The 288,358-nt window shown below is 36.3% G+C and overlaps 8 protein-coding genes and 2 long non-coding RNA genes across 21 annotated transcripts in view; 5 read left to right on the forward strand and 5 right to left on the reverse strand.

The window, feature by feature from the left end:
* The window catches only part of LOC137405784 (thyrotroph embryonic factor-like), a 20,040-nt gene extending 1,807 nt beyond the window's left edge, over window positions 1–18,233 (forward strand). The window contains exons 3-6 of the mRNA XM_068092182.1: window positions 5,095–5,320; window positions 13,564–13,662; window positions 15,266–15,348; window positions 16,778–18,233. Of these exons, the coding sequence (XP_067948283.1) occupies window positions 5,095–5,320; window positions 13,564–13,662; window positions 15,266–15,348; window positions 16,778–17,014 (645 nt within the window). The 3' untranslated portion in view covers window positions 17,015–18,233. The remainder of the gene's footprint in view (window positions 1–5,094; window positions 5,321–13,563; window positions 13,663–15,265; window positions 15,349–16,777) is intronic.
* Window positions 18,234–20,589: 2,356 nt separating this feature from the next.
* Window positions 20,590–82,012, reverse strand: LOC137406509 (WD repeat-containing protein 19-like). Of its 2 annotated transcripts, XM_068093088.1 has the most exons (29): window positions 81,998–82,012; window positions 80,897–80,982; window positions 80,688–80,753; window positions 79,609–79,734; window positions 77,924–78,022; window positions 76,373–76,699; window positions 74,910–75,083; window positions 73,635–73,848; window positions 69,589–69,730; window positions 65,390–65,443; window positions 64,467–64,573; window positions 63,680–63,802; window positions 62,570–62,719; window positions 55,281–55,428; window positions 48,059–48,222; window positions 47,605–47,740; window positions 45,037–45,209; window positions 44,072–44,310; window positions 38,557–38,715; window positions 37,729–37,869; window positions 37,233–37,447; window positions 35,066–35,175; window positions 34,445–34,591; window positions 32,997–33,218; window positions 32,341–32,422; window positions 29,253–29,403; window positions 23,450–23,573; window positions 21,812–21,888; window positions 20,590–20,855 (listed from the first exon to the last, which is right to left on the reverse strand). In XM_068093088.1, exons 1-29 carry the CDS (start codon window positions 82,010–82,012, stop codon window positions 20,744–20,746), a joined length of 4,083 nt encoding a protein of 1,360 aa, XP_067949189.1. In that variant the 3' UTR covers window positions 20,590–20,743. The 2 variants fall into 2 exon arrangements, with proteins under 2 accessions (XP_067949189.1, XP_067949190.1); XM_068093089.1 differs by lacking the exon at window positions 65,390–65,443.
* A 412-nt stretch (window positions 82,013–82,424) lies between these two features.
* LOC137406510 (UDP-GalNAc:beta-1,3-N-acetylgalactosaminyltransferase 2-like) lies at window positions 82,425–143,306 on the forward strand. Of its 9 annotated transcripts, none has more exons than XR_010979888.1 (14): window positions 82,425–82,467; window positions 100,615–100,784; window positions 100,925–101,048; window positions 101,741–101,838; window positions 102,781–102,857; window positions 111,620–111,721; window positions 113,969–114,055; window positions 116,981–117,070; window positions 117,425–117,479; window positions 120,721–120,904; window positions 127,796–127,927; window positions 130,601–130,760; window positions 132,821–133,053; window positions 138,455–138,555. XR_010979888.1 is itself a non-coding variant. In XM_068093094.1 (14 exons), the coding sequence occupies exons 2-14, from the start codon at window positions 100,718–100,720 to the stop codon at window positions 138,457–138,459; spliced, it is 1,299 nt and encodes a 432-aa protein (XP_067949195.1). In that variant the 5' UTR covers window positions 82,425–82,467; window positions 100,615–100,717; the 3' UTR covers window positions 138,460–138,555. The 9 variants fall into 9 exon arrangements, 7 of the variants coding, with proteins under 7 accessions (XP_067949195.1, XP_067949191.1, XP_067949194.1 ...); XR_010979889.1 differs by lacking the exon at window positions 138,455–138,555 and adding an exon at window positions 137,691–138,397; XM_068093094.1 differs by having other exon boundaries at window positions 132,936–133,053.
* On the reverse strand, window positions 143,307–163,571 carry LOC137406511 (uncharacterized). 3 transcript variants are annotated; one of them, XM_068093099.1, is made up of 7 exons: window positions 163,405–163,571; window positions 162,956–163,123; window positions 162,470–162,632; window positions 161,902–161,945; window positions 156,643–156,798; window positions 145,724–145,886; window positions 143,309–143,602 (listed from the first exon to the last, which is right to left on the reverse strand). In XM_068093099.1, the coding sequence occupies exons 1-7, from the start codon at window positions 163,556–163,558 to the stop codon at window positions 143,548–143,550; spliced, it is 903 nt and encodes a 300-aa protein (XP_067949200.1). In that variant the 5' UTR covers window positions 163,559–163,571; the 3' UTR covers window positions 143,309–143,547. The 3 variants fall into 3 exon arrangements, with proteins under 3 accessions (XP_067949201.1, XP_067949200.1, XP_067949199.1); XM_068093098.1 differs by having other exon boundaries at window positions 143,312–143,602; window positions 156,643–156,801; XM_068093100.1 differs by lacking the exon at window positions 156,643–156,798 and having other exon boundaries at window positions 143,307–143,602.
* A 19,282-nt stretch (window positions 163,572–182,853) lies between these two features.
* On the reverse strand, window positions 182,854–223,977 carry LOC137405998 (uncharacterized). Its single transcript, XM_068092498.1, has 8 exons — window positions 223,972–223,977; window positions 214,566–214,748; window positions 214,277–214,444; window positions 211,925–212,087; window positions 207,244–207,287; window positions 196,204–196,389; window positions 194,695–194,857; window positions 182,854–183,128 (listed from the first exon to the last, which is right to left on the reverse strand). The coding sequence occupies exons 2-8, from the start codon at window positions 214,735–214,737 to the stop codon at window positions 183,074–183,076; spliced, it is 951 nt and encodes a 316-aa protein (XP_067948599.1). The 5' UTR covers window positions 214,738–214,748; window positions 223,972–223,977; the 3' UTR covers window positions 182,854–183,073.
* Window positions 187,353–189,514, reverse strand: LOC137405999 (uncharacterized). The gene is made up of 3 exons (XM_068092499.1): window positions 189,191–189,514; window positions 188,707–188,920; window positions 187,353–187,483 (listed from the first exon to the last, which is right to left on the reverse strand). The coding sequence occupies exons 1-3, from the start codon at window positions 189,278–189,280 to the stop codon at window positions 187,398–187,400; spliced, it is 390 nt and encodes a 129-aa protein (XP_067948600.1). The 5' UTR covers window positions 189,281–189,514; the 3' UTR covers window positions 187,353–187,397.
* LOC137406000 (uncharacterized) lies at window positions 187,361–188,584 on the forward strand. The gene is made up of 3 exons (XR_010979829.1): window positions 187,361–187,511; window positions 187,764–187,937; window positions 188,091–188,584. It is a non-coding gene; the product is annotated as an uncharacterized lncRNA (long non-coding RNA).
* LOC137406109 (piggyBac transposable element-derived protein 4-like) lies at window positions 221,629–223,311 on the forward strand. The gene has a single exon (XM_068092640.1). The coding sequence runs from the start codon at window positions 221,629–221,631 to the stop codon at window positions 223,309–223,311; it is 1,683 nt and encodes a 560-aa protein (XP_067948741.1).
* A 7,889-nt stretch (window positions 223,978–231,866) lies between the features above and the next one.
* On the forward strand, window positions 231,867–237,494 carry LOC137406441 (uncharacterized). Its single transcript, XR_010979871.1, has 4 exons — window positions 231,867–231,955; window positions 235,992–236,081; window positions 236,331–236,471; window positions 236,974–237,494. It is a non-coding gene; the product is annotated as an uncharacterized lncRNA (long non-coding RNA).
* Window positions 237,495–248,774: 11,280 nt separating this feature from the next.
* On the reverse strand, window positions 248,775–282,940 carry LOC137406394 (ankyrin repeat and LEM domain-containing protein 2-like). The gene is made up of 14 exons (XM_068092969.1): window positions 282,841–282,940; window positions 277,730–277,860; window positions 275,627–275,803; window positions 273,772–273,960; window positions 273,016–273,199; window positions 272,407–272,520; window positions 270,577–270,713; window positions 267,342–267,487; window positions 264,761–264,908; window positions 264,136–264,202; window positions 256,860–257,141; window positions 255,945–256,071; window positions 250,524–250,655; window positions 248,775–249,038 (listed from the first exon to the last, which is right to left on the reverse strand). The coding sequence occupies exons 1-14, from the start codon at window positions 282,926–282,928 to the stop codon at window positions 248,948–248,950; spliced, it is 2,013 nt and encodes a 670-aa protein (XP_067949070.1). The 5' UTR covers window positions 282,929–282,940; the 3' UTR covers window positions 248,775–248,947.
* Between the last annotated feature and the right edge of the window lie 5,418 nt (window positions 282,941–288,358).

The raw sequence follows: 288,358 nt of genomic DNA on the forward strand, positions 1-288,358 counted from the left end.
TCTATGTAACTGCTTTCGTTGTTTTTTGGCTCAAGAATGAATTAAAAAATAAGAATGTGTTCAAACATAGAACAGTTTTTACCATCAAACAGGGTTAACATACTTTGAGGTTTGACTGTATGGGCAAATTTGGTTCTCAAATTTTGCTTCAAAATTTCCATGTTACGGTCGACTGTGGACTGAGAATTCTCAAGTATTCTCTAATGGATTTGAGTTAATCACCACTTTTTGTGGCATCATGGAAAAGCTATTAACTTTGTAATAATAGTGGAAGGAGGTTTTTAATGAAGTTTTAGGTGTACAGTATTGTATTGGGAATAACCTGAAGCATAATAACATGGTGCATTTAGAGCTGAATAAAGCATCTCATTAGAAATAGGAAGTCTTCAACTGTGACTTGATAAGAGAATATCTGACCGACAAGTTTGTTCTCCTTAGTAATAGCTTTAAAAACTAGCCATTTTGATTGTTTCAAACAGAGTTGTCGGTACTAAAAGGTCAGCTAACATTGAGGTGCTAGAGCATTTTAATGCATCATTTATGTATATCAAGTACTGTGTAGTTTTTTATCTGCATCGTAAAGTGAAAACGATGTATAGAGGGGTATAGAATGCCATAGTGATTATCAATGCAAACACCCCTTGGTAAGATCTATCCAAAGTTTCTATATGTACTGTTCATATTAAAAATTAGTGACAAAATAGTAATTTAATCTTAGTAACGATAGTTACCTACAGTAACTTTAGTGTATTTAGTGGTTGTTATCTGCAATTAAATTTAGAACTTGCATTATAAAATGCATTAGAAAATGCACATTACAATGTATTATGTGCAGTACCTTCCGTAGGGAGTTCTTACCTTTGAGACAAACATATAACAAAATGTGAATTTAACTTAAATGAATTTAGCTTACTAAACACATACTTAAAGCTAAGTTTTAGTAGGTATTTTGCTAATTTAAACTTTAACATTGTCGTCGGCTAAAAATGTATCACCTATTTGTTTCCGGTTTAGTTTTCACTATAACATAACAAATAACTCTCAACTGAGAAAGCGAACGAACACCGTATCTCTTTCAGGCATTGTGGGAGGGATTTCGACGAATAGAATATTAGCATCTTCATTATTCCGACTTATTCAGCACACCGACTGCCAAATGTTAATTTCGAGAAGTTTTTCGCTTGGTATAATATGATGAAAATATTTTTGTATAACCAGGACGAAAAAACATTGTGTTCCACATAGTAAAACAAAAAATGGTATAACGGGGACATCATAACCCGGGGGCTCATTCTATATAAATGACTAACTCTGTCTTCTGCCGATTCTATTCTTGATCTTTGAATAGCGATACAATTTGAGTTTGAATTTCATCTTTATGGATGTCAGGATTCAATCTGAAAACTTTTTTACATCTTTAAATGTTTATCTCGTGTCTACATTATAATAAATATTTCATGGTTTTTTTGGATAAGATTTTTTACAAACTCGCCTTGCAGTTTTATTGTTATTGAATACGTTTTTCAACATGTTTTCATGAACAACATCACAACTTCTAACTGCATGAAACTTTTCCATTATGCGTAACAAACTGGCGCATAAATTGTTGCAAAAAAATATTGTCAAAAACTATGAGGAACTTAGTGTTCTAAAAATAAAATGTTGGTTTTGCCCATAAGTAATTACTACGCTTGCCATTTCTGCTTCATCTCATATATATATCAGTTCCTCATCAACACTCCGATGATTGAGCAGTTTTTAACTTTAATTAGCACTATGAGTCAGCATGGTCAATAAAGAATATAATCTGGCAAACCGCCTTTGCTATTTAACATTCCATCAATTTGCTTTCATGTCTGCACTCTCATTGCGTTTCCTGGATGTTTTAAGGGAGTTGTGAGCTCCTGACAACGGTGATTAATAGTCTATCAGAAGACTGTGTGTCGCATTTCCCAGTTATAGTAATATTTAGACCGACATCCCCTCTACACAAATTACCAACTGGTTGACATACAAAGTGAAAGTTAGGCGAATATTCAAGTAATTATACTAATATATGGAGATATACTAAGATATATCAAGTAATTATACCAATATATTGAGATATATATATACTAAGATATACCAAGTGATTATACCAATATATTGAGATATATATATATATATACTAAAATATACCAAGTAATTATACCAATATATTGAGATATATATACCAAGTAATTTTTAACATACAGCGTCCATAATTTCTCGATGCAATTCTGTTTTGTGGGCAAAATAAAACTTAAACATGAAATGTAAAAATGTATAACTGTGTCTAGCGTACGTTGAATAGAACTATGCATCATATTTCTATGACATACTCATATATCTATCAACTACTCACATGTCTATGACACACTAATATTTCTGTGGGGAATTGCTAATGACTATATAACAGTATAACCGTAATTGCTAATTATGCAATAATCTATGCATATAAAGAAAACTTGCAAGTTTTACCTGTTATATTTTTAGTGCTTATACAACTGCGTAGAGGGGACTCCCGCCATCGCATTAATTCGTTCTGGTGTTGGGATTGTAAGGCGAAAATGTCGCACGCAGGGGTATAGAAACCCATAGTAATTTTCTAATGCTAACACCCCGGCAAGAAAATATCAAAATTTTATATACATAGTATTGTGAATATTAAAAATTAGTAACATAATAGTATATTGACCTTGGTAACTATAGTTACCTATTTAGGGGTTATGATCTGCAATGAAATGTAACAGTACTATGTGCAGCATGTATTGTAGCAAGTTTTTACCTTAAAGACAGATGTATAGGATAAACTTTGAGTTTAACTTAAATGAATTTAACTTACTAAACACACACTCACTGCTAAGTTTTAGTATGTATTTTACTAAACTTTAATTTTGGCATCGTCTAAATTTTTATCAATCATTTTCTTACTTTTACCTTTGACATTTTCATCAATCTTAAGATCCCTGGCTAACAAATTAAAGTTATATAGGTATTATAATAAATTGAAGTTTATAGTAAATATTATATTAAACACGATATCGTCTCACTCATGCAAGATCAAACCTTTACGTATTGAGAATGAGCATCTCCTTTACGCGTTGTGGAAGTATTTCAGCGTATAACATATCAGTATCTTCATGACTCTTGACGTATGCAGCACGCCAACCGCCCAATTTGAGTTTCAAAAGAGACATTTTTGTTTATGTCGGATGGCAAGGAAAATGCCCTAACGAGCGACTGGAAAAACTCTGTGTTCCACATTGTAAGGCGAACAACTGTAAGACAGGAAGGCCGTAACCTGGGGGTTTGCTGTACTAGATTTCAGATGTTCAGATTTGATAATATGATGCGATAGCCTACACTCCTTAAATAATGCGTCACTGAGGAATTTATCGGAATGGTGGTACCCTCATAAGTATATCTGTGATGAGGTTTGTTTTCATAATGAATATTAGCATGTCTTACAACAAAGTTCAAAAGTATTTTGGGCTACAATAACTGTAACAGTCTCACGTTTGTCTTTGCTCGGCAATAAAGCTGGTATGAAAGCGTGTCTAACTACAGTAAATGGCTATTAAAGTGAAGTTGCCTGCCCTTCACCCTGGCATGTTTGTCACTTTATACTAGTTGTAATACAACTGGGTGTAGGGCCTCAGTACTACTGATACTGGCTGATACGTGAACTCATTCTTATAGTGTTAAGAGGTTCTCCGTAATCCGCGATGGCATGTTGCGCCCTGCTGCTAGTTCATTGGAGCGTTTAGTAACCTGGTAGTTCATCCCACTGAATTTACAACGTAATGCAATGTTGGCACACTTCCAAGTGACTGGCTGCGGACAAATGATTAAAGGCTGACGGCTAATGGTTGAAGTGATAAAGGCACAAGTCAATATATGCTACTAGAGCTGTAGATACTGTAGATATCCATTGACCATCTATCATAACAACTCTTTCAATCTTACCAACACTCGGAACAGCTTGTTTGGGAGTGATGTTCCTACACCCTTGCGTTACCAGAGATTGAAACAAGTTTGAATTTGGCCTGTCTGGTTCACACAAGTTCACAACCTTTGTTATTGAATTTCATATTTCGCTAAGTTGTTGCAGCCAGAGGTGGCAAGTGTTTTACCTGTTCATATAAAGACATGTGTACTCTGCTAGGCTTTACTGTCGGCCAATGTAATTAAACTATTATTAGACATGAGGTCATGCCTCAACTTGGTAAATAAATTTTCATCACATGACCTTAAATTGGAGAAAATAGTTGTCAAGGCATACAAAGTAATTTTTAACATCTTACCACAGAAGCTTCTCGAAACATTTTAGTTTGATAAATTTACGCTGTTTCGCGTGGTTTTTGTCCTACAGTGCTCGAATAATATTTGATAGTCGATACTATTTTGTAGTTTTAAGATCATGGATTAAAAGACAATGACTAGTGTGATGGTAGAAATGATGAAAAAAGTTATGAAGAGAAAGTTTTTAGAATTAAGGGAATAAACAAACGTTTTACGATAAATTCGTTAAAAAGTCTCTGCAAGTTCGACTAGCCCTGTATCTCTCTAATGGGACTCCATCAATCTCCCGTGAAAGTTCTTTTTTCTACAGCTTGGCTAGGTTAAATGCTGTTTGAAGGAATTCTAAACACCATTATGATTGTGTAACGATACATTTCCATCCACTAGACTAGTAAAGATATTCAGCTCGGCCATGCTTGGAATTTACTTGAAGTTGTGTGCCTCGTAAATGTGGGATGTTTGTGCCACACCTTTAGGCAGTTGTGAACCAGCCGGTCAAAATATTTGTGAACGATGATAACACAATAATAAATACAATAAATAAATATACTATAAAATAAATTTCTTATATTAAAAATATATTATAACAAGTATTATAACTCGGAGGTGAATATAATCTGCAAATCCATTTGTGAGAAGTTGCTGCATCATGCAGCAATGGATTGTTCGTGATTATCAGTTTGCCGTTTCCTGTTTTTATCAAGGAATCTGAATAGACATTGCGCTCTTGGCCTCTTAACCATGTCAATGATACAGTATAACTCTGTTCAGGTGTGTTCATCACAGAGCAGTCTTGAGAGACTTTTAATGGGTGACAGCCCCTCTCCTGTCCTCGCCAGTGTGCCATATGCCCCAGCCACACCCATAACGCGTGAGGACGGGAGTCCACGTGTAACCACACCCACAAGTCTTACAGATTCAAGTCCTCAGACCGTGACGGTCAATGAAGTATCCCTTCCCTCAATGAAGGAAGAGGAGACAACTTCAGTCCCCAAAGGTAAATGTGCTATTCACTTCTAGGAAAATGCTGCTTCATAACATTCTGGGTGAGAAGTTGGTGTGTAGGCCCATATTTCAAGGCAGTAAATGTTCAGCGAGGGTGGGCATCGTGCCAACCAATTATCAACCGTACAGGCTGAGCATGACTGTCCATGCTTTCTTTGGATGCTTGGTTACACGCACTGACAACATTTGTCGCGAACGCAGTGTTGATATTTGTTGTAACTACACACTGATGCAACTCAGTGACGTATGTGTTGAAAAATAGTTCGACCAATGAGAATTGGCCTCATCCGTGTAAAGCCCATGATGCGTTTCTTGGACTTTCCAGTACGCTTATTTAACTTTCATCATAATAATTATTATCTACTACGGATCAGAATATTTGGGATGCATTTTACTCAAAAACCATTACATGCTAACGAAGAAAGCACGATGTTTCTAGAAGTATGACATTGATTAAACTGAATAAGAAAACAGCAAGTAGGCAATACAGATGGTAATCATAGAACTAGAGCGTGTTTGGTTGAACCAGGTGTCAGTATGTAGGACAATTAGTGTCAAGGTCATACGCCATGAGCTAATTATAACCATTAAATATTTCAACGAACGGCAACGGCCATAATGCTTTCAAATGTTTTTTTTTATATTAAAAGTGTTATAATGTTACTTGTATCGATAGACAGTGGCCAGGGAAACAATTGAGTCAAATTCATTAGAAATATGGCTCTGAAGCAATCGGTACAATGACAGGCTCATAATTGTATTAAAAGAATCGGTATACAAGCTGGTTCATCACTTCACAGATATACATTAAAAGTGCAAACGTGCTGTCACTAGCATAATTTGTCAATGATATTTGAGGTGATGCAATATAATTGTGAATGAACAGCGTCAATACCTGTATGAACATTATACTGCCCGGGCGTAGCTGCGAATGTGAACGATTATCCATTGACATAGCACAAGTACTTGCATCAGCATTACTAGTAGCCGTCTGATTGATTTCATAATTGAACACTTCTGATCATTGTTTAGCACTCTATTTAGTTCTCATCATGCTGGCTGGTATGCATTACCTATTGGCCATTGTCTTGTAGGATATCCCACTGATCGTTGCTGGTCGCTTGCATTCCTAGATCATCTTTATGCATGTGATATGATATATTGTTATAGATGAGTCTTTTGTTCTATACATGTATATCGGACTGTATCTGCGAGGAGAACTCAGTTAGTCGAGTAAAACGTGAATGTTTGGCCAAAATCACAAAATATGTAAAAATATTTGGAAACACGAAAATATAAATATATATGAAAAACCACAAAATTGTCAAAGTTGTGCATGCATACCGAAATTGTCGATGAAACGCTTTCAATTGGCTGAACAAAATATTAGAAAGTGCGATTTTAATAGCTTTCGCGATTGATATTATCCGAGACCCATATAACGACAGCACGAAAAGTACCATTGCAATTCAACAGTAAATACAATGCCCACTGATTAAAAAGGGGTGTCATCTCTACCGCAACCTGATCAGTTGCATCGTACTTCGTATGTTGAATTGCGTTGGAACTATACTCGGACAATCGGACTATACTAATTACTAAAGCTGAACAAATGATTAATGATAATTTCTGTGTGCGCAGCTTTGACAATTCTGTGAGTCCAATATTTTGTTTCTAAATATTTTCATATATTTCATGATTTCTGTTTACACATTCGGCACGTGTGGCCGTGCCTTAGGGCTATAACAAAGATTCCTTGCTTGCTCTGCACTCAATCGATTTCAAGTTTCGGACCCGGAGTGATGGCAACCGTGGCTGACGAGAGCCTAAATGGGAGACGCCTGTGTCAATCCTGAGCGTCGATTCTAAATAAGGATCGTGAAATTTACTAGTAAAGAAGTATATCACATGCACTATTACACTGCGCAAATAATTCATGAAGCCGATATTCAGAAGTGAGAGGCAAGCAATGATAGTAGTCTCAGAGCCGGCAAGAATTGTTATGCTACATCAATCATTGATGTGAAGCGATTCCTGTATTGGAGAGGCAAGCGTAGCTGCATACTTTAGGGGTATAAAGGTCTGGTTATGCACCTACAAAACGCATTGCCATCGCATTGTTTACATATTTGCTGTGGCAACAGGCTACAAGCGCCCACGCTACTAAATCATGTGCCATGTTGTAAAGTAGACTGACCAATGATAATTGACCTGAGTCGCTTGAAGGCCATGACACCCTCGCTGGATTTTCCAGCGTCGCTCGTAAACTATTGCCAGAATATTGATATTGTAAAATAGATCATCAAAGATTTATGATATAGTAGCGGTTGATATTTATGATACAGTAGCGGTTGATATTTGAGACTTGGGCAACTATTTGCATTGCTTACAGTAGATGCTCTTATAACATAAATTCCAGATAATGTAAAAAAATTATGTTAAGTTTTTTTCCCACTACGTAAAAAGTTCCATATAAAACAGAGTGTTAATTTAGGCGAGTTTAGAAATCTATTTGAATGATAGCCTATTTCGTCGCACTTACGAAAGAAAAAGTGCCATGCGTTTAGCGTTTTAACTATTACATGTTACTTTCGCGACATTCTAGTTTGTCTTAGTAGATCGTCAAATGTGTTAACAAGAAGGCGAATTGGGAGCTGCGCAATTGTTCAAAAATACAAAGGCGATCGAGTGGTGCAGGTGTTACTGCATTGGTCTACCAGTCTTAAAGGTTGACTTGCAATAAAATTCACGTTACAGTTATTTGGTATCAAAAGATTCATCATGTCTTACTCTGTTGTGTTGTAGGTGCCAAATATGTGGAAATGTGATTACAAGCTCTTAAAAGCTCAAAAACGAACAGTTAATCGCAGCCACACGAGACCGCCGTAGTTTGGATTCTCTTTCCAAAACGGCTCAAATGTGACGTAATTGTGAAAAATGGTTTCTGTTTACACTTTCATGCAACCTTATTCGTCGAAATATTTTCACAAATATACTTCATGCATTCAATAAAACCATGTCTATTGTTCTTACGCGTCTGTTTTATCGTCATTGTAATGCTGTCACTTTTAGCACTGATATCTTATAACTTACCGTAAAAAGCTCATTTAGTTTTTTAGCCTTAGCTCGAAGGAGTACATATCGTTGTCTGATAATCATGACAAGCCTGTTGGTCAACTGTGATAATCGAAAAGTGCTGCAAAAATTATTGGCGAAGTATTGGGTCACATGATCAGATTATGACTTGCCGATTAGACCAAGCCGAAACAAAACTGTAAAGTAGCGAGCATCTATATTTGATACGGGGTCTTCGGTAAAACCCGAAGTGTTTATCATAAACTAGTGCTACGATAAGTTTTATATTGAGCTTTTTATTTGTTTTTCAATTCACGTGAGAACATCACGTGACAAGACAATAACCAAATTTCACGGCTACGTCATCGAAATAAAGAGATTCCAATCTACGGCGGCTTTTCGTTTTTAAGCTTTTAGGAGCTTGTAATCACATTTCCACGTATTTTGCACCTACAACACTACAGAGTAAGACATGGTGAATCTTTTGATACCAAATAACTGTAATGTGAATTTTATTGCAAGTCAACCTTTAATGTCACGAGTTGGAGTATTGTCAAAAAATATCTGAATCGTAACCTTGACCCTTGGATAGTGGTAGACAACGAACAAATAGAATTGCTTTTTATAGTAATAAGATTTTACTGTTGTCTTATTGTAGACATACAAAATGTTTGTTATTAGCTTTACTTTGCAGAATAGTCCTTGCTGTTTAGAAAAATAAGCAAATTGTTGTAAATGTCATTTACTAAATGATCATCGAAAATTTGCAGTCCCTCCCTATCAATTTGTGAATTTACTGCGATCATGGTCTATAAAACCATTGAGATTGATCATTAAAAGGAGAAAAGTTGTCAATGCAAACCAATAGTGCTGCAGTTATGGTACATTCCACAAATTAAAAGAGTTGAGTAAAGTTTTTCTTTTTGTTTGACCAGAAGGGTGAGTTTGGAAAGATCTTGGAACGGATTAGGCAATTTACATGTATTTTACTGTTCTTATAACGTAAATTCCCTATTGCTTAAACGTTCCTAGAACGAATTATTTACGTTTTTGGAGGGTCAACTGTAATCAACTCTAAGAAAAAGCACAACCTGTTAATGATAAAAAACACAACCTGTCAATAATAAAACAATCGGGTACAAAAATATTTTCAGTTCATGACATAAATAGACCTATAGAAAAAGGAGTTTAGTTTAATCTATTTAACGAAAATAATTATTATTATTTCCAATTTATACTAATAACATCCGTATGTATGTTAAATAATGTGTTTGTCCATACATGAACAGTTGTTTGTGTGAAGCCCTGTTGTCATCATAGTTGGAAAGTCAATATTGTATGCAACTAGCATAGGTTAGATATGAATATAAAGGTGAATCGCTATAATAGCAAAATAAACTGTTTCAGCCAGTCACGTTTCATCAAATCATATCTTCATTTTGGAATAACGCGTTGCTAACTCGTGTGCTATGTAAACTAAGTTAGTGCTATCCTGTCTTGACAAACTGTTGTTTTTGCGGAGTTGTCCCCGTCGAGCGGCGCGAGCAAAACAACAGCTTGTCACAATACGCACTGCACCTGATGCATCAGCTGCACTGAAAGGGAGTTGTTCTCTTCCGTTTATGTGGTTTGGCTGCGATGTTATGTCGGTCGCGGCATTGGTAATCATTACGGATTTACCCCAAAAATTTATGTAGAAAAAAATAAGACAATACACGTTAAACCAGAGACCAGTTTCTGTGGTAAACTTTACTAAAACTTATTAGTTCATCATTGTTAGTTAGATAAACGTTGTTAGTTAAATAAACGTTGTTAGTTAGATAAACGTTGTTAGTTAGATAAACGTTGTTAGTTAGATAAACGTTGTTAGTTAGATAAACGTTGTTAGTTAGATAAACGTTGTTAGTTAGATAAACGTTGTTAGTTAAATAAACGTTGTTAGTTAGATAAACGTTGTTAGTTAGATAAACGTTGTTAGTTAGATAAACGTTGTTAGTTAGATAAACGTTGTTAGTTAGATAAACGTTGTTAGTTAGATAAACGTTGTTAGTTAGATAAACGTTGTTAGTTAAATAAACGTTGTTAGTTAGATAAACGTTGTTAGTTAGATAAACGTTGTTAGTTAGATAAACGTTGTTAGTTAGATAAACGTTGTTAGTTAGATAAACTTTGTTAGTTAGATAAACGTTGTTAGTTAAATAAACGTTGTTAGTTAGATAAACGTTGTTAGTTAGATAAACGTTGTTAATTAGATAAACGTTGTTAGTTAGATAAACGTTGTTAGTTAGATAAACGTTGTTAGTTAGATAAACGTTGTTAGTTAGATAAACGTTGTTAGTTAGATAAACGTTGTTAGTTAGATAAACGTTGTTAGTTAGATAAACGTTGTTAGTTAGATAAACGTTGTTAGTTAAATAAACGTTGTTAGTTAGATAAACTTTGTTAGTTAGATAAACGTTGTTAGTTAGATAAACGTTGTTAGTTAGATAAACGTTGTTAGTTAGATAAACGTTGTTAGTTAGATAAACGTTGTTAGTTAGATAAACGTTGTTAGTTAGATAAACGTTGTTAGTTAGATAAACGTTGTTAGTTAGATAAACGTTGTTAGTTAGATAAACGTTGTTAGTTAGATAAACGTTGTTAGTTAGATAAACGTTGTTAGTTAAATAAACGTTGTTAGTTAGATAAACGTTGTTAGTTAGATAAACGTTGTTAGTTAGATAAACGTTGTTAGTTAGATAAACGTTGTTAGTTAAATAAACGTTGTTAGTTAGATAAACGTTGTTAGTTAGATAAACGTTGTTAGTTAGATAAACGTTGTTAGTTAGATAAACTTTGTTAGTTAGATAAACGTTGTTAGTTAAATAAACGTTGTTAGTTAGATAAACGTTGTTAGTTAAATAAACGTTGTTAGTTAGATAAACTTTGTTAGTTAGATAAACGTTGTTAGTTAAATAAACGTTGTTAGTTAAATAAACGTTGTTAGTTAGATAAACGTTGTTAGTTAAATAAACGTTGTTAGTTAGATAAACGTTGTTAGTTAGATAAACGTTGTTAATTAGATAAACGTTGTTAGTTAGATAAACGTTGTTAGTTAGATAAACGTTGTTAGTTAGATAAACGTTGTTAGTTAGATAAACGTTGTTAGTTAGATAAACGTTGTTAGTTAGATAAACGTTGTTAGTTAGATAAACGTTGTTAGTTAGATAAACGTTGTTAGTTAAATAAACGTTGTTAGTTAGATAAACTTTGTTAGTTAGATAAACGTTGTTAGTTAGATAAACGTTGTTAGTTAGATAAACGTTGTTAGTTAGATAAACGTTGTTAGTTAGATAAACGTTGTTAGTTAGATAAACGTTGTTAGTTAGATAAACGTTGTTAGTTAGATAAACTTTGTTAGTTAGATAAACGTTGTTAGTTAAATAAACGTTGTTAGTTAGATAAACGTTGTTAGTTAGATAAACGTTGTTAATTAGATAAACGTTGTTAGTTAGATAAACGTTGTTAGTTAGATAAACGTTGTTAGTTAGATAAACGTTGTTAGTTAAATAAACGTTGTTAGTTAGATAAACGTTGTTAGTTTATCCCAGTTCAATGCATATTAAAGCGTTCTTTTTTATCCCTCTGAACCGGCTAATGTGGTCGAGGAGTCATTCTTTTAGTGGTAGATGCAGTTCTTCCTAAAGTGTTGTGGAAGACTGGCTGAATCTGTTTTATGTTTTTATTGCACCTGAAAATGTCAAAGTATTTTTATTTTCATATTGGCGTGGTAATTAAAATGAGATACTACTTAGTTCTGTCAATTTTTAAAATCTTGCAAAGCGATGAAGTGTGACACTGAATAGAAAACAGCAGCAAAACGCTTGTTGGTATGTCTTTGCCATGTCTATTTAAGGACCAATGTCAGGTGGTCTTAAATAACAAGTATTTACTGAGTACAGCATGACATCTAGGGCATTGGTGGCTTCATCTCTGGTGACTGACCTGTGATCTGTAAACAATCCTCCTATTAGTAACAGATTAAAATAGTTAAAACTCTTAGCTGAACATATATCATGTTCAAGGTTTACAAGGAGCTGAAGCTAGGATTACGCAGCAAATTCTGTCCATTAGTCATACCATACATTGCTGTTGTTTCCAATGTGAATGGATTGAAAGCTTCTGTCGGGTATCCTACCAGATACGCGCACTGGAGCTAGGTTGCCACTGTTATATAACATTTTCTTGGCATTGTGGGAAATGCATTTGGCCTATGAAATTCTTTCTATTTTTTTCTGTAGGTATTCATTTGGTTAGTGTTACTGTAGAAAGTTTGTAAATATCAAGTGCCTTAGTGTTACTGAGGCACTTAAATTTCTATCACCCTCTGAGTAGTCAGCTTTTAGTGCTCTCGAAACTCACGCGAAACTAGGTCGTCAAATCACTACCCCTCTCCAAGTCCTCAATCTACCAGCTCTTTAGGTCCTCAATCTACCAGCTCTTTAGGTCCTCAATCTACCAGCTCTCTAGGTCCTCAATCTACCAGCTCTTTAGGTCCTCAATCTACCAGCTCTCCAGGTCCTCAATCTACCAGCTCTTTAGGTCCTCAATCTACCAGCTCTCTAGGTCCTAAATCTACCAGCTCTCTAGGTCCTCAATCTACCAGCTCTCTAGGTCCTCAATCTACCAGCTCTCTAGGTCCTCAATCTACCAGCTCTTTAGGTCCTCAATCTACCAGTTCTCTCTAGGTCCTCAATCTACTAGCTCTCTCTAGGTCCTCAATCTACCAGCTCTCTTTAGGTCCTCAATCTACCAGCTCTCTTTAGGGCCTCAATCTACCAGCTCTCTAGGTACTCAATCTACCAGCTCTCTAGGTACTCAATCTACCAGCTCTCTCTAGGTCCTCAATCTACCAGCTCTCTTTAGGTCCTCAATCTACTAGCTGTCTCTAGGTCCTCAATCTACTAGCTGTCTCTAGGTCCTCAACCTACTAGCTGTCTACTCCGTCTACTAGCTGTCTCTAGGTACTCGGTCTATTAGCTGTCTCTAGGTACTCGGTCTATTAGCTGTCTCTAGGTACTCGGTCTATTAGCTGTCTCTAGGTACTCAGTCTATTAGTGCCTCAAGGCTTCTTGTCGCAGTAAACTAAAATCTTTTGAAGCATGGTGTTGTTTGTTGCAGCGGGCACAAAGGCTGACACGAGCTGCGATGTAGTTATGAAAAGGAAGTATTCTGATGATGGTGAGGGTTTAACAGCAACATCTGTGATGGTCGTCCCTGGTAGGTCTACCACCTGGTTCACTATAGTTCTCTTTCAAGTTCACTCACTCCTTAATGGATTGCCCATCTATAATGTTGTCCCTGTCCAATTACTATGTTTCTATACAGTGACAACGTAGCGACACACCCCCATGTGGCGCTCTAATGCCATCACGGAAACAATCATGTCTGTCTCATTCTGTTTTGATTTGGTGTTATTGTCTGGAAGCGAAACACCCGTGCTATGCGCCATCTTTATGCCATGAAAACGGACTTGGCAACTAACAACGTCACACTTGTGCTTGCGCATGATAGGGCACTATAGCATGGTCTACTATAGTGCCCTATGGAAGCATGATCTACTATAGTGCCCTATGGAAGCATGATCTACTATAGTGCCCTATGGAAGCATGATCTACTATTATAGTGCTCTATGGAAGCATGATCTACTATTATAGTGCTCTATGGAAGCATGATCTACTATAGTGCCCTATGGAAGCATGATCTACTATAGTGCCCTATGGAAGCATGATCTACTATAGTGCCCTATGGAAGCATGATCTACTATAGTGCCCTATGGAAGCCTGATCTACTATAGTGCCCTATGGAAGCATGATCTACTATAGTGCCCTATGGAAGCATGATCTACTATAGTGCCCTATGGAAGCATGATCTACTATAGTGCCCTATGGAAGCATGATCTGCTATAGTGCCCTATGGAAGCATGATCTACTATAGTGCCCTATGGAAGCATGATCTACTATAGTGCTCTATGGAAGCATGATCTGCTATAGTGCCCTATGGAAGCATGATCTGCTATACTGCCCTATGGAAGCATGATCTACTATAGTGCTCTATGGAAGCACGATCTACTATAATAGTGCCCTATGGAAGCACGATCTACTACAGTGTTCTATGGAAGCATGATCTGCTTGTGGGTCTAACGTAGCGATTTGGCTTTGGCACACTCTAGTGTGACTGCACTATTACTCTATGGAAACTTATCATTTCACTCATTCAGTTTTGTAAGGCATGGTATTTGATCAAGCTTATTCAATTGTCACAAATAAACTGAATCGCTCTGCAAGAAAGAGTCCCGTGTTGTCACTAAAATAATCGAGAAAACATTTAAGCATGAAAACAATGTGCTAACTGATAAATATCCTATAGCTGCATTATGTTACAGTGATGTCTTATGAGTACTGCTTATATGTGGAATTCTGTAACAGTGATGTGTTATGAGTACCGCTTATATGTGGAATTCTGTCGAAGTGATGTGTTATGAGTACAGCCTACATGTGGAATTCTGTAAGTGATATGTTATGAGTGCCGCCTATATGTGGAATTCTGTAACAGTGATGTGTTATGAGTGCCGCCTTTATGTGGAATTCTGTAACAGTGATGTGTTATGAGTGCCGCCTATATGTGGAATTCTGTAACAGTGATGTGTTATGAGTGCCGCCTTTATGTGGAATTCTGTAACAGTGAAGTGTTATGAGTGCCGCCTTTATGTGGAATTCTGTAACAGTGATGTGTTATGAGTGCCGCCTTTATGTGGAATTCTGTAACAGTGATGTGTTATGAGTACAACCTATATTTGGACTTCCGTAATTTCATATTGCAGGCAGGGATGGGTTTAACCCTGCAGAAGCCAAGTTTGCACCTGAGGATCTCCAGCCACAACCTATTATCAGAAAGTCTCGCAAGGTCAGACCTTCCATCTTTGTCGCACCATTTTCAGTTCGTAGGTAATATTCTAGTAGGGGCAAGTACAATACTTTTCAGACTATTTGCCGCTACTTTTTTCTGATGTTTTGAGCCATGCGGCTTATATAAGGGTGCGGCTATTCTGTGGTTTTTTCTTTCATCGCTAGGGTGCATTAACCGGAATCTCCGGTTGGTGCGCTTCTAGCGGTGGAAGAAAGGACGAAACAATGCCCAATGGTGCTGTTCCGTTAGGCATTAGGTTGAAAAGCGTCGGTTAATACGGAACAGTGCCTAATGGCAGTTCAAAACTGCTGACAATGCCCAAATATTTTTCAAAGAGCGCCCACTTGAGTGCTGATTCATGAGAAATAGTCTCTTAGTCTTTATTTGATGTACAACACTTGGCTTTGGTAATTTTTACCGATATTATTAATAATGAGCTCCGGTGGTCCGATGACGAGTCCCTTGTGAGTAATTTACTCATAAACTGGGTGGATAACCTCCGGTTTTTAAATTACTCTTTGCGAAAAACTACATTTTTATAGCTCAGAGACTGGGAGGATCTCAATTCACTTTCCATTAAACAATTTTATAAATCACAAAAGGGGCAGTAGTTCAGCTAGGGCGGCACGTTGTGACTGCTGTTATGTGCGAGCTCAGTGTCTGATTGGTTAGCTCAGCATTTCCGTTGCCACAAGGAGTTGTGCTCACATCCAGTGCACCGCGCACGCCATACGTTGTCTTGGGGAGAAGAATTAAACTGAGGCTGTATTTAGAGTAGTAGCGAGCAGTTTTTGTATAAGAAAAATTTGTTGGGAAATAACAGTATTTCTAAAGTGTGAGAATTTAATCAAATTTGTGTGCAGCGGAACATTGCAATACCAAATGTCAGCCACCTGTCTAAGAAACTTTTCCTTTGTTACGTTTTAGTTTTCGTTTAATATTAGATGATAGATACAGAAATGTCTTGACAGTTGGCCCAATTATATGGTATTCTTTAACAAGCACAATGTAGATGTCTGTTGTTTCCCTTTATGGTCTGTTGTTTCCCTTTTAAAAAGGCTAGTCAAAAACTTGCTTGTAATTGTATATTTTAGTTTGTTCATAATTTGTGAGTCAATCGTTGCTTTTCATGTCACCATTCTCATTTATGTATATCTTATTCTCGGCATTGTGCTTAAATAAAAAAATATTCACGTTTAATTCACCCAATTACATTGTTTTTATTGTTCTGTTGCAGCGTTTGAGAAAAATTTGCATTTTTATGCTAGTGTTATTCTGTTGTTATGCTGGCCAAGTTTTTATCATCTACATCAAAATATCAAATCATTTCAGGGTCTATCCGTTTTGGTTTGCTTGGGTAAGCTTCTCCTTTTGAGGTAATTGTAAGAATGCACAGGTCATCACTTCTCTTATCTAATTCTTGTAGCAATTTGTGGCTGAAGACAACAAAGACGAGAAATACTGGAAAAGGCGAAATCAGAACAATGTAGCGGCGAAGAGATCGAGGGAGGCTCGACGGGCTAAAGAGAACCAGATCATCATGAGAGCTGGTTTCCTAGAGTCTGAAAATTCTAGACTGACGGAGGAGAACTCGAAGCTGCTTGCAGAGAATAAACTTCTCCAGGAGTTGGTGAGGAAGTTGGAAGGCAGCGCAAGCGGCTAAATGCTTTTAGCACTCTGTCCTCCCTTCACCTTTCAGATGTCCTTTGGACTCAACAAGGATTTTGTATCTGACTCAACTGGTAATACAGTTATGCTGAGAAAAACTTTAACAAGCACATATCCAGTTGATTTGGTTCAAGTTAATGCATCGTGTAAGATTTCGCAGGGTGCTATAACTGTATCCGTCACTCTTCAATGCTTGACAGGTGGGATCATCAATTCTTGTATCCCATTTTAATAAGTATTTTTGAGCATAGTTTCATAGCTACTGCTGATGATGAAACTATCCGACGTGTGTCACACCACCCGACATGTGTCACACCACCCGACATGTGTTACACCACCTGACACGCGATATAACATCCAATATGTGATATACCACCCGACATGTGTCACACCACCCGACATGCGTCACACCACCCGACATGCGTCACACCACCCGACATGCGTCACACCACCCGACATGCGTCACACCACCCGACATGCGTCACACCACCCGACATGCGTCACACCACCCGACATGCGATATACCACCGGAAGTGTGTCACACCATTCAGCATGTGCCATTCGTAGGGCATGTGTCATGCTGCTGGCAGGCCCACAAGCCTCTCCACTGGCATACAATCAATCGCATCACTTAGCCCTACTAAATTAACCCCAATCAGGTAATTGTAGTGTTAGAAAGTTTAAGGCGCCCTAAAGTGATGAGTGTAAAATGATGTCTATGCTTTGTGCCGTTTCTTGTTTCAAGCTGGTCAATGAATGCGTATTCAAAGCTATTCTTCTGCTATTGTCATAGCATGTCTATTTCTAGCTATGACATCCATATTTTGGTGTACAGCTGTACAGCTACTTGTCTATAATGCATAATCCTTACAGAGTATCTCTCTAGCTATGTTATCTAGTTATATCTTCTATTCACTTATCTATCGCGAACTCTAGTACACAAGCTATAGAGACACGGTTTTATACCTCAGATTTTTGATTGTATTTTAGATTTTCATTGTAAACTGACACATGAAAGCTTATAATAGAATAAGCATTCCCAGTAATATTTTACAAACGCCGATGTTTATAACAAAATATCTGCATTTTCTATTTTTATATGTTTGTCACAGCCATGTTTGAATTACTATTTTTCTGAAGGACTCCTTTTACATGTTTAATGCAAATTGGGATATATTTTACTACAATAAACTAACACTAGTAGTATGCCAGAATCAGCAGTTGAGTTTTATTGCCAAGTTGGATAAAGAAGGTAATGATTATATGAAATTACATACAGCCATAATTCATGTGCAAATTAGTAAGATTGTACAGGATAGCAACTCTGCCACAAAGACAGCTTCTATAAGAAGCTTGTTGCCACCACCACTTGTTGCCACCCATTTGTGAACTGCACTTACCGATTTATGCCACCATTTAATAAACCCTTACAGGAGTAACCCAACAAATTTAGCAGTTTTTATGTAAAAGAAACAATATTTGTAAATCTGAGCGAATTATATTTGCTGGCCACTACAGTACGGACACCGAGCTTGGTGTATCTAAATCAGAGGGGTGAGATTTGCCTCAGGTATCCACGAGACAAATTCTAATAACGTTGTTTCCCTCACGATCTTTAGAGATGGAAACCAAAGTCTACTAGAGTCTGTTGAGTGGTAAGAGAACTGACTGACTACTAGTGTGTTGAGTGTAAGAGAAGAGACCGACAGACTACTAGAGTCTGTTGAGTGGTGAGATAACTGACAGACTACTAGGGTCTGTTGAGTGGTAAGAGAACTGGCAGACTACTAGGGTCTGTTGAGTGGTAAGAGAACAGACAGACTACTAGAGTCCGTTGAGTGGTAAGAGAACTGACAGATTACTAGAGTCTGTTGAGTGGTAAGATAACTGACAGACTACTAGAGTGTGTTGAGTGGTAAGAGAACTGATAGATTACTAGAGTCTGTTGAGTGGTAAGAGAACAGACAGAATACTAGAGTCTGTTGAGTGGTAAGAGAACTGACAGACTACTAGAGTCTGTTGAGTGGTAAGCGAACAGACAGACTACTAGAGTCCGTTCAGTGGTAAGAGAACTGACAGATTACTAGAGTCTGTTGAGTGGTAAGATAACTGACAGACTACTAGAGTGTGTTGAGTGGTAAGAGCACAGACAAACTACTAGAGTCTGTTGAGTGGTAAGAGAACTGATAGATTACTAGAGTCTGTTGAGTGGTAAGAGAACAGACAGAATACTAGAGTCTGTTGAGTGGTAAGAGAACTGACAGACTACTAGAGTCTGTTGAGTGGTAAGAGAACTGACAGACTACTAGGGTCTGTCGAGTGGTAAGAGAACAGACAGAATACTAGAGTCTGTTGAGTGGTAAGAGAACAGACAGAATACTAGAGTCTGTTGAGTGGTGAGAGAACTGATAGACTACTAGAGTCTGTTGAGTGGTAAGAGAACAGACAGAATACTAGAGTCTGTTGAGTGGTGAGAGAACTGATAGACTACTAGAGTCTGTTGAGTGTAAGAAAGCAGACTGACAGGTAATTAGAGTCTGTGGAGATGTAAGAGACCAGGCTGATAGACTTAGCAAAAATATATGTCATTTTTGTTATTAATTGATTTTTATTAGTACTAAATGATATTCATATCGCCTAATTCTCACGGTTTTCACGGATGGCAGTGGCCGACCTGAAATAGAAATACACCAGTGTGCATAGAGTATCCAGTTGTATCAAATTGTTCAGAGAAAAAGGGATCTTATGACACGGAGAAGGGAGCTTAGATAAGATGAACATACACTTATAAATTGTCTCCTTATAAACATGACATATCAAATATGATGTAGTAGTAGTAGTAGGATGAACTAGCTTGCTTGAGGGGCTCATTTGATTTCAGCTACTGTCTTTAAAAGAGAGTGTCTGCTGCGCCACTCAGCCGTATAATGAAGATTATACAGTAGATGTATTTATAGATTTAGCAGGTTTTATTTTACATTACAAAAGCTCCTTTTTCGTGGTAACGCTTTAGTTTTGATTATGAAAAGTGAAGCAACCTCTATTCGCAATTGCATGTTGTAAAATACTGCATATTTGATTATACTGTGTGTTTAATAATACCGTGTGTTTGATAATACCGTGTGTTTGATAATACCGTGTGTTTGATAATACCGTGTGTTTAACAATACCGTGTGTTTAACAATACCGTGTGTTCGATAATACCGTGTGTTCGATAATACCGTGTGTTCGATAATACCGTATGTTCGATAATACCGTGTGTTTAATAATACCGTGTGTTCGATAAGACCGTGTGTTCGATAAGACCGTGTGTTTGATAATACCGTGTGTTCGATAATACCGTGTGTTCGATAATACCGTGTGTTCAATAATACCGTGTGTTTGATAATACAGTGTGTTTAATAATACTGTGTGTTTGATAATACCGTGTGTTTGATAATACCGTGTGTTTGATAATATGGTGTGAGCATCTGCATAAGTTACTTAGCATTTTCTGTGTCTTCAAAATTGCTGCTAATATGTAATCTTTAGTTTAAAAATAATATTTTTGCCCATATATTATTTATTCCTGTAACAGTTCGAGGTAACAATAGAGTCATCATCAGTCTCATCCGATTATCCGTATTAAAACTATAAAATAAAGAAATACCTTTGGACCTACATTTAAAAAGAATAGAGAAGAGATAAGTTGGCGATTAAAATGGGACAAACACAGGATGAATCATTAGTCTGTGTCAGTATTGAGATATTTGTTGATATCCTGAACTCGAGAGATGTCGCTGGGAGTCAGGGTTTCTGTACACATCGGACACGTCGGATCATCTCCATTCTGAAACCTATAACAGCCAACTCTGTTGAATGGTCTTTTTGTATATCCCACGCATAAGGCATACTCAATTTGGGTACAAGTGATATGTTCAGATACCAGCCACATACTCTTCACAGTTTTAGAAGAGATATTGGTCAAGGCCTGTCAACAACTGCATATTCCTACATAAAGGTGGAAGCATTCAGGCAAGACATTGAGCAAAGTCATTGAGCGATGTCGTTAGCCATGCCATTAGAGTACATACAGCGTCATTAGGTCACAAAAATCCATGTGTATTCGATAGTGTGAGTTGTGCCTGCGTTGTAATTGGCTCAACGGTTGTCAGTAATAACTTCTAAAATGAAACTCAAACCAGTCCAAGGAAAATATTGCAAACTAACACAATAGACGAGTCTCTCTACAATATATCCAATACGAGTTAGTTCAAAATTAAAACCATGTAACAAATTATGAAACTCTACTAAAAATATATTCACATTGTAAGGTTTCTAATCGAGATGGGTATGAGGAAATGCAAATGCTTTATTCTACATCTAGTTTGTGAGTGCTTTGTAGAATGACCACTACATACCTGGTTCTCATGAAAAGGTTTAAATACACCCCCCACCCCATCTAGCCATTGACACCGCCTAAAGAATCTACGGGTGTGTTTGTTTTCTGATGAGGTCAGATCTACTTAAAGCCTGGCCTTCTCAGTGACTGAGGCCCTAATGGCATGCCCAGGCTGTCCGGTACGATGACTGAGGCCTCCATGGCATGCCCAGACTGCTCGGTACGCTGACCGAGACCCCCATGGCATACCCAGGCTGCTCGGGATGCTGCCATAACATAGATATGTGGAGCTCATGGCAATGTGTAAATGCATTGCATACCAACAGACCAGTTTTGATCTGACAAAGCAGAATATAATCAAAGGATTGGAATTCAAAGGACCAGGGAATGAGTGATGAGCAGAGCACTTACTTAGTGAAGGGCTCGTAAAGGGCTGGAAAGTCACACTTTGGACAAGCCCCGAGGTCCGCTTTAGTAAGATGAACTCCCTAAAATAAGAAGAATACAATATGGTTTGGGTTGAGTGAAAATAAGGCAGCCGATGCTCGATGACAACATAAAGATACAAAAAAAGTCACAATGGATGAGTGTAAGAACGATTGAATATAAATATAAACTTGACGTAACATCACCTAGATGTAAGTCAGCATGGATCCGTGACCAGGAGAAGTACAACATATGATTAGATATAAAGTGTTAGTACATTGAGGCCAATCATTATGCCAAGATGGTAACGTTGCTACATAAAAATAAAATTCCTGTATTTGTGCCAAATCTACCATCTTCAAACTGCACACCGCTGCTTCCAGAAGCCTAATTCAATGCAACTTGGGTTCATGGAGTAGCATTCAGTATCACAAGAAGAAAGATGGTGCATAACCTAATCCTAATTTTTAATAGGTAACAGTGAACTTTTTGTCTGTATTTTGTATCAGTCTCATTCTTATTGTGATGGGAGCAGATAATATTCCAAGAGTGTCTAAATCATTTGTTAAATTGACTAGGACATTCTCATATAAAAAAATTGGTAATTTTATCAACCAATAATTCTTATTATTAACACTAATTGTTAATATTATTAATTGTTACTAATTTGTTGTATTTAAGCCAAATGGTAAAATTTCTGCAAAGTGCAAATCAATACTGCCATAGCATTGTGAAAAAATTGCAATTATCCATGATGTAAGCTCATTTCGCATCAAAGCAATAGTTGTAGTAGTGCAATATCTACTGCTGCAATACTGCTTTAGCAATAACTAGTGTTGTAATACATTACAAGCCGCTATAATGCTAGTTCTACTGACAAATGCAAAATCTATTGCTGGAAGGCAATACCTACTACACTACTTTACACAATGCTTCATAGCAAGACCTAAGGGGGCAATGCAATAAAAATTGTTGCAATGCAATGCCTACTGGTACAGTAAAGTATCTACTACTACAAGGTGTTACTGTCTGAAGCTATGCAATACGGTACTTGATGCATTACCTATGGTAACTATGCAATATGGTATTTGATGCATTACTTACTGTAGCTATGCAATATGGTAATTTATGCATTACTTACTGTAGCTATGCACTATGGTATTTGATGCATTACTTACTGTAGCTATGCAATATATTTGATGCATTACTTACTGTAGCTATGCAATATGGTATCTGATGAATTACTTACTGTAGCTATGTACTATGGTATTTTATGCATTACTCACTGTAGCTATGCAATATGGTATTTGATGCATTACTTACTGCAGCTATGCACTATGGTATTTGATGCATTACCTACTGTAGCTATACAATATGGTATTGTATGCATTACCTACTGTAGCTATGCAATATGGTATTTGATGCATTACTTACTGTAGCTATGCACTATGGTATTTGATGCATTACTTACCGTAACTATGCAATAATTATGGTACTTTATGCATTACCTACTGTAGCTATACAATATGGTATTTTATGCATTACTTACTGTAGCTATGCAATATGGTATTTTATGCATTACTTACTGTAGCTATGCAATATGGTATTTGATGCATTACTTACTGTGGCTATGCAATATGGTATCTGATTCTTGCATTCCGGGCAGGTTAGTTCCATGTCCGTGAGATCAAAATTGCAATATGGACAAGGAGAAGAGCTTTCTTCTTCCTCTGTCTTATCCGGTCTCCTGCAACATAATATGCCGGTTTGGGTCGGAGGTTTGGGTAGGTGGTTTGGGTTGGCGGTTAGGGTTGGTGGTTTGGGTAGGTGGTTTGGGTAGGCGGTTTGGGTTGGTGGTTTGAGTGGGAAGAGAAAAAAAGAGCTTAAGGAGAAGCTGCTAATCACATAGGTAGTTCATGAACAAATGAATGGTTATTTATGATTATTATTATATATATGATGTATATATAATGACTATTTACAGAGAGCATTTATAAGGCAAGCTTTGTGATTAATACACAAAGAGCCTGTGTTTTTGTGAGATTTTCAGACTGCAGTCTCCTTGTAAAGAATACCTGAGAATACACGGTCACAACTACACCAGTGAAATTATTACTTAATCACTAGTACTAGCATCCTTCTTATTATTCTTATTATGCAATTACTGTTAAGTAAACCAATTCAATTCAAACATTTCAAAAACTGATCAAATCACAGCTATTCCAGTGATGGCACTGTATGCTCAAAGAAGTATAAAAAAAATGCTAACAAACTGTATAAAAATTATTATTTTCAATGCAATCCCTGATCCCAGGGCTGATACTCTGAAAGAAACACCCACCTGGATAGGGCCCAGACTTGGATATTGTACCCCTAATCACCTGGTTGGTCAATTTGAATTTGGATATTGTACCCCCAATCACCCGGTTGGTCAATTTGAAATACACCCCTAAACACTGGGAGTTCCCTAGAGGACACCCAAGTTCCACGCCCTGCTAAATATCTAATATGATTCATGCACTAATAAAGCAGAAACATGCTACAAATAAAATTCCCAATTTTATTTAAATACGTTTTTATTTCGGATTTTTTGTTTGTTTAGTATTGCAAAAACGATCGTTTTTTCTTCTGCAATAGGATTATTTTTTTGTTGTTAACAGAGACCAATATATTTTAGTTTACTATTGGTAAAAAAATTAAACAAAAAAGGCAATTAGCTAACCAGAAATCTATTTATAAAAACCGTTCGTGTGGCAACATAATAGTCGCTCTCTGCCCACTAATGTCAATATCGCAAAACGGCAAAACGTCAGTATGCCTGCAAAAGGGTTAATAAAACTTATTCCAAACATCAACCATCAGAATATCATTTTCATTTACAAAGAAAAACATAATGAATAACAATGAAATAAATATATCATTCATTCTGAGTATATTGCTAAAGGGTTGCTAAGGTAATGCAGTGTCGACTGTCTCTTTTACCTTCCTTTCCCGTCAGCAAGCAAGCAGTAGCAATCTGCATCAAAATGAAGACTGGATTTTCGGTGCAAGTTCTGGTATTACTTTGGCTGAATAAAACCTTAATGAGCATGGGCCCTTTTACTGGCTTGGTTGTGGAAACCTCCCTAAAGTAGCAAATTCACTGACAGTGCCCTATGGTCTGAAAAGCCCCTAAAACGTGATTTTGGGCCGAACCTAATGGGCCTTTTCGGGGAGGGGGAGTATCCGCCCTGGGTCCCTGATCTACCAGCGTTTCATCTCAGTGGAATGTTATAAAACAATAATCTGTAATGTAGCTGTAATGTAGTGAATGTATATGTTATACTAATACCTAGCTAACAGAACAAGCTACGCCAGTCAGGAGTATTCTGCCAGTCAGGAGTATTCTGCCAGTCAAGAGTAGTCTGCCATTCAGGAGTATTCTGCCAGTCAAGAGTATTCTGCCAGTCAAGAGTATTCTGCCAGTCAAGAGTATTCTGCCAGTCAAGAGTATTCTGCCAGTCGGGAGTATTCTGCCATTCAGGAGTATTTTGCCGGTCAGGAGTATTCTGCCGGTCAGGAGTATTCTGCCAGTCAGGAGTATTCTGCCAGTCAGGAGTATTCTGCCAGTCAGGAGTATTCTGCCAGTCAGGAGTATTCTGCCAGTCAAGAGTATTTTGCCAGTCAGGAGTATTCTGCCAGTCAAGAGTATTCTGCCAGTCAGGAGTATTCTGCCAGTCAGGAGTACTCTGCCAGTCAGGAGTATTCTGCCAGTCAGGAGTATTTTGCCAGTCAGGAGTATTCTGCCAGTCAAGAGTATTCTGCTAGTCAAGAGTATTCTGCCAGTCAAGAGTATTCTGCCAGTCAGGAGTATTTTGCCAGTCAAGAGTATTCTGCCGGTCAGGAGAATTCTGCCGGTCAGGAGTATTCTGCCAGTCAGGAGTATTCTGCCAGTCAGGAGTATTCTGCCAGTCAGGAGTATTCTGCCAGTCAGGAGTATTTTGCCAGTCAGGAGTATTTTGCCAGTCAGGAGTATTTTGCCAGTCAGGAGTATTCTGCCAGTCAAGAGTATTCTGCCAGTCAGGAGTATTCTGCCAGTCAGGAGTATTCTGCCAGTCAGGAGTATTTTGCCAGTCAGGAGTATTCTGCCAGTCAGGAGTATTCTGCCGTAGGTAGAACAAATAAGTTAAGATCTTCTCTAATTGCTTGAATTAGACATTTTATGAGTTCCATTGGAAAGATACTGAGGTGGTTTCCTATTGCCTGCCTCAGATAGTCTTTCAGAGTTGTGTCCCTTAGTAATTTAAGGTCGGCCCTTCCTAACAGCTCCAACTACTGACCCGCCGTTTGGCAGTCAAGAATGCTGACTACTAAGCCACTTGAAGCGAACATTTGACCGAATTCTAAACATTATTTGGTAAAGACCGCGAGTGTGATCTCTTCAAACCAAATCTAATCAGGAACAATCAGGGAAAGCCACCAGGATTACTGAAGCAAGGATGGCAGGAATGAATTGGACAAAGGTTGGGTGAAAATCTGCTATATACATGTATATCAAGTCATCATAATCACAATGGCAAGTCGTAATAGAAAGTTATGGTTACATAAAAATGTGTTTCATCTATATTAAGGATATTCATTCACAGTGCATTCTAATAAAGTTTCAAAGATGCTCTATCGGGCTACCTAGACAATTGCTATAGTCTGTGTTTAAATATTGCTTCATCGGGCTACCTAGACAATCGCTTTAGTCTGTGTTTAAATATTGGTCCATCGGGCTACCTAGACAATCGCTATAGTCTGTGTTTAAATATTGGTCCATCGGGCTACCTAGACAATCGCTATAGTCTGTGTTTAAATATTGGTCCATCGGGCTCCCTAGACAATCGCTATAGTCTGTGTTTAAATATTGGTCCATCGGGCTCCCTAGACAATCGCTTTAGTCTGTGTTTAAAAAGTGCAGTCAAGTTAACACTTGACAACCTAACCTTGTCAAAACAAGCAGGCACCTTGATCCTAGACCATAGTAACAACTTTCCATCAACTGTGAAAGCACACAGAAGAACATAATTACGTTTGAGCTGCACACCATTGGCCACCATTTTTAAGCGCCAAGCTTGTAAACTCGATGAAAAAACAGAAATCAAATAGAATTGAAAGTTTTTTCCCAACCTATTAAAGAAGTGGTGTTTTAGAGATAATCGAAGAAACACAATGGCTGCAGTACACCGAGTCTGATAGTGTGTGTATATTTGTTATGTACACTGAATCTGATAGAGTGTGTATGTTTGTTATGTACACTGAGTCTGATAGAGTGTGTATGTTTGTTATGTACACTGAGTCTGATAGAGTCTGATAGAGTCTGATAGAGTCTGATAGAGTCTGATAGAGTCTGATAGAGTCTGATAGAGTGTGCATGTTTGTTATGTACACTGAGTGTGATAGAGTGTGATAGAGTGTGTATGTTTGTTATGAATAGATAAACATGTAGTTTTAGTGTAAAGCTCTTGCTGCTGAGGGAAAGAAGCTTTCTAGCTTTGTCTGTTTTTGATCCTTCGTTACCAAAATCTTAATCAGTGTGTCATTAGATACTAATATTCTGTCAAGTCTTTTTTTTCAGTCTGTTGAAGTGCCCTCGGTATTTCGGCGGAGTCTCATGAACTAAGAGGCCATTTGACTGAAAACTTTACAAGTACGCTGGAAGCGTGTAATGCACAATGTCACCACTACTTTGTAATCCTAAATAACCCAAATGTGCATAACGAAAACAAAGCGAAACTACGCTGTCGAGCTTACTCGGCAGAGTAGAATCAATGGGAAAATGATTGTCGGAATTATCTCAGACTAAGACATCAGTGTAAAATTTTGAAAATTCTAAAATTGAAGCAAAGAAAAACCTGAGAATTGTTGAATTTGTTATAGAACTGTTGCCTTGACATAGCCTTTAATATTTACTATAAACAAAGTGACAATAGCTAGCAAATGGGACAAGAGCAATCCAGTACAAGCCTTCAATGGTAAACTTACCATTAATGGCAGGCAAACAAATTTATCAAAGACTGGACAGAGTATATACCGTACTACAGCAATATCAGCTCTAATATGAGTAGCTTTATACACCCTCCCAGAGTATGTATTGCTCTGAAATCAACAAGTCTGGAGGAGTGGAGGGGCGATTGACAGCTATAAAGAGACAGCGCTACTCAGGGGCTCACATTCCCTGTAGATTATTATCTTGAGACACATTCAGCTCCAAGTTCACAATAATAAGTTGATAATAGAATAATAAAGGCACCTCTATATCAGGCGTACGAAGGCACTAATCAGTTAGAACACGTGATAAAACACGTGGGGAATGTCTAAACACGTGCGAACGCCGCTGCCCAGTCCGGGCTTAAATAGCCTACAAATGAAGGTCTATTGAGTGGAGAATATTGGGGCACGTGATAAAACACGTGGATACCAGACTTGTTTTTTAGCTAGATAACTACTAAGTTGACGATTCACAGGCCAATAAGAAACCGCCGACAAACAAACAATTATTGGCAAATGGCATGGAACCATTCAAGAGTGACGGAGGAATGAAAGCAGGTGCAGTGTCAAAGCATGGAGTTGGTCAAAATATCTGTTCTTTCTCATAAATCAACTGTTGCACCACACCAGTAATCTGGCACTCAAATGCCTATGGATGTGACAAATGAACAAGCAAGCTGCCAAGAATTTTTTACTCAAAAGTGCTTTCTTCCTGAAATCTTGAGTCAACCAACGGTGAACGCAAACGAGTAGCCTAGCTAACACAAAATCTCTTGAGCAAAGTCGTATTTTTCAGGCTCACATCTTGATTGTTACTAGCCCATGCTGCAAGTAAAGCGTGTCTCTTAACATGCCGGACTAAAGAGAGAATGACTGTTAACATACCTGACTATAGATTGCATATCTATTAACATACTTGAATATAGAAAGAATGACTGTTAACTCACCTGACAATAGACTGCATATCTGTTAACATACCTGACTATAGACTGCATATCTGTTAACATACCTGACTATAGACTGCATATCTGTTAACATACCTGACTATAGACTGCATATCTGTTGACATACCTGACTATAGACTGCATATATGTTAACATACTTGAATAGAGAGAATGACCGACTGTTAACTCACCTGACAATAGACTGCATATCTGTTAACATACCTGACTATAGACTGCATATCTGTTAACATACCTGACTATAGACTGTACATCTGTTAATATACCTGACTATAGACTGCAAATATGTTAACATGCTTGAATATAGAGAGAATGACTGTTAACTCACCTGACAATAGACTGCATATCTGCTAACATACCTGATTATAAACTGCATATCTGTTAACATACCTGACTATAGACTGCATATCTGTTAACATACCTGACTATAGACTGCATATATGTTAACATACCTGACTATTGCCTCAATCTTTTTTTTGTACTTGAGGTCAAGCTGCGTCTTGTATTCAGGTCGCAGCAGCATAGTGGCATAGCTAAAGGCCGATGTCTTAAGGCCTGCCTTCTGACACTCAATTACAGTTGATGTGAGGATGGGTACGATGTCTACAAATGACCGGATGTAATGAAATCGAGCATTGACATGATAAATCTAAACACCACAACTAATATATTAGTTTACAAAAAACAATGCCTCACAAAGAACACATCCCATTTCATACGATCATTATTAGAAGTGAAAATTCATACGAACAAATATATAATACTCCTCTAATTATTTCGAACTTCGCAATTTATAATTGGGTTTGTAGAAAATGTAATCACAGCAACAAACTTTATAGTTGCGTTCTCTATAAACTCAATGAGTAGACAACTTTGCATTATCAAATTTGGCCATCATATAATGGGACTAAAATAAGGTGAACGTTTTGATCCAAACTGGTTCAGACTAGTTCAGACTGACCATGCTTCCAAATAAACTGATGAGAACTAGTGTGGTAATGCACTTAGTGAAGAAACAACCAAGCCATGTACACACAAATAATCTGCTTGTGCAGTCAAACCTCGACTTACAATACAATGAACTCAACACGCCGATGATCTGACCAAGAATGCAGAATTTGAGAAATAGCTAAAAGAACATTCCAAGTGATGTTTAGCCTATTATGTCTATAGTTTCTTCAAACAATGCAGTTATATAAATCGGTGGCCATGTTCTCCATCAGCTGGTTCTACCCCATCTGGATAATAGTAAATAGTATATCATACCGTTCCCTTTTAACTTTTAGAATTATGGTACCCAAAGAAACTATTGCAGCAGATAAAGAAGTGAGAAATAAAAAGTTAAGGGTTTTGTAACATTAAAACGAAAATGTAGGAAGAAATGAGCAGCAGCATCCAGATAAATCCCCAAATAGACTTTTTAGCCGCCTGAAAACCACCTCGAGGAAGAAAGTGAAGGTGATGCGAAGAAAGGAAAGCCTGAAAGAATTGAGTGTGGAGAGATTGGAAGTAATCCCATGACCGAACACCGAATGAGAGTTTTATGATAAATGCATGTGCACACAACTCACGAAAATTATTCATCAACAACATCACAAACCCTTGTACCGAAATCTCATCAAAAAATTTAACCATTTTTCAATAGTCATCTAAGTATAATAACGATACAAAACACATATAAACCTATTTAAATATGTTACCAAGTCTTTGTAAATGGTCGACAATATCTTAAAACTTACCCATCTGATCGGATTGTACACAAATAGACAGATTAATTTGGCCAAAAATCGTTATTAAAACTTTCCAAGCTTTATTTTTATCAAAATTAAGACCGACAAACGAAACGCCGAGCGACAGAGAATAGAACCGTTAAGTCGTGCGCATTTCACGAAAAAATAACGTGCACATTTCACCATTCTATAGCATTGTCATTAACGTAGAAGTAATGAAATATAATCGTTTCATTTTTGCTGATTTCAATGTAACTGACATTTTGGACACTTTTGAGTACTTTTGTATTCTAACTGATGTCCAAAGCAGTGAAAGTAAAGGAAATGACGATGAAATTTTTTTCTAACGATTCTTATGAGATTATTACAATATTTAATCATAAGTTTAGATGACTATTGAAGTCTTATAGTCACACTAACAACATCAATGAAAGGCAATATTTTACTGTTATTATTTTTTCTAAATAGTTTTGTTAAATAGATTTTCTAAAAATCTATATCAATATCACAACTTCTTGATATTGTTAGCTATGACGTTTTAAAATGTAAACAAAATTGTGCATTGGTTTTCTATTATTACTGTATTACTATATTAATAATATTGGTTATACTAATAATATCAGTGCATTTTACTTCTAATATTGCATTTCTCCTATTGCAGGGGGAGAGATATAGACATATAATCTTTTCCTTTCATTATTGCTGTTTGTTGTACATAATAACACCCACACTCATTACATTACAGCTACCATTGCAGTTATCCTATTGCACTGCAGTGCCATTTGACTGCTAATATTGCATTTCTCAACCATCAGTATCCTTTCTTTTTTCCAATATCACTTTGGTCGTGGGCTGTATAACAGGGGAATTTCTTGTATTTAGTATTAAAATGTAAGAAACAACAATTATAAAACCTAAAAAATAAGAGTTTTGTAAAGCTAAAGGTTCTGTTGCCTAATTGTGCCCAGCTCCATCTTTTCACCACCTCTACCTACACACTCTACCTACACACTCTACCTACACACTCTACCTACACACTCTACCTACACACTCTACCTACACACTCTACCTACACACTCTACCTACACACTCTACCTACACACTCTACCTACACACTCTACCTACACACTCTACCTACACACTCTACCTACACACACTACCTACACACTCTACCTACACACTCTACCTACACACTCTACCTACACACTCTACCTACACACTCTATCTACACACTCTACCTACACACTCTACCTACACACTCTACCTACACACTCTACCTACACACTCTACCTACACACTCTACCTACACACTCTACCTACACACTCTACCTACACACTCTACCTACACACTCTACCTACACACTCTACCTACACACTCTTTCCTCTAGCCTGTCTTGACAAACTGTTGTTGCTGCAGAGTTGTCCCTCGGCGCAGCGAAGCGAGCAAAACAACAGCTTGTCACAATACGCACTGCACCTGATGTATCAGCTGCTCTGAAAGGGTGTTGCTCTCTTCTGTCTATGCGACTTGGCTGTGGTGTTATGTCGAACGCTCCAATGGTAATCATAACGGTTTTGGCGCAAAACTTTATGTAGAAAAAATAATATAAAAACGTTTAACCAGAGACCAGTCTCTCTAAACTTTAGTAGAGACTTTAGTAAACTCTGACATGGTATGACAGGTTTGTGTCGCTAGCTGACGTTTTGAGAATTAGCTGACACGCATGACAGGTGTGTGTTCCGGCTAGGTAAGTATTTATCTGAGGTAAGTTTGTAGTGGTAGGTAGGTAAGTTTGTACTGAGAACTTACGGGATGGAAATTTGCTGATGTTGTTAGCAACTCGAATGAGAAGCCTTGCAGCCACCAAATGGTCTCCCCTCCTCGCGTGTTGCTACAAAAATAGAACTACATATTATTAAAAGTAAGACAAACAAACAGAGAACTAAGTACGAAATGAAGAACTAATGGTAAAAAATATGTGGGTAAATCTCTCCATGAGCTGATATCTAGCATGACCAAAAATGAAAAATGAAATATCGAAAAAGTTTAAATCAACCGCAAATGAAAAGATATGAACAATTAGTTTTAGCCATGTCATGCCTACTTAAATTAAAACAACCACATATATATATATATATATATATTTATAGAGACTTTACATAACTTCATAGCTATATTAATAACTACAAATATAAAAGGATTTCTCTTCACGGATCAAAATGCTTGTTATAGCCTTAATACACTATTACCAGCCTCACTATATACATGTAAACTTATGAGCTGATTTTGAGACTTGAAAGGTATCTAGTAGTGCATATGCTACATCTAGTCTTAAGAAAATGCAATGGCTAACTTGGGAATTGTTCACGCTCGCTTGCCAGATACAGCCGACCAAATAAACCGGTGAAGTGACAAATTTAATAACAGTAACTATAGCGTGTGGTGACTACAATCTATAGTGCAACCTTGACGAGCATATATGAGTGAAGGATCATCAGATTGTTCTGCATGTCAACTGGTATCTTGATGCCTTCCTTCTTGAGCTCTTGGTACATGTTGTAAAGGACATCATGGGCGTTACGATACTGCCCTGCATTCTGCTCTTCTCTCGCGATAATTATAGCGGTACGCGCGGCCTCAGGGTACTGCTTCAAAGCCATGTACAGCCTGAAGAGATACTTGGCATCCTACAAAAGACATGACTTTGACTGCCTTAGGGAGACAACCCCTAGAAAGGCAAATTGTGCGCAAGCCAATACATGCTACATTGTTTTAAACAAATGCTATTTTAAACACGCTATTTAAACAAAAGGTCTGTTAACACTAGTAAATTATTTTAACATTTAGCAGCTCAAAATCATCTATAAAAAAACTTGAAGCATAAACATTCCACATCTACTTGTGATAACTGTCTTCTGCCTGTGATAGCTGTCATCTACTTGTCACAACTGTCTTCTACCTGTGATAACTGTCTTCTACTTGTGATAACTGTCTTCTACTTGTGATAACTGTCTTCTACTTGTGATAACTGTTTTCTACTTGTGATAACTGTCTTTTACCTGTGATAACTGTCATCTACCTGTGTTAGCTGTCATCTACCTGTGATAATTGTCATCTACCTGTGATAACTGTCATCTACCTGTGATAACTGTCATCTACCTGTGATAGCTGTCATCTACCTGTGATAACTGTCATCTACCTGGGATAGCTGTCATCTGCTTGTGATAACTGTCATCTACCTGTGATAACTGTCATTTACCTGTGATAACTGTCATTTACCTGTGATAACTGTCATCTACCTGTGATAGCTGTCATCTGCTTTTGCATAAAATGATTTGTCAATCTTGACCAATACCAGAAGGCAGCTGCTTATCATGAAATTCTTATCTCCTGAAATTCTGCTGCCTTTTTAACGATTGACAGCAGTCATTCATGAGAACAACCGATGACACACGCAATAAAATTGATTAGTCAATGCCTGAATTAAACCAACTGGGAGTTACAAACTCCTCATATAAACTAGGAGATCGCAATCCTTGTTCAGTGACTTCTCAGTTATTAGTGCTTTCAGTGTGAGCTCTTGGTTCGCCACCAACAACTACTTTTAACAGTAAAAAGAGTAAAGCACTACCATCACTACCTGGTCAGTAGCCAATTATCGTTACCAGTGCTAAATTTAATAACATCGCAAATCATAGGTGTAATTAAATGTTTTCAAATATTTCACGTAAATCTGACAGTGATCATGCAGCAATGATATCTAAAGCAATTGCTATAACGCTAGCGAGTATTTTATATCCAAGCTATAAACCGGGTGAAGCTATAAACGGCTATAAACGGAGCTATAAAGGTATAAACGGCTATAAACGGATGAATGGGGTGAGTGAATATCACAGAATAGAGAGAGAGACACCTTGGGCATGCCATCAGTTTCTCCCATGAGAAAATCAATCAGTGTGTGTGTGAGTTGTTCATCGTTGGCTTGTCCGACGGTCTCTATTGCCAACTCTATGCTCTGTGTATCTTCAATGCTTTGCACCCTCAGAAAGTGCTTCAATGCCTGTAAAAGCAGCAAAAGTAATAAAACTGTAATGAACTTGCCTGAACTTTCTAGATAAGGGTGAGACAAGGTTTCCCCTAAACTGTGGTCATGGTGAATTCAACTATCGATCATTCTCTCAGGCTGTGACTTCGTATATCTATAGACCTCCTCACCATACAAATAGTATAGATTACATATATCTAAAGAAAAAAACTCACCCTTGAGTACTGCTGACAGACTGATCCTTGAGTACTGCTGACAGACTGATCCTTGAGTACTGCTGACAGACTGACCCTTGAGTACCGCTGACAGACTGACTTTGAGTACTGCTGACAGACTGACCCTTGAGTACTGTTAACAGACTGACCCTTGAGTACCGCTGACTGACTCACCCTTGAGTACCGCTGACAAGCTGACCCTTGAGTACCAATGACTGACTCACCCTTGAGTACCATTGACAGACTGACCCTTGAGTACCGCTGACAGACTCACCCTTGAATACTGCTGACAGAAGAGAAAAAACTTTCCAGCCATAAAATGGCTTTTCTCATTTTCAAAGTAAACAGCAATACTTTGGTAGTCCTCCACAGTTGCATCTGAACCTGAAAGCAATGAATTTAATCACTTTATACAATGTCATATCCTGCTTATGAGAGGTCAAAATATAAATGCTGTATTTTCTCGCACCACAAGGTGTACTTGAAAGTGCAAAATGTTTTTAAATATCGACCGTGTGTCCTTCTATACGGTGCACCATGTGTATGGACTAAGTTCTAAAATCTGTTGTGTGCCTTTAATAAGTTAGACCACCATGCGCGGCTAGATTGTAAATGCATGAACCAAGGTGAAGCCAGCCTCTATTGTTGGAACTTTTGAGAAAGTCAGCATCTATGTTGAATCGCAACCAACTAATGAATCTGACTCAGATAATGAGAAGGAACCTAAAATTTTGGACAGTAAAATAGCTCTGCTTTTGATTCGAACAATGAGGATGAAAACTTTGAGGATTTTCTAAATAAAGGAGCGAGTCTTTATCCAATCAAGTTGGCTAAGCTCATAGTTTTGGTGCTCCCTATGATACGACGCGCCATATGGTACGATGTGCCCTATGATACGGTGCACCCTATGATACGGTGTGCCCGATGATACGATGCACCCTATGATACGGTGTGCCCGATGATACGGTGCACCCTATGATACGGTGTGCCCTATGATACGGTGCACCCTATGATACGGTGCACCCTATGGTACGGTGTGCTCTATAATACGGTGCACCCTATGATACGGTGCACCCTATGGTACGGTGTGCTCTATAATACGGTGCACCCTATGATACGGTGTGCCCTATAATACGGTGCAGCCTATGGTACGGTGTGCTCTATAATACGGTGCACCCTATGATACGGTGTGCCCTATAATACGGTGCACCCTATGGTACGGTGTGCTCTATAATACGGTGCAGCCTATGGTACGGTGTGCTCTATAATACGGTGCAGCCTATGATACGGTGCACCCTATGATACGGTGCACCCTTTGATACGGTGTGCCCGATGATACGGTGCAGCCTATGATACGGTGCACCCTATGGTACGGTGCGCCCTATAATACGGTGCAGCCTATGATACGGTGCACCCTATAATACGGTGCAGCCTATGATACGGTGCACCCTATGGTACGGTGCACCCTATGGTACGGTGTGCCCTATGGTACGGTGCACCCTATGGTACGGTGCACCCTATGGTACGGTGCACCCTTTGATGTGGAAAAAATGTTAAATGTGCCAACAATTTCACTGCAGATGAATATGAGTGAGAGCTTTAAAACATTGTTTTTAAACTAATGAATCTGACTCAGATAATGAGAAGGAACCTAAAATTTTGGACAGTAAAATAGCTCTGCTTTTGATTCGAACAATGAGGATGAAAACTTTGAGGATTTTCTAAATAAAGGAGCGAGTCTTTATCCAATCAAGTTGGCTAAGCTCATAGTTTTGGTGCTCCCTATGATACGACGCGCCATATGGTACGATGTGCCCTATGATACGGTGCACCCTATGATACGGTGGGCCCGATGATACGGTGCACCCTATGATACGATGCACCCTATGATACGGTGTGCCCGATGATACGGTGCACCCTATGATACGGTGCACCCTATGATACGGTGTGCCCTATGATACGGTGCAGCCTATGATACGATGCACCCTATGATACGGTGTGCCCGATGATACGGTGCACCCTATGATACGGTGCACCCTATGATACGGTGTGCCCTATAATACGGTGCAGCCTATGATACGGTGCACCCTATGGTACGGTGCGCCCTTTGATGTGGAAAAAATGTTAAATGTGCCAACAATTTCACTGCAGATGAATATGAGTGAGAGCTTTAAAACATTGTTTTTACATATTTGCCCTCATAAGGTCATGACCTCATGAGGTCCTATGGAAAGCATATATTAATGACAATAACAATATTCACCATCAAAAGACTGAAGGATGGGTTATCAATACAGACCAAACAGGCCGTCCCTTTGCAGTAATTACATGCTGGTTTATTTATTCCAAATAATAAACAAAGATTACTTTAGTTTGTAGAGTAAATCTGCTGACACTCATCATAGACAGAGAAGAAAGCTAGTCATAGATGAAAGACATACCTATGATCTCTGCGTACACTTCCATTTGGCCGTGCTGCTGGGCTAACTGGAAAGCTTCATCATTGCACTTGCTCATTACAAGAAATTGGATAGCTGTGCCATAGTCCCCGAGCCGAATGAAGAATTTGGCTACCATCTTAGCTCCATCGACGGATCCCGACTCCCTCACAACTCGCACTGCCTCGTCAGGATTTTGAAGGTGGTCCAGTTGTATTCTGCATAAAAGTTCTGCACATTGCAGCATAATTGCAAGCATAATCAGTCTAGAAATATATCGCTTGAGAAATAGCCCGACTTTTTATTCTAGACAACAAACGACCCTATAAACAAGAGATTAGCTTATGTATTTATGCACAAACGACCGGCTCAAAATTCCTGCAAATATTGCCTACAAGGTACTTTTAACACTGCTTGGTTCTAACTACCTTACTGGCATGTCTGCCACCTTTGACAGCCAATGAAACACAGTTTCAATCATTCATACCACAATAGCTACCTGATAACATTGTCCCAATCTTTAGCACTGGCGAAAGCAGCAGCTGCTTCTTTGTACTTCCCATCTTGCTCCTTAGCTTTAGCGTACTGGCCATGAATCTTTGGAGACATGACTTGTGGGAGGAGTTCTCCAACTTTAGCCCTAACATCATTAAATCCTATATTTAAACTAATCCTTTCATATAAGGAGTTATCTCATCTTACATTCTGTATTTACGCTACTCCTTTCATATAAGGAGTTATCTCATCTTACATTCTGTATTTACGCTACTCCTTTCATATAAGGAGTTATCTCATCTTACATCCTGCATTTACACTACTCCTTTTATATGTGAAGTTATCTCACTTTACATTCTATATTTACATTACTCCTTTCATATGTGGAATTATCTCATCTTACATCCTGTATTTACTGTATACTATACTTATAATAACGAAGTGATATATCATCTCATTTTTACACAGTATTCATCAACTATATTCTAAAAAGTGGTTCGCATAAACTTAAACTAGTGAAATCGAGGACATATATTCCATATTTTTAAAAGCATTAATCCATCACAGGAAAATATAGAAACTCTCACTAAACATCACCTGAATGATACCAGTCTGGTAACAGAACACTTGTATCCATTTATTTATAAAGAGCTTTAGTTAAGTTATTAAAGAGGATACTTCATACATATGGTCTACTTTATAAGCATACTACATAAGCGGTCTACTACATAATAAGCAACAAGTCTGAAGGCTTTGACTACATTGTCATGCTTCCTGTCAAAGACCACCTTGCGTGAAGCTACTGTAAAGTTGCCTCTTGTAGTATACATACCAGTTTTTATTCTTGATATAGACCGAGGCAGCCTTGTCCCAATACTCTCCCTTTTCATACAAAATACCAGCCTCGCTCCACTGCTTCATCGTTTCCAATATGGCCGCACATTCTTTCTTCAGTATCCTGCCTGGCATCTTTACAGCCATATTGACACCCCTGTTTAAGATAAAAAGAGAAGAACATGAGCTAAATAATTCTCACTAGTTATATTATATATAATATAACTAGTGACTACTATAATACTCATTACATATCATAATAAATATATGTATATATATACAAGATTCTATTCTATGAGTGAGTTATTATGATTTTTTATATGAAACCATCTTCCAACAGTTGTTTTATTAGATGAGTATTATTTTCTGCTGTCGCATCTCAACTAACACGCTCAGAATGAATGCAGATTATAATAGATGTTCTAAAATGATTTGCGTCTTAAAAGAAGCTCTTTGCTTTGATATCTATATTTTACAGACAAGATCAGCTTCAGAGTTCTCAGTCACTCATACAATCTCCGTCAGCAGTCAGCAATCTGCCATGACAAGCGCTCTTACTCCAGCCAGTCAGCAGGGGCTGTTGGCTATTTAAATACTGACCAATAGGGACAAACAACTTGTCAAGTTCTCTAGCTACACAGAATTGGAAGAGCCCATGCTTGAAGTTATTCTACTCTAACGAATGTTTTTTCAAATATTCAAACAAACAATAAAAAAAATTAAGTAAAATCAACAATGTGTTTTTTAAACAAATATGACATCAAATCGCTGTATCATATTCTCTCAGCAAATGTTTGATTCTTATTGTCCATGCAGAATTCCCGTGAAATAGAGAACGACTCCTCCATAACTTTGTAACTGCCGCTCAGTCAAAGATGTTGAAATCTTTTTATCTACCCAAATGCACCAGACCATCAGCTACCTTGCCAAAGGTCAGATTAGCGATATAATTTAACGATTTCATAACAAATCGAGCCTGACTGTTTCATATTAACTACTAGGCGACTGTTTTATATAAACTACTAGGCGACTGTTTCATATTAACTACTAGGCGACTGTTTCATATTAACTACTAGGCGACTGTTTTATATTAACTACTAGGCGACTGTTTTATATTAACTACTAGGCGACTGTTTCATATTAACTACTAGGCGACTGTTTTATATTAACTACTAGGCGACTGTTTTATATTAACTACTAGGCGACTGTTTTATATTAACTACTAGGCGACTGTTTCATATTAACTACTAGGCGACTGTTTTATATTAACTACTAAGCGACTGTTTTATATTAACTACTAGGCGAATACCCAAAGTTGCACGAGCAAAAAATAATTACCTAACGAATTCGAGAAATTTACTTCGTAAGTTAGTAATCTAAATTTTACTAAAACAGTAACATGTTTGAAATCAGCTTAATAATTGTTACATAACGATCAGCTGTGCTAGTTAATACCCCAGAGCAATTTCATCATGAGTATTTTAATCGATGTAATGAATGTCATCATGATCATTCATCACTACGACCAGTTGAACGATCGTGGTTTAGTGGTTTAGGTTGCCTGTCTTCAGACTTGGAGGTTCCGAGATCTAATTCTCTAGGAAGCAGATATTCATTGCTGGATTTTGATGGCTATAGCTGGATAGACGGACACTCACATTTATATACATGTATATACTAGCTGAATGCCCTGCATTGACCGGGTGATAAAAAGCAGCTTATATACATTACCTTACCTACTATGTTACACGCAACTGTTCATAAGCTGTTTTTACTACCCGTACAATGCCGTACATTCACCTAGTGAGGCCAGCTGGTATTGTTACATGTGACGCAACATCTTTATGCGTATTTTAGTCGATGTTATGATTATCTTCACCATTATTGATCGCTATATTCAGTTGAACCGAAGTCAACTGAATATAAGCTTGATAAGTAAACATAGGATGAGCTTGACGCCTCCAGAACTATAGGTTATGAGCTCAAATCCTCGTTTTCGTTAAATTTTCGTTATTAAAACTTTATCGCTATAGCTGAACAGATGGACACTGAGACTTATATACACTAGGACACTTATATATATAGACTAGATGAAGGCCCGGCATTGCTCGAGTAATAAAAAAGTCTTTGGACAAAAAATTTATTTTTATTCAATGTATATACCATTTACCATTCTAACTTTTACACTTCATAACATGAGAAAAGTGTGTTGTGCAGTTCAAATAAATTGAGAGAAAAAATAAAACAACTGTGAAGGTGTTTAAATGTGAAATAATTAGCAAGTAATGGCCAGATAGTTTGTTTTGCTACAATGAAAAATGATTTGATAGTGAAACAATTAACATTAACTGAAAAAAGAAAACAAAAAACATGAATATGTTGAATTAATAAGAACAATGACTACGTAGAAATTTGTGTACAAAAAAGGTTATTGTCGCAGCAGAAGCTTGTCGTATTCAAAGTTTTGATGGATGATACCGGTACCTCTCGCTACCGGTACAAATGTATAGTAGTGAAACCCACGAGGGTACTTTGTAGATTTAGCTATGCCCTTGAGAGATAACGGAAATAGGAGTGTAAATTTGAATATTTAAAATTAAAACGGCACATTTGAAAATGACAAAGTAAAAAAATAGGTAATGAACTTTGAAACGACTTTTACCAAAATTCTATAAATTCAAAAACATACACTAAGGTTTTAATAATTAATAGTAAACAGTACATATTTAGTTGGTAACCTGCAATTGTCATGAAAATAGATATACAACCAAAAACAATAAGATTGGCCTAGCCAAGTGGTTACGCGCGTGACCTTAGCCAAGTGGTTACGCGGGTGACCTTAGCCAAGTGGTTACGCGGGTGACCTTAGCCAAGTAGTTACACGGGTGACCTTAGCCTAGTGGTTACGCGGGTGACCTTAGCCAAGTGGTTACACGGGTGACCTTAGCCAAGTGGTTACGCGGGTGACCTTAGCCAAGTGGTTACGCGGGTGACCTTAGCCAAGTAGTTACACAGGTGACCTTAGCCTAGTGGTTACGCAGGTGACCTTAGCCAAGTGGTTACGCGGGTGACCTTAGCCTAGTGGTTACGAGCGTGACCTTAGCCTAGTGGTTACGAGCGTGACCTTAGCTTAGCGTGTATGTGATTTATTTCATCAAGTATATAATACATACAATTGCATACATACGAACAAGAAAACAAAGAAAAGTTTCAAACAATTGTATATCCAGAATCAAACAAAAGCAGAGATGATGGGGCTAGTGCGAAATAGCCGAGCTAACCGGTCGCAGGCTCGAGTCGACAGCATAAGGCGTAGACACTAATACTCACCAAGCCGAGCTAAGGTGGAGCCTTATCTCCGTTTTGAACTATCCAATAGGTTTTGTTAATTTCAAGGACGCTGGCAATTTATTATACAGTGCAGACATCACAAAGTTGTATGTTCGTTGACCAGCAGATGAAGAATAAAAAGGAGTAGGAAGTGAGGATGATTGAAATCAGGTGTTATAATGTCAAGGTTTTTGAAATGTTTGTGAATGATACAGTTTGTGTGCTCTAATAAGTGATTTGTAATGATACATTCAATCAGCAGTCAAAATCTTAGAGTCATGAAATAAATCAAATTTAAATTAAATTTAAATATACGCAATATAGTGACTCGTGATTTGAATGTTGCGAGTTCAAATCCAGTGAAATGGATTTTTCCTGACTTGAAACTTTTTCGCCATAGCTGGACAGATGGATGACAGACAAACATTGAGATTTATAGAAATTTAAATTAATATATGTGTAAACATATTAATTATATAAAGTATGATGAAGTTTGCTCATCTTATGCCTACTCATTTATTTACTACCAACTTATCTACTACTTGTCTCCTAAGGAATGCAAATGCAGGAAACTACCAACTTATCTACTACTTGTCTCCTAAGGAATGCAAATGCAGGAAACTACCAACTTATCTACTACTTGTCTCCTAAGGAATGCAAATGCAGGAAACTACCAACTTATCTACTACTTGTCTCCTAAAGAATGCAAATGCAGGAAACTACCAACTTATCTTCTACTTGTCTCCTAAGGAATGCAAATGCAGGAAACTACCAACTTATCTACTACTTGTCTCCTAAAGAATGCAAATGCAGAAAACTACCAACTTATCTACTACTTGTCTCCTAAAGAATGCAAATGCAGAAAACTACCAACTTATCTACTACTTGTCTCCTAAAGTATGCAAATGCAGGAAACTACCAACTTATCTACTACTTGTCTCCTAAGGAATGCAAATGCAGGAAACTACCAACTTATCTACTACTTGTCTCCTAAGGAATGCAAATGCAGGAAACTACCAACTTATCTACTACTTGTCTCCTAAGGAATGCAAATGCAGGAAACTACCAACTTATCTACTACTTATCTCCTAAGGAATGCAAATGCAGGAAACTACCAACTTATCTACTACTTGTCTCCTAAAGAATGCAAATGCAGGAAACTACCAACTTATCTACTACTTGTCTCCTAAGGAATGCAAATGCAGGAAACTACCAACTTATCTACTACTTGTCTCCTAAAGAATGCAAATGCAGGAAACTACCAACTTATCTACTACTTGTCTCCTAAGGAATGCAAATGCAGGAAACTACCAACTTATCTACTACTTGTCTCCTAAGGAATGCAAATGCAGGAAACTACCAACTTATCTACTACTTGTCTCCTAAGGAATGCAAATGCAGGAAACTACCAACTTATCTACTACTTGTCTCCTAAAGAATGCAAATGCAGGAAACTACCAACTTATCTACTACTTATCTCCTAAGGAATGCAAATGCAGGAAACTACCAACTTATCTACTACTTGTCTCCTAAAGAATGCAAATGCAGGAAACTACCAACTTATCTACTACTTGTCTCCTAAGGAATGCAAATGCAGGAAACTACCAACTCATCTACTACTTGTCTCCTAAGGAATGCAAATGCAGGAAACTACCAACTTATCTACTACTTGTCTCCTAAAGAATGCAAATGCAGAAAACTACCAACTTATCTACTACTTGTCTCCTAAGGAATGCAAATGCAGGAAACTACCAACTCATCTACTACTTGTCTCCTAAGGAATGCAAATGCAGGAAACTACCAACTCATCTACTACTTGTCTCCTAAGGAATGCAAATGCAGGAAACTACCAACTCATCTACTACTTGTCTCCTAAGGAATGCAAATGCAGGAAACCACCAACAAGATAAGTAGACATTTAAACTCGATTCTACTTTATTACTTTATTACAAGCTCATAAACTTGTTGAGCACATTTTTTAGTCAATTTACTGCCATTTTCACGATTATACTAACTTATCTGTCTCATATATACCTATATTGATCATATATCTATATATATGATTGATATATGTATATATAATATATATGCTGTATTTGTATATACATACTGATCGATATAGCCTAGATTTACTAGTTACTGTACCGCGAAACTAAAGCATAAAGACATGAAACAGATCAAACCTTCGAATATCGCCGGTCCGAATGCACATTCTCGCCACTCCGGCAGCACATAACTCATCATGATCTCTTCGGCTGTCCTCCCTTGTTATACCAGCTTCATAATGTTTTAGGGCATTTTGTGAGTCACCTGTAAACTCAAGCTGTTGAGCATACTCCTTGCTAATGTATGGAATCTGGTCTGGAGCCAACCGTCTAGCAAGGCTTAGGGCGCTGTCCCAGTGCATGAGGTCTCTCCTCATCTGCAAGATGGCTGGTCATTGTCAACGTACTTAGGACTGACCTAGATACTGTACTGACATTGACACTGACCTAGATACTGTACTGACATTGACACTGACCTAGATATTGTACTGATATTGATACTGACCTAGATATTGTACTGATATTGATACTGACCTAGATATTGTACTGATATTGATACTGACCTAGGTATTGTACTGATATTGCTACTGACCTAGATATTGTACTGATACTGAACAAGATGTAATCTAGTATTTTATATGTTAATGTCAAATATAGTAACCAAGCTAATAAAACAAAGCATAAGATAAAATATACTCTATACTAGTGTACATTAAACACCTACATTTGTACACTGAATACCTAAAAATGTACACGGTACACTTACAAATGTGTACTGAACACTTACAAAGGTACAGTAAACATATAGTAAATTAATTTTATGTTTAGTATTGCAATATAACTTACATTAGCATACCAAAACAGACTTAACATACAGATATCATAAAGAATGATGTGCAGCGCTGTTTTTAGTGAGTAGCTAACCAACTGAAGACACAAAACTGCAATATATATGTATGGATATAAGTCGACTAAGCACATGCATACTCTATATCTAGGTAGGTATACTTTACTATACATACCTTAGCACACCTTAATAAACTTCACTATACATGTATCTGATTATATTGTGATGCTGAACTAGTCATACAAAACCAACTAACCTCAAGTGCTGCCAGGGGCAGTGTAGACTCCATAAAAGCTGTTTGAGCAGCATCAAACTCTCCTAAGAACATGGCTATGTAGCCTGACAGCAGCTTATGGTCTTCAAGATTGCGAATTTTATGAAGAGACATTACCATCCCAACATCGCCTATATGCCGATAGACCCTGAGGGCTACAAAAGGAACAAGTCTAAATAAAACTGAAAACGGAGTACACACTCAGGAACCTCAAATGTTGACAGTATATTTCTAGGTTTTAAACCTTATGACACCGATTCTATTCTTGGTTGGTTTCAAAAAGTCGGCTTGGTATTCAAAAGTACTTCATAATAGACTTGACCTGTGAATAGTAGGTTAGGGTTCATTTACCTGATAGACCTTCTAACTATACTGTATAGTTAATAGGTCTATGATCTGCTTGAAACTGCTCTCTCTACCAAATCAACATTAGCATCGAGCTAGCTCAAACTCATGCTCATTTTAAGCTCAGAAAGATACTAGAGGTTCAAATAGGTAGATTACCAGAATTGTATATTGTCTATTCTGTGGTATACTGCTCCAAGCTGATCACCTTTTGTCTAAAAGACTGATGAAGAAAGATCGGATCGCTCTCAGAAATTATGTTTTAGAGTTATGCTACCTGATATAGACAGTTATGACCAGCGTCTAAATGCCCTTAATGCTGATGAGCTGACTGTGCTATTGGATATTTGCTTTTTAAAATATTCAGATTGCATCTCTCATCCGCTTGCCCATACATTATATTCCCGCTTGCCCATACATTATATTCTCGCTTTCCCTAAAAATCCACTACACCTTATACTATACACCAACACCTTATACCAGACACTAACACCTTATACCATACACCAACACCTTATACCATACACCAACAACTTATACCAGACACCAACACCTTATACCAGACACCAACACCTTATACCAGACACCAACACCTTATATCAGACACCAACAACTTATACCAGACACCAACACCTTATACCAGACACCAACACCTTATACCAGACACCAACACCTTATACCAGACACCAACACCTTATACCAGACACCAACACCTTATACCAGACACCAACACCTTATACCAGACACCAACACCTTATACCAGACACCAACACCTTATACCAGACACCAACACCTTATACCAGACACTAACATCTTATACCAGACACCAACACCTTATACCAGACAGTAACATCGTATACCAGACACCAACACCTTATACCAGACACTAACATCTTATACCAGACACCAACACCTTATACCAGACACCAACACCTTATACCAGACACCAACACCTTATACCAGACACCAACACCTTATACCAGACACTAACATCTTATACCAGACACCAACACCTTATACCAGACAGTAACATCTTATACCAGACACCAACACCTTATATCAGACACCAACACCTTATACCAAACACCAACACCTTATATCAGACACCAACACCTTATACCAGACACCAACACCTTATACCAGACACCAGCACCTTACACCAGACACCAACACCTTATACCATACACCAACACCTTATATCAGACACCAAAACCTTATATCAGACACTAACATCTTATACCAAACACTAAAACCTTATACCAGACACAAACACCTTATACCAGACAGTAACATCTTATACCAAACACCAACACCTTATACCAGACACCAACACCTTGTATCAGACACCAACACCCTATATCAGACACCAACACCTTGCCACGTTTTAGAACAACGCTATGCAAAAAGAACGTTTTCTTTTAATAATCGTAATTTTACTTTACTACTTTTTATTTTTGTTTTACGATTAATTTACTTTGAACAGCCTTGACCGGTGTAAATCATATCTATCTATCTCTAGTGATATAAATAATTTAATAATGTTTCCATTATCTCAGTAACCTACATCAGCCGAAGTACACAATTACTATTCAAACATTTCGTGTGCAATGCTTGGCTCCTGATATAAAACATGTTTCTGTTGCTAGCTAACACCACCGCATCAACTAACTATTAAACTGATTATGTTTTCCACGATGCGGATCATGCGGATCAGGAGTTGTGCCTACGCTGAGTTATCGTATGACTATAGTGAGTTATAGTGTTTCTATGGACATTAGCATGTTGCGGACTAACGTGGGTGCTTTCTTAAAAAAGATAAGCATTTCTATGCCAGAGGTCATAATGGCTTATTTAGAACTGCGCCAATCAAATTAATTGAAGCGAGGAAAAGAGTTAAAATGGAACAGCTTGCGCAGCATTTTCTTGCGCATCATCCTTAAGTGCTGTTTCAATCTTTCGCAAGTATGAAGCAGTCAGTAAAAATTTGTGAGTAACAAAACTCGCTTGACTCGCGAACTTTTGTTGCCTTAATCTTGTGGCTAATCCAAACGTACAGATTAACTGCTTTAATCTTGCGGATAATCCAAACGTACAGATTAACTGCTTTAATCTTGCTGATAATCCAAACGTACAGATTAATTGCGTCATAGAAACATAGTAATTCTGTAGTAAACATGGAAACCGACGCATGATTATAACATTTACCGAAATCAATGTCGAGAGCTCTCATCGCTGCCTTGCCCATCTGCTGCCAAGCCTCAATGGAGCTGAGGTGCTTACAGAAATTCCAAGCATCCTTGAATCTCTTCAGTCTAATGCACTGCTCGAGTGCCGTACTCAGCTGCACAGGTAAACAGCAAGCATCATAGCGGGCACGATAATAAGATAGTGATTTAGGTTACCGGTAATGGTGAAACACAGAACTATTTTCTTGTATGAAATGTTACAAAAGAACAGCGTGAAACTGTATTGCTGTCCCTAGTGCGCATTTCTACCTGTAGTCTAGGAAACTCGCCAAGATGTCTGAGTTGAGAACTCATCAAATCAGAGCTACCCATTTCCAACTGTCTCAATAGACAAGGCGAATCATTCTTACCCTTCTTATACCTTAGGATTAGTACAACCATATTATTAAAAGAGAAAGATCTCTACTACTCACTTCATTTTGTGTAAGGTCTTGCGCCCTGTGGGTGGTATGAGACTCGAGAGAAATGTTCATGACTTTACCACTAGGGGTCTGCAGAGTCACCTCCCCACAATTTAGCATTAGTGGAATGGTTCCAAATGGGAGCTTAGTCTTTCCAGCCAGAGTACAGTCATTGCCTGCATACGAGGAATATTTACCACAGTAGAAATTATGCAATGCTTTAGCAAGAATACAGCTCAACTGGTACACAAAATAACTACGCACAACCACAGAACTATGCAACTACATACAACCATAAACTTTACAAGTACACACAACCATAAAACTATACAACTACACACAACCATAGAACTTTACAAGTACACACAACCATAAAACTATACAACTACACACAACCATAGGACTTTACAACTACACACAACCATAAAACTATACAACTACACACAACCATAGGACTATACAACTACACACAACCATAAAACTATACAACTACACACAACCATAGGACTTTACAAGTACACACAACCATAAAACTATACAACTACATACAACCATAGGACTTTACAAGTACGCACAACCATAAAACTATACAACTACATACAACCATAGGACTTTACAAGTACACACAACCATAAAACTATACAACTACACACAACCATAGGACTTTACAAGTACACACAACCATAAAACTATACAACTACACACAACCATAGGACTTTACAAGTACACACAACCATAAAACTATACAACTACATACAACCATAGAACTTTACAAGTACACACAACCATATAACTATACAACTACACACAACCATAGGACTTTACAAGTACACACAACCATATAACTATACAAGTACACACAACCATAAAACTATACAACTACATACAACCATAGGACTTTACAAGTACACACAACCATAAAACTATACAACTACATACAACCATAGAACTTTACAAGTACGCACAACCATAAAACTATACAACTACATACAACCATAGGACTTTACAAGTACACACAACCATAAAACTATACAACTACACACAACCATAGGACTTTACAAGTACACACAACCATAAAACTATACAACTACACACAACCATAGGACTTTACAAGTACACACAACCATAAAACTATACAACTACATACAACCATAGGACTTTACAAGTACACACAACCATAAAACTATACAACTACATACAACCATAGAACTTTACAAGTACACACAACCATATAACTATACAACTACACACAACCATAGGACTTTACAAGTACACACAACCATATAACTATACAACTACACACAACCATAGGACTTTACAACTACACACAACCATATAACTATACAAGTACACACAACCATAAAACTATACAACTACACACAACCATAGGACTATACAAGTACACGCAACCATATAACTATACAAGTACACACAACCATAAAACTATACAACTACATACAACCATAGAACTTTACAAGTACACACAACCATAAAACTATACAACCACAAACAACCATATAACTATACAAGTACACACAACCATAAAACTATACAACTACATACAACCATAAAACTTTACAAGTACACACAACCATAAAACTATACAACTACAAACAACCATATAATTATACAAGTACACACAACCATAAAACTATACAACTACATACAACCATAGAACTTTACAAGTACACACAACCATAAAACTATACAACTACACACAACCATAGGACTTTACAAGTACACACAACCATATAACTATACAAGTACACACAACCATATAACTATACAACTACACACAACCATAGAACTTTACAAGTACACACAACCATATAACTATACAACTACACACAACCATAGGACTTTACAAGTACACACAACCATATAACTATACAAGTACACACAACCATAAAACTATACAACTACACACAACCATAGGACTTTACAAGTACACACAACCATAAAACTATACAACTACATACAACCATAGAACTTTACAAGTACACACAACCATAAAACTATACAACTACACACAACCATAGGACTTTACAAGTACACACAACCATATAACTATACAACTACACACAACCATAGGACTTTACAAGTACACACAACCATAAAACTATCCAACTACATACAACCATAGGACTTTACAAGTACACACAACCATATAACTATACAAGTACACACAACCATAAAACTATACAACTACACACAACCATAGGACTTTACAAGTACACACAACCATAAAACTATACAACTACATACAACCATAGAACTTTACAAGTACACACAACCATAAAACTATACAACTACACACAACCATAGGACTATACAAGTACACACAACCATATAACTATACAAGTACACACAACCATAAAACTATACAACTACATACAACCATATAACTATACAAGTACACACAACCATCAAACTATACAACTACATACAACCATATAACTATACAAGTACACACAACCATAAAACTATACAACTACATACAACCATAGAACTTTACAAGTACACACAACCATAAAACTATACAACTACAAACAACCATATAACTATACAAGTACACACAACCATAAAACTATACAACTACATACAACCATAGAACTTTACAAGTACACACAACCATAAAACTATACAACTACATACAACCATAGAACTTTACAAGTACACACAACCATAAAACTATACAACTACAAACAACCATAGGACTTTACAAGTACACACAACCATATAACTATACAACTACACACAACCATAGGACTTTACAAGTACACACAACCATAAAACTATACAACTACATACCACCATAGAACTTTACAAGTACGCACAACCATAAAACTATACAACTACATACCACCATAGAACTTTACAAGTACGCACAACCATAAAACTATACAACTACATACAACCATAGGACTTTACAAGTACACACAACCATAAAACTATACAACTACATACAACCATAGAACTTTACAAGTACACACAACCATAAAACTATACAAGTACACACAACCATAGGACTATACAACTACACACAACCATAGGACTATACAAGTACACACAACCATATAACTATACAACTACACACAACCATAGGACTTTACAAGTACACACAACCATATAACTATACAACTACACACAACCATAGGACTTTACAAGTACACACAACCATATAACTATACAACTACACACAACCATAGGACTTTACAAGTACACACAACCATATAACTATACAAGTACACACAACCATATAACTATACAACTACACACAACCATAGGACTATACAACTACATACAACCATAAAACTATACAACTACATACAACCATAGAACTTTACAAGTACACACAACCATATAACTATACAAGTACACACAACCATATAACTATACAGCTACACACAACCATAGGACTATACAACTACATACAACCATAAAACTATACAACTACATACAACCATAGGACTTTACAAGTACACACAAACATATAACTTTACAAGTACACACAACCATAAAACTATACAACTACACACAACCATATAACTATACAAGTACACACAACCATAAAACTATACAACTACACACAACCATAGGACTTTACAAGTACACACAACCATAAAACTATACAACTACATACAACCATAGGACTTAACAAGTACACACAACCATAAAACTATACAACTACACACAACCATAGGACTTTTCAAGTACACACAACCATAAAACTATACAACTACATACAACCATAGGACTTTACAAGTACACACAACCATAAAACTATACAACTACATACAACCATAGAACTTTACAAGTACACACAACCATAAAACTATACAACTACACACAACCATAGGACTATACAACTACACACAACCATAGGACTATACAAGTACACACAACCATATAAATATACAACTACACACAACCATAGGACTTTACAAGTACACACAACCATATAACTATACAACTACACACAACCATAGGACTTTACAAGTACACACAACCATATAACTATACAACTACACACAACCATAGGACTTTACAAGTACACACAACCATATAACTAAACAAGTACACACAACCATATAACTATACAACTACACACAACCATAGGACTATACAACTACATACAACCATAAAACTTTACAAGTACACACAACCATAAAACTATACAACTACAAACAACCATATAACTATACAAGTACACACAACCATAAAACTATACAACTACATACAACCATAGAACTTTACAAGTACACACAACCATAAAACTATACAACTACACACAACCATAGGACTTTACAAGTACACACAACCATATAACTATACAAGTACACACAACCATATAACTATACAACTACACACAACCCTAGAACTTTACAAGTACACACAACCATATAACTATACAACTACACACAACCATAGGACTTTACAAGTACACACAACCATATAACTATACAAGTACACACAACCATAAAACTATACAACTACACACAACCATAGGACTTTACAAGTACACACAACCATAAAACTATACAACTACATACAACCATAGAACTTTACAAGTAAACACAACCATAAAACTATACAACTACACACAACCATAGGACTTTACAAGTACACACAACCATATAACTATACAACTACACACAACCATAGGACTTTACAAGTACACACAACCATAAAACTATCCAACTACATACAACCATAGGACTTTACAAGTACACACAACCATATAACTATACAAGTACACACAACCATAAAACTATACAACTACACACAACCATAGGACTTTACAAGTACACACAACCATAAAACTATACAACTACATACAACCATAGAACTTTACAAGTACACACAACCATAAAACTATACAACTACACACAACCATAGGACTATACAAGTACACACAACCATATAACTATACAAGTACACACAACCATAAAACTATACAACTACATACAACCATATAACTATACAAGTACACACAACCATCAAACTATACAACTACATACAACCATATAACTATACAAGTACACACAACCATAAAACTATACAACTACATACAACCATAGAACTTTACAAGTACACACAACCATAAAACTATACAACTACACACAACCATAGGACTTTACAAGTACACACAACCATAAAACTATACAACTACACACAACCATAGGACTTTACAAGTACACACAACCATAAAACTATACAACTACATACAACCATAGAACTTTACAAGAACACACAACCATAAAACTATACAACTACACACAACCATAGGACTATACAAGTACACACAACCATATAACTATACAACTACACACAACCATAGGACTATACAAGTACACACAACCATATAACTATACAACTACACACAACCATAGGACTTTACAAGTACACACAACCATAAAACTATACAACTACACACAACCATAGGACTTTACAAGTACACACAACCATAAAACTATACAACTACACACAACCATAGGACTTTACAAGTACACACAACCATAAAACTATACAACTACATACAACCATAGAACTTTACAAGTACACACAACCATAAAACTATACAACTACACACAACCATAGGACTATACAAGTACACACAACCATATAACTATACAACTACACACAACCATAGGACTTTACAAGTACACACAACCATATAACTATACAACTACACACAACCATAGGACTATACAAGTACACACAACCATATAACTATACAACTACACACAACCATAGGACTTTACAAGTACACACAACCATAAAACTATACAACTACACACAACCATAGGACTTTACAAGTACACACAACCATAAAACTATACAACTACACACAACCATAGGACTTTACAAGTACACACAACCATAAAACTATACAACTACACACAACCATAGGACTTTACAAGTACACACAACCATAAAACTATACAACTACATACAACCATAGAACTTTACAAGTACACACAACCATAAAACTATACAACTACACACAACCATAGGACTTTACAAGTACACACAACCATAAAACTATACAACTACATGCAACCATAGAACTTTACAAGTACACACAACCATAAAACTATACAACTACACACAACCATAGGACTATACAAGTACACACAACCATATAACTATACAACTACACACAACCATAGGACTTTACAAGTACACACAACCATAAAACTATACAACTACACACAACCATAGGACTTTACAAGTACATACAACCATATAACTATACAACCACACACAACCATAGGACTTTACAAGTACACACAACCATATAACTATACAACTACACACAACCATAGGACTATACAAGTACACACAACCATATAACTATACAACTACACACAACCATATAACTATACAACTACACACAACCATAGGACTATACAAGTACACACAACCATATAACTATACAAGTACACACAACCATAGGACTTTACAAGTACACACAACCATATAACTATACAACTACAAAGAACCATATAACTATACAAGTACACACAACCATAAAACTATACAACTACATACAACCATAGAACTTTACAAGTACACACAACCATAAAACTATACAACTACATACAACCATAGGACTATACAAGTACACACAACCATGTAACTATACAACTACACACAACCATAGGACTATACAAGTACACACAACCATAGGACTATACAACTACACACAACCATATAACTATACAACTACACACAACCATAGGACTATACAACTACATACAACCATAGGACTTTACAAGTACGCACAACCATAAAACTATACAACTACATACAACCATAGGACTATACAACTACACACAACCATATAACTATACAACTACACACAACCATAGGACTATACAAGTACACACAACCATATAACTATACAACTACACACAACCATATAACTATACAACTACACACAACCATAGGACTATACAAGTACACACAACCATATAACTATACAAGTACACACAACCATAGGACTTTACAAGTACACACAACCATATAACTATACAACTACAAAGAACCATTTAACTATACAAGTACACACAACCATAAAACTATACAACTACATACAACCATAGAACTTTACAAGTACACACAACCATAAAATTATACAACTACACACAACCATAGGACTATACAAGTACACACAACCATATAACTATACAAGTACATACACCAACAATCGAGTACAAACTTGACTAACCTTTCATGCTGTGTTTGGAGTAGACATAGGAATAGATAGCATCGCTGTCGTATGTTATAAATATCCCTCTGTCATTAGCGCTATTCTCCCATAGACAGCCTCGAGATTGATTTGGAAATTCCTCTACGACTACAAGCTCATCGTTTACCTAAAACATCACCGAGTTTGCCAGGTGGGTTAGTATGCTGAACGAAGCACTTGAAAACATCCTAGATCTAATTTAATAGATTCAAAGAGCTGGCAGTTTGCCAGGCACGGACAACACCGGAGAAACGCACAATAAAAGCACTAGCTACACGAACTGATCATAGATTCTAATATGGTCTCACATCTGAAAGAATGACTTTTTGGTCACCAAAAGAAATAATAGAACCTATTACACCGCTTTATTGCGTGAGAAAATGTAGAAGGCCTGTTGGCATACAGGAATAGAACCAACAATATTGCAGTATCTTCACTTAAAGATTGACTTGCAACAAAATTCACATTACAGTTATTTGACATGAAAAGATTCACCATGTCTTACTCTGTTGTGTTGTAGGTGCAAAATATGTGGAAAGGTGATTACAAGCTCTTAAAGGCTCAAAAACTAACAGAAAATCGCAGCCACACGAGACCGCCGTAGTTTGGATTCTCTTTCCAAAACGGCTCAAACATGATGTAGTTGTGAGAGACGGTTTCTGTTTACACTTTCATGCAACCTTATTCGTCGAAATATTTCATTCAATAAAACTATGTCTATTGTTCTTACGCGTCTATTTTATCGTCATCGTCAGCTGTCACTTTTAGCAGTGACATCTTATAACTTACCGTAAAAATTCGTTTAATTTTTTAGCCTTAGCTTGAAGGAGTAAATATCATTGTCTGATAATCATGACGAACCTGTTGGTCACTTCTAATAATCGAAAAGTGCTGCAGAAATTATTTGTGAAGTATTGAGTCACATGATTAGATTATGACTTGCCGATTTGACCAAACCGAAACAAAACTGTAAAGTAGCGAGCATCTATATTTGATACGGGGTCTTCGGTAAAACTCGAAGTGCTTGTCATAAACTAGTGCTACGATAAGTTTTATATTGAGCTTTTTATTGGCCTTTCAATTCACATGAGAACATCACGTGACAAGACAGTAGCCAAACTTCATGACTACGTCAGAGAAATAAAGAGATTCCAATCTACGGCGGCTTTTCGTTTGAGCTTTTAAGAGCTTATAATCACATTTCCACATATTTTGCACCTACAACACTACAGAGTAAGACATGGTGAATCTTTTGATACCAAATAACTATAATGTGAATTTTATTGCAAGTCAACCTTTAAGAGCATCTTCTTGTGCGAGGTGAACATAATCACAGTCCAAATAGTTACTTAAAATATATATCCATATAAGCCTCAACATTTGCTTATGTTTGTCTTTTGTTTTCTGTTGTCAGTGTGTCCAGCCATAGTGATTAAAACCTAGCTATACAAATTTCCATGGTAACTGAATGGAACTGAGTTCGCTAAGATTGAAGATGGAAAACGCACGCACCAAAATACAAGGCTAAGCCATTGTCATATGATTTAGCTCATCTACGGTATCCTTATCACGATTAAAGCTAAATATGTACGAAGTATTTAGTATGAATTAATATTACCTTTTGACTTTATTCTTCTTTTGAAATTTTTTGTAAGAGTCATTTTAAAATTCGTTATTTATTGTCTTATTTGTAATTTTCAATTGTACCGTTTCATTTTTAAATCTTCTATTAAGTGCAAATGTAAAGGCTGGTTCACACTATGTCGCCGTATCTCGGCGTTGATGCAACAATACTTCGGTGATTGTCGATGACGACAATGTTCACACTAGCACAAAGCCATCCGCGTTTGTATCAGGGAACAGTCGTCGACATTACGTTCTCATATCTAACGCGGTCACTGGAGCGTCAGCGATGGGTGTGGCCTAATTAATAACAGACCATTGAGACGTGCGTAAACATTCGCGTTTCGGTTTAGTAGCAAAAGCTAGTACCACGCGCATCGAGTGATCGCTATCGTTGAAGATGGATAGAAAATTAAAACTAAGAAAAGTACTTGTCTTAGCATTGCTCAGACGAAGCAACCGACTTAAGGCGTGGTCACACGAGCACCGAACCGACGTAGGATCGGTTCGGTTCGGAGGCTGGTTCGGTTCGTGGCACATGTCACACGGCCACCGAAGTAACTTCGATTCCTAGATACCATACGTATAGAGACAGGACACGGTTTCATTAGTAGTTGTTATGTATTTGAGTTAAATATTTCTATTGTAAACAAAAAAACTTGAGGAACAATTATAAATTATAATTACACAGCAGATTTATCAGAAGATCGTTCGGCTGCTCAAAATAAATCACTCGATACAAATATTTTGCTAACCCTTCCCATCAACATAATTATATTTTTTTTTATTAACATATGAATGTTTTTCTATGCTGAGTACATAACAAACAAAAACAGTCTTTATCATAGTACTGTGGTTTTACATAAATAAATCAGTCAACGATAGTTCATCAGGATGAATATGACATTACTTATATTCTACACGAAGGAAAATCACAACCATTCCCCTGATTCTGATTCTGATTCTGATTAAAAAGAGTCTCGAGACCTCAAAAGGAGGAAGTGGAGACCGTTTGCATAGATTGTATAAGAATAAAAATTTATCTATTTGAACAAGTGAATTTAAAACATCAATTAATAAAACTTTCCTGTTCTAATGATCTCCCAATCTAATATCCCGAGAAGTTCGTGGAATGAAGCTGTTAAAATATGTGTTTGTGTTGCAGGCGATTGCCTTTGGAGCGTTAGACCGAGATGATCTGGTGTCATACTGGTGTGGTTGGGACATTAAAAAATTAAAACTTTCAATTAGCGCTGAGTGTGTGCTATTAGATAAAATGTTTATTAAAAGGTTGAGTCTTGCTCGTTTTCTTCTGATCTCTAAAACTTCCAACTGGATATTCTCTCGAGCTTCCGTTACACTAGCAACTCCTTTCAAATTACATATAAATCTCACGGCTCTTCTTTGTATAAATTCAATTTGAGATATGTGTTTGACTAAAAAAGGGTCCCAGACCTCACAAGCGTACTCCAAGGCGGGTCTACATAAAGTCAAATATGCGATTTTCTTTACTTTATTAGGAGCATTAAAAAGAACCCGTTTTATCATTCCCAAGGTTTGTAATGCTTTGGTACAAATCGATGTTATATGGTGGTCCCAGCTCAATGTATTTGTAATAATCACGCCCAAATATTTAAAGCTATCCACAACTTCCAGATTGGTATTATAAAGGTTGTACTCAGCTGGGACGCCAGAGTCTGACGTGAAATTAAAATTTACAATTTGACACTTTGTTACATTAAAAATCATTTTGGACTCAGAGGCCCAATTTTCCAAGGCAGTGAGGTCAGACTGAAAATTCATGCAATCATGGTGATTATCAATTCGACTGTACAGAAGAGCGTCATCAGCAAACAGTCTGATGGTGGAGTGTTTTAAAACTGATCCGACATTGTCAATATATATTAAAAAGAGTGTGGGCCCCAAAACGGAGCCCTGCGGCACTCCAGAGTGGACTTTTAAGGGTGCTGATGCATGACCGTTTATAATAACTTTTTGAAATCGGTTGCTTAAAAAATTTTGAATCCAATAAACAATCGAATGATGGACCCCAGCACCTAAAAGTTTAACTATAAGCAGAGAATGTGATACCTTATCAAAGGCCTTCGAAAAGTCAAGAACTGCAGCGTGTATTTGCTGATTTTCATTATTTGCATCCATAAGATCATGGACAACAGTGACCAGTTGAGTGGTACACGACAGTCCATGCCTAAAGCCGTGCTGATGCGAGGAAAGATTTAGGCTCTTATTGATATAGCTCAAAATGATGTGTTCAAGCATCTTGCACGCTATTGATGTTAGTGAGACAGGGCGATAATTTCCGGCGAGAGTCTTATCGCCTTTTTTATAAACTGGTGTGACATTGGCTAATTTCCATGCAGAAGGTAAACTTCCGGTATTTAAAGAGTATTGGTAAACCAGTGTGAGCATTGCTGACACTGTGCTGACGTCAACCATGAAGTCCTCTTTTCTTAAGCCGTCGGGCCCAGGGGCTTTGCCCTTTACAAGACCTACGATCATTTTCTCCACGCCCTCACAAGTGACTATTATTGGACTGGTGCTGGTATCCGGTAAATCGTATTCAGGAAAAAATTCATCTGCCTTTGTGAAAACACTTTGAAAAAACATGTTAAAATTATTAACCATCTCCGACTCTGATTGCATATTAGCTAGTAGGGCGGAGGGGCTGTTCTTGCGACCCTGAGTGCGCCTCATAAAAGAGAAAAAAGGTTTGCTTATGCCAGCCCGGAGTGGTTCGTACAAAACTCGATTATAATAATCCTGCTCAATTTTGCGAAACATCTTTTTATTTTCGCGTCTCATAATTTTGTATTCGGCCATCAAGTCAGGAGAGTGTGTTTTTTTAAACTTATTGTATAGTTTTCGTTGTTTGCACACAGCCTTACGTGCCTGAGAGTTGAACCATACTGGTTCCCTGTTATTTCGTTGTTTTATTGTCTTTTTAGGAACAAAATCATTGACAGCAGATTTAACGGCTTTCTCAAAAATATTCCACAATTGGTCAATATTGTGTCCTGTTTTTATCGCGTCCTTGATGTCTTCCAAAGCTTGAAGTAAAAATTTCCTGATTGCCATGGTATCTGCTTTTTCATATACAAAATAAAAATCTTTGCTAGCTACCTTGTCAGTTTTTGATATGTTGAGCTCAACTTCTACTAAAAAATGATCACTCAGACCAGGTTCCACAACCTCAACTTTTTCAATAAATTCTGAGTCCGATGTTAAGACCAAGTCTAAAATATTTCCTTTAAAATGTGTCGGCCTATTGACCATTTGTCTAAGATTATACTCCGCCAAGCAGTTCAAAAAAATTTGATGACAACCTTTATTGTTTGAGCTTATTTTTGTCGAATAAGACTCCCAATCAATATCGGGAAAATTAAAATCACCCATGACTAATATCTGTGATAACGGAAAATGTGAAAAAACAAACTCAAAAAGCTGATTCAGGCCTTCAACAGATCTAGATGAGTTCCCGGGTGGCATATATACGCATACGATTATATTAGTTGTGCAATATACATTTATGCAAAACCTAAGTGCAACATCTTACATTTATGCATTAATTATTAATTATGCATCATACATTAATTACGATATTTAATTTTTACGATTGTAATAGTAAACACTATCGAGAGGTACTAATATAGTCATATTCAAAACTTTGATGAATAACTTCTGCAGCAACAGTAAACTTTTTCATAGAAGCGCTTCTCTGTACTCTTTTTAGTATTAATTCAAAATATGCGTGATTTTCATTTGGTTTTGTCAGTTCATTGTAATTTTATCGTTAACAATTCACTTTTCATCACAACCATTGTAACAAATACGGTATTTTACGGAATACGGTAATTATTTCACATTTAAACACCTTTACAGTTGTTTTAAGTATTCTCTTAAATTATTTGTACTGCACAAAACATTTTTTTCATGATGTTTAAAAGTTATGATGATAACTGTTGTATAAGTTAAATGAAAACTAATTTTCTTTGCAAAGATTATTTTATTACCCGGACACAGCCGGGCATTCATCTAGTATATCTCAAACTATCAGGTCTATAGATATATTTATATCTCAAAGTTTGTGTGTATGTGTGTAGTTCGATATGTCCAGCTCTAGCTATTAAAATCTTGGAATTAAAAGCTCGCATTCTGCTGGATTTTAACTGACGAAGATCCCAACCGCAAATTGGTAATAGAACAGCCAAACTACGAGTCTACGAAAGCTATTCACGACCGTTACTATATACTGTACGTGTACAACTTTATCTCAATTTCACTCGTTAAATGGCGTATTAATTGGAACTCTATGGACTCAATGAAACAAAATTCTTTTTCGTGAACTTCTATGTCTGGTTTTTCCTAAGGTTCAATTGCTAAAATGCGGCAAAGGTTCAGTCTTTTCACTCTGACAATTGTATTATCGAGTAGGAATAGCCTCTACATTCTCTCTCCGTTCAGTCAGACAAAGACAGTCCGATATCTCATTCTTACATTTGTACCGGTAACGAGAGACACCAGCATCGTCACATTCAAAGTTCTGGTAGATAGCTTCTGCTGGAACAGTGACCTTTTTTATATACACCACACCACCACCCCCCCACATACCCCAGCCCCACCCACCCCACCCTGAGTGTTATATAAACCTATAGTAATTATCTAATACAAACACTCCTGGTGAAAATCATCAAAATTTTATAAACTAAATGTTTTATTTTTATGTACATAGTAAAAATTAGTAACAAAATAATATGTTAACTTTAGTAACAATAGTTACCTATGGAAACTTTATAGTATTTAGTGGCTATGATCTGCAATAAAATGAAACATTACAATGGACTACGTGAAGAAAGTGCGGTGGAGAGTTCTTACCTTCAAAACAGACATCTAACATAAATGTTAAAACTAAATTATATGAATTTAGCTTACTAAACACATAATTAAAGCTAAGTTTTAGTATGTATTTTACTAAACTAAACTTCCACTTTGTCATCAGCTAAAATTTTACCACTTATGTTTCAGTTTCATTTTCACTAAAACTTATAATGAATTACGCTGAACTGAGATAGTGAAAAAACAATCATCGTATCTGTTTCAGGCATTGTAGGAGATTTCGGCAAATAGCATATCGGCATTTTCCTTATTTTATCGTAACAGTACACCGATTGAAAACTTTAATCGAGAGAAATGTTTAGTGATATCGAATGGCAAAAAAAAATCATTTTCATATGGTAACGATGAAAATCATTGTGTTCCATATCGAAAGGCGAAAAACTTGTTATAACAGGGCATCGTAACCCGTGGGCGCACTGTATTAATTAATAATTTGGCATGTGCAATCGTGAATAGGATATACAGTTTGTATATAGTGAGATCAATGGATGTAATATGAAGTACAGCTGATGACCGACAGGCGAACATTGAGATTTATGTAATTATGTAAGTTCTTGAAACAAGTGCTCAAACTCTCAGGTCACCGCTAGGAGACCTGACTTTGAGTAGACATGTCCACCCACTCGGGCGACCCACTTTATGTATATAGACACGCACATATACAACCGACTGCAAACTGATATGTACAAATAGTCGACTAAAAGGCTATTATAATGACAAACGTGACTCACAGGATTGTACACGTAACCATCGCTACGGTCATCCACAAATATTAGCCTTGTGCCTGAGTGGTCTGGATAAATCTGCTTTATGCCGCAGATGTGTCTAAACTCGTTCACATACGCCCAGTCTTCGACGAAGAAGTACTTGAGGTCTCCTTTCTGTATGAAAAGGGCTAGATGGTTTGGTAAAAGAGAAAGTGCAAAGAAAGCTATCTGTCAAAAACATCCAGTCTACTGTTTAGGTTTTGGCATTCTAAACTTTTGAAGCCACAAAAAAGAATTCAATGGTTCTTAAAGATGAACTGCACAAAATCTAAGTAGATTTTATCGGAAAGTGTTGGTATTTCTCTATTATTGGTGATTGTTTTTGATGTTTCAAAATTAAAATCGACAAAACTTGATTGCGGTTAAAACACAGAAATCAAGCGAAAGTGCCTGATCACCTATATGACATGACATCTATATGACATGACACCTATATGACATGACACCTATATGACATGACATCTATAGATGCAAACAAAGGGCAGAATATACATGTAATGCTGCAAATTGAATACAATATATATACATATGTTGTATCCCGATATATATTGCCGATATACAGCAACTAGCGACGCCTTGATGCGTTTTAACCTTGATCAAGTTTTGTTGATTTTAACTTTGAAACAATTAAAATCACATCAAATTCAAAACAGTCAAATCACATCAAGCATAAAAACAGTTGCAAATGATAATAAAAATACTTTCTGATAAAATCTACTAAGATTTTGTTTAAGTTGATCTTTAGAAGAGCAAAGAATGAAAATGTAAAAGGTGTGTCTAGGGTAAGTCTAGTGTAAGTGGTAAGTGGTAAGTGTCTAGGGTAAGTGGGTGTCTAACTACATTCATAGCGTGTGAAGTAGCTAATATACTTAGTTAAATTTCAGTGAAAAATAAATACAAAAAAACGAGAGAAGGAATGAGCAGAAACTGTAAATATCGTAATGGGATATTTTCTGGGACAACTCTCCAAGAATCTCTTGAACAAACAGACAGATGCCATAACTTTATTTCATTGAAGACAATTAAATGTTCTCTAGAGATATCGTACAGGATGACAAGCTAAGTGATACGTACATCTGTGCCGAAGATGAAGAATTGCGAGGTCATTGCATGACAAAGTATTTTAACATCAGTGTTGGGCTCTGGGAATAATCTCGCCTCCCGCTCTTCATCTACCGGACTGTTCTCCGCATCAATCTATGGAAAAAGTGAAACATAATTACATAAGGTTGCTTTATATTATACCAAATGAACTATAGTACTAGAAGTGACCATAGCCAGATTTTGTACCGTACAATATTTCTAGTAACAGACACATTTACCTCTTCGAAACTTTGAAAATCAGTAAACTACGGAACAAAAAAATTGGCTAAGAGGTTTGCCCACATAAACTAGAGTTGTCTCGCCAATGTTTTATTAATCAACTTACAAAAACAACAGTGTAACCAGTGTCTGTGGGAACATTTGAATGACAACGCTAAGTAGATTGCAGAGCCCTTACCACGCTAGTATTATAATCCAAGCAACTGGGTGGAAGGCATAAGCTATAAGAATATTATATAATTTACGATATACAAAACCTTTTGCTTGTTTGTTTGTAGGCATGTTCATGAAACAGTCAGGGCACATAGAGCAATTAAGTCTGCTCAAATGGCCGCGAGCAGTGATTCACAAAAATTGTTCCATAGAAATATAATATGAATAAAATACATTGTAACATCGCATATAACATAACAATAATAAAAATGAGGAATGATAACGGAGATCATAGACTTCCTGTTTATGTTAACATGTTAAAAAGATCAAACACAGAAAAAAGACTGAGTATTAAGCTTCACGAAAAATCTTAGAAAAGACTGACCGTGTGCAGCTGAACTTTTCCATCAAACATAACAGCTGCATAATCTTCATTCAGTTTTATAGATTGAACTGTGCCCAAATACTCGCGATCTCTCAACTTCACTGGTCCTACAAATCAAACAAGACTGATAAAATAAACACGGCTCAGATTGTAGAGTAAGTTGAGAGATAATTGTGGCTCTATCAGCCCAAGGATCATTGCAATTAGTTTTACTCGGAGAAAAGGAGCAACTCCAACAATCAATAGAAGGGCCCAAAGAATGCGCTTACAACTAAACTCTCTCATTACCCAGCCAAGAGAAGTCAGCATATTAGATGAACTGAAAAAGTAAATACATGTAACTTCAAGCTGCTTGCCTACTTGTAGCTTGAAAAATCGTAAAATCCAAAGAGTGGAGGTCGACAAGCGAGACACAGAAACGAATAAGAAGCTAGCAGTAGCAAGTAAATATGATGGCTAGATGACTTAGGCTTAAATCCAAGATGTAGGGTTTAGATCCACTTTATAATAAGCATTCTACGCTGTTATTTACCTAGACAAGTCTATAGATAAAGGTAGGTATCTCATGCAAACACGTAGAGTATTTCAGACTAACGGATACAGTTACGATGAGATGTCTGATACTGCCTTTAATACAGAAAATCTACACGAATGCCAAAAACAAAAGGTGATAGAAAAGAACTCTTCTAGCATCTCGTACCAGTATAAAGGGTCCACCGGTAGCTAGGCAACACATGAAACAGTGGAATCAAAACAACAGCAAAACAGCCTACTGACAAAAGGCCACACGATCGAGCAGCCAGAACTGGAAGGTTCATGAGAAGTGAATGATAAACATATACGAGTGCAAGAACTAAGAAACACAACAAATACTTTTGAGATGAGAACACATGATTCCAACAGGCCTTTGTTTTAAAACTTACCACCAAATAGGTGCATACGACCCTGAAGTGACCGTATGTTAGTCAACTCACGGGCTGGAAATGATAGGTACAACATTAACACTGGACAAAAGATCATGAAATGCAGTCAAGTCAGAGGAGGAATAAGGATTGACATCATATATGCTAGAACATATACCCAATCGATTTTTAGAATGTTAGCTATTCCACAATTGGCTGCATAGGAGGCAGCAAAACCATTGTGTCTACGCTCAAACACCACATGATGCCAACCAATCTTTCGTTTCAATGAATTATGAGAAACTTAGCTACAGCAATAGGCAGCAACCATTTGTGTCATCATAAAATGTCCTTTTTATTAATCTACTACTCTGTTATTAATATGATTTGTCTACTACTCTGTTATTAATATGATTATGTCTACTACTCTGTTATTAATATGATTATGTCTACTACTCTGTTATTAATATGATTATGTCTACTACCCTGTTATTAATATGATGATGTCTACTACCCTGTTATTCATATGATTATGTCTACTACCCTGTTATTAATATGATTATATCTACTACTCTGTTATTAATATGATTATGTCTACTACTCTGTTATTAATATGATTATGTCTACTACCCTGTTATTAATATGATTATGTCTACTACCCTGTTATTAATATGATTATATCTACTACTCTGTTATTAATATGATTATGTCTACTACTCTGTTATTAATATGATTTGTCTACTACTCTGTTATTAATATGATTATGTCTACTACCCTGTTATTAATATGATTATATCTACTACCCTGTTATTAATATGATTATATCTACTACTCTGTTATTAATATGATTATGTCTACTACTCTGTTATTAATATGATTTGTCTACTACTCTGTTATTAATATGATTTGTCTACTACTCTGTTATTAATATGATTATGTCTACTACTCTGTTATTAATATGATTATATCTACTACTCTGTTATTAATATGATTATGTCTACTACTCTGTTATTAATATGATTATGTCTACTACCCTGTTATTAATATGATTATGTCTACTACCCTGTTATTAATATGATTATGTCTACTACCCTGTTATTAATATGATTATATCTACTACTCTGTTATTAATATGATTATGTCTACTACTCTGTTATTAATATGATTATGTCTACTACCCTGTTATTAATATGATTATGTCTACTACCCTGTTATTAATATGATTATGTCTACTACCCTGTTATTAATATGATTATATCTACTACTCTGTTATTAATATGATTATGTCTACTACTCTGTTATTAATATGATTATGTCTACTACCCTGTTATTAATATGATGATGTCTACTACCCTGTTATTAATATGATTATGTCTACTACCCTGTTATTAATATGATTATATCTACTACTCTGTTATTAATATGATTATGTCTACTACTCTGTTATTAATATGATTATGTCTACTACCCTGTTATTAATATGATTATGTCTACTACCCTGTTATTAATATGATTATATCTACTACTCTGTTATTAATATGATTATGTCTACTACTCTGTTATTAATATGATTTGTCTACTACTCTGTTATTAATATGATTATGTCTACTACCCTGTTATTAATATGATTATGTCTACTACCCTGTTATTAATATGATTATGTCTACTACCCTGTTATTAATATGATTATATCTACTACTCTGTTATTAATATGATTATGTCTACTACTCTGTTATTAATATGATTTGTCTACTACTCTGTTATTAATATGATTATGCCTACTACCCTGTTATTAATATGATTATGTCTACTACCCTGTTATTAATATGATTATATCTACTACTCTGTTATTAATATGATTATGTCTACTACTCTGTTATTAATATGATTTGTCTACTACTCTGTTATTAATATGATTTGTCTACTACTCTGTTATTAATATGATTATGTCTACTACTCTGTTATTAATATGATTATATCTACTACTCTGTTATTAATATGATTATGTCTACTACTCTGTTATTAATATGATTATGTCTACTACCCTGTTATTAATATGATTATGTCTACTACCCTGTTATTAATATGATTATGTCTACTACCCTGTTATTAATATGATTATATCTACTACTCTGTTATTAATATGATTATGTCTACTACTCTGTTATTAATATGATTTGTCTACTACTCTGTTATTAATATGATTATGTCTACTACTCTGTTATTAATATGATTATGTCTACTACCCTGTTATTAATATGATGATGTCTACTACCCTGTTATTAATATGATTATGTCTACTACCCTGTTATTAATATGATTATATCTACTACTCTGTTATTAATATGATTATGTCTACTACTCTGTTATTAATATGATTATGTCTACTACCCTGTTATTAATATGATGATGTCTACTACCCTGTTATTAATATGATTATGTCTACTACCCTGTTATTAATATGATTATATCTACTACTCTGTTATTAATATGATTATGTCTACTACTCTGTTATTAATATGATTATGTCTACTACCCTGTTATTAATATGATTATGTCTACTACCCTGTTATTAATATGATTATATCTACTACTCTGTTATTAATATGATTATGTCTACTACTCTGTTATTAATATGATTTGTCTACTACTCTGTTATTAATATGATTATGTCTACTACCCTGTTATTAATATGATTATGTCTACTACCCTGTTATTAATATGATTATATCTACTACTCTGTTATTAATATGATTATGTCTACTACTCTGTTATTAATATGATTTGTCTACTACTCTGTTATTAATATGATTTGTCTACTACTCTGTTATTAATATGATTATGTCTACTACTCTGTTATTAATATGATTATATCTACTACTCTGTTATTAATATGATTATGTCTACTACCCTGTTATAAATATGATTATGTCTACTACTCTGTTATTAATATGATTATGCCTACTACCCTGTTATTAATATGATTATGTCTACTACCCTGTTATTAATATGATTATGCCTACTACCCTGTTATTAATATGATTATGTCTACCACCCTGTTAATAATATGATTATGTCTACTACTCTGTTATTAATATGATTATGTCTACTACTCTGTTATTAATATGATTATGTCTACTACTCTGTTATTAATATGATTATGTCTACTACTCTGTTATTAATATGATTATGCCTACTACCCTGTTATTAATATGATTATGTCTACTACCCTGTTAATAATATGATTATGTCTACTACCCTGTTATTAATATGATTATGTCTACTACTCTGTTATTAATATGATTATGTCTACTACTCTGTTATTAATATGATTATGTCTACTACCCTGTTATTAATATGATTATGCCTACTACTCTGTTATTAATATGATTATGTCTACTACCCTGTTATTAATATGATTATGTCTACTACTCTGTTATTAATATGATTATGTCTACTACTCTGTTATTAATATGATTATGTCTACTACCCTGTTATTAATATGATTATGTCTACTACCCTGTTATTAATATGATTATGTCTACTACTCTGTTATTAATATGATTATGTCTACTACTCTGTTATTAATATGATTATGTCTACTACCCTGTTATTAATATGATTATGTCTACTACCCTGTTAATAATATGATTATGTCTACTACCCTGTTATTAATATGATTATGTCTACTACTCTGTTATTAATATGATTATGTCTACTACTCTGTTATTAATATGATTATGTCTACCACCCTGTTAATAATATGATTATGTCTACTACCCTGTTATTAATATGATTATGTCTACTACCCTGTTATTAATATGATTATGTCTACTACTCTGTTATTAATATGATTATGTCTACTACTCTGTTATTAATATGATTATGTCTACTACCCTGTTATTAATATGATTATGTTTATTACCCTGTTATTACTATGATTGTCTATTATTCTGTTATTAAACTAATTATTAGACTGAAAATTTTGCCCTAGAGGAAGATGGTTCCTCATCTTGTAGCTTTGGTTCTCATGATTTGGTTGAGATAGAGTGGAGTAAATTAGGATGGACAAACGACAACCTTGGTGTCACTCCTTACCGTATACTGAAAGAACTGAACCAGCAAAAATAAAGATAATTATAATATCAACAAATATAGAGTTAATCAAAGTCACAACCAGCAATGTTATGCCCATATAAGTAGGGAGGCAATCCACTCACCTCCTGGTGCAAGCACATAGAACCAAACCCTATTATTCATGCCTGTCGCAAGATGGTACGGGCCCAAACCAACAAAAGAAGGCTCCACATCTATTTGCACAGCAATTGCCTGTTCCCCGTTGACTGAATCTTGAATTGTCACCTGAAGTCAGGAATGAAAGAACTTTGAAAAGCCTTGCAAATCATGGCGGAGTCACAGCAATTCCTTTAGATATACTTTAGCCTAGGATCTAATGCCTTAGGACGTAGCCTAAGATCTAAACAGACTTTAAAGAGACTAGAGTAGAACAACCATAATGAATTAAAAAAGGTGAAAAAGGGCTTGAATCATACACGTATATGAGAAGACTTGAGACCGAAACCATAAATTAGCAGTTGATAAAGTTGTAATTTTCCGATGCTATACTCGCTGCAGATATGAGCAATGTTGGTGCGCTAAACAAAGGTTGACAAGAGCACTTTCGCAATGTGTGCTCAAGTATATTTTAAAATCTTACAATTCTCTTGCAGTTATATGTTATTTTTGATCGGCTGCTCAATGAGCTGCCTACATAACAAGCTGATCATAATCAGCAAACAAAATAAATGGACTCGCTCAAAACTTGTCATGTTGCCAAGCAACAGAGCAACAAAAGAGCTAAACTGTTATTAATACAGCTACTATTGATATTAATGTTGTTAATACTATTACTATTAGTCTCATTATTACTGCCACTAATACCATTAGTGTTACTGTTATTATTACTGTTATTATTACTAATACTGATGTTATTACTGTGGTGGACGCCGGGCCATGACGTTACATTTCTTATTTTATTGTATGTGTTGTCCTTTCTATTTTATCGTTGCTTTACTCGTTGTGCTGTCACTTGTCGTAACTAAAGTTGTTGTCTTATTTTATTGTATGTCCTTTTTATTATATCGTTGTTTTACTCGTTACGCTATCACTTATCGTCACCCAAATTGTTGTCATACCAACGCACTAGCGATCCTGTTTATTCACCTTGTTAGCCGGTATTATTACCGTTTGCCGTTAGCCGGAACGAGTAATATTATTATATATAAAGGAGCTCACTTAACTGAGCAAAGCAAATGGCTGTACGCTCCTTGGCTATTGGATTTCGTTCTCTAATAAAAAATTGAATGAAACCACACATAATTTATTTCTATATGAAATAGTCTAGATCGTGCCAAGTAAAGGCCGGCAAATTTTTTTACATTACTAAATACTGCTACTATTACTGTGGTTATTACTGTTGTTTCCACAATTACTGTTACTAACACTACTACCGCCACAATATCTACTGCCACTTATCGTACATTAGACACTTATCTTACATGAGACACTTATCGTACATGAGACACTTATCGTACATTAGACGCTTATCATACATTAGACGCTTATCATACATTAGACACTTATCTTACATTAGACACTTATCGTACATTAGACACTTATCGTACATTAGACACTTATCGTACATTAGACACTTATCTTACATTAGACACTTATCGTACATTAGACACTTATCGTACATTAGACGCTTATCGTACATGAGACGCTTATCGTACATTAGACACTTATCGTACATTAGACACTTATCTTACATTAGACACTTATCGTACATTAGACACTTATCGTGCATTAGACACTTATCGTACATTAGACACTTATCATACATGAGACACTTATCGTGCATTAGACACTTATCGTACATTAGACACTTATCGTACATTAGACACTTATCATACATGAGACACTTATCGTACATTAGACACTTATCTTACATTAGACACTTATCGTACATTAGACACTTATCGTGCATTAGACACTTATCGTACATGAGACACTTATCGTACATTAGACACTTATCTTACATTAGACACTTATCGTGCATTAGACACTTATCGTGCATTAGACACTTATCGTACATGAGACACTTATCGTACATTAGACACTTATCGTACATTAGACACTTATCGTACATTAGACACTTATCGTACATTAGACACTTATCTTACATTAGACACTTATCTTACATTAGACACTTATCGTACATTAGACACTTATCTTACATTAGACACTTATCGTACATTAGACACTTATCGTGCATTAGACACTTATCGTACATGAGACACTTATCGTACATTAGACACTTATCGTACATTAGACACTTATCGTACATTAGACACTTATCGTACATTAGACACTTATCTTACATTAGACACTTATCTTACATTAGACACTTATCGTACATTAGACACTTATCTTACATTAGACACTTATCGTACATTAGACACTTATCGTACATTAGACGCTTATCGTACATTAGACACTTATCGTGCATTAGACACTTATCGTACATGAGACACTTATCGTACATTAGACACTTATCTTACATTAGACACTTATCGTGCATTAGACACTTATCGTGCATTAGACACTTATCGTACATGAGACACTTATCGTACATTAGACACTTATCGTACATTAGACACTTATCGTACATTAGACACTTATCGTACATTAGACACTTATCGTACATTAGACGCTTATCGTACATGAGACGCTTATCGTACATTAGACACTTATCGTACATTAGACACTTATCATACATGAGACACTTATCGTACATTAGACACTTATCTTACATTAGACACTTATCGTACATTAGACACTTATCGTACATTAGATACTTATCTTACATTAGACACTTATCTTACATTAGACACTTATCGTACATTAGACGCTTATCGTACATGAGACACTTATCATACATGAGACACTTATCGTACATTAGACACTTATCGTGCATTAGACGCTTATCGTACATTAGATATTTATCTTACATTAGACACTTATCTTACATTAGATACTTATCGTGCATTAGACACTTATCGTACATTAGATATTTATCTTACATTAGACACTTATCTTACATTAGATACTTATCTTATTTTCTAGACTATAGTTCGACCAAGAACATAGTTTGGTTATGCTCGGAGTGACCTATCTGTGAAGCACTAACTCATAATGACTGGTATATCAATTCACATGTTATTTTTGCACTAAACCTCTCTAGGCTTATGCTGATAATTTCCACATCGGAGTAACTTTTAAAACTATTTGAGGAAGACTTAATAAACACGGCATAAAAAAGAAAATCATATTCTTCAGATTACATTACAGTAAAACATGCAACTGTGATCTAGCAGTGAATAGAATGTTTGGAGTTGGAGAGAAACTTATAAGGCTATGGTAAAAAGCAGGAGTTAATCTTACTGAAGAAATCACAAAAAGTCAATCGCGGGCTAAAAGCTAGGTGCCAGCATCATTTACTGCTGTTGTTGGCATATTTGATAAAAAGTGACACCGAAGATTAATATTTCATTGGATATTACCTAGCGGGTATTTAGAGCAAGACAGATAGTCGCGGGAAACTTTTTAGCATGATATGCTATAGTTATCAAAATAACCCTTAATATGTTATGTTAACATGCCTTTCTTAGCATGATATGCTATAGTTATCAAAATAACCCTTAATATGTTATGTTAACATTCCTTTCTTAGCATGATATGCTATAGTTATCAAAATAACCCTTAATATGTTATGTTAACATTCCTTTCTTGGCATGATATGCTATAGTTATCAAAATAACCCTTAACATGTTATGTTAACATGTTAATGTAACATTCATGTTCTCAGTTGTCTCACGTAACATAAGCATAATGTGACGCTCAAACTGTTTTTGATTTATTCTATTTATATTTTAAGTTGTTCCCATTTAAATTCTAAAAGATGTGTCTATTCTTGGTGTTGGATTTTATCAAATAAATGTGCCCCAAAATTGTGACATATACTTCAGTACAAGTAGTACAGTAGTATATGTTGTATATAATATGTACAGTACAACTTACATAATTATATTTCTATCATTATTAATATACATTTTATGGCTGGTGCGACCTATACTCCTGAACGATGTATAGTCTGGAAAATACGATACACAATATTTGAAAAAAATGAACTTTAAAAAGAACAAACCTCTAGGAGAGAAGTGAGGTAAGCTATCCTCGTGTTACAGGCATCCCCGAGAATGGGCAGCCTGGTCAAAAAAACATGCAAATTGCCTTTAGGTGTTGAAATGGCCAGCAGCTGTCCATCATCTGTCCATTTAACTTGGTCAATTGTCCTTTCTTCGTCCAAGGTTATGATGGAGGTCACTTCCTTCATGTCACTCGCGATGCGTATCCGTACACTAACAAAGGCACAAAACTCTCTATTATATCAAAGTACTGCAAGAACAGCAATTATTATATTGAAAAGAATAATAACCAAGGCAAGCTATTGGCTACTGTATAATAACGAGTGCTCGCCATTGGCTATTATACATTAACAAGTTCCTGTTATTGGCTATCGTATAATAACCAGTGCATGCCATTGGCTATCGTATAATAATCAATACATGCCATTGGCTACTGTATGATAACGAGTGCTTGCCATTGGCTACTGTGTAATAACCAGTGATTGCCATTGGCTATTGTATAATAACCAATGCATGACATTGGGTATTGTATATTAACCTATGCATGACATTGGGTATTGTATAATAACCTATGCGTGACATTGGGTATTGTATAATAACGAGTGCCCGCCATTGGCTATTGTATAACAACTAATGCATGACACTGGGTATTGTATAATAACCTATGCATGACATTGGGTATTGTATAATAACCAATGCATGACATTGGGTATTGTATAATAACCTATGCATGACATTGGCTACTGTATAATAATGAGTGCCCGCCATTGGCTATTGTATGACAACCAATGCATGACATTGGCTACTGTATAATAATGAGTGCCCGCCATTGGCTATTGTATAACAACCAATGCATGACATTGGCTACTGTATAATAATGAGTGCCCACCATTGGCTATTGTATAACAACGAATGCATGACATTGGCTACTGTATAATAATGAGTGCCCGCCATTGGCTATTGTATAACAACCAATGCATGCCACTGGCTACTGCCATGCTATACTGTTTACACATGCATGTACTAAAACTCATTATCTTGAGCTGATTTTCAAATCGAGTCTGTTTGGTAGAAAAAGAGTTTCTATTAAATTAAAACAAAGCAAAAAAGAAGTCAAACCAATAATTAAAAAAATGACTGGAAAAATTCAGATGAATACTACTTGAATACAGATGATTCCCTGCTTGATAGCTGTGGACTAGCTGTTGTAGAATTCAAAAGTTTCAAAATTTGAATAATTATATTAAAATCCAGATTCTAAACTAGTGGTTCACCTGTTATCTCCAGCTGATGCGGCCATGTCGACAGCAGCATTGATGTCTATTGATGAGAGCTTGTCCTTGTGGTCTCGCTGTTGATAGAGCTCTTGGCCGATCTCCTTAACATGCGTAGAGATGACCACAAAATATCCGGAAGCAAAGCCAAGGAGAATGTAACCATCGCCAAACCTATGGTATGCTGACACTGTTAATATGTTGATATTGCTATACTGATGAAAAGTGTAGACCTGATCCCTTATATTATTATGGAACATAGATCAAACATAATTATGTTACTAACAACTCTAGCTAGCGCCTTGTCTATGATTACATAATCCTGCAGTCTGCGCTACGCTATGTTTCTATTGTGCGGATATGGAGTTGTGTGCACGTTGAGTTACTGTGCGATACTGTGACTGCATTTCAATAGACATCATGTTGCGGACTAGCGCGGGCCCTTTACAAAAAAATCGACTTCTATGCCAGAGGTCATAGCGACACATTCAAAAGCACTCAAATCAAAATAAGAACAACGGAAGTGTGGAAAATGTTTAAAATGGAATAGCTAGCACGGCATTTCCTTGCATATCATTTGGACGAGCCATTTTCATCTGTTACAAACATGGAACATTCGGTAGAAATTGGTGAGTAACAAAACTCGCTTGACTTGTGGACTTTTGCTGTCTACATCTAGCTGATGATAATATAGTGCTAGTCAAGTTTAAGGGACGCCTACTGACTTTTGCTGTCTACATCTAGCAGATGATAATATAGTGCTAGTCCATTTTAAGGGACGCCTACTGACTTTTGCTGTCTACATGTAGCAGATGATAATATAGTGCTAGTCAAGTTTAAGGGACGCCTACTGACTTTTGCTGTCTACATCTAGCAGGTGATAATATAGTGTTAGCCCAGTTTAAGGGACGCCTACTGACTTTTGCTGTCTACATCTAACAGATGATAATATAGTGCTAGTCAAGTTTAAGGGACGCCTACTGACTTTTGCTGTCTACATCTAGCAGATGATAATATAGTGCTAGTCAAGTTTAAGGGACGCCTACTGACTTTTGCTGTCTACATCTAGCAGATGATAATATAGTGCTAGTCAAGTTTAAGGGACGCCTACTGACTTTTGCTGTCTACATCTAGCAGATGATAATATAGTGCTAGTCCAGTTTAAGGGACGCCTACTGACTTTTGCTGTCTACATCTAGCAGATGATAATATAGTGCTAGTCAAGTTTAAGGGACGCCTACTGACTTTTGCTGTCTACATCTAGCAGATGATAATATAGTGCTAGTCAAGTTTAAGGGACGCCTACTGACTTTTTGAAAAAAAACTTAGGTTTGTGGCAGTATTCTCAGCACCAAATATCTGGGTCATTGGATGATCTCTAACAAATGGAATTGTTACAATCTCTACTCTACTACAAAGCCATATTAGCTCAACCGACCAGTTCCATCTATAGTATCACTTACCATTTGTAGTCGACTATCGAACCGTATTTACTCTGAAAGGCCAGTTCCATCGGGTTATCAGGATCGCTGATGTTAAAAAGGAACATGGCTTTACGACCAAGCACCATGCTGACTGTGTCTTCGCCGATCTTGCTCCTCTCATCCACCTTCATCTCGCTGAACTGAATGTCAGACGGCTGCTCTCGGAGAGATGCTTGCCTCACTGTGTCTCCATCAGCATTGCTTATAGTCACTGATCTGTCATCGCTGCCAAGAGCCAGCAAGCCGCCTTTGCTCCATGCTCCACAAGTAATCTTCTTCGTGTGCTTTCCTAGTATAGGAATCTTCCTGCAAGATATTGTCGACAAACAAGATAAGTTGTGACTCAACACAGCGGTGGAGACAGAGATTAAGCATGAAGCTCTACTTTCTGCCCTACCTTCTTCTATATACATGTATATAAATGTGAAAGTATGCGTGTCCCTCCAGCTATAGCTATTATTAGAAAAGCTTAGCTAGACAACACTGACTCAACGTCATGGCGTACTGTCTTTAAAAGTCTAGCGCTTATTAACTAGCTTACTGGAACTTTCCATTGGCAATGTGCCAGGCTAATAGCTTGAAAGTTACAGTTGTTTGATGATGTTTGACAAAGTTTTAAAACCCTTACAGTCGTTTTTATTTTTCTCTTAGTTTATTTCAACTACACCAAACACTTCTCTCATGATATGTAGTTTGAATGTTAGAATGGGAAATGTTGTTATATGTTAAATAGAAGTCAATTTTCTGTCCAAAGACTTGTTTAGTACCCGGGCAACACCCGGTAGCGAAGCTAGTTTACATATAAATCTCAGTGTTGTCAGTTTGTCGAGTTATAGCGATAAAGTTTTAGGAATGAAAAATGCACTTCGTGCGAAATTTGAACTCTGAACCTACATGTCTGCAGACTGGCATGCTAAACAAGGAGACCCGGCAGTCACAATGCTATACTAAACCAGGAAACCCTGAAGTCACAATGCTATACTAAACAAGGAGACCCTGCAGTCACAATGCTATACTAAACCAGGAAACCCTGAAGTCACAATGCTATACTAAACAAGGAGACCCTGCAGTCACAATGCTATACTAAACAAGGAGACCCTGCAGTCACAATGCTATACTAAAAAGGAGACCCTGCAGTCACAATGCTATACAATGGAATATCACATCATACTTATTCCAACAGCCGATCTTCAATACTGATTGGTTAAAATACTCGCGCATCAGCCGGAGCACTTTAGAAGCATGACACAATCTTTTTTCTATTTCTGGCTAAAGTTATAATAGCGGCAATAGAGCTCAAGTTACTCAAATTCATTGGGTAAAGAAACTTAACCAATTAAAAATATACTTTTCATGCAGAAAATTTTTCATTAACCGTGCAACGACGGGCATCCAGTAGCACAAAATAACGGAAACCTTTGTGTATCCAAGAACCTAGCCAACGAACACATCCATGGTCAATCATAAAAAGGGCACACTTCAATGACTACCGAAGATATATAGTGAAATGAAAGCAATAAACATAAATACCTCGAGGTTTCATGATTGTAGATGAGGAGGTTACCCTTAGCTGTGCCAATGGCGAGCAGTGATCCAGTCTTAGACCAGGCCAGGAATGTTAGAGGGTCCCTAAAGACAACAAGTTTAATAATAAAGATGCATCAGCACAATATACCAGTAATATTATCGGTATAACATACCAGTAATATTATCAGTATAACATACCAGTAATATTATCGGTATATCCTACCAGTAATATTATCAGTATAACATACCAGTAATACCATCAGTATAACATACCAGTAATATTATCAGTATAACATACCAGTAATATTATCAGTATAACATACCAGTAATATTATCGGTATATCATACCAGTAATATTATCAGTATAACATACCAGTAATACCATCAGTATAACATACCAGTAATATTATCAGTATAACATACCAGTAATATTATCAGTAAAACATACCAGTAATATTATCAGTATATCATACCAGAAATATTATCAGTATAACATACCAGTAATAATATCAGTATAACATACCAGTAATATTATCAGTATAACATATCAGTAATATTATCAATATAACACACCAGTAATATTATTAGTATAACATACCAGTAATATTATCAGTATAACAGACCAGTAATAATATCAGTATAACACACCAGCAATATTATTAGTATAACATACCAGTAATATTATCAGTATAACATACCAGTAATATTATCAGTATAACATACCAGTAATATTATCGGTATATCATACCAGTAATATTATCAGTATAACATACCAGTAATACCATCAGTATAACATACCAGTAATATTATCAGTATAACATACCAGTAATATTATCAGTATAACATACCAGTAATATTATCAGTATATCATACCAGAAATATTATCAGTATAACATACCAGTAATATCATCAGTATAACATACCAGTAATAATATCAGTATAACATACCAGTAATATTATCAGTATAACATACCAGTAATATTATCAGTATAACATACCAGTAATATTATCAGTATAACATACCAGTAATATTATCAGTATATCATACCAGAAATATTATCAGTATAACAGACCAGTAATAATATCAGTATAACACACCAGCAATATTATTAGTATAACATACCAGTAATAATATCAGTATAACACACCAGCAATATTATCAGTATAACACACCAGCAATATTATTTACAACCCATTCAACATAGGGACAGATTTGTTTTACTAAGGAGTTTGAATTTTACATGATATAATATCTGAATAGGCAAAGGAGAAAGATTGAATAAGGCCTAGGTTCTTCTCTACTTGAAAATGCTAGTTTAAAATGCAAATAGATTATCTCCATTATCTTATCACGCTATGACTTCAAACATGATTGATTGTCATGCACCATATGAACAGACAATAGTAATGTCCTAAAATAAACTATAAATAAGAAGAAGAGAGTAACGAGTCTGCGACAAGCTAGTCAATATAATAAAATATGTTGAAAATGATAAAAACTTCAGCTGGTCAAAAGATACTAACAACCCGAGTAGTCGTTTTGAAATGCTAAAAATATCTCAATTACATCTGATGACATTTGTTAGCAAGGAATTCTATCTACGTGATTTCGAGAAAACAACCTAGCATGTTTACAAAATACTAAGTGCCAGGTAGCTGAAGATAATCAAAAGGTGTGTTGCAGGCACCTGAGACTGCTGTCAACTTGGTATGTTCGTTGTGAGTTGGCATCCCAAAGGAATATAATGTGACTCTTGTCAGCTATTATAGCCAGCATGTCTCCATCTTTGTCCCATCCAAGACAGACAGCTGGCCTACAAATGGAGACAAATCAGTTTCGTATCTCTATTGATAATAAATACAACTATTAATTTTTACTATCTTCTTTATTATAATAACTTACCGTCCATCTGTAGCCATGCTAAGAGCTTTTGGAAAAAAGATTGCCTCAACCAGAAATTGAACTTCTAGATTACGTTTTACAACTACTCAACTAGGCACACAACCGAATGCGCCAATCGACCACCTTGCAGAATTAAAGAGTAATTATACATATATTTACTACACCTGATGATCTCACACAGCACAGGTCTGCCAGCGAGCTAGTTTGTTATTATAATAAAAGCTGTGCCGATTCGTCCGGAACCACGCTGAGAGCGTTAGGAAAAAGATTACACTGCATAGGAATCAAAGCCACTTCTACGGATTTCTTATCCATGCGCGCTACCATCTGCACCACTCGACCACCCTATCACCTAAGAATAATTGTGTACATAGTTATTACATATGATGATGATACCTCACAGCACACGGGACTACCAGCATAATAATAACAGTAGTCATGATTTGTAATACTTATAGCAAATATGTTTTTATTTTACCTCCTGCCACTTGGCATACTAGTGTAAACAACAGAAGACTAACACATTCTAAGCCTACTTTACTGTTTGCAAAGCTTAATGTGAAACCTAAAATATTAAGATGTTGTGAACCTTAAAAACCCAATCTAACCTAGTAACCTATAACTAAATCTACAATACAGCATAAATACAACCTAAATCTAACTGCATACGTCATCATGTCGTATGTGGGTTGTGAAGGTCTTCAAAGACAACAGACAAATAATGCTTACTGTATTCCTGTCACACGCGCCATTGCTGACCCTCAATTACTTCCTAAAATAGCTATAACAATCTTTCTCATCAGAAAGTATCCGTAAGGTAAAATCTCATTCTATATGTTATGTTACTTGTAGTCGCATACTTACCCTGGTAATTCTATGTCTTTAACAAGAAGGCCATGCCTGTCATATATATTTACTTTGCTTTCTCCGCTAAAATAGTTGACAGAGACATCGCTATATTATTTATAAGTTTCAAAAGACAAGAAGTTACAAGAATAACAAAACTAAGAGGAGTATGAGCCAGTAGCAAATACAGTTGTAAGATGAGAGTGAAAGACTAGAAACTCACTCACCTGATGGATGCAAGATAATTGCCATGTGATTTTTGCCATGCAAATATTGAATGACTACCAAGTGGCCCTTGCAACGAGAACAATTTCTACAATATAAAGAAAATATTTAATATAGAGATATCATATTGATAATAAAATATACGAGCATGCTTGATGATTTCCTAAAAGAATACCTTTTAGTAACAAATTTGGCAAACAAGCATAATCGATCTTATAATAGTATTAAAAACTGGTTTTGTCTCAGCATGGCCAAAATCAATTTGTAAATTCAAAAAAGTGTATTAGTCAGAAAACCAATAATCAGTTGAAAACTATTCCATAAAAAAATTGGTTTTAGGATAGCATTTGCACAGGTCACGTCCCAAATACAGCATCTCTATAAGATACTTAATGATACATTGATATTTATAATTCTTTTGATGATCTACTCATCTAAGGGTTTTATAATAATGCTGAAGAAAATATTGAACATTTAAATTACATCGAGACAAAAGTTGCGACTAATACCTACACACGCTTTACTAAAACTAATTACTCAATAAGTATATTATACTGAATAAAATAATATTTGAACTTTTCAACCCTTGTTAAAGTTTATGAAGTCATGAAGATAACTAAATTCTGTTTATGTGTGTAAAAAGAGAATTAATGTAACTTCAGTCCAAGCTTCAAGTAATATTAAATGGTTTACTTTATGCTACCTACTGATTGGTTAATATTTACTACTTATATCCCAGGAAAGCTTACACAAGTCCATGTGTTAACACAGAGCAGCGTGGTAGACCAAAATAGGTGGAAAGAAAAAGAGGGATAATAGAACAAATGGAACACAAAGACATTTGACCTAGCCAATCAGAGAGCCTGGTATGGTATACTAGAACTCTGTGAGATAAAAACAAGCAATGTAAAAACTAGTTGAGCTATTATCTATGATCTTTTAAAGAATAAGTAAAGCAAAGAAGTGAGAGCGCGAAATGACCATAGGTGGCCGGACGCAGGGTAGTTAATCAAATAAAAACATCGATTTAATGTATGACAGTACGAAACAAAGCGTAGGTAATATTTTATTACCCAACAACTCTAATAAGTACACGAATTTACCTTCATTCCCGACATTACAGCGCACTATAATTGTGAATTTCGGCGCACGCCGAGCTAATTCAAGCGCAGCTGAAGAAAAAACAGGACTTAGCAACAGGAATGCTGGGCATGCGCACGCTTTAAGGATATTGCTTTGTTGACAGGTTCGCAATTTTTTTAGTTTGCCAAAGGCTTGGCGCTAGCCAAGCTTCGGCAAACCCTAGTAAACCCGGGTTTACTATATCTATTGCGCTAGCCAGTGTCGTATAGGTAGATGGTTTCACATACACTTGTGAAACTATGCGGCTCTGGCGCTAGCTAAATGAAAATATGGACTTTTGATGTAGCGAGTCAAGGAGATTCAGTTTTTCTAGCTTGCTGACCGTGGACCCAAAACCTCGAGACTGTTACTCGGTTCCCGCAATAATCTGCTTTTGCGTTAAGGCTAGTTTTGGACCAAAAAGTCGGGAGTCTGCGAAAAGCTAAGTGTGGTATGTTATAATTTTTAGTGCTATATATTGTTGTGGAAATCAGCGCTGACTAGCCACTTGCAAGTGGGTTCTGCGTTCAAGTTGTTTTATACCGAATGAGTAATAGCTCTCATGGACAACTGTAATTGTTGCAAACAAAGTGTCTGGTGAATAATGGCTCTTTATTCACATAAGCTCTATAAACATGAGAAGATAGAGCAATTAGATACAATTCACTACAATCAAGCGTAATGCTGAAATGAGTTACAAATAATAAATACTCAAAACAGTTACACTTGTAAATGTAAGAATGTTAAGATATATATGTTACAAAGATATACAAAGGTAGGTTAACGTTACCACCCTGTTCTTAATCAAGATTAAGAACGTAATTCTCAGTCTTTAGTTTCGTCGTTCGTAGTCTGTATCACTTGCTCTGTGCTCTTTGTTTTCTCCCTTAACACCGAAGCACGTTTGCTTATATAGCAAGGGCTGAGTGTTAATCAACAGGCTTTCCACGTAAGCTGGCCTTTAAATTATAGGGCTAATCTGAGAATAGCTGAACGCTTATGGTAATTAAAGCAGCTCAGCTTAGTAAATCCATCACATTCTCCACTCCTAGATGCGGTATTCTAATACTGGCTCACAAGCGGCGATAAGGGATAGATTAGGGATCCAGCGCCAATGTTGACAACCCTGTTGTAACTTTAGGTTACAAAGCTTAGTTGTCCTCATAATGCAGCTGGTTAAAGTGAGTTGAATGTTTCGAGTGACAGTTGATGCTATAACAAGGCTTGAAACCGTAGATAAAGGCATCCAAGACTCCCCAATTGAGTTTCCACACTTGGTGTCATCGAACATACCAATATTTTCTTTTAAGGCCTCGAAGCTCAATATAACACATGATTCTTCAACTAGGGAGGTTTTCTCAAGGCTCGCCTTGGCCGTTCAGGAGGCTGAACTTGTTTTTCCCAGGACATGTTGAAATCATTAAAATGCTGATCGAGTAAAGCATCTGGCGATGCTGGATTTTCTTCAGCCCCGATATGCTCTTCTACATCACTGGGAGAATCGTTCCTTGGCTGGTCAACATCTGAGCTGGTTCTTGGGCTTCTCAGTTGTCCAGCTGGATCAGATGCAGGCATGAACAGCTTGAGATGACATTCTTTGATGGTTCCTTGACCAGCAACTATATAAGTGCCGTTGTCAAAGACCTTCTTTACAATGAATGCCCCATTAAACTTTGGTAGTAGTTTTGAGTGAATCCCTTTATGTCTCCGTTTGTTTTGCACCAACACCAGATCTCCTTCTTTGAAGATTGCATCCTCCTGTTCAGGTAATCTAGGAGGTAGCATTTGTTGAGTGTGAATCAACTGGTAAGCAGTATCTAACTGATTTTGCATATGTGAGGCGTATTCACTTTGTGTAGTCTCATCGACATCATGTGTACCACCTATTAACTGGTCAGGTAGCCTATATTTTTGTCCTAGCATCAAATAGTTTGCAGTTTCCTCTGTTGCTGCATGTGGGGTTGCTCTAAAGGCCCTCATGATCTGCGGTAGTACAATGTCCCAGTTTTCTTGAGCTTCCATCTGACTAAGTAGAAAACAGCGAAGGGAATTGCCCAAAGGTCTATTTCCACGTACTACCACCCCGTTAGATTGGGGATGATAGGCAGTTGTCCGAGTTTTAGTGATCCTCCACATGGCGCAAAGTTCTGCCATAAGGTCACCTTCGAACTGTGTTCCTCGGTCACTATGGAGCTCATCAGGTAATCCGAAGTAGCAAGAGATATGGCAATCTAAAGCCTCAGCAATTGTAGGAGCTGTAGCATCAGGTAGAGGTACAGCATCCTGCCAACGGGTGAAATGATCTGTCAAGATTAAAATCCATCTGTTTTCTCGAGGGGTCAAAAGCAGCGGTCCAACTAAGTCAATCGCAACCTTTTCCCAAGGACGGTCAACCCAGAAAGGTCCATGACTCGAAGAATGATGTAAGCCTCCAGACTTTGCTCGCTGGCATATTTCGCAGCTGTTCACTATACGTCGAACATTAGAAGTCATTCCAGGCCAGTACCATGTCAGTCTAAGTCTCCGGAGGGTCCTCATTATCCCGGCATGAGAAAGGGTATGCGTGTTCCACACCACCTGCTTCCGCATGTTCATAGGACAAAGTATCACCTCCCGAGATCTTTTCCCAACAAGTATATGAGTTACCAGTACTTGATCCTCTCTTATTTGCATTAAAGAGAGCATGGTGCTAAGCTTTCATAATTCTGCACTGCCAAGGTTGACTATAGCTGGATCCAGAGGCTGTTGATTCTTGACAGCATTGTAGATAGTCGCAATATCACTTGGGAGCAGCTGAGCCTGACACAGTTCAGAGTTAGGTGTATCCGACTGTGGTGTTGGTGAAGGTTGGTTACTAACCCCTTGTTGATTAGAAGAGTAATCTAAAGTTGTCTGCTCTTCATCATTCTGGCAGTTATCGCCTGAGCTGGAATTTTCTACCATGCTACAACCATCACCATTAGTTTTGATTAAGCTGGCAGCTTGTGAGGACTCTGGTCCGCTCATAGCTGATACTTTGCAGTCCATACCAACAACTTTATGGATGCGATTTTCATCCAACAAATCATCAGCACATTCCTGTGCAATCAAATTCTCTCCAGCAATCCTAGTACACACAGGGTTCTCATTTTGTGCCCTCTTTGACAATTCATGCTGGATTTGGCCCATGCTTGGTCCTCCACATTGTTTGGTGACCCTGTCACATTTGGTGCAGTCATGGCATAGCCTCCTTGACAACCCATCAGCATTCCCTTGTTTGCTCCCTGGTCGATGCTTTATGGTAAAGGTGAATTTGCTCAAGATCTCTAACCATCTTGCAACTTGGGCAGAAGGCGTAGTCCTCCTGCATAACCATAAAAAGTGAAGCATGATCAGTACGAATTTTGAACTCTTCACCATACAAATATGGACGAAAATGAGCAACAGCTTTGACAACAGCTAACAGTTCTTTTCTAGTCACACAATAGTTTTGCTGAGCAGGTGACAAAGCGCGACTATAATAAGATATTACCCGTTCCTAGCCATCTTGGATTTGAGACAACTGCACCAACCCCATTAAGAGAAGCATCTGTGTCCAGGATATAATCAAGAGCCGAGTTTGGATAACCCAGAACTGGGGCCATCAGTAACGACTGCTTCAGTGTGTTAAAAGCTGCATAGCACTCCTCAGTCCATTCGAACTTGGCTGTTTTACTGGTTAGCTTTGTCAGTGGTTGGGCTTTGTTGGCAAAGTCCTGGACATACTGACGATAGTAACCAACAGTCCCAAGAAAAGATTGTAGCTTGGTCACATTCTTCGGAGATGGCCAAGTAGCAACAGCAGATATTTTCTTTGGATCAGTTGCTACACCATTACTACTGACTATATGTCCCAACTATGCCACTTCTTCTTGAAAGAGATGGCATTTGGATGGCTTAAGCTTGAGCTTGGCCAATCGAATCCGAGATAGGACCTCTTCAAGGTTGAGGAAATGTTCTTCGAAGCTATTACCCACGACTATAACATCGTTTAGATATAACAGCAAAGTCTTCCAATGCAGTCCTTGTAACACTTGCTCCACCATTCGTTGAAATGTTGCCGGAGCTGCTGTCAAACCAAATGGCAAGACTTTCCATCTCCACAGGCCTTCTCTAGTGCAAAATGCCGACTTATCTTTAGCATCTTCATCTAATGGAAGTTGAGAAGCTCATGAGATCCAGTGTGGAGAAGAGTTCGCTGCCAGCCAAGGCCTCCAGACTTTCATCTATATGAGGCAGGGGGTGAGCATCATGGACTGTATTAGCATTTAATCTGCGATAGTCAATGCGAAACCTCCAGCTGCCATCTTTCTTTTTCACGAGTACAACAGGAGAGCTCCATGCTCCATATGCAGGCTCAATAAGATCTTGCTCTGACAACTCCTGTACTTGCTTGCTGACCTCGGCTTCTTTCTCCACCCCTAAACGTCTTGGAGCCTGTTTAATTGGCTTTTACATCGCCTTAACAGAGATAGAACGTTTCATTAAAGAAGTCAGTCCTTGATCAGAGTCACCTTTCGAAAAGACATCACTGAAGCTATGCAACAACTTGGCAATCACTTTGCGTTGCGAAAGCTGAAAACATGCCTCAGTTGCCTTTTCATATAGGCTCTCCAAGTGAGATGGAATAGCAGAAATATTTTCATCCGAGACAAGCTTCCTTTGGTTCCCATTCATCATATGAACAGATGAATTGACAATCTGTCCCTTGTCTAAGCTGACACACTGCCCTGTAATAGATCCAGCATTAAGATGATATACTTGCATTGCAGGATTAAAGCGTCTAACAAAAAATTTCCTTTCCTCACTCCATATACTCACACTAGCAGCAATAGCTATGCCATGCTTAGTCGCAACTCCTGTGTCTTCTACTATGCCAACAAGGGTACAAATGTTATTTAACAACCGACACCAGACCAACTGTTCAGATCTAGCAGGAATAGATTTATTAGCAATTACCTGTACTCTACTAACAAAATCTATACCACGCTGGTTGGTGCATCTAAGGTGTTTACCATTCATCACAACAGTAGAATCTAAACATCTAACTAAGCAATTGTGGCTTACTAAAAAGGGCATTCCAAGTATAGCATCTGGCTCAATATCTGCAACAACAAAGTCTAATTCGATTGATTCTGACCTTAATCTGCCAGCTAATTTTATCTGTCCATAAAATTTCAAACCAGATCCATCTGCCAGAGTGCCTGTAGTGTGTTCAAATGCCACCAACCTACCAAGAAACCTCCGTGGCAGCCTATCATACATTCTCCTTGCCAGCAAGTTCAGGGTACATCCACTGTCTACTAAATAGTGCACTGAACAGCCCCCAACTTTTCCTGGAATATAGAGCGCAGAAGCAGCAGCTGCAAAATTTATACAAGGATGCTCTGCACCAACCCTAGCACTGCAATTAGATTGATCTACCGGAAGGTTCGCAGCATCTCCAGAGCAATGAAGAGGCAAGCAAATCAGGTTTCCTAATGGTTGGTTTTAATTGTGACAACTCACCAGGACTGTCTGCTTGGCTCACCCTTGTTTCTCTCTTGCCCTGTTTATTTGGCTTTCTGTAACGGGTATCCGACACTTGTCCACCCACTTTACCCGTAATCTTAGAAGTGAACCTTGCTAGTTTTCTTGATTAGGGTTTGTGGATGGGGGTGGCCTTTTCTTCCGTACTGCACAACTCCGCATCAGATGGGAAGAGTCTCCATATATGAAGCAATGTCTGGCTCTATGAGACTTGACATTGGTTATGTCAACACTTCTTTGCTCTAGAGCAGTAATCCGTACAGACTGATCTTTTATCAGCTTTGTCTGTATTTCCATTTCTAATGACATGGAAAGTAGAGCCTCAGTTAGATCTGTCTCAGTGCCATCAGAGTTGTCTTCTGCAGCTTTGCAGCTAGTACCACTTAGATTATGTATTTTGGTAACTTTTGGAAGATTTCTATTCCTTGATGGTTGTACTGGTGGATGCCCAGCTAGTTCATATTGTTTTGCTGCGGTGACAGCTTCTTCCAGATTTAAGGCCCTTAGTGGAGCAGCAGCCTACCATAAAGTGCTCAAAAAAAGTGATTTATTTTATATTAGGATGGACAATATGCTGAAATAATGTTCTAGACCAGAATTTTATGCCGATTCTGAATATCTAGTTTCTTTCACTTCTAAACTAGCCACCAGACTAATTATAATGTATTACGTGATACAATAAATTAATAATATAATTTTTATAATTTACAAGTTCGACCAGTACAGAGCGGGACTGTGATACATCAAACTAGATCTAAATTTGTAGCTGATTTCAAATATCATATTTTGAGATTTCAAAAACGGATGGATTTGAATTTTTACTACGTAATGTTATTATGTAAGTTATATGCGTAACTTGAAGTATGTATTAAATATAATTGTGAATACCACTCAATTCCATGTGTTTTTGGACCAAAACTTGGAGCTTGTTCTGAGTATGTAATTGACAATTCTTTCAACTGGCCACAACATTTTCATAATTTATTATGTAATACATGAATTTAATGATATAATTTCAAATTTTGCCAGTTTATCATTTGGGGAAAGGAAAGAGGTTGCAACACATTCATCAAGATCCATCAAGATCAGAATTTGTAGTATATTTCAGATTTAATATTTATATCTTTCCAAGTTGCATAGAGTTTAACTTATACACGCTATTATATAATATATTGGATTACATAATTTGTCTGTCTGTCGGTCTGATGTAGCACCATGACTGTGTGTTATCTCCTACACATCTACAAGAAGGAAAAATGAATCAAAAACTGTTACAGCTGTTTAAAGATTAGAACAAGATGTAGAATTTTTTTTCTGTCTGGTATCAGGGAAAGGTATCATAAGTGGAAATATTCTGCAAACTTTCAAAAAAATAACCTGATACTTGATGTATAATAACCTACCTTTACCAGCATCCTCATCAGAATCTGTATTCTCTTCTTCAACACCAGTTTTGTTTCCACAGTCCTTGTTCTGACACATATCTGTACATTTGAGTCCAGCCTTCTGGCACTGGCATCTATTGGATGAACATCCTGTCTTACATCGACAAAACATGTCTTTCATCACATCAGAAGGCTCTGGGTTCTGTGTCATCCATGTAATTTTGAGATTTCCATTATACAAAGTCCAGCCATGATTGGTGGGTAGGGGAGGATCAATTGTTGGCTGCACAGCTCTACGCCATAAGGCTGCTTGGTAACCAGCTCTCATTACATGCAGCCTCAATTCATCTTGGGTTGGAGGAAGGTTAGCTTGGGAAATCCTTGAGGGAGAGCAATAAACCAAATATCTTGCTTCATTGACCTTTTCAGTTGTGTCAATATTATAAAGCCTGCATATGAGTTTTTCTATAGAGTGCTGAGTATCATCATCTACCTCAAACTCTAAGCCCAAAGAGCTTAATACGTTGATGAACTCAGGGTTCTGATTGAGCAAATTCAAAAAGGATTTCTTTCCCTTTGAATGAAATGCACTGATACTATCACAACCGCTGAGTGCATGTAGACCCAGAAGTGCCTGACAGTAGGGCGGTGTTAGAATACCTGATACATTTCCAATGTGTATGTATCGCATTCGTTCTTTCTTCCCACAGAAGTAGTACAATTGATCTGATGGAAGCTCATGTACCAAGGATATACAAATCATAAACACATCTGTATCTTGACACTTTATCATCACTGTACAGTTCGATCCTTTGTCTTCCATGGTGGACTTTATATGTGCTATCATTCTTGTGTCAGCTTCCTCATGATCTGATGCTAGACTCACTATAATTTTATTACTAGTGTTCCCATCCATTTGAAAACTGATCTTGTTGCACTTGGAAGAAAATGCTATGTGTACATCAAGATTCTGTTTGATTTGTGCACTGCTCCACTCCTTACTCAAGAAAGCCACCAAAGCTTCTTTGTTAACTCCCTCTGCCAGGAAGTCGGACCATTTTGGTACCATTTGATTTGGTCCAAAGATTGTCACCTTTTGACTACCTTTCAATCCACGACGCATTCGTTCTGTTGACTTGATGCTTGCCTCAGGATGGCTATCACAGACAAAATCCACCCGAGAAGAACCATATGATGTAGCGATTGATGCTAGCCTTTTCAATAGGACACTAGCAACCATTCCGAATGTTGCTGGGAGTTTCAAAGCTTGAATCTCAGCCATTCCATCAATGACCAAAGCATCAAATTTTGGAAGGTTTTCCAATTTTGTGTAACATGTTGGATGTGGCTCTAGCTCTTTCTCCAATTCTGTCATAAGGGTAGACTTAGCTGTCTTCATCATCAATCCATCCGCATTTGCCAGGCTCCAGCTTACATTGCAAAGGAAATAAGAAAGTACTTTTCTAAGATCGATGTTCCTCTGCTGGCTGATAACAAGAAGATGATCAAAGATCTGTCCTGTACACTGTAGATTTTTCTTACTAGAAGTTTTTTTAGCACTTTGACTCAAAGCAAAATCTTTCAGTTTGTTTGCCTTTATTGGTGCATTGAATTCTACTTCTTGAGTTGCCATCCGTTTGGTGACAAAATTTTGATACTTCTTTTCTCCGATATGTCTTGCATTTTGTAAATCATAGGCAATGTCAGTTGAAGCCTCCACTCCACTGACGATAGAAACAAGGTTTTTACATTTGTGCTTGAATGGGTTGATTCGAGCTAATATGATTTCTTTAATGATATATCTTATGTCTTCGTCAGCTTTCCATGCTGATTCTGACAAGCCGTGCTTGTCTGAGCTAGTGGAGTCCAATTCTAGAAGGTTCTTTATTTCTGTGTGCACAGCTGTCCTTTGTGGATGCGCCATGGTCCATCTCTGTGAGGCAGATTGGGTTTTTGTGAATCCAATGAGACCTCCCTGTGATTTAGAATCCCGATTGAAAGTCTGTTCTATCGCCATATCACAGGCAACGCTGGAGAATGGGCGGTGATGCTCATATTTAAAGGTAGAATAACCACGGTGATCTGTCATTGCTTGGTAAATTAGGGGGTGAGTCTTTGCCAGCTGGGTCATCTCCATATAGTAAAGTGGGCCATACCTTGCATAGTTGGAGTGGTCGTTTGCAAAAAACCATGGCAAGAGTCGTTGTAGTCAGTTGACATGGAGGTTCCAATCAGATTCCCTTGTGGCGCGTACAAAACTTAGCAGTTGTGTCACCATTTCAATATACTCTACCCAGAATCTAAATGTGGGGTTGCCTTTTAAGAGGTGACTATAAACTCTTAGAATGCCTGATTCATGTGGACGAGTTCAGATTGATTACATTCAGTGTGATTGAAAACAGCTCTACTAACGTACAAACTAAGAGAGTCAAAGGCACTAGAGGATTCAAGACTTTCAGCGAATTCATCCAACAATAGGTCATACAGTGCTTCCATGCAAAGTTTGTGTGCCATGATGGACCTATTGTAACTGTGACCATTGATCACCCCTTTCAGGCTTCCTTCAGCGATACATTGCGATTCTGAGATTATTTTAGCCCACCCAGCATCACCATACCTTTTGCTTATCACACCAAGAAAAGCCATCACTGTGTGGAAATCTCCTAATCTAGGGACAAGTCTTGACATCAGAATGGGATTGAGGAAGCGAATAGTTTGTGCTTTACAATATATAGCTTGGCTTCATAGATACTTTTCTGAAGAACATGATTTACAATCTCAATATCAGTAGGGGCAGCTTGTACCACTTGCAGGTACATAATCTCAGTTTTGGGAGAGCTTTCAGCTTGCCTAAACATCTTATTGAAACCAGTCCAGCTAGGCTTGCTCAATTCGTTTGGCCTGCGTACAAGGGCAAACTGGAACTCAAGAATGTCAGTGTCAAGAATTCTTTGTATGGGAGGGATCTCAACTGCATTCAAATGTGCAGGGTTTGTTCTTGAATATGTGGGCAGGTGGTCTATTGATTCAGTAAATGGGATTAGTGTTCTAGCTCCACCGCGTGGTCGATTCTGTTTGTCTGTTTTGGTTTTGGGTTTTTGGAAACGCAGTTGAAGTAATACCCCATTTGTGTGATGCGTAGTATTGTGGCCCGTTCTCGTCGCTTCCAAGAAATCTATGTTATCCCATACCATCACTATGGGTTGTCCATACTCAAAGTTGTCTGGCACTTTTGACTGGTTTTCGAGCGAGTGCATAGCAAGTGATGTTTCATACCTCTGTATGCTGTCATATGATGTACAGTGCCCCATGTTATGAAAAATATTTATCAGCTCTTTAGATCCAGTCAAATGTTTGACAACTAGCCCCAATGCCAACGCTTTTGGAGTAGTAAGCTGACCCTTTGACATAAGCATAACCAAATCCTGGCAAACTGAAGTGACTTTGACTTTATCAGAATGTAGGATAGGCATCCCTGAGCGAGATTGCAGGAGTGTACCAACAAATTGCAAAATTTCCTCAGGTACAGATTCTTCAAATGATTTGAGATTGACATGGGCAGATGTTAAAGGCCATGGCATCTTGTAGGGGTGTTCATCTAAAGAATTGCTCAACATGATTTGAGTGTAGTAGGCTGATTGGAGGGGAGTTTGTAAATTGTGTGTCCCACCTAGCTTGAGAGGGCTCATGGAGTACTGTGAGGTAGCATCATCTGTTGTGTATGCATCAGTGTCTTCATCGCTGCAATGATCAACTGCTGATGGATGGTAGACGTTTATACCTTCTTTCTTTGTCTGAGCATGCATAATCAAGGTTGGGTAGTCTCATTGTAGTAAGCGCTTTAGTTGTTCTGCCCTATAAATAAAAAAGTAGTCATGATTCAAAATTTTTTAGCAAAAAAAACACATCCAGATCTAGAGTAATACATCGTAACACATGCTATCATATTTATTCAGACCTACTGTGAATAAGTTTTGCCATCAAGGAATATTATTAGTTTTTCAATGTCGCCACTTACTGAAATGTTTTGACGGCTTTATCCTCATACTTGTTTATCATTTTGGTAAAGACTTTGGTCAGAGCCACCAATCTATATTTTTTGCCTTGCTCTACAACTTTTTCTGGATGAATGGCATAAAGTATTTCCGGTACGTTTCAGTGTATGAATCTGATTCTCTGAAAGCATCAATATAAATAGCAATGAAAAACTTTTACCAATGACCCCAAAAAGCCCAGAATTTAACATGGTAATGTGCCATTGCTAGATAGCTCTATTTTAAGATAATATAAGATATACAGTATATGTTCTAGTTAGATTGATTGCAGGCAAACAGAATGGCTTACCTTTGTACGGCTGGCTGTGTTGTCCTAGTGTCTTGGCGGGTGAATTCTCTGAAACATACTCTGTGGTATCTCGCTTCCATAGATACCAAGTCAGGGTCCTGACCAATTAAATCCAATACCTTTTGTCTATCTGGCCGTCTTTTGGAGGAGTCAATCAGCAATCCTATAAAAAGTGAATGCCAAAAATTTATGTCGATTGGTTATTTTGGAAGTAATAGAGGGCTGAGTAGGTCATCATAGTCATGCAGCTTATTTGTAACAAGACTTGATTCATCACATGCTGTCAAAGTTTGTGCTTTGACTAGCGTATCTCTTACAGTTTTCTTTCCCGATTTCTTCAACCATTTATCTTTCTTCTGACATATGATGCACAACTGAGGTAAAAGAGGACCAGTTCCTCTAACAGTGCCAAATGACCTTGTTCTTTTTATGGTTTTCTAGAATAAACTCATGACACAAATAAACAGTCATTGTAAGAGTGCATGACTATAACATGGCCGGAAGTCACCAAACACCGTGTAGACTTTCAAATAAGTTAACACAAATGGAGCACAAATGACATTGCTTTGCTCTTACTAAACTTGTAAAACAATATGAATATAGAGATTTATTAATGTTAAATATATAATTTATGTGTATCACAATGGCAATAAAAACAACGAAGAGCAACATTATTCAGTGCCCAGTGGTGAAATGGATGGACACCACAGTACCCACCTCTTCAGAGCTGGCAGCATCCTCTGCTGATTTTCTCTTCCTATGTCTGGCCTCAGCTCTTTCCAAGAGTAACTTATTGCAGTATTTTTTGTAGCATGCATAGTGACAAACAAGGTTTGTGTGTGACTCATGTTCTAGAACGTTAGCTGCAATTACTATGTTAAGTTCATCATCCAACTCAGTCCACTTCCGTGTGTACTCCTGAGCAGTTTTCCACTGCTGTGCTGTGACCCTAACCAAGGTTTTCCCACAAATTTCCACACAATGGAAGACACACTCCTTATCATCCATGCTTTTATAACTCCTAAATGTGAAAACTTGACTCGTAGCAGTAATTTCAAACAGAAAAATACTGATTTTTCGAAATTTTAGGAGTTGTCCTCTCTCAAAATAAAATCGTTTCAGAACTTCTAAATATAACCGGTTATAGGTGTAGAAACTATATCATTAAACTCAGCATAAAATTCTGGCCAAGAATCTGGTCTTACTTTATTCTCCATATTTATATAAATAAGAGTGAAAGATAGCTAGGGGCTGCTTCTCCACTACCTGACCAGCAGCAGGTGTCGCCGAAGTTGCAGGGTCATCCACAGCTCGCTGTAAGTGTTCCAAGGCCATCTCATCCTCGACAGCGCACACAAAACCACCATAGGGTAACTTTGACAGCCTTTCTACTCTGTTACCCAACGATAGGTAATCTTCTTCTGCTTGTCGGTGTAAATAGTGCAGCTGTTCTCTTGTTTCAGATGCAGACATTCCAAACATCTGTAGCAGTTTCCTATTTACGTCAGCAGCCGTGTCAGCTCTTCCACAGTCTTTGGCTGTTCCCTCTAAGCAGGGTTTTAGCTGTATTAGTGCGACTCGGTCATCCCATTGGCTTGCATCACAAATTTCAGTAAATTGTTGTATAAACAAATTTACATCTCCATGTCCATCAAAGTGTGGTAACCTGTGATCCACTCGACAACTGAGTGTAGAGTTTGGAACCTCAGCTTGTTTACTACAGACTTGGTCTAGTTGTTTTGTGAGGATGCGCAACAAATCTTGGGTAGACTCACAACTATCACACTTCTCTGAAGCAGGTTTGACCAATCTTGTTGAATGCAGCTGCTCTGTTGGCGAGACAGTAAAACATGCCAAATTGTGGAGTCCATTTTCTGCTGGAGACGATACGCGATTGCTGGCAGCCTGTCTGTCCTGCAGTTCCAACACATATGGGTCGCGGTCACAGAAACCATGGTTAAGTCGCAAATCACAAAGTTGAGTTGTCTGACTTTGAAGTTACACTAACTGAATTTATAATTATTATAACGATTTTTGTAACACGTGCATCTGGAGCAATCACAGAGTGATCTTTCTGAATCTGAAATCAGTTTAGCGAATAGAAGTCTTTAACCCTCAGAAAACCCCATTAAAACCGTTGCTATGCTAAACAGGAAGTACTGAAAAATGGCGTCCGATAACTATAATCGTTTCTTTTTTTGCAGATTTTAAAGATAACTTTGACATTTTGGACACTTATAATGAGTACTTTGGTATTTCAACTGATGTCAAAAGCAGTAAAAGTAAAGGAAACTACGATGATATTTTCCTAACGATTCTTACAAGCTTATTACAATATTTAACTCTTAGAATAATTATTCGATTTTATAAGAATGTTTTCAGATTTAATTTTAAGAACAATCATTCGAGTTTACAAGATCGAAGTATATAGTGATTGATGGTGTGCAATATGCTACTGTGGTTATTTTTCTAAAGATTTTGTTGATGATACTACGGCTATGCCCAACATCACGATACTGCCAAGCTATTTTTAATATCTGCAAAATTAAGTAATACGTTTTTTTTTATAAATATAAAACTATTTCTATGACAACCAGCTGAAATCTGTTTAGATTTTTAAATTCAGCATAATTTTTTGAATATGAATACAAAAATCTAGACAAGTATCACAACTTCTTGATATTTGTTGCTATGACGTTTTGAAGTGTAAACAAAATTGTGCATTAGTTTTCGTTTCTCAAACTTTACCGCCAGTTTTCTCGGAACTATGTTTTCGCATAAATAGTAAACGTGCATTCAGTTTTTTGACCATAGAATCTGCTGTAATTAAGCTAGAATCAAAATCTTTTTTGCAAAATAGCTGCGAGAAATTTCTCGTACTAGTGTAGATAACTCTAAATCTTATAATTCCGACTTAACCGTCTGTGATCATGACACATATTTCGGGTACACATTGTCAATGAAGGTTGTCTCATCAATGTGTACTGATGCATCGGAGTACATGACTTGCTTTGGCTGTTTTTCAGCAGTATCGTTAAATTGGTTAGCCATGTCCCAGAATGGGTTACTGATTGGCAGGAATGGATTGGCAGGAATGGAGCAGCTCTCTTTCCAGAGAGCTGCTTAACAATTACAAGGTTGTGAGAACAGCTAAACTTTCAGTAGCAACAGGATTACAGATATCCCACTGCTGCTACCAATGTTGTGGAAATGTTGTGGAAAATGTTGTGCCAGGGTTGTTGTGGATTGTCAGCGCTTATTGTTGTCGTTGACTAGCCACTTGCAAGTGGATTCTGCGTACAAGTTGTCTTATACCGAATGAGTAATAGCTCTCATGCACAACTGTAGTTGTTGCAAACAATGTGTCTGGTGAATAATGGCTCTTTATTCACACACGCTCTATAAACACGAGAAGATAAAACAATTAGATACAATTTGCTACAATCAAGCGTAATGCTGTAATGAGTTACAAATAATAAATACTCAAGACAGTTACACTTGTAAATGTAAGAATGTTAAGATATATATGTTACAAAGATATACAAAGGTAGGTTAACGTTACCACCCTGTTCTTAATCAAGATTAAGAACGTACTTCTCAGTCCTTAGTTTTGTCGATCGTAGTCTGTATCACTTGCTCTGTGCTCTTTGTTCTCTCCCCTAACACTGAAGCACCTTTGCTTATATAGCAAGGGCTTAGTGTTAATCAACAGGCTTTCCACGCAAGCTGGCCTTTAAATTATAGGGCTAATCTGAGAATAGCTGAATGCTTATGGTAATTAAAGCAGCTCAGCTTAGTAAATCCATCACAATATCTTAGTCTTTCTTGTTAGATAGTTAAAACTGACTTTTTTTCCATTCTACAATATTCTTTGAATACAATTGTACAACAAGAGGTGAGTTGTAGCGTAGCACTTTTCTTCAGGGTTTATTCACGGTTTAAACCAATGGTTTAAACCGATGGTTTAAACCGAGCGGTTTAAACCCGCTTTAAACCAGCCGAAAAAACAAGTTTTTATGGTTTTTTCGGTTTTTTGATTATTTTTTGTGAAAAAAATTTTAAGCTCCTAGTGGTTCTTGTGCGGTAGAAATGCAATTATATGTAATTATCAGCTGTAGAAGTTTATTTAGGACACAGTAGTAAATTGATGACAGAGCTCAAGTTGAAACCACATGAAATTCTAGCACAACAATGAATTAGTGAATTTTATTTTCAATTGCATTTATCAAGTGATATAATGATCTCTTTAAGGATGAAATATAAAAACCATGTAAAATATACTAATCCAATCATCGTCTCTAATAATGAATGAATACTTTCTCAAGTCCAACTAGGGAGAAATGTTTACTTATAATTAGAAATTAAAACAATAAAATCATTTTGGACCAAAGCTTTAAGTTTGCAAACTAATATTTCATTTATTGGGCACAAGCCAAAATAGTTGGATTGTTAGAATTCAGCTTATCAAGTTTTTTTGTGTTTTGAAAAGTTAAAGTTGTGCCTCAAATTTCCAACATGCCTCGCAAACGGGATCCCGTTTGGCAGTTTTTCGCTCGAACTGCAAAAGGCAAAGGTTTCAAGGCAAAATGTAATAAGTGTGCTTTCGTAACTCGAGGTCATGCAGATAGGCTTAAAGCTCACGTAGCAAAATGTCAAGCTGAAAACACCAATCAAGACATTGATGCTAGTATACAGGTGATAGAAGTTGAGTCACCTGCCACTGCTCCAAACACTAGCAATGCATCTGCATTATGCTCTGCTCTACACTACCACACGACTAATCACTGGGATTAACATTCCTACTTATACATAGAGCTGTATGTAAAATATTCACTTTGTCATAAGATTTCTGCTCTGTATTTCATCAATCATGTTTGATTAAAGACTCATTACAAAAGTTCCATATGTTTTTTCATCTTTTTTCCCATAACAACTCCCACAGTACCATCTGTAACAGATGATTCCGCATATATGTATGTTCAATACTCAATCATGCAGCTATAATAAGTGATGTTACTTAGACTTGAAGTTGCAAAAACCTTAAAGAAATTATACAAACCAGTTTAAACCATAAAAACCGGTTTAACCCAAGAATTCCTGGTTTTTTCATAACAACCGTGGTTTTTTCCAACCCTGGTTTTATTTATGTCACCTAACAATTTTAACAAAGTATAAATTGATTTGCATAATACAATTATTGGTTGTTTGTTTTATCATGATATGCGTTTAATAACGATCGCAAATTAAACATTTTGATGGAATCTCGTCCGCCGTATTGTTGTTGGGTGTTGCTGTTGAACCTGTTGAAGTAAAAGTAGCGTTTATGCACCGCCTGTTTCATGCTTATTGCTTGTTATCGTTGATTGTAACACTTTTGCAATCCCACTCCAATCTTGCTCGCAATAGAAGTTTTGTTTATTGCGTGATTGTGACAATAATTGATACCACTTGATCCTTGCTGGTTATTTGTATCCACTATATACCTGGTAATTATTATTGTTATATGTATCCACTATATACGTGGTAATTATTATTGTTATTTGTATCCACTATATACATGGTAATTATTATTGTTATATGTATCCACTATATACGTGGTAATTATTATTGTTATTTGTATCCACTATATACATGGTAATTATTATTGTTATTTGTATCCACTATATACGTGGTAATTATTATTGTTATTTGTATCCACTATATACGTGGTAATTATTATTGTTATTTGTATCCACTATATACGTGGTAATTATTATTGTTATTTGTATCCACTATATACATGGTAATTATTATTGTTATTTGTATCCACTATATACATGGTAATTATTATTGTTATTTGTATCCACTATATACATGGTAATTATTATTGTTATTTGTATCCACTATATACGTGGTAATTATTATTGTTATTTGTATCCACTATATCCATGGTAATTATTATTGTTATTTGTATCCACTATATACGTGGTAATTATTATTGTTATTTGTATCCACTATATACATGGTAATTATTATTGTTATTTGTATCCACTATATACGTGGTAATTATTATTGTTATTTGTATCCACTATATACATGGTAATTATTATTGTTATTTGTATCCACTATATACATGGTAATTATTATTGTTATTTGTATCCACTATATACATGGTAATTATTATTGTTATTTGTATCCACTATATACGTGGTAATTATTATTGTTATTTGTATCCACTATATACGTGGTAATTATTATTGTTATTTGTATCCACTACATACATGGTAATTATTATTGTTATTTGTATCCACTATATACATGGTAATTATTATTGTTATTTGTATCCACTATATACGTGGTAATTATTATTGTTATTTGTATCCACTATATACGTGGTAATTATTATTGTTATTTGTATCCACTATATACATGGTAATTATTATTGTTATATGTATCCACTATATACATGGTAATTATTATTGTTATTTGTATCCACTATATACCTGGTAATTATTATTGTTATTTGTATCCACTATATACATGGTAATTATTATTGTTATTTGTATCCACTATATACGTGGTAATTATTATTGTTATTTGTATCCACTATATACGTGGTAATTATTATTGTTATATGTATCCACTATATACGTGGTAATTATTATTGTTATTTGTATCCACTATATACGTGGTAATTATTATTGTTATATGTATCCACTATATACGTAGTAATTATTATTGTTATATGTATCCACTATATACGTGGTAATTATTATTGTTATATGTATCCACTATATACGTGGTAATTATTATTGTTATTTGTATCCACTATATACGTGGTAATTATTATTGTTATATGTATCCACTATATACGTGGTAATTATTATTGTTATTTCTGGTTTCCGTGCGCATCTTGCATCTTGCGCATCTGTTTGCATGCAGAATAATTCTACTATATTTTGTATTGGATCATTATTCTTATGCTCATGCTTCCTATTTATCCTATTAACTGTCTATTCAATATTATGCAATTTTTTTACAATTGTGTTAAGTTTTTGTTTGCAAATAGAGGTATTTATTTTGTACTAATTGATAAAATAAACGATAATTGACATTCGATCTACATTCTGTGTAGGTTTCCCTAACTTTAGGCATGTATTATAAAATATCAAATAGGTGAACCTTTGCTGCAATTGACCTTAATCTAAATTTACAACTACTGTACAATCAAAACAGTGTCTAGAAAACATTGCATAAATGGTAGAATAAGCAGCATCTATGGTATAATATCTGCAGAGCTATATTCATATACATATAAAAAGTGAGACAATTCTATATTCCAGTTTGTGCACTGAGTGTGTGCCAAACAGAATCAAAGAGCTTTTTGTGGTGCATCGCTTCCAGTCCAGGCAGATTACATGATAGAAAGCTCTAGCGTGGAATAAGATGACTACAGGCTTTTGGATGATGTTATCGTTGCTAGTTGCTCTTTTGTCCCTGACCATATTTACAGGTATGATTATGGCACTGAGCTCCTCTGAGTTGAGATGATGATATGATTTTCATGACAGTTTGGGTATGTTAGATCAAGCATGTCTTTTGAAAGCCCTATTTGATGAATGAACGAGAGATTATTTAGGTTCAATGTTACAGTTGAGCGCAAGGAAGTGCCCAAGCTAGTTGTTCTAATTATATCTGCGAGGAACAATCATGCTCAACGAAAAGCTCTACGTGAAACCTGGATGAAATCAACCATTCCATCAGGGTACAAATCAGGGTACAAAGTAAAAGATTTATTTACAGCTTTATAAATATTTCCTTTTTCTCATATTTAGAGATGTTTATAAAGCTTTAAAAATGACTCAATTTAATTCAATGTTCATCACAAAATTGACTATTCAATTCAAAATTCTTTTGCATCATAAACCGTGTAAGAATTGATTCAATTTGGTTTTTAAGCGCAAAGCACAACAATTCAATTCTTCAGCTATCCTTACTTCAATGAATAGGTTCAATTCACCCGACTAGACAAAATCAATTCTCTATCAATTCTTACAAAGATTGACTTATGGCTGGCAATCTATCAACTAACAATTAAACACATTCACTAACTTGATTACACGTATTACCTAAGCTCCTTGACTGTTTGTATAGTAAATAATGTAATATGAGTATATTATATTTAATTTTTAAAAGTTGTGGTTGTGGCAAATATCTGTTATAGTAGCATAGAGTTGTCTCTCCTTTGAGAAATCAGCTTTTATCAACTACAGCTGTTGGCATTTTATCCACCAGTTGAGCTCTGCTGTTAGTTTTCTTAATAAATATTATAGATACATGTAGTACTCTTACCTGAAGTTATTATGAGGAATCTTGTCTGCTTGGATTTATCTGATGTCCTGCCGTAGCTTAGAATTCATTTAATTTTCATTTGTACGTAAAACTAGTGCATGGCGTATACTGTCTTAGAGTGAAAGTGATGTTTGTGATGGGAGAAGCTTGTACATTGCATCCAAATGATAGAAAAGATGTGCACTCGTGTGAGCAGCTCAACATTGATTACTCAGGTATGTATTATAGAGTGTTAAGAATGTATTGATATTATTTTACAAATTAAATAATATAATATAATTGACGTTATTTTAAATGTTATTAAATTAAATAATAATAACTTATTAACACAACTCTGCTGCATTTTATTCAATGTTTCATCACAAGCTATTATAAATTTGTTCTTGTGCATCTGTTTCAGTTAAAGCCCATGTTAAAGGGATGTGGCAATAGCATCCATTCTTAGCCTATTCTGTTTATTTCTACTATCTAATATGTTAATTTGTATATTCATGCTAAACTAGCTATGAGCCGTAACCATAACTATATGAGCCATGAGCTATAATTAAATGAGCCTGCACATTTTATTTAAATACTAACTGTGCTACCTGGCGCTGCCCGGGTAGTGAAAATCAGCTTGTAAACAATGAGAGGTAATGAGAGTTGCCTGCCATATGCTATTAGCCTGGCACATTGCCAAGGGGTAATTTGAGTAAGCTTACTAATAAGAGCTACCGCTTTTCATGACAGTACGCCCTCACTTTTCATCTTGACAGAAAGCGGTAGCGTATTTAATCCTATATAGCGACATATATAGCCTTATCAATCCATCAAGCTCGTGTGACTGAATTGGTAAGGTAATCGGACTGGTGATCCGGTGGGTTCAAGATCAAATCTTCTGCAACACTTTATTTTTCTGCGATACTTCTACGATCTGGATTCTTTATTCCAAGGTTTTAATAGCTATAGCTGGAACTACACGCATACATACACACCAACTTTGAGAAATATATACATGTATATATATATTGATGAACACTTTTTATTTATATATACATGTACCAGTAAATAAAATATGAGTGTAAATAAAATATATATTTCATTTACACTCATATTTCTTCAAACATGTTAAATAGTCGGGTTTAACCAAAGACTTGGAGCTAAGGTCTTTCTTGCAGATGAGGTGATGGAGGCTTGGACAAGAGCTGCAGTTGATGGGCCTGAACTGCCTGTTACCACCGAGTTCAAATTCACAGTGAGTATTTGTGCTTTACGATATTTGCATTTCACTCGCTAAAAATTGTTGGCATCTTTAAAGATTCATTATAAGTTATTTCTAGCCTCAGTATCTCAATGTGTGACAGTTGTACATTCTGATATTGATGTGTGACAGCTGTACGTTCTGACATAGATGTGTAACAACTGTATGTTCTGACATTGATGTGTGACATCTGTATCTTCTGACATTGTTGTGTGACAGCTGTATGTTCTGATATTGATGTGTGACAACTGTATGTTCTGACATTGTTGTGTGACAGCTGTATGTTCTGACATACAATGTAGATGTGTGACAACTGTATGTTCCGATATTGATGTGTGACATCTGTATGTTCTGATATTGATGTGTGACATCTGCATGTTCTGACATTGATGTGTAACAACTGTATGTTCTGACTTTGATGTGTGACAACTGTATGTTCCGATATTGATGTGTGACAGCTGTATGTTCTGACCATAGATATATAAACCTAGATTGGCCAATAGGGAAAAAGCTTGTCAGACTCAAGTAGCATGACGTTACGTTTTTGTATTGTACCTCATGCTTGACTGCACTGTTGTTTACAACGGAGCTAATGAGGAGGTGACAAAATCTCATTTATTTTTACATAAAAACTTTCTTGGACACATAATCCAGTGAACCAAAGCGATTCTGTGATAATATCTGATAACCACCATAGATTAAAACTATAAAAGTTATGAAATGTTGCATACAAATCATAAGCCATCAGGGCTTTATTTGCCATCCCCTCTCCTATCCCCCTTCTTTCTTTTCCTCTTCCCATTCTCCTAAGAAGAGAAAGAGGAGAGAGGATCTTTGGGTGGGTGGGCAAATAGCCCACCCACCCAAAGAGCCAGACCCTGGCTAGGTAAAAGACTAATATCATGCTGAACTAAACATAACTAAATATGATGTGCCTGCGAAGTTTTGATCTGATCAGGGAAGTGGAATCAGTGTCTTTCTTAGCTAGAGCTGGAATGAGACCAAGGAATGCAGGGTCGGGCCTGACTCTGGGTCGGCAATGAGGGCGAAGATCGAGGTGGACCGGGTCAGCGTGCGTGATTTTTTTATTCATTCAAGGTTAAGAGATAGTTCTATTACAGCCTAATGTTGTGACATCAATAACCTAAGATAAAAGAACCCATTATCACACCAATCATTGTATCTTGTGGCTTGGTTTATAGATGCAATTTACAATTTATGGCTAGACATTGGTGGATCAATGCTATTCAATGGGTGATAGATTAATGGCATGATTTGGCTAGTGTTTTTATTACAGATTTTATTTTCAACTGCTATTATAATCAACAAGAAATTAGTTAAGAAATACTTTGCAAATATAGAAATGGATAGCCCAGCATAGTGGAAAGCAAAAATCCATCACTTCCCTAAAACTTCTGGTATTAGTGAAAGAAACTAGAAATAAAATAAATTTGCTGGCTTAAAGGTTCTTAGACACGCTTCTAAGTTCCTCAGGACGCCTTCGTTGTAAATGCCTCAATAGTATTGAGGTGGACTCTTCTTTGTAACTTAACTTGCTTTCGCATATTGTACAAATAACTTGGTATTTCCCTTTCTTGACCGGCTTCTTCATGAACTCCCAGACCACCGACATGTTGATTGTTTCTTGCCGAAAAATGTTGTGAAACCTATACTCCAAAGACTATTGTCGCAGGCGTAAAAGTATAGTCTGAACTCACCTTGCTTTATTCCGCCTGATCCTTTCTCGCTAGGACTATACGCGATTCTATTTCAATCGCACTTAAAAAGCGATATACAATCACTCTCCTTTAGCCATAAACCTACCCGTGTCTTTGTATAAGAAGACCTGAGGGTCGGGTGGCCCAACCAAGGCACCTCTGACCCGGTGGGTCAAGACCAGACGAGCTACCCGTGCCAGCTCTATTCTTAGCTTCATAATGTGCCCTAATTGAAATATATCTCTTTGCTATCTCACGAGCTAGGCTACTAGCCTGAAGATTACACTTAAACAATAGCATGATGTTGAACCTCAGCAACCTCTCCATGGCGGCAATTAGTGCTAGCCTGGGAAAGTTTGTCACCAACCCAGCACTACTAAACAACACTCTCATTGCTTTCTCACTGTGGTTGCAAACTCCAATCACCACAGGCGAAGACAAAGTCAAGCCACCACGATTCCTAACTGTGATTAGGGAATACGTTGCTTGGTTGACATCATAGTTGGTAGCATCCACGATGCTAGTGATACAATTATTACACTTCATCTTTAGTGACCTAGCCAGATACATTGCCAGTTGTAAAATAATCATTCTGTCTCATTTTTGACTTAAGACATACTTGCATACTCATCATATTTAGTTATGTTTAGTTCAGCATGATATTAGTCTATTTACGTAGACAGGGTCTGGCTCTTCGGGTGGGTGGACTATTTGCCTTCCCTCTCCTTTTCTTCTTCTCTCTTTTTCCCTTCCCACTTCTTCTTGGGAGAAGAGGAAAGGCGAAAAGAGAGAAGGGGGATAGGAGAGGAGGTGGCAAATAAAACCTTGATGGCTCATGATTTGTGTGCAACATTTCATAACTTTTATTGTTTTAATCTATGGTGGTTATCAGATATTATCACAGAATCGCTTTGGCTTACTGGATTATATATCCAAGAAGGTTTTTATGTTAAAATAAATGGGATTTTGTCACCTTCTCCTCATTAGCTCCATTGTAAACAACAGTGCAGCCAAGCATTAGGTATAACGTCATGCTATTTAAGTCTGACAAGGCAACCAATGGGAATAGCTATTATTGGCCAATCTAGGTTTATATATCTATGGTTCTGACATAGATGTGTGACAGCTGTATGTTTTAACATTGATGTGTGAAAGCTGTACATTTTGATATTGATGTGTGACAGCTGTATGTTCTGACCTTAGAGTTATCTCCCCTTAGAGTGATAACAGTGCCTTCAACAACACGAGCGTTTTCGGTGCCAACAAGGAGCGTTTAGGCCACGCCCCTTTTTTGTGCTAGTAAGTCGTAGTGATTGACTAGATCAATAACATCGGCCATGAGAATGGTTAAACAAGGATCATGAATTTCCAGTTAAGATAGTAATTAATGCTCATATTAAAACAATGATGATTATAGTTTATTACTCTAATATATGCTTATTATTTAAAGCATTCTCATACCTACGTGACTTGCAAAGGCACTGCATACCTAGTGCTAAGTGAGTTAATGCAATCAGTTACTCATAGAAAAGATAGATAGTCATACTGGGGTTGTATTACATTGGTGTGATGGGAAGCTAATCGACTGCCATCAACTGAAAGTATTGACATTGTATGGTGATAGGGTGATTTATTGACACCACAGTCCACAAACAGCCCTTGCATGTGATATTAGATTTCAATACATACCTATCAATCAAATACATAGACTAGCCTGAAGCAAAGATGTCCACTAGTTATAGTAGAGCAGGAACATAAACTTATCTTTCAGCCTTTTCCTTCGGAGGGTGGGCTACTCAAACTAAGATGTTTTATAGTCAGAAATTTATGCTGAATTCAATTATAATCTTTCTACACCTATGTGTTTGCACATTTCTGAGCTAGAGAGCACTTTCGAAATGGGAGGGGGCAACTCTAAGTTTGGTTGGAAAACCTTACATATCAGACAAAGAAAACTATTTTATAATCTCAAAAATTAATAAATGCTTTTATTTGAGATTAAGTGAATTAGTTCTCAGCATTCCTTAACCCATGCCAAGGATGCAGCAAGACCGCTTGTTTCACTGTCTTGATTAGTCTGCGAATGAAACCCTAATCAGAGTGACTAAACTTCAATATGAGACAACCAAACAGTATTCAAACAAATGGTTGATATTAGAAGAAAAGAGCATTCAATGTGAAATTGCTCAAAAAGTGCTAAGCATTGAGAACTTCGATGAGAGTTCAGACTTGTTGTCATTATGCCTGTTATAAAAAGTATTGTAACAAACTCGTTATGGAAAGAGCTGAGAAAAAACATGAGAAGAGACAGAAAGAATGTAATAAAGCAGAATAGGTGAGATTAGATATTTATAACTTTACAAATTCATGAGGATTACTCCATGATGATGGTACTTTGGTGGGAGAAAAAGTAAGCATTTTCATTTTTGTCTGCACTTTTTGTGAGCAGCAAAACTAACTCTTTGCAGTTTACATGACATGTTATAGCCTACAATTTGGACATAATTTATAGATAAATTACATGTATGATTCTTCCTTGGTTTTTTGCATATGACCACACAAACTACGCTAGATATGGCGTGCTTTACTATGCTGAGATGACTAATCTGAAAGTATAGCGTAGCAAGGTGTATGAGGCTCTTATGAAGAAGGGGTATTTTACTTATCAATCACGACATCACTGTCCATTCAGCTCTATCGCTTGTGATCAATCTATTGAGCAAACAGTTAAAATAGACTCAAAGTCTCACGGTGGAATCATAGGGTTTACCAGGAATCATCGGCCTCTCAATGCTGGACTCTATCTCACCCAGAACGAACAGCTGTACATACAGACATGAAGAAGATGCTAGTGCCTGGTGATTCGGATGCAGCAAGTTATGAGATGCGTGAAAAGGCATGGAAGGCGGATGAGGAAATGAGGGAAGTCATGAAAGACTCATAACAGCAAGAATAAACCTGTTTGCGTTTCAAACCACCAAGCTAGTGCATATTACCAGTTTTGCAAAAGCCTCCATTGAAGTGAAGCAGGATCTTGAAATGGCAAATGTGATAGGAGAGACACAGCTTTCAGAATTTGTCCAGAGGAGGTTAAGCACCCAAGAGATTGATTTCAATGCATCCATCAAGTCAAATAAGCTCAAAAGCTTCCCCACATTGCAATCAGCTAAGAAAAAATCAAAAGAAAAAGTCCTAGAGTGTTCGCACAGACTGTTTGAGAATTTGTTAGTGATCAGCCAACAGCCTAACTTGGATTTGAGAAAAGTGTTATCATTTTCTCTTGGCAACATCAGCTGGTCCCTGGCTAACTCTGATGGCTCTATATTGAAGACTGCCAAGTCGGCTCTGATGGCTGCTGTTGAGGAAGATGTTGATGATCAACCATCAATCTATGTTAACCAGGATCAGCTACCAGTCTTTGACGCTGTTGTGGTTGATGCTATAGCTGAAATTCAGACCCTGAAAGCTCCTCCAACTTTTGGCATGGTTGCAAGTCAGCTTTTGCAATGGGTAGTTAGTACTGCAAACGTATATCACACATGTCGTGTGAATTTTGTTTGTGACACATATCCTGATATCAGCATTAAAGGAGGTGAGAGAAGTCGTAGAAGTGTGAAAGGAAGGCAGAAGGTTGCTGTGTTTAGTCCGAACTAATCAGTGCCAAAAAGGTCTGAATTTTTAGCAGATGGCTCAAACAAGACTGTCCTAGTGAAATTTTTAAAGGATACATGGAGGAAGTAAACTGGGAAGCAGAAACTAGATCCTGTAACAGCTTTTACTCAAGAATGCCACATGATCAGCTATGACCTTGATGGATCAATCGCTGTAAGCCAAATAGATAGTTTGACACCAGACCACGAGGAAGCAGATACACGCATGTTATCACATATCGCAAAGATAATGGAAGACAAACTTAGCTTAAAAGTTCTAGTCAAGTGCCAGGACACAGATGTTTTCCTAAGCTGTCTATTTCTAGTGGATGAGCTGCCATCACAAAAACTCATTTACTGCTGTGGTAAGAAGCAGTTGAGATATGTAAACAGGCTGTCTGTCTACTGTCCTCACACTCGGACTATGCAAAGCACTGCTTGGGCTCCATGCTCTAAGTTGATGCGACAGTGTAAGCGCATTCTATTCCAACAGGAAGATAACTTTCTTCAAGCTGCTAAAGAGCAATTTTGAATTCTATAACACACTGAAATCATTGAGAATAGATTTTGAAATTGATAGTGCAATAAAATAATCTATTGAGACATTCATATGCAGATTATATGGTGAATAGACAAATTCCATCAATGGAGCAAGGTATAAGATCTTCTGCTCACCGTCTCTCACATCACAACCAAACCTACCACCCACACTAGATTATTTGAATCTCCATATATCTAAGGCTGCCTATCAGGCCGCGATATGAAGAAGAGCCAAGCAAATCATCATCAATGCCCCATCCCCCAGCAACATGGATGGTTTATGGAAGATGGAGAGCTTAAAGCTAGATAGATAACACAACAACCAGCACCTCCTGATGTGCTCGTGGACATGTTTTGTCGATGCAAAACTGATGCCAGTCTCGTTGGTGTCAGTGCAACAATACAGATTTCAAGTGTTCGGACATGTGCAGAAGCATCTGCTGTAGCAATAGAAATAAAGAGGATGGAGATGAAAGTAGTGATGCAGAAGACTCAGATGACTGTGAGTTAGAAGGTTAGTATTCAAGTGGTATTGTAACCAAAGGTGCGCTTCATTTTTTATTAGAACACATGTGTCACACTGTATAAAAGACTGACTAATTGCGATTTCACTTGCATAATAAAGTAAACGGTTCAACATAATAAGCATTAATGATGAATATATGTATACTAAAATGTTATATATGCATGGTCTGAGTCTTTAAAAATACTTTTAATTTTGTTGTGCAGATCTGTAATGATATATGAGTTGTGGAATAACAAGGTCAAACTGTTAAGCTGCCGCAATATCACTCAAACTGGGAATACATAATATTATATAATACAATTCTAATATTATGATATTTGAAGAATAAATAGTTTAATGTTATCAGATTTTATTCCAACTTAGATTATTGCTAATTATTTAGTACTTATATGCCATTTTCATTATTACATTGTTGGTAGAAGCACATGAAACATTACGGACATTTACTTAATTAAAATAATATATTAATTAAATTGCTCAAAAATGAACAATCTAAGAGGTGTAAAAACCAGATATTTGAAATCAGCTCAAAATTCTGATCTAGATGCCACTCTTATCACATTGCCCACCTCCAAAAGGAATAAATCACTTTTTTGACAGCTTTTTGATGCCCTCCTGCTCCACTATTAGTGGACATCCTTGCTTGATGTAAGCAAGCAAAAAGTTTGAAAGTTAGAGTGGCAAATTTTGTTCTATGTTAAATAAAAAGAAATTATACCTGATTATACTAAATTAAATAAAATTAAAATAGACTTTATTATTACTTTATTTATTAAATAATTTTTTATTGCAATCATAGCTAAACAGATTATATTTAGCCATTACTTGCTAATTATTTCACATTTACATTTAAACACATTTGCAGTTTTATTTTTCTTCCTTAATTTATTTCACCTAAACACTTCTTTCATGATATGAAATTTAAAAGTTGTAGTTGTTTGAAAAAGCTTGAAAACATTTACAGTTGTTTTCTTTTTTCTCCTAATTCATTTTAACTGCTTAAAAATATTTTCTCATGATATTAAGTTTAAAAGTTAGAATTGTAAATGCTATATGAAAATAAATTTTCTGTCCATAGACTTTTTTATTACTCGGACAACGCCGGGTAGTACAGCTCATAGTTGATGGCAGTCGATTAGCTTCCCATCACACTAATGTAACACAACCCCAGTATGACCATCTATCTATGAGTTGCATTAACTCACTTACTTAACACTATCTATTCAGTGCCTGTGCAAGTCATGTAGGTATGAAATTGCTTTAAATAATAAGCATATATTAGAGTAATAAGCTATAATCATCATTTTTTTAATATGAGCATTAATTACTATCTTAACTGGAAATTCATGATCCTTGTTTAACCATTCTCATGGTTGATGTTATTGATCTAGTCAATCACTACGATTGACTAGCACAAAAAAGGGGCGTGGCCCAAACGCTCGTTGTTGGCACCGGAAACACTCGTGTTGTTATCACTTTAGGGAGAGATAACTCTATGGTTCTGACATTGTTGTGTGACAGCTGTATGTTCTGACATTGATGTGTGACAGCTGTATGTTCTGATATTGATGTGTGACAGCTGTATGTTCTAACATTGATGTGTGACAGCTGTATGTTTTGATATTGATGTGTGACAGCTGTATGTACTGACATTGATGTGTGACAGCTGTATGTTCTGACATTGAAGTGTGACAGCTGTATGTTCTGATATTGATGTGTGACAACTGTATGTTCTGACATTGATGGGTGACAGCTGTATGTTCTGACATTGATGTGGGACAACTGTATGTTCCGATATTGATGTGTGACAACTGTATGTTCTGACATAGATTTGTGACAACTGTATGCTCTGACATTGATGTGTGACAACTGTATGTTTTGACATTGATGTGTGACAGCTGTATGATCTGATATTGATGTGTGAGAGCTGTATGTTCTGACATTGATGTGTGGATGTGCGTTTTATTTCGTCAATTAGTAAAAAATATGACCATAATCAAAAAACAATGATACAGTAGTTACAATATTGATTGAATGAAAAAAATGAAAGCTTAGTTTTTACATAAGTAAGGCATGCTGAGGCGCAGTATCACTGCTGTCGGTCTAAGCACTGGACCCCCAGAAGTTGGCATAACTTTTAAAGTTATCGTATACTGAAGTTTCGTGAGTTTGTTGAAAGATTATTCCATTTTAATGGAGCTCTAATTGTGATGGTGTTGCTCTGGTCAAGAAGAACTACTATATTGACGCTATAGCTATCTTAATTTCAACTCCACCGATGATTCTATACTCTAAACTATTTTGTTTTATTTTATTTTATAGGTGCTATATCCGATTATGGTTACTGAGCTAAGTGTGGTAAACATGTGTCGACCCAGTACTGGTAGGGCTATCACTGTCTCTCTGTATGACAGGGTAACGCAGGTATGTCTTAATAAAGCTTGCTTGAACTCTAGGCTTGTTCTAATTGTTTACTGTTTAAACTTCTGTTCCACATGATAACTTTTTTAAATTTTATCACATGCCTTTGCAAGAACTAAAACTATCGAAGTTGGGCATTTATATTTTTGAAATTAAATAGCTCAAAATATGTGAATAGGTACATTTAGTTTCCAAAGGGTATTTCAGTGTGAGGGTGCATAGAAAGCAGGAAGTATTGATGGGGGTGCTAGAGTTTCTTGAGTTGCACTTTGTTTGTTCCATATTCCTTTTGGGTTTATGTGTGTATCTATATATCTGTATATAAATGTATATATATATATTTATATATATATCTATATATATATATATATGTATATATATATATATCTCAAAGTCTGTGTGTAGTTCAGTTTGTCCAGCTATAGCTACAGAGGATTTGATCTCGGGGAACCTCCCATTCCCCAGACGAATGCTTTACCAATTGAGCTACGCGATATTAATGGATTTTTTGAGCGATATATGTCACTGGGTGAAAATCGGGGTGAAAATACGCTACCGCTCTCCAAGATGGCGCAATGTAATTTTATGCATGCTCTCCCATGAGAGCAAGTAGTTAGCTCTTATTAGTAACCTTATTCAAATTAGGCAATGTGCCAAAGTAATGGCAAGTGGCAGGCAACTACATTATCTCTCATTGTTTATAAGCAATTTTTAATACCCGTGCAATGCCGGGAATTCCGCTAGTATATATATAAATCTAAGTGTGTGTCTTTCCTTTGCGTATCTAATTATAGCGATAAAGTTATGGGGATTAAAAATTCACTATGCAATTCAACTCAGAACCTCCAGTTCTGCCGACAGGCATACTATTCATTACGCTACGCGTCCAATAGGCCATACTATGGAATAGTTGTCCACGTCATAATTATTTCACCTGCCAATCTTTAATGCCAATTGCTTAAAATAGCACACTTCAGCTAGCACGCTTGAAGATCATAATTGTGTGAGAGATTATGATGCAATATTTTTCTTTATGCTGGCTTCAGATAAACAGACATGGCTCTTATTGTGGTAAATATTTTAAGTAGCTTAAATTACTCAAATTCATTGGGTAAACAAACTTGGCCAATTAAAAATAAAAAAAATTTATGCAAAAGTTTTTTATCACTCGTGCAACGTTGGTCGTTCAGAAGTAATTGATATTTCAACAAATAATGTATGTACACCATTCGGTATAGATTGATAAATAGACACGTAGAAAAGTTCTCACAAATTTTTGGTTTAGTTTTGTAGTTGCACTTTTAGGTACTCACTTTTGTATATTTTTTGTATCTTCTTTTTTGTTTCTATTTAAGCAAATTAGTAGAATATATATATATATATATATAGATATCCAATATCTATACTATATATATATTAAATATATAAATATGTAATTATCTAGTTATTTAACTATTTAGTGTAATACTGGGTATTTTATCTAGTTTATTTATAAACGAAAACTTGGAACAAATATCTGGACGGTTAATGCAATTATTTAACTGTTCAACGGTGAATGCTGTCAATAGTGGCTGTGAATATGGTGACCGAGTAAGGTAGTAGGTATTCATTTAAAAAAACATTTAAGCTAGTGTATTCAGCATTCACTCGTGTTCACATTGATCCTATTAGTTCACAAATATTGGCATTGCCGCTTTTTTACTTTAACTAAACACCTAAATTGTGTTCAGTGCTCATTGTGGATACTGAGAGTAGCAACAGCAGCCCTCAGTGCTCATTGTGGATACTGAGAGTAGCAACTGCAGCCCTCAGTGTTTCATTGTGGATACTGAGAGTAGCAACAGCAGCCCTCAGTGTTTCATTGTGGATACTGAGAGTAGCAACAACAGCCCTCAGTGCTCATTGTGGATACTGAGAGTAGCAACTGCAGCCCTCAGTGGTTCATTGTGGATACTGAGAGTAGCAACAGCAGCCCTCAGTGTTTCATTGTGGATACTGAGAGTAGCAACAACAGCCCTCAGTGCTCATTGTGGATACTGAGAGTAGCAACAGCAGCCTTCAGTGTTTCATTGTGGATACTGAAAGGAGTAACAGCAGCCCTCAGTGTTTCATCGGCACCTTAGTGGCCTGTTGCTCTTAACAAGAAACGGCAAACTTCAGTGATTCAACTATCGTGCTTTAGGGATATTTTCGCTATAGTCTTTCTTAGGGTTTTGGATTTTCAAACAAACCTGATTTAAATTATTGTAGACATTGATTTTGAGAGAAGAAATAATTTTTAGAGATGGTACATTAGACATAATACAGGAAGGTGTTGCATCAGTAACATTACCCAAGGTAGGTGTGTTTCTTGTTTCATTTTGTGTTTTGTTTATCACAGCTTTTGAAATTGGTTGAGCTAAAGTTCTACCAAAGGTTTTACGATGGTTGCATTTCGTATAGTTGTATATAGTTGTATATATATGGTTTCGCTGTAAACCAAATGTAACGTGTTGTATGCTGTATGTAACATCAAATGCTGCACTTGTAGGATTTACTTTATGTCTTTTATATATATATATAAATCTCAGTGTTTGTCTTTTTGTTAACTCATGCGTCCAGTTATAGCAATTAGCATAACATTATGGCAATGAAAAATCCATAGGGCAGTTAATTCGATCTTGGGACCTTCAGATATAGAAGCGTCGAACTTAGCCGTTAAGCCACACGGAAAACCCTGGATCCATTGGGCAAATAGTCATTATATTGGTTGAGCTACTCATGTTTGAAGCGCTTGCTTGGGTGAATAACTAGCACTGTTGACCATTTGGCATAACGATTGTTAAAGGTTGACTTGCAACAAAATTCACATTACAGTTATTTGACACGAAAAGATTCACCATGTTTTACTCTGCTGTGTTGTAGGTGCAAAATATGTGGAAATGTGATCACAAGCTCTTAAAAGCTCAAAAACAAACAGTCAATCACAGCCATCACAAAACCGCCGTAGATTAGAATCTCTGTAATGTGAATTTTGTTGCAAGTCAACCTTTAAGATTTAAATTTTAAATCTTAAAGGTTCTAAGTTACTAATCAATTCCAAAACTCAGGAATTGTTTAGTAAATATTTTAGTAAAGATTTAGTTTTCCAGGTAAGTTACTCAAATTCATTAGGTATTTATTAGGTATTTACCATATTAGGTATTCATTAGGTATTTACCATATTAGGTACTTACCATATTAGGTACTTACCATATTAGGTATTTACCATATTAGGTATTTACCGTAAAACTTCTAATTCAATGCCATGGCGCTCTATTCTTCGACCTTTCTTCTATAGTGGCGGTCAATTAGAGGCGGTGTTCAAATAGAGGCTGACGGTCTGTTTTTTAGATGGTTCGTCAGAATTTTCGGAAGATAAATTTAGCCTTATTAAGGGCAAAGCAAATTTCGCCTATATTTTGCCCTTTTTTTCGGTGGACCGATATTAAACATTTTGAATGCAATAAATTTGCTAACTTCTAACTTGTCAATGATCTAGTAATAAGTGTGCATCAAGAAACCGAGATTGCTTGCAATTGACATGCGATGATATTATAGCCTGTGTCCTTGCAATTTGTTGGAGTTTTCAATTTTTATTTCATTCTAAATTTTGAAGACATGTTTTTATTTTATATCTATATTTAACATTGTTGAATAAAAGCTCATTGCACTCACTGATATGTTTGCTACAGTTTGCAGGCAAAACTAGCTTTTTATGTGCAATAGAAGTGGAGTTATGAGCATCAATCCATTTTAAGCCGTGTTAAGATAGCTGCAAGGATGCTACTAAATAACATGCTATAAATCTGCATATTTATAAGTTATACAACAATAATTTATTAAATGATACAAATATATATGAACAAGTGGAATAAACGAACCACACTTATATTACATGCAAAAACAAAAGTTAACATTTTTAAAACAAAATTATTACCATCGTTTGCTCGGATAGCTGCATTCTGATTGTCGCTTTCGATGGAACAAACATCTTTTAGTTGCCCAATACCTTCCACAATATCTTCTGGCCTCAACTCTTCTGTACTGCTGAGCTAGTCGATATTAGCGTGCGAACAATTTTTCGGCAGAGCAAAACTTTCACGCACTGCATTTAGCACTAATGCAACGCGTAAAAGTTTGTTTCCTAAACGTAACCTTTGATCCAAAACTTGCGAACCGGTTTTTATATGCATGCTTTTTGATGTATTAGGACTGCGTTAAACAAGGAAGTACTATTAGCCCAAGACAGTTAGTAGTTATTTCTATGGTGTTTCTTTCGAAGTTCCATCTACCATCGTAAATTGAAACCTTTTTCTTTATATATACATGTGCTTCAAAGTATCAAGACCAAGTTAAACAAGGAATCACAAATAGCCTGAGACAGTAATTATTTCTATAGCGTTGCTTTCAAAGTTCATTTACCATCGTTAATTTAAGCCGTTTTTTTATATATGTAGGCTACTTTGAAGTAGAAAGATCGCGTTAAACAGAGAGCTACTACTAGCCTGAGGCCGATATTGATTATTGCTATGCTGTTGCTTTCAAACATTTAATAAAAGAAGTGAAAAGCCTTGGAATTGAACAACGAGAGAATTAATTGTTATTGATAAGCATTATTTATACGATTTTGTGGACACTTTTCTACTGATCAGTTGATATTATGGGCTTTTAAAGATCAAATAATGTCAAATAGACGGTTAAGTGGAAGTGGCGTTCAATTGAAGAGTGGCGGTCGATTTTCAACCCTTCTCGCAGGGTGGCGGCTGATTGGAGGTGGCGTTCAAATGGAGGTGGCGTTCAATTAGAGGTTTTACGGTATTCTATTACCCGTGCAACGCTGTGCATTTGGCTAGTTATTTTATACTCAAAAGGGGTCATAGTTCAATTACTGCTTAGCAATCTTGTTGCCCCTTCATCTTATATTTTTTATTTCATATATTTTTTCAATAGCGGTTTCCTATAAAAATGATGAAATTTATTGCTTGCTTGTTTACTTACTGCGAACTGGAGTTGAATCGTTTAGCTTGTAACTCGAGTATTTACATCTATATTTATAGCAACTATTTCAAAGATAGACGAGTTTTTCTCTGATGCAAGTTCTCTGAATCTTGTATTCAGTAGGTTCGGAATGAAACTCTAAACCCGCTTCATCAGAAAGGATCCCAAGCTATGTGACTTCACCATTTCATCAAACCCAATTTTCTCTACTATTGTGATGCTTACAGTAAAGCTTGCTTGTAGGGATTTGAAGGCCTGATTTCACTAAATGATACTTGTGAAGGACTGAGATACACCAGTTCTGAACTCTACTGTTCTTCTGCTCTCATCTGTGTAAGAAGGCTGGTGTTGTCGAGAGGATGCGGTTTGTTTGATCTAACAGAGTTGTCACTTTCTTAGAGTTGCCCCCAGTTGTCACTCTCTTCTTAGATTGCTCTATAACTTCTAAGCACACATTGCCTCAGGTTTACACAAGGATTATGTTGTACCCATTTATGAACCTATATGATTACTCCCCAAAAACATAAAAAATGTATAGAATTCGTGAGTTAGTAGAAGTGTAAAAGGAATTTATGTACGCCACTAATAAATTCTACCGAATATGAATTTTGAATATTCTTAAATTATATATTTTCTGTTAAGCGATGACAGGCACTACCTTCTACACATTGTATTTTACCACTGTAGATTCGAGAAATAACACAAGACATTCCGATTATGGGCTTTAGCTTTCAGCTCACAGGTAAGGACATACTTATGATACTGAAGCGCTAGAATATGAAGTTTGATATGCATGAAGTTTGATATGCATGAAGTTTGATGCGCATGAAGTTTGATGCGCATGAAGTTTGATGTGCATGAAGTTCGATATGCATGAAGTTTGATGTGCATGACGTTTGATGCGCATGAAGTTTGATGCCCATGAACTTTGATATGCATGAAGTTTGATGCGCATGAAGTTTGATGCGCATGAAGTTTGATGCGCATGAAGTTTGTTGCGCTTGAAGTTTGATATGCATGAAGTTTGATATGCATGAAGTTTGATGCCCATGAAGTTTGATATGCATGAAGTTTGATATGCATGAAGTTTGATATGCATGAAGTTTGATGCGCATGAAGTTTGATATGCATGAAGTTTGATATGCATGAAGTTTGATGTGCATGAAGTTTGATATGCATGAAGTTTGATGCGCATGAAGTTTGATATGCATGAAGTTTGTTATGCATGAAGTTTGATATGCATGAAGTTTGATATGCATGAAGTTTGATATGCATGAAGTTTGATATGCATGAAGTTTGATATGCATGAAGTTTGATATGCATGAAGTTTGATATGCATGAAGTTTGATGTGCATGAAGTTTGATATGCATGAAGTTTGATATGCATGAAGTTTGATGCGCATGAAGTTTGATGCGCATGAAGTTTGATATGCATGAAGTTTGTTATGCATGACGTTTGATGCGCATGAAGTTTGATGCGCATGAAGTTTGATATGTATGAAGTTTGATGCGCTTGAAGTTTGATGCGCATGAAGTTTGATATGCATGAAGTTTGTTATGCATGACGTTTGATGCGCATGAAGTTTGATGCGCATGAAGTTTGATATGTATGAAGTTTGATGCGCTTGAAGTTTGATGCGCATGAAGTTTGATATGCATGAAGTTTGATATGCTTGAAGTTTGATATGCATGAAGTTTGATATGCATGAAGTTTGATATGCATGAAGTTTGATGTGCATGAAGTTTGATATGCATGAAGTTTGATGCGCATGAAGTTTGATATGCATGAAGTTTGTTATGCATGACGTTTGATGCGCATGAAGTTTGATGCGCATGAAGTTTGATATGTATGAAGTTTGATATGTATGAAGTTTGATGCGCATGAAGTTTGATATGCATGAAGTTTGTTATGCATGACGTTTGATGCGCATGAAGTTTGATGCGCATGAAGTTTGATATGTATGAAGTTTGATGCGCTTGAAGTTTGATGCGCATGAAGTTTGATATGCATGAAGTTTGATATGCTTGAAGTTTGATATGCATGAAGTTTGATATGCATGAAGTTTGATATGCTTGAAGTTTGATATGCATGAAGTTTGTTATGCATGACGTTTGATGCGCATGAAGTTTGATGCGCATGAAGTTTGATATGTATGAAGTTTGATGCGCTTGAAGTTTGATGCGCATGAAGTTTGATATGCATGAAGTTTGATATGCTTGAAGTTTGATATGCATGAAGTTTGATATGCATGAAGTTTGATATGCATGAAGTTTGATGTGCATGAAGTTTGATATGCATGAAGTTTGATGCGCATGAAGTTTGATATGCATGAAGTTTGTTATGCATGACGTTTGATGCGCATGAAGTTTGATGCGCATGAAGTTTGATATGTATGAAGTTTGATATGTATGAAGTTTGATGCGCATGAAGTTTGATATGCATGAAGTTTGTTATGCATGACGTTTGATGCGCATGAAGTTTGATGCGCATGAAGTTTGATATGCATGAAGTTTGATGCCCATGAAGTTTGATATGCATGAAGTTTGATATGCATGAAGTTTGATGCGCATGAAGTTCGATGCGCATGAAGTTTGATATGCATGAAGTTTGATATGCATAAAGTTTGATGCGCATGAAGTTTGATATGCATGAAGTTTGATATGCTTGAAGTTTGATGCCCATGAAGTTTGATATGCATGAAGTTTGATATGCATAAAGTTTGATGCGCATGAAGTTTGATATGCATAAAGTTTGATGTGCATGAAGTTTGATATGTATGAAGTTTGATGCGCTTGAAGTTTGATGCGCATGAAGTTTGATATGCATGAAGTTTGATATGCATGACGTTTGATGCGCATGAAGTTTGATGCGCATGAAGTTTGATATGCATGAAGTTTGATGCCCATGAAGTTTGATATGCATGAAGTTTGATATGCATGAAGTTTGATGCGCATGAAGTTTGATATGCATGAAGTTTGATATGCTTGAAGTTTGATGCCCATGAAGTTTGATATGCATGAAGTTTGATATGCATAAAGTTTGATGCGCATGAAGTTTGATATGCATGAAGTTTGATATGCTTGAAGTTTGATGCCCATGAAGTTTGATATGCATGAAGTTTGATATGCATGAAGTTTGATATGCATGAAGTTTGATATGCATGAAGTTTGATGCCCATGAAGTTTGATGTGCATGAAGTTTGATATGCATGAAGTTTGATATGCATAAAGTTTGATGCGCATGAAGTTTGATATGCATGAAGTTTGATATGCATGAAGTTTGATATGCATAAAGTTTGATGCCCATGAAGTTTGATGTGCATGAAGTTTGATATGCATGAAGTTTGATATGCATAAAGTTTGATGCGCATGAAGTTTGATATGCATGAAGTTTGATATGCATGAAGTTTGATATGCATAAAGTTTGATGCGCATGAAGTTTGATATGCATGAAGTTTGATATGCTTGAAGTTTGATGCCCATGAAGTTTGATATGCATGAAGTTGGATGCCCATGAAGTTGGATGCCCATGAAGTTTGATATGCATGAAGTTTGATATGCTTGAAGTTTGATATGCATGAAGTTTGATGTCCATGAAGTTTGATATGCATGATGTGGTGTAATCAACCAATCAAACCAACTCATTTAACCAAGCGCGACATGTTTGTAGCGCTTGGTTAAATGAGTTGGTTTAGCGAGAATGTTGAGAAGCTTGTATTGGGTGGCTTCTGGGTCAGCCATCTTGGGAACTTTTATTGGTTGAGAAGTCATTGGTTAATCTACTGACATCCGCTAGAGTTTTAAGAGACTAAATTTGTGCATACATTCGTTCCGAGTAGTGTTACTTGGATTAGTTTTACCGCGAGTGCTTTTTGCACTGCTAGTCTTGGTTACTTTTAAGGCATTTGATTTTTAGTAATTGTCAGTAGCAATTATAGTCACACGAAGAAAAGTGCTTTAATGTTCAGCATCTTTGATTACAGAAAAGCTTCATCTGTCAGAATTCCTATTGGAAAGGGAATTGAGACAGTCTTCGTGGAACGCTGTGCTGCAGAAACATGAAGAGCTAATTGTAAAAGAAAGGTTGTTGCACAATGACATACTATTGACGAACAACATAGATGTCTACCGAAATTTGCCAGATAAGGTTCTAGAAGCCATAAGCCGGTGAGTGTTAATTCTATTTGATTGTCTTTCATTGTTGTCGGGCAGCTCAAATTATAGTTTTTTCTTTTTTCTAAAAGCCGTGCAGCCGCAATGACACTTACTGTATTATAATGACACTTACCGTACTTACATACTTGCCGCACATACATACTTTCCGTATGTGATGACCATTAAGACACTTTTATCCCCCTTGCATCTTATGTACATAATGCAGGCTGAAAATTGGAGAATTTTTGGTGAAGTTTTTCATGGAAATGTCACGCCGATATCTCAGCCTAGCCCAACATTCGGCGAGACTGAAAGCATTTAATGCAGAGGTGTCCAACCTTTTTAGAGTGGGGGCCATTATGTTAAGTTAAGCCTAGGCTGGCGGCCACACATAGCTGCTATGTATATCGCAAATAATTGAATTGCCATAACTTTATATATTGCAAAACATGATTTCTTCCATCACGTGTTATTCTCATTCTCCACAGTCAGTTTATTTATTTTAACCCCATGTAATTACAAAAAAAAACAAATGTATCAATATATTGGCTTTAACTACATGTAAATACAAAATCACAAACGTGTCAAAATATTGGTTTTAAATACATATGCATGTAATTACAAAAAACATCATTTGAAATTTATGTTCAGTGTCCTTGTTGAAGAGATATTGCGATGCTAAGTTTTCACTGGTAATGGTACTGAGCATACTACTCTCAGTGAGCCACTTGGTACTGCTTCTCTCGTACAATACTGTCTAGGTCAGATTCAATGTCTGAAAATGAAATCCTGAGCTGCTGAGCTAGATGCTCATTGGTTAGTCCGGTGTGATATTCGCTTTTGGTATGCTTCATGCGACTGAAGAACTGCTCACATAAGTAGGTAGAGCCGAAGAGGCTGACCATTCGAAGAGCATGTTTATTTAGAGCTATATATGTGCCAGCTGGAAAGAAATCATGATAAAGTTCTGAGTTCATGGCTGAGATGTTGTTTGAGATGATTGTTAGCCTGCAAGTCAATGAGCTCCATCTGTAACTCGGATGCTACACTGCTAGGGTTGACAGAAAATGAATCGGCAAGTGTCTTTATCTTCTTGTCAGTTTCTGCAAACTGAAAAAGTCTTCTTGCAAATTCAGCTGATGGATCTGACACGATGTTGGCTTATTGTTCAAAGTTAACCTCAACGCATTGGCCATTCTGCTGACGCTCTGACAGAGTTTTGAAGTGAGCATAATTCTCCTCTCGGATTTGCTGCTCCTACAGCTCAAGCTTTCTCCTGAATGCAGTGATGTATCTCCAGAGTTGAGATATGTTCTGTTTCTTTTCCTGTAGGTGTATGTTCACTACTGACCTATGCTCTGTGATATCGGCTAGAAATGCCAAATCAGTCATCCATAATTGATCTTGGCACTCATCACACTCACGGCCCTTGTTTTTCATGAATAAATCTATCTCTGGTAGCAGACTGTAAAACCTTCGCAGTGTTCTAGTGCTGCTGAGCCATCTGACTTTACAGTAACATGCTACAACTTTGTATTCACATTCTATTTTCTCAAGCATAATTTTAAATTGTCGATGGATCAATGCTTGTGATCGAATAAAGTTAACTGTGTATACAACCAGACCCATAACATGATCCATCCTCAGAGTTTGCGCTGCTAACTTTTCTTGGTGTATGACACAATGGTACACCGCGACAGGAACATTCCAGCAGTGAGAGCTGAGCAAAAGACTTATTAGTCCGGTGTTTTTTCCTGTCATTACAGGTGCTCCATCAGCACAAATGCCAGACAAATTCTCCAATGGTAGGCTGAACTCAGCAAGTTCTTTTAATAGACTCTCATAGACATCTTTTCCAGTTGTTGTGCCATGAAGACTACTCATTGTTAGGAAATTCCCAGTAACGTTGAACACATTATCAACCCGTATCATAATTGCAAGCTGAGGAGTGTCAGACAGATCTGTGCTCTCATCTAATGCTATGCTGGAATAAACAAATTTCCAAATCTGGGCTTTCATTGTATACTCAATGTCCTTAGTCAGATTTTCCACTCTTCTTGCAACGGTGTTTTTAGACAGAGCAACACTTTTTAATTCATCCACAAACACTGCCAGTGCCTAAAAATAATAAAGCAAGGTTAAAATTAATGTAATTGATAGTTACTAAAGTATAATGACAATGGCAAACCACACAAACTTTTGATGAAATTTTTATTTTTGCTTTATGTATATCAAGCTATGCAAGGAGTTATAACCTGCCTCTGTCTTTTAAGGTCTATATCTCCACACCTATAGTTGTTTTATGTAACTCTTATCTGACATAAATTTTAAAAAATGCTTACCTCCTTAGCAAATTCTCCATGTTGAAATGGTAGTTGTCGTTGACCAATTAGTTGAGCAATAGCGAGACTGCATTTTGTGGCTTTTTCACTAATCTCTGCATATCTTGTAAAATTTTGCTGTTGTTGCTGCAGATTGGATGATAGCGAGTCATATTTCTTCTCTGTCACAACCTGAGGATTGGTCATATGCGCTATGACGAGTTGTATAATGCCGCCTTATGTTGTACTCTTTGAGCACAGCAATTACTTGATTGCGTATGACGCAGATTGCTTGGCTGTCCCCGTGGTATTTGATAAAGTATTGCAACTTCCAACTGCTATTAAATACTCCTCCCTCGCGGGGTCAACCTTCCTGGGTGTGGCCACAATTGTAACTGAGGAATACGCATTGAGCTAGCATCCAGCAAGCTGCAGAACATTCCCCAGCTCAGATTGGGGATTCCTTGAGATGTTCAATCAGCTAATAGAAATAAAGGCTGTAAGGGAATTCCCAAAAGCAGATAGGGATATCAAAATTGTCAATTATATTAGTTGGTTCATTTCTATGCGCACTGCCCATAGCTGCGGTGTTCGCTAACTATAACCTAAGAACAAAGATAAACTGGTAAAAAATTTTGTTAAAATGCTGGCCTTTGATTGCCACACAAAACTAGGCTGAGGGCTGGGTGTGGCCCCAGGGCCGCCTGTTGGACATGCCTGATTTAAAGCATATGCTGGATTTATTTACATACTGGATTTTACATCTATGAATATGGGTACAAGAAATCTTCATGGTTATTCGGCAGAAATTATGTTGGTCGAAATACTATTGCCAGAGAGCCATTTGTCAAAATTAAGGCCTTCCATTCAATAGTGTAGTTTTGGTTGAGTTGTTTTTGGCCTCCTACGAAAAAAATAGTACGCTCCGGCTGTTGCAAGAAAATAAACTACTGGATGCAAAGAAACGAAACCGTGATGACGATGAAGATGGTGAATCATTGCGTTCAGGCAAGGATGATGGCGACAAATTTTTTTGTTTTGAAAACTAGTAAAGTTTGATGACCTAGTGTTCTATCCTTCTACTTGTAAACCTATTGAGATGTATTATGTTTCATTATTTTAATTTCATAACCTTGGCAGTAGTTAAGTTTCTGTATGGATCATGTCTTCTCTTTGCCCAAATAGTTAAGTTTCTGTATGGATCGTGTCTTCTCTTTGCCCAAATAGTTAAGTTTCTGTATGGACCATGTCTTCTCTTTGGTTTCTCTTCTGCCCAAATAGTTAAGTTTTTGTATGGATCGTGTCTTCTCTTTGCCCAAATAGTTAAGTTTCTGTATGGATCGTGTCTTCTCTTTGCCCAAATAGTTAAGTTTCTGTATGGATCGTGTCTTCTCTTTGCCCAAATAGTTAAGTTCCTGTATGGACCGTGTCTTCTCTTTGCCCAAATAGTTAAGTTTCTGTATGGGTCGTGTCTTCTCTTTGGTTTCTTTTCTGCCCAAATAGTTAAGTTTCTGTATGGATCGTGTCTTCTCTTTGGTTTCTTTTCTGCCCAAATAGTTAAGTTTCTGTATGGATTGTGTCTTCTCTTTGGTTTCTCTTCTGCCCAAATAGTTAAGTTTCTGTATGGATCGTGTCTTCTCTTTGGTTTCTCTTCTGCCCAAATAGTTTCCAGAAAGATTAAGAGGAGTAGTTAGATCTTATGATTCTGTAATAACCTACTGTACTACCTACTAAAATGCATATAAAAGTCTATAAATATTTTCCCTCGATGTATTGCTGAAGCTGTGGTGCGTCTTGTGCAAGAATGTGTCTTATAGGCTGTCCAATACGGTCTCTGTCCTATATGTTCAGCTGATGTTACTACTCATTGAGATAGAGAGCCTCAGTCATTAGGTATTACATTATATTCATACAGTATAGGGCATGAGAATACTTACTTTCTTATATCATAGGCATACAGTGTAAGTCATGAGATTACTTACTTTTCTATATTATATTTGTACAGTGTACGTCATTAGAGCACGTATTCTATCATACTAGAAATTCCCTTGTCATACACCCAAAGTCGACCAAAGTGATATTGGAAAAAAGGAAGGGTACTGATGGTTGAGAAACGTAATATTAGCAGTCAAATCGCACTGCAGTGCAATAGGATAACTGCGATGGTAGCTGTAATGTACAGGGTGTGGGTGTTATTATATACAACAAACAACAATAATGAAAGGAAAAGATTATATTTTTATATCGCTCCCTCAGCAATGGGAGAAATGCAATATTGGCCAATATTAGAAGTAAAATGCACTGATATTATTAGAATAACCAATATTATTAATATAGTAATACAGTAATAATAGAAAACCAATGCACAATTTTGTTTACATTTCAAAACGTCATAGCTAACAATATCAAGAAGTTGTGATATTTATATAGATTTTTAGAAAGTCTATTTAACAAAACTATTTAAAAAAGATAATAACAGTAACATATTGTCTATCATCGATGTTGTTAGTGTGACTATAAGACTTCAATAGTCATCCAAACTTATAATTAAATATTGTAATAATCTCATAAGAATCGTTAAAAAAATATCATCGTCATTTACTTTCACTGCTTTGGTCATCAGTTAGAATACCAAAGTATCCAAGTTTCCAAAATGTCAGTTACTTTGAAATCGGCAAAAAAGAAACGATTTCTGTACTTCTACGTTAATTACAGAAACCTTCGGCAATTCAACAATGCTATAGACTGGCGAAATGTGCACGTTATTTTTTTGTGAAATGCGCACAACTTAATGGTTCTATTTTCTGTCGCTCGGCGTTTCGTTTGCCGGTCTTAATTTTGATAAAAGTAAGGCTTGGCCAGTTTTAATAAAGATTTTTGGCCGAATTAATCTGTCTATTTATGTATAATCCGATCAGATGGGTTAGTTTTAAGATATTGTGGTAACCTTTCAAAGACTTGGCAACCTATTTAAATAGGTTTATATGTGTTTTGTATCGTTATTATACTTTAACGACTCTACAAAAAATGGTTAAGTTTTTTGATGAGATTTTGATACAAGGGTTTGCGACGTTGTTGATGAATAATTTTTGTAACTTGTGTGCACATGCATTTATCATAAAAACTCTCAAACTTCGCTCCGTTCGTTTGGTTGTGGGATTATATTCATACGGTGTAGGTCATGAGAATACTTACTTTCTTATATTTTATATTTTTACAGTATATGGCATTCGGTAGATCAGCTTCTGCATATATATTCAGGCTTTTCTATCTTTCCACAAATTCATCTTTTAAAATTTGACCCAATAATAATTACTGTAAAACCTCTAATTAAACGCCACCTCTATTTGAAGACCACTTTTATTTGACCGCCACTACGAGAGAAGGGTTGAAAAATAGACCGCTACCCTCTGTTTGAACCCCACCTCCATATGACCGCCACTTGGACTATCTTTCATCTTTATGAACCCATAATATCAAATGATCAATAGAAAAGTGTCCACAGAATCGTATTAATAGTTAATCGTTTACATTAATAACAATCAATTCTCTCGTTGTCCAACTCCACAGCTTTTCGCTTTTTTCCGTAAAAACTCTGAAAGCAGCACCATAGAAATAATCAATAACGGTCTCAGGCTAATAGTAGTTCCCTGTTTAATGCGGTCTTGGTACTTTGAAGTACATGTATCTATTTAAAAAACGGTTTGATTTTACTGTATGTTTGTAGATGAATTTGAAAGCAACACCATAAAAATAACTAATATCTGTCTCGGGCTAATAGTAGTTCCTTGCTTAATGCAGAATTTCTACTTCGAAATAGCCTGCATGTATAATAAAACAATTTAAATTTACGATAGTAGATGACCTTTGAAAGCAATGCCATAGAAATAATTGCTGTCTCAGGCTAATAATAATAATTCCTTGTTTAACGCGGTCTTAATACTTTGAAGAACATGCATATAAAAAACGGTTTGCAGGTTTTGGGCCAAAGGTTACGTTTAGCGAGCAAACTTTTGTGCTAAATGCAGCGCGTAAACATTTACTCTGCCAAAAAATGTTTGCACTCTAATATCGACTAGTTCAGCTGTGCAGAAGAAGAGTGTAGGCCAGAAGATATTGTGGAAGGTATTGGACAACTAGAAGATGTTATAGGCTATAATATCATCGCAGGTCAATTGCAAACAATAGATATCAACTGGTAGAGATATTTCTCGGTTTTTAGATGCACATTTATTAGGACATCTTTGACAAGTTGGAGGTAAGTTAGCAGATTTATTGCATTCAAGAGGTTTAATATCGCTCTACCGGAAAAAAAAGCAAAATATAGGCGACATTCACTTCACCCATAATAGGACTAAATTTTCTTTCGAACATTCTGGCGAGCCATTGGAAATATACACCGCCAGCATCTATTTGAACACCGCCTCTAATTGACCACCACTACAGAAGAAGGGTTGAAAAATAGAGTGACATGGCGTTCAATTAAAGGTTTTACGGTAATTGCACTTTTTGTAAACAGATTCATCTATTGTACAACTTATTGCTGTTTTTAATGCGTATCCTTCTATTCTTTGTACGTTAGGGTGGTGAGTGAGCTGCAACCATATTACATAATGAAAACAGATGATGATTGTTTCGTGAACATTTCCAAAATATGGGACAAAATATTAAAGTTAGAGGAGCAAAGCGTTGGAGGGAAGATCTGGATAGGAAAGTATGTTCTTTTCACAATGTAGCTTGTTTAAACCCTTTTTAGTTTAAATTAAGAGATTTGAAATTTTAATGTGTAACAGTTCGATTTTTCAGATGACATGGAATCTAACCTTGCACTTTCCTCACTTGTCAAATTTGTAATATTATATGTATAAATGTTACCTGGTAGACACTTTGAAGTTGCCCTTTTTGTTACTAGGATGGGCTGACTTTACTAATAACAGATTTCTGTTACTTGTATAGACCGACTTTACTACTAACAGATTTCTGTTACTTGTATAGACTGACTTTACTAATAACAGATTTCTGTTACTTGTATAGACTGACTTTACTAATAACATATTTTTGTTATTTGTATAAACTGACTTTACTAATAACAGATTTCTGTTACTTGTATAGACTGACTTTGCTAATAACATATTTTTGTTATTTGTATAGACTGACTTTACTACTAACAGATTTCTGTTACTTGTATAGACTGACTTTACTAATAACATATTTCTGTTACTTGTATAGACTGACTTTACTACTAACAGATTTTTGTTACTTGTATAGACTGACTTTACTAATAACATATTTCTGTTACTTGTATAGACTGACTTTACTACTAACAGATTTTTGTTACTTGTATAGACTGACTTTACTAATAACATATTTCTGTTACTTGTATAGACTGTCTTTACTAATAACAGATTTCTGTTACTTGTATAGACTGACTTTACTACTAACAGATTTTTGTTACTTGTATGGACTGACTTTACTACTAACAGATTTTTGTTACTTGTATAGACTGACTTTACTAATAACATATTTCTGTTACTTGTATGGACTGACTTTACTAATAACAGATTTCTGTTACTTGTATAGACTGTCTTTACTACTAACAGATTTCTGTTACTTGTATAGACTGACTTTACTACTAACAGATTTTTGTTACTTGTATAGACTGACTTTACTACTAACAGATTTTTGTTACTTGTATAGACTGACTTTACTAATAACATATTTCTGTTACTTGTATGGACTGACTTTACTACTAACAGATTTTTGTTACTTGTATAGACTGACTTTACTAATAACATATTTCTGTTACTTGTATAGACTGACTTTACTAATAACATATTTTTGTTATTTGTATAAACTGACTTTACTAATAACAGATTTCTGTTACTTGTATAGACTGACTTTACTAATAACAGATTTCTGTTACTTGTATAGACTGTCTTTACTAATAACAGATTTCTGTTACTTGTATAGACTGACTTTACTACTAACAGATTTTTGTTACTTGTATAGACTGACTTTACTACTAACAGATTTCTGTTACTTGTATAGACTGACTTTACTAATAACATATTTCTGTTACTTGTATGGACTGACTTTACTACTAACAGATTTTTGTTACTTGTATAGACTGACTTTACTAATAACATATTTCTGTTACTTGTATAGACTGACTTTACTAATAACATATTTTTGTTATTTGTATAAACTGACTTTACTAATAACAGATTTCTGTTATTTGTATAGACTGACTTTACTACTAACAGATTTCTGTTACTTGTATAGACTGACTTTACTAATAACAGATTTCTGTTACTTGTATAGACTGTCTTTACTAATAACAGATTTCTGTTACTTGTATAGACTGACTTTACTACTAATAGATTTTTGTTACTTGTATAGACTGACTTTACTAATAACATATTTCTGTTACTTGTATAGACTGACTTTACTACTAACAGATTTCTGTTACTTGTATAGACTGACTTTACTAATAACATATTTCTGTTACTTGTATAGACTGACTTTACTAATAACAGATTTCTGTTACTTGTATAAACTGACTACTAATAACAGATTTCTGTTACTTATCCTGGCTGAATTTACTGATAACACTGAGTATCAATGGCAATTCATAAGTATTAAATGTTCAGTGTTCATGGTTGTTCCCATATCCTGACTAACATTCTGTAATCAAATCACTCTATATCCTAGTTTTTTGTTTTCATCATTTGGCAGACCTCTGAATCACATTTGTTTGGTAGTGGGAACACCTAATGACCCTGCAGAGTTCTCATTGGAGAGTTTAATTCATTTTTTCATGGAGGCTGCAACAGAAATGATTTATGAAGCTATTTGTATAACGCATGAACCTGTGTTAACCATATATTAAGGCATCTCTATCCGACTTATATGCAATCACCATTTGCAGATTTTCACCTTGTTTGCTTGTTCAAACATATCCACATATGCTTAAATTTTTTTCAAATATGTAAATATTTTTTACATGTCAACTGTGGCATTGTAGTACTACCAAGTGCCTTTAGCAATGCTAGGCTAGGCACTTCTCTGTACAGACTAGTTGTAAGCGAACTATCTGTGCAAGTGGTGAGCAGCGCTTCTGATTCCAGTGCATGCAGAAACAAGCATGTATAAACACTGCAGTGGAGCTTTTTATCCAACTAGGATCGTCCCTGGCTGACAGTCCGTTGCCACATTCTTTTTTAAATGAAGGAGAGGGACTAGGAAGGGTATATTCTGTACCCCTCAGCCTTTGCAGGTCCATTGTCCGATAAAAGAAGTACTTACCCATGTTTATTTTACAAAGCCTTGTTGTTAAGCTTCAAGTATGTTTAGCAACTAGCTAATCACCACAAAACGATGGTTTTAGCTTCAGAAGAAACTGGGCATTGGATGACTTCGGTAAATGGGCCGAGCATGGCTTCACTGGAGTCACCTACCCTTACTTTGCATGTGGCTCTGGATATATTATTTCTGCCGAGGTGGCCAACTGGCTCAGGGCAAACAAGGAGCACCTGCATTGTTTCCAGGTATTGTAGCTAACTATTTTGCTGCATATGTATGCTGTATTGTTATATTCATATTGTAGAAGATATACTGTACTCGCTAAATAGTATTAAACATTTTAATAGATATTTTATTAGACATCTTGTAATAGATGGTTAATAATTTTTGTGATAGTAGAAGGAGAATAGATTAACACAACCAGTATCAACAGCATCAAATTTATTTTAAATTATGCTAAAATCAATTAAAAACAATGTCAGCTATTGCTTGTCAGAAAGCTCCGTAACCTGATGATCTTAGTGCTAGAAAAAATATTTGATCATCTGCATATTTGTACTCATAATAGACTATTAACAGTAACAAATGAACTTGTTGGTATAATCATATGAACAAAAAGTGTTAAACATTGGAAGATTGAGGTAAGTACATGCAAGAGTGGAGGTACTGAATATGGTTGTTCCAATGATGTTAGTATAAACTAAGGTATATGCTCTACAGTATGTATAGTGTTATAGTGTTGATGATATTAGTATAAACTAAGGTATATTCTCTACAGTATGTATAGTGTTGTAGTGTTGATGATATTAGTATAAACTAAGGTATACTCTCTACAGTATGTATAGTGTTATAGTGTTGATGATATTAGTATAAACTAAGGTATATTCTCTCAGTATGTATAGTGTTATATTGTTGATGATATTAGTATAAACTAAGGTATAATCTCTACAGTATGTATAGTGTTATAGTGTTGATGATATTAGTATAAACTAAGGTATACTCTCTACAGTATGTACGTATAGTGTTATAGTGTTGATGATATTAGTATAAACTAAGGTATACTCTCTACAGTATGTATAGTGTTATAGTGTTGATGATATTAGTATAAACTAAGGTATACTCTCTACAGTATGTATAGTGTTATAGTGTTGATGATATTAGTATAAACTAAGGTATATTCTCTACAGTATGTATAGTGTTATATTGTTGATGATATTAGTATAAACTAAGGTATAATCTCTACAGTATGTATAGTGTTATAGTGTTGATGATATTAGTATAAGTTGCAGAGTTAGAGTTTATATACAGTGATTAAAGTGTCGTCATCGTGTCCCTTATCTTCTAGTTGTGACCCAAGATTTATATTAACCTACTTTTTGTTATCTATTTGTATCTAGGGAGCCACCCTACTTACTTCTTGTCATCTATTTGTATCTAGGGAGTTACCCTACTTACTTCTTGTCATCTATTTGTATCTAGGGAGTTACCCTACTTACTTTTTGTCATTTATTTGTATCTAGGGAGTTACCTACTTGCTTCTTGTCATCTATTTGTATCTAGGGAGTTACCCTACTTACTTATTGTCATTTATTTGTATCTAGCAGTTACCCTACTTACGTCTTGTCATCTATTTGTATCTAGGGAGTTACCCTACTTACTTCTTATTATCTATTTGTATCTAGGAGTTACCCTATTTACTTCTTGTCATCTATTTGTATCTAGGGAGTTACCTACTTGCTTCTTGTCATCTATTTGTATCTAGGGAGTTACCCTACTTATTTCTTCTCATCTATTTGTATCTAGGGAGTTACCCTACTTACTCCTTGTCATTTATTGGTATCTAGGAGTTACCCTACTTACTTGTTGCTATCTTTTTGTATCTAGGAGTTACCCTACTTACTTCTTGTTATCTATTTGTATCTAGGAGTTACCCTACTTACTTCTTGTCACCTATTTGTATCTAGGGAGTTGCCCTACTTGCTTCTTGTCATTTATTTGTATCTAGGAGTTACCCTATTTACTTCTTGTCATTTATTTGTATGTAGGAGTTACCCTATTTACTTCTTGTCATTTATTTGTATCTAGGAGTTACCCTACATACTTCTTGTCAGCTATTCGATAGATTTTCCATCCCTCGTTTTAAAAATACAAGATTGACCGCATTATCTGGCCAACATTTGAGTAATGTTCAGCGATCAGTGTATGTATCAATATTTTATCTGTGACCCCAAATACAGGCTAGTTTTATGAAACCTTTTAGTGCTAACAAATATTCTTCAAGGATCGTTTTATTCGCCTTTTTTAGGGTGAAGATGTATCTTTGGGTATCTGGCTGTCTCCTTTGTCCATAGTTTACTATCATGATGAGGAGTTCAGTTGTAGCTCAGTAGACACAGATGATATGTTCAAATATGCTACAGTTTCAGAGCTATCCAGCCAATCTCTCTATAAGCTCTACGATCACAGATGATGGCTCTTCTCAAGTTCCCTTTATTATTATGCCATATATTTCCTACACTCCATTGGTTCATGCCATTGGTGAGTAGCTGCCAAGGCGCTAATATTCTCCATTTACTGCAGTCCAGGGTCAGAGCTAGGACAGATTTTACTACATTTTTATAGCAAGGAAAAAAGAGACACGAATTATTATAGTTGCTCATATTTTGAATTTCAGCTAAACAGACTAGACACTAATTTCTTACGACCTTCCAACTCATTCATTCTTTTGAAAAGGGAATTAATTTTTTCTAACATTCAAGCTTTTGCATGTGGATGCATTTCACTGTTGTCCACTTCTTAGACTGCTGCATTACCCTTATGCAAATGTTCAACATACATGTAAGAGACTCTATATTAATCTGTAATTTTAACTTTCACAGTGCATCATTGTAATAATAATTGTATAATTTATTACAAAAATTTTTTCATAAAAGAGACCCATACATATCATAAAAACTTAGAGTTGAAAAATATAGGAATTACTAGAGTTAATATGTTGGCACTATACTTTTGTTTCACTTCCTCTTACTGTTGCAGACTCAATGGAAGTTAGAAATTTCTGGAAGTTCCAAATTTATTTGATTTTAGTGGCTAAATGTTGCCCTTTTTTGTTTTATGATTTTTGTATGTTGTGTGGCATAATTTGGAAAACGTTTTCGTTTGAAATGAAGTTATTGCCAGTAACGTAATATATATATATATATATTATGTTATTATACATATATACTTAATTATATATATAATTACGTATATATATACATGAAGTGGATGCTTTACATATATACTTGTATAATATACATATATGTTAAAGGTTGACTTGCAAAAAATTCACATTACAGTTATTTGGTACGAAAAGATTCACCATGTTTTACTCTGCTGTGTTGTAGGTGCAAAATATGTGGAAATGTGATTACAAGCTCTTAAAAGCTAAACAACGAATAGTCAATCGCAGCCACACGAGACCGCCGTAGATTAGAATCTCTTTCCAAAATGACTCAATGGGACGTAGTTGTACAAGATGGCTTCTGTTTACACTTTCACGCAACCTCATTCGTCGAAATATTTTCACAAATATACTTTACGCATTCAGTAAAACCATGTCTATTGTTCTTACGAGTCTATTTTATTGTCATTGTGATGCTGTCACTTTCAGCACTGATATCTTATAACCTACCATGAAAATTTGTTTAATATTTTAACCTTAGTTCGAAAGAGTACATATCATTGTCTGATAATCATGACGAGCCTATTGGTCACCTGTGATAATCGAAAAATGCTGCAGAAATTATTTGCGGAGTATTGGGTCACATGATCAACTTACGACTAGACGATGAGACCAAGCCGAAACAAAGCGAGCATCTATATTTGATACGGGGTCTTCGGTTAAACCCGAAGTGTTTGTCATAAACTAGTGCTACGAGAAGTTTTATATTGAGCTTTTTATTGGCCTTTCAATTCACGTGAGAACATCACGTGACAAAACAATAACCAAATGTAATGGCTACGTCAGAAAAATAAACTGATTCCAATCTATGGCGGCTTTTCGTTTTTGAGCTTTTAAAAGCTTGTAATCACATTTCCGCATATTTTGCACCTACAACACAACAGAGTAAGACATAGTGAATCTTTTGATACAAAATAACTGTAATGTGAATTTTGTTGCAAGTCAACTTTTAAGCATGGCTGTATGAGAGGCTTGTCACCAATAGACTCATGCTATTTGGTGGCATGTCATAATATCATATCACTATATCACCCTCAGGGTGAGTACCCTACGGACTCACTCTTATCACTATATCACCCTCAGGGTGAGTACCCTATGGACTCACTCTTATCACTATATCACCCTCAGGGTGAGTACCCTATGGACTCACTCTTATCACTATATCACCCTCAGGGTGAGTACCCTACGGACTCACTCTTATCACTATATCATCCTCAGGGTGAGTACCCTACGGACTCACTCTTATCACTATATCATCCTCAGGGTGAGTACCCTACGGACTCACTCTTATCACTATATCATCCTCAGGGTGAGTACCCTACGGACTCACTCATATCACTATATCATCCTCAGGGTGAGTACCCTACGGACTCACTCATATCACTATATCATCCTCAGGGTGAGTACCCTACGGACTCACTATATCACTATATCACCCTCAGGGTGAGTACCCTACGGACTCACTATATCACTATATCACCCTCAGGGTGAGTACCCTACGGACTCACTCATATCTGCCGAAATCAACGTCAAGAGCTATATTAGTTTTTGACCATTGAAAAAAATATAGAGAATAACTGCACACCAATTTCCAAACTTGCTTATGGAGGCCAGCTATTCTGTTAAGGCAGGTCTTTCCAAACTTGCTTATGGAGGCCAGCTATTCTGTTAAGGCAGGTCTTAGCTTTGAGGAAACTGGTTGGATTCAGTCTCACAGTGACCCAAAGTAAACACGCACTAGGTTTTTCAACATTTTTAATAGGCCATGTAAAACAGGAACCTTTTCATATTGGAGGACTAGTAAGGGATGCTGGAGCAAGCTGGGCTGGTAAAACAGGAGGCAGCGTATGAAAGCTCAGGCAGCTGTGTGCATACTTTACATGACAACAGCTGCTCTGAATGGTAATTTAACGCATAGTACGCCATAGAACGCTGCATATTAGCATATCGAATAATATGCCATCGCGGTGCATTCAACTGCATGCTTGCAAATATATAGTAAAATATAAAAATGTGAACAATATTTTGTATTTCAAATATTCGCGCATCGTTACAACTAATCTCACTTACTCAGCTGAGCTTCAACAGAGATAAACCGATAAGAGACCATCTTCGAATTGTTTACATCTTATGAAATACCTGTGGTGGTACCTAACGTGATACCTGTTGTGGTACATGTACTTGTTGCTGTACATGTACTTGTTGCTGTACATGTACCTGTTGTTGTACCAACTGCGATACCAACTGATGCGCCAACTGTTGTACCCGCGATATACTTTGCAAAATTCTAACCAACTAAGTCTTTGCTTCGAGCTATCATTATGATTATTATACTATAGATTCAAGCGGTTTAATTACATATGATGGTTACATCTATGGTTATATCTATGATGGTTAAATCTTAGCATTCAAATGTAATATGATATTGTAAGATTAACAAGCATTGCAGTTCCTTACATCTCGTCCTAAATATGCTGTAAATAATTATAAATAACTGAGCATATATTAGCCAGCTCACTCGCACGAGGTGATGATTTAATAGTGCTTAGGCGTGGTAACATATGGAGAGACGTGTGAGCAACACTGCGTGTACCATAGGTGTCACATCCTCTCAATCTATTCCAACTGCCCCCAAGTACATGATGATACGCGAAATCTGAATGGCCCGTAATGAATTCCTTTAATTGGGAATCTTTGGTCACTCTTGTCTTGTGTTTGTAAGTGTGGACACGGGCCAGTCTGTCTGCGCCTTTTGTCTTCCCTATTAATATCATCCATGCATTCAAATCAACAAAGATTCATTGTGAAGGTTGTTAGAGACATGAGATTTGGTTATAGTGTCAAGTTTGTAGCATGATGTGGAGCCTCCGTAAAGCATTAAAATTGTCTTGAAGAATGTGTGCTAAATTAGCAGACATAAGATTGGAAAGGGCGATGGATAAAGAGTAAATGATTATAAAGTTATTTGTCAATTATGTGTCAACCCATTAAAATGATACAACGGCGAGCCAGAATATTGTAGAACCCAAGTTTGACATTTAATAAAAGCTTTGAGCTTTTAATTACCAACTTGGCCAAAATATATATATTACTTTATTGGCAATAATTTGATTTCAAATGCAACTTTTTTTCTAAATTAATAATAGAATCAGAATCAAATTGGCAGAACATTTGAAAGTTAGTAATTTAAAAAAAAAAATTTATTCACTGTTGTTTTCCAATACTACTAACACTTGAAACATTCGAGAAAATAAATAGCTTTTCAGAGAATAAAACTTATAAATGTGGAATCAGCAGCATTACTGTTATATTACACATTCAACAAGCTTCTCCTCTCCTTCTCTTTGCTCCATTCAAATCCGCTCTACAACGCCATAATTTTATTACTCGGGAAATTTCAACGTAAACACACATGTAAACGTTACACACATGTAAACGTTACACGCATGTAAACGTTACACACATGTAAAATCCAATATTTGTAGTTTCATCATTAAAGTATTAAAAAACTTATAGTGTTTTGGTCCAAGTTCAAACTTATAGTATACAGTCGATGCCTCACTTATGAACAACAGTCGATGCCTCAAAAATCAACAAACTCCAAATCATTCCAGTTTTAACACATCCTAAACCTTTGCCAGAAATATAACATAATTTTATTTCTTTTCGCCATGCATTATATCCATAAAGGCTATGGGGAGTTTATATGTTGTGCAAATGCTCCATTTTATACTATAGTTTTTTATATTAACAATCATTTAACTATGCTTGTTATTATGTCCACATCTGAATTTTAATTAAGATCTAAAAATCAGATATTTTCTATGACTAATCAATCTCAATGTAAAGAAGCCAAATTTACATTTTTGTTTCACTCTAAGGCAAACATTGCCTACAATACCGCTAGCTAGTTGTACCCGAGGGATCTAAGGCTACAATCCAATGTTTGTAGGGCACTTGTATTTCCCCACCCGTAACATTTAAAATCGTCTATTGAATAGATGCTTTAATTAAGAAGTATGGAGAGATAGATTGATTTCTTTGCCCATCAGATGGTTACATAACAGGAGTATAAACAAGAAGAGTATAAATTTAAGTGGAAAAGGAGAGAAGGCGTCAGATTGTGTCGTAAGCTCAATGAGCATAGAATTATGTAGTGTTTCTACCTTTTCAGCAAAAGATGTTAGGTATGTATGTATCTACTCAGTCTTAAATATTTGTAATTTTGAAAAATGCTCAACTCAATAGTTTATACTGTATTTTTGTCAAACCGCTAGAGCCTGGACATTTCTAACTAATTTTAGATGTTGGAAAATTCTGTATTTAATAACTCATACAAAATTTTAAAATGTTTAGTTTTTAATATATATGTTTTTCCAACAATTTTATGCTGCTGGTATATTGTGGGCCTGTTTTAAATTTGTACATTTGTATGCAGCCTAATTTTTTTAATTTTAGAACCATTTAATTAATAGCTTTGTACCATATTCAAAGATGTCAAGGTCACTTATGAAGCTGTTGGAAATGTAATTATATGCAAATAAGAATTTTCAACTATAATTGTAAACATTAATATCATAAATTCACAGATATCAGAGCTTTTCATATTTTCACTTTCACTGAAAGCCGTTATCTCAAAAGAATTCCTTATACTTTCATACAAGCCAAAGAAATTTCTTAAAATTTATTAAAGCTGAACTTCTGAGTTTGCTGTAGCATGAGTTCCTTTGAGACAACACCAAAGTCATCTATGGACAGATACGATCTCACTTCGCAACTGTCTGCCCCCTATGACTCGAACTTCCATCAGGATATGTGTTCATATGGTGCAACCTCTTACACTGATGATAGCCATTGGCAACCAGTAGAGCCCAACCATTATTTTGACAGCACCATTCAGGGTTGGTCTTCCTAAATCTCTGGTTATATTAGTCTGTTTTATGCTGTTTCTTATATGAAAAATCGTTCAACTATGATTGTTACTTGATTTACTATTCTCTCCACATTTTAATTAAATTCTAAGAAATCAGATATTTTCTATGACTAATCAATCCCAATGTAAACAAGCCAAATTTACATTTTCATTTCAATGGAAACAAACACAAACACTGCCTTACAACACCGCTAGCTTGTTATACCTGAAGGACCTAAGGCTGTAATCAAAGGCTTATTAGATGCTTTTCATTCTCAATGTGTTGGAAACTGAAATGTTGGCTTATAAAAAGGTTATACCTGTTTAAAAATATATACCGCAAAACAATGTGAGCTAACAATATTTTATCACCAACTAACGGTGCCATGGTCACTTAATATAACATCTAATGTGATGGGTTATAGAGTACCAAGTAGAAGAGTACCAGGTGATAGAGTACCAGGGGATAGAGTATCATGTGATAGAGTATCAGGTGATAGAGTACCAGGTGATAGAGTATCAGGTGATAGAGTACCAGGTGATAGAGTATCAGGTGATATAGTACCAGGTGATAGAGTACCAGGTGATAGAGTATCAGGTGATAGAGTATCAGGTGATAGAGTATCAGGTGATAGAGTATCAGGTGATAAAGTATCAGGTGATAGAGTATCAGGTGATAGAGTATCATGTGATAGAGTATCAGGTGATAGAGTACCAGGTGATAGAGTATCAGGTGATAAAGTATCAGGTGATAGAGTATCAAGTGATAGAGTATCAGGTGATAGAGTACCAGGTGATAGAGTATCAGGTGATAGAATATCAGGTGGTAGAATATCAGGTGATAGTGTCTATAGACGTAATATCAATTACAGAGACACTTGGGTTATATGTTCTGACAGATGAAGGATATGTGCAGCCTTACCATGTTGCTGAATATCTGCACCCTTGTTTGGAAGTTGATGCAAGTAGCATGCACTGTGCACACCCACGGAAAAATAAAAGAAGGAGACTAACGACTCCAGTGCAGAGAAAAGCAGCAAATGTGCGTGAGAGGAAGAGAATGTTCAGTTTGAATGATGCATTCGACAGGCTCAGAAAGGTAGTTTGCTTAATTGATTAAGTACTATCTTGCTAATTCTTGCCTTAGTGATTTACTAGACTATGTGTGTTAGCCTTGATACCACCGTAGAATTTACTTGGTAAAGCGAAAACGCCTCTTTGTAAAATTAAGCGTAATAACTGCTATTTTAATTTAAAAGTTTACACAAAATGAAATTTCTCAGCTTGTTTGTAATTTACATATAGGCAACTTATCAGAATCAGTCCAACCGTGGATTTTTGGCCGGGGGTTTTTTTATTTCCGCAGGCCAAATTGATTAGTTATATTATTCTTGTAAATAATTCTGGAGTATCCCATTCAACACGCACGTCCGTGCGTCAGTGTGTGCAGGAGAACCTCAATGACTGAAAACATACCCAGTTGCAGAGAGCAATTTAAGGTTGTCATTCCTGTCACCACCAGTGGTCAGTTCAGGAATTGAACCCAACTCATGGTTTGCAGGCCAGGCATTCTCAAGGCCACGGCTGATCTCACTCAAAAGGCTTTAAAATCTATTTATCAGTTTATTATAGAAAGTAAATGTGGTTAAACTGATAATCGTCTTGCTTCTTTAGAGAGTTCCAACTTTCACATTTGAAAAGAGGTTATCAAGAATAGAAACACTCCGACTTGCTATTGGTTATATTGGTTTCATGACAGACTTGCTGATAGAAGAGGGAGTCGCACCTGAGTATCTTAAGCAGGTATGCTTCACCAACTGTCTTATGAGATCCTTTATTGTATAATAATCTATATATAAATGTACATATATATATGTACATATATATATGTATATATACGTATATATATATGTATATACATATATATATACATATATATATAAACAAGGAGACCCTGCAGTCACAATGCTATACAATGGAATATCACATCATACTTATTCAAACAGCCGATCTTCAATACCGATTGGTTAAAATACTCGCGCATCAGCCGGAGCACTTTAGAGGCATGACACCAATGATATACAGCTTCCCCCCAAGGATAGCCGACGGCTATCATAAGGGCGGGATTTAATGATGGAGCTGTGTTAGGATTGTGTTAGTCTGGGTTTCGGAGCAAACACGGCTCTCGCGTGACGGTCGCGTTGCCTTTTTAGGTTTTGGAAAACACGACTCGCTGTTATCGTTTCATTAGCTCATTCAGTCAGTAGACCCAGTGGTTCACAATAGCAAACTTTGAATTTCTACAATGTAGGGGTGATACCTAACCAAAATAATGGATCCATGCAAAATAAAACATTTCAAATTACCTACTTTTAGTAATTTCAAATTGGTAAAGGTCGTAGTATATGCTTAAAGTTGAATATAATTTACTCGAAGTTACCTGAACAACGGCCTTTTTTTTCTTGTTTTTGATTAATATTTTGCCACCCCTAATATAAAACGACTAAGTATTTCATCTTTGTCACGTTTTTTTACCTGGCCAATAAGATGGGACAGCAGGCAAAGCTGTGCAGTGTAGTTTTCATACTCAAAATCTACATACAAAACCGAATTTGGGCTATTTTACAATTGTGACTATTAATATCACGCATGCTTGCGAATGGCAACTGACTGATCATAATGGTGACAATATTGAGATACTATATTTATTTGACAACAAAATGAATTCAACAGATAAGTAAAATAACTACTATAATTCATAATATTTGTAAATTTACAAGGGGCTTTATTCAGCATATTTGTTTGTTCGGGTGCCGTGCTCGTCTTCATCCCAACAGAGCTCCATCATTAAACCCCGCCCGTATGAGAGCCGTCGGCTATCCTTGGGGGCTGTATATCATTGATGACACAATCTTTTTTCTATTTCTGGCTAAATTTATAATAGCGGCTCTTAACAGCTCAAGTTACTCAAATTCATTGGGTAAAGAAACATCACCAATTAAAAATATACTTTTTATGCAGAAAAGTTTTTATTGTGCTACGCCGGGCATTCATCTATTCTTTACTATAATAAGAGCCGTGTCTGCCCATCCACAGCCACGCTCAGAACATTAGGAAAAAAGTTAATTATACAATATTTCGGTCATCGTCTGTAATAATAATGTTCACACTATCACAAACCCATCCGCGTTTACATCATTACAAAATTCTCATTATACAATGCGGTTGCTGAAATGATGAAATATTAGTCCCACAGACATTGTAATGAAGAAAATATAGATCGAGCAATCCATGACAGCCAATCATCATCGTCGAAGTGGTGTACATTGCGCAGACTATCATGGATGCTCAGCAAACTATCGGAAAAGTTTGACAGCTTCAACTTATCCTCACATATCCTCAACAATGCAATTGGTTAGTGCGTGTAGTCTATGAATAATGGTTGAGCGGACAACGATGCAATCGGTTAGTGCTTGTAGTCTGAATAATGGCCGAGAGGACAACGATGCAATCGGTTAGTGCGTGTAGTCTATGAATAATGGCCGAGAGGACAACGATGCAATCGGTTAGTGCGTGTAGTCTATGAATAATGGTTGAGAGGACAACGATGCAATCGGTTAGTACGTGTAGTCTGAATAATGGTTGAGCGGACAACGATGCAATCGGTTAGTGCTTGTAGTCTGAATAATGGCCGAGAGGACAACGATGCAATCAGTTAGTGCGTGTAGTCTATGAATAATGGTCGAGAGGACAACAATGCAATCGGTTAGTGCGTGTAGTCTATGAATAATGGTTGAGAGGACAACGATGCATTCAGTTAGTGCGTGTAGTCTATGAATAATGGCCGAGAGGACAACGATGCAATCGGTTAGTGTGTGTAGTCTATGAATAATGATCGAGAGGACAACGATGCAATCAGTTAGTGCGTGTGTCTATGAATAATGGTTGAGAGGACAATGATGCAATCAGTTAGTGCGTGTAGTCTATGAATAATGGCCGAGAGGGCAATCCCGACATACAGTGATATAACCAGCCTTCAGAATAAAAGCAGTTAGGTAACCAACACTGGCTATCAGATGCACTTGTTTGCAGGGGACACAGAGGGGAGAGACCCAATACTTTGTGCCATACAATGAGGATGGCTATAGCTATGCATCCAACATGCTGCCAGCATACACCAACCATGACTCAGCCATTATGAATAGTGATATGTATCTAACACAAGGCTACTCTGCGGGTGCTCAAAATGTCCAATGTTCTGCGTATGAATCATACAGTGAAGGGGCACAAAACCAATATACATCACAATATATGATGTCGAATTGTGCAAACCAGGTCCCTAGCTTAGAGGGTGTGCAGGGTGTGCAGGGTGTGCAGGGTGTGCAGGGTGTGCAGGGTGTGCAGGGTGTGCAGGGTGTGCAGGGTGTGCAGGGTGTGCAGGGTGTGCAGGGTGTGCAGGGTGTGCAGGGTGTGCAGGGTGTGCAGGGTGTGCAGGGTGTGCAGGGTGTGCAGGGTGTGCAGGGTGTGCAGGGTGTGCAGGGTGTGCAGGGTGTGCAGGGTGTGCAGGTGCCCTCAAGTAGCCCCATTATCATATCAGCTGGTGAATCTAGCTTATCAACAGACAGTGATGACTCTTAATTATATATATCTTTTTTTACAAATAGAACACACCTATGTATTATATATATATGTTTTTTTACAAATAGAACACACTTATGTATTATGCTTCGCAAATATTAACTGTCTACATAAATGACAGCAAAGGAAGTTTTTGATGAGATGAAACTAGTTTAAACTGTGCATATAATGTAGTCAATATCATAATACAAAAATAAAGAATCACAACAAATATAAATTTTGGTGCATATGACAATTGTGATGAACAAAAGAAGTATCATCAGCTAGTAGTTCGGGTGATATATTCCTCCCAACCTCCCGGGTAGTGCCTCACTCTAGAAAAGATGACAGACATTTGATCAGTATTCTGCTACATCTACACGTGCAGTTACAAACTTGACCTGCAAAGATTATCATAACATATCATTTTAGAAGTGAAATCCACCTAAATGACTTTTAGCTACAAATCTTAATACAAATTCAGATTTTCAAATTGTTAGCGTTTTTCCAAAAAAAATTATTGTGAGAATCCTCTTCGGCATAGATCACACGAGACCTTTATAAAAAATGTCGATAAATGGATTCTCCGTTTTCCTGTGAGCTTAACTTCACAAAATAAGTCTATAAATAATTTGCAGGTACGTACAAACTATTCATTAAATTATTTATCGATTTAACTTCATGTTGGGCACTCTTTATTAGCTTTGTATTTAGCATTGGCACTTCAGCAGCAGGCTGAATACCGTAAAACCTTTATTTGAACGCTTTGGCATTCTAGTTTTCAAACCTCTTGTCGTGGCGCTCTGTTAGAGACAACGTTCAAATAAAGGGCGGCATTGTGTTTTTCAAGCACCTTGTCAAATGATGAGAAGACAAATTTAACCTTTGCACGGGCGAATCGAATGATGCCTATATTTTGTACTCTCCTTTGGGCGGTGCGACATTAACCCTTTTGGACACAAGAAATTTACTAACTTACCTCCAACCTTTCGTAGACCATTAAATAAATATACACGGAAAAGCTGATACATGTACACCAGTCGATATCTAGTGCTTACAATTAACTGACGATGATCTTATAGCCTACGCTGCAATTCGTTTGAGCTTAAATTTTTTTTATTTTATTCTAAATTTGAAGGTGTATTTTCACCGTATAACTATATTTAATAAGGTTGCGTACAAGCTCATTGTACTCATTGATATGTTTGCTACAGTTTGCAACCAAAACTGTCTTTTTATGTGCAATAGAACAGGAGTTACGAGCGTTTATCCATAGTAAGCGGAGTTGAGATCACCACAATCATGCTATCAAATAATATGCCATGTCAGCAAATTTTATAAGTTTTATAATAGTAATTTATCAAATGCTACAAATGTATATTAAAAAAAGGGACATAAAAAAACCGTAACTATGATACATGCAGCAACAAAAATTAACATTTAAAAACAAATATTAACATTTCTGACAGTTCAATACCTTCCACAGTGTTTGCTGACCTCGACCCATCTTCTGCACAGCTGAGCTAGCCGATATTAGCGTGCAAACAATTTGCTAGCAGAGCAAAACTTTTAACCATATTTAAACCACTTTTAACTATTTTGAATAGAAACTTTTAGCGCAAATAAAGATATAATCAAAATAGCCTCAAAATGTTAGCCTCAAAATAGTAGTAGCACATTTTCCATCGTTAATGTGAAAACCTTTTCTCACGTACAATGAAGTAACAAGACATTATTAAAAAAGGAACTACTATTAACCTGGTACAGTTACTAATTATTTCTATAGTGTTGCAATCAAAGTTTTTAACGGACAAACCTAAAGACTTGAAGTACGAAAATGACTTCACTTTGATACAAACAGAAACAATAAATAAATTAATTGTTATCGATGTAACTGAGTCATTATTAGTACGGTTTTGTGGACACTTTTCTACTGATCCGCTGCTATTATGGGTTTGTAAAGATTAAAAATGTCAAATAGTATCGGTTAAATAGTATCGGTCAAATAGAAATGGCGTTCAAATAAAAGGTGGTGCTCTATCTTTTAACTCTTCTTCCAATAATAGTGGCGCTCAAATAAAGGTAACGTTAAAATAAACAAAGCGTTTAAATATAAATTTTACAGTATATATCCCACAGAAAATACTTTAAAGTCCCAGATAATGTAATGGAAGATAGATTTCATGTTATTTGTTATCTTTGTGGTGCCCATGGCAATATATTGCAAATAACTAGTTCATTTCTTTTCCTAACAATCTTAGTTAGTCTTATAAATCCCCATGTGTTTCCAGCTAATGAGTTTCTTACCCAACGAAAAGATATGTTTGCATCTATACATATGTACACGCATCTATATACAATATATATACAGTGCATAATCTGTATATACATGTATACTGTATATATACTGTATATATGTTGTATCTATATAAAATTAAAAACTAAGGTAGACTGACTTTTGATAACCAGCCTCCCACAGAACTCCGAGTGTTTTGAGACTCCTGATACCTCCGAGGCAATGTATAATGACGTTATCATCTTCTTTGCTAGGCAGTTCAACTCCATATTCCTCACGAAACTCATCAGCATTCAATCTGAACGCTTCCCCTACTTCGGCCACTGTCGTAATAAAATGCACAACGATGGACGGCTCAAAGACAATATAATTCGAGATGGCTTGAACATATTTATTACATCTGCTGAGCATTAAAAGGGAAGTTTTAAAAGGGAAGATTTAAAAGGGAAGATTTAAAAGGAAAGATTTAAAAGGGAAGATTTAAAAGGGAAGATTTAAAAGGGAAGATTTAAAAGGGAATTTTTAAAAGGGAAGATTTAAAAGGGAATTTTTAAAAGGGAAGATTTAAAAGGAAAGATTTAAAAGGGAAGATTTAAAAGGGAAGATTTAAAAGGGAATTTTTAAAAGGGAAGATTTAAAAGGGAAGATTTAAAAGGGAAGATTTAAAAGGGAAGATTTAAAAGGGAAGATTTAAAAGGGAATTTTTAAAAGGGAAGATTTAAAAGGGAAGATTTAGAAGGAAAGATTTAAAAGGAAAGATTTAAAAGGGAAGATTTAAAAGGGAAGATTTAAAAGGGAAGATTTAAAAGGGAAGATTTAAAAGGGAAGATTTAAAAGGGAAGATTTAAAAGGGAAGATTTAAAAGGGAAGATTTAAAAGGGAAGTTTTAAAAGGGAAGTTTTAAAAGGGAATTTTTAAAAGGGAAGATTTAAAAGGGAAGTTTTAAAAGGGAAGATTTAAAAGGGAAGATTTAAAAGGGAAGATTTAAAAGGGAAGATTTAAAAGGGAAGATTTAAAAGGGAAGTTTTAAAAGGGAAGTTTTAAAAGGGAAGATTTAAAAGGGAAGATTTAAAAGGGAAGATTTAAAAGGGAAGATTTAAAAGGGAATTTTTAAAAGGGAAGATTTAAAAGGGAAGTTTTAAAAGGGAAGATTTAAAAGGGAAGATTTAAAAGGGAAGTTTTAAAAGGGAAGTTTTAAAAGGGAAGTTTTAAAAGGGAAGTTTTAAAAGGGAAGATTTAAAAGGGAAGTTTTAAAAGGGAAGATTTAAAAGGGAAGATTTAAAAGGGAAGATTTAAAAGGGAAGATTTAAAAGGGAAGATTTAAAAGGGAAGATTTAAAAGGGAAGATTTAAAAGGGAAGATTTAAAAGGGAAGTTTTAAAAGGGAAGTTTTAAAAGGGAATTTTTAAAAGGGAAGATTTAAAAGGGAAGATTTAAAAGGGAAGATTTAAAAGGGAAGATTTAAAAGGGAAGATTTAAAAGGGAAGATTTAAAAGGGAAGATTTAAAAGGGAAGATTTAAAAGGGAAGTTTTAAAAGGGAAGTTTTAAAAGGGAAGATTTAAAAGGGAAGATTTAAAAGGGAAGATTTAAAAGGGAAGATTTAAAAGGGAATTTTTAAAAGGGAAGATTTAAAAGGGAAGTTTTAAAAGGGAAGATTTAAAAGGGAAGATTTAAAAGGGAAGATTTAAAAGGGAAGATTTAAAAGGGAAGATTTAAAAGGGAAGTTTTAAAAGGGAAGTTTTAAAAGGGAAGTTTTAAAAGGGAAGATTTAAAAGGGAAGATTTAAAAGGGAAGATTTAAAAGGGAAGATTTAAAAGGGAAGATTTAAAAGGGAAGATTTAAAAGGGAAGATTTAAAAGGGAAGATTTAAAAGGGAAGATTTAAAAGGGAAGATTTAAAAGGGAAGATTTAAAAGGGAAATTTTAAAAGGGAAGATTTAAAAGGGAAGATTTAAAAGGGAAGTTTTAAAAGGGAAGTTTTAAAAGGGAAGATTTAAAAGGGAAGATTTAAAAGGGAAGATTTAAAAGGGAAGATTTAAAAGGGAAGTTTTAAAAGGGAAGATTTAAAAGGGAAGATTTAAAAGGGAAGTTTTAAAAGGGAAGTTTTAAAAGGGAAGATTTAAAAGGGAAGATTTAAAAGGGAAGATTTAAAAGGGAAGATTTAAAAGGGAAGATTTAGAAGGGAAGATTTAAAAGGGAAGATTTAAAAGGGAAGATTTAAAAGGGAAGTTTTAAAAGGGAAGATTTAAAAGGGAAGTTTTAAAAGGGAAGTTTTAAAAGGGAAGTTTTAAAAGGGAAGTTTTAAAAGGGAAGATTTAAAAGGGAAGATTTAAAAGGGAAGATTTAAAAGAGAAGATTTAAAAGGGAAGTTTTAAAAGGGAAGTTTTAAAAGGGAAGTTTTAAAAGGGAAGTTTTAAAAGGGAAGATTTAAAAGGGAAGATTTAAAAGGGAAGATTTAAAAGGGAAGATTTAAAAGGGAAGATTTAAAAGGGAAGTTTTAAAAGGGAAGTTTTAAAAGGGAAGTTTTAAAAGGGAAGATTTAAAAGGGAAGATTTAAAAGGGAAGATTTAAAAGGGAAGTTTTAAGAGGGAAGTTTTAAAAGGGAAGTTTTAAAAGGGAAGTTTTAAAAGGGAAGTTTTAAAAGGGAAGTTTTAAAAGGGAAGATTTAAAAGGGAAGTTTTAAAAGGGAAGTTTTAAAAGGGAAGTTTTAAAAGGGAAGTTTTAAAAGGGAAGATTTAAAAGGGAAGATTTAAAAGGGAAGATTTAAAAGGGAAGATTTAAAAGGGAAGATTTAAAAGGGAAGATTTAAAAGGGAAGATTTAAAAGGGAAGATTTAAAAGGGAAGATTTAAAAGGGAAGATTTAAAAGGGAAGTTTTAAAAGGGAAGTTTTAAAAGGGAAGTTTTAAAAGGGAAGTTTTAAAAGGGAAGATTTAAAAGGGAAGTTTTAAAAGGGAAGTTTTAAAAGGGAAGTTTTAAAAGGGAAGTTTTAAAAGGGAAGATTTAAAAGGGAAGATTTAAAAGGGTTCGTAATATGTTTACGAAATACCTACTAATCTTATATATTAACAGTAGAAATATATTTAGCTTGCCTATAAAGCAGTTTTGGACACAAGTTTTAGACATTAGCACAAGTATTTAATCAATAGTGGTAAAAAAATAGATAACAGCAAAATGGCACGCTTTTAATTGTGATGGTGCAAATGCTTTTTTAAATATTTATCACTTTTAAAATTTTATGACAGCGCAGTTCCAGCCCGAGTTCCAACACAGTATAAACCTTTATATATCTATGAAATATCAAAAGGAAAGGCTATATTTATATTACTTGGTAATTGCTTTTCTCATCAATAAAAGAAATGTTTTGTAAAAGTCAATTATCTGAAAATGTTCATTTCTATAACTAGAAATTCCCCTGTCATACAGCCCATGACCAAAGTGATATTGGAAAAAAGAAAGGGTACTGATGGTTGAGAAATGCAATATTAGCAGTCAAATGGCACTGCAGTGCAATAGGATAACTGCAATGGTAGCTGTAATGTACCGGGTGTGGGTGTTATTATGTACAACAAACAGTAATAATGAAAGGAAAAGATTATATGTTTATATCTCTCCCCTGCAATAGGAGAAATGCAATATTAGAAGTAAAATGCACTGATATTATTAGAATAACCAATATTATTAATATAGTAATACAGTGATAATAGAAAACCAATGCACAATTTTGTTTACATTTCAAAACGTCATAGCTAACAATATCAAGAAGTTGTGATAATTATATAGATTTTTAGTAAATCTATTTAACAAAACTATTCAGAAAAAATAATAACAGTAACATATTGCCAAACATCGATGTTGTTAGTGTGACTATAACACTTCAATAGTCATCCAAACTCGTAATTAAGTATTGTAACAATCTCATAAGAATCGTTAGAAAAAAATATCGTCATTTCCTTTACTTATACTGCTTTGGACATCAGTTAGAATACAAAAGTACATGTACTCAAAAGCACAGGTGTCCTTTAGCGGGATATTGCCGAGGCCGGACCGTAATCTACACACACAAAAAACAACATGTTTTTTTGTGCGTGTAGACTACGGCTCGGCCTTGGTAGACAAAAAAACATGTTGTTTTTTGTGTGTGTAGACTACGGCTCGGCCTCGGCAATATCCCGTTAGAAGACACCTGTGCTCAAAAGTGTCCAAAATGTCAGTTACTTTGAAATCGGCAAAAAAGAAACGATTATATTACAGTACTTCTAGGTTAATTACAGAAACCTTCAGCAATTCGACAATGCTATAGACTGGTGAAATGTGCACGTTATTTTTTCGTGAAATGCGCACGACTTAATGGTTCTATTCTCTGTCGCTCGGCATTTCGTTTGCCGGTCTTAATTTTGATAAAAATAAGGCTTGGCAAGTTTTAATAACGATTTTCGGCCAAATTAATCAGTCTATTTGTGTACAATCCGATCAGATGGGTAAGTTTTAAGATGTTGTCGACAATTTACAAAAACTTATTAACATATTCAAATAGGTTTTTATGTGTTTCGTATCGTTACTATGCTTAAACGACTCCACTGAAAAATGGTTAAATTTGTTGATGAGATTTTGGTACAAGGGTTTGCGACGTTGTTGATGAATAATTTTCGTGAGTTGTGTGCACATGCATTTATTATAAAACTCTCAAACATTCGCTCCGCTCGTGTTTGGTCGTGGGATAATGTATGATAGACATATATATAATGTATGATAGACATGTATGATAGACATACATATTATGTATGATAGACATATATACTATGTATGATAGACATATATACTATGTATGATAGACATATACGATCGTCACATATACTATGTATGATAGACATATATACTATGTATGATAAACATATATACTATGTATGATAGACATATATGATAGTCATATATACTATGTATGATAGACATATATATTATGTGTGATAGACATATATGATAGTCATATATACTATGTATGATAGACATATATACTATGTGTGATAGACATATATATTATGTATGATAGACATATATATTATGTATGATAGACATATATTATGTATGATAGTCATATATACTATGTATGATAGACATATATATTATGTATGATAGACATATATACTATGTATGATACACATATATATTATGTGTGATAGACATATATGATAGACATAAATACTATGTATGATACACATATATATAATGTATGATACACATATATATTATGTATGATAGACATATATATTATGTATGATAGTCATATATTCTATGTATGATAGGCATATATATTATGTATGATAGACATATATATTATGGATGATAGTCATATATACTATGTATGATAGGCATATATATTATGTATGATAGACATATATATTATGTATGATAGACATATATATTATGTATGATAGACATATATATTATGTATGATAGTCATATATACTATGTATGATAGGCATATATATTATGTATGGTCACAATGAAAGGGAACATTTGAGTTAAATGTAAAGCCGGAGTGAGTTGTTTAAACTTAGGCTTCCCATCTTTCATGTCTGCAACTATAAATCACTTGGTTCACTTTTCATTGAACACTGCAACTATAAACCACTTGGTGCACTCTTCATTGAACACTGCAACTGCAACTATAAATCACTTGGTGCACTCTTCATTGAACACTGCAACTGCAACTATAAATCACTTGGTTCACTCTTCATTGAACACTGTAACTGCAACTATAAATCACTTGGTTCACTCTTCATTGAACACTGTAACTGCAACTATAAATCACTTGGTTCACTCTTCATTGAACACTGCAACTATAAATCACTTGGTTCACTCTTCATTGAACACTGCAACTGCAACTATAAATCACTTGGTTCACTCTTCATTGAACACTGCAACTGCAACTATAAATCACTTGGTTCATTCTTCATTGAACACTGCAACTATAAATCACTTGGTTCACTCTTCATTGAACACTGCAACTATAAATCACTTGGTGCACTCTTCATTGAACACTGCAACTGCAACTATAAATCACTTGGTTCACTCTTCATTGAATACTGCAACTGCAACTATAAATCACTTGGTGCACTCTTCATTGAACACTGCAACTGCAACTATAAATCACTTGGTTCACTCTTCATTGAACACTGCAACTATAAATCACTTGGTTCACTCTTCATTGAACACTGCAACTATAAATCACTTGGTGCACTCTTCATTGAACACTGCAACTGCAACTATAAATCACTTGGTTCACTCTTCATTGAACACTGCAACTATAAATCACTTGGTTCATTCTTCATTGAATACTGCAACTGCAACTATAAATCACTTGGTTCACTCTTCATTGAACACTGCAACTATAAATCACTTGGTTCACTCTTCATTGAACACTGCAACTATAAATCACTTGGTGCACTCTTCATTGAACACTGCAACTGCAACTATAAATCACTTGGTTCACTCTTCATTGAATACTGCAACTGCAACTATAAATCACTTGGTGCACTCTTCATTGAACACTGCAACTGCAACTATAAATCACTTGGTTCACTCTTCATTGAACACTGCAACTATAAATCACTTGGTTCACTCTTCATTGAACACTGCAACTATAAACCACTTGGTGCACTCTTCATTGAACACTGCAACTGCAACTATAAATCACTTGGTGCACTCTTCATTGAACACTGCAACTATAAATCACTTGGTTCATTCTTCATTGAATACTGCAACTGCAACTATAAATCACTTGGTTCACTCTTCATTGAACACTGCAACTATAAATCACTTGGTTCACTCTTCATTGAACACTGCAACTATAAATCACTTGGTGCACTCTTCATTGAACACTGCAACTGCAACTATAAATCACTTGGTTCACTCTTCATTGAATACTGCAACTGCAACTATAAATCACTTGGTGCACTCTTCATTGAACACTGCAACTATAAATCACTTGGTGCACTCTTCATTGAACACTGCAACTATAAATCACTTGGTTCACTCTTCATTGAACACTGCAACTGCAACTATAAATCACTTGGTGCACTCTTCATTGAACACTGCAACTGCAACTATAAATCACTTGGTTCACTCTTCATTGAACACTGCAACTATAAATCACTTGGTGCACTCTTCATTGAACACTGCAACTATAAATCACTTGGTTCACTCTTCATTGAACACTGCAACTGCAACTATAAATCACTTGGTGCACTCTTCATTGAACACTGCAACTATAAATCACTTGGTGCACTCTTCATTGAACACTGCAACTATAAATCACTTGGTTCACTCTTCATTGAACACTGCAACTATAAATCACTTGGTGCACTCTTCATTGAACACTGCAACTATAAATCACTTGGTGCACTCTTCATTGAACACTGCAACTATAAATCACTTGGTTCACTCTTCATTGAACACTGCAACTGCAACTATAAATCACTTGGTGCACTCTTCATTGAACACTGCAACTGCAACTATAAATCACTTGGTGCACTCTTCATTGAACACTGCAACTGCAACTATAAATCACTTGGTTCACTCTTCATTGAACACTGCAACTATAAATCACTTGGTGCACTCTTCATTGAACACTGCAACTATAAATCACTTGGTGCACTCTTCATTGAACACTGCAACTATAAATCACTTGGTGCACTCTTCATTGAACACTGCAACTGCAACTATAAATCACTTGGTTCACTCTTCATTGAACACTGCAACTATAAATCACTTGGTTCATTCTTCATTGAATACTGCAACTGCAACTATAAATCACTTGGTTCACTCTTCATTGAACACTGCAACTATAAACCACTTGGTGCACTCTTCATTGAACACTGCAACTGCAACTATAAATCACTTGGTTCATTCTTCATTGAACACTGCAACTATAAATCACTTGGTTCACTCTTCATTGAACACTGCAACTGCAACTATAAATCACTTGGTTCATTCTTCATTGAACACTGCAACTATAAATCACTTGGTGCACTCTTCATTGAACACTGCAACTGCAACTATAAATCACTTGGTGCACTCTTCATTGAACACTGCAACTGCAACTATAAATCACTTGGTGCACTCTTCATTGAACACTGCAACTGCAACTATAAATCACTTGGTGCACTCTTCATTGAACACTGCAACTGCAACTATAAATCACTTGGTTCATTCTTCATTGAACACTGCAACTATAAATCACTTGGTGCACTCTTCATTGAACACTGCAACTGCAACTATAAATCACTTGGTGCACTCTTCATTGAACACTGCAACTGCAACTATAAACCACTTGGTGCACTCTTCATTGAACACTGCAACTGCAACTATAAATCACTTGGTTCACTCTTCATTGAACACTGCAACTGCAACTATAAATCACTTGGTTCATTCTTCATTGAACACTGCAACTATAAATCACTTGGTGCACTCTTCATTGAACACTGCAACTGCAACTATAAATCACTTGGTGCACTCTTCATTGAACACTGCAACTGCAACTATAAATCACTTGGTTCATTCTTCATTGAACACTGCAACTATAAATCACTTGGTGCACTCTTCATTGAACACTGCAACTGCAACTATAAATCACTTGGTGCACTCTTCATTGAACACTGCAACTGCAACTATAAATCACTTGGTTCATTCTTCATTGAACACTGCAACTATAAATCACTTGGTGCACTCTTCATTGAACACTGCAACTGCAACTATAAATCACTTGGTGCGCTCTTTATTGAACACTGCAACTATAAATCACTTGGTGCACTCTTCATTGAACACTGCAACTGCAACTATAAATCACTTGGTTCACTCTTCATTGAACACTGCAACTGCAACTATAAATCACTTGGTGCACTCTTCATTGAACACTGCAACTGCAACTATAAATCACTTGGTTCACTCTTCATTGAATACTGCAACTGCAACTATAAATCACTTGGTGCACTCTTCATTGAACACTGCAACTGCAACTATAAATCACTTGGTTCACTCTTCATTGAACACTGCAACTATAAATCACTTGGTTCACTCTTCATTGAACACTGCAACTATAAATCACTTGGTGCACTCTTCATTGAACACTGCAACTGCAACTATAAATCACTTGGTTCACTCTTCATTGAACACTGCAACTATAAATCACTTGGTTCATTCTTCATTGAATACTGCAACTGCAACTATAAATCACTTGGTTCACTCTTCATTGAACACTGCAACTATAAATCACTTGGTTCACTCTTCATTGAACACTGCAACTATAAACCACTTGGTTCACTCTTCATTGAACACTGCAACTGCAACTATAAATCACTTGGTTCACTCTTCATTGAATACTGCAACTGCAACTATAAATCACTTGGTGCACTCTTCATTGAACACTGCAACTGCAACTATAAATCACTTGGTGCACTCTTCATTGAACACTGCAACTGCAACTATAAATCACTTGGTGCACTCTTCATTGAACACTGCAACTGCAACTATAAATCACTTGGTGCACTCTTCATTGAACACTGCAACTATAAATCACTTGGTTCACTCTTCATTGAACACTGCAACTATAAATCACTTGGTTCACTCTTCATTGAACACTGCAACTATAAATCACTTGGTGCACTCTTCATTGAACACTGCAACTGCAACTATAAATCACTTGGTTCACTCTTCATTGAACACTGCAAATATAAATCACTTGGTTCATTCTTCATTGAATACTGCAACTGCAACTATAAATCACTTGGTTCACTCTTCATTGAACACTGCAACTATAAATCACTTGGTTCACTCTTCATTGAACACTGCAACTATAAACCACTTGGTTCACTCTTCATTGAACACTGCAACTGCAACTATAAATCACTTGGTTCACTCTTCATTGAATACTGCAACTGCAACTATAAATCACTTGGTGCACTCTTCATTGAACACTGCAACTGCAACTATAAATCACTTGGTGCACTCTTCATTGAACACTGCAACTGCAACTATAAATCACTTGGTGCACTCTTCATTGAACACTGCAACTGCAACTATAAATCACTTGGTGCACTCTTCATTGAACACTGCAACTATAAATCACTTGGTTCACTCTTCATTGAACACTGCAACTATAAATCACTTGGTTCATTCTTCATTGAACACTGCAACTATAAATCACTTGGTGCACTCTTCATTGAACACTGCAACTATAAATCACTTGGTTCACTCTTCATTGAACACTGCAACTATAAATCACTTGGTGCACTCTTCATTGAACACTGCAACTGCAACTATAAATCACTTGGTTCATTCTTCATTGAACACTGCAACTATAAATCACTTGGTGCACTCTTCATTGAACACTGCAACTGCAACTATAAATCACTTGGTGCACTCTTCATTGAACACTGCAACTATAAATCACTTGGTTCACTCTTCATTGAACACTGCAACTGCAACTATAAATCACTTGGTTCACTCTTCATTGAACACTGCAATTATCATCTATAGCTCCATGTTATGGCGATTTAATTGTTTGGTGGAACTTTTTAAGGTAGACGATTGGAAAATTGACACCATTTAAAGAGATATCGCCAATCGTATAAACGATATAATTATGTAATGGCAATTTATCTCCGACCTGACGATTGTCAGAGTAAGTCATGCTGAAACTGAAATCCACAGACCTTCTAGTCTTATAATACACCCATTCCATGTCCTTCCACACACGCGGGCATTCATGAAATAAATGTTTCTAATTATCATAAACACGAAACAGTTTCCTTTTAAAATGAACCATACAAAAAATATCAGCAAAAACTTACATGTGTTTTATGTAATAATGATATCGCAATAATAATATCAATAAATCAATATCACGAATTGGCTATTTGCTATCTCAAATCATCTGATGATTTTTGGAAATGGAGAAGCTTTAATATCAACATATCTAAAAGATATGGAGGTCATTGAACGATATTCCTAGGTGTGTCTAAACATCGATTCCAACCATGTAACTATAGAGTGTAAGTTAGGGCAAGATGAAATACAAATTACTTGGTACATTTGTAGCTCCAGGCATCATTCCAGTTCGCGCTGTCTCTTTAACTGTTCTCACATCAAAGAGTTGCACCTCTTTAGCTCTAATAAGGGACATTAACTCCTCATAGTTTACATCTGTCCATGGACGCAGTTTCTCGATATCTTCCGTGTCTTCTACACAAAAAAACTTTACACAAAGTAAATGATGCACGAATATAAAAGTTTCGGCTGCTAAATTAGCTAACCAGACTCAAGGCAGCTAAACAAAACATAAACAATTTTGTCTGAAGATCATTTCAAGTTTGAAGTAAAATGAGCATGAAGTTGTAGCTGGATGCTTGTATGAGTCAGCAGCTGGCAGCTTTCTGATTAAAAATACTTTAAAATCAGCTTTCTTCTTTATTACCGCAAAATTATAGAAGAAAGAAGAAAAGCTGCTAGCTAGCAGCTAGCTAGCTGCTAGCTAGCTGCTAGCTATTAGACAAAAGAAACTTTTAATAGATTTAAATTAGAAAAACAGCACAAACAAAAAGTTAGAGGCATTCCTTATAAATTGTGGAGCTCATTAAATTAGAAAATTTCTGATTCGGCTCTAGTCTGGAAACATAACATCTGTTCATTTAACTGCTCGACTCGTCCTAAATCTGACATGAGACACAACAAGGAGCAATCACTTCACAGAAACCTGCCACAATACTAGTTGAAATCTTATTTAATAAACAATACATGTCCTTGTCAATGTTCATAAACTTTTATCCATTTAGTACATAAAAATTTACAGCAAATATCAGAGGCTTAAATATCAAAAGACTTCCAAAACGTAATAAAATGGTAATTTGTGATCTCAGCCAAGTGTGTTTGTTATTCTTAGTATGGCTGGAGAAGTTAACAAGAAGATTTTGCCAATCTTCCTTTATCTGATGATTATGGTGTGCTCCTAAATCATATTGCATAGTGACCTATTATGGTGTGCTCCTAAATCATATTGCATAGTGACCTATTATGAATTGAAAATGTGGTGCTGCTAGGAGCGCTTACAAAAATATTATCTATCTCTCAGTCTGATCTATGAAATAGCTGTATATTTGGAGCATTTTACAAAAATATGATCGAAATATTCTCATAACGGCTCTGCATAAATGGCAGAAAAAATTTTTTTTTTAGGTCCGAGCATAAGCATAACCAGTTTTTCAGCTACTTCAAGACTGCTCGTGCAGTCAATTCACGCAACAGTATGCCAACACCATATGCATTAGAGAGCAGTTCTACAAGCATGCAGTTACACAGCTCTACAGTACGTATTACTAATATTGCATTATGAACAAGTAATAAGCATCGACTGATGTATATTTACCACCAATAACCTACTCAACAGCTGAACCTACTGACAAAACATGTCCTGCTTATTTCTAAATAGTAGCATGATAAGAAAACTCCCTATAACCTTTAATTCTGAATAATTTTCTTAAAAGTTGGTGCACAGTAAAATAATGGCACAAAATTATAATATATTCCTTAGCAAATGTAGCCAGGCTTTTTTAAAATTCCATTTCAATTTACTTTTTCAGGGCCAGGACACCATGTCTAACATGGCGCCTTCTACAAATGCAGGCTATACAATTCAGGTGAAATAGTGTATCGCAGTGAAATGAGTTCATATAAGTCTAGAGCAAGACAAACTAAAAGAGTCAGTCTTTTAATTTTTAGGTTAATTAAAAAAAAGAAATTGCATGAATTGTTTGAATCATACTCCGATACCTTTAAAGAGCAACCAAACATGTGGTCAGTTTTAAACCTCGCCAAACTCTAATGTGTAAAAAAGAACTTGATTGAATTACAGCAAACATAAAGATACCATTTGTTAAGAGACCTGCTCTATATATTAAACCATTCTTTTACATCTAATATTTGTATAAGAATTCACTGTATTCCCACAACCAAAAACGAGCAAAGCGATTGTTTTCCCATCACCAAACACGAGCAAAGCGATTGTTTGGGAGATTTATGATAAATGCACATGTGCACACAACTCTCGAAAAATTATCCGTTCACGGCCGTTACCAAACTCTTGTACCAAAATCTCTTCAACAAATTTAACCATTTTTGTGTAGAGTGGTTCAAGTATAATAACGATACAAAACACATACAAACCTATTTAAACATGTTACCAAGTCTTTGAAAGGTTACCGAAGTATCCTAAAACTAATACATCTGATCAGATGATACATAAATAGACAGATTAATTTAGCCTAAAATCGAAATAGAAACTTGAGAAGCTTTTTTTAATCAAATTAGGCCGGCCAACGAAACGCCAATAAGGCCGTGCCACAGATAGTATAACAATTAAGTCGTCCAAATTTCACGAGAAAAACGTGCACATTTCACCAGTCTATGGAATTGTTCAATTGCCTAAGGTCTCTGTAATTAACTTAGAGGTACTTAAAAGTGATTGTTTCTTTTTTGCCGATTTTATTATTCGAATTAATTATTTGATTTTATAAAGAAATTACTAAAATATTTAATTATAAGAACAAATAATCATTAGAATTTACCGTACAACATCGAAGTATATAATGACTAGCTGCATTACCCGTCTACAGGAGCAGATTCACGGGCAGCATAAGGTTTATTGAGAGTTGGCTTTCATACCGTAAAACAACTCCAAATATGCAGTTACATCTTCCTCTCTCCATCTCTCCCTCTTTCTCCCCTCTCTCTCTCTCCCTCCCTCTTCTCCCTCTTTCTCTCCCTCTCTCTCCCTCTCTCCTCCTCGCTCTCCCTCTCTCTCTCCTTCTCTCCCTCTTTCCCCTCTCTCCCCTCTCCCTCTCTCCCCTCTCTCTCCCTCCCTCTTTCTCTCCCTCTCTCTCCCCCTCTCCTCCTCCCTCTCCCTCTCTCTCCCCCTCTCCCCTCTTTCTCCCTCCCTCTTCCCCCTCTCTCTCCCTCCCTCTTTCTCTCCCTCTCTCTCTCCTTCTCCCCTTCTCTTCCTCTTTCCCCTCTCTCCCTCTCTCCCTCTCTCCGTCTCTCCCCTCTCTCTCCCTCCCTCTTCCCCCTCTCCCTCTCCCCCCTCTTCTCCTCGCTCTCCCTCTCTCTCTCTCCCCCCCTTTCCTCCTCGCTCTCCCTCCCTCTCTCTCTCTCTCCCTTTCTCTCTCCCTTAGTTCAACGCAACACATGCAGTTAGACAACATTTTTGGTTTTTCTGTCGGGCGTATGAAGAAACAGTTTTCGTCGTGTGCCTACTTTTGAGCAGGTGACGTATAGCTGGTCATGGCTGATGCAGGGTGACAGTAAGTCGATAGCAGCTGCTCTCTTTCTTTTGACAATAGCGTATCGCAACCCTCGAAGTACTCGTGAAAGTTCTGTAATAGTAAGTTACAGTAGGCCTACTCGTAGCTGGAAAAAATTAGTAACTCGGCTGCTGAAGGAAATGAACATGACCCACTATCACGAACAGCGGCAAATCCAACGTTATTAAGTAGTGGAGATGTGGCAATTCATAGACAATACAACGTCGTATAAGAAACACTTACCTTTTTGATGTGGAAATTTAGTAGGTGAAAAACGCGTTTTTCCAGTGGCTCAAAGAAACAAACGTTTACGTGACCTTCTCGGTACACGTTGGCAGTAAATATTAATTGCATGTAAATAACTACTCGTTAATTTATTTTATTTAATGAATAGTACATTTGTATAAGCTGTATAGACACCTTTGTATAGGCCGCAGAACTCGGGAAAGGTGTTTTCGAACACGGCAGAAAATGTGCCGTTTAAAAAGCGTGCTAACCGGGGATTTCGCTTAATGCGCTCGAGCGGTGAAAGAAAAACAACAGAATCGCCACACCTTTATATAAGCCGCTTGGCTCAAATCGTCAGAGAAAAGTAGCGGCTAATAGTCCATATTACGAAATTACGATAATTAGTACTCATATTAATTCGGTTGGCTTCGTTTGACCGAATGGAAAAAAAAGACCGCTCTATAATTTATTTACCGTTACTACACATATTAATTCAGTTCGCTTCGTACGACCGAAATTCGTACGACCGAAATTCGTACGACGATAAAAGAAAAGACCGCTCTATAAAGCAGACAGATACACAGATAGATAGATAGACAGACAACGATTGCCGTTTATATAGGAGATTGCATTGTCTAATTGCCGAAGGTTTCTTTAATTAACGTAGACAGTTTGAGGCGTAGACCGATTTACAGGTATGAAAATGTGGTACACAGTTTATTAGCCTATGTTTTTTGTCCAATTACCGAAGGTTTCATTAAATTATCTAGAACATTAGCCAGATTTCTTTACATCTTATCTACAAGCTAGGGCCGCACTACAACGCCCCTTTGTGACAAGAATATTTCTTTATTTTACTCCAGTTTGCAGAAACCTTCCAGACGCGTTAATGCTAATGCTTGCTTTCTGTTACATACATCACTGTCAAAACCATTCTACATTCAACACAACCAACTTTCAACTTTCCAACACCACTTTCAAACCTTGTATATTACACGGCAGCTTGCCATTTTACTTTTAATATTGCATTTCAGAGATATAATAAACATATTTCGTTATTGCTGTTGTTAGTTAAATTATGTACAGCAGGTTAGGCCTACAGCTTGAATTAATATTTATTTTATTGTCTTAAAACATACTTAGGTTTGAGATAGTAATAGATTAGGTCTGAATTTTATACGACCTTTTGTTTTGCATAATTGACCTTTTGAATTTCATTTCAAAACAACTTGACAACTACCATGGACATACAACCTCCCAGAACACGACATCGTCGCAGTGGCCGTCCATGTGTCTCCCAATTATTACGGAGGAGGAGAAATAGAAGGTCCTCACAGCAACCATCAACATCAAATGCTAATGTTTAACAACACGCTACTCAAAATAATAACTACAACTCATCTGATTCAGAGAATTCTTTAGTACTAAAGAATTCTCCTTTTGTAGAATTCTGACCTTTTGTAGCTACTTTTTCAACAACCAGCAGTACCCTTTCTTTTTTCTATCATCACTTTGGTCGTGGGCTGTATGGCAAGGGAATTCTAGTTTATTTTACAGCCCGAAGCATGTGACAACTATATAATAAATACTACCAGTAATTACATATAACAGTAAAACAAAAACAACACGTAATAGAAATTTAAAAGAAAATCCAATTCTAGTTATGCTCACTAAACTCGTACAAGAACATGAAACCACAGAAAGGGAACAATGAATTGTGGGTAAGCTCAAGTTGAATCTACACTGAGGGGTCAGTACTTACTTAGCTCCTGATAACCCTTCCAGCCTCCACGATAATGACGAGCTCTACAATAAACAGAGCTAGCAAGGATCTATGATGACTGAATAAGGAAAATGGCATGAAAAACTTTACAGTATTGCAGACACTGAATAACACTCTTACAGGACCTATGGCTTAACTTTGAGTTGGTGAACTTCGCTAACAGGTCACCCTAGTGAATTGAGTGCTAATAGAAGGTCACCCTAGTGAATTGAGTGCTAATAGAAGGTCACCCTAGTGAATTGTGTGCTAATAGAAGGTCACCCTAGTGAATTGAGTGCTAATAGAAGGTCACCCTAGTGAATTGAGTGCTAATAGAAGGTCATCCTAGTGAATTGAGTGCTAATAGAAGGTCACCCTAGTGAATTGAGTGCTAATAGAAGGTCACCCTAGTGAATTGAGTGCTAATAGAAGGTCACCCTAGTGAATTGAGTGCTAATAGAAGGTCACCTTATTGAATTTAAAACCAAAAATAATTGCCCGCTAAACTTTACTAGATGTTATAAATTGAGCAAGTTTTACCAGAATATATGAAGTAAAATGTACTTACAGAACAAATCCTGCTTCATGAAGAGCCTTCACTACTTGAGAGCTCCTTATCCCTGAACAACAGTGAATGATAAAGTTCTGCTCAAATTTCCCCGGCATTTCTACCTGATACTTAGCCTTAAACTCATCCGCAGACAGTTTGACCGCTTCAACAAGTTCAGATGCTAGAAAATAAAACATTGTCACACTTCTACAAAATTGACATACAATATATACCGGTATCAACATTTATGACATATTATATACATGTATGTCGTACATAATATTAATATTATAATATATTGTTATTAATATTGTAATACAACATTAATAGCAATATTATTATAATACAGATTATATAAATATTTAATATATATTATATGTCATATCAATTATTGAACATCTATAATATATATATTAATCAGATTATAGATGTCTATAATATATATTGATATAGAATGTTTGTAAGCACATTAAATGAGATCCTGAAGTATTGGTGTGTCCTTACCAGGAATATTGGTAGCTCCTGGCATCTGGCCTGTTTTATTCACTTCTTCTGGTGTCCGTAAATCAAACAGAAAGAGCTCTTTATTTCTTATACCAGAAAGAAGTTGAGCAGATGAGACTTCGTCCCAAGGCCGTGGAGGTTCTCTTTGCTCTGTTGAATACTTGTTTCCTAATAGAAAATGAAGCTTTCAAAATTTGATATCGTTTACAGTTATGAATTTGGTTGATATTATTGTCAGGTAGACATAGACAACAGAATTCTATAATAAAAATTTATATTACGAAAGAAATAAGATACGAAACATTAGAACTGAGAGATTTTCAGAGAACCGTTTTATTTACATTTTAGCACAATTATTGATTAGGATATCGGACAAAATGTAAAATACACCACAAATACCCGGTAACTCACCAAAATGTAAAGTACACCACAAATACCCGGTAACTCACCAAAATGACTCCTTGTCAAGGCTTTAAAAAGATGCGTTTGAAGTGAAAACTGTGGCACAGTCCTCAACCCTGTCGAAACAGTTCGCACTTGTTGAGATCGGCATGCCAGTGATAAGGAATTTCTCAGAGCCAACTTTAAAGCCTGGTGTGCCATTATGAGTTCCCTGAATGCTAAAAGGTATGCGTCAATACAGTGCCAATTTCCAACAGGTACTTGATTGTTACATATGCAAATTGTAAAACAATCTAAAATAGCACCTTAGTGATTTTCATTTAAGTAATGGTATTGAAAAATAGGTATTTGAGAGTTAGAGACTCAAACTGTTATATGATATCTGGTACTCCTAATTATAGGAGCCACCTTATACAAAAGGTAGGTAGGTGGCTACTGATATATCTATATAATATAATATACTGTAAAAATATCAAGTACAGCTTTCAATACTTTTATTGCAATAGATTGCAATATAAATAGTTCTAGTTCATAGTTTTTTCTATGACAAGCTACAGCTAAATGCTTTCTAATACAGCAAGAAAAACGAAAGGTAAGTTTAGCGAAATAAGAGACAAAACATCAACTATAGCTATATATTTGAGTATAGCTTCTGCGAGTATAAAGAAGAACGACCAACTCTCCGAATTTTGAAGGTCGCCAAAACATAGAAATTCGATTATTTAAAAACGAGTTTTAAAAAGGGCATCTACAACATGTTTTAATGCTATTTCATAGCTCTAGGTTCAATTGTTTTCAATATCTTTCTTCATGCCTATGTAGAGTAATATCTTTCTTCATGCCTATGTAGAGTAATATCTTTCTTCATGCCTATGTAGAGTAATATCTTTCTTCATGCCTATGTAGAGTAATATCTTTCTTCATGCCTATGTAGAGTAATATCTTTCTTCATGCCTATGTAGAGTAATATCTTTCTTCATGCCTATGTAGAGTAATTATGATCTCTGAGTACTGCACCAATCAGGGACAGTTCCAAGAAAAGAAATTTAAACATTTCTATGGAGGAATCTATATGGACAGAGTTATACATGAACTATACATGTATTTTATTCGCAGAGAAACATAAGCACAAATATATTATTCTGTGAATCCAAGTGGCAACAGAGTGAAAAACCTTCGCATGTGTATAGCATGTGTATAGCATGTGCATAGCGCGTGTATAGCTTGTGTGTAGCGTGTGTATAGCATGTGTATAGCATGTGTATAGCGTGTGTATAGCATGTGTGTAGCATGTGTATAGCATGTGTGTAGCATGTGTATAGCATGTGTGTAGCATGTGTATAGCATGTGTGTAGCATGTGTATAGCTTGTGTGTAGCGTGTGTATAGCATGTGTATAGCATGTGTATAGCGTGTGTATAGCATGTGTGTAGCATGTGTATAGCATGTGTGTAGCATGTGTAAACGTATCTGCAAATCAAATCGCATGCCATAATCTATAAATTAAAATCATCATTGTCCATTTCATCAATTTCGGTATTAGAAGTTGTTGGAGGCGATTGCCCAGTAAAAAACTGCAAGAGCGACTTTTGATGATGACCTGCTGAATTCTAAAGAAATTGTGATAACCTTGAACAATTTGGTAAAGCATTGCGAAGTATTGACAATGAGTGCAATTCCAACTCCCGATAATGGTTACAAAAAGTTAGGAAATCAGCTATTTTTACTGACTACACCTAGTAACTAGTTTGTAAATTTATGTAGCTTTATTCTTTTTAAAAAAAGCCAAAATTGTTCGCAGATTTTAACCATTCACGAGATTGTCTGCCCGCAAATTCGTAAATTTTTAAATTCATCAAATAATATCATCCTGTAGAGTATTTTGTATGCAAGAACATTAACGATATAATTTAATTGTTACGGTGTACTACAATAGTAAAAATCTTTTCTTGACTGCACATCTCTAGTACCTTTTAACAAGATGAACAATTATGAGTTTGATTAATGAGCCATCCTCTCAGTCGCAATATTTTATTACTTGTAGACTACCTTCATGAACTTTAGGATATAATGTTATAAGTGATGCATCAAACAGTTAAAACACCGGATTGGCTGGTGTTTTTACCTGTTTTTGCATCACTTATTTTTCAGCTGTTAACTAACCCCCGCAAACAATGACTGCAGCTCTAGACGTAGTCGAAGATGAAGTGTTGAACACTATGAAGCGCTACAGCAGATTTATGTTGGAATAATTTGTAAGCATTATTTTAAAAAGATAAACAGGCTTGTATGATAAAATTATAGGTTTAGACATCTTTAAACACCAAGCTAAACTGAACTGGTGAACTTCAACCTTTTGCAAGTTGTGGTGGGTCTAAAAAAAAGCATGACGGCGGATGGTATAGTTGGGACTCAAAAGTGAGCTAGATCATAATACAAGTAGGCATCCGACTTCATTAACCCATTTACAGGTGTGATCTATGTGAGAATATGTACAGAATACATGTTACTCTGAGCTATAACGGGTCAGCATAAAACAAGCAAAAATCATGAAACACATTGGTGCTCATTACAAGCCTGTATTCAACGCGTAGCATATAGAATAGAACGCCCAGGGATATTAATATTCACCAAGGAGTATTATCCTACTTAGTGAAGAGCCTTCACTACTAGAAAGCTATGTAACACGGAAGCAAAGTCGAGTTTATCAAGAGGTCAGGGCAGCAGACTGACAAACACCTGCAGACTTAACCCCAACAAGGTCTCCTGCAGCAAACGAAACCTTGTAATTACAGCGAACAGCCATTTAACTCAACCTCAAAGAAACCACCAACAATAAAAGTTGCAAGACAGAAATCAAGAACACAGAGAGTTGTGTAGCAGCAACAGCATCCCAACACTCTTCAAGAGTTATTAAAGGCTGATGAGGATCCAAAGCTATAACGTCTAATAAATGACAGTTACTTATGGACAGACACACTGTGCTAACAGCATACGGACAGACTCACTGTGCTTACAGCATATGGACAGACTCATTGTGCTTACAGCATACGGACAGACTCACTGTACTTACAGCATACAGACAGACGCGCTGTGCTTACAACATACGGAAAGACTAACTGTGCTTACAGCATATGGAAAGACTCACTGCGCTTACAGCATACAGACAGACTCACTGTGCTTACAGCATAAGGACAGACTCGCTGTGCTTACAGAATATGGACAGACTCACTGTGCTTACAGCATACAGACAGACTCATTGTGCTTACAGCATACAGACAGACTCACTGTGCTTACAGCATACGAACAGACTCACTGTGCTTACAGCATAAGGACAGACTCACTGTGCTCACAGCTTATGGATAGACTCACTGTGCTTACAGCATATGGACAGACTCACTGTGCTTACAGCATACAGACAGACTCATTGTGCTTACAGCATACGGACAGACTCACTGTGTTCACAGCATATGGATAGACTCACTGTGCTTACAGCATACAGACAGACTCATTGTGCTTACAGCATACGGACAGACTCACTGTGTTCAGAGCATATGGATAGACTCACTGTGCTTTCAGCATACAGACAGACTCATTGTGCTTACAGAATATGGACAGACTCACTGTGCTTGCAGCATACAGACAGACTCACTGTGCTTACAGCATAAGGACAGACTCACTGTGCTCACAGCTTATGGATAGACTCACTGTGCTTACAGCATATGGACAGACTCACTGTGCTTACAGCATACAGACAGACTCATTGTGCTTACAGCATACGGACAGACTCACTGTGTTCACAGCATATGGATAGACTCACTGTGCTTACAGCATACAGACAGACTCATTGTGCTTACAGCATACGGACAGACTCACTGTGTTCACAGCATATGGATAGACTCACTGTGCTTTCAGCATACAGACAGACTCATTGTGCTTACAGAATATGGACAGACTCACTGTGCTTACAGCATACAGACAGACTCACTGTGCTTACAGAATATGGACAGACCCACTGTGCTTACAGCATACGGACAGACTCACTGTGCTTACAGCATAAGGACAGACTCACTGTGCCTACAGCATACAGCCAGACTCATTGTGCTTGCAGCATACGGACAAACTCACTGTGCTTACAGCATACGGACAAACTCACTGTGCCCACAGCATAAAGACAAAATTCCATTAAAGCAAAGAGGGATGCTGAAATGGCATAATGTTTGAATTATTCATATCTGTTTTGCTGGTATATAATTTGATGGTAGCAACTCGTAATTTCTCCTTTGCTGCTGAATGTACTTCATTATTGCTTTATTTATTTTCACACTCAATCCACTAGGCCTCTGTGTAGTAAACCTAAAAAAATTGCGAATGCTATTCCAGCGAGCAAACTCTATGAAATGAGTGATGGGCCTGAAAAGGGCCGTGGGAGGGCAACTCCATGAGTATTCTTTTCTAATGGAATGATGAAAAAGTCGAGGCGACCAAGCCGATATATATATATATATATATATATATATAGAGAAGGGACTTCTGGAACAGAGGTTGGCCTAGAAAATATGACACATGCTACTTATCAAAAGTTATAGAAATTTGCATGCAATAAATAATCGTTAACAAATTTATTTTTTCTGTTCGCATGTTAGAAGAATTTATTTATGTACATAGTTGCTAGTCAGAATAATCTAGGTAAATATGTTCCAATTAAGTACTAGCTGTTAAAGTCATTCAAGTAATATTTTTCCGTTTTTGTTGTTACTTTTCCCGAAATAACATAGTCTTTTTCGTTATCAATGTGTCTTACTGTTTTTCAAGAGTACTGTTCCCTACTTAGTACAAGTTTACAGTATATATAAACTTACTTATACTGTAAACTTAGTACAAGTTTACAGTATATGTAAACTTTATGGTCTTTTTTGTAAGTTTCTAGTTTATTGCACTGGAATGGCTAGTTGTCACTCAATAATTTTTTATCGTAACAAATGTGAAAATTTTTAAAAGTCAATAGTCGACAAAGCGATGTGATTGGTCAGTTTAAACAATAACTGTTAATATCTAGGCCATCCGCTAATCCATCTAATCTACGGCAGTTTCGTGATGGCGGCGATTAACCGCTCATTTTTGAGAGCTTGTAGCCACATTTCCACATATTTTGCACCTATGACACAGCAAAGTAAGACATGGTGAACCTTTTGATATCAAATGACTGTAATGTGAATTTTCTTGCAAGTCAACATTCAAGTAATTAGCATCAAGCCCAGACAAGATTGCAACAATAATTAGATAACTAAAGAGTTATTGTTCTTAGGAGAATTGAATTCCTTCTTCCTGTTGGTTTTAGCAAGTAAATTGCAGGTAGCGTTGAGTTCAGCGCACTCTGGTGGTTTCAGCAGAGCACAAGTGAGTTGGTTTCATCTCCCTCCTGTTGGATTTAGCAAGTTATATCGCAGAAATGAGTTGGTCTCAGCTCCCTGTTCGGTTTAGCAAGTTGTATCGCAGAAAGCGTTGGGTTCAGCGCATTCTGTTGGTTTCAGCAGAGCACAAGTGAGTTGGTTTCAGCTCCCTCTTGTTTGGCTCAGCAGGTTGTATCGCAAAAAAGCCTTAGGTTCGGCACACTCTGTTGGTTTCAGCAGAACACAAGTGACTTGGTTTCAGGTCTCTCCTGTTCGGTTCAGCAGGTTGTATTGCAGAAAGCACTGGGTTCCGTGCAGTCAGTTAGTTTCAGCAGAGCACAGGTGTGTTTGTTTTAGTAGATTGAATCGCAGAAAGCGCTGGGTCCAGCACAGATACACCAGAAATAAGAGTTGTCTCCCTCCCACTTCTACGAGTTTTCTTCACACTCGATCAATATTGGCCTAATATTATATTATGCTAATTTTATGGTAATACGCACTCATACCTGCCAACTCTCATGCATTGGGCGTGAGACTCACGCAATTGCCTCATGCCTCACGCATCTCACGCCTGTGTCACGCAATTGCCCCTTTTAGCCAAGCAAACCTGTTTTTTGCCCCAATCTTCAAGTAGTAATCATATACTTACTACTAATAAACAACTATGTACACATATAAACATTTGTGGCATTCTCATCTATCAATAACCTCCACGATATGTGGTTTCCATATGGAGTTATATTATCTTTCGCTGTGGTGTTTTTATACGCTATGAAAATTTACCCAACTTATCAATTCCTCGCGTTGCCATTGCCCCCAAAATAGACTCTCGCTCCTTTCCCCACTTCAAGGTTGGCAGGTCTGTACGCACTTGCTACCGTTTGTCTGTGTATTAAGCATGACATAGCTTTGTGTAGTATGCTCTTGTTTCTTTGCTCAAGTTGTGAGCGAGACTTGAACAGAATGCTAATACATCGACAATTAACAACTCATGTGATTACCTACAAATATCTAGGCATAATTATTAATCAAACAACATTAAAAGCAATGTATTAATTAAGGTAAATCGTTGTAAAATCTCCCAGGTTAACTTTAAATGGTTTTTAAGGTTTTAAGTTAAAAATTTTTAAGGTTACAGGTACGGTACACAGATATATTTGGGATCAATCTATGCTTGATGAAGCAAATAGAGGATAGGCGTCTTTTCCAGTCGATGGCAAAGAAAACTGGGTGACCGATATGAATGAAGTCCGGCCATAGCTAACCTACACTGATACTCTTCAATTGTGTGAATTAAAGAAACTATGATGACCCACATATGTTAGCGTTTTTACAATGTTTGCGTCAACGACTCAAAGCCTGCAAGTGTTGCAAAACTAATCGCTACACAAGCATTAAACTACGCCGACGGTTGCCAAAGTGCTGCGTATAAATATTTATTAATCTAAACAGAAAATTGACTATGTTATGAGCCAGAAAACCACCTTTTTTAGTCCAGTGCCGTGCAAAAAAAAGTCTCGCGACCGCTAGAGGCGTATATGGAAGTTTCTAGTTTCAACTTTTCAACCAAACAGAGAACGCTCACTATTTTTATATATCAGTCATATTTTTATGTACCAGTCATTTGTAATTGATGATGATGAACCCCCTTGGTGATAAAATAAAATATGATATACAACAATGGAACAAAAGCCTCTTTTTGCAGGCAAAGATGAAATGAAATTGTATGGTCCGATTATTATAGTAGCCTACATTGTATTTAAGAGACCCCAAAATTGAAATAACAGAAATGACTTTTGCTCTTTGATAGCTCCAAAATTGACCGTTTGTTTGAAATAAAAACTAGCGTATCGGTTCTGTTTTTGTTACGCTACTCGGGCTCTATTTTCTCATACACGGCAATGATCAATGATATAAACCCCCCCCCCCCAAGGCTTTATGGAGGTTTTTATACGGTTGATCTGATCCAAAACATGTTAGTTTAGTTAGTAATTTTCTATTTTGTGAATGACAAAATAGCAAAAAAAATTATTTTCACAGTCATTTTTGTGAAAGTTTTTCTCTGTATCCACATATGTGTGTATGTCTATTATAGAAGAGTAGAAAAGGAGAGCTGTATGTATAATGTATTGAACTGTAATGTAGAAGTGTAATACTGAACTGATTTGCCATAGCCAGGAACTTTGCTTATATAGTAAAAAAGAATATTCTAGAATATGCCAGAATAATAGTAAACATGACTTGCGCAATTCTTGTCATGCAGACAAGTGTATAACAGCATAACATATAAACAAGACTAGTAAATGATGCAATAATGTAAGCATGAGTAATAGTCTAGAATGTTCTGGATTATACTATACTATGACATCCCCCTCTTTTGGATGATAATGAAAGTTAGTCTTGAAACTTCGCTGGTACTTTAGTAACTCGTGCTGCGCGTGTAATCTGCGGCTTGGGCGTATAGGTTGTACCTCGAGCTGTCGTAATAGGTGCTGAGGGTGTAATCGTAGTCTGGATGATGTTTTCGGTAGTTGACTCTGCCGGAGGTGCTGGTTGTAATGGTAGTGGAGTCGGTTGGGCAATAGTGAAGTAGATTGGTCTAGAGCTCACTGGTGATTCCCTTGTTATTGATGAACGAGGTCTTAGGTGTTCTCGGGTCCTGATGTAAGGTGTATCATTGATTTCCACAGAGTATGTTCTCGGCTTGGAAATGGAATCAGGCTAGTATAGTATTTTATCAGGTTCCCATACTTTTTCAGGGTATTCCAGACGTAAACGGCCTCATTGGTTTGTAGAGGTTGTTGGTCTGGACCAGCTCGTCTGTTGTAGAATTTTGCTTGATGCATCTTGATGTTCAGTGTTACTAGGATGGTTTGATGAGAGGTTGCCTTTTATGTTTGGTAGTAAAGTCCTTGGCTTTCGTCTGAATAGCAACTCGTATGGTGATACCATATGATCGTCTAAGGGTGTAGTCCTGTATGACCATAACGCTAGTTTGATTGATGTTTTGTCATTTAGGGCTTTCTTCCATAGTGATTTGACTTTTCCGACAAATCGTTCCGCAACACTGTTAGCTTGGGGGTGGTATGGAGAACTGAAGGTCAATTCTATACCACTGGCTTTGCATTTGCTTCGAAATGCTTCACTGGTGTATTGGGATCCGAAATCTGCTATTATCACTGAAGGTAGTCCAAATTCAGCTAATATGCTGGTGAATTGGTCGCATATGGTCTGAGCTGTAACATTTATCAGTGTACGTACTACTGGATACCTTGAGTAGTAGTCTACAATGATTAGATGTTTCTGACCGTTGAATTCAAAGATATCTGTGCCCAGTTTCTCCCATGGTCTGGTTGGTAATTCAGGTTGCAGTAGTGGTAGTTTCTGATGTGCCGGTTGGTGTTTGTTGCACTGTTCGCATGCTTGCACCATTTTACGTGTATCTTTAGTCATGCCTGGCTAGAATACTGATTCTCTAGCTTTGAGTAGGCACTTCGTTTCAACTTGATGTCCTTGGTGAATCTGTTGGAGTAGATGTTGACGTAGTGATTTTGGAATAACTATTCAATCATTTTTCAGGATTAGACCGTCGTCGCGCACAAGGTCACATCTGAAGTTTCAGTAGTTCCATAGTTCCTCAGGGCAGTGTGCTCTTACATGTGGCCATCCTTCGTACACTAGTCTCTTCAGTGTCTTCAGTGTAGTATCACTTGCTGTTTTAGAGTTGAGTCGTGGTAGATCAATCAGATCTGATGAGTGTGATAGGAAATGTATATCCTTGTTGTGCTGTGTAGTTCCACCGGTCTTCTTGGAACACTCATGTGATAAAGCATCAGCCAAGGAAATGGTCTTCCCTGGCTTGTATTTGACTTCAAGGTCAAACTTCAGGCATCTGATCAGCATACGTTGTAGTCGCGCTGGAGCTTCTGCAATTCTTTTCTTGAATATCTGCTCGAGTGGTGAGTGGTCGGTCTTGACAGCTACTTTTCTTCCAAGGAGGTAGTGTTCGAATTTCTCAAGCCCATACATGACAGCTAGGCATTCGCGCTCAATGTTTGAATATCTGGATTCTGTGTCTGTCAATGACCTGGAAGCCATCGCTACTATCTTCTCTTGACCTGTAGAGTCAATCTGTCGTAGCCATGCTCCAAGTCCAACTTTGCTCGCATCGCATTGTAGGCTAGTTATGTCGTTTGGATCTGGATCGTAATAAGAGATTGGTTGTGCTGTACACAGTTCGCGTTTGATTCTCTCTAGAGCTTCCTGATGGTGTGGCTCCCAATTGAAGTGGACATTCTTCTTTACCAAGCTTCGTAGTGGTGATGTAAGTTCAGCCAACTTGGTTGAGAATCTGTTGAGATATGTAACTAGACCTAAAATAGCCTGAAGTTCTTTTACATCAGATGGTGGTTTCAGGTTCTTTATTGCCTGTAGATTTGCGGCGGAAGGTTTTAGACCTGAGCTCGTTACTGTGTGGCCAAAGAAATTGATCTGTTCTTCTTTAAACTGTAGTTTATCTGAGTTTAGTCCGATGGTGTTCTCTCTTGTTACTCGTAGCATGTTGAGTAAAGCTTCATCGTGTTCCTGTGGAGAAGCCTGTCTTGACAAGCTGTTGTTTTTGCTTAGTTGTCTCCCCGTCGAGCGGCGAGCAACAACAGCTTGTCACAAGACGTACTGCACCGGATGCATCAGCTGCACTTATAGGGAGTTGTTCTCTTCCGTCTACACCGCTTGGCCGCGATGTTATATCGGTCACTCCATTGGTAATCATAACGGATTTCACGCAAAAATTTATGTAGAAAAATTAAGATAAGAACGTTTAACTGGCGACCCCTCTCTGCTGTAAACTTTATTAGAATTTTACAACGTTTAACCAAAGACCAGTTTCTGTGATAAATTTTAGTAGAACTTAAGAATAAAATAAACTCAAAATAAAATCCATAAGAACAAATAAAACTGACTGATACAAAAATAGAAATAAAACTGACTGAGCGCACAAATAACGACATGTTTAGTCGCTGTTGTTGCCTAAGTTCTCAAATTCTAATAAAGTTTACAGCAGAGAGGGGTCGCCAGTTAAACGTTCTTATCTTAATTTTTCTACATACATTTTTGCGTGAAATCCATTATGATTACCAATGGAGCGACCGGAATAACATCGCAGCCGAGCTGCGTAGACGGAAGAGAACAACTCCTTATAAGTGCAGCTGATGCATCAGGTGCAGTACGTCTTGTGACAAGCTGTTGTTGCTCGCTGCTCGATGGGGGGGGGGAACAACTACGCAAAAACAACAGCTTGTCAAGACAGACTACTGTAGAGTCGCTCCACTGATGATAATGTCGTCTGCAATTCCAATGACATTTTTCATTCCGTTGAATATGTTGTCTAGTCATCGTTGGAATACATCTTGGCTGACAATGATCCCGAATGGTAATCGCTTGAATTGGTATCTCCCAAACGGTGTGTTGAAAGGGCAGAGTTGGCTAAACTCATCATCAAGCTCCACGTGCCAGTATTCTTTTTTGGTATCGACTAGGGAGAAGTATTTCTTTTCATGTAGCAATGGTAGCACTTCATCTATGGTTTTACTGTAGTAGTGTTCTCGTTTGATGCTCTTGTTTAGATCTTTAGGGTCTAAACACAGTCGGACCTTATTTTTCCCATCTGGTGTTTGTGTAATGTTGCACACTATTGAGTTAACTCAGTCAGTCGATTCTGAAACCTCAGTAAAGATGTCGTCTGTGATCATCTTGTCCAGTTCTGCTTTGTATAGTGGCAGAATATGTACAGGCATGGTGCGTGGTAGCTGTATTACCGGTTTTGGGTTATTGAACAGTTCTATGTGGTATTTGTCTCTAGGTAGACGTCATATCTTGTCGAAGCAGTCGTCGAATTCTTTCAGCACCATCTCTCTGTCTAGAGTTCCGTGTTTTGCAGCTTTTGCTATAGTAGATTGTTCTGGAGAACTATTTGTAACAGATAGATTGTTGACGTTGACCGATATCATTCCTAGTTCCTCAGCTTGTCTGCAGCCAATCATAGATGGGCATCCGCGTGCTTCAACTATGTTAAAGTCTACATCGGTGCTCCGATCTCAAAATGTGACGTTGAGACGTGCTATACCGACATTGTGTATAATGTATCCACCATATCCACGTAGTTTCTTGTGACATGGTTTGATCTCAGGCAGGTTTGGGAGTAGTTGGATATAATCAGTTGTGATTATACAGGTGTCTGCTCCTGTATCAACTCTTAGGTTCATAGTGTAAGATTTGTCTATGATTACCTTCGCGTAGATTCTATCTGCATAGCCTTGGTCTTTCTGAATGTTGTCGATGCTTGTAATTGATTCCAGGAATGTGTTGTTGGTGTATTGAGCTTGGGGTACATCATCAGGTGTGTATTCATCCTGACAATCTGGGTTGTCTGCAATCTGATGAATCCTGTTGCTCTTCTTCATGCAAACTCTCATGAAGTGACCTGTCTTTTGGCAAAATCTGCACTGAGCTGATCTAGCTGGACAGTCATCCATTTTGTCATGTTTTCCTCCACATCTCATACAGCCTTTGAATTTGTTGTACTGTTTCTGTGGGTAGGTCAGAGTTGTGCTCCTAGGTGTAGTTTTCTGTCTAACCTGTTGGTTGTGGCTCTGGAAAGTTCTAGTGCTTGCTTTTTCCTTGCTGCGCACTGCACAGATGGTAGAGTTGTCTTCTCCCATTGAGCTGATAGCCTGCATGTGTGACTTGGCGTTTTCCTCAACCTTTGCTAAGTCGTATACTTGCTTTAGGGTTAGACCATTCCCCAATCCAATAGCATCTTGCCGTACTTTGTTTGAGTTCAGTCCAAAGACAAGAGTGTCTCTGAGTGTATCATCCTTTGTATTTTCAGGATATCCGCCATCGTCAATGAGTAGACGTGCTTTTGTAATAAACTCCTCCAAGGTCATACTTCCTTGTTTGAATGATCGTAGTTGGAAGCGTGCCAGTATTTCATTGCTTTGAGGTTTAGTGTACTCCTTAAGTTTATTTAATACTGGTACTAGCCTGTCTTTGTCTCCTGCATTTACCCAGTTAGCAGCGTTGTATTTTTCCAGTCCTTTATCACCAATCCAAAGTAGAAGCATCTTTACCTTTTTGGTCTCTTCCTTGTCGTCGAGAGGTCCATCGAAGATCAGGTTGCATTTCTATTTGAAGAGCTTGAACCGTTTATGTAGATCTCCAGGAGTAGACCAATCCATCACAGGCGCCTTAACATGACTTGCGCAATTCTTGTCATGCAGACAAGTGTATAACAGCATATCATATAAACAAGACTAGTAAATGATGCAATAATGTAAGCATGAGTAATAGTCTAGAATGTTCTGCTATGACAATTTTATTAGATAAAGTGGAAACTGGACTCAAAATAACCCAAAATACAACATGAGAATGATCTATTTTTGTTCAGTTTGAGATGTATGCAAAAAAATTGGCCAAGGTCATTTATTAGCTTACAAACTTAAGGGCCATCTTGAAACATGCTACATAGTTAGTAACTCAGCAACATTGTGCATTTGTACAACATTTAATCTCAATGAGCTTGTGGGTGCTTTTATTCATCCCCAATCTTAATCAACCTATATATCAAAGTCAAGATAAAGATCTAAATATTCATTCAACCTATATATCAAAGTCAAGCTAGCTAAAGATCTATAGATTCATAGGCTATAAGTTTTTTGTAGATGGCTATTTGCATGGTTTTGACGATAGACAGACAATTCTATATGGAGTCTATATAATTTGCATTTCTTATCAATACATGTTTCCACTGGATTTAAGGATATCATTGGCATTGCTCGCCTTACCAGCTCTGTGAACTTTAGCTTTAAAAATTATTGACTATCTAATAAGGGATCACAATAGTTGTTTACATCACCAAGAGCAGAAACCTGACCAAAAACTGGTGTATACATGTCACTAAAATCTTGCAACCTGCATTGCTTTGTTCAAAAAGTAGTTGGATTGGCCTCGAGCCTAGATTAGCTTTAGCTATTGCGCCAGTTGGTCCCAACACTCAATATATCTTGAATTGTATTATATTTATATGTGGCATTCGTTGAAATAGACCAAAAGCAAGCTATAAACCTCAACTACAGTATGCTTGACCACAAAATTTATTTGTGATTCAGAAAATAAATGATCTATGCATAGAAAATGAGCCAGATGCTGAGATGCTAATACAATGTCTAATAACATTATAATATATTAAAAGTATATAATAAATTAAACAACTAAATACCTTCGAACTGTACAAATTGTATGCATATATAAAGCAAACTATAAATCTTGATTACATTATACTTGACCATCAAATTTTTTTGTGATTTAGAAGATAAATGATCTATGCATAAAAATTAATGAGCCAGATGCTCTGATGAACCTAATATAATTCAAATATATCATAGCGTGCAATCTCTTCTTTTACACACTTCAGAATCTTGGGATATTTCAATAATAGATTTGTTGATGCAGCCGCCTTCAGATACTTTTCGGTGCAAAGAGCAGTTGTTACAACACCCTCAGAATGAGAAGTCAAGCCACCGTTGTTCTTAACTTTTAACAAAACATGAATATCATCACATTTGCCAACTTCCTTTGGGACTCACAGAGACTGAATTAGGGAGAGTCTACATGGCTCACAATACAACTTTTTAAGCAGTTTTCTGACAAGCCAACCATATAAATGTACAGCAATGTTACAAAGAACAGGATGAGATGTAATGTTTAGCATTCTTTCGGGAAGCATAGTTTGTATGTCAATAACATCTTCAAAATAATCTTCGCTACCAACAGTTGGTGGCACATAGGTAGTAGAAGCTTGTAATAAGGCAGTGTCATCCATAGATCTGACATTACCAGTATATCTTGATGTAACACCATATCTTGCAACCACGCGCCTAAAGATATGCTGGAACTGCTTTACTGATGGGTTGTTGTTTCAGCCTCCTGAAATAATAACAATTATCCTTTGTTGCAATTGAAAATAAAATGGAAATGGTGCTAAAATATGGACTGAATAATTTGATGATTTATCAGTGTTATTGATCATAGACTCATTGAAGTGGGCAATAAATAGAATTGCAATTTTGCTGGGGATCTCCTTCCGCCTGGAAACAGTCCACCGAGTATGCCGTCTTTTTAGCTCTTTCTCTTTACTCGGAAACCTGACGATAAGAAAACTAGGTAATCAAATTATTAAACAAACATACAGAGTAGAATTTGTGGTCTCATAGTCAGTTATAACTAAGGGAAACTTTTATTGACAAAGAAAAAATTGAAAGATTGACTTTTAACCTTTCAAAAAAAGTACCTTTGATGTTCAGAATGTTTTTTGCGTTTGAAAACACTCTTATTATCTAACAAAAGTTTACTTTATTAAAAAAAACTTGCTCTAGTGATAATGATAAGGATTGCAGTTAATAACAAAGTTTGTCCCATGTAACTGGCACTCCTGATCTATGAGAACAGTGACTGTTGTTATTTGAATTTAGCAGCACCAGTACTGACCTACTTTGTCTCCAACACCAGCCAAGATGAATCAACCAGCAGTACAAATTAATTCTAGTAAAAACAGTCAATGATAGTGATGTGTAAAATAATAAAATCAGGTAAAGGTTCACTAAAGGCTGGCTTTGAGTAGTAACAGAAGCAAGCTACTAACCAGCTACTAGCAAGCTACTACTAACCAGTTGCTAGCAAGCTACTACTAACCGGCTACTAGCAAGCTTATATAACCAGCTACTACTATAAGCTGCTCACCAACTACTAGCAAGATACTAACTAGCTTCTACTAACTAGCTATTAGTGAGCTACTACTAACCAGTTGCTAGCAAGGTACTACTAACCAGCTACGAGCAAGCTTCTAACCAGCTGAAGAAAACTTGCAAGAGAGGGGTGGGGGACAACTTTTATTTTTATTCACTACGTTGAAACCAACGCTACAACTTGCTGAACCCAACAGGAGGGATCTGAAACCAACTCATTTATGCTCTGCTTAACCCAACAGAGTGCACTGAACCCAACGCTGCCGACTGTTGTAACCTGCTGAAACCAACAGGAGAGAACACAACTCTTGTAAGGATAATAATTATTTAATTATCCAAATTATTTGTAGTAACTTTGTGTGAGCTTGCTAGTGATGATGATAAATGATATTTCTCCAATAACAACGACTTTATTTTAGTAATACCAATCATGCAGCTATTTCAAGAGCCAAACACAAGCTGAACTGCCTAAAAAATTGTGGCAGCATTTATATTACATAAGCGATTGGCTTAGAAATTGACGGTTATTGTTCAAACCGACCAATCATATCGTCTTGCTGACTGCTGGCTTTTTAAAAATATTCACATTCATAGGAATAAATAAACTATTGCTAGACAATGAGCCATTGCAGTGTAACAATCTAAACACGAACGAAAAGCCCAGAAAATTCTATATATACTGGGTAGTGAACAGTAATTGTAAAAAAAAAACAATAAGACATATTTCGATAGTGAAAAGGACTAATTACAAAATCTTTTTTGCAGAAAACGTAGGAAAAAAAGGGAAACAATGTTATTTAAGTGATCTTAAACAACTAATACTTAGACAGAAACTTAGATTATTTTGACACGTAACAATGAACATAAAAAATGTTTTCAAGCAAGCTAACAGTAAGAAATAAATTATAGAAGTTTGTTCATTGCGTAAAAAGTTTGATACATGGCGACTGTCATCTTTTCTAGGTCAACCACTATCCCATAAGTCCCTTCTTTATATATATCGGCTACGTCCTCTTTCCCTTTGATCAGTTCACCATATTTTTTCTGCGCAGAGTGCCCGAAGCGTTTCGCCTCACTCAGAGAGCTGCGACGACATGAGTGATGTCATGTCAGGAATATTAAGTGTCCTTCCTGCGAGAGCGCATTCGCCACCAGGGCGTTATTAGTACAGCACACAGAAGAGGTGCACCAGTAGGCCAAGGGAGAGGATGGCACCTTCTCCGAAAAATTACTGCTGTTCTCAAGAAGCCTTCAGCTCACATTAATTTTACTATATAAAAGTGTGCGTCACTCAGCTACAAAAATCACAAATATTCCCAGAAATAATATTTTTCAACTAGAAATTCCGCTGTCATACAGCCTACAACCAAAGTGATATTGGAAAAAAGAAAGGGTACTGATAGTTGAGAAATGCAATATTAGCAGTCAAATGGCACTGCAGTGCAATAGGATAACTGCAATGGTAGCTGTAATGGTAGCTGCAATGGTAGCTGTAATGTACCGGGTGTTACTATGTACAACAAACAGCAATAATGAAAGGAAAAGATTACATGTTTATATCTCTTCCCTGCAATAGGAGAAATGCATTATTAGAAGTAAAATGGCAAGCTGCTGTGTAATATACAGTTTTAAAGTTGGTTGTGTTGAATGTAGAATGGTTTAGACAGCAGCCTGTAACTAAAGTGAAGAAATGGGTCATAATCACAGAAACCATGGTTAAGTCGGGTGTGTGAGATTTAGAGTTATCTAAACTAGCAGAAGGAGAAAATTCTGTTATTTTGCAAAAAAAATTTGATTACAGCAGGTTTTATGGTCAATAAACTGAATGCATGTTTACCATTAGTGCGAAAACATAGTTCTGAGAAAACTGGTATTAAAGTTTGAGAAACGAAAACCAATGCACAATTTTGTTTACATTTCAAAATGTCATAGCAACCAATATCAAAAAGTTGTGATATTTATCTAGATTTTTGTGTATTTATATGCCAAAAATTATGCTAAATTTAAAAATTCAAACAGATTTTAGTTGGTTGTCATAGAAATAGCTGTATATCTATAAGAAAGTGTAGGCCTATTATTTAATTTTGCAGAAACAACTTGGCAGTGCCGTGATATTGGGCACAGCCGTAGTATCATCAACAAAATCTTTAGAAAAATAATAACAGTAACATATTACACACCATCGGTCACTATATACTTTGATCTTGTAAATTCGAATGATTATTCTTATAATTAAATCTTATAAAATCGAATAATTATTCTTATAATTAAATATTTTTGCATTATATTAAAAACAACTTGACAGTACCCCGATATTGGGCACAGCCATAGTATCATCAACAAATTCTTTAGAAAAATAATAACAGCAACATATTGCACACCATTGGTCACTATATACTTCGATCTTATAAATTCGAATGATTATTCTTATAATTGAATCTTATAATAATCTTATAAAATTGAATAATTATTCTTGTAATTAAATATTGTAATTTTATAAGAATCGTTAGAAAAATATCATCGCCATTTTCTTTACTTTCACTGCTTTGGACATCAGTTGGAATACCAAAGTTAACTCTGACATTTTGAACACTTTTTATAAGTGTTCAAAATGTCAGAGTTAACTTTAAAATTGGCAAAAAAGAAACAATTACTTTTCCGTACTTCTACGTTAATTACAGGAACCTTCGGCAATTGGACAATGCCATAGACTGGTAAAATGTGCACGCTTTTCTCCTAAAATACGCACGGCTTTATGGTTCCACTATCCATCACACAGCTTTATGGGCGTTGTGTTGGCCAATGATTAAAAAAGGCTTGTCAGGTTTTAATGGTGATTTTAGGCCAAATTTATCTGTCTAGTTATGCATTATCCAATCAGATGGGTAAGTTTTATGATATCGTCTACACTTTCCAAAGACTTGGTAACATATTTAAATAGGTTTATGTGTTTTGTATCGTTATTATACTTAAACGACTCCACACAAAAAATGGTTAAATTTTTTGATGTGATTTCGGTACAAGGGTTTGGGTACGGCGTTTTTTTGGGATAATTTTTTGGGAGTTGTGTGTGCATATACATTTATCATAAAGCTCCCAGACACTCGCTTTGCTCGTGTTTGGTCGTGCGACAACAAAGAGCTATCGCAGTCAGTAGCTTGCATTGCTGCTAAAGACAGGAGGCAGAAAATAGGGTTAGTTGTGAAAAGATTGGGTAGGGTTTGTCTAGTCATAGCAAACAGGGTAAAAGATCAGTAAGCAATGTGTGGCCAGAGCAGACAACACTCCTACGTCTCTGTATACTAAGGTTATTCTGAAACAACAGAGGGCTGTTGCCTCAATAGGGCTATTATACCACCTACTTGTACAGCTGCAAGTGGAACCTCACAATGTTTTTATTTTATGGATGATACCGATTTGGAGTTGTGCACACATCAAGTAACTAAGCAATGAGTAAGTACCCATGTACATGCGCGTGTTGTGGGTTAAGATCGACGTTTTGCTAAACCAGAGGTCATAGTGACACATTCAAACTGGGTGAATCGAAATAAGAATCTAAGTGTGGAAAATGGTACAAAAAGAATATATTGCGCATCATTTTCTTGTGCATCTTCTGCATGTACTGTCTTCATCTTCCATAAGCATGGAACATTCTGTAACACTTCGCAAATAACATAACTCGCCAAACCTGCGAACTTTGGCGCTTTCATCTTGCGGATGAGGCAAACTTGTGGATTTACAACGTTTTAGAAACATAGCGATTATGGTCTATTCTGACCAATCATGCTCGCTGTTTTATGGAAACAGCGATTATGGTCTATTCTGACCGATCACATCCGCTGTTTGATGGAAACATAGCGATTATGGTCTATTCTGACCAATCATGCCCGATGTTTTATGGAAACAGCGATTATGTCCTATTTTGACCAATCATGCTCGCTGTTTTATGGAAACATAGCGATTATGTTCTATTCTGACCAATCATGCTCGCTGTTTTATGAACAAACATATGTTAGCACCTGTTTGATTACAATTTACTCCAAGATGCTGCTAGTATTACCTTTTAAATCACGATACAGGAATCCATAAGGTGAAAGGGCATTGCCTAAACTCCAGAGTATGTGACTGGCCAACCTTGTCACTCATGTAACCTCTCTGGTGATTATTTAGCCCAACGTGCTATTTAATCTGCACCAATATTTTGTTGCACGGCTTTGTAAGGGCAATGATATACAGACCCCCCATGGGGGGCTGTATATCATTGGTAAGGCTATCAACTGAGAAATAAAATGTATCCCATATGAAAGTGACAGCAAGGTTCTTACAATACATATTTGCAGGACAAAAGTGTATCAAATTAAAAAAATATTTTAAAGTCATTCAAAGCAAATCCATTGTTTAAGCAAATAGTTTTAAGAAATCAGGTCACCCTATAAAAACTGATAACTACAAAGTTTAAAAAGTAAAAAATAATTCAAATGTTACTCTACTAATCAGAATAATAAGGGTTAATTCAGAGTTTCAGCAACTGGTTCTAGCGCTGTACTCCATCCATCCTCCGGGAAAATGTCGGGAGCTAAAAGTAGACACAAAATTTGAGCATAACATTCATTACCTAGAACTCTAATTATACCTTCGTTTATGTGTGAGTCATGATCTTACCAGATGTTGTGACTTAGATGCTAACAAAGATAACCATATTTGAAATCAAGAGCATATGCATAGACTCATCAATGAAGACAACAGGAACAAAAGTGGCCAAATACGAAAACTAGACCAAAATCAGAGTGGTTGCTGCATGTAGAAGCGCACACAAGGTCAAGAATATAGCTTTAACCGAACATGTCTAACGCTAGCAGCTCATTCAAAGCTTACTGGCATTTACTGTTTGTTATTGTGATTGAGGGAGAGATTTTCAACATCCGAAAGAAATAGGAGAGTGATAGAGCCACAGAAGCTAGTGCATACTGATGTGAGAGGAAGCAGGCTATGGTCTACCGATTACATTATGGTGGGATAAGCTCTATGAAAGTTGTATACTGTAAAGCCTCTATTTGAACGCCAGGGAGCTCTTTTTTCAACCCTTCTCCTATAGTGGCATTTTATTAGAAGTAACATTCAAATAGAAGGTGATGTTGTATTTTTTGAAATAGCTCGTCAGAATTTTGAGAAGATAAATTTAACCCTTTCACGGGTAAAGTGAATGTCAACCTGTATTTTGCACTCTCCTTCGGGCGGAGCGATATTAACATTTTCGCATTCGACTGAGAATTGCCCGGCGTACCGGGCCTATAAGATGTGAAATTTTGCCCTTCGACATGGATGCAAGAAATCTGCTGGAACTCATCTCCAACTTGTCATAGATCACTAGATAAATATGCATTGGAAACCTGAGATATATCTCTACAGGTTGATATCTATTGTTTGCAATTAACTTACAATTAACCTACAATGATTTTACATGCGTAGCAATTTTTAGAACCTTCAATTTTCTATTTCATTCTTTGGAAGTACACGTATATTTTTATTTTATATCTATATTTAACAATGTGGCATGAAAGCTCATTGCCCTCATTGAGGTTTGCTACAGTTGGCAACCAAAACTGGCTTTCTATGTGCAATAGAAGAGGAGTGATTAGCGTCGACCCATCGAAAACAGAGTATAAATAACGACAATGATATTATCGAATAACATGCTATAAATCTGCAAATTTATAGGTTATACAATACTAATCTATCAAATGCTACACATTTATATATATATTTAAAAACGAGTAACAAGCAAACCATACATATATTTATAATACATGCGGAAACCAAAATTAACATTTTAAAAACAAAATACTCGTATCGTTTGCTTGGCCAGTCGCATTCTGATTGTTGCTTCGTTTCGACCCATGTCATGTTCTTCTGGCGGTTCAATACCTTCCACAGTGTATTTCGACCTCAACTCTTCTTTTGTACCGCTCAAGTAGCTGCTATTAGCGTCCAAACAATTTTTTTTAGCAGAGCACAACTTTCTGAATTTTGCCATTTAGAATACATGTACCGTAAGTACATGTCAGATGTACAATTCGACCAGGTGTATAAATCAAGGTCTAAAGTGTGGTTCAAAAATCCTGCTTTTGATATATACCTGCTGTATAAGTCGACCTCTCCTCTGGCTTAAATCGTTTGATCGCTAATAGTTCAATTGGCATTGGAGGCGAGCGATGCGTAGCGGAGGAATTGGCATTAAAGAACGCCATCAGCAAAAACACCCAGATCATTTTTGCCGCCGACAATACGTACAACAATTAACAAAAGAACAAGAGAGAACAGTTCTAGTAAAAACCACAAGGTCTGAGAAACAATACTTTACCATCATATTGACCCGCCTCTCCAATATAATTAAACTGCCAGATTTGATAATATGTACGTTTTTAATAGGAAAATCAAGACAGACTGTTGTCAAGAATCGTGATTCATGTACAAGAAAAAGAATAGATAGTGGATGAGTCAAATGGTTTACCGATTTGTGAGCTTGTAGGCAGATACTACAAAAAAACATTAAATGAGAAAAAGCATATCATTCCAAAAGAGAATCCTAGCAATGACAATTTAAATAGGGAAGAATGGGACTTGGTGTTTGATCCGTCTCTAGCCTGTCTTGACAAACTGTTGTTTTTGCGGAGTTGTCCACCGTCGAGTTTTATGAAAAACGACAGGTTAAAATCATTACTACTAATAGTTTCATGCAAATTCTTTGCAATCTAGAACTACAAGCACAGAGCTCAACATATTCTCTATCAAGTTATACTGCTCCAATCTATGTTGAGCTTCTCGTGATTTTAGTAATACTTATGATAAATTTCATTACATATTTAAATGTATTATACCATAAAACCTCTATTTGAACGCCACCTCCATTTGACCTCTGCTATGAGAGAAGGTTTTAAAAAATAGAGCGCCACGCTTTATTTGAACGCCACTCCCATCTTTGATCTTTATGAATTCACAATATCAAGTGATCAGAAAAAAAGTGTCCACAAAATCGTATTAATAATGGATCGTCTACATCATTAAAGGTTGACTTGCAACAAAATTCACATTACAGTTATTTGGTATCAAAAGATTCGCCATGTCTTACTCTATTGTGTTGTAAGGGCCAAATATGTGGGAATGTGATTACAAGCTCTTAAAAGCTCAAAAACGAACAGAAAATCGCAGCCACACGAGACCGCCCTAGTTTGGATTCGTTTTCCAAAACGGCTAAAATGTGACGTATGTGTGCTAAAACGGCTAAAATGTGTGCGAGATAGTTTATGTTTACACTTTCATGCATCCTTATTCGTCGAACTATTTTCACAAATATACTTCACGCTTGCGATAAAAACCATGTCTATTGTTCTTACGCGTCTATTTTATCGGCATCGTAATGCTGCAACTTTGAGCACTGATATCTCAAAACATAGCATAAAAATATGTTTAATTTTTTAAGCTTAGCTTGAACGATTGCATATCATTCTCTGATAAAAATGATGAGCTTTTTGGTCCGCTATGATGGTTGAAAAATGCTGTAGAAATTTTTCGCGCCATATAGCGGGAATTGTAAGTCACATGATCAGATAATGTTAGTTTCAGTTCAAGTTTGATCTATCGCAAATGGCAAACACGCTATCTCATATTAAACTTGTTTATTTTAATTCGTCATAATGTCTAACGCACCACATAGTGTTTGTGCAGCTGCCAAACTGAGAAGCACCTTCTTTTGGCCAAGAGCTGAAAAAAGACTAGACCTTCACCGGGCGTGGAGCAACTGGGTGAAGCTGGATGTGACAAACTTTATTTATTCGTCTGCTTACTCTTACCTTTGTTTTCGCCAGTTCAAAGACGACATGTTTTCTAACCTGTTTGCATACTCCACATATCACCAAAGCACGCGAGTAATTTATTTTATGAACTACTTGTATTAGTAGTTGTAACTCGGGTTATTATCTAGTATTCTCCTAATAGTACTGTATTAATCTATATTTAATATAACAATATTAATGTCATTTAATTGTAATATTATATTATTAGTATTTTATCTTTTTAATTACGTGTATTATTCTTATTATAATAACAAAACTAATTCATACTGCATATCTATCTGTAAAACGTAATATATTAATATATAATTGATAAAATAATGTTGTTTCACGATTAATTTCGCCAAATTTCTTAACCCCACTCACTTATAGATATGTTATATAAAATAGTTATTGTCATTTTCTGGTATTATCGTTAATAGCATATTAATATTATTAGTTGATTATTATTAGATAAAGAGTTTGTGCCAACCACTGAAGACTGGGGAGAGTTTGAGCGCTATGTTGGCCAGCGTCAAACGCTCTCCAATTACATGTAAGATAGAGCTGAACTAAACCAAACTTGACAAAATATAAAAAATATCCATAGAGTTATTACTCACATTTTATGTTTACAATATCATGGATTCTGATAGGGTTTTGTAAAATCTGTGTCATGATTGCATGGCTATATATTTATTCTTTTTCTGATCAAGCAAATATGATATAATAACAGGAAATGATGTTGTACAAATCTTATTGCAAGTCAACTATTGTGTTGTGATTTCAGAACCGAATCCTCCTTCAAAGAGGAGAAAATAATAGTAAGTGTGACAGCACTCCAGCGACTATTTCACTGTCACACCTGCGCCCTCCCCTGCTCATTCACGATGGTGCGAGAAGGCGGATGGGTAGAGTTCAAGGTTACATGTGCCTCCTGTCACCAATCGTACACTTGGGAAACAACTGCCAGGGTGAACAGAGCTCACGTCATCAACCCCCTGCTGGCAGCTGCATCACTCTTTTCTGGCGGATGCCTTACGCAGAACCTCCGTTTTCTGTCGCTCCTGAACATCGCAATACCAAGCCACAGCGTTTGCCTCTACCAACAAAGAGAATACTTACATGGTGTGAGTGTTAATATTTACTCATAAACTTGGAAAATGTGAGTAAAAGCTTGGCACACTAATTGAATAACAACATTTAGAAACAATTTTTTTTTGAAATGAAAATATGTCATCCTTCAAGCAAAATATATTATAATTCAAAATTCTGATTCATCATAATATAGCACAAAAAGGGGGAAGAGGATTCTACATTCTTAGACTAATGATAATGATACAAATTAATCTTGTATAATGAAGTTTTACAATATTTTACAGTGTATTGCTGAGCAGTACACCCTGCATAACGAGGGATTGATGGCAGCAATCGATTGGGAGCTTGATTTGGCAGGTGACGGTAGATGCGATAGTCCTGGGCATTGCGCACTATACAGAGCCTACACTATGATGGATCAGAGCTGCGGTTTAATAGTCAGCAGCCATCTTGTCAAGGTAAAACTTTGACAGTTTTTACTTCACAGCCTGACAAAAACCCAAATTTTTTAGTAGTTATCAATACATAAACATGAAGTTGCTCATCTAGCTAAATAGTTCATTCAAATAATGTGAAAGTAATTGTTAGTCGTAACTTTCTTTACATTGCAGTCAACAGAGACCACCAGCTCTAACACCATGGAGCTGGAAGGCTTCAAGCGATGCCAGTCCGATCTAATTTTCCACGGCCTGAGAGTGAGGTCCATTACAACGGATGTTGTTACAAAGGTTGTGTGCATACTGCAAGCTTGTGTTTTGGCTTATGCCGCAAATTTGTCGCCATGAGCGACGGCCTCTACCTGCATGCTTGGTGTCTAAGATTCGGGCTCTTTTCCCACCAACGAATGATGAAGAAGAGTTTGCAGACTTGCAAACAAGATTTGCGGCATAAACCAAAACAAGATTGCGGTATGCACACAACCTTTTCCGAGCATTTGGCGATGGCTCTCCAAATGGGAATAGATTATCTACCAAAACAACTATTGAAAAACAATAATTGCTGATCATCAAAATAATCTCGATCTTTATATAATAAAATCATAAAACTAATACACTCTCTACTGTAGTAAGTGTACAAGCCAAATATACCAGTTCTCCTTGTGTTCCACGAGTTCAGAATATGTGTGTTCAACTGATGCATTAAATGTGTAACACAAGAATTGTAGATAATGCTTGACACATTAGCATAACCTTGGTGTTGTTGGCATTAAATGAATATCCAACTCACTATGATATCGCAGGTAATTATTCCACCTCAACTCAAGGGGTGCAGACACCACAAATTCGTTTACACCAGGATGCATACGCAGGCATTCATGCTCCCCTCGGTGAAGGAGACAATGCGCAAACTCAGCATAATGGCAGCACAAACATTCAGGAAGAGATGGCATGTCTTGACAACGCTCGCAGGCACACCACTCTGTAGCCGGTGGTATTAGCTCCTAAAGAAATGAACAGATATGTCTATGCAACCATAGCTAATACATCAGGTCGATGTTATCCAACAGTATATCAGTGCAGCACTAGATTTAAATATTAAAATTGTTAATGTTGTCATTCGAGAAAAATCTGTAATTATTTTTTCGCAATATTGAAGCGATAATTATCATCATTAAAATCATATATAATAATATTCGTTCTATCACTCTCAAGCTAAAACTATTACTACTAGCTAGCTTGGCACATAAGAGCTGGCTAGTGGCGGTGCTTACTTGCTGGGAGGTTTTATTCTGTTGAGGATTTTCTTCAGATAGAGCGTCAGGCTCGAAACGCCAGGGTCTTAACTCTTCAGAATTTGACATTTTTTATGATCGCAACTCAGACATGAATAGTCGAACGGAATGGCCAAGCCGAAACTGTAAAGTAGCGAGCATCTATATTTGATACGGGGTCTTAGGTAAAACCCGAAGTGATTATCATAAACTATTGCTACGATAAGTTTGATATTGAGCTTTTTATTGGCCTTTCAATTCACGCGAGAACATCACGTGACAAGACAATAACCATACAGCGCGGATACGTCATCGAAATCAAGAGATTCCAATCTACGGCGGCTTTTTGTTTTTGAGCTTTTAAGAGCTTTTAATCACATTTCCACATATTTGGCACCTACCACACAACAGAGTAAAACATGGCGAATCTTTTGATACCAAATAACTGTAATGTGAATTTTGTTGCAAGTCAACCTTTAACAATCAATTCTCCCGTTGTCCAACTCCAAAGATTTTCCCTTCTTTTTTACTGAAGCTAACACTTTAGAAACAACCAATAACTGTCTCAGGCTAATAGTAGTTGCTTGTTTAACACGGTTTCAATACTTCTGAGTACCCGTACATAAAAACCGGCTTATATTTATAATGGTAGATGCTCGACTAGTATATCTTATATATATAAAGGTGAAGGTATGTCTGTCCTTCCAGCTATAGCTATTATTAGAATAGCATAACTGGACAACAACGCTGTGACACAACGCCAAGCCTACCGGCATTATTAACTAGCTTACTGGAGTTCTCCATTGGCCATGCGCCAGGCTAATAGCAAGCGGTTCTCACTACTTCTCATTGTTTATAAGACAAAACACTTTTTTCATGATATGTAGTTTGAAAGTTAGAATGGCAAATGTTGTTATATGTTAAATACAAGTCAATTTTCTGTCCAAAAAGGCTTTTCTATTAACCGGGCAACATCGGGTGGCACAGCTAGTCTATATATATATATATAAACCTCAAGGTCTGTCCAGTTATTGCTATTCAAACTTTGGAATGAAAAGCTCGCTTTGTGCTGGATTTGAACTCATGAGATTGCAACGGCAAGTGTCTAACCACGCATTTAACCACTTAGCTACACAGTCCTTGAAATTCTATCGCTCTTATCATATACCATATACCCTTTTCTCGATTGTACACGCTAAATCACGTATTAATTGATATATTGCGCCCCATGGGTGACGATTCCCCTGTTATAAAATATTTTTCGCCTAACTCTATGAAACGATGCTTTTTCGTCCTCGCCATACTAGAGCGAATTAGTTTTTCGCCATACGATATCAACAATAAGTTCTTTCGAGATTAAAATTTGGCGATTGTAGTACTGATTATGATGAAATAACAAAAATGTCGACATGCTATTTTGCCGCTAACTCAGTTCAGCGATACCCATTACGGTAAAAACGGATTCGCAAACAAATAAATGATAAAATTTTAGTTTCGAGTTTACTAAAATACATGCTACACGTCCTTCAAGTATGTATTTACTAAGCTAAATTCATTTAAGTTAGATTCAGCATTTATGTTACACATCTATCTTAAAGCACATCAATTACACTAGAAATTCCCCTGTCATACAGCCCACGACCAAAGTGATATTGGAAAAAAGAAAGGGTACTGATGGTTGAGAAATGCAATATTAGCAGTCAAATGGCACTGCAGTGCAATAGGATAACTGCAATGGTAGCTGTAATGTACTGGGTGTGGGTGTTATTATATACAACAAACAGCAATAATAAAGGAAAATATTCCCACGACCAAACGAGCGGAGCGAAGTGTGGGAGTTTTTATGATAAATGCATGTGCACACAACTTACGAAAATTATTCATCAACAATGAGACGAACCCTCGTCAAGAAATTTCATCAACAAATTTAAGCATCGTTATGCAAAGTCGTTAAAATATAATAACAATACAAAACACATTTAAACCTATTTAAATATGTTACCAAGTCTTTGTAAACCGTCGGTATTATTTTAAAACTTACCCATCTGATCGGATTATACACAAATAGACAGATTAATTTGGACGGAAATCGCCACAAAACGCTTGAAAAGCTTGGTTTAATAAAAGTTAAGACCGAAAATTGAAACGCCGAGGGACAGATAATAGAACGATAAAGTCTTGCGCATTTCACGAAAAAATAACGTGCACTTTTCACCAGTCTATAGCATTGTCGAATTGCCAAAGGTTTCGGCAAATAACACAGGAGTATAGAAATCGTTTCATTTTTGCCGATTTCAATTTTTTCATTTTCATTTGCCAACACATTTGAATACTTTTGCATTCTAACTGATGTCCAACGCAGTATAAGTAAAGCAAATGACGATGATATTTTTTAACGTTTCTTATGAGATTATTACAGTAATTAATTATAAGTTTGGATGACTACAGAACAATGACTACGTAGTAGAGATTTTCTAAAAATCTCTTTTATAAATATCACAACTTCGTGATATTGTTGGCTATGCCGTTTTGAAATGTAAACAAAATTGTGCTTTGGTTTTTATTATTACTATATAAATAATATTGGTTATTCTAATAATATCAGTGCATTTTACTTCTAATATTGGCCAATATTGCATTTCTCTTTTAGCAGGAGGAGAGATATAAACATATAATCTTTTCCTTTCATAATTGCTATTAGTTGTACATAATAACACCCACACCCAGTACATTACAGCTACCATTGCAGTTATCCTATTTGACTGCTAATATTGCATTTCTCAACCATTAGTACCCTTTCTTTTTTCCAATATCACTTTGGTCGTGGACTGTATGACAGTAGAATTTTTAGTATACGTTTATATCTCTCCCCCTGCAATAGGAGAAATGCAATATTGACCAATATTAGAAGTAAAATGCATTGATATTATTAGAATAACCAATATTATTAATATAGTAATACAGTAATAATAGAAAACCAATGCACAATTTTGTTTACATTTCAAAACGTCATAGCTAACAATATCAAGAAGTTGTGATATTTATATAGATTTTTAGAAAATCTATTTAACAAAACTATTTAGGAAAAATAATAACAGTAACATATATCGATGTTGTTAGTGTGACTATAAGACTTCAATAGTCATCCAAACTTATAAGTAAATATTGTAATAATCTCATTAGAATCGTTAGAAAAAAATATCATCTTCATTTCCTTTACTTTCACTGCTTAGGCCATCAGCTAGAATACCAAAGTACTCAAAAGTTTCCAAAATGTCAGTTACTTTGAAATCGGCAAAAAAGAAACGGTTTCTGTACTTCTAAGTTAATTACAGAAACCTTCGGCAATTCGACAATGCTATAGACCGGTGAAATGTGCATGTTATTTTTCGTGAAATGCGCACGACTTAATGGTTCTATTCTCTGTCGCTCGGCGTTTCGTTTGCCGGTCTTAATTTTGATAAAAGTAAGGCTTGCCCAGTTTTAATAAAGATTTTTGGCCGAATTAATCTGTCTATTTATGTATAATCCGATCAGATGGGTTAGTTTTAAGATGGTCGTGGGATAATCTTTTATCGTATATTTCAATACATCAGAGTGTTGGCTTTCGAATGAACCATTGTTTGACATGATGAGACAGACATTGATTGGTGTTTATAGGATTTCCCCAGGGCTCTACCGCAGAAATGTTCAATGGTATAGACTTGAAAATTGTGACGTCACAATTTTCATATGCGGTGTTGTGTGCTCTTACCACTTATTTTATTACTTACCGCTTGTATTTATCAACTACGATAATTACGCTTGCGTCAGGCGAAGGTAGGACAACTCCAGAGAACCAATAAAGGTGACAAAGGAATCAGTGTCATTAGTTCTCCATGTATAGATTATTTCTAGGATAAATAACTCAGATTCCAAGCACCATACTATGTTTTCCTGATGATTATGCACTAGCCCTCTCATTTTATTGTGATGTTGAGGGTCGCAACTGAGACTAATTAATTTCAAGCATTACGTGATCCCGCGAAAGTGCGACTGACATGTAGTCCTAGGGCCACGCAACCGCAGGTCACAATTTAATCGATGTGATTTCATTACCTTTATTAACGACAGTATATTTATTGAAGCATAATTGATAAACCCAGAACATGTGTTTGTATTGGTCGGGCGTTAGCACAATCCCGGGCATTAATGATTATCTAGAATCCTAGTTTATTATTAGGGCTCTCTGGGTTTAACAGCACCGATTGTCAAAGAAAAGCGCAACCTCAATGGCAGCGAAAGGGATCGACTACCTAAGGCTAAAAAATAATTGTGACATCACATTGTGGAAACCGCAACCAAGTGTTTTTTTGATTGCAGGACACACTTTTGACACCCTGTTTTTCATAGTTCTATTATTCTTTGTGTATTGAATATAGGCTGATTCGAAAGCCTCTGATGTATTGAACTATATAATAAAACATTATGTAATTTATGTGCTTTAAAAGGTAAGAACTCTGCACGTAGTACATTGCAATGTTACATTTTCTTGCAGATCATGACCACAAAATGCACTGAAGTTATTGTAGGAAACTATAGTTACTAAGGTTAACATATCGTTTTGTTAACATTTTTTAATGATGATGATTTTGATGATTTTTACCAGGAGGTGATTGCATTAGATAATTACTATGGGTTTCGGTACCACTCTATACGTCTATACGATATTTTCGCCTTATCATGCCAACAATAAAACAAAACTAAAATCATATAATTGTATACCAAATAACTTTTCATTGTAATCGTAGCAAAACAGACTATATTTAGCCAGTACTTGCTGATGATTTCACATTTACATTTAAGCACCTTTACAGTTTTATTTTTTCTCCTAATTTATTTCAATAAAAACACTTCTGTCAGGATATGAGATTTAAAAGTTACAGTTGTTTGAAAATATTTGAAAACCTTTACCGTTGTTTTATTTTTTCTATTAATAACTTATTGTTTCTATTAATAACTGCACAAGAACCACTTTTCTCATGATATGAAGTTTAAAAGTTAGAATGGTAAACGTTGTGTTGTATATATTGAATAAAAATCAATTTTCTGTCCAAAGACTTTTTATTACCCAGCAACGCCGGGCATCCTCCTAGTATCCTATATATATATATATATATATATATATATATATATATATACAATGAAGACTAGAAAGAGGTTCATTTGATGACATAAGCGCTCAACGAAGGCATTTTTCGGCCGAAATCCTATCGTTAGGTGACGACTAACTGTAGGTATGTTTAATAGTTAGTCGGGAAAGGAAAACCCAGTCTATCGATCGTGTTCAAAACCACATTGAAGGTTAATGGAGATAGAGCTGAGTTTTGAGAAAAAAGGAAAAGTGCTCTTTCACTCGGACATGAATTAAAGCTTACGACTTTTGACAAGAGGGTGTTGATGACTGAGCATCCTACGCGTTGATGAGATCTGCACAATGACTTAACTTCAGAACAAGGATTTACCTGCGGAACCCGGCATCCCAAAGCAGGGAAAGAGCACCGAGACTCCGAATTCCAACAAGACAATGAAGGACAATATTAGTATCTTCCTTAGCAGGCAACGCTACTCCATATTTACGCTGGAAGTCGGAGGGAGGAAGAGCGAAGGCTTCAGCTACTTCAACCACTGTAACAGATATTTAGCTAATACTAATAGTTGCATTAGGGGGGTATTGCCTTAGTATACCATACAGCTAGTAAGAGTGTACAAACACTATAATATACCATACAGCTAGTAGGAGTGTATAAACACTATAATATACCATACAGCTAGTAGGAGCGTATAAACACTATAATATACCATACAGCTAGTAAGAGTGTATAAACACTATAATATACCATACAGCTAGTAAGAGTGTATAAACACTATAATATACCATACAGCTAGTAAGAGTGTGTAAACACTATAATATACCATACAGCTAGTAGGAGTGTATAAACACTATAATATACCATACAGCTAGTAAAAGTGTATAAACACTATAATATACCATACAGCTAGTAAGAGTGTATAAACACTATAGTATACCATACAGCTAGTAGGAGTGTATAAACACTATAATATACCATACAGCTAGTAAAAGTGTATAAACACTATAATATACCATACAGCTAGTAAGAGTGTATAAACACTATAATATACCATACAGCTAGTAAGAGTGTATAAACACTATAATATACCATACAGCTAGTAAGAGTGTGTAAACACTATAATATACCATACAGCTAGTAGGAGTGTATAAACACTATAATATACCATACAGCTAGTAAAAGTGTATAAACACTATAATATACCATACAGCTAGTAAAAGTGTATAAACACTATAATATACCATACAGCTAGTAAGAGTGTATAAACACTATAGTATACCATACAGCTAGTAGGAGTGTATAAACACTATAATATACCATACAGCTAGTAAAAGTGTATAAACACTATAATATACCATACAGCTAGTAAGAGTGTATAAACACTATAATATACCATACAGCTAGTAAGAGTGTATAAACACTATAATATACCATACAGCTAGTAAGAGTGTGTAAACACTATAATATACCATACAGCTAGTAGGAGTGTATAAACACTATAATATACCATACAGCTAGTAAGAGTGTATAAACACTATAATATACCATACAGCTAGTAAGAGTGTGTAAACACTATAATATACCATACAGCTAGTAGGAGTGTATAAACACTATAATATACCATACAGCTAGTAAGAGTGTATAAACACTATAGTATACCATACAGCTAGTAAGAGTGTATAAACACTATAATATACCATACAGCTAGTAAGAGTGTATAAACACTATAGTATACCATACAGCTAGTAGGAGTGTATAAACACTATAACATACGTCACCGGTGGGGAAGCAAATGAGCGCCCATTACATAAAACGGAAAAGACAGAATAATAATTTGAGGCAAGTTGGACGTAGTTTTAGTTTTGCACATCCAATCCTCACAAGAAAACGAAACTGAAGATCGGTTACGTGGTATGTGGGTTGATAGAGGCATCAATCCAGTGCGTTCCACTTCTGCCAAAGACCTCACATCAAATAACTGTATGTCTTTAGAAGCTATCATAGACATCAATGTTTCGTAGCTAATATCTGTCCAAGGTTGTAGAGTGGAAAGGTCATCAATTTCTTCTAAAAAAAGACAAGCAGATAGAGCATGAAAACCAGAGGACACATTACCAACATAACCTGATAATAAAGACTAAGTGAATATTAAAGATAGGTCATAGAAACATGTAGTAGAATAGGTGATAGAAACATGTAGTAGAATAGGTGACAGAAACATGTAGTAGAATAGGTGATATAAACATGTAGTAGAATAGGTGATATAAACATGTAGTAGAATAGGTGATAGAAACATGTAGTAGAATAGGTGATATAAACATGTAGTAGAATAGGTGATAGAAACATATAGTAGAATAGGTGATAGAAACATGTAGTAGAATAGGTGATAGAAACATATAGTAGAATAGGTGATAGAAACATGTAGTAGAATAGGTGATAGAAACATGTAGTAGAATAGGTGATATAAACATGTAGTAGAATAGGTGATAGAAACATGTAGTAGAATAGGTGATAGAAACATGTAGTAGAATAGGTGATAGAAACATGTAGTAGAATAGGTGATATAAACATGTAGTAGAATAGGTGATAGAAACATGTAGTAGAATAGGTGATAGAAACATGTAGTAGAATAGGTGATAGAAACATGTAGTAGAATAGGTGATAGAAACATGTAGTAGAATAGGTGATAGAAACATGCAGTAGAATAGGTGATAGAAACATGTAGTAGAATAGGTGATAGAAACATGTAGTAGAATAGGTGATAGAAACATGTAGTAGAATAGGTGATAGAAACATGTAGTAGAATAGGTGATAGAAACATGCAGTAGAATAGGTGATAGAAACATGTAGTAGAATAGGTGATAGAAACATGTAGTAGAATAGGTGATAGACACATGTAGTAGAATAGGTGATAGAAACATGTAGTAGAATAGGTGATAGAAACATGTAATAGAATAGGTGATATAAACATGTAGTAGAATAGGTGATAGAAACATGCAGTAGAATAGGTGATAGAAACATATAGTAGAATAGGTGATAGAAACATGTAGTAGAATAGGTGATAGAAACATGTAGTAGAATAGGTGATATAAACATGTAGTAGAATAGGTGATAGAAACATGTAGTAGAATAGGTGATAGAAACATGTAGTAGAATAGGTGATAGAAACATGTAGTAGAATAGGTGATATAAACATGTAGTAGAATAGGTGATAGAAACATGTAGTAGAATAGGTGATAGAAACATGTAGTAGAATAGGTGATAGAAACATGTAGTAGAATAGGTGATAGAAACATGTAGTAGAATAGGTGATAGAAACATGCAGTAGAATAGGTGATAGAAACATGTAGTAGAATAGGTGATAGAAACATGTAGTAGAATAGGTGATAGAAACATGTAGTAGAATAGGTGATAGAAACATGTAGTAGAATAGGTGATAGAAACATGCAGTAGAATAGGTGATAGAAACATGTAGTAGAATAGGTGATAGAAACATGTAGTAGAATAGGTGATAGAAACATGTAGTAGAATAGGTGATAGAAACATGTAGTAGAATAGGTGATAGAAACATGCAGTAGAATAGGTGATAGAAACATGTAGTAGAATAGGTGATAGAAACATGTAGTAGAATAGGTGATAGACACATGTAGTAGAATAGGTGATAGAAACATGTAGTAGAATAGGTGATAGAAACATGTAATAGAATAGGTGATATAAACATGTAGTAGAATAGGTGATAGAAACATGTAGTAGAATAGGTGATAGAAACATGTAGTAGAATAGGTGATAGAAACATGTAGTAGAATAGGTGATATAAACATGTAGTAGAATAGGTGATAGAAACATGTAGTAGAATAGGTGATAGAAACATGTAGTAGAATAGGTGATAGAAACATGTAGTAAAATAGGTGATAGAAACATGCAGTAGAATAGGTGATAGAAACATGCAGTAGAATAGGTGATAGAAACATGTAGTAGAATAGGTGATAGAAACATGCAGTAGAATAGGTGATATAAACATGTAGTAGAATAGGTGATAGAAACATGTAGTAGAATAGGTGATAGAAACATGTAGTAGAATAGGTGATAGAAACATGTAGTAGAATAGGTGATAGAAACATGCAGTAGAATAGGTGATAGAAACATGCAGTAGAATAGGTGATAGAAACATGCAGTAGAATAGGTGATAGAAACATGTAGTAGAATAGGTGATAGAAACATGCAGTAGAATAGGTGATAGAAACATGTAGTAGAATAGGTGATAGACACATGCAGTAGAATAGGTGATAGAAACATGTAGTAGAATAGGTGATAGAAACATGTAGTAGAATAGGTGATAGAAACATGTAGTAGAATAGGTGATAGAAACATGTAGTAGAATAGGTGATAGAAACATGTAGTAGAATAGGTGATAGAAACATGTAGTAGAATAGGTGATAGAAACATGTAGTAGAATAGGTGATAGAAACATGTAGTAGAATAGGTGATAGAAACATGTAGTAGAATAGGTGATAGAAACATGCAGTAGAATAGGTGATAGAAACATGCAGTAGAATAGGTGATATAAACATGTAGTAGAATACGTGATAGAAACATGTAGTAGAATAGGTGATAGAAACATGTAGTAGAATAGGTGATAGAAACATGTAGTAGAATAGGTGATAGAAACATGTAGTAGAATAGGTGATAGAAACATGTAGTAGAATAGGTGATAGAGACATGTAGTAGAATAGGTGATAGAAACATGTTGTAGAATAGGTGATAGAAACATGTAGTAGAATAGGTGATAGAAACATGTAGTAGAATAGGTGATAGAAACATATAGTAGAATAGGTGATAGAAACATGCAGTAGAATAGGTGATAGAAACATGCAGTAGAATAGGTGATAGAAACATGTAGTAGAATAGGTGATAGAAACATGCAGTAGAATAGGTGATAGAAACATGTAGTAGAATAGGTGATAGAAACATGTAGTAGAATAGGTGATAGAAACATGCAGTAGAATAGGTGATAGAAACATGTAGTAGAATAGGTGATAGAAACATGTAGTAGAATAGGTGATAGAAACATGTAGTAGAATAGGTGATAGAAACATGTAGTAGAATAGGTGATAGAAACATGTAGTAGAATAAGTGATAGAAACATGTAGTAGAATAGGTGATAGAAACATGTAGTAGAATAGGTGATAGAAACATTTAGTAGAATAGGTGATAGAAACATGTAGTAGAATAGGTGATAGAAACATGTAGTAGAATAGGTGATAGAAACATGTAGTAGAATAGGTGATAGAAACATATAGTAGAATAGGTGATAGAAACATATAGTAGAATAGGTGATAGAAACATGCAGTAGAATAGGTGATAGAAACATGCAGTAGAATAGGTGATAGAAACATGTAGTACAATAGGTGATAGAAACATGCAGTAGAATAGGTGATAGAAACATGTAGTAGAATAGGTGATAGAAACATGTAGTAGAATAGGTGATAGAAACATATAGTAGAATAGGTGATAGAAACATGTAGTAGAATAGGTGATAGAAACATGCAGTAGAATAGGTGATAGAAACATGTAGTAGAATAGGTGATAGAAACATGCAGTAGAATAGGTGATAGAAACATGTAGTAGAATAGGTGATAGAAACATGCAGTAGAATAGGTGATAGAAACATGTAGTAGAATAGGTGATAGAAACATGTAGTAGAATAGGTGATAGAAACATGTAGTAGAATAGGTGATAGAAACATGTAGTAGAATAGGTGATAGAAACATGCAGTAGAATAGGTGATAGAAACATGTAGTAGAATAGGTGATAGAAACATGTAGTAGAATAGGTGATAGAAACATGTAGTAGAATAGGTGATAGACACATGCAGTAGAATAGGTGATAGAAACATGTAGTAGAATAGGTGATAGAAACATGTAGTAGAATAGGTGATAGAAACATGTAGTAGAATAGGTGATAGAAACATGCAGTAGAATAGGTGATAGAAACATGTAGTAGAATAGGTGATAGAAACATGTAGTAGAATAGGTCATAGAAACATGTAGTAGAATAGGTGATAGAAACATGTAGTAGAATAGGTGATAGAAACATGCAGTAGAATAGGTGATAGAAACATGTAGTAGAATAGGTGATAGAAACATGTAGTAGAATAGGTGATAGAAACATGTAGTAGAATAGGTGATAGAAACATGTAGTAGATTAGGTGATAGAAACATGTAGTAGAATAGGTGATAGAAACATGCAGTAGAATAGGTGATAGAAACATGCAGTAGAATAGGTGATAGAAACATGTAGTAGAATAGGTGATATAAACATGTAGTAGAATAGGTGATAGAAACATGTAGTAGAATAGGTGATATAAACATGTAGTAGAATAGGTGATAGAAACATGTAGTAGAATAGGTGATAGAAACATGTAGTAGAATAGGTGATATAAACATGTAGTAGAATAGGTGATATAAACATGTAGTAGAATAGGTGATATAAACATGTAGTAGAATAGGTGATAGAAACATGCAGTAGAATAGGTGATAGAAACATGCAGTAGAATAGGTGATAGAAACATGCAGTAGAATAGGTGATAGAAACATGCAGTAGAATAGGTGATAGAAACATGTAGTAGAATAGGTGATAGAAACATGCAGTAGAATAGGTGATAGAAACATGCAGTAGAATAGGTGATAGAAACATGCAGTAGAATAGGTGATAGAAACATGCAGTAGAATAGGTGATAGAAACATGTAGTAGAATAGGTGATAGAAACATGCAGTAGAATCGGTGATATAAACATGTAGTAGAATAGGTGATAGAAACATGTAGTAGAATAGGTGATAGAAACATGTAGTAGAATAGGTGATAGAAACATGCAGTAGAATAGGTGATAGAAACATGTAGTAGAATAGGTGATAGAAACATGTAGTAGAATAGGTGATAGAAACATGTAGTAGAATAGGTGATAGAAACATATAGTAGAATAGGTGATAGAAACATGTAGTAGAATAGGTGATAGAAACATGTAGTAGAATAGGTGATAGAAACATGTAGTAGAATAGGTGATAGAAACATGTAGTAGAATAGGTGATAGAAACATGTAGTAGAATAGGTGATAGAAACATGTTGTAGAATAGGTGATAGAAACATGCAGTAGAATAGGTGATAGAAACATGCAGTAGAATAGGTGATAGAAACATGTAGTAGAATAGGTGATAGAAACATGTAGTAGAATAGGTGATAGAAACATGTAGTAGAATAGGTGATAGAAACATGTAGTAGAATAGGTGATAGAAACATGTAGTAGAATAGGTGATAGAAACATGTAGTAGAATAGGTGATAGAAACATGTAGTAGAATAGGTGATAGAAACATGTAGTAGAATAGGTGATAGAAACATGTAGTAGAATAGGTGATAGAAACATGTTGTAGAATAGGTGATAGAAACATATAGTAGAATAGGTGATAGAAACATGCAGTAGAATAGGTGATAGAAACATGTAGTAGAATAGGTGATAGAAACATGTAGTAGAATAGGTGATAGAAACATGTAGTAGAATAGGTGATAGAAACATGTAGTAGAATAGGTGATAGAAACATGTAGTAGAATAGGTGATAGAAACATGTAGTAGAATAGGTGATAGAAACATGTAGTAGAATAGGTGATAGAAACATGTAGTAGAATAGGTGATAGAAACATGTAGTAGAATAGGTGATAGAAACATGTTGTAGAATAGGTGATAGAAACATATAGTAGAATAGGTGATAGAAACATGCAGTAGAATAGGTGATAGAAACATGCAGTAGAATAGGTGATAGAAACATGTAGTAGAATAGGTGATAGAAACATGCAGTAGAATAGGTGATAGAAACATGTAGTAGAATAGGTGATAGAAACATGTAGTAGAATAGGTGATAGAAACATATAGTAGAATAGGTGATAGAAACATGCAGTAGAATAGGTGATAGAAACATGCAGTAGAATAGGTGATAGAAACATGTAGTAGAATAGGTGATAGAAACATGCAGTAGAATAGGTGATAGAAACATGTAGTAGAATAGGTGATAGAAACATGTAGTAGAATAGGTGATAGAAACATGCAGTAGAATAGGTGATAGAAACATGTAGTAGAATAGGTGATAGAAACATGTAGTAGAATAGGTGATAGAAACATGTAGTAGAATAGGTGATAGAAACATGTAGTAGAATAGGTGATAGAAACATGTAGTAGAATAGGTGATAGAAACATGTAGTAGAATAGGTGATAGAAACATGTAGTAGAATAGGTGATAGAAACATATAGTAGAATAGGTGATAGAAACATGTAGTAGAATAGGTGATAGAAACATGTAGTAGAATAGGTGATAGAAACATGTAGTAGAATAGGTGATAGAAACATGTAGTAGAATAGGTGATAGAAACATGTAGTAGAATAGGTGATAGAAACATGTTGTAGAATAGGTGATAGAAACATATAGTAGAATAGGTGATAGAAACATGCAGTAGAATAGGTGATAGAAACATGCAGTAGAATAGGTGATAGAAACATGTAGTAGAATAGGTGATAGAAACATGCAGTAGAATAGGTGATAGAAACATGTAGTAGAATAGGTGATAGAAACATGTAGTAGAATAGGTGATAGAAACATATAGTAGAATAGGTGATAGAAACATGCAGTAGAATAGGTGATAGAAACATGCAGTAGAATAGGTGATAGAAACATGTAGTAGAATAGGTGATAGAAACATGCAGTAGAATAGGTGATAGAAACATGTAGTAGAATAGGTGATAGAAACATGCAGTAGAATAGGTGATAGAAACATGTAGTAGAATAGGTGATAGAAACATGTAGTAGAATAGGTGATAGAAACATGTAGTAGAATAGGTGATAGAAACATGTAGTAGAATAGGTGATAGAAACATGCAGTAGAATAGGTGATAGAAACATGTAGTAGAATAGGTGATAGAAACATGTAGTAGAATAGGTGATAGAAACATGTAGTAGAATAGGTGATAGACACATGCAGTAGAATAGGTGATAGAAACATCTAGTAGAATAGGTGATAGAAACATGTAGTAGAATAGGTGATAGAAACATGTAGTAGAATAGGTGATAGAAACATGCAGTAGAATAGGTGATAGAAACATGTAGTAGAATAGGTGATAGAAACATGTAGTAGAATAGGTGATAGAAACATGTAGTAGAATAGGTGATAGAAACATGCAGTAGAATAGGTGATAGAAACATGTAGTAGAATAGGTGATAGAAACATGCAGTAGAATAGGTGATAGAAACATGCAGTAGAATAGGTGATAGAAACATGTAGTAGAATAGGTGATAGAAACATGCAGTAGAATAGGTGATAGAAACATGTAGTAGAATAGGTGATAGAAACATGTAGTAGAATAGGTGATAGAAACATGTAGTAGAATAGGTGATAGAAACATGTAGTAGAATAGGTGATAGAAACATGCAGTAGAATAGGTGATAGAAACATGTAGTAGAATAGGTGATAGAAACATGTAGTAGAATAGGTGATAGAAACATGCAGTAGAATAGGTGATATAAACATGTAGTAGAATAGGTGATAGAAACATGTAGTAGAATAGGTCATAGAAACATGTAGTAGAATAGGTGATAGAAACATGTAGTAGAATAGGTCATAGAAACATGTAGTAGAATAGGTGATAGAAACATGTAGTAGAATAGGTGATAGAAACATGTAGTAGAATAGGTGATAGAAACATGCAGTAGAATAGGTGATAGAAACATGCAGTAGAATAGGTGATATAAACATGTAGTAGAATAGGTGATAGAAACATGTAGTAGAATAGGTGATAGAAACATGTAGTAGAATAGGTGATAGAAACATGTAGTAGAATAGGTCATAGAAACATGTAGTAGAATAGGTGATAGAAACATGTAGTAGAATAGGTGATAGAAACATGTAGTAGAATAGGTGATAGAAACATGTAGTAGAATAGGTGATAGAAACATGTAGTAGAATAGGTGATAGAAACATGTAGTAGAATAGGTGATAGAAACATGCAGTAGAATAGGTGATAGAAACATGCAGTAGAATAGGTCATAGAAACATGTAGTAGAATAGGTGATAGAAACATGTAGTAGAATAGGTGATAGAAACATGTAGTAGAATAGGTGATAGAAACATGCAGTAGAATAGGTGATAGAAACATGCAGTAGAATAGGTCATAGAAACATGTAGTAGAATAGGTGATAGAAACATGTAGTAGAATAGGTGATAGAAACATGTAGTAGAATAGGTGATAGAAACATGCAGTAGAATAGGTGATAGAAACATGTAGTAGAATAGGTGATAGAAACATGTAGTAGAATAGGTGATAGAAACATGCAGTAGAATAGGTGATATAAACATGTAGTAGAATAGGTGATAGAGACATGTAGTAGAATAGGTGATAGAAACATGTAGTAGAATAGGTGATAGAAACATGTAGTAGAATAGGTCATAGAAACATGTAGTAGAATAGGTGATAGAAACATGTAGTAGAATAGGTGATAGAAACATGTAGTAGAATAGGTGATAGAAACATGTAGTAGAATAGGTGATAGAAACATGTAGTAGAATAGGTGATAGAAACATGTAGTAGAATAGGTGATAGAAACATGCAGTAGAATAGGTGATAGAAACATGCAGTAGAATAGGTCATAGAAACATGTAGTAGAATAGGTGATAGAAACATGTAGTAGAATAGGTGATAGAAACATGCAGTAGAATAGGTGATAGAAACATGTAGTAGAATAGGTGATAGAAACATGCAGTAGAATAGGTGATAGAAACATGCAGTAGAATAGGTGATAGAAACATGTAGTAGAATAGGTGATAGAAACATGCAGTAGAATAGGTGATAGAAACATGTAGTAGAATAGGTGATAGAAACATGTAGTAGAATAGGTGATAGAAACATGTAGTAGAATAGGTGATAGAAACATGTAGTAGAATAGGTGATAGAAACATGCAGTAGAATAGGTGATAGAAACATGTAGTAGAATAGGTGATAGAAACATGTAGTAGAATAGGTGATAGAAACATGTAGTAGAATAGGTGATAGAAACATGCAGTAGAATAGGTGATAGAAACATGTAGTAGAATAGGTGATAGAAACATGTAGTAGAATAGGTGATAGAAACATGCAGTAGAATAGGTGATATAAACATGTAGTAGAATAGGTGATAGAGACATGTAGTAGAATAGGTGATAGAAACATGTAGTAGAATAGGTGATAGAAACATGTAGTAGAATAGGTCATAGAAACATGTAGTAGAATAGGTGATAGAAACATGTAGTAGAATAGGTGATAGAAACATGTAGTAGAATAGGTGATAGAAACATGTAGTAGAATAGGTGATAGAAACATGTAGTAGAATAGGTGATAGAAACATGTAGTAGAATAGGTGATAGAAACATGTAGTAGAATAGGTGACAGAAACATGCAGTAGAATAGGTGATAGAAACATATAGTAGAATAGGTGATAGAAACATGTAGTAGAATAGGTGACAGAAACATGTAGTAGAATAGGTGATAGAAACATGTAGTAGAATAGGTGATAGAAACATGCAAAGTAAATTACTCAAACTTACACACACCCAATATAGTTCACACCGACCTTGGCTATCATATTTTTACATTTACACATTTAGTTTAACCAGCTTTTTTATTTTTCAAGAAGATTAAAGCTTAAAGATTAAGATTGAAGATTAATGTATGTCGGAATGTATTTTGCTTGTCGATACAAATATTTGCTCAAATATTGCTCATCTTCCAAGATTTGCGTGAAGAGGTAATAGTGAGGTTCAACTGCAGTCAGGACTTGATGTCACTTTCATTATATTTGAAATGATGGTACAGATTCCGCAATAGACTTTCATCACACTAGTACATGTCATCACACTAGTACATGTCATCACACTAGTACATGTCATCACACTAGTACATGTCATCACACTAGTAGATGTTATCACACTAGTACATGTCATCACACTAGTAGATGTTATCACACTAGTACATGTCATCACACTAGTACATGTCATCACACTAGTATGTGTCATCACACTAGTACATGTCATCACACTAGTATATGTCATAACACTAGTACATGTCATCACACTAGTACACGTCATCACACTAGTACACGTCATCACACTAGTACATGTCATCACACTAGTACACGTCGTCACACTAGTACATGTCATCACACTAGTACATGTCATCACACTAGTACATGAACCCAAAATCTGCTGCGTTTCCACAAACAGGTGACAAACTAGGTAGGTTGGTCAGCAAAGAGCTTTTTTAAACTTGTAAGACATTAGTTGTTTCATTTATGATGAAAGTGATGCAAAGAACCCTTTTTGAAATAAGAGTCAGTATGTGACAGTATTCCAACCACAGCACCCACTATGATGGGTTCTAACAAACCAACTCGCATTTCATACTAGTCGCCTGCACAAGGACATTTGATTGCAAAGAGCATGTGATTTTTCGTTAAGGTGTTATATGTAAGCCGTGGAAGAATCATTGTGTACCGTAAGCTTCTTTGTATATACAATCTGTGATGTACAGTCAGCCTGACAAAAAGAGCGGAGCCTTGTTGTTGTGGTCGGAATATATCACTTAGTGAATGCGGTTCGCAAAATATAAAACCATTAATTTCAACAAATAAGCGTCAGCCTGACGTTTGAGTATAAAAAAGATTTTGATGATCTTAATAAAAAACCAGAGTTAGTAAAAGTATTGAGGTCTAAAGCTTAGCGCTCGTCCAAATTATCTTTGCATTACTTTTAACCTTTGCATAACCTTTAACCTTTGCATAACCTTTAACCTTTGCATAACCTTTAACCTCTGCATAACCTTTAACCTCTGCATAACCTTTAAAACTTACTTATTCGTTGGTACTCAGTCCATCCTCCGGGGTAGCACCGCCCACTGAAACAAACAACTCGCTATTTTAATTGTAAAGCAACAAAACTTCATAATATTAACTACTTCTGTGTTAACGAAGTCTATGTATTTATGAAGTGAATGATGGTGCTTGTTAACATAAGCATGATGTTAGTGTGTTAAAGACTAAATACGGTACTAATGCTGCACACAAAAGGAGAGGACTGTAAGAAATAAAGCTCACGCCTCTTACCCGCAAGATGTCTACTACAAAAAAATATATGTGGTACTTTACTACCTACACAAATCCAAGGCATGGTTTAGAAGTCTAGAGTGACTGACCTCGAAACAGGTCACTGATGCAGCGCATGTTGCTAGCATGAATCTTTACGATACCTCTTCTGATGTACGATACCTCTTCTGATGTAGGATACCTCTTCTGATGTACGATACCTTTCTGATGTACGATACCTCTTCTGATGTACGATACCTCTTCTGATGTACGATACCCCTTCTGATGTACGATACCTCTTCTGATGTACAATACCTCTTCTGATGTACGATACCTCTTCTGATGTACGATACCTCTTCTGCTGTACGATACCTCTTCTGATGTACGATACCTCTCTTGATGTACGATACCTTTTCTGATGTACGATACCTCTCCTGATGTACGATACCTCTCCTGCTGTACGATACCTCTTCTGATGTACGATACCTCTTCTGATGTGCGATACCTCTTCTGATGTATGATACCCCTTCTGACGTACGATACCTCTTCTGATGTACGATACCTCTTCTGATGTACGATACCTCTTCTGATGTACGATACCTCTTCTGATGTGCGATACCTCTTCTGATGTACGATACCCCTTCTGATGTACGATACCCCTTCTGATGTACGATACCTCTTCTGATGTACGATACCTCTTTTGATGTACGATACCTCTTCTGCTGTATGATACCTCTTCTGATGTAGGATACCTCTTCTGATGTACGATACCTCTTCTGCTGTACAATACCTCTCCTGGTGTACGATACCTCTCTTGATGTACGATACCTCTTCTGATGTATGATACCTCTCCAGATGTACGATACCTCTCCTGATGTACGATACATCTTCTGATGTACGATACCTCTCCTGATATACGATACCTCTCCTGATGTACGATACCTTTTCTGATGTACGATACCTCTCCTGATGTACGATACCTCTCCTGATGTACGATACCCCTTCTGATGTACGATACCCCTTCTGATGTACGATACCTCTTCTGATGTACGATACCTCTTCTGATGTACGATACCTCTTCTGATGTGCGATACCTCTTCTGATGTATGATACCTCTCCTGATGTACGATACCTCTCCTGATGTACGATACCTTTTCTGATGTACGATACCTCTCTTGATGTACGATACCTCTCCTGATGTACGATACGTCTTCTGATGTACGATACCTCTCCTGCTGTATGATACCTCTTCTGATGTACGATACCTCTCCTGATGTACGATACCTCTCCTGATGTACGATACCTTTTCTGATGTACGATACCTCTCTTGATGTACGATACCTCTCCTGATGTACGATATGTCTTCTGATGTACGATACCTCTCCTGCTGTATGATACCTCTTCTGATGTACGATACCTCTCCTGATGTACGATACCTCTTCTGATGTACGATACCTTTTCTGATGTACGATACCTCTCCTGATGTACGATACCTCTCCTGATGTACGATACCTCTTCTGCTGTATGATACCTCTTCTGATGTACGATACCTCTCCTGATGTACGATACCTTTTCTGATGTACGATACCTCTCCTGATGTACGATACCTCTTCTGATGTGCGATACCTCTTCTGATGTACGATACCCCTTCTGATGTACGATACCCCTTCTGATGTACGATACCTCTTCTGATGTACGATACCTCTTCTGATGTACGATACCTCTTCTGATGTGCGACACCTCTTCTGATGTATGATACCTCTCCTGATGTACGATACCTCTCCTGATGTACGATACCTTTTCTGATGTACGATACCTCTCTTGATGCACGATATCTCTTCTGATGTACAATACCTCTTCTGGTGTACGATACCTCTTCTGATGTACAACACCTCTTCTGATGGACGATACCTCTTTTGATGTACCATACCCCTTCTGATGTACGATATCTCTTCTGATGTATGATATCTCTTCTGATGTATGATACCTCTCCTCATGTACAATACCTCTCCTCCTGCGCAATACCTCTCGAATGTGAAATACCTTCCCTAATTTACGATATATTGATTGTAGATCATGCAATGAGTCTACAGATGCCTAACTATAATAAAAGGCAATGTACCGTAAGACCTCTAACTGAACGCCATCTCTACTTGAATGCCACCTCTATTTGACCGCCACTACGAGAGAAGAGTTTAAAAATAGAGCGTCACCCTCTATTTGAACGCCACTTTGACTATCTTTGATCTTTATGAACCCATAATATCAAGTGATCAGAAGAAAAGTGTCCACAAAATCATAGTAATAATGAATCGTTTACATTAATAACAATCAATTCCATTGTTGTCCAACTCCAAAGCTTTTTTTCGTTAAAAATTTGAAAGCAACACCATAGAAATAATCAATAACGGTCTCAGGCTAATAGTAGTTCCTTGTTTAACGCGGTTTTCCTACTCCCAAGTTGCCTACATATATAGAAAATGGTTCAAATTTATGATGGTAGATGAACTTTCAAAGCAACGCCGTAAAAATAATTACTAACTGTCTCAGGCTAATAGTAGTAACCTGTTTAATGCGGTCTTAATACTTCGAAGAACATGCATATAAAAACGGTTTGCAAGTTTTGGGCCAAAGGTAACATTTAGCGAGCAAATCTTTACGCATTGTATTTGTGCTAATTGCAGCGTGTAAAAACTTTGCTCCGCCAAGAAATTGATTGGACGCTAATATCGAATAGTTCAGCGTTGCAGAAGAATAACTGAGGTCAGAAAATATTGTGGAAGGTATTGGACAACTAGAAGAAGTTCCATCGAAAGCAACAATCATAATGCAACTATCCGCGCTAACGATGCAAATATTTTTGTTTTAAAAACGTTAATTTTTGTTTTCGCCTGTAATATAAGTATGGTTCGTTTATGGCACTAGTTCATGAATATAGTTTACTAGTACTAGTTCATGAATTTGTATCATTTGATAGATTATTACTATATAACTTATAAATATGCAGATTTATAGCATGTTATTTAATGTTCTTGAGGCTATCTTAATGCAGCTTACAATGGATCGATGCTCATAAGTCCACTTCTATTGCACATAAAAAGCTAGTTTTGGCTGCAAACTTTACCAACATATTAATGAGTGCAATGACCTTTGATGCAACATTGCTAAATATGCAGTGGAGCCTTGGTTCTCGAACGCTTCGGTTTTCGACCAAATCGGTTTCCGACCAGAAAATTGAGATTTGCTCGTATCGGATTTTGACCATAAATTTTTTTTCTCGACCAAACCTGAGCATACGCATTGGAATTAACATTCGGAACAGCTCTAGAAACTGCATGTTTATACGTTTAACGACACTGTTATGAGTCACTTTCGGAAGGTAATCCAACAAAGGGAGAAGTTTTGCGTCATAAATCTTTACAAAAAGAAGGAGAAATCTGGGAGGACGTCGCCTCTATCTAAAATATTTTGTAGGGTCACAACTCCTCCAGTCGAGTTAACTTCCAGTCGAGTCCCTAAATTGTTTTGGAGGAAAATTCTTCAAAAATGTGAAGAAAACGCGCCATTTCTGTTTCTATTTTCTTTTTCACTCGAGTTTTGATGTAACTGATTTTTTGCATTTACCAATTTCTGCGATTTTTGGTTTTGTATCGCAACTTTTAATGTTTTCGATGTTTTAAGAGCAAAGCATACAAAATGTGTACTTCTTGGTTTTTTTCATCATCATAGAAAAATAATATTTTTATAAAATTAAACACGATCTATATCTACCCGTTTTTATTTATAGAGTGCATTATACAGTACAGTTTATAGTGTAAAATGTTGAAAAATACTTTACCAAAGTTGTTAAATCGACTTGGAACAAATTAAAATTTACATACATGTACATTAATTCTAATGAGAAAACTTGTTTTGGATTTCGAACAGCTCGGTTTTCAAACAACCTTCTGAAACGGATTTTGTTGAAGAACGAGGTTCCACTGTAGATATAAATAAAAAATGTCTTCAAATTTAGAATGAAATAAAAATTGAAAATGCCAACAAATTGCAAAACAAGACACAGGCTATAGTATCATCGCAAGTCAATTGCAAGCAATTTCTCGGTTTCTCGATGCACATTTATTAAGGGATCTTTGACAAGTTAGAGGTAACTTAGCAGATTAATTGCATCCAAAAGGTTTAATATCACTCCAGCGAAAAAAGACAACAAGATATAGGCGCCATTCGCTTTGCTCGTAATAGGGCTAAATTTATCATACGAAAATTCTCACGAGCCATTTGAAAAATACACCCTCAGCCTTTAATTGAATGTCACCTCCGATTGACCACCACTATGAAAGAAGGGTTGAAAAATAGAGCGTGATGGCGTTCAATTAGAGGTTTTATGGTAAATGAGATGTAGTCCAAAACCGCAAATAATGCATTTCTGGTATTACCTAGTAATACTCACAAAAATAAACCAGCAGTGTGCAAGATACTGACAGCTTCAGCCATGTTTCTATGATCACAACCGTACACAATCAAATTTCGGTCCATTCCTACTGGTTTTCGGAGGCCATACTCTGATTGGAAATTATCAGCAGGCAACTCCAAAGCATGGGCCAACTTAGACACTACAACATCCATTCACAAAAGAAAATAGCAATTAAGATACCTAAACGCAACTGCCTGTGGAAATCACAGCCAGTAAAAATTAACCCACTTAACCTACATGACCATAGAGAGTTTAATAAAAACACTTCCAAGTATAATATATGAATACTACTGAATATAATATAACAGCATTACTTGGTATAATATAAGAACACTACTGAGTATAATATATGAATACTACTGAGTATAATATAACTACATTACTTGGTATAATATAAGAACACTACTGAATATAATATAAGAACACTACTGAGTATAATAAAAAAACACTACTGAATATAATATAACAACACGACTGAGTATAATATAACAACACTACTGAATATAATATAGGAACACGACTGAGTATAATACAGGAACACCACTGAGTATAATATAAGAACACTACTGAATATAATATAACAACATTACTTGGTATAGTATAAGAACACTACTGAATATAATATAAGAACACTACTGAGTATAATATAAAAACACTATTGAGTATAATATAAGAACACTACTGAGTATAATATAAGAACACTACTGAGTATAATATAAGAACACTACTGAGTATAATATAAGAACACTACTGAGTATAATATAAGAACACTACTGAGTATAATATAAGAACACTACAGAGTATAATATAAGAACACTACTGAGTATAATATAGGAACACTACTGAGTATAATATAGGAACACTACTGAGTATAATATAAGAACACTACTGAGTATAATATAGGAACACTACAGAGTATAATATAGAAACACTACTGAGTATAATATAAGAACACTACAGAGTATAATATAGGAACACTACTGAGTATAATATAGGAACACTACTGAGTATAATATAAGAACACTACTGAGTATAATATAAGAACACTACTGAGTATAATATAAGAACACTACAGAGTATAATATAGGAACACTACTGAGTATAATATAGGAACACTACAGAGTATAATATAGGAACACTACTGAGTATAATATAAGAACACTGCTGAGTATAATATAAGAACACTACTGAGTATAATATAAGAACACTACTGAGTATAATATAAGAACACTACAGAGTATAATATAGGAACACTACTGAGTATAATATAGGAACACTACTGAGTATAATATAAGAACACTACTGAGTATAATATAGAAACACTACTGAGTATAATATAGAAACACTACTGAGTATAATATAAGAACACTACTGAGTATAATATAAGAACACTACTGAGTATAATATAAGAACACTAATGAGTATAATATAGGTACACTACTGAGTATAATATAACAACACTGCTGAGTATAATATAAGAACGCTACTGAGTTTAATATAGGAACACTACTGAGTATAATATAGGAACACTACTGAGTATAATATAACAACACTGCTGAGTATAATATAAGAACGCTACTGAGTATAATATATGAATACTACTGAGTATAATATAACTACATTACTTGGTATAATATAAGAACACTACTGAATATAATATAAGAACACTACTGAGTATAATAAAAAAACACTACTGAGTATAATATAAGAACACTACTGAGTATAATATAAGAACACTACAGAGTATAATATAGGAACACTACTGAGTATAATATAGGAACACTACTGAGTATAATATAAGAACACTACTGAGTATAATATAGAAACACTACTGAGTATAATATAGAAACACTACTGAGTATAATATAAGAACACTACTGAGTATAATATAAGAACACTACTGAGTATAATATAAGAACACTAATGAGTATAATATAGGTACACTACTGAGTATAATATAACAACACTGCTGAGTATAATATAAGAACGCTACTGAGTTTAATATAGGAACACTACTGAGTATAATATAGGAACACTACTGAGTATAATATAACAACACTGCTGAGTATAATATAAGAACGCTACTGAGTATAATATAGGAACACTACTGATTACAATAAAAGTTCTGAACCTGAACTGGGCCCATGATTCAACAAACCTCAATTTTCCCTAGGCAACTAATACGCAGGTTGCAAGCACATTGTCAATTAACAATGTTTGCAAACACCAATAAATGTTTTATACAACTCAATACTAACAGCTCAGAATTGGTAAAGAGCGTGTGTATAAAAATATGCATGTAGTGAATAGGAGAATACATGTGCATACATGGAATGTTTGTTGCTCCTGGTATTAGTCCGGTTTCATTTACTTCTTTTTCTGTTCGAGTATCAAACAGCTGAAGATCCTTGGTCCCTATACCAGAAATAAGCTGAGCGGAAGAAATTTCTGTCCAATGGCGTGGGGGTTCTTTAATTTTTTCAAAATAACTAGTATCTAAAGGTACAAATTGACAAGAGATGTAATTGATTAATTCGTAAAAAGACATGCTTTGAATACATAAAAGGCAATGAAAAATCTAAATCCTGATCAATTTGTGCCTTTGTACTAAACTCACCAATTAGACAGCGTACAGAATTGCAAGAAACAACATATGTTTGTAAGCACTGTACTCTGTGTAGCAACGCTCTATGAAGCGTGGCCAAAGATCGATGGTGGTGTGTGATTGATAGCTCCAAGGTAACACCTAACCAGCTTCTAAATCTATGTAGCAACACTCTCTTCGACATCCTCCGGCAAACTACAACAAAGTGACCATCTGTTACAAGTTGTGGAAGGGTCATTGCCCATAGCATAGTGCTATAGTCGCTCTAAAATACGTAAGCCTAAATGTGTGCCAATCATGTTTTTGAACATTTGGAAAAAGATTTCGGACATATTTTAGGTTCCTTTGCATTTAGCGCCCTTTTATTATTTAAGCCAGTTTTGTATATTTCGATTTTCCCCAAAAATGATTTACGTCCAATTAATTGCTAGTACAAAAATTATGACGCTATAAGTGTAAAGTACAGTAACTCCGATCTCTATGTATGAGGTTGAAAAAGAACTATGTATGCTGAAGCTTTCAGGCTAAAGCTAAGGAGAGTGAGACAAAAGTGCTTTAGATTTGATGAATGAGCTAGACACGATGAACGCTGAGGAGAGATCGTAGCCAACACCACCCTTACGGTAAATACCCTTGAGATACGTTACGCTACATGGTGTCAGAAGAAAGACTGCCTGACAACGGATTAAGCTAAAAGACGTTACGGCAGCATCGGTGGGAAATCTGATTGTGTATATTTATAAAAGGTTGGCTGAATTGTTTCTTAGAACTCTATCGGTGTAATATCTCCAACTGCAATTGTGTTAAAACATGGCTGAGATTACCAAAGATGATAAGCCGCAAAAGGACAGACGTTTCAAGTGGTAACCTGGCTGCAACATGAAAGACGTTTAAAATGCAGTTCGGTGTAGATAAGATAGCTAAAAAGTATTCAGCTATGAGTGAAGAGGAGCAGATATCGAACATGCTAGTACAGATGAAAAATGACAGCGTGCTTATTTACTCGCTGTGTTAATTTAATGATGGGATGGAACAAATAAGAAAATGCTAGAGAACACTATTAAATTGTTCGATAACTATTTTGAACCTGTCAAGAATGTTATGAGCAGGCTAAATTCAGTATGATGAAAATGATGAGAAAAATCAATTTATCAATTCTTAGTAGAATTACAGAAACAAGTGGATCAGGGTGACTATGTTCACTGAAGAGTAACATAATTAGAGACAGAATTGTAGTGGAGGTCAAGGATAGCAAGCTAAGGGAACACCTTTTGGATGTTAATGATGTAGATTTGAATAGATGCAATCAGAAAGCGAAGCAATGAATTGCAAACCGTCAACAAAGTAGTTGATTCACTGACGATACAGATGAGAAATTCGATGTGGTGAACAGCAAGACAGATCAGCCAAATCATCCAGATATCAGTAAGATCGTGAGAGGGAAGCCATGCTATCTCTGTAATAAAACTTTTCATTGTGGAAAATGCTGCCCAACCACATTTTCAGTATATAAAGTGTGTGAGGAAAAGTGCTCAGTCAAAGACCTGTAAGAATCACAAATCGGTTGTTGGAGAACTAACAGTACCCAGAACATCAGGAAAAGACGCAGATATCCTTTTTCTGGCTGATGATCTATGACAAACTTGGACAGTACCATAGAAACCGAAGAGGCTTGGTTTTTGGCTTTTAAAATAGGTGGTCAACCTATGTGATTCAAGATAGACACCGGAGCCGCGAAGACTGGAATTCCAAGAAAAATGGCTGAAAATTTGAAGCTAACAGTGAGATTATCTGAAAAACGTCATAGAGCTGTGGGTAATCAAATCCTTCAGGTGGCAGGAGAAACTGTTTTTGAATTACGATGTAAGGAGACAAGAGCAAAACAGGTAATATGCATAGTTTACAATCTTATTACACCATTCCATGGCAAGCCAGCTATCCGAAAATTGAGGCTTATTGAATTCACAGACTCCATAGATGCCTGTTCGGGCGGCAGTCAAAAGGAACGATTCCAAAAGCTTTTCACAGACCTGGGCATGATGAAAACATTAGTTACGATTACTCTGAAAGAAGATCAAATGCCATTTGCGCAAGCAGTTTCACATAGAGTGGCAAGAAGAAGCAAGAAAACTACAAAAGGAGCTGGCAAAATGGAAGTGATGGATGCGATTGATAAATTGAATTTTTAACTGAATAGTGTGCTCCATTATCATTGTACCAAAAAATAATAACAGTATCAAGGTATACATTGATTTTACTACTCAATATGGTCATAACAAAAGAGTAACAATTTGGTCGTTACTGTTGGAGAAGGCTCGGCATCTCGAGTGCTCCTGAAACATATCAACACAAAATGCAGAAAGAGTTACATGTAGATGGCCTCGAGAGAGTAACTTGCCGCATGGACGACATTTTGGTATATTACCAAAGGAAACGCGTGATCAATGGTTTGAGGCAATGCCGCAGAGGATAATTCAAGCTAGAATAACACTCAATCCTGGTAAATGTAAATTTGATCAGTCTGAGGTTCTTAGGGCATATTTTTAATGAAGATGGCATACATGTGGGCCCTAAGAAAACAAAAGCTATCAGAAATGTTGATATACACAAGAGTAAAAGAGAGCTCAGACCTTTTTCTCAAAATGATTAACTATCTAGGAGAGTTTTCGGCTTCCTTGGCTTCAGACTCTGCTGCTCTCAGAATGCTAATTCAATAGGATTCGGCCTGGCTCTAGAGCGGTGAATGATAGGGAGTTTGAAAAGTTGAAACGAAAGCTGCCCAATGTGCCAACTCTAATGCCTTATGACCTGGAAAGAGAGATGCTCATGAGTACTGATGCATCGTCATATGGGTTGCGAGCAGTCACAATGCAGAGGCATGAGGTGTTTTGGCGACCAGTAGCTTACACATCTAGAGCTTTCAGTGGGGCAGAGTCATACTATGAACAAATAGAGAAAGAGGCTATTGCGATGTTGTGGGCTTTTGATGTTTCATTATTATCTGGCTGGTAGAGAATGCAGCGTAGAAACAGTTCGCAAGCCACTCATCTCAGTTCTTATGGTTAGCATAATTTCTGTTTCGTGTACAGCGCTTCCGACTGAAAATGATGAGCTATGACCATAATATGAGATACACATCTGGCGAAAAACTTGTGCTGATTGATATGTTACCTATAGCTCCACTACCAACACCGGTGCAAGTGAAAGCTAATGATCTCCTCATACAGGAAATTATCAAGTCACTCCTGGTGTCTAAATAGAGGTTGGCTCGACTGCCAGCCGCAACTTTAGCTGATGAGGAGTGCCGGCTGCTGTTGAATTACATAGAAGGTGGGTGGACCACGTTTAACAAAATGCAGTTCTGTCTAGAAATTCTATTCCGTTGAACACCATCTAACAACGGTGGATGGAGTTTAACAGATGGAGCTATCTACTATTGCGACATAATCTTCATACCTCAATCAGAACGAGATCAAATCTTAAAGAGGTTCATAAAGGTCTCCAGGGAGAGAACGAGTCCATCCGCAGTGCACCCTCTCTAATGTGGTAGCCCCGAATGTGTAGTGAGAGAAGAAAACTAGATCCGCAATGTACAAAATGCGAAAAGTTCAGAAAAATTCCAAGAGAACCTTTTTGTGGAGCTCTTTAAAGAGTTGGTTGATGTCCCATCCACCTATACCAGGTAGCGCATGGTGGATGGAGCATCGACAAACTCACATACATCGAGCTGGCAGTCGATGTAACCATGTGAGTATGATGATGTTTCTTCTGGTTATAGTAGACTTCAACAGTAGGTACATATAATAGCAAAATGAGCAAATTTGAGATGACTACTATAGTTCAGCAAATCATAGATGTAAATTGCATGCTTGGAGTTCTCCACTCACTAGTAAGTGATAATGCATCATATTTTAAACAGGAACTGTTCCAAAAATTCTTGCAAAACATAACTCAACATTTTTTGAGTTCCTTTAAAGAGTCAGAGTAAAGGAGAAGCTTAGAGGTCAGTCCAGACAGTGACAAATTTGACGGAAAAAATGTCAATTTGCAGGCAGCAATGTGGAGTTACAAAGACACTCCCTTGAAAAGTGGGTATTCGCCAGCTTCACTTCTGTTCATTACAGAATTGAACTCTATGGGAATGAGTAATCTTCATTCAGAGGATGAAACACGTTGCACCGGAGATGGGTTTCTGAAAGACGGATGAAGGTGAAATTATGACCATAGACATGCAGTCTGAGATAGGAGTCCATTAAGACTTTTACAGACAGTCAAAATTGTATATGGTTAGAAAAAAAGCCACAAATGGCTATTGTGGTGGGCACTAATGGTTGTGAGGTGCTGCTTAAAAGTTGACTTGCAACAAAATTTACATTACAGATATTTGTTAGCAAAAGGTTTCCCATGTCTTAACCTGCTGTGTTGCAGGTTCAAAGTATGTGGAAATGTGAATACAAGCTCTTAAAAGCTCAAAAGCGAACAGTTAATCGCAGCCATCACTAAAACGCTGTAGGTTGAAATCCCTCTCGAAAACGGCTCAAATGTGAGGTAGCTCAACACAGCGTAATTCTGTTTACACTTTTATGCAGCCTCGATCGTCCAAATCTTTTCACAAATAAACTTCATGCATGCAATAAAACCATGTCTATTGTCCTTATGCGAGTATTTCATTATCATTGTAAGGGCTGTCACTTTGAGCCCTGATATCTCAAAACCTAGCCTAAAAATTAGTTTAATTGTTCAACCTTAGCTCGAGAGGGTGCATCTCATCCTCTGATAAACACGAAGAGCCTGTTGGTTGCCTATGATGGTCAAAAAATGCTGCAGAAATTGTTCACGCCATTTGGCAGGAAGTATGTTTCACGTGATCAGATTATGACTAGATGATTGGACCAAGCTGAATCGAAACTGTTAAGTAGTGAGCATCTATATTTAATAAGGGCCTTCTGGTAGAACCCGAAGTGTTTGTCATAAACTAGTGCTACGAGATGTTTTATACTGAGCCTTTTAGTGGCCTTTCATTTCACGTGATAACACCACTTGTCAAAGCAATAACCATGTCAAGTTGAGTACTTCATCGAAACAAAGGGATTCCAACCTACGGCCATTTTTTTAACTGTTCAACTTTAGTTTTTACGAGCTTGTAATCACATTTCCACATATTTTGAACTTACAACACAGGCAAGTAAGACATGGTGAACCTTTTGATACTAAATAACCGTAATGTAAATTTTGTTGAAAGTCAACCTTTAAGAAAGATGGGAAGATACCGAGGCGTAATCAAGGGATAATGTTAAGCCAGTTGGGGAGTTTGCTTCATCGCAGACTCAGAAATTGCTTATCAATGATCAGCTACTGTTTCCAGTATTCTTGAGTATCTAACTGCCGCTATACCTAGCAGAGGCGAGCTATTTCTGACCAGCCAAATGCTGCTATCAAACCATATGAAGCGGATGATCAAGCTACCAGGACATCTAGCAGTGGCGAGCTATCCACTGACCAGCCAACTACTGCTACTGTATCACATATTTCAGACGGTGCTTTTGCATCATCTCAACCAAATGATACGATGGTCTCACGACAGTCAGGAGATGCTGCAAGTTAAGTTGAGTCAAGATGTCAGTCAAGTTGTGCCGTTGCATTACACGATAACTCATCTAAACCTGCCTCTATTAAATATGGCTCTATACCAGCAAAACATATCTTGTTTTCTAGATCAGGCCAGAAGATATAGCCACTGGAAAAGCTAAATCTCAAACTAATTTAAGAACAGTTATCCTATCCAACTTTATAATCAGTATCTGAACGTGTATAATTGTCTGTTTTACAAGAATGTAAAGCCAGAGGTGCTGAAGCGGATGAACGAAAGCTTTAGCATGTTATATGCATATTGATCAAACATGCCAATAAGCAAAACGCTAGAATATGCTTTTTTGTTATCGCACCTCTTATTATTGCACTTTATGTTATTCCCATCTTTTATTTTTCGCACTTTGTATTATCCGCACGCTTCATTATTTACACGCTGTATTATTCGCACCTGGTTATTGGGCCTTCATGGTTTTTTCCGCCTATTCTCAGCCTACTGCCAGTTTTCATGAAGTTTTTACAGATCATGACGTTATTGTGTTATGCACATTGAATCATCTCCTGTTGTGATAGTATGGTTGCATCAATACTGACGAATAATAATCCCTAAGAAAACTTAAGAAGAAGATATAGTGTAGAGTAATTTCGCTGCCTATGAATAAAAAAGAAACGAGGTACGCTGAGACTTTCAGACTAGAGCTAAGAGAAGCCAGACGAGAGCGCTTTGGATTTGACGAGTGAGCTAGACACGACGTACGCCGAGGATCAATCGTAGCCACCACCACCCTTACGGAAAATACTGTTAAAAACTGCATTACACTATACTAAGATAAAAAGTTTGAAAATATTTATTATATAAACTTTAATTAACGTGTGCATGCTTTAAAACTCTCATTTTGTAGCTCAGCTACTCTGTAATAATCTCATCTCTAATAATCATTGATATATATCAATGATTTACCATCTTTTCTTCCATCACAGTGTCGTCTTTTTGCCGATGATGCAATACTGTATAACACGAGTGACAAATTTACGCTTTTAAAACGAGACCTTTCTGCATTAGAGGCTTGGGCTTCTAAGTGGCAAATGGAATTTAACCCCTTTACGGTTTGAACGACACATAATTCCCCGTGCGTATCGTTCGTGCGTTGTCAGGGCGACACATGTGTCAATTCCTGTAGAACGTCTACCGCGTTTGTTTATATTGATTCATAAAATATATATAAGCCGTTTATGATGGAGATCGTTGTTGTTATAGTAATCTACAGAAAGCTTTGATTTATACTCGCTGTAATTTATTGTGAATCATCTTCAAAAGTTCGTGTTATTATTATTATTGTAAACAATAACGAGAGATTGTTTGCGTAGTTGACGTTTTTTATTGAGGTAGGACTTCCTTCACTTACCTCGATGTTTTTACGACTAGTTGCATTGGAACCACATTTGTCTTTACGTTGAAATTATTTTTACTATTACCAAAATTATTATGGCAACAAATAGAAGACGTTTTATTGCTGCTGAAGATTATACAGAAGATTCAAGCAGTGATATTGACTACTACGAAACAACAGATGAATCAGATGATTCTGGTGATGAAACTGTGCGTCCTAGGACTGCTACTAGTGATACATGGACAGTTTTAGCAGAAAATCAAAGAGACATTGATTCAAGTTTGCCATTGCCAGTGGTTACAGCAGCTCCCCTGCCTGCACCTGGTCCTGTGAATCCACCTGACAGCGATGCAGCTCCTCTTGATTACTTCAGTAAATTTTGTACCATGGATTTTTGGCATTTGCTAGTAGAGCAAACTAACCATTATGCTCAAACATATCTCACACAGAATCCAAATCTACCGCCATATTCAAGAGCTAAAGCTTGGACAGACACAGATGAAGTAGAGATGAAGGCTTTCTTAGGGTTACTACTGAATATGGGATTGAATCAGAAGCCAACTATTGTTGCATACTGGGATGAGACAAACAGCTCACAAGATACTCCATACTTTCGAAATGTCATGACTGTAAATCGTTTCAAACTGCTGCTTCGGTTTTTTCATGTGTCTGATAATGCACTGATCTTACCTCGTGATGATCCAAATCATGATCCTTTGCACAAATTTCGGCCAGTGTTGGAGATGTTCAATAATAACTTTGCCTCTAATTATAATTTGGCTAGAGATGTGAGCATAGATGAATCGCTTGTTGGGTTCAAAGGAAGGCATATGATGGTGAATTACATCAAAATAAAAAAACACCATCAGTGGGCCCCTAAAATGTACATACTTGCTGAGTCATCCACGGGTTACGTCCACCGAAGCATGTTGCATTTGCTGAAGAAGTACCAACCACCGCAGAGTCAGAAAGGACAACCATATGATGTGTGCATGAAGCTGATGGATGGTCATTTCAACAAAGGACATCATTTAGGTGTAGACAATTATTATACAAGCATTGATATGTGTTCTGACCTACACCAAAAAGGTACTTACTGTACAGGGACTGTACGTGCAAACCGACGTGGTTTACCACCGGCAGTGAAAGACAACAAAATGCTACGAAAAGGGGAACATGTCAGTCTTCGTAAGGGTGCAATCCTAGCTGTAAACTTTCACGACAGAAAGTGTGTAAAGTTTCTTTCAACTCTAGCTACTGCTAAAACTGAGACTGCAAAGAGACGTATTGGCAACGAGTTCCAATGGCCATCTGTGGTAGGCTTGTATAACTCCACAATGGGCGGTGTCGATCTCTCAGATCAATTGACGTGTGAGTATGCTGATGAAAGACGTACGGTCAAGATGTGGAAAAAGATTGTCTTCCATCTAATTGACAGAGCAGCAGTGAACAGCTATATTTGCTTCCAGAAGAATAGTAAAAAAGTGGTCACACGCTACAGCTTCATGATTCGGCTAGTTGAGGAGCTAATTGGTGGTTATCGTTCAGGTGGACGCAAACGTGGACGTCCAAGTACCGGTGCCAATGATACTAGGCTGATTGGTAGGCACTTCATTCGCTTTATTCCTGATAAAAAGAGAAAGAAGTGTGTGGTTTGTGGAGATGGAGAAGGATACTCTGGAACGAGAATACGAACATACTGCCCAACTTGCGACGTTGGTTTGTGCATCGGAGAGTGTGATGAGCGTTACCACACTCGCGTCAACTACAAACCGTAGCTTGATGTTCGATGATATACATGTTTGTATTTGTTTTGTATTGTAACAATTTATAACAATGTTGTATTATTTGTATTATAACAGTTTGTAACAGTATTGTTTGAAATTTGAATAAACTTGATAAAAAAATGATAATTCCGCAGAATTCATTTGTTGTGAGTTACAAATTAGTGATTATTTGACACAATGATAGCATTCAGATAACCTACCAAAGTATATTCAGCTACTTCAACACAGCTGGATGGTTGTTTTATATGTTTATAGCTAGTAAAACTAACAAATATCATTGAAATACTTGCAGCCAAAGTCATCAAAAATAGCACAAGTATATACAAGACAAAAACGATTATAATTTTGCAACAATCGTTTTTTTCCAAAATGCGGTATTCTGCTTCTATTGCAGCACTCAGATACTCTACCAAGGCATACTTAGCAGCTCCAACACAGCATGATGTTTATCTTCTATGTTTATAGACAATAAAATTAAAAAAAATTATGGAAATACCTGCAGCCAAAGTAGTGCAAATAGGTATTGAAAATTGCATATTTTCGCAAATAAATTAGCATTTTGGGTACTGTTTTAGAAAAAAATCAAACCCCGAAAGGGTTAATGTTGACAAGTGCACATTCTTAAAAATTGGTAAAAACATTAATAGTCACCCTGGATATACTTGCTGTGGACAAAATCTAAATAAAGTGTCTTCTTTTCCTTATCTCGGATTACAACTACAAGCAGATCTAAAATGGAATGAACACATAGACAAAATAACAACTAAGTCTACACAGAAGTTGGCAATGATCAGAAGGGTGCTAAAATCTGCAGATACCCCTACAAAAAAGATTGCCTATTTTTCTTTAGTAAGGCCAACACTAGAATATGCCTCACAAATATGAGATCCCTATCAAAATAAACATGTCAAACAGCTTGAAAAGTTGCAAAATAAAGCACTACGATTTATTTTTAACATTAAGGGCCAGATAAGTTTTACAAAATTACGAGAAGATACAAGTGTTGAGTCCTTACAGGAGAGAAGAAGAGAGGGTAGGCATAAACTGTTTGTAAGATGTGCTGCCGAGGGCATAGAACCACCATTAAAATGCGAAAACATAGGATACAATACCCGCCAAAAAAATCAAACACATATACTCCATATATAAGAACTAATGTATTCTATCAGTCCTTTTGGCCCCGTACACTAAGAGAGTTAAGAACCTGATAAGTGTGGTATAATCTCAAAGATACTTTAATTGAGTTTATATAATTAATCATTAGTTCGAGGTTATCTGGGGTTCGTTTCCGGTAGCCATTAAAACCAGTTATACAAAAAGCATCTGCCTCATCTTAATCATAATTCATCAGCCCAACAACACATGGTGGCAGCGAAATAGTAGTAAATATGGGTGATGAGGAGGCTGAAGCCGCTCCGAATGTTGTTATTCCAAGGTCTATGCCAAGGATTGACCCTCCAGCTGAATTAATATTAGACAGTAACAAAGAGGCCAATTTCAGGACTTTTAAAGCTAAGTGGCGCTCTTATTATGTCTTGTCCAGGTTGGGAGGGGAGGAACTGGAATACCAACGGGAGTTATTGTTATATACAGCTGGTACTGAAGCTAGCAAGATAATTGATAACTCAGCTAGGTATGCAGGTACAGGGGATGTGGATAAGACTTGTGACTTGGTTTTAGAGATATTGGAACAATATTGTATAGGTGAAAGGAATACAATCCATGAACGATATAAGTTTAACACACGTACACAACTCCCTGGAGAGTCCTTTGATGCTTTCTACACTGAGTTAAGAACGTTAGCAAGTAGTTGTCTATTTAACTATTGTGCTGCGGAGGGGGCACCAGCAGAAGCTGAAAGTCCTATAGATGAAATGTTACGTGATAGGATAGTGTTAGGCCTAAGAGAAGATGAACTGCGAAAAAGGTTGATTTCTCAGGGCAACAATCTTACACTGGCAACAGCTGTACGGTTATGCAGGTCACATAAGGTTACATCTACTACAATGCGGTCTATGAGTGGAGGGTCCAGTCAGCTGGCAGTCAATGCTGTCAGAGCTAGAAAGCGCTCTGAGCAGTCAAAACCGGCTACTAAAGGGAAATCGCACTCGAGAGCTAGCAGTGGAGAGCAGAATAAACCAAGTGATAAATTTCCAAACAGTCAAGCACAAAAATGTAGTTGGTGTGGGAAAACTCCAAATCACGCTAAAGATCAGTGTCCAGCTAAGGAAGCAGAGTGCAGAAACTGTGGAAAGAAAGGACATTACTCGAGAGTATGTCGTTCTAAACGCATCAATGAGGTCAAGGAAGAAAATGATGACAACTTCCTGTTTACAGGCGAACTAGTTGTTGGAGAAGTTGAGTGTTGGCAAGCTTAAGTAGATGTCAATGGATTTCAAACTATCTTCAAACTGGATACCGGAGCTGATGGAACGGTTGTCAGTCATGCAGAACCTTGGGTCAACCAGATGAAGTTATCTCCACCTGATACCATACTACATGGTCCTGGTGGAAAAGAGTTAGAGGTATTGGGAGTATTTGAGGCTAAAATGTCCTATAAAGGCCTAAAACATAGCGAGAAAGCTTATGTTATTAAAAACCAAAATACCTCGCTCTTGAGTAAAAATGCTTGTGTCGCATTAAATCTGGTAACTTGTCATGTAAATGAAACTCTGAAACTCAATGACATTTGTTCAGAATTTCCCAAGTTGTTTAAGGGGTTAGGATTGCTCAAGGGATATACCTATAAGATTTCCTTAAGAGACAATATAACACCCACATGTATATATACACCATGGAAAATACCTCACCCACTTAGAGAGAAGGCTAAGCTACAGTTACAGGAGATGGTCACCTCTGGGGTGATATCACCAGTGACTGAAGCGACTGACTGGTGCAGTGGACTAGTCACCATCCCCAAAACTTCCGGAGCCGTACGCTTGTGTGTGGACCTGACTGGCTTAAACGCAGCAGTAAAAAGGGAGGTCCATCCTATGGCGACAGTGGAGGAGAGTTTGTCTAAATTGGGGAAGAGTTCTGTGTTCAGTAAACTCGATGCCAACAGCGGGTTTTGGCAGATCAATCTTGAAGAAGAATCTAGGAGACTAACTACATTTCTATCACTATTTGGACGTTATTGTTTTAACAGACTTCCCTTTGGAGTGTCTAGTGCTCCAGAGATCTTCCAAAGAGCTATGTCAAGACTATTAGAAGGTGTACCAAGAGTTGTTTGCCACATGGACAATATTCTGATCCATGGCAAAGATTTACAAACACATGATGAGAGACTCAGAGAGGTGTTTAGAATTCTCCAGGACTCTGGACTTACGCTCAATGCTCAGAAGTGCGAGTTCAGGAGATCCTCTTTGATTTTTCTAGGTCATATTATTAGTCAGGAGGGAGTGAGACCTGATCCCACTAAGGTGGCAGCTATTCAGGATTTCCCCACTCCTACCAGTAAGACAGATCTGAGACGCATTAATGGTATGTTGAATCAGATGGCAAAGTTCATTCCAAATCTTGCTATTCTCAACGCTCCTATGAGAGAGCTGCTGAAAGAGAAGAGAGAGTGGATATGGGGACCAGCACAGGAGGATGCTTTTGCCAAAGTTAGAGATACTCTGACATCTGCTGAGACTATGGCACATTATGACCCGAAGTTAGTTACTATTGTCAGCACAGATGCTAGCAATATTGGTTTGGGAGCCACTCTGATGCAAGTTCAGCCAGATGGAAACAGACGACCAGTGATGTATGCTTCACGATCTCTCACTGAGACGGAGAAGAACTATGCTGCTATTGAGAAAGAAGCTTTGGGGACCGTTTGGGCATGCGAGAGGTTTGATCAGTTTGTCCGAGGGATGGCTTTCACTATAGAGACAGACCACAAGCCTCTAGTGCCATTGATGATGTCTAAGGAGTTAGACCAGGTGCCATCAAGAATCTTACGGATGAGGCTAAGAATAATGAGGTATGCGCCTAGGTTTCAATATGTGCAAGGGAAACTTCATTGCTTGGCAGATGCCTTATCCAGAGCGCCAGTAGAATCTCCAAGCACAAAGGATCACATGTTGATCGAGGCAGTTGAAGAATACGCACAGAGTGTTATTCCTTCAAATGTAGCTGTTGACAGACTGAAAGAGGCTCAACACAAAGACGAATTATGTCTGGAAGTTATCCGATGTTGTCGAGAAGGGTGGCCAGTCTACAAGACAGATGCTTACTTAAGTGTTCAACCTTACTGGGAAGTGCAGCAGCATCTTACAGTTATTGATGATCTACTCCTCTATGATGATCGTATTGTGGTTCCCTCGAGAGAGAGGTTGAGAATGCTTGACATTATTCACCAAGCCCACCAAGGAATAGTTAAATGCAGATTGAGAGCAAGACAGTCTGTGTGGTGGCCCAGGATTTCAACAGAAATTCAGGAGATGGTACAGAACTGTAGAGTCTGTAAAGTCAATTCAAAACCTCCTACGGAACCTCTTCTTCCTTCATCACTCCCCAAGAGAGCTTGGCAACGTCTTGGGGCGGATTTGTTGGAGTTTCAAAAGTGTCACTATTTACTCTTAGTAGACTACTACAGCCGTTGGATTGAAGTCCGGAAACTTTGCTCATTACTTTCGAGAGACACCATTGAGGCAATGAAGTCTATCTTCTCAGTGCATGGAATTTGTGAGATGGTCATTTCAGACAATGGCCCTCAATTTGCCTCAGAGGAGTTCCTTAAATTTACAGAAGAATATGGATTTACTCACGTCACGAGTTCACCACGCTACCCAAAAGCTAATGGAGAGGCTGAACGAGCAGTTGGAACTGTGAAGGGACTTTGGAGATCAAACCCCAAAGACCCACATCTGAGCTTGCTTACTTATAGAGCCACACCTCTAGATAATGGCTATACCCCATCAGAGTTGCTGATGGGAAGGCAGATACAAACAAACCTTCCTGTTCTCCAGGCTAACTTGATGCCTCACAAGACTGATAGAAGTCACATTGTTGAGAGCGAGGGGGCCAGGAGACAGGCTACAAAGCTGAATCATGATAAGCACTTCAGGGCCAAGGAGCTACCAGAACTCAAACCGGATAAAATGGTTTATATTCGGGACAGTCAGAAAGATGGTATGGTAGTGAAGAAAGTAGCATCAAGGTCCTACCAGATCCAAACAGATACTGGGATAGTCAGAAGAAACCGGAGTGCATTGGTAGACATGGAACAATCTGCAAATAATACAAAAGAGGAGGAACTACAGACTACACCCAAACGTAGTCAGGATGTTTATTCTCCTGGCTCCACCAGAGGCGCAGAGGGCAGGGCGATACGAAAGAGCCCACAGGCCAGTCCAGGTGGATGTCGGGGGTCTGAGTCGACTGTCGCAGAGGGCAGGGCGATACGAGAGAGCCCACAGGCCAGGCACGTTGACTCAGACCACAGGTTTAGTAGACCGCAGAGGTCGAAGAGGGTACCAGGATATCTTACCCAGGATTATGAGCTTTACTAGTCAAGAGAGATGTTAAACACCCTAAATGGACTCGGACAATACTAGTCATATAAACATTGCAATCGGACAATCACTTGTTAAACACTCCTTGTTTATTACCAAAGATATTTGAGTTACATATGTTTTCTTATTTGGTTATGTATGCTTTGTTTGCAAACATCCATCTGGAACGGGGGATGTGGTATAATCTCAAAGATACTTTAATTGAGTTTACATAATTAATCATTAGTTCGAGGTTATCTGGGGTTCGTTTCCAGTAGCCATTAAAACCAGTTATACAAAAAGCATCTGCCTCATCTTAATCCTAATTCATCAGCGCAACAACACAATAAGATGACTCCTTAGGACAGAATAAAATAAATGTATGTAAAAAAAATATATGTATATATATGTACATGTATATATAAATAAAAAAATAGAACACAATATAATTAAAAAAAAAATCTTATTTTGAAACCACTTATTAGTGTAAACACACCGTGTTCCCACGCCCCTTACGCACCTTCTGTGCGGTCTAAGTGGGAAAATATAATAATAATCTCATTAGTAAGATTTACTAGCTTAAGCCTATATGATGCTCAATTATATAAATTATGTAAGCCATGATAGCAAACTGTGAGAATCAATTAAATTAGAGATATTGAATATTCCCTGCTACTACCAGCATTAACGGCAGCTCCTATCGGGTACCAGAGATTACGCCTACAAGTGATTTTGCCTACAGGAGATTACGCCTACAAGTGATTTTGCCTACAGGCAGAATTTATCTGCCCAGACTCTATGGGAAATTTTTAAAAACACCACCTTGTCCGCCCTAAAAGAATTTGTCCCAACATTACTATCTAGACCCAGGGGAAAGCCATGGATGTCACGATCTCTTCTACGAAATATTAGAAAAAGAGATCGTGCTTACCAAGTTTACAAAAAATACCCAACACAGCAGAACTTTGAGTACCTTAAAGGAATGAAAATCGCCGTTAAAACGGAAGTGAGTAATTCAAAGACCGATTTTATAGAGTGTCACATCACCAATGAACTAAAAGTTGGCAACACCAAACCGCTTTACAATATGATTAACAAATCTAGGGGAAAATCAAACAATATCAGCTGTCTAGAAAACACAGATCCAGAGGGAATTGCTAATTCTCTAGCAGACTTTTTTTCTTCTGTGTTCAATGAAACCACCTTTGCATGTCCAGACTTTTCTTTGAAATCACCGCCAGTTCAGCCGATGAGTAAAATTTGCATAGATATTGCGGGTGTAAAAAATCTAGTTACAAATCTCGATGTCAGAAAGGCAACTGGACCGGACAAAATATCATCTTATTGTCTTAAAGAGTTCAGTAAGAACGTTCCAAAATTTTTACCCGTTTTTGTTTCGGTGCTGAGGGCCAGTTTAGAGCAATCCTATGTGCCTCTCGACTGGAAACTGGCTGATATTGTCCCAATTTTTAAGAGTGGTAGGCGGGACCTACCGCAAAACTACAGGCCAATAAGTTTGACCTCAATAACCTCAAAGATAATTGAGCACATTATCTCTAGTTCTATGTGGCAGCATTTAAGTAGTCTTAACCTTTTAAGTGACAATCAGCACGGCTTTCGCAAACATTTTAGCACTACCACCCAATTATTGGATGTTACACATTTTGCTTCTAAAGCACTGGCAGAACGCCGAGAGTATCACATAGTCTCGTTTGATTTTGCAAAGGCCTTCGACAAGGTGCCCCACCAACTTTTAATACACAAATTGAAGGCTTACAGATTTGATACAGGTACCCTCAAATGGATAGAAGCGTGGCTCAGAAACAGAGCTTCTGTGGTTCAAGTGAATGGTTATACATCACATAATTTTAGTATTAAATCAGGAGTACCTCAGGGCTCAGTGCTGGGACCCCTATTGTTTATTCTTTACATCGATGACTTGCCACTCTGTGTGAAAGACGCTGACTGTCGACTGTATGCCGATGATACTCTGCTGTGCATGGATTTGACAAACACCAGCCAGCTGGCTTTGCAGACTAACGTTACAGCATTACAGCATTGGGCCACACAGTGGGGCATGACATTTAATCCAGAAAAGTGTATCCACATGCAGGTGGGCAGGTCGACACCAGATTTTAAACTTTTTATGAACGGAATTTTTATACCACAGGCGAATGGTCTGAAATATTTGGGGGTTTTCATACAAAGCGACATCAAGTGGCACGAGCATATTTTAAACATTACTAAGAAAAGTAATAAGGCACTCGGACTTATCCGACGCTGCCTTTTTAATGCAAGCATATCAACAAAAATTGTCGCCTATAACACAATTGTTCGACCATTACTCGAATATGCCTGTCAGGTATGGTCACCGCACGCAAAAGGCTTAACTGACAAATTAGAAACAATTCAAAGACGGGGGGTTCGATGGATTTTCAGACTCGGGCCTATGGATAGTGTCACAGAGTGCATGCGTGTAAATAACATCCAAGAACTAAAAGATAGAAGAGAAGATTTGGATTTGAAATTTTTAAAAAGAATTGAGTTTGGTCTATATGAACTAGACCTCAATAACTATATCTCTTTTAACCCATCCCACCAAACCCGTCATGGAGTAGTCCACCCACATTTTAGGATAGACCAATATAGGCACTCTTTTTATAATAGAATGGCACCGAATGTTGTGGGTCAGGGCGTTGATGACTCCCTCAGTTTTTAATACGATCTTAGTGTTGCAACAAATTAGGTTTTAGCGTTCTTATCAATCATTTTATCTCAAATTTTATGTTCATATAATGCCCTCGGGCGTATTGGACAGATTCGAATATATATATATATATACAGGAGATTACGCCTACAAGTGATTTTGCCTACAGGAGATTACGTCTACAAGCTGATAGACTATGCCTACGATCATTGAACTTAAAACCCCTGGAATGGCAATCACGTGACTTTTGCGTTGATAATAATACGTAACGTGTGCGCCATATTGGAGAGCTAATCGAATGCTGTTTCCGTTTGTAAACAAACGGTGAAAAATGACAGAAATATACATGTTGAATAGTTATTTTCCAGCTGGGTGTTAAAGAAAGCTACTCCAACACAACGTTTAGAGTGACCTGACAGAAGAAAACCTATTTATAACATATGGAGTAGGATATATCAAATGATAAGTAGATGTATAATAGATTTTCGTGGACCATGTTACTCATACAAACTGTTGTATTACAAATGCATAAACCCAGCAAATGATATATTCAGGCAAATAACAACTGTTCCATTATATTAAAATTTATATTACATATGCACAAATGCATATGGAAAATCTTAGCACATGAAGTATTTCGATAAAAACAACACATAGGTATGCTGCCAAAACAGAAACTGTTTTCAAGATTTAAGTGATAATAGCTTATGAATGCATGATATGTATAATACAGTATCTGTAAAAGATGAAATGAACTACTGCAACAACTAAACGGAAATTAAAAACCGTTGTAATAGAGAATAATCAAAATAATGCAAACAAGGAAATGCAGGAATTAGTGTAATCAGATGATTAAACTTATACATACACGTTACAGAAACTGTGGGTTCCGTAAGGTGTTTCCCAAAGCATAACACATCACTAGACCTTACACTATTGATAAAATACACCACACAATGGAGTGGATCTGGCTTTGTATGAATACGAAAGTATTGATCTGCAACTAGCAGGATCCTGATGACATCGTCTGATGGAAGCACCAATCCTCCATTGTTTTGTAGCTTGAGTAGAGTATAGAGATGTCGGTACTGGATATTTGACTTAGTCGTAACCAGCGACTGACGGCCAATGTCACGACAGCACTTTAGTTAGCTTTTGCACAATGTAGCCAGCTATATAGACTATACTGTTACCTATAACAGAAATTTGACATCTGAAATCATTGAGTTCCACAAACTGATCAACTTCTGGAGTAGCCTGTATGATGAGAATCTCGTTTTGAGCAGTAACATTACCTGTCTTACTAGCATCTGATTCTGCACCACATTTGATGATAAGTTTGTGAAGGTAGCCTTAAACTGAGTAACAGTAGGATTATTATTCCAACTCCATAAACAAAAGCATCAATTATAACAATTACATAAAATCAACAAAAATGAATGTCTTATTCACATAAACATAGTACCCTTAATAAACAACAATACAACTAATAAAATAAATGAAAATAAAACAGCTCAAAATGCTACAATATCGCTATGTAAAATGAAAATGTTGCAATTTTCACTGGAAGTCATTCACACCCATCTTAGGCATAAAGCTTAATGGTTGACTTGTAACTAAAATTCACATTACCGTTATTTGATATGAAAAGATTCACCATGTCTTACCCTGTTGTGATGTAGGCAGGGTTGTTAAAAATCGATGATTTTTTTTAAATCAAAAAGATCGATTTCTATTGTTTTATTTGATTTTTTTTATTTAAATCGATTTTTTAAATTTTTTTTGTTCCAAAAAGATGTTTTGTGTTCTAAATTGAAAGTTATTGCTATCAATTTGGAATTTATGATTTGCAGGAGTATTATGTAGTTTTATTACAACAACTAGGAAATGAAAAAACATTTACACAGTTAACATTTGATAAAAAGGACAGCATAATTTATGCGTTGGACATTAAATCCCAGAAACGAAGATGAAGAATCACAGAGAACAGATCACACAACTGCTAAGCTGCAGACATATTCATAGGCAATTGCTGTGGCAGCTGTCACTGTTTTGGGTGCTGTTTGAGGTTTCTAAATTTCTTTCAAATATGTATGGCTACTTTAAGTTGAGCAACCTTGCAGCACTGTGCTTGACAATATGGTTTTAAATTCAATCATTGAAAAGTATCATTCAACATTGAAAAATATTACCTTTAAATGGCTTCAGTCGAACGTTTTAACCTGCTGTCAAAACATAGATCATTGAAATGTTCGTTGCAGATAAGTGCTCAAGGATCAGGCTTATTCACTCTTCTGCGGTTGCGATACCATTGCAAATAACGAGAGTTCTCAGTTGCTTTGTTTGGAAATCTAAAAATTAAAATGTAACTGTAGTTAGTTAGCAACAGCAGTAATAACGATAGTATTATTACTCTTATCTCCTTACTGCTAGCTAGATCCAGGTACAACAATAAATAATATTATAAGCACGACAAACACTTCCTTCAAATATAAATATTTAGAAATAACCTAATGGGTTGTAGTTCCAAAATATTAATATAAAAAAAAATCAAAATTTAAATAATAAAAAAACCTTCATTCTGAAGGAAGAACATTTCACTCACTAGCTTATAAATTTATCTAGTCACCGACAAAATACAGTCAAACTCGTACACTCAGTAGTGACACTGATCGACTCTCACTCACCCAGTGACTAGTGTAGTAGAACTAACTAGTAGTAGCACAACTATTAGTATTCGTAGACTTGAGCAATAGTAATAGAACTAGTAGTAGAAGTGACTCACTTGTGAAATGTCATGCCTTTTCCTTTAAAAGTCCATTCTTGCGGTTTTTGCAGTTCATGGAATAGCAATAGCACTGTGCACCTACACCCTTATCTCTCGTACATAAATTATTAGTAGCAATCTCAGTAGTCTGTTCCTTTGATCGAGCGGTGTATTCGTGACCTTCCATAGCTGTTAAATCTGAAATTAGATTTCTTTCTCACATTGAAAGCAATGAAATTAACTTGAACATTAACTGATAATGGCGTCGACCGGATTTCCGTACTCGCGAGTGACCTCTTGCCATTCCAGGGGTTTTAAGTTCAATGCCTACGATCTAGGATATTGCCCCTACTTTAATTCTGTGAATGGTGATGCAGAAAATTACGAATGGCACGATGAATGCATGTTATGAATGTGTGTTGATGTATTTTATTATGTAAATTATTTTTTATAACAAATCCTATTATCATCCATATATCAAATCCTTGCAAATACATAAATTTAATTCGAGTTGATTATTGGGAACCATGGTGATTTAACAGCCGTTTATTTGCAACAAAGCGGATTATTGAAGTTAAAACCACATTTTTATTGAATCATTAAGCAAAAAACAAGCGTATGTATTTTTGAAGTTACTCTTATACATACAGACACATGTCAATAACTGAGTATTTCTATGTTATCAGCAGCCCATCACTAAAAGTGATCAATGGTTGTTGGTCAATATATCATTTCATAACTTTGGAGTTGTTTTTTATCTCCTATTGCATACCATTATGTTTCACTTTTACATGGAGCCTCCCTCACAGCCGGTTGAGATCACCCTTGAGTACATATGCATATATACAGAGTAAATTACAAATACAAGTTATATGATTTACAATAGCGTCATCCATCATGAATGAGCAAAAGAAGGCTCTCATAAAAATTTGATTTTTCTGCATATAACCTGTTATTTCACTTTGATACAAAAGAAATTATTTACTAAACAATATTGTTTTAGCAAGAAAAAATATGACATATAAAGGAGCCAACTCTAAATTAACAAAAAGACCACAAAACAATTAAGCATGTTTGATAAAATTATGCTAAAGTGGCCATAGCTTCAACCACATTGTGATGCTGTAATAAATATCTTTGAAATGAAGTAAAAACTCATTTCTCAATCTCCTTGCATGGCTACTATAACTGCTCCTTCTCTTTAGCTTTGCTATATAATAAGCATAGATTAAAAGACTATTTCGAAGTGAATACCATTTAGACTTATACAAAATTACTCACTTTTGTATAATTTGGAGGAATTGGGCTACTTTTGTACACACAACAGTTCATATGCTAAGTACACATTCTTGCAGTATTTTTACTTGCTGAAGTTTTCCTATTTCATCAATTGAATCAATAGATAGATTATAAGTTTAGGATTTATTCTGCAAAAAAATACAAACATCCAGTTACAGATTTATTTGCTCCATTTTTTCATTCATCACATATAAGCACCATCATGTCAGTGATACATCTTGAAATGGTAGTATCTGTACTTGTACTAGTATTTGTTCAATAACGTATGTATCGTCATATCACCCTATCTTCTGACTGTCATCATTCTTTCTCAATTGACTTTCAATGTTCTACAAAGTAGAGTAGAAGGTCATGAAAAAGCAATATGTTTTTTGAGAATATTAGAAAGTATGATAATGCAATTTACTTTCTCTAGCTCGATACATTAGAAACCCAACACTGAGCGGATAAGAAAATTTGCACAGAGAGATGAGGAGAAAAATGGCAGCAATTATAAACAAGTATTGTAAGTGTTTTGGCTCACCATAAACTAATGAGTTAACTTTATATGAGATACAAAAACAATTTGTAAAATTGGTTTCTTTGTAAATACAAATTTGGTAAAATTCACTCAAAAGAACCTTAACCGTAGAGCACTAAGTACAAGTACATTTTTTTAATTTATAACAAACATTTATGGCACTGTAATGATAACCCACTACTTTTTGATTCGTATGCCAATCACACGCATTAATAATATTATTTTATACTACAGAAAGAAAGATTGTATACCCATACCTCTGGCAGAGTCACCTATCACTGGAATGATCGCCACAGCTGCACCTCTCATTGACAACGTACCATCTCAGATGGAGCAAGATAGAGCACATAGCAGCCATTGAGATATTTCTGAGAGGTATAAAAACAGTAACATAGCAGTTTAATCGGTAAATTTTAGATGAAATTTTCGGAGTAGAATTATGTAGGACTAATCACTAGCACCAGACTTGACAAAATAACTGCAAGTATCTACAAACTAGGAATTCACTGATTTAGGTTATCAATTAGTTTTGATGCTGGAAATAAATTGTCCTAATTTACATAACATAGAATTAATGGTTAAATGCACATAATTTTTGCAAGATACAGAACAAATCAACCTAAGCTAAGTTATAGGTATAATATTCTAAAATGTTCAAACAGTAATATAATGATTAAACTTTTGCTTCATATTTTGTGAACCAAAAGCCCTGCTAATCATTGTATGAGCTAGTTTAGCCTGTTTAGACTAGCTTTAAGAAAGGAGTCGTGTGTTCAACAACAGCAAAACTTTAACAGACAACTCCCAAACCGCTTGTTGAGAGAGTCTAGAGCTATTTTTGTGCCTGCTACATATTGCATAAAATGATGCTTGGTAGGCTAAGAGACGAGGTATTAAGGGACTCCATGCGAGTGCCGAGAAAGTGGCCGAAGATGAACTGACAACTTAGCTGATAACACAAAGCCTCAACAGCTACACAAGACAAAGCTCCCATGCTGCAACAAGATTTATGCTCTCTTGAATCTTGAGCCAAAATTTGGCACATGAAATTTAATCCACAAAAGTATTACCATTTCTCTATTGGCAAGTCGTCTTTGCCAATGGATACAAATAACTTTCTCATCTTATATGATCACCATTTTCAAAGTGTGACTTCTAATCCTTATTTTGTGGTAGAGTTGCAAAATGATCTGAAATTTAATCAACATATTTTTAAAATTGAATCCGAGGAAGAGCAATTAATCGGCATGCTTACAACGGTTCTGAAAGATGCAGATCAAAAGACAAAAAGATAGCTGATACTTCACGAGTTAGACCTGGTCCTGAGTATGGCTGCATGGTTTGGGACCCATACCTTACAAAGGATATTACTTTACTAAAGTGAACTCAAAACGCTGCACTGAGATTTTTGTATAGACAAAAAAACAGAGTTAGTTTTCTTCAACTATGAGAAATTAATTATTTTGAAACCTTGAAAGACAGATGAGTTAAACTTTGTCATAATGTTTTTAGTAAAATTCTGGGTAGTGATATTGACTTATTGATCAGGACCAATATCAATATACCAATATTGACATTGGCCCCATTCGCTACCTGGGACTTGTAATTTAGATGTTGCGTACAAAGCTACATACATGGAAAATGGTAGCATACAGCCTGCTACACGGTGTTGACGTTTCATAATTTACAGTTTTAGACTAATTGTACTGCTCAGAGGATGAAATTTTTAATGTAATGTTACTTATCACAATTAGCCATCCCAAAACAAACAGTTTTAACTCATGATTCAACCTTTCGATCAATCAACCTTGCTTGCAACACAAAATAATAAAACCACTACATAATTATATGTAATATATATTATGTATATGGTATAATATACCAAAGATATAATATTACTACTACTATGTATATATTAGCAATGCATAAGACATGTCTAAAACAATGTTTTACAAAGCAAGCTAAAACAAAGCAATGCGTAAAACATTAAAAGTGACCAGAAGAATGGAACAATTTAGTTATAAAACAACTATTTATTTTTTTGTTATTTATTCGTAAATAGTCATATTATTTTGTCTCATTTATTTACCCAAACTCGTTTGACTATTAAATTACTATAAGCAGACAGACCAATGCCCAATATATCGAATTATTAGTACTAGTTCACCGTTAGTTGCAGACTATTAATTAATTACAAACTATCAACAAATAATAATTCGTAGTACAACGAATGGTACTATCACCCTAAGGTGGTGATGATTTTATCAGACTCAAAGCATCTACCAAAGCTTTGAGATTTTAAGCACACATCTTAGCGTTATTGTGGCTCCGAACAGCCACCAGTAGTAATAGTAGCAGTGGTAGTAATCGTTAAGAATGCCAAGAAAGGAAAGGAGATAATAAATTGTTTTTATTTTACACTTCCACGATTTTCGTTCTGATTGATAGATGACTTTAATCAATAGTATGTTTTTCAATCAATGTTAAGTGAAAACACTATTATTGCATTATTTTTTACGATTTTTCTTACATTTTTTCTTCAACAATCAATGGTATGCACCAGTACTGTATTGTCCTATTAGGAGACTCCGGAACCGTCCGGAGCACTTTTCTTCTGTCAAAATCTCGGAAATTGCGAAATCGGCAGTGTACATAGTGGAATTCATTACGTGGCACTAAAATTCACAGGCCCGTATTCCCTGAGGCGGCTGGGCAGCTGAGTCGCCCCAACTTTTTAGTGATCTTCGGCGGCTAATTAGTAAGAATTTCAGTCTAAGCTCATTCACTTGGAATTTCCAACAACTAATTACCTAGCGCTCTAGCGCAACGTTGCGCTCTAGCGCTACGAGCTATGAAGTGGAGAGGCTCACTAATTACAGTCAAACATGGATAACTCGTCCACGGATAGCTCGAACACATGGTTAATTCGAACATTTCCTTTGGTCCGTTCCCACGTAATGATAAATTGCTATAGATAACTCGAACTCAACACTGTTAATTCGAACTGTTTTTTTGCCCAACAGCTACCGAAACGGTTGTTTTCGCTTTAGAAAATCACTTTATTCAAAGCCATAGAGGTAAACTTCATCTTTTCGTAATTCATAAGCGTCGTTATTACCACCATCGGCAAAATATTTTTGTCAACGACTTTTCTAAAAGTTTGGTGAAATTTGATTTATACTGCGATACGATGAATAGCACGGGCTAGCCGGGTCACGCGCGCAAGAATTTTCGCCACGCACATACAAAACAAAAATCGCATGTTGTTTTGTATGTGCGTGGCGAAAATCCTTGAGTGCGTGACTCGGCTAGCCCGTGATGAATAGTTTTCCGACGTTGATTCCGTGTTGAATCAACGTCGGAATGTTGAATGTTTAAAACGTCTTAAAAAATGTTGTAATTAAACGTATACGTTGTCTGAGCTACAAAAAACTATTCATCGTTTGACCTAAACACAGAATACGTGTGTACATTCAATAAGTATCTATTAAAAAAGCGTGAGTGCTATAGAATGTACCGTGAAACCTCGTAAAACTTCTAATTGAACTGCCTCGGAGTGTTGCTCTTAACGAATCCCAGGTAAAGTAAGGTAATCTGCATAAACTTCAAAAAAAAACGGCAAAATTGATCGTGGGTAAAACCCCAAAAGAAAAAAATGTCTTTTCTTTTGAGCATTTCAACAACGATCAAGTTTTGCCAATGTCAATCTGAAAAAACGTCCTGGCAATAACATCACCTCAAACAACAAACCAATCTCAAGTGATAGAAAAATCTCTATACTTTTTCATGAAAACGTTTTAAACTTCACATTAGAAGCATTTAATTTGAAACAAGCCATTTGTGCTTTTGATTTATATTATAGTTTGTATATGTACATGTATCTACTAATAAATAAGTAAATATATGGACTTGTGACAGTGCTCTGATAACTTGAATGCTCTGATAATTCGAACACTTTTGCTCGGTCCCTTGAAGTTCGAGTTATCCATGTTTGACTGTATGTGAAAATATTTCGACGAATGAGGTTGCATGAAAGTGTAAACAGAAGCCATCTTGCTCAGTTACGTCCCATTTGAGCAGTTTTGGAAAGAGATTCTACTCTACGGCAGTTTCGTGATGGCGGCGATTATCTGTTCATTTTGAGCTCTTAAGAGCTTGTAATCACATTTCCACATATTTTGCACCTACAACAGCAGAGTAAGACATGGTGAATCTTTTGATACCAAATAACTATAATGTAAATTTTGTTGCAAGTCAACCTTTAAGGATTATGATGTTTCTTCATTCTCCCCTGTTTTCTTTTTCTCTCTTGCATTTTTCGCAACACCCTCAAACTGGCGCCCGGGGCACTTGCCCCCCTGCCCCCTGAATACGATAATTCTCATCTCCCTTTTTGCTACTCAACACTGAATGTTTTGAACAACATGGTATCAAAACAGAGGTGGATAAAAATACAGAGAATACATATTTTTTTGTAACATATAATGTACCTTCTGAGGATAACGTGGAAAATCAAATATGGTTGGGACAGCATCCTGAGTAAGGCGAATCATTTGCCCTGTATTTTCTAAGCAAGCCTTTTCAAAATGAACAGAGTGGAGTACAGAGCTCGTGGTGGGAGTCCAGAAATCTCGCTTCATATTGACCATCCATACTGCAAGTACAAACCGGCGGCTGAATGGGAATCTGCAGCAAATGTACCCGGTAAATACATGAAGTCAATTTGATTCTAGAGGTAGCAAGGCAAAATCTACTCCGCAGTCTAATAGTACTGCTACAGTCAACATCAACCTGATGTTGACTGTAGCAGTACTATTAAACTGTGGAGTAGATTTTGATGATCAGGTTTATTTCCAAAAATGGTTAAATGTAAAAATGAAAACAAGTTGCGATCACGAAAAAAATAGCGGCGATTTCTTTGGCTTTCGACATGATTTTGGATTTGCTAAAAACATATCAGAAGTTCTTCCTAATAACTGCTGTTTAAGTTAAACTAAAAGAGAGAGTTTTAAGAACTGAATGTAAACATGCTGAAGGGAAGTAAAAAGTATTTAAATGTTTAATTTAACTTTCTCCCCTTTTATAATAGAATATATTATATATATATATATTATATATTATTTAGAACTACTATCATGGTCGATACCACTACTGTGGCCATAATAGCCTGGCATAAGTGTGAGTGGCCATAGGCTGACATCGACAACGATGTGACTGATCTCGATCATGGTGACCAACATAACAACTAACATTAGAATCATAGAGTTCCTTGAAAGGAGTTTCAAAGAAATAAGTAAACTTGAAAATCATTTCACAACTGTGAAATGTAGATTTATGGCGATATGTGAACATTCACTAAAACTAAAAAGTATTTGTTGTTCAACTGAAAACATTTGACAAAATTGGGGAACTAAACGATACATAACCGTACATAAAATGTAATACATGGGACTACACAATGGGCTGATCGCAAACGACTTCCAATTCAGGTGAACTTCCAACTTCATTTTCGAATACAGGGAAGCATACATGGGAAGCATACATAGCTGTACATGGGAAGCATAATTGAACTTACGAATGAAATGTCCATCCACATCCTTTATAGTATCTATTAGAACAGTTGATTGCAGCGAATGTAGGCATGCTTAATAGTCGAAATTCATCACAACAAAGTACAGACGGTCAGTCTGTACACAAATCCCTATTCCAGCTTTCTCATGCTAGATTTTTCAGAAGTGCAACATGGCAGACTCGCGGCGTCACTTCTTCGAGCCAATGAAATGTCCAGGTGGTAGAGGTCAGTGGGCACTAAGAGATGGTGGAGTGGAGAAATAAGCAGATGCTTCTCTTCCTCCCGCAATTATAAGTGGGCTTAAAGAGAGATCACAATTGTATGACAATCACAGGACACCACCAATTGCCAGTGACGAATTTAGAAATACTGATACATATTTGCTAAATATAAAACATAGCATGGCTCAAATAAGATACACCGTCTATATTGTAATACGTTGTTGTTAAAGCTTGTTGTTAACTATATATTTTGGAGAAGATGTCTGGTTATGTTTTTTTGTATTACAATACATGTTTATAAATGTTTGTCACAAAGAAAGCCAAAACTACAAGTGCTGGACATTTTTTAAAGCGCTGTATTGTTCTGTGAATCTTGTGAAGATGTGTAGACAAGGATGGCCAAACAAGCTATATATTATCACGATAGTGTGTGTGTGCGTGTGTGTGTCTCACACTTTTCAGCCACAAGTTTGAGTTTAGAAATTGTTATGAGCAGGATTCAAACTCATGAGGATTCAGCTTTCAACTAACACTCTACACTCTACACTAACACCTGTAGATAAACACTCTACACTAACACCTGTAGATAAACACTCTACACTAACACCTGTAGATAAACACTCTACACTAACACCTGTAGATAAACACTCTACACTAACACCTGTAGATAAACACTCTACACTAACACCTGTAGATAAACACTCTACACTAACACCTGTAGATAAACACTCTACACTAACACCTGTAGATAAACACTCTACACTAACACCTGTAGATAAACACTCTACACTAACACCTGTAGATAAACACTCTACACTAACACCTGTAGATAAACACTCTACACTAACACCTGTAGATAAACACTCTACACTAACACCTGTAGATAAACACTCTACTCTAACACCTGTAGATAAACACTCTCCACTAACACCTGTAGATAAACACTCTACACTAACACCTGTAGATAAACACTCTACACTAACACCTGTAGATAAACACTCTACACTAACACCTGTAGATAAACACTCTACACTAACACCTGTAGATAAACACTCTACACTAACACCTGTAGATAAACACTCTACCACAGAAATATTCGAACACCTAGTCTATATGACAATAACAGAAATGTTTTTGCAACTGTACATGGGACACCAAGGTTCTAAATGTTATGGAAATTTTATTAATTTTGGAAATTCCAATTTTATGCTAACAACAATCGCATTAGCCCTACAAAAGGCGGAAAGCATCAAATAAAATGAGATAACAACAATGGTCGGTAGGTAATAAGATCTCACAGAATGATGCTCGTGATACATAATTACCTATTTTAGAATGCCAATACAAACTAACAAGAAGGTTTCAAGATGGCTTGCCAATAAAAATATAGACAAGCATCCTGTTGGTTTGTACATTGCAGATTTAAACTTTTTGCTGAAAACCCGCTCGATTGATGTGAACAGCCAGCTTTCTTACACCCTGACAAGATGGCTCCAAGCTACATCAAACACTGACAAGATGACTCCAAGCTACATCAAACACTGATGAGATGACTCCAAGCTACATCAAACACTGATGAGATGACTCCAAGCTACATCAAACACTGACAAGAAGACTCCAAGCTACATCAAACACTGATGAGATGACTCCAAGCTACATCAAACACTGACGAGATGACTCCAAGCTACATCAAACACTGACAGGATGACTCCAAGCTACATCAAATACTGACAAGAACTCCAAGCTACATCAAACACTGACAAGATGACTCCAAGCTACATCAAACACTAACAAGATGACTCCAAGCTACATCAAACACTGACAAGATGACTCCAAGCTACATCAAACACTGACAGGATGACTCCAAGCTACATCAAATACTGACAAGAACTCCAAGCTACATCAAACACTGACAAGATGACTCCAAGCTACATCAAACACTAACAAGATGACTCCAAGCTACATCAAACACTGATGAGATGACTCCAAGCTACATCAAACACTGACAAGAAGACTCCAAGCTACATCAAACACTGATGAGATGACTCCAAGCTACATCAAACACTGACGAGATGACTCCAAGCTACATCAAACACTGACAGGATGACTCCAAGCTACATCAAATACTGACAAGAACTCCAAGCTACATCAAACACTGACAAGATGACTCCAAGCTACATCAAACACTAACAAGATGACTCCAAGCTACATCAAACACTGACAAGATAACTCCAAGCTACATCAAACACTGACAAGATGACTCCAAGCTACATCAAACACTGACAAGATGACTCCAAGCTACATCAAACACTGATAAGATGACTCCAAGCTACATCAAACACTGACAAGATAACTCCAAGCTACATCAAACACTGACAAGAAGACTCCAAGCTACATCAAATACTGACAAGATGACTCCAAGCTACATCAAACACTAACAAGATGACTCCAAGCTACATCAAACGATCAATGCTGCAAATGGAGGAATAAAAAGAAGTATTTTGTACAACTACATTTGTGTTGGTCCTTCTAGATGTTTCTATCTATGTAAACAAGGTGGGTTGGACTCTTTTACTGCTCATGCTTTTTCTCCAATTGTCATTTACGTTACAGATTCACCAATAGTTAAAGTGCTTACGATTACTGTTCGTGTTTAGCTCCGCCCGCCTCCTATATAAGATCCTGTCAGTCGAGAGAGAGGGGAAAGAGAGGGGGGAGGAGGAGAAGGAACGGGGAAAGAGAGCGAGAGAGGCAATTGAGGGCATTTTTTTTCTACGTTTTTATTGCACGACAATTGCAGAACTCACTCTCAACTCAAATGTTCCTTTCATAAGCAGGATTAACCAGTTTGGAGTTGCCCTCTCCGGAAGACAAAGATTAGAGCCCAAATAACTACTATCTTGAAAAGTGAATCCAATTTACCTGTAATGAATAAAACATTCTAAAAAAAACTCATCAGCTGTAACATTCAAATTTTCATGTAATATTTACCCCATGAATAAAGCCATGAGGACGCGATTCATATGCGATTCATATGCGCTATCAACGAAAAACAGCATTTAAAGCTTACTTATTGTGAGGAAAAGAGAGTTAATAGCATAAATTAACAATAATAAAAGCAATTCAGACAGATTTTAATACCGAAGATGCATCTGAAGTTGTCAAAGAAAAGCTTTTTGGACCTTGAGCTACAAAAACTTTGAAGTAAAACACACACCAGAAGCAGACACAAAACAACCAACAAACCACCGACAAGTATTTAGTTTGCTACGTATGTGGTGAAGGTAAATTTGACAAGTTCCACATTAATTTGACAAATGAGTGTGGAACAACGGAATATGTCTGCGACTACGTGCCACAAAATAAAAGAGCGCTTGGTGATGGCTTGTAAGACATAAAAAGAACGGCAGCAATCAAAGCGTAAAACAAGCTGTTGCGGTCATGAAAAGGATGACCCTAGAACTACAATAGATTGTACAGATGAATGCACAGTCTGTTAATCCAGAGGTAGATACTGTAGCAAGCAAGAAACTATCCAACCAGGAGTTAAAAGCCTAGAAAAAATATGAACTTTGCGCATTAATGCAAGACTATGAATCAGCTACTTGGAAAAACTATAGAAAGAGAATCTGATGCTTATGAGTGCTGACTGGCCTATTTATGATTGGTTTGCATTGTCAGACAATTTGAAAAGCAAAATAGAAACTCTTGAAAATGTTATCAAAATTAGTCATAACCATTTTAAACAACTGCTAAATACACAGATAGCTGAATGTCTGCGATAGGTGATCACACATGCACGCAGGCACACACACAAGTACATATATGCATGAATGTGTACTGAGATTTACCAAGTAATATAAGCACTGCCATTATAGATACATAATATGAGATAGATTAATAAACAAAAAATATGGAAAAAGTTTAAGATGAAACTCACTGGCTTGTAAATATATAAATACATGTACGCCTAATCTACCTACCCTAAAGTAAATGAAATAGCTTTCAATGGCTCGGTAAGTTACCTCTTAAATTTGTTCTCTATCTTCCCTAACTTCTTTCCTTTTTCAGGTGATGATCTAGTAATTTATCTCACATAATATGTATACCTGTGGTTTATATGCCGAATTGTAGTATTTATATTACAGTGTTGATTTGTGTCTTAGTATAATAAGTATATGTATAAATGTAACTATTTGAATCAAAGGTAATGGAAAGCTGATTATATATAAATATAATCAGATAGTATAGACTATGTATATTTATATATATGTGTATATATATGTATATATACTGCATATATACTATATATAAAGTATATATACATACACAGTATAGCCTATATACAATATACAATTTTATTGGGCAGTCCATAATCATTTTTATACAAAATGTTTTACATACGGGGCTACAAAAAATCAACAATTAAAAAGATATTGCCATGTAGTGCAAAAAAAGTTTATACAAGGAAGACTTGAAACTACTAAGTTCAGGTGTACATCATGTACATCTGTAATACTTGTTACCTTCTCTGATTACAGTAAAAATTTGTAACATTTCCAAGTTTATTTCATGAGTTCCACAGAGATACAAAAATATAAAGATAATTGATAGTAATATTAGTATTTATATAATATTAATGGTGGACAACTGATCAAAGTTTATTGTAACACATTTATATAAAAAGGAATTCGACACAAGTACAGAAGGGTTTGAAATCCACAACAGCTTTTTAGGCCTAGCCTACATTTGGTAGGAAAAGATTACTGCATGATGGCTTTCCCTTTTTTAGCATAAATTAAAAGTTTATTAGAAAGCTGTGATGCCAAGGTAATAAATATATATATTTGTAGCATGTTTGTGGAAGTTCAATGACTTTCACAGAGATGAACAACCAGAAAGTATTCGGTAATAATGGCATAAAGCTACCACAGTTTAGTAGTTTCATGAGAAAAAGTTGAACATAATTAACAATGTTTTGAAGCGAAAAGCAATGAATTATAACATTTCTGTTAAAATTGATTAAACTGACAACTACAGCAAAAGCAGCACAAAAAATAAATTTTACGGAAGTTAAACAGAAGTTAATCAGATAGAACAAAACAAATAAACAAAAAAAAGATATAATTTTTTGCTCTGATTGAGACATTCTCAAGCTTTAGTTAACTCCGTTAGTAAGTAGTAGTTAGTAAGTCAGTCAAATAAAATGAGCGCCATCCTAGTGGTTGATCCTAACGCCCTTTTGGGATGACCCTAAACACTTTTGGGCCTAAAACCTGAGAAGTATAAAAGATTTTGATACATACAAAATTTCAGACGGATCGTTTAATTAGAATCTAATTCCTATAGCTGAAATACCCACGACTGAACTAAGCCAAATATAGATCTATAGACATTGTGGAATGTTCTGGGTATCGAAGTAACGCAACTACCAATTGTGCTAATTCAACTACATATAATAAGGTTCTATTTAACAGCGACGAGAGTGTAGAATGTAGATCATTCATAACCTAAACACAAAATTAGGTTCAAATAGCAAGAATGTTGGAATAATTTTGTTGGTTATGTTAACTTGTGATATACGATTCAATTTATTGATAAAATAAAAGGGTTAAAATATATTCGTTAGAAATGCTTAATTTATATTTTGGCAAATCAAACTTTATGGAATAGAAAAAATTAGAGAGCTTGGAGGCAAAATCTAATAGGCAAATGAAAGTTTAGCAACTCTTGAGAACACAAAGCTACTACTAGCAAATACAGTCAAAGTACGAATGTGTCGTATAACCACAGACAACTTCGAAATGAAAGAAGGGAGGATAACTACAACTTTTTTTAATATTATAGCTATAATATCAGTGCAGAGAAACAAATTGTTCCACTTTGATGAATACTTGAAGATGAATATGAATAGTTAATTTATTTAAAAAAAAATTTTCACAACTTTAAAATAACATTGTTGAAATGAAACCTTGCTAGAAAAATTTAGATAGTTGTGATTATATTCTTTAATCTTTTAATATGAGCAAATAGAGAAAGCTTGCTTCTGATCTTAGCAAAAGTATTCCAAAGCTTATAAGTCAATAAAATATTTAGCGGCACTCGGGCATACAGCCAATACAATGCAGGCATACAGCCAATACAATGCAGGCATACAGCCAATACAATGCAGGCATACAGCCAATACAATGCAGGCATACAGCCAATACAATGCAAGCATACAGCCAATACAATGCAGGCATACAGCCAATACAATGCAGGCATACAGCCAATACAATGCAAGCATACAGCCAATACAATGCAGGCATACAGCCAATACAATGCAGGCATACAGCCAATACAATGCAGGCATACAGCCAATACAATGCAGGCATACAGCCAATACATTGCAGGCATACGGCCAATACAATGCAGTCATACAGCCAATACAATGCAGGCATACAGCCAATACAATGCAGGCATACAGCCAATACAATGCAGGCATACAGCCAATACAATGCAGGCATACAGCCAATACAATGCAGGCATACAGCCAATACAATGCAGGCATACAGCCAATACAATGCAGGCATACAGCCAATACAATGCAGGCATACAGCCAATACAATGCAGGCATACAGCCAATACAATGCAGGCATACAGCCAATACAATGCAAGCATACAGCCAATACAATGCAGGCATACAGCCAATACAATGCAGGCATACAGCCAATACAATGCAGGCATACAGCCAATACAATGCAGGCATACAGCCAATACATTGCAGGCATACGGCCAATACAATGCAGTCATACAGCCAATACAATGCAGGCATACAGCCAATACAATGCAGGCATACAGCCAATACAATGCAGGCATACAGCCAATACAATGCAGGCATACAGCCAATACAATGCAGGCATACAGCCAAAGGAGATTATTTGTGAATAGTGTGTATAATAATAATAATAGTGTGTAATAATAACAAAAACTGATAAAACTATTACAGCAAAAAAATGAGACTAGCTTTTCTTTTAATAATCGTTTACAAGGAGTCACAACAAGAGCATCTACACGCTTCAATCAAAGACCAGACGGTGTTTAAAACTGTCTTCCTCTTGCAAATGCTTCAGCCTTTCTCGATGTCTTTGTGTTCCTAAAGACTGCCATCTGCGCAGAACAAATGAGAGTGAAACAGGATCAACATTGAACATTGAAGACATCTATTAGCTAATACGGTTAAAGAATGAATGGCCAGCTGTATCTCTCATTTGTGTCTCATGAAAGTATATAATGAGCGGTTAGGTGATCAGTAAGGAGGCTGGAAAATAAGAGATTTCTGCCGAGTGTCAACACAGTCTGCTCACTGACGTTGCCAGTTGCTGATCAAAGCAAATATCTACCCTTCTAGGGTAATTATGTGGCTATGACACAAGGGCTGCCACCCACGATGTCCACTGACCTGTAGATCACTAGTTGGACCACTGATTACAAAAAAATCACTTGCTAAGAACCCTTCTTGAATGGTAGATAGTTTGATTGCATAATTTATATTAAGCAGTGAATAGAGTTTGGAAGTGAGAGCGTAGACTTAACAAGCACTTAACAAGCGGAGACTTAACAAGCACTTAACAAGCGGAGACTTAACAAGCACTTAACAAGCGTAGACTTAACAAGCACTTAACAAGCGTAGACTTAACAAGCACTTAACAAGCGTAGACTTAACAAGCACTTAACAAGTGTAGACTTAACAAGCACTTAACAAGTGTAGACTTAACAAGCACTTAACAAGTGTAGACTTAACAAGCACTTAACAAGTGTAGACTTAACAAGCACTTAACAAGTGTAGACTTAACGAGCACTTAACAAGTGAGTGTTATGCCATTAAAATTCATTGATATAAGCCTGGTTTTTATATGATAGCGCAGTGATCGTGCGCGGCCCAGTGATCGTGCGCGGCCCAGTGATCGTACGCGGCCCAGTGATCGTGCGCGGCCCAGTGATCGTACGCGGCCCAGTGATCGTGCGCGGCCCAATGATCGTGCGCGGCCCAGTGATCATGCGCGGCCCAGTGATCATGCGCGGCCCAGTGATCGTGCGCAATGCATTTCTTGGCTGCGACGCAGTGCTTCCATAACGCGCGTAGGTGCCATGCTTGAATTGGACAGGGTGGGTAATTTCCTTACTTTTTCGTATGGTAGATCGATTTCTTCAGAAAACAGCTCTCCGTTTGAATTGTGGGATAGGTTGGAAAGGTCAATCGGTGTATTGTGGGATACATCATCGCGCGCACCGGTCGCAAGGATCGATTCTGTTGGATCCTTGCGATCAGCGTACGCGCGTCACACCATTGTCGAGCGTTGACGTTTCCATATCACAGCTGGCGTACACACGACGCCGTGCGCCTTGTTGCGCGCCTTGCGCTGTCATATGGAAACCAGGCTTTAGACAACGGCGAGTCAGTATTTTCATAATAATTACAAAATCTTTGGGTTCCATGTGGCATAAAATTTGATTGGTGGTTAGACAATTCAAATTGAACAACCTGATATGTATTCACTCAGTGATGACTTTCACGAGTGGCTCACCTCGAATAATAATAATCAACTAAAACAGATTAAATTGTGAAAAACATGAAGAGTAAAAAAAACTAACCGATTACGATCTTCAAGAGGAAAAGATGTGACGTTCTTTCTCCAATAATCGATAGCTGGAAATTTTGCAGAATCCACATCTATTGACATGAGAGCGTTTAGCACATCTGTATCAATTTTGCAAGGCCTGGCGCTACAACACAAAAACGCATACAGTTGAGTAAGTGCTGAGTTGCTAAGCAAACAAATGAAATGCAACTATGAGGAGACTGAAATGATTCATCAAAGGAGAGAGTCAGCAGTCAGCAAATATGCCATCTTATATCTTACATCTAATATGCGATATGTAACATGACAATCCTAGCAGGGCCTGTATATTTAATAGTCTTGATGCAACATGTAATATGACAATCCTAGCAGGGCCTGTATATTCAATAGTCTTGATGCAACATGTAATATGACAATACTAGCAGGGCCTGTATATTCAATAGTCTTGATGCAACATGTAATATGACAATCCTAGCAGGGCCTGTATATTCAATAGTCTTGATGCAACATGTAATATGACAACCCTAGCTGGGCCTGTATATTCAATAGTCTTGATGCAACATGACAATCCTAGCAGGGCCTGTATATTCAATAGTTTTGATGCAACATGTAACATGACAATCCTAGGCCTGTATATTTAATAGTCTTGATGAAACATGTAACATGACAATCCTAGCAGGGCCTGTATATTCAATAGTCTTGATGCAACATGTAACATGACAATCCTAGGCCTGTATATTTAATAGTCTTGATGCAACATGTAATATGACAATCCTAGGCCTGTATATTTAATAGTCTTGATGCAACATGTAATATGACAATCCTAGGCCTGTATATTTAATAGTCTTGATGCAACATGTAACATGACAATCCTAGCAGGGCCTGTATATTTAATAGTCTTGATGCAACATGCAATATGACAATCCTAGCTATTTAGTATGACAATGACAATCTAAGTTATTTGGTATCATAAGATTCACCATGTCTTACTCTGTTGTATTGTAGGTGCAAATTATATGGGAATGTGATTACAAACTCTTAAAAGCAAAAAACGAACATTTCATCGCAGCCACTCGAGACTGCTGTAGTTTGGATTCGATTTCCAAAACGGATCAAATGGGATGTACATGTAGTTGTTACAGGATGGTTTCTGTTTACACTTTTCATACAACCTCATTCGTCGAAATATTTCCACAAATATACTTCACGCATTCAATAAAACCATGTCTATTGTTCTTACGCGTCTATTTTATCGTCATTGTGATGCTGTCACTTTTAGCACTGATATCTTATAACTTACTGTAAAAAATCGTTAAACTTTTTAACCTTAGCTCAAAGGAGTACATAGCTTGTCTGATAATCAAGACGAGCCTGTTGGTCAACTGTGATAATCGAAAAGTGCTGTAGAAATTATTTGCGAAGTATTGGGTCACATGATGAGATTACGACTTGACGATTGAATAATGCCGAAACGAAACTGTAAAGTAGCGAGCATCTATATTTCATACAGGGTCTTCGGTAAAAACCGAAGTGTTTGTCATAAACTGGTGCTACGATAAGACATATATTGAGATTTTTATTGGCCTTTCAATTCACGTGAGAACATCACGTGACAAGACGATAACCAAACTGTAATGAATACGCCAGAGAAATAAAGAGATTCCAATCTACGGCGGTTTTTCGTTTTTGAGCTTTTAAGAGCTTGTAATACAATGAGCTTGTCTTAGCATACTCATAGACATAGCGTACTCATAGACATAGCGTACTCATAGACATAGCGTACTCATAGACATAGCGTACTCATAGACATAGCGTACTCATAGACATAGCGTACTCATAGACATAGCGTACTCATAGACATAGCGTACTCATAGACATAGCGTACTCATAGACATAGCGTACTCATAGACATAGCGTACTCATAGACATAGCGTACTCATAGACATAGCGTACTCATAGACATAGCGTACTCATAGACATAGCGTACTCATAGACATAGCGTACTCATAGACATAGCGTACTCATAGACATACTGATCATAGGTGAAGCACAGCATACTTCAGTCAATACATATGGTGGAGAAGCCGCCCAGAGCTATCTTTCACTCTTATTTATATAAATATGGAGAATAAAGTACGACAAGATTCTTGATCAGAATTTTATGCTGAGTTTAATGATATAGTTTCTACACCTACATGTATAACTGGTTACATTTAAAAATTCTAAGAAAATTTTATTTTGAGAGAGGACAACTCCTAAAATTTTGAGAAATCCCCATTTTCCTGTTCGGAATTACTGCTATGAGTTAAGTTTTCACATTTTAGAGTTATAAATGGTGTGATAGACAAAAGGTATGGCGATGATGGGTGGGCCAAAATAATCTCAGAATCGCAGTGTATCGCTGAAGGAAGCCTGAAAGGGGTGATCAATGGTCATAGTTACAATAGGCCCATCATGGCACACAAACTCTGCCTGGAAGCCCTGTATGACCTATTGTTTGATAAATTCGCTGAAAATCTTGAATCCTCTAGTGCCCTTGACTCTCTTAGTTTTGACGTTAGTATGGCTGTTTTCAATCACACTGAATATAATCAATCTGAACTCGCCCACATGAATCAGGCATACCAAGATTTCATAGTCGCCTCTTCAATAGGCAACCCCACAGTTAGATTATGGGTAGAGTATATTGAAATGGTGATACAGCTGCCAAGTTTTGTTCGAGCCACAAGGGAATCTGATTGGAACCTTCATGTCAACTAACTATAACGACTCTTGCCATCGTTTTTGCATACAACCACTCCAACTATGCAAGGTATGGCACACTTTACTATACGGAGATGACGCAGCTGGCAAAGACTCACCCTCCAATTTACCAAACAATGGAAGATCACCGTGGTTATTTTACCTTTCAATATGAGCATCACCGCCCATTCTCACGATATGGCGATAGAACAGCCCGTCAATCATGATTCTAAATCACAGGGAGGTCTTATTGGATTCACAAACACCTAATCTGCCTCACAGAGATGGACCATGGCTCATCCACAAAGGACAGCTGTGTACACAGAACTAAAGAAGCTTCTGGCATTGGACTCTACTAGCTTAGGGCTTGTCAGAATCAGCATGGACAGCTGACGAAGACACAATATGTCTCATCAAGGAAATCATATCAGCTCGAATCAACCCGTTCAAGCACAAAGTTAGAAGCCTTGTCTCTATTGTCAGTGGAGGGGAGGCTTCAACTGACATTGCCTACGATTTACAAAATGCAAGACAAATCGGAGAAAAGCAGTTTCAAGATTTTGTCATCAAACGGATGACAACTCAATAAATAGAATTCAATGCGCCAATAGAGGCAAACAAACTGAAAGGTTTTTCTTTGAGTCAAAGTGCTAAAAAAACTTCTAGTAAGAAAAGTCTACAGTGTACAGAACAGATCTTTGATCGTCTTCTTGTAATTAGCCAGGAGAGGAACATAGATCTTAGAAAAGTATTTTCTTATTCCCTTGGCAATGTAAGCTAGAAGCCTGGCAAATACAGATGGATTGATGATGAAGACAGCTAGGCCTACCGTTATGACATCATTGGAGAAAAAGCTAGAGCCACATCCAACATGTTACACAAAATTTGAAAACCTTCCAAAATTTGATGCTGTGGTCATTGATTCAAGCTTTGAAACCCTCAGCAACATTCGGAATGGTTGGTAGTGAAAAGGTTAGCATCAATGGCTACATCATATGGTTCTTCTTGGGTGGATTTTGTCTGTGATAGCTATCCTGAGGCAAGCATTAAGTCAACAAAATGAATGCATCGTGGATTGAAAGGTAGTCAAAAGGTGACAATTTTTCGACCAAATCAAATAGTACCAAAATGGTCAGACTTCCTGGCAGAGGGTGCTAACAAAAAAGCTTTGGTGGCTTTCTTGAGAAAGGAGTAGAGCAGTGTACAGATCAAACAGGATCTTGATGTATACATAACATTTTCTTCCAAGCGCAACAAGATCAGTTCTCAAATGGATGGGAAAACTAGTGATAAAAATGTAGTGAGTCTAGCATTAGATCACAAGGAAGCTGACACAAGAATGATAGCACATATAAAGTCCATCATGGAAGACAAAGGATCAGACTGTACGTTGATGATAAAGAGTCAAGATACAGATGTGTTTATGATTTGTATCTTTGGTACATGAGCTTCCATCAGATCAATTGTACTACTTCTGTGGGAAGAAAGAACGAATGCGATACATACACATTGAAAATGTATCAGGTATTCTAACACTGCCCTACTGCCAGGCACTTCATGGTCTACATGCATTCTACGGTTGTGATAGTATGACTCTGATGATTCTGAATCGGTTTCTGATGTGATGAAAGACATGCTTAGTCGATACAAGACAGGATGTTCATCCAATAGATGCCAGTGCCAGAAGGCTGGACTCAAATGTACAGATATGTGTCAGTGCAAGGACTGTGGAAACAAAACTGGTGCTGAAGAAGAGAATACAGATTCTGATGAGAATGCTGGTGAAGGTAGGTTATTATACATCAAGTATCAGGTTATGTCTTTAAAAGTTTGCACAATATTTCCACTCATGATACCTTTCCCTGATACCAGACAGAAAAAATAAGACTCTACATCTTGGTAAAATCTTTAAACAGCTGTGACAGTTTTTGATTCATTTTTCCTTCTTGTAGATGTGTAGGAGATAACACACAGTCATGGTGCTACATCAGACCGACAGACAGACAAATTATGTAATCCATTATATTATATAATATCGTGTATAAGTTCAAATATATGCAACTTGGAAAGATATAAATATTAAATCTGAAATATACTACAAATTCTGATCTTGATTGATGTGTTGCAACCTTTTTGCTTTCTCCAAATGATAAACTGGCAAATTTGAAATTATATCATTAAATTCATGTATTACATAATACATTCTAAAGATTTTGTGACCAGTGGAGAAAATTGGCAATTACATACTCAGAACAAGCTCCAAATTCTGGTTCAAAAACAAATGGAATTGGGTGGTATTCACAATCATATTTAATACATACTTCAAGTTACGCATATAGCTTACATAATAATATCATTATGTAATGTAATATAAATTCGAATCCATGCATTTTTGAAATCTCATGATATGATATTTGAAATCAGCTACAAACTTTGATCTCGTTCGATGTATCACAGTCTCGCTCTGTACTGGTCAAACTTGTAAATAATAAAAATTATATTATTAATTTATTGTATCACGTAATACATTATAATTAGTCTGGTGGCTAGTTTAGAGGTGTAGAAACTAGATGCTCAGAATCGGCACAAAATTCTGGTCAAGAACATTAGTTCAACATATTATGCATCCTAATATAAAAAAATCACTTTTTTTGAGCACTTTATGGTAGGCTGCTTTTCCACTAATACTCACCCTTTAATAAATACCGGTTTTCTGGGTTGATAAGCCTGAGTTATGTGGCACATTTGGGCTGGATTGCTTTGAGGAATTGTCTCCGTCTGAAAGCTTGCTGGCTTAGTGCCAGATAATGGGCAGCTAACTGTAGGAGATACATTACACTGAGAAATTGTTTTGTTGCTCCAGCTGCTGCATTCATTCACTACTTTAAAGCCATGCAATTTAGCAGCATACAGATTATGAAATGTAATTGTACATGTATGTATGTACATGTATGATCAAGAAAGACTGAAAGCTTGCAAGCTGATTAAACTTCAATGCAAGTAAAACACAGCATTATAGTTGTGTGGTTACACTATACTAATATAGTTGCTTGGTTACACCATAGTAATATAGTTGTGTGGTTACACCATACTAATTTAGTTGCTTGGGTACACCGTACTAATATATGTAGTTGCTTGGGTACATCGTACTAATATAGTTGCTTGGTTACACCATACTAATATAGTTGTGTGGTTACACCATACTAATATAGTTGCTTGGTTACACCATACTAATATAGTTGCGTGGTTACACCATACTAACATAGTTGCTTGGTTACACCATACTAATATAGTTGCTTGGTTACACCATACTAATATAGTTGTGTGGTTACACCATACTAACATAGTTGCGTGGTTACACCATACTAATATAGTTGCGTGGTTACACCATACTAATATAGTTGCTTGGTTACACCATACTAATATAGTTGCTTGGTTACACCATACTAATATAGTTGCTTGGTTACACCATACTAATATAGTTGCGTGGTTACACCATACTAATATAGTTGCTTGGTTACCCCATACTAATATAGTTGCGTGGTTACACCATACTAATATAGTTGCTTGGTTACATCAATATGGCTGCAGAATATTCGTGTGGTACCTTTATGAAAAGGCCAAAGGCGTCTAAGTCTGTCTATTGCTGGTACTATATTTGGCACTATATACTCCAACAGAGTCCTCTGCGGTATGGGGGTAAGAGAAGAGGGAGGAGAACTGTCACCCATGGCTCCAGCGAGCAATCTGCTACTTGTTGATTGACTAGATGTCTCACACCGAGCTCTAGACAAACTTGGAGATGACGGACTGTGTATCGACATCGTGGAGAACTTTTCACATAGCTGTGTTGTCGGACTGGCAATGACCTCACTTGCCGAATTAGAACCTGTTGCAAAGGATACAATAAGACATCAGGTTTAATAATGACTTGGGGTCAGACACGCACTCACATAAACAGCTATCTTATTTGATGAGTAATCGACAAGAGAATACCGTAAAACCTCTAATTGAACGCCATGGCGCTCTATTTTTCAACCCATCATCTATAGTGGCGGTCAATTATAGGTGGCGTTCAAATAGAGGCTGGCATTGTATTTTTCAAATGGTTCGTCAGAATTTCGGAAGATAAATTTTGCCCTATTATGGGCGAAGTGAATGTTGCCTATATTTGCTCTCTTATTTCGGTTGAGCAATATTAAACCTTTTAGATGCAGTAAATCTACTAACTTACCGCTTAACTTGTCAAAGATCTCCAAATAAAATATGCATTAAAAAACCGAGAAATATCTCTATTTCAGTGGTTATCTATTGCTTGCAATTAATCTGCGATGATATTATAGCCCGTGCTGGTGTGTAATCGTGTTTTGAGGTATTATGCAGCCTAATGATTTCTAAGGCAATGGTGAAACAAGTCAAGGTAAGTGATGCTTTTGCCATGGTATTAAAGCTATCAGATTAACAGCTTGATTGGCTTCTCGGTGCTATGACATATAAGCTTTACGGCAACTCACGGATCGGCTTATTCTACAGTGTCGTATCAAGGTATGTACCTGCACGTTATTTAACACGTGCCTTACTTTCCCATTTGTTAGAACTTCCAATTTTTTATTTCATTCCAAATTTGAAAAAATACTTTTATTTTATATCTACATTTAACAAGGTTGAATAAAAGCTTATTGCACTCATTAATATGTTTGCTACAGTTTGCAGCCACAAGTTTTTTTATGTGCAATAAAAGAGGAGTTATGAACTCCAATATCCATTGTGAGCCGTGTTAAGATAATCGCAAGGATGTTATTAAATAATATGCTATAACTCTGCAATTTTATAAGTTATAAAATGATAATCGATCAAATACTTCAAACATATATACATATTTGTAGCATTTGATCGATTATCATTTTATAACTTATATATATATTTCTGAACAAGTGCCATAAACGAACCATACTTATATTACATGCATAAACAAAAATTAACATGTGAAAACAGAAATATTTGCATCGTTTGCTTAGATAGCTGTGTTCTGATTGTTGTTTTTGATGGAACGAGCTTTTTCTGGTTGTCCAATACCTTCCACAATATCTTCTGGCCTCAACTCTTCTTCTATACTACCGAACTAGTCAGAAGCTTTTACACGTAGCATTTAGCTCAAATGTAACACGTAAAAGTTTCGCTCACTAAACGTAACCTTGACCCTAAAATTAATGGTTCATCTACCATAGTAAATGTAAATCGTTTTTTATATACATGTACTTCGAAGTACCAAGACTAAGGAGCTTCTACTAGCCCGAGGCAGTTATTGATTACATATTTCTATAATGAGCTTTCAGAGTTTTAACAAGAAAAAACCAAAAAACTTTAGAATTAGACGAGAGAATTAATTGTTATTGATTATTGTAAACGATTCATTATTAACCCTTTCGCAGGTGAGTTTTTGAGCCTATATCAGCTCATCACGGGTGAATTAATTTTTCAAAAAAATGAACACTTTGAAACTTTATTGAAATGATATTTTTTTGCTACACTATGGTTGTATGATAGGTTTGTATCATATAACAAGGCACTGTACAAACAGTTTTACACCCTTTGTGCCTATATGAGCTATTTAAACTACCCTTACACATGTAAACTTTTAAGAAAATTGAAAAATTTGATTGTTTTTTGCGATATTGTTATATTGTTGAATAAAACATATTCTGTATTGATATTACAAATAAAGCACTTTACAAGATAACTCTGGTGGAACAAATACTGGCCCAATGGGACTGGTAAAATCATTGATATTGGGGCCTTTGTCATTGGTAAGGTTTCTAATTACAGTCCAAACCACATCATTACTGATTGCATCTCCTCCACCATCCCTTGGCCCAACAACAGAAGCATCGTCATCACTAGACTCATCACTTATATCAAAGTCCATTAGATTCACATCAGAAAAATTTGAGTCACTGTCTGAGTCATCAACTATAGAATCTGCCAAAACAAACTGGGCCCTTCGAGTTGATGTAGAAGGTCGTTGGGAAGATGAAGCCATGATTATAAAATGTTTTTTTGTGTTCTCAAAAGATCAATGATTGGATCTCACTAAGTAAAAAAAGCACAAAGAAAGGGCATCGACAACCATCGTAAAGGAAAAATCATTTCCGGAGGAAAAGGCTTAGTATCTTACCGAGTAAAAAAAACACATCGATATTGATAACGATCGCCCAAAACGAGTTGAAATAAAAAGATACATGTCTAAAATGTAGTTATTCAAGTCCTCACATGTGTTCTTTTACTTTAAAAGTATTTAATTTGATAGAATAATGAACACAGACCAATAGCAAGTTCTTTTGTTCACATAAAAGCATAAAATTCGATTCGGGGAAAAGGCTTAGTATCTTACTGAATAAAAAAAGCATTGAATGACGTTTGATAACGATTGCCCCAAAACAAGTTGAAATGAAAAGATACATGGCTAAAATGTAGTTATTCAAGTCGCCACATGTGTTCTTTTACTTTATAACGTATTTAAATGATTAGAAAAATGAACACAGACCAGTAGTAAGTCTTAATACGTAGTGCGTACGATATCGACATTAATGTCGCACCACCCACTAGGATCAATATCGCATAACAACATTAATGTCGCACCACCTGTAAAAGGCTTAATACGATTTTGTGGCTACTTTTCTACTGATCAATTGACATCATGGAGTCGTAAAGATAAAATATGTCAAAGTGGCGATCAAATGGAGGTGGTGTTCAATAAGAGAGTGGCATTCTATTTTTCAACCCTTCTTTCAGGATGGTGGTCAATTAAAGGTGGCGTTCAAATAGAGGTGGCGTTCCATTAGAGGTTTTATGGTAGATTGCATAGGACAAATGGTCATATATAGTCATACATAGAGTCATCCATAGATTGCAAGGTCATACAGGGTACTAATGCAAGGCCAATTTATAGCTCTATGACTTAAGACATGGGGTGATGTTTGCAATAACTCACCAAGAGAAGCAGAGTATGCAAACTTGAAACAAAGAAAAGAGCAAGGTCAAGAGGACAAGATCATTATCCTTAAAAACTTGAACAAATGTTTTGGAATATTATGTGTGTTGTGGAAATAATTGTCTTACACTTATTGCCACTTCAAACATGCTTCGGAGCCAAAACTGGTTGAGCTAGGATATGCAGATGGCACTAGAAATTGATTTGCGAGTTTAGCAACCGCACTGACAAAATCGAGGTCAATGGAAGTTGATTCAAATATTCCTTTTAGGCAATAGAATTGTGATACAGAATTGTTACAGATTGCCATAAAATAACTATTACATGCAATTTGTGATAAGCTTCGAAGCAACCCTTGCTTTATTTATGCTTCTGGCAGATTAAATGCAGAACTGGAGATTAAATTAGAACTTGATGCAGAAAGTGGAGCCCGCATAAGTTGTAGAAAAAAGGGCATACCGAAATTAGAGGCCCTGCATTTATCGGAGTTGCAATGGAGAAAACTTACTTAGCCATGGTATAAAACTTGCTCATTCTATATATATAAATCTACCTGTCTGTATATAAAGTTACCTGTCTGTCCAGCTATAGCTATTATGATTCCACAATGAAAAGCTCGCTTCCAGCTTGTAAAACAACGTCAACGCTTATGAAAAGCTCTTACACCATTCATCTAACCACGAATCAAAGCAGTTCTTATGATTCCGTCGCTCTTACTATATACCGTATACCTTTTCTCGATTGCACACGCTAAATGACGTATTAATTGATACATTGTGCCTACGGGTTACAATTCCCCTGTTATAAAATATTTTTCGGCTTAGCTCTATGACACATGATGCTTTTTCATCCTCGCTATACTAGAGCGAATTTGTTTTCCACGATACGATATCAACAAAAATCTCTCGAAATTAACATTTAGCGATCGTTGTACTGATTGTGACAAAATAACAAAAATTTCCATGTGTGTTAGCTGAAATGCCTCCCACAACGCCGGAAAGCGATATACATTGCCTGCTATCTCAGCTCAGCGTTATCCGTTGTGGTACAAATAGATTCGCAAACAGATAAACAATAAAGTTTTAGGTAAATGCTTGAAGTTTACTAAAATACATGCCTTCTAAAACTTTCTTTAAATATGTGTTGAGTAAGTTTAATTCATTTAAGTTTTATTCAGCATTCATGTTACACATCTGTCTCGAAAGCAAGAACTCTCACCAGTACGTACTTCATGTAGTACATTGAAATGTTACACTTTCTTGCAGGTCATAACCAATAAATACACTAAAGTTATTGTAGGTAACTATAGTTACTAAAGTTAACATATTGTTTTGTTATTAATTTTTAATGATGATGATTTTGATGATTTTTACCAAGAGGTGTTTGCATTAAATAATTACTATGGGTTTCAATACTACTCTATATACAAAGGTTTTGCCTGATGATACCAACACAAAAACTAATTGACATCTTATAATTGTATACCAAATTTTTTTTGTCATAATCGTAGCAAAACAGACTATATTTAGCCATTACTTACTAATAATTTCAAATTTACATTTAAACACCTTTACAATTATATTTTTCCTCCTAATTTATTTCAACGTAACAAAATTTTCTTTTATGATATGAAATGATACAAAAGTTAAAGTTGATGGTAAAAATTTAAAAACCTTTAGTTGTTCTATTTTTTCCCTTAATTCATTTGAACTGAACAAACACTTTTCCCATGATATGAAGTTCAAAAGTTAGAATAGTAAATGCTGTACACTTATATGGTAAAAATAAATTTACTTTGTAAAGATATTTTTATTACCTGGGCAATGCCGGGCATTCACCTAGTCGTCATGGTATAAAACTAGCTCAGTCACGGTATAAAACTAGCTCAGTCACGGTATAAAACTAACTCAGTCACGGTATAAAACTAGCTTAGTCACGGTAAAAAACTAGCTCAGTCATGGTATAAAACTAGCTCAGTCACGGTATAAAACTAGCTCAGTCATGGTATAAAACTAGCTCAGTCACAGTAAAAAACTAACTCAGTCACGGTATAAAACTAGCTCAGTCACGGTATAAAACTAGCTCAGTCATGGTATAAAACTAGCTCAGTCATGGTATAAAACTAGCTAGTCAGGGTATAAAACTAGCTCAGTAATGGTATAAAATTAGCTTAGTCACGGTAAAAAACGACCTCAGTCACGGTATAAAACGACCTCAGTCACGGTATAAAACTAGCTCAGTCATGGTATAAAACTAACTCAGTCATGGTAAAAAACTAACTCAGTCACGGTATAAAACTAGCTCAGTCACGGTATAAAACTAACTCAGTCACGGTATAAAACTAGCTTAGTCACGGTAAAAAACTAGCTCAGTCATGGTATAAAACTAGCTCAGTCACGGTATAAAACTAGCTCAGTCACGGTATAAAACTAGCTCATTCATGGTATAAAACTAGCTCAGTCATGGTATAAAACTAGCTCAGTCACGGTAAAAAACTAACTCAGTCACGGTATAAAACTAGCTCAGTCACAGTAAAAAACTAACTCAGTCACGGTATAAAACTAGCTCAGTCACGGTATAAAACTAGCTCATTCATGGTATAAAACTAGCTCAGTCATGGTATAAAACTAGCTAGTCAGGGTATAAAACTAGCTCAGTAATGGTATAAAATTAGCTTAGTCACGGTAAAAAACGACCTCAGTCACGGTATAAAACGACCTCAGTCACGGTATAAAACTAGCTCAGTCATGGTATAAAACTAACTCAGTCATGGTATAAAACTAACTCAGTCATGGTAAAAAACTAACTCAGTCACGGTATAAAACTAGCTCAGTCACGGTATAAAACTAACTCAATCATGGTATAAAACTAGCTCAGTCACGGTATAAAACTAGCTCATTCATGGTATAAAACTAGCTCAGTCATGGTATAAAACTAGCTCAGTCACGGTATAAAACTAACTCAGTCACGGTATAAAACTAGCTCAGTCACGGTATAAAACTAGCTCATTCATGGTATAAAACTAGCTCAGTCACGGTATAAAACTAACTCAGTCATGGTATAAAACTAGCTCAGTCAGGGTATAAAACTAGCTCAGTCATGGTATAAAACTAACTCAGTCATGGTATAAAACTAGCTTAGTCACGGTATAAAACTAGCTCAGTCAGGGTATAAAACTAGCTCAGTCATGGTATAAAACTAACTCAGTCATGGTATAAAACTAGCTCAGTCACGGTATAAAACTAGCTCAGTCACGGTATAAAACTAGCTCAGTCACGGTATAAAACTAACTCAGTCACGATATAAAACTAGCTCAGTCATGGTAAAAAACTAACTCAGTCACGGTATAAAACTAGCTCAGTCATGGTATAAAACTAGCTCAGTCATGGTATAAAACTAGCTCAGTCACGGTATAAAACTAACTCAGTCACGGTATAAAACTAGCTCAGTCACGGTTAAAAAATTAACTCAGTCACGGTATAAAACTAGCTCAGTCACGGTATAAAACTAGCTCATTCATGGTATAAAACTAGCTCAGTCATGGTATAAAACTAGCTAAGTCAGGGTATAAAACTAGCTCAGCGACGGTATAAAACTAGCTCAGTCATGGTATAAAACTAGCTCAGTCATGGTATAAAACTAGCTCAGTCATGGTATAAAACGACCTCAGTCACTGTATAAAACTCAGTCACGGCATAAAACTAGCTCATTCATGGTATAAAACTAACTCAGTCACGGTATAAAACTACCTCAGTCACGGGATAAAACTACCTCAGTCATAGTATAAACTCGCTCCGTTACAGAATAAACTTGCTCAGACATGGAATAAAAGCTGCTTACAAAGGTTACTTGCTAATTTGTTGTTTCAGGTTCGCATAACTAACCTAATTACCTGATTTGCCGAGATGAGATGATTGATGAACCTGCATTGAGTGAGCGCACTGTTTGTCACCAGAACCCTGCAATAAACATACAATTGAAATGCAATGCTGGTGTCCAGCCTGGCAATCGACTGACACGCCATCATCCAATATTAGACGAATCGTGCAGCACTGTAGTCTTTTGATATTACAGTAACTTTAGACTAGTAAAGACTTTTAAATTCAAATTTAAATTCAAAAGTCAACATAATCCAAAAGGGTATGCCTATCAGGACCTGCTTACAAGCTGTGTCCATTCCATGTTAAGCACAATTTATGACCATTCTGTGGTAATTCCAATTTTGTTTTCTGGATAAGAGAAAAAGGATTGGTTGCAGTGATGTTGATGCTAACTTTATAATCTTGTGGCTAATTGTAGATTTGATGGATTATTTTTAGGTTCATCTAATTAACTCCTTTAATTAAATAATGAAAACAATATTTAATGTTCTAGCTATTTACTTAATGAACTTTCATTGAACTTTCATTTAATTGACTCATTTGTGAGGATAGATAATGTTTCCTACCCTAGATGTTCCAAAATGGAAACATAGAATGCATTGGCAAATGAAAGTGTCGTTGTGTCGTTGAACAAACCAAATCCATAGAATCTGCTTCAGCCGCTTCAAGACCTTTTAAGTAGTCTTCAAGCTGCTGCAGCCCTTCTTCCTGCCCGATGTCCACCGAACAGCCAAGAAAGTCCCAGTACTCCGCCCAAGGAACTTGCATATCCCTTGCTAAATTTCTGTAATGTTATGTAATAAATTACCATTTTGCTATCATATATAATCTGTCATCAAATCATTGTAAATATCAAACTAGGTGATATATTGCACTAATGGAGCTTAGTAATAACTACTGGAACCTAATTTTGTTGACCTATTTCTATTTCTGGCAACATATTTTGAGTTTCAGCAATGAATCGATCTGCGCATATACAAATACAGTAAAACATCTATTTGACCGCCCCTATAGAGAAAGGGTTAAAAAATACAGTGCCATAGCATTCAATTGGGGGGTTTGACAGTAATAACAGATGATGAGAATATATCAGTCACATACACAACTAATAACAGATGATGAGAGTATATCAGTCACATACACAACTAATAACAGATGATGAGAGTATATCAGTACTTATACAACTAATAACAGATGATGAGAGTATATCAGTCACATACACAACTAATAACAGATGATGAGAGTATATCAGCACTTACACAACTAATAACAGATGATGAGAGTATATCAGCACTTATACAACTAATAACAGATGATGAGAGTATATCAGTCACATACACAACTAATAACAGATGATGAGAGTATATTAGTCACATACACAACTAATAACAGATGATGAGAGTATATCAGTACTTATACAACTAATAACAGATGATGAGAGTATATCAGTCACAAACACAACTAATAACAGATGATGAGAGTATATCAGTACTTATACAACTAATAACAGATGATGAGAGTATGTCAGTCACTTACACAACTAATAACAGATGATGAGAGTATATCAGCACTTACACAACTAATAACAGGTGATGAGAGTATATCAACATTCACACAACTAATAACAGATGATGAGAGTATATCAGTCACATACACAACTAATAACAGATGATGAGAGTATATTAGTCACATACACAACTAATAACAGATGATGAGAGTATATCAGTACTTATACAACTAATAACAGATGATGAGAGTATATCAGTCACAAACACAACTAATAACAGATGATGAGAGTATATCAGTACTTATACAACTAATAACAGATGATGAGAGTATGTCAGTCACTTACACAACTAATAACAGATGATGAGAGTATATCAGCACTTACACAACTAATAACAGGTGATGAGAGTATATCAACATTCACACAACTAATAACAGATGATGAGAGTATATCAGCACTTACACAACTAATAACAGATGATGAGAGTATATCAGCACTCACACAACTAATAACAGATGATGAGAGTATATCAGCACTTACACAACCAATAACAGATGATGAGAGTATATCAGCACTTACACAACTAATAACAGATGATGAGAGTATATCAGCACTTATACAACTAATAACAGATGATGAGAGTATATCAGCACTTATACAACTAATAACAGATGATGAGAGTATATCAGTACTTATACAACTAATAACAGATGATGAGAGTATATCAGCACTTACACAACTAATAACAGATGATGAGAGTATATCAGCACTTATACAACTAATAACAGATGATGAGAGTATATCAGCACTTACACAACTAATAACAGATGATGAGAGTATATCAGTCACTTACACAACTAATAACAGATGATGAGAGTATATCAGCACTTACACAACTAATAACAGATGATGAGAGTATATCAGCACTTATACAACTAATAACAGATGATGAGAGTATATCAGCACTTATACAACTAATAACAGATGATGAGAGTATGTCAGTCACTTACACAACTAATAACAGATGATGAGAGTATATGAGCACTTACACAACTAATAACAGCTGATGAGAGTATGTCAGTCACTTACACGACTAATAACAGATGATGAGAGTATATCAGCACTTATAACACTAATAACAGATGAGAGTATATCAGCACTTACACAACTAATAACAGATGATGAAAGTATATCAGCACTTATACAACTAATAACAGATGAGAGTATGTCAGCACTTACACAACTAATAACAGATGAGAGTATGTCAGCACTTACACAACAAATAACAACGAAACAATTAAAAATATTACATATTGATAAGTTGTAACCTATTACATAAGCGGAATGCTGTTGTCGCCCATACCACAATTATATTCTACGCTCTGTTCGTGTATTGCAAAAGTTCCGAAAATAATTCCCTGATAGAAAATTTACGCGCAAACCAAAATCCATGATTTGTGTTCAATACTCTTACCAAGGAATATTTTTGCTGGATTAAAACATTTGACTAAAAATATATTGATTAACGATTAATTTTTGCCAACATTTGAAAATTCTGAGACTGATAAGCCTTGCCTAGCTAGGAAATCGTCTGCGTTTTAGTGGATTGTTCTTGAGAAACCAACAAGAACAAGACATCAATAAAATCATCACCACAAAACGAATAATTATAACTAATTTATCAGTAAAACTCGGCATGTTCAGACAAACCTGCCAACAAATTCGAGTCCCTTAAATGGATCAGTTTTGATGATATCAGAGTAAGGTTGTTTGATTTCCCCTCCACCATTCAGCCGTCGTTTTTTGCTATTGACTGGGCGCCGAGGTGAAGACCAACTCCGCTTGAACTCGGATGCCTGTTAGCAAACAATATCACACAGTGCAGTTGTCCGTGAAAAGCTTTATATACATGCTTCCGATCCTATCAAGCGCTCTTTGAAATTTATAAGGCACCGCGCATAGCTCCCAGACCCCAGACCCCAGACGAAGCTAACCAGGCACCACGCATAGCTCCCAGACACCACACGAAGCTAACCAGGCACCATGCACAGCTCCCAGACACCACACCAAGCTAACCAGGCACCATGCACAGCTCCCAGGCACCAGACAAAGCTAACCAGGAACTATGCACAGCTTGCCAAGGCACCATAACAAGCTTACAGACACAATACCACACTAACCAGGCACTATACAAAGCTAATCAGGCGCCATACCGAGTGAACCAGGCAGCTTAGAAAACTTGTGAGACACCATACCAAGCTCATCAGACACCATACCAGCTCATCAAACACCATACCAACCTCGTCAGATACCATACCAAGCTTATCAAACACCGTACCAAGCTCGTCAGACACGGTACCAAGCTCGTCAGACACCGTAGCAAGCTCGTCAGACACCATACCAAGCTCATCAGACACCGTACCAAGCTCGTCAGACACCGTACCAAGCTCGTCAGACACCATACCAAGCTCATCAGACACCATACCAAGCTCGTCAGACACTATACCAAGCTCATCAGACACCATACCAAGCTCGTCAGACACTATACGAAGCTTACCAAAAACTATGCCAATGGTCAAACTGATAATGCATGAATGTTCATGAAGAAAATTCAAGTGCATCTAATAAGCACTAATTACTAAAAAAAAGCTGACGCATTGAGCCCTTAATGCTCAACTGCATGTAAGGACTCTTTACCATTTGTGCTTAATTATAGGCACAAGAGATACCAGATAATTTAGGTATTACTTTGATAGCTTTGATAGCTTGTGCCACTTAAAAAATTTCCAATTTCTCGTCTAACTAGTCCCTGTACAATAACTATTTTAGGTGTTTGATAGAGTAATGCTCGGTAACTGATCCCTGTACAATAACTATTTTAGGTGTTTGATAGAGTAACGCTTGGTAACTGATCACTGTACAATAACTGTTTTAGGTGTTTGATAGAGTAATGCTTGGTAACTGATCACTGTACAATAACTGTTTTAGGTATTTGATAGAGCAATGCTTGGTAACTGATCACTGTACAATAACTGTTTTAGGTGTTTGATAGAGCAATGCTTGGTAACTGATACCTGTACAATAACTGTTTTAGGTGTTTGATAGAGTAATGCTTGGTAACTGATCACTGTACAATAACTGTTTTAGGTGTTTGATAGAGCAATGCTTGGTAACTGATCACTGTACAATGACTGTTTTAGATGTTTGATAGAGTAATGCTTGGTAACTGATCACTGTACAATAACTGTTTTAGGTGTTTGGTAGAGTAATGCTTGGTAACTGATCACTGTACAATAACTATTTTAGGTGTTTGATAGAGTAATGCTTGGTAACTGATCACTGTACAATAACTGTTTTAGGTGTTTGATAGAGCAATGCTTGGTAACTGATCACTGTACAATAACTGTTTTAGGTGTTTGATAGAGTAATGCTGGGTAACTGATCACTGTACAATAACTAATTTAGGTGTTTGATAGAGTAATGCTTGGTAACTGATCGCTGTACAATAACTGTTTTAGGTGTTTGATGGAGCAATGCTTGGTAACTGATCACTGTACAATAACTGTTTTAGGTGTTTGATAGAGTAATGCTTGGTAACTGATCACTGTACAATAACTATTTTAGGTGTTTGATAGAGTAATGCTTGGTAACTGATCGCTGTACAATAACTATTTTAGGTGTTTGTTAGAGTAATGCTTGGTAACTGATCGCTGTACAATAACTATTTTAGGTGTTTGATAGAGTAATGCTTGGTAACTGATCGCTGTACAATAACTGTTTTAGGTGTTTGATAGAGCAATGCTTGGTAACTGATCACTGTACAATAACTGTTTTAGGTGTTTGATAGAGCAATGCTTGGTAACTGATCACTGTACAATAACTATTTTAGGTGTTTGATAGAGTAACGCTTGGTAACTGATCACTGTACAATAACTGTTTTAGGTGTTTGATAGAGTAATGCTTGGTAACTGATCACTGTACAATAACTGTTTTAGGTATTTGATAGAGCAATGCTTGGTAACTGATCACTGTACAATAACTGTTTTAGGTGTTTGATAGAGCAATGCTTGGTAACTGATACCTGTACAATAACTGTTTTAGGTGTTTGATAGAGTAATGCTGGGTAACTGATCACTGTACAATAACTGTTTTAGGTGTTTGATAGAGTAATGCTTGGTAAATGATCACTGTACAATAACTAGAAAGTCAAGGGCTAAAAGAAGACACCTGGTGGCATCAAGTAATGTCACACATTGTACCATTTATAAATGAATTGAGGTTTAGTGACCTGTTGAAGCCCTGTTTTACCCTGCACTAGACAACACAACGTAAGATAGTTACTGAAAAATGCAGACAAGAGGGAGTAAAAGTTGGATTGCGTATCACCAACTGTTTGATAATATTTTGTAAGCGTCTTACAGCAGTTTGTTAATGAAAATAACATCATATTTCCGTGAATATTTTACAAAGATTACAGATTTTGGTGCCATATTATGAATTTATGAAAAGAATAAGCAACTTCTCTACCAATCATTTTACCAGGCAGTATCTGGAAGATGCAAATACTGAAAAGAAGTGTTAATGTATCAGCAAAACTGTGGAATGGACGGAACTGTAGGACATCAAAAACAACTCGGAAATAACAGAGATGAGCTCCAACCGTCTAATCATAATCTTAAACATAAACAGCAAGGCAGTCCTCCAAGCATACGTCAGCCAGCCATAAATAATAAGTCGTTTTCTTCGCTTGTGACGTGTAATTTTTGACTTGTGTACCTAACCACCACTCATATTTCCTTGCGCACCGATTGATCACTCATATATTGTTAATTGTTAGCACTTTTTGCTGTTTTTAATCAATGTTAATTGGTTTAGAAATTGAGCCTCTCTCTATAAAACTCTCAATCGCTAATGATGAACCAAGGCCTTTACTCAAGGTCTCTACCTGTTTGGGTGACATAGGTCCAGCGACAGCTTTGACAGCCATACCCTGTGAGATCTTGTGAGGAGACGAGGGAGAAGACATCGCAGCGAGTTTATGCTGATGAGCAGCGCGTAATGGGCTTAACATAGTATAAGGGCCTGCCATTGAAAGAGGTTCAAATCCTTCATAGATCAAATGTACATATGCATGTATATATATGTAAATATGTAAATATAACATACATGTTAGAAGCTGATTGTTTGAAAAGTTAACTTTGTAAGAATCCGAACGGAATCCATAAGAAAGACAAGAGTTTGTAAAAATCCATACAAAGACAAGGTCTTTGTATGTAAAAATGCTTACTTTTGTCTTTTAAAATGTGAATACTGAAATTGTGACTAGATTAAATTAGGTTAAATCTATTAAGATAATCTATAAAATATAAAAAATGAAATATATATAAAAAATTATGTAATATAAAATATTGTATACATAAATAAATAATAGAATACAAATAAATGAACATATGTAATATTCAGAAAATAAATAGTCAAAATATAAATGATGCATCCATAAATCTTAAGGGAAGGAAAGTAGTAGTATCAACAAGTAAGCTGAACATTTGCAAGTTTTATAACATTTAAGACGACATTTGAACATAACAGACAATACAGTAGACACTCCTATAATGTAAAATAAAAATAACGTAAAAATTTTGTTAAGTTTGGCTTCATACTACATAAAAAAGTCCATTTAACGTAAAGTGTCAAGTCAGGCGACTTCTCAAATTCGATTTGAATGTTAGTCTATTTCGCAAGGCGAGATAGACTAACATTCAAATCGAATTTTGAAGAAAAAATTTAGATCGCCAGTTCAGAAGAAAAAATGATGTGCGTATAGCGCTATATGTATTATATTTACAATTTTCGCGGCATTCTAGTTCGTCGTAATAGATCGTTAAATGTGATAAATCAGAGAATAGGGTAGCTGCGCAATTGTGAATAAATACTTATAGGCGATTAGTGCAGGTGTTACAGCAACAAGTCTACCAATCTGAATGTCACGAGTTGGAGTATCGTCAAACGTTATCTTTTATCCTAACCTTGACTCCTGGATACAGATAGACGACGAACAGGTAGTACCGCTTGTTATAGTAAAAAGATTTGTGTTTTGCATTTTTTTAGACACATCAAGTATTTGTTATTAGCTTTACAATGCAGAACAGATTTTGCTGTTTAAAAAAAATAAGCAAACAGTTGTAAATGAATGTCGTAGATGTGCAGTCCCTATCAGCTTCTTGTAAAATTAACGCAATCATTGTCTATAAAGCCCGTGAAGTTGATCATAAAAAGGAAAGTTACAGATGCTACGGTGCAGCTACGGTGTAGCTACGGTGCGGCTACGGTGCAGTTACGGTGCAGCTATGGTGCAGTTACGGTGCAGTTACGATGCGGCACACAAATTAAAAGAGCTAGGTCAAAGTTTTCCTTTTTGCATGGCCAAAGGGGCGAGTTCGGAAAGATCTTGGAATGGATTAGGCAATTCCCATGTATTTTACTGATCTTATAACGCAAAATCCCTATAACATAAACGTTCCTGGAGCGGATTATTTACTTTGTAAAAGCATCTACTCTATTAATATGACAGGCTGATACAGTCTGACAGTCAGCCAAATTTTCAGAATAATAAAAATTTTAAAACATTTTTTAAACCTAGTGATTTCCCATTATGTTTGTGAGTAACAAAAATACTTATTGTATAAAACATTCAATGAATAAAAACAAGCCACCAACAAAATAAACCCGATCACACAACTCAGATTATATGTGATTGGATTGTGAGTTCACCTACCAGCATAGGGATCCCTTGCCCTTGGTGAGGACTTACACCCTGGAGACCACGGGTCACCAACGAATGGCATCAGAGTGTCATCTTCAGATCTGTAGAGTGGAATGTAACACTGACCTGCAGCAAAAATAAATGTGAACAGCAAAATCACCTCGGGTGTACCAATGGGAACAACGATCTTTAAACCTCTGGTGCTAACAGCTTGGAACCTCTGGTGCTAACAGCGTAATTCCTAACTTCTGTCAGAGGAAGCAAAACTCCAACTTCAGAAGTTGGAAGCACTACTCCCAACAGATGGCAGTACAACTTCCAACTTCTGATGCTAGCAGTACAACTCCCAACTTTTAATGTTGGCAGTACAACTCCCAACTTCTGATGTTGGCAGAACAACTCTCATCTTCTGATGTTGGCAGTACAGCTCCAACTTCTGATATTAGCAGTACAACTCCCAACTCGCTCATGACAATAGCAATATTATGTCCATATTAATATCATTACCATAATATTATTATTATGGTAATGTTAAATATAGTGGTGAATACAATGCTCGATATAGAACCAAACATAGAGTCAAAATCGAGAATGTAGAACTAGAGTCGAGAAGGCGCTTACCCTCAAGAACCTCGAGAATTTTTGAAGAATCGCTAGACTTGGGTACTCTAGTACAGGCCACTTGGGCTGGTGTCCGACCATCCCTGTTCAATCGATCCCTCTCAATACTCACTTCATTCACCAACAACTTCACCACTTCAAAGTGCCCAAACTTTGCAGCGAAATGCAATGGTGTCTCATTGCACTAGACAAAAAAAGACAAAACCATGAGATTAAATTACATTAGAAAACATGTTCAAAAATAAAATTATTGCTCTATATTAGATGTAGCATGACTGCAACAATAAAAATAATTTCGTATAGTACTATAAAAACACAGAAAGCATGCGCAAATAAAAGCAAACACTTTGTTTATTATATTAGAAACTAGCCAAATGCCTGGGTGCTAAAAACAACTTATGAACAGTGGCAGGTAATGTAGTTGCCATTGACTAATTTGAGTAAGCTAGTATACATATTGCAAAACTTACTAATAAGAGCTGTGAGAGCAAGCTTTAGTCACGTTGTGCATAACAGAGTCGCTATGCGTATTTTAATCCAGATAATGACTATCTGCCCAATGAATCCCTTATATCCCGTGTAGATTAATGGGTTAGCTTGTCGCCTTGTGAATGGGAGATTCCAGGATCAAATACTCTGCGATATGGATTTTTTATTGCTATAATGTTATGCTAATTGCTATAACTGAACACAGGGTTTAACAAAAAGACAAACACTGAGATTTATATAGATTGGTGAAAAAATAGTAAGACAAACCCCTTTGTCTGGTGTGTTAAGGTAAAGGTCAATAAGGAACAACATTCTCCTCTCCCTCCGCTCATCTGTGTCTGTGGGATAGAGTCTAGAGAAGAGCTCAGGGCTGCTCAGGTAGTTGAGGATGACCTCAGCAGCTTTGAGTGAACCTTTGAGAGCAGCGGAATGAAGGGCATTGTATCTGTACCTCTCCTATACATGTATCACAAGTGTATCATTTGAGAGCAGTAAAACGAAAAGCATTGTATCTGTACCTCTCCTATACAAGTGTATCATTTAAGAGCAGTAAAACGAAGGGCATTGTATCTGTACCTCTCCTATACAAGTGTATCATTTGAGAGCAGTAGAACGAAGGGCATTGTATCTGTACCCCTCCTATATAAGTGTATCATTTGAGAGCAGTAGAACGAAGGGCATTGTATGTGCACCTCTCCTATACAAGTGTATCATTTGAGAGCAGTAAAACGAAGGGCATGGTAACTGTACCTCTCCTATACAAGTGTATCATTTGAGAGCAGTAAAACGAAGGGCATGGTAACTGTACCTCTCCTATACAAGTGTGTCATTTGACAGCAGTAGAACGAAGGGCATTGTATCTGTACCTCTCCTATACAAGTGTATCATTTGAGAGCAGTAAAACGAAGGGCATTGTATCTGTACCTCTCCTATACAAGTGTGTCATTTGAGAGCAGTAAAACGAAGGGCATGGTAACTGTACCTCTCCTATACAAGTGTATCATTTGAGAGCAGTAAAACGAAGGGCATTGTATCTGTACCTCTCCTATACAAGTGTGTCATTTGAGAGCAGTAAAACGAAGGGCATGGTAACTGTACCTCTCCTATACAAGTGTATCATTTGAGAGCAGTAAAACGAAGGGCATTGTATCTGTACCTCTCCTATACAAGTGTATCATTTGAGAGCAGTAAAACGAATGGCATTGTATCTGTACCTCTCCTATACAAGTGTGTCATTTGACAGCAGTAAAACGAAGGGCATTGTATCTGTACCTCTCCTATACAAGTGTGTCATTTGACAGCAGTAGAACGAAGGGCATTGTATCTGTACCTCTCCTATACAAGTGTATCATTTGAGAGCAGTAAAACGAAGGGCATTGTATCTGTACCTCTCCTATACAAGTGTATCATTTGAGAGCAGTAAAACGAAGGGCATTGTATCTGTACCTCTCCTATACAAGTGTGTCATTTGAGAGCAGTAAAACGAAGGGCATGGTAACTGTACCTCTCCTATACAAGTGTATCATTTGAGAGCAGTAAAACGAAGGGTATGGTAACTGTACCTCTCCTATACAAGTGTATCATTTGAGAGCAGTAAAACGAAGGGTATGGTAACTGTACCTCTCCTATACAAGTGTATCATTTGAGAGCAGTAAAACGAAGGGTATGGTAACTGTACCTCTCCTATACAAGTGTGTCATTTGAGAGCAGTAAAACGAAGGGCATGGTAACTGTACCTCTCCTATACAAGTGTATCATTTGAGAGCAGTAAAACGAAGGGCATTGTATCTGTACCTCTCCTATACAAGTGTATCATTTGACAGCAGTAAAACGAAAAGCATTGTATCTGTACCTCTCCTATACAAGTGTGTCATTTGAGAGCAGTAGAACGAAGAGCAATGTATCTATACCTCTCCTATACAAGTGTATCATATAAGACAACACAGTTAGCATTGCTCCTAAATCATTGTTGTCAGCAGTCAACTAGAGAAACAATCGACTATAATAATTAGTGCTGAGGGAGAAACTGCTGAGGAGTCTAAACAAAATCAGAGGAGGTATGGTTGAAGAGAATATCTCCATTTGCGTGGATTGTGTCAATATCTGTAAAAAGAAAACAAACCTGAAGAATTGTGGGAGTATCGCCAGAGGAAATCAGATACCGCGGATTACTTTCCACAAGCTCTTTGATTTTATCGGTATTTCCTTTCTCTATCGCCTGTCGCAAAACTACTAAATCCTGTAGCTTTAGACTAGGATAAGGAAGGGTCTCCGCTCCACTTCCAATACCTTTTTCATTCTGCAGAACACGAGACAATAATATTGGCTGAAGACCAGTCTTTCCAACACAATCACGCTTATCGAGACAAGGCTGAGGCTGAAGACTAAATTGAGTGCAAAACCCGTAGCAAGGTCTCACACCCGGTCTCACACCGTTTAGGAAGTCTCATGACCCTCAGTTTATGTCAATGAATCATAAACCAGTAATGAGATCCATGACTTCATAAGGTAAGTCCCAAGTTCAGTAGCCTCAAATTCAACAGGTGTAAGTAGCACCTTTTCCTAGAAACAAGTAGAGAGTACAGAGTGACACGCTCTTTTTGCCTTCAGCCTTGACCTTAAGAAAGGTTTAAATGTTTACAACATTTATCATCATGACTCAAATAAAGGATATTATTCATTCATGTTGTTATTTCAGTTCTGTCAACAAATATTACTATACCTATTATAAAATACCTAAATATACCTAAATATACTATACCTACTGCAATACCTTCGTACAATCAAAATCAAAAGAGCCCGGCAATATCTTCACACTTAATGCCAGTCATATTTGTTTTGTACTTCTGGAAAATGACGCTATTTATTACATTTGTTATCACGCTTTATAAAAAGCATGAAAAAAAAACTTTCTTTAACATCTTTCAATATATTAAACTCTTTTCAATAAAATCAATGATTCAAATTTTTGCCAGACAACATTCTGTATACTGCTTGGAGCAACCACACATATGTATTCTGTATACTTCTTGAAGCAACCACACATACATGTATGTATACCATATGTATTCTGTATACTGCTTGGAGCAACCACACATTCTGTATACTGTATACTGCTTGGAGCAACCACACATTCTGTATACTGCTTGGAGCAACCACACATTCTGTATACTGCTAGGAGCAACCACACATATGTATTCTGTATACTCCACACATATGCGAGTATACGATGAACTCACACAAAAGTTTAGTCGATTTTATCAGAAAGTATTGGTATTTTTTTATCATGTGCGATTGTTTTTGATGTTTGATATAATCTGGCTGCCAGAATGTTTCAAGATTGAAATCGACAACGATTGATCGTGATTAAAATGCTCCGATTCAATCAAAAGTGCGATTATGAATCTATATTGGGACTTCAGCAAAGAGAACGACGAAATAGACTTGAAATAGATTTTTATTTTGAAACATCCTGGCAGTCAGATGACTGCAATTATCAAAAACATTGTCAAATGTTACAAAAATACTGACATTTTCTGATAAAATCTACTTAAACTTTGTGTTAGTTCATCTTCAATGACGATTGCACTGACCTACCACAGCTGACCTACCACAGCTGACCTACCACAGCTGACCTACCACAGCTGACGTACCACAGCTGACCTACCACAGCTGACGTACCGCAGCTGACGTACCGCAGCTGACGTACCGCAGCTGACGTATCGCAGCTGACGTACCGCAGCTGACGTACCGCAGCTGACGTACCGCAGCTGACGTACCGCAGCAGACTTACCGCAGCTGACGTACCGCAGCTGACGTACCGCAGCTGACGTACCGCAGCTGACGTACCGCAGCTGACGTACCGCAGCTGACGTACCGCAGCTGACGTACCGCAGCTGACGTACCGCAGCTGACGTACCGCAGCTGACGTACCGCAGCTGACGTACCGCAGCTGACGTACCGCAGCTGACGTACCGCAGCTGACGTACCGCAGCTGACGTACCGCAGCTGACGTACCGCAGCTGACGTACCGCAGCTGACGTACCGCAGCTGACGTACCGCAGCTGACGTACCGCAGCTGACGTACCGCAGCTGACGTACCGCAGCTGACGTACCGCAGCTGACGTACCGCAGCTGACGTGCCACAGCTGACGTACCACAGCAATGAGCAATAGTTAGTTTATCAAAGACTGAGCTTGTACAAATGGGATAAGCTGAGTTGTACTTGTGAAGGTGTGTCGGGTTGAGTTGAATTAAATAGAATCGCATCTTCCTGCGTTGAAAATTGTTTCATTCGAGCTGGTTTTATCTTTTTCAGAATTTCAAGGGCTTTAGTCTTGTCTGTGTAGAATCTTTCTACAAAAGAGCCAGCAGCAGAATGATAAGCAGCAGGGTTGGCTCGGTTTAAACCAATGGTTTAAACCATATGTTAAAACCAATGGTTTAAACTGAGCGGTTCAAACCAGGGTGAAAAAACCGGTTTTTATGGTTTTTTCATTATTTTTGGTGAAAAACATAATATTTTAAGCTCCTAGTGGTTCATGTGCAATAGAAATGCAATTATATGTAGTTATCAGCTGTGGAAGTTTATTTAGGACACAGTAGTAAATTGATGGTAGAGCTCAAGTTGAAACTACATGAAATCCTAGCACAACAATGACTTAGTGAACTCGTGAACTTAGTGACTTAATGACTCGAACTGCAAAAGGCAAAGGTTTTACAGCAAAATGTAATAGGTGTGCTGCTTAAAGCTCACGTAGCAAAATGTCAAGATGAAAACACCAATTTAGACAGTGATGCTAGTATTCAGGTGATAGAAGTTGAGTCATCTGCCACTGCTCCAAACACTAGCAATGCATCTGCATTATGCATCATGCTCTGCACTATCACACGACTAATCACTTGGATTAAAATTCCTACTTATACATAGAGCAGAGTATGTAAAATATTCACTTTATGTCAAAAGATTTTTGCTCTGTATTGCATCGATCATGTTTGATCAAAGACTCATTCTGAAATTTCCATATGTTTTCTCTCATCTTTCTCATGAAAAACTTCCACAGTACCATCTTTAACAGATGATTCCACACATATGTATGTTCAATACTCAATCATGCAGCTATAATAAGTGATGTTAATTAAACTTAAAAATGCAAAAACCTTGGTAAAATTATAAAAACTATAAAAACCGGTTTAAACCATAAAAACCGGTTTAAACCAAAAAAGCCTGGTCTTTTCGGTTTTTCCATAAAAACCGTGGTTTTTTCCAACCCTGATTAGCAGCAGTTGGGCAGCTGGCAGCATAAAAACAGTCGGCCTTCTATCTGAACCCTAAGTTTTATTGCAACTTTTTTAATGTACTCATGCATATTTAACAATATTTTGCATTCTGTCTACTGTAATTGATGAAAAAGATTTTAGATAATTAAAAATTAAAGCAAGAGAAGGTCGTTTACCTAGAAGAGTCATTTAGACTAATCAACTATTCACAGTGAAAAGTAAATGCAAATATTCCAGAATAGCATAACACTACTTAACCTCATCCTTATTATCACGAGTTCAATTGAGTTCAATTGGAGGTTGGGAGGTCATTGATCAATGCGGGCTGAAATAAATTCTAATTATCACAAGCTCGCCCAAGTTTTTCATTTGTCCCATGTTTTACACTATCACTGTAGAAGTATCTCAGTATCTATATATATATATATATATATATATATATATATATATATATATATATATATATACATGTATATATATATATGTATGTATTTCTCAAAGTCCGTTCGTCTGTTGGAAATCCGGCTATAGCTATTATTAGAACAGCTGAGCTGGACAACAATACAGACTCATGGTCATGGCTTACCGTCATTGGAAGCCTAACCTTATTAACTAGCTTAGTGGAGTTTTCCATTGGCAATATGCCAGGCTAATAGCTTGAAAGGTACAGTTGTTCGACAAAGTTTTAAAACCTTTACAGTTGTTTTTATTTTTCTCTTAATTTATTTCAACTACACGACACACTTCTCTCATGATATGTAGTTTGAAAGTTAGAATGGCAAATGTTGTTATATGTAAAATAGAAATCAATTTTCTGTCCAAAGACTCTTCTATTACACGGGCAACGCCAGGTGGCACAGCTAGTTGTTTAATATTTGTACTCCAAAGCATTTGTCACACTTCACGAAATTATGGTATCACATATGCCCAAATTTAATTAACCGTAATTAAGTAAAATTAATTTAAACAATGACCTTCCATTTTGTGCTGTTTGAAAACACTTCTTAGCGAAGATTCTCAACAGAATCTTCTTAGCGAATTATTGATATAAAATAGAAACTACAGTTATTATGAGTATATATTCTTAATTGTTTAGTTATGAGTATTATTATTATATCCTTAATTGTTTACCATCAAAATGGATAAACGATGAAGGCAGCAGAGAGACAGATATTGAATGATAAAGAAGAGTGGAACAGCTCAAAGCAGAATTTTTGTATTCTTTCGACGCACTTGTCACGCTTGAGGAAGTTATGGTATCACAATCAAGTCTATGAACAGCGATAAAGTTGAAATTTGTCCTCGGAAGGATTTCATTTGTGGTCAGAAAGAAAGATTACCTTTATGAGAAATATTGTATACTAGCCAAATGCCCGGCATTTCACAAGTAACAAAGAAGCTTTTGCATAACGAATTCATTTTTAATCAGCATATACAACATTTACCATTCTAACTTTTAAATGAAGGCGTTTGGTTATTTCTGTGTATGTTTGGCCAATGCATAATTCATATAGTTGAAAGCTAGAGGGATAGCTGAAACAGATTGCTGACAAAACATTTCTTACTTCTTATGCTACACATTGGTTTAAGATTTCAAACAGTTTATAAACAGTGACAGGTAGTGTAGTTGCCATTGGCTAAGTTTATAAACAGTGACAGGTAGTGTAGTTGCCATTGGCTAAGTTTATAAACAGTGACAGGTAGTGTAGTTGCCATTGGCTAAGTTTATAAACAGTGACAGGTAGTGTAGTTGCCATTGGCTGAGTTTATAAACAGTGACAGGTAGTGTAGTTGCTATTGGCTAAGTTTATAAACAGTGACAGGTAGTGTAGTTGCCATTGGCTAAGTTTATAAACAGTGACAGGTAGTGTAGTTGCTATTGGCTGAGTTTATAAACAGTGACAGGTAGTGTAGTTGCTATTGGCTAAGTTTATAAACAGTGACAGGTAGTGTAGTTGCCATTGGCTGAGTTTATAAACAGTGACAGGTAGTGTAGTTGCCATTGGCTAAGTTTATAAACAGTGACAGGTAGTGTAGTTGCCATTGGCTAAGTTTATAAACAGTGACAGGTAGTGTAGTTGCCATTGGCTAAGTTTATAAACAGTGGCAGGTAGTGTAGTTGCCATTGGCTAAGTTTATAAACAGTGACAGGTAGTGTAGTTGCTATTGGCTAAGTTTATAAACAGTGACAGGTAGTGTAGTTGCCATTGGCTAAGTTTATAAACAGTGACAGGTAGTGTAGTTGCCATTGGCTGAGTTTATAAACAGTGACAGGTAGTGTAGTTGCCATTGGCTGAGTTTATAAACAGTGACAGGTAGTGTAGTTGCCATTGGCTAAGTTTATAAACAGTGACAGGTAGTGTAGTTGCCATTGGCTGAGTTTATAAACAGTGACAGGTAGTGTAGTTGCCATTGGCTGAGTTTATAAACAGTGACAGGTAGTGTAGTTGCCATTGGCTAAGTTTATAAACAGTGACAGGTAGTGTAGTTGCCATTGGCTAAGTTTCTTTACCCTATGAGATTTAATAACTTGAGCCAATATTTTTATCTTTATTATAAAAGCTGTGCCTGTTTGAAGCCAGCTAGGAAGGTTAGGAAAAATAATGTATACCTCAGGGGAATTGAACCCAGACATTTGGATGTACGAATGTGAAGCCAAACACACTATCAATAAACCATGCAATCACCTTGCCACGCTTTAGAAAAATTGTTCATGAAATCATTTCACATCATGATATCTCAGGTTGGACCGGACTTCAAATGTGCATATTTTAACCAATCGCTATTAACTAGACATACGAATGACGACAAACACTTGATTTCCTATATAAAAATAAAAAAGTTTTGTAAACATTGTTTCATGTAGGTATAGTTTATAATTTAAATAAAATATTGCAAATCAAACTTTATCGCACCCAATTTAAACGTATATATGTTGGGAACAAGATAGTTTGTATTCAAAACATCAGTCAAGCAATTTACTAGTGTGAAACACTTGAGGGAAAATAAACACGTCGAAAAGTAAACATTGTGGAAACTTAAAAATGGAGAAAGTCTATATGGGATTCGATTGGCTCTAAGAATAGACACCTGAAGACTAAAATGAGCTGTCGACTGCGTGCGATGAAAAGCGGTAACTGAACGAAGTATAAACCACAGTATAAACAACAAAAGTTTCACGGATTCGGCTAGTCTACATGAAATGAACAGGACATCATAATGAGAATGAGAGTCACAACAGAGCTGTGCAGCGAAAACACAAAGACAAAAGCATTACGCAGTTGCAACATAACGACAATGCATTTATCGTGATACTCTCAAGTAAATATGCCTCAACTAGCTAATACGGTAAGCAGCTATCGTTAGGAATAATCATGAAAGTCAAAATAAAGATTTTATAGACCACCAAGAGCATTTACAAAATGCCAACTTATAGTAAAACCCTGACTTCACCACAATATATAAACCTTGACTTACCATCACCGCTATGTACAAACCATGACTTACCATCACCACCATGTTCAATATGTATGGCTTGTAAGGTTTGTACATGGCGATATGTACAAACCTTCAGACATAATAATTTGCACAAGCATTTGTTTCTATACATAAAGTAACTTCTAAAATACAATAATCTAAATTTTTCTAAAAAATAAACTAATGTTCTAAAATACTTCTAAAAGTTCTAAATTTTTCTTAGAAGTATAGATAAAAGTAAAACAAAAAACACATTTCTAATTAATTTATGTTATACCTAGTGCAAATTAGAGTGCATTACTATACTCTGTTGCAATGTTTCTAAGGTATACTACATTTTTATGCCCATATTTGCTTCAATATGATGGTTTTGAAGCATGAGGCAAACAGAGGCTTTATCATGATCTTTGGTTCTAAAAAGCTTCGAAAACTACTAATTAAATGATCAATCTGCCTTTCACTCTAGCGCAATTAAACTTGAAAAGCTTTTTAATTTATATTAATGTTTGTAATAAAGTTTGACATCTACAATTTTTTTCATGCGACTTAAGCCTGTGACCAAACTAAAAGTTAACTTACCAACAACCAACCCTTCTGGTATGACAATGCCAGCAGGTATTTGCACTCCATAGAACAAGGTAGCAGTGTCATATTCGTGATGTGACATGACAGCAACAAACTACAAGTAATCTGAGGACATTGCACTCGCATATTTTCGGTTTCATTTTTAGTGTTATTAATCACATTCAAACAAGAACCAGCGCTGTTGAGGTACAAAATGTATAGAGGTGAATAACTGGATAATGTACAAGGAAACGTCAGAACTAAAATCTAAAAAATGTCATAGAACTCTAATACTGTTGGTGACATCTATATACATGTATATAAATCTCAATGTTTGTCCATCTGTCCATCCGCACTTCTGTCCAGATCTAGCGACAAACTTTTGAGAATGAGAAATCCGCTGCGAACTGGATTTGAACTAACAACTAGAGTTGCCCTGATTTTGGTATCGGAATCGCTGCCAATATAGGTGTCAAGTATCTGAATCAGTATCGGCCGATCTTTTCTTAAAAACTGCTACATTAATAAAAAATCACCAGCTGTAAGCTCCTTACTTTGACCTAATAAATTTCGGGCCTGCCACACAATTTATTTCATGCCTATAGCCTGATCAACACAGTGCAGGAAACTTTTTGCTTTAGCCAGGACGCAATCGCAAGTGTGGTATTTCCCAATTACAGCGATAGGATTTATTGCAGCCAATCACGAACAAGATAACAAAGGCGGGAGACAAGAACGCAGTGCAATATTTCTATTTACTAGCATAGCAAAGTAATTTAAACAGTCGATGCATAAAGTTATTTACCACTCGCTTGATCCTGACGAACCAATGTATCATTTGTATCGTACAAAAATCGGTAACCCCAGTGGATTATCGGTATTTAGCCTGTCCTCCATTATCTGTGGCAAGTGAGTACCCCCTTCAGTACGACTGGCTACATTGATAGTGATGGAAGAAAGAAACTTCTTACTGAGAGAATTGAATCACTAACGGAAATTAAAAGAAACATTGATTTGCTCTAAATTTGTACAGGCGCAGCAGTTCATCCGGCAATAGGAGAGAGAACTTTGTTATCACAGAGAGAACTGTACCACTAACAGTAATTACCTTTATTAACAAATTACAAGAAACATGGACTGTTTTGTTACTACATGCACGGTATGTCAGTATGTGAATATGTATATATATTTTTTCCCATAAACACAAACAAATAAATACATTAATATATATTTTCTTTGTAGTATGTTTATATATGCATAATAAAATGAACAACTATCTATGCAACACAAAATATCTGAATCAGTATATGAATCAGATTATTTTTCAATAAGAATCAGTATATCGGATCGGTATCTGAATCATCTGGTGAATTTAAAATCAGGGCATCTCTACTCCCAACCTCTAGTTCTGCGGACTTCTATTTATCCAATACACTATATTGTCCAACTTGCTATATCACGGAATATGTGGAATGGAATATGGAATATATGTGAAAATGTGATTACAAGCTCTTAAAAGCTCAAAAACGAACAGTTGATCGCAACCATCATTAAAACGCCGTAGATTAGTATCCTTATTCAAAACAGCTCAAATGGGACATAGCTGAACAAGATGGCTTCTGTTTACACTTGCATGCAACCTCATGCGTCGAAATATTTTCACCAATATACTTTTCACATTTAATAAAACTATGTTTATTGTCCTTACTCCTTACACGTCTATTTCATCATCATTGCAATGCTGTTATTTTGAACACTGATATCTCAAAACCTACCGCAAAAGTTTGTTTAATTTTTTAACCTTAGCTTGAAGGAGTGCAAATCATCCTCTGACAAACATGACGAGCTTGTTGGTCACCTGTGATAGTCGAAAAAAGCTGAAGAAATTTTTCACGCTATTTGGCAGGAAGTATGGATCACATGATTAGATTACGACTAGATGATTAGACCAAGCTGAAATGAAACTGTTAAGTAGCAAGCATCTATATTTAATACGGGCTTTTCGGTAAAACACCAAGTGTTTGTCATAAACTAGTGCTACGAGAAGTTTTATATTGAGCCTTTTAATAGCCTTTCAATTCACACGATAAAATCACTTGTCAAAACAATAACCAAATTTCTTGAGTACGTCTGAGAAATAAATTGATTCCAATCTACAGCGTTTTTGTGATGGCTGCGATTAACTGTTCGGTTTTTAGCTTTTAAGAGCTTGTAATCACAGTTCCACATACTTTGCACCTACATCACAGCAGAGTGAGACATGGTGAGTCTTTTAATACCAAATAACTGTAATGTGAACATTGTTGCAAGTCAACCTTTAACATATTGTTCGCTACTAATTTTTAATATGTACAGTACATATATAAAATTTTGATGATTTCTACAATGGGTGTTTGCATTAGATAATTACTATGGGCTTCTATACCACTCTATACGGTATTTTCACTGAAATACTAAAAGGAATAAAATCATATAATTGTATACCAAATGTAATTTTTCATTGTAATCATAGCAAAACAGACTTTATTTAGCCATTAATTGCTAATTATTTCACATTTACATCTAAACACCTTTACAGCTGTTTTCTGTTTTCTTTTAATTGATTTCAACAAAACACCTTTTTTAGGATATGAAATTTAAAAGCAACAGTTGTTTGTAAAAGTTTGCATACTCTTACAGTTGTTTTATTTTTTCTCTTAATTCATTTGAACTGCACAAAAACACATTTCTTAGGAAGGATATCAACTTTGAAATTTAGAATAGTAACTGTTGTTATATGCTAAATAAAAATAAACTTTCTGTGCAAAGACCTTTTTATTAGCCAGACAATGCCGGGCATTCACCTAGTATATATTTATGCAGTAATATATACAGTCAAACATGGATAACTCGAACTTCACGGGACCGAGCGAAAGTGTTCAAATTATCAGAGCGTCCAAGTTATCAGAGCACTGTCACAAGTCCATGTATTTACTTATTTATTAGTAGATACATGTACATATACAAATTATAATATAAATCAAAAGCACAAATGGCTTGTTTCAAATTAAATGCTAATGTAAAGTTTAAAACGTTTTTATCAAAAAGTATAGAGATTTTTCTATCACTTGAGATTGGTTCGTTGCTTGAGGTGATGTTATTGCCAGGACGTTTTTTAGATTGACATTGGCAAAACTTGATCGTTGTTGAAATGCTCAAAAGAAAAGACATCTTTTTCTTTTGAGCGTTTTACCCCCGATCAATTTTGCCGATTTTTCTTGAAGTTTATGCAAAGATTACCTCACTTTACCTCGCTTCCGAAGGGCGATCGCTAAGCGGATGTTTGGCATAAATCAAATTTCACCAAATCTTTAGAAAAGTCTTTGACAGAAATATTTTGCCGATGGTGGTAATAACGACGCTTATGAATTACGAAAAGTTGAGGTTTACCTCTATGGCTTGGAATAAAGTGATTTTCTAAAGCGATAACGGCCGTTTCAGTAGCCGTTAGGCAGAAACAGTTCGAGTTAACAGTGTTGAGTTCGAGTTATCTATAGCAATTTATCATTACGTGGGAACGGACCAAAGAAACCATCTGATTTAACCATGTGTTCAAGCTATCCGTGGGCGAGTTATCCATGTTTGACTGTATATTACTATATTACTTAGTAATATATATATTATTATTATATTACTAAGTGGTTGACAATATTTACTTAATCTAGGGTCTCTTGCGCTTTTTTGCAACTCACTTCGAGTTGATCGTTGCCAGCATTTCTGAAGTCAAATTTGATGTGTAGGTGTTATTGCATCCCGTGCTCTAATGACCACCAGAATTAAAGTTTTTCTTACATGCCAGCACTTTTCAATCCTCTCTCCGAGGGGGAGATATTTCTGTTTTTCCTTTTTTGCTGGCTATTCTGTAGTCACTGGATACTGCTATGCATATCTATTATCATAGTAGAAACTGTTCTATGCTTGAGTCTTAAATTTATTAATAATTGTGCAGCCATTAACTCTGCCTTTTTATTTACATCTTATGATATCTATCAGAACCATACAAACTAAATGATGATCATGCTTATTTATGCAGTCATCAAAAAGGCAAGTAAACTGCAGAGCTCAATAGAAATAAGATTATTCATTATTTTTAAAACCACAAAATGGCACGTGATTGATAATGAGATAATGGTTCCACATGTTATGCATTACAGCTTATAGTAAAAATTCATTTCAACATCTGTCGACCTCCTATAATATGGCAATGTCTCAGCCACCTGCTTCCATAATATGTTTACATTTGTTTTATGTACGCAGCAATGAGCAATTAGCAAATGTGGCACCAAATAACAAATTAGCAAATACAAAAAATTATTGGATCGATAACATTATAAATTTTACAAAGTATAACTTTTAATGTAGCCTACTTTATTGATAAAACTTGTAGGTGTAATGCATATGTCCTCTGGCTTAGACAGATCGATCTGCTAATGATACTGTTATTATAAATATGACAGCGCCAAGATATACACAACAAAAAATTTAAACAAAAACCTGAAAAATATTACAGTAATAAGTATGATAATAACCATACAGATACAACGCCATCACCACTGCAAAGTCCATATTTTAAGAGTTGAATCGCATTGCGGTCAAACAAAGGCCTATTAATTTTTATGTATTCTGTTATTTCTTTAGTATTCTACAGTCTCACAAGTTTTCTAATTTTCTACTTGCTCTATTAGCAGTGTCATATGGTTGCGGTCTATCAAGACATCAACATTTTCTATGCATCAACTTGATTATACATGTACAGCTTCGACTTTTTGTCATACACTCATCACGGTACTAGGTCATATACCACAATATGAATGTATAGGTTACAAACCCTTCGTAAGTTACAATCGAAATGACAATATGTCAAAGGAGATAGCGGGCTGAGAGTCTACGAAGTAGCCAAAGTTTCGAGAAAGTATATATGATTTCTCTCGTGATCGAGCATTTAAGTGCTACTACAAACCCGTTAGTTTGTCTTTATACTAATTTAAAAACATATTTTGTTCCATGAAGCCTTATCATAAAATCACATTTTTCTAGTTCACACAATTTGGCAAGTAACTAATAGGATTAACTTGAACATGAATGCCTTTAGTGAATCAAGTATTTATTACCGAGCCGTTGTTTGTGGTTTTTTAATTTTCTACGTATTACGCTTATCTAAATTTAAAATTACAATAAGCTTCTACAACGTCCATGTTGCAAAAGTAACCGTGCTACAAGAAATGTGGCTTGGTTTTGAAACAAACTACAACTTTATATAAACAGTAGTTTTCTGTACATTATGACAGAAAAGTAGCAGATCGGCTCATCACAATTACGGAGATCCAAAACTCACCACCATAGCAATAACCCCACCCGACAATAACCTAGAGCCGTGTAATAGGTAGTATTAACGTCTGCCAGCCAACCATGGTTCGAGGTGTTGGCCATGGACATTAAATGTTACTAAATTTAGTCAAACAATACATGTACGTGTAGCCCAGTGCCGTATACA

Source organism: Watersipora subatra, chromosome 10 (genome assembly GCF_963576615.1).
Source record: "Watersipora subatra chromosome 10, tzWatSuba1.1, whole genome shotgun sequence".
In the NCBI taxonomy this organism is placed as follows: Eukaryota; Metazoa; Bryozoa; class Gymnolaemata; order Cheilostomatida; family Watersiporidae; genus Watersipora; species Watersipora subatra.

What these genes read in the sequence shown, in the direction of transcription:
- LOC137406511 (XM_068093098.1), bottom strand. Translation starts at nt 163,558, where the DNA reads ATGGCACACCAGGCTTTAAAGTTGGCTCTGAGAAATTCCTTATCACTG. An exon ending in CTTGACAAGGAGTCATTTTG is followed by an intron (nt 163,124 to 163,404) that starts GTGAGTTACCGG and finishes ATTTTCTATTAG; the next exon opens with GAAACAAGTATTCAACAGAG. An exon ending in TGGGAGGCTGGTTATCAAAA is followed by an intron (nt 143,603 to 145,723) that starts GTCAGTCTACCT and finishes CATCTTTTCTAG; the next exon opens with AGTGAGGCACTACCCGGGAG.
- LOC137405999 (XM_068092499.1), bottom strand. Translation starts at nt 189,280, where the DNA reads ATGTCAAATTCTGAAGAGTTAAGACCCTGGCGTTTCGAGCCTGACGCT. An exon ending in AGAATAAAACCTCCCAGCAA is followed by an intron (nt 188,921 to 189,190) that starts GTAAGCACCGCC and finishes TCATTTCTTTAG; the next exon opens with GAGCTAATACCACCGGCTAC. An exon ending in TAATTACCTGCGATATCATA is followed by an intron (nt 187,484 to 188,706) that starts GTGAGTTGGATA and finishes CTTTGTTGGTAG; the next exon opens with AGGCAAACGCTGTGGCTTGG.
- LOC137406509 (XM_068093088.1), bottom strand. An exon ending in TCTTCATCTTCGGCACAGAT is followed by an intron (nt 62,720 to 63,679) that starts GTACGTATCACT and finishes CTTTTCATACAG; the next exon opens with AAAGGAGACCTCAAGTACTT. An exon ending in GATTGGGACAATGTTATCAG is followed by an intron (nt 37,448 to 37,728) that starts GTAGCTATTGTG and finishes ACTTTTATGCAG; the next exon opens with AATACAACTGGACCACCTTC.
- LOC137406394 (XM_068092969.1), bottom strand. Translation starts at nt 282,928, where the DNA reads ATGTCACATCACGAATATGACACTGCTACCTTGTTCTATGGAGTGCAA. An exon ending in AACCCGACACACCTTCACAA is followed by an intron (nt 275,804 to 277,729) that starts GTACAACTCAGC and finishes CGTGTTCTGCAG; the next exon opens with AATGAAAAAGGTATTGGAAG. An exon ending in GGACTCGAATTTGTTGGCAG is followed by an intron (nt 264,909 to 267,341) that starts GTTTGTCTGAAC and finishes ATAACATTACAG; the next exon opens with AAATTTAGCAAGGGATATGC.
- LOC137405998 (XM_068092498.1), bottom strand. Translation starts at nt 214,737, where the DNA reads ATGTCGAAGAGAGTGTTGCTACATAGATTTAGAAGCTGGTTAGGTGTT. An exon ending in CACACTGCTGGTTTATTTTT is followed by an intron (nt 207,288 to 211,924) that starts GTGAGTATTACT and finishes TGTTTGTTTCAG; the next exon opens with TGGGCGGTGCTACCCCGGAG. An exon ending in TGGGATGCCGGGTTCCGCAG is followed by an intron (nt 183,129 to 194,694) that starts GTAAATCCTTGT and finishes GTCTACTTTTAG; the next exon opens with CTCCCGACATTTTCCCGGAG.
- LOC137406510 (XM_068093090.1), top strand. Translation starts at nt 100,718, where the DNA reads ATGACTACAGGCTTTTGGATGATGTTATCGTTGCTAGTTGCTCTTTTG. An exon ending in GTTCTAGAAGCCATAAGCCG is followed by an intron (nt 120,905 to 127,795) that starts GTGAGTGTTAAT and finishes TTTGTACGTTAG; the next exon opens with GGTGGTGAGTGAGCTGCAAC. An exon ending in AGCACCTGCATTGTTTCCAG is followed by an intron (nt 130,761 to 132,820) that starts GTATTGTAGCTA and finishes CGCCTTTTTTAG; the next exon opens with GGTGAAGATGTATCTTTGGG.
- LOC137406109 (XM_068092640.1), top strand. Translation starts at nt 221,629, where the DNA reads ATGGCAACAAATAGAAGACGTTTTATTGCTGCTGAAGATTATACAGAA.